The sequence below is a fragment of the Anabrus simplex genome, chromosome 1 (genome assembly GCF_040414725.1).
Source record: "Anabrus simplex isolate iqAnaSimp1 chromosome 1, ASM4041472v1, whole genome shotgun sequence".
NCBI classification, from domain to species: Eukaryota; Metazoa; Arthropoda; class Insecta; order Orthoptera; family Tettigoniidae; genus Anabrus; species Anabrus simplex.
The window spans coordinates 1,013,498,186-1,013,741,978 of NC_090265.1; the positions used below are offsets into that span (position 1 = coordinate 1,013,498,186).

At 40.1% G+C, this 243,793-nt stretch overlaps 1 protein-coding gene across 2 annotated transcripts; it reads left to right on the forward strand.

Moving 5' to 3' along the window:
- Nucleotides 1-32,814: 32,814 nt before the first annotated feature.
- On the forward strand, nt 32,815-241,917 carry LOC136857899 (aminopeptidase A). Of its 2 annotated transcripts, XM_067136949.2 has the most exons (17): nt 83,127-83,189; nt 126,101-126,584; nt 140,967-141,111; nt 155,458-155,719; nt 164,482-164,652; nt 169,863-169,960; nt 173,621-173,755; nt 194,131-194,444; nt 194,618-194,703; nt 202,235-202,362; nt 203,838-204,041; nt 213,522-213,601; nt 216,680-216,825; nt 220,313-220,445; nt 227,188-227,301; nt 227,522-227,630; nt 241,653-241,917. In XM_067136949.2, the coding sequence occupies exons 2-17, from the start codon at nt 126,163-126,165 to the stop codon at nt 241,809-241,811; spliced, it is 2,706 nt and encodes a 901-aa protein (XP_066993050.2). In that variant the 5' UTR covers nt 83,127-83,189; nt 126,101-126,162; the 3' UTR covers nt 241,812-241,917. The 2 variants fall into 2 exon arrangements, with proteins under 2 accessions (XP_066993049.2, XP_066993050.2); XM_067136948.2 differs by lacking the exons at nt 83,127-83,189; nt 126,101-126,584 and adding an exon at nt 32,815-33,272.
- Nucleotides 241,918-243,793: the final 1,876 nt, after the last annotated feature.

Below are 243,793 nucleotides of genomic sequence, written 5' to 3' on the forward strand. Positions count from 1 at the left end.
CATCATCATTTCTGGTAAGAGTGCGAAGTCACATGGGGCAAGATCAGGACTGAATGGAGGGTGATCAAGCATAGTCAACCCTGATCTGGCAAGAAAATTCATTGTTACATTAGCACGATGTGCTGGAGCATTGTCGTGAAGCAAGAGCCAAGTGTTGATCCGTGACCTTGGACGGAGCTGCTTGAGAGCCTGGATGACCTGAGGCAGACAAGTCTCACTGCACCACTTCGCAGTAACTGTCCTTTGTGTTTCTAGCACAACCCGAGTCAGGATGCCCCGTTTAGTGAAGAATACTGCAATCATTTTTTTCTTCACTGACCTTGACTTTCGCACAGTCACAGGAGTACCCTCATCTTCAAACAGCCACACCTTGTTCTGGGATTTTGTTGGGACATCGTAATAATAAAGCCAAGTTTCGTCACCTGTAACAATGCTATTGACGTTACGCGAAGTCCCATTTTCAAACTCTTTTAGCATTTTTCGGCACCTTTTAACTCGATGTGCCCTTTGTTTCCCTGAAAGTGAATGGGGCACCCAAAGGGACCTTTCTAACACAGAGATGGTCGTGTAGAATTGAATGAATAGCTGGTGCAGGGATGTGGAGGGTCTCTTTTACCTGCCGATATGTCAACCGCCTCTCTTGCTGCAACAAATTGCTCACAGCTTCAATGTTTACCTCAGTCACTGGTTCAGACGGTCGCCCAGAACGAGGATCCTCTTCAACCCCAAAATTTCCCCTCTGGAACTCTTTGTACCAGCGGAAAATTGTTGTCCGATGTGGACAGTCTTTCCCCAGCACATGAGTCATTTCCTCCAGGCATTGGTCAACAGTTAATCCACGAGCAAAATTGTAGCGGATAATTGAGCGATATTCACCTTTAGACCACACTTACATCTTAACTTGCTTTCAGTCCCACTGCTCGGTAACAACTGGTGTGAAGGTCGCGCCTTGCTGTCTTCTAGACCGGTTTTCACTCCTCTTTTCATCCCTCACCATAACAGGGGTGTCCAGCCAACCGTTTTTGCGTTTTGCAAAACTTTCCTAGTGCCCTCTGTATTGTTTTCAAGTTATATCAGTCTAATACTCTTGCGTCATGCTTCTTCGCCAACTTCAACTCTCCGAGTTCTACTTTCTGGAAATTTCGCCACTCATTCAAACACTCTTGTTTCTAGCCGAATAACCCTCATTTTCATCAGTGATCTCCCATTATCTACTCTATCAAAAGTCTTGGATAGGGCAATAGCGATACAGTCCATTTGACCTCCTGCATCTAAACTATCTGCTATATCATCATGACCTTTCCGAAAAATCCGAACTGTCAAACCAGTTATTAATTTCGCAAACTTGTCTAATATAATAACATACAGTGCTTTCCCAGAGTTTATATGCAACACCTGCCAAGCTGACTGACCTGTAATCCGCTTTATGTTTATCACCCTTTCAGATCAATAAATCATCGATGTTCTGAATTTAGGGCTGTCGCCAAGGTGGCAGATTCCCTATCAATTGTTTATTCGCCATGAGATCTATCTGTGTCGCGGCGACGTAAAAGCAAATAGCAAAAATAAATCAATTGCTTATCTGGCTTTTTTCAACATTTCCAAAGAACTTGGAAATGTATCGAACATTTCCCTTGATAAATTATCCCAGTCCCTTATTCAACGTCCTACAAATGAATATTTGCCCTAATTTGTCTTCTTGAATTCCAGCTTTATCTTCATATTATCATCTTTCCTACTTTAACATTTCCACTTAAGTTTATTCGTCTACTTATGTCATTCCACGCCATTTTTCCACTGACAGCTCGAAATATACCACATAGTCGAGCATCTCGTCTCCTTACTCCCGAGTCTTCCCAGCTCAAAGTTTGCTACATTTTCGTAACACTACTCCTTTGTTGTAAATCACCAGAACAAATCGCGCTGCTTTCTTTTGGATATTTTCTTCTCGTATCAAGTAGTCCTTGTGTTGGAACCATACTCTAATTGGGGTCTTGCCAAAGACTTATACGACCTTACTACAACCTCTAAATACCCTCATAACCATGTAAAGAGATATGTAACCTTTCTTAACAACCTCGTTGATACTGCACTGTACAGTATGTTTACCCCGACGATGATCATCCCTTATATTAACACATAGGTAGTTACAGTATTCTCTTTGAGGTACTATCACCCTAACTGAGAGGACTTTTCCCCTTGGTGAAACTTACAACTTGACTTTTCATCACATTTACCATCATAACATTATCCGCTGTCCATTTCATAACATTGTCTACGTCCCCCTGCAACTTCACTACTATTCTGTACACCATAACATCATCCGCAAATAGCCATCCCTGTGCTTGCAGTTCTTTACTCATATACTGTAATTTATATATTTAAGGACATATAATAAGGTAAGGGTGTGTTCTGCCCGAAGGCAGGTCCGAATCTCCGTAGAGGTGTACCTGAGCCGGAGTTTACGTACCGTAGGGTGGCCAGTTCCTTTCCGCTCCTCCATTCCCTTACCTCCCACCAACAGCGCATGGCAACCCATCCACTTCTCGACCACGCCCAATGTTGCTTAACTTCGGAGATCTGACGGGATCCGGTGTTTCAACACGCCTATGGCCGTTGGCTAAGAACATATAGGTTTAATAATACTACCCTGCGAGAGGCCCTTGTTAACCATTGCAGGATTCGATAACACTTCACCTACTTTAATTTTCTGAATTTCATTTTCTAGAAATTTAGCCACCGATTCAACCACTCTTTTGTATAGTCCAATAGCCCTCATTTTCATCAGTAATCTCCCATGATCTACTCTATCAAAAGCCTTGGATATGCCAATAGCGCTATAATCCATATGACATTCTGAATCTAAAATTCCTCTATACCTTGCTGGAATCCTGGGTGGGGGACGCAGACGAAGAATACACCCACGGTACCCCCTGCCTGTCGTAAGAGGCGACTAAAGGGGCGACCAAGTGATGATTATATTAGAACCATGAAACTCCTTGTGATTAGTACCACCACGCGGAGAACACCATGGGTCGCTTTTACTTGCGCGCAGTACCACTATGATAGGTGCCAAATAGGTCTGTGATTAGAAGCAAACGAGAGCGCGACGGCTTTTACAGTACCTGTGATTAGTAGCTCTATATGAGCGACACCATGCGATGACGGAACCCATGGTTCTGGCTTGCCTATGATTAGTACCCACTATATGAGGAACACCACGGGATAGTACGAGTCCCTGTGGTTAGTACACTTAGGTGATGAACACCATAGGTTTGCGTTGCCTGTCAATGGCGCCGCAATGTGCGAAACACAGTAGGTCTGTAATACATGTGCGAATTTAATTACCTGTGGGTAGTACCATAATGTGTGGAATACCGCGAGTCTACGCTACTCTTGATTAGTACCGCAACATGACAAATACCATGGTTCTACTTTTCTAGCGATAAGTACCATTATGAGGGGCCGATGACTTGGATTTTGGATTCTTTCGACTTCAAGCATCATCGATTCAGTATCGTGCTATAGAAGCAGTCCCTTGGTCAATAATACTATTGTTTTACGCCAGCTTCAGTGCATGTGAGGCACTGTGGGTCGGTTCCACTGATCGTCTTAAATTCATATCCATCCATCTATTCTTTCTTCGTCCTCACGTTTTGAATTGTGGTCAGTGGAGGATTTTGGGTTTTTAATTTGTTATTTCATTTCGTCTCATTTCGTACCATTAGGGGCCGATGACCTAGATGTTAGGCCCCTTTACACAACAAGCATCATCATCGTCATCATCACAAGTTGAGCTTCCCTGGAATAACCTTTCCTAAACCCGAAATGCCTTCTATCAAACCAGTTAGTAATTTCGCAGTCATGTCTAGTATAATCAGAAAGAATGCTTTCCCAGAGCTTACAAACACCAAATGTCAAGTTGACTGACTTGTAATTATCCGCTTTATGGATGTCACCCTTTCCCTTGTACACTAGGGCTATTATTGCAACTCTTCATTCATTTGGTACCCCTCCTTTATGCAAACAGAAATGAAAAAAGTATTTCAGATATGGCACTATATCCCAATTCATAGCCTGTAATGCAGTATATCCGAAGAAATCATATCAATCCCAGCTGCCTTTCTAGCTTTCAACTTTTGTATATTTTTCGTAAATGTCTTTATTACTATAGGCAAATCTCAGCACATAGAACGTATTAGCCGCCTCCTCTATGTAGATATTATCTTTATATCCAACTACCTTTACATACTGAATACTTCTGCTTTCTGTAAATCCTCACATATACAGTACACTCTACTTGTTCTGGAATGTTCCCTGGAAGGTCGTTCCTAGAACCTGTTTCTGCCTTAAAGTAACTATGCATTCCCTTCCATTCCTTCCTGAAGTTCATATAGCTGCCAATTATGTTTGCCATCATGTTGTCCTTAACTGATTTTTCCGCTAAATTCAATTTTCTAGTAGGCTCCTTCAATCTCTCCTTATTCCCACAAACATTCCTAACTCTCTTTCTAATCTGCACCTCCTTCTTAATCTCTTTATTTTCCTGTTATAATATACTAGGTCCTTGCCATTCCTTACCACTTTTAAAGGTATATACTGCAGTTATTTTCACACTCCTCAACAACTGCTTTAAATCCACCTCATAGGCTATTTACATTTATAATTTACCATTTTCCATTGATCATAATTGTTTTTTTTTTAAATTTTCCATTGCCTCTCTTATCAACCATAAGGTATTGTGTAATAGTCCTACGTATACGACATTCCTTTCTCTCACATTTCTTTTTAACTACCGGTACGACAAAAACAGCTTCATGATTACTTAACTTACACCATATATCACCTAATTTTCCCTATAGAGCTCATCTGGTTTTATCAGCACCACATCTAGAATATTTTTCCCTCTAGTTGGTTCCATCACTCACTGATTCAGCTGTCCTTGTCGTATTAACTTATCCACCATTTGTCGGTCATGCGTTCTGTCATTTCCATTCCCTTCCCAGTTAACATTTGTTAAGTTCAGATAAAGGTAAAGTAAATTCGTGTTCTCATCCCGAGGTGGTGCAGCTCTTTTTAGGCACATCCCCGATGGAGGTGAGCTGCATGTACCATTTTAACCACATACCAGCCCTCCTGCCATTCTTAAATTTCTGGTAGTACCGGGAATCGAACCCGGGGACGGGGGCTAATAGTGCTAACCGTTACGCTACGGAGGTGGACATTAAGTTCAGATCACCCGTTACAATAACGTTCCTTTCTGTGTTGTTCCCCATATAGCTGATTATCTTATCAAATAATTCCGCACCGGGGGAGTTGGCCGTGCGGTTAGGGGCATGTGACTGTGAGGTTGCATCCGGAAGATAGTGGGTCGAACCCCGCTGTCGGCAGCCCTGAAGATGGTTTTTCCGTGGTTTCCCATTTTCACACCAGGCAAGTGCTGGTGCTGTACCTTAATTAAGGCCGCGGCCACTTCCTTTCGACTTCTAGCCCTTTCCTATCTCATCGTCGCCATAACACCTACAGTATCTGTGTCAGTGCGACGTAAAGCAACTTATTTGATTTATATTTAATATGTAGGCTACTTATTGTGGACTTTTACATCTAATTCTGTATATATAATAGCACTGGCGTAGCCAAGGGGGGGGGGGCCCAGTGGGGCCGGGCCCCCCCCAAAATATTTCCTGAAACTAGAGCGAAGATCAGCCGTTGTTTTACGTACGGTACGAACAACTTAAAAACGTACGCCGAAATGTTAAGTTAACGTAGCGAGAAGTATCTACTAGCAGGGCTCAATAGGGCCATACATAATTCTCCATATTTGTACTGCTTGAATGAAAGGAAGACACCTAGGATTGTCATGCTCGGGGATATTTCCCTGTAGAGGCCTCAGTATTGAGAATGTAACCGTGTGTTGACAAATGTCAAGACATGAAGAAAGGGGCAATTAGCAAGGGATTACTCAGTAGGGGGCCGGTACGTGACCACCGACATAACGGGGGGCCACGTCAAGAAACAGTTGCAAGCTTACAACATCGTGTCAGCTTTTGCATATCGGTTCCAGGAAACAACAATGTCCTAGGGATCCTCTGGTTGTACCGTGGTTGAGAGATATGCTGTGTTTAAGTTGCAGCGTTGGGAAGACTGTGACAGGATTGCGAACTGCACGTTAGTTCCTCATTTTGTGCCATATAAGTAACTTTTTTAAGAGGGACTGTTTTGTCACTGAGAAGCCAACACTATATGCATCCTCGGTAAGTTATGAAAAAGTTTTTTTTTTTTTAACTTTTAAAATAGCAAGACAATCGCGGAGTCGCGTCTAAGTTCGATAGGTAGGCCTATATATTTTGTCAAATGCCCGGGGACTGATTGGAACCTCAAATGGCACCATCAAAAGTGCGGGTAACTATTTTGTAATTGGCGGGCGTGATAACTCAGTTCCAATGGTTCTATCTTCTCATCAGGATGGCCCAGGCTTGAATCGCAGTCGATGCATGAAATATTTTTAAAGTGGGAAGTCACGTTCTATTAATACGGATTCTACTTAAAACACTAGATCCCGTCCCTTACGTTTCCTTACACTTTTGAGTCAGAACCGCATCATTTATTGTGGCGTATTTTGAGTATCCAACCATTCTTCGGACTTACCTTGTACCTTAAATGGCGTACCCACAAAATAATTTCAGTGGGTGGGGTGGGGTGTAAGTCCAGGCCAGTAGTGTGGATACAACTTTTCCTTGGAAGGGGTTGTGAAAAGATTTTTTATTTTTATTTAGAATTTGCTTTACGTCGCACCATAGGTCTTAGGCGACGATGGGAAAGGGTAGGGTTGAGAGTGGGAAGAAGCGGCCGTGGCCTTAATTAAGGTACAGCCCCAGCATTTGCCTGGTGTGAAAATGGGAAACCACAGAAAACCATCTTTAGGGCTGCCGATAGTGGTGTTTGATCCCACTACCTTCCGGATGCAAGCACACAGCTGTGCGCCCCTAACCGCACGGCCAACTCGCCCGGTGGATATAAAAAGAAAGCCGGTCCTACCGATTGCGGTGACGGATCTTCAGTAGATATTGTTGGTTTTGATTGTTACCATGTACAATCATAGCTTGTGTACTCTTAACATACACCGGCTGCATTATTGTTCGTAAAATGTATAATATCGTTCTTCGTTTGTGGGTAAGTAGATTCTTTATTTAATTTGTCTTCTTAAAAAAGGACCCACTTTGGTACTACACTCCGTGAAGGTGACTATCTTCCAGGCCGTAGATATTTCGATTACGGTAGACTCAAGGAAAACTCTACTGCACCCAAAAACAAGGTTGTATCGTCCCCATCCCATGCCTTTCTTAACTCTGTCAGTGCCCGGAATCGAATGCAGGATGCCGTAAGTCAAGTTCGAAATTAAGGAGACCGAAAAGTAACCAGTCGGCCCCACGGTGTAGGGGTAACGTGCCTGCCTCTTACCGGAGGCCCCGGGTTCGATTCCCGGCCAGGTCAAGGACTTTTACCTGGATCTGAGGGCTGGTTCGAGGTACACTCAGCCCACGTGTTTATAATTGAGGAGCTATCTGACGGTGAGATGGCGGCTCCGGTCTAGAAAGCCAAGAATAACGGTGGAGAGGGTTCGTCGTGCTGACCACACGACACCTCGTAATCTGCAGGCCTCCGGGCTGAACAGCCGTCGCTTGGTAGGCGATGGCGCTTCGGGACTGTTACGTCATGGAGTTTGGTTTGGAAAAGTGAACAGAGAAGGAAGCGACACCCCTGCAAGGCTCCTTAGCTTCAAGCTAGTTCTTCTGTCCGGCCTCGTGTATTTAGGACAGTAAGAAAACGTACACATTAATAAATGCTCCTCATGAAACCTTTGTAAAAATACTAATTGCACCTATTTATAAAAATAATAATCGCAAACGCCTTCTTTTCATGTGGCTCAGTTGTTTGTATCTCTGTCCTTCTGAGTCCGAGTTCGCAGGTTCAAATCCCGGCTTGGATCGGTAACCCTTAAAACTGTGTTGAAATGGCAACAGCTCAGTGTCGTTGGTTTCTGGCACGTTAATAAAAATTATACATACGAATATTAGCGTCACAAATCTCTAACTTTATACTTATATATTCTGTATTCCAGGCTTGCGAGGAAAGTAATTAACAATTTACTTTACGTCGCACCGACACAGATAGGTCTTATGGCGACGGTGGGATAGGAAAAGCTTAGGAGTGGGAAGGAAGCGGCCGTGGCCTTAATTAAGGTACAGCTCCAGAATTTGCTTGGTGTGAACATTGGAAACCACGGGAAAACATTTTCAGGGCTGCCGACAGTGGGGTTCGAATCCACTATCTCCCGGATGCAAGCTCACAGCTACGTGGTCCTAACCGCTTTGGAAACTAATAGGACAAGGTAAACTCTACACAGCCTATGTTGTAACGCGTATTTTCTTTACCAACTAACAAAATACCTATACCCATACGCTTTACATTATTTATTTATTTATTTATTTATTTATTTATTTATTTATTTATTAGTGCCTTCAGTACAGTGGCGAAGTTAGGGCTCCAGGCCCTCTCGTACACTTAACCACATACTAATCAGAATCTTAAATAAAATACTGAGATACTTAAAATAGTTAAATCTACATAAATTAATAGAATCGAAAATAAATTTAAATAAATTACTTACTAAATTAATATTAGAACTAATTAATATTAAAAACTCTTAAAAATGGCTAATCCTCAGGAACGCACATATTCGTACTTCAACCATTCAGTCAGCTGTCCTCAGCAGGTAGTCTCGGCAGGTGACCTTAAATCGTGATTAAAAAAGCTAGATTCTCTGACCTGAACTGGCAGGGAATTACATAATCTGGCGACAGTCACCACAAATTATCTATTAATTTTATTTGTGCGGTGAAGTGAAATAGAAAAAATGAATCTAGAACTATTAATTTTATTTGTGCGGTGAAGTGAAATAGAAAAAATGAATCTAGAACGTGTATTTAAGTTGCGAAATGATGATAAAAAGATGAATTTAGAAGAAATATACATTGGCTGACTTTCAGCTACCACTCTGATCACCATCGTTAAAGTGTGTAGCTGCCGACGTTTATCAGACATCAGCCATGAGACAGCCTGATAGTATGGGGTGATATGAACATCGTACCCGATATTGTAAATAAATCGCAGGCAGGAATTCAGTGCTCGTTGAAGTTTAAGTGTTTCTTCTCTCGTCATGTCAACTAAAACAACGTCACAATAATCAAGAATAGGGAGATTGAGTGTCTGTATTCGTTTGGCCTGTTGCTCAAATGGAAATACATCCCTCTGCCGTTTAAGAGGGTGAAGAACTCCCAAAATCTTTTTACGTATTTGTTTTGTGTGATCAGACCAATCAACTGCTTCATTCATCATTACGCCGGGCTTTTAAACCGTTTTACTGTCGGGAATAATTCAGTAGGATAGGCGGGATTGCGACATTGTTTGAGCAGCTCAGTAATTTTCGTGATCCAATTATAATTGTTTGAGGTTTTTTTCAGTTTAGTATAAGAGAGCTTCGTTGTGCATATACAGTACACTGAGTCGTCGGAGGTCCCTGTTAATATCTTGTCTTGCAGTGTCGATATATTGGAAGATCGTCAGCACAGAGGTCATGTGTATTATTTCCTGTCACAGATGGAATGTCATTGATAAAAATACAGAAAATTAGGGGCCGTAGAATACTGTCCTGTGGGGCAACACTAAGTTTCATTTTCCATTTAGAGGCCTTGTCGCTTACTGTTACACGCTGTTGTTGCCGGTTACTCAAATAAGAACTAAAAATCTTAAGCACAGCCAGGTCGAAATTTAGCAGTTCCATTTTCTTTATCATAGTCGGAATTACTGTAGTGTCAAAGGTGCTACTGAAGTCAAGAAGGATACGTATAGTGAGCAGTTGTTTGTCCATAGCGTTTCTAATGTCTTCAGTAACCTTCAAAAGTACTGTCGCGGTACTGTTACCCTTCTCAAATGCAGATTGTAAAGGGTACAAAAGAGCATTTTTATTTAGGTATTCCAGAACTTCCTCGTACACTAAACGTTCAAAGTCTTTAGAAGGCGCAGGGAGTACGGACATAGAACGATAGTCAGAGGGTGATTGTGGGTCTAAACTCTTAGGTACCGATATAATATTGGCTGTTTTCCAGACAGTAGGGAAAGTTCCGTTTAGTAAACAGTAGTTCAGCATGTGCGTCAGTATAGGCGAGATAGCAATCATAATGTTATGTATGAAAGTAATAGGAATATCATCTACACCTGTAGTCTTTGATTTAATCGAGTTCAAAGAACTTTAACCTGATTTTCTGTGACACTGTGAAATGTGAGTGGTGGATTGGCTGGAGGAGAGGGCGGTGAGTCGGTGCAGTTAATTTGGCTAGGTTGATTATTTATTCTACTAAAGTAATCGTTTTCTTTGTCAAGTGGAATGTCAGGAGTTATCTGTCTCTGTTGATGTTTTCCTATTCCCAGAGCTCTAAGCTGGTCCCGTGCGAGATTAGAATTTAAATTGTTAGCTAAATTCCGAAAATATATACATTTTTTAAAATTTCTGATTAACTGCTTTGTGCGATTTCTTAAGATGCGGTTAGATTCGAAGTCTGTGTCATCTAGGGTTTGTTTATAATGTCGAAATAACGAGTCACGGTGGGCCATCATTCCCTTGCCTTCATCATTTAGACATGGACAAGAAGGACGAGAAACCTGTATTCGACGCGTGTGTGTGTATATCTTTGCCGCATTATTTGTATAAAATGTCACTTCTTTATTGCTTATCACATGACCATTATTATAATAACATTACCGTATTATTTTATTCTAAACCAGAATATTGCATCCTTACTCCAACTGTTTATTCTTGCATTCGTTTCACTTGTACTCGGAATATATGAAATGCTGCAGTTATGTTGGGATGGGAGTAACAGAGGTAGCCGGGGGACGGGGGTGGTTGTCGTCCAAGAAGTCCAGACACCCCAGGAGTTTTAACGAATGTACTTTTATTGAGCATTTTATATATAATGTACATTAATATTAGTTTACGGAGTCCGACTCATTGGCTGAATGATCAGTGTTAAGGCCTTCGGTTAAGACGGTCCCGGGTTCGATTCCCGGCTGGGTCGGAGATTTTAATCGCGTCTGATTAATTCTTCTGGCTGGGGACTAGGTGTTTGTCCCATCATTTTCATATTCAGATAACATACTACACTACCAATCACCAAAGAAACACACAACACTGATTACATCCCTCTATATAAGGTTGGCGTCGGGAAGGACATCCGGCCGTAAAACAGGGCCAAATCCACATGTGCGACACAGTTCGCACCCGCGACCCCACAGATGTGGGAAAAGCGAGGAAAGAAGAAGAAGAAGAATAAAATTACTATTATCTTCCGGAATCCGCACGAATCCACCACTCTTACTTGGATCCAAAGACACCCATTTCCTTTTTCGGTATTCTACACCACCTAAACTAGGGAAGGTTGGACACCTATCAAAATAAAATTATGGATGAATGGGCCCCCCCCAAACTGAAATCCTGGCTACGCTACTGTATAATAGAGTTGTGACTTTCAGAGAACTGTGGAAAACCATAAAGTAGTGTATAAAATTTGAGTTAAAATTATTCTTATTCTTATTCTTATTCGTATTCTTCTTCTTCTTCTTCTTCTTCTTCTTCTTATTATTATTATTATTATTATTATTATTATTGAACGGAGTTTCCGTGGAGCAGAAAGAGGTGAAAGAAGGTGCTGGATTGAATGAGTCTATCTACTACGATTTATCAAAGATTTAAAACTTTAACATAGGTTATATTTCTTTTTCAATCACAAACTTAACAATCAATCAATGCTGATCTGCATTTAGGGCAGTCGCCCAGGTGGCAGATTCCCTATCTGTTGCTTTCCTAGCCTTATCCGAAATGATTTCAAAGAAATTGGAAATTTATTGAACATCTCCCTTGGTAAGTTATTCCAATCCCTAACTCCCCTTCCTATAAATGAATATTTGCCCCAGTTTGTCCTCTTGAATTCCAACTTTATCTTCATATTGTGATCTTTCCTACTTTTATAGACGCCATTCAAACCTATTCGTCTACTAATGTCATTCCACGCCATCTCTCCGCTGACAGCTCGGAACATACCACTTAGTCTAGCAGCTCTTCTTCTTTCTCTCAATTCTTCCCAACCCAAACATTGCAACATGTTTGTAACGCTACTCTTTTGTCGGAAATCACCCAGAACAAATCGAGCTGCTTTTCTTTGGATTTTTTCCAGTTCTTGAATCAGGTAATCCTGGTGAGGGTCCCATACACTGGAACCATACTCTAGTTGGGGTCTTACCAGAGACTTATATGCACTCTCCTTTACATCCTTACTACAACCCCTAAACACCCTCATAACCATGTGCAGAGATCGGTACCCTTTATTTACAATCCCATTTATGTGATTACCCCAGTGAAGATCTTTCCTTATATTAACACCTAGATACTTACAATGATCCCCAAAAGGAACTTTCACCCCATCAACGCAGTAATTAAAACTGAGAGGACTTTTCCTATTTGTGAAACTCACAACCTGACTTTTAGCCCCGTTTATCAACATACCATTGCCTGCTGTCCATCTCACAATATTTTCGAGGTCACGTTGCAGTTGCTGACAATCTTGTAACTTATTTATCACTCTATAGAGAATAACATCATCCGCAAAAAGCCTTACCTCCGATTCCACTCCTTTTCCACAAATTTTTCACTTAGTGAAATAACAAGGAGTTATGTACAAATAGCAATCTTGTAACAAGAATTGGAAAACCCAATATCAGAGAATTCAACAGATTTGGGCTTCAAGCCCCTAATTTCCAACTTTACAATATCGCCAGTTAGTGTTTACACAGACAAGGAGAAATCTCCTAAAACAAGAACACTTTGCTCCAAAGGTTACAAATCTATAGCCTTCCAGAGGCACCCCTCAATGTTACAGAAATCTCAGAAAAGAGCTCACATGCTCTCCAACATTAATCATGGAGACTGCGCTCCCAATTTCTTACAGCCTACTCAAGGCAACATTACACAAAATCATACAGTTTCCGGCCTCTCTAGGCCCAACCTACAAGTAACAATTTTACACAGGGGTAACTATTACCCAAACTACTGGGCCTCGTGGAAAGAAGAACAGGTTAAATTACTGGCCCTAACACAAAATGAATGGAGGCGTACACTTGCACTCCTAGAAGATTAAAAACTCTAATTGGGCTCTCGGCCCGATGATGCAGAGGCTAATCCCAAGCTAGTAAGGTGACTAGAATGAAGGTTGATTTAACACTTTACAGCAAAGAGAAAAGGTTACAAAATCACAGTCACCTCAAATTAAATGGAAGGGGAACTCGAGAGGGTAACGCACTCTCTATCCCCGATTTACAGATTAAGTCTTTATGAAATTTTACATTAGCCGAAAGAAGGTTTACATTTTAGAAAACAGGATGTTACATAGTTAGAAATAAGAACCTTCCCCCCGTGTAAGTCTGCGGAGGTAGCTACAGAAAAATAAGACTGGAGGCCATTACCTTGGGTGTTGAACTGCCTGGCGAAGAATGAGACGCCCCGCCTCCTGTCTTAACACACTCTCTCTCAGAAATTCGGTGATCCAAAGACAAGGTAGCCTGAAAGGCGCAGCTTATATACGCGAGGGGACGGTTCGAGAGGGTTCGAGACTAAATCCGGACACATCCTCTCATTTTTATTCGCAAATTCAAAAGGTACAAGAAATGTATGATTGGTTAAAAAATAATTACAGAAAATTCATGAATGGATAGATTCAAAAACTGGCGGAATGAGAAAGAAGTGTGGCAAACCTTGAAATAACAAAATAAATGAAAGTTAATTTAGTTGAGAAAACATAATAACACAAAACTTCTTTAAATCATTAATTCTTTTACCTTGCACTAGATTGCATCACCTCAGGGTTTTTTTTGTAGTGACATCTATGGAAAAAGTTTAAACTTTTCGAAAACAGACACAAAACAAATACATCCAGGCAGTTTAGGCAACTTCACAACACAATTACTCCATCATTCAATAGTGACATCTTCTGGTCAATGTCCCAACTTCATGCCGTAGGTGTTTCACGTTTTGTTAGAGAGATAGCATTCCTTAAGGCGTTTCTTTTTTTTTTTTTTTTTTTTTTTTTTTTTTTTTTTTTTTTTTTTTTTTTCTGATGATCTATTAACATATTTAACATATTTATTGATGAACAACACAGGCGTTTAGCCCCAATACATGTTCACAATAGAGTCTTACCTAAGCCACCCTACAACTAAATAAATAGCTGAATAAATAAACAAATAATATAATAATAATAATAATAATAATAATAATAATAATAATAATAATAATAATAATAATATAATAAAACAATAATAATAAAGGAATAATAATATTAATAATCAACTGGCCAACGGTAGATTCCCTCGAACCGTTTGCCTTACTTGCAATATATCTCATATGTGATCCCGGGGCAAGACTACACCTTCCACCAACTGTCCTTTCTTACTCAGCACATTCCCACACCGCCATTGTTTTTCTGTTTGACCTACTCTGCTTTGTGCTCAGGCCAACCATGCCTATGTTTACCTTCAGCATTTTCATCAGCTTTATTGTTCCCTGACCTACTCCAAAATAAACTACCACAGCAACATTACACAAATACATACCAAACCAGCCAAAATAACAACAATATTCCGTCATTACATTCCAATCCACCATACCACAACTTTCACAAAACCTCGGTAATATTGCTTCATTTCATTTCATTCCTTCATAACACTCCATAATAACATTGAAATTTCGGCAATCATATACCAACACCTCTCCAACAACATATTTCTTCGTCCCTTCTGCACAAACAAACCAAAATTTACAAAATGATAATAAATCATCTCTCTCCAACTCTAAAAATTCAATACTCATACCAGACACAATACCACCTCCCAACTCCTACGAATTCAGCCGTAAATAAACCATCTCAATACCAAACCATACATCACCTCATAACCACATTTCCAACACCTCATTTCTATATATACCACTTCTACTTCTCCGACAATTACACTCACACAATCTATTTAACAGACATATCACATATCATAACTTATTCAATTTACCATACACTCATCCTCCTCCTATTACCCATCATAATTACCTACCGAAAACTCCATCTTCCACCAAACCAACATTTACAAATAGCCAAATTACATTACTACAACTTCATACTTTTCCAACACCACCTTTCAACATCTACAAATACCACCCACTCGTATACCATCATCACATTCAATACAACTTACTCATGAGCACTCCACCACTTCTCCATACCTTTCCAACACCACATTTCAACATTTACCACCTCTACTTCCAACACCACATTTCAGCCCTAGCACACACTCGTCCTCACAACATTTAATAACTTACTTACTCGCTATATTACAAACAAACCTAAATTTACAAAATGATAATAAACTCACCTCTCTCCAGCTCCAAAAATTAAATAGTCATGCCAAACACCAATACAATAAAACCACCTCCCAACTCCCACGCAATCATCCGTAATTAAACCATCTCAATACACATAATAGCAAACCATACATCACCTAATCATAAATACTAAGCTTCCAGCCCTAACACACACTCGTCTGCCATCACTCCGCATTTATACCAGTCACCAATACAATACAAAATGATAATCAATTACAACTTCAACTCCACCTAATAAAACACCTCAAGACAATTATTCAAACAAAAACACCACTTCTCCAGTCTTATCCCTTTCCACACTTAAAATCTATTCTTACTTCTAGTAGTTATCGACCTCTCATCCCTTATCTCCATATACCGTTCCATGTCCTCTGTATCTTCCATCCCTTTACGTACTTTTCCCCATATGTCTTTTAAGCTCCTACTTCTGACTTTACTCATAATTTTTTTACCTTCCTGTCGATCTGTCTCCTCGTGCCCTTTCTTGTCCACCTTCCTCTGTCCTTTCTTGCTCACTGCAACACTACACTCTACTCTCCCAGTTTCTTGCTGCTCACTCTCACCGTCCACTTCACTACCCCTTTGTTCTTCAGCCTCTCTCCTGCCTTGTCCGTCCACTGCTCTTTCCTTACCTTTGTTCATACTTCCACTTAGCACCTCGCTCTGTCTCTCTTGACACTTTCCCGTACTACTTCCTATAATTACACTTACACTGTTACTTCTTGTATTTTGTCTATCCTCTCCACTGCTCACTGCACTGCTCCCTTCTTCTTCAGCCCGCTTTGACTTCATCTCTAAGTCCATACTAATACTGATATCACTCCTCACTTCCCTACCTTTCGTTGCACTACTCACTTTTTCTTCGTCTTCTTTTATCCTCCTGTCCAAGTCAATCAGTCCATTTACAGTCCAGATTTTCTTCCAATTTCTGCCTGCTACCACTAGCTCTTGCCCTTTAATAGTCGCTCTCAAACCTTGATTAATTGCACGCATCTTGTGTTTTCTAAGTATTTTCTCGTTCCTAATCGTCTCCCATCCAACGTCTCTCTTGATCCATATTTTCTCTCTCTGCATATTACTCGCACTTCTTACCACAGCATCAGCCATCAACGTAGAAAACAGTTCCAGTTTGATAGGCCTTTTGCCCCTAATTTTTCCCACCCTCTGCACATCATCTATATCTACTTCACTAAAATTATGTTTCAACTTCCCCTGTATTAAGTCCACAACTTTGTAAGTTGTCAGTACTTTGTCTTCTCTCAACTCTTCCGGCACACCATAGATAAATAAGCACTTCTTTCTTCGATATAAAGTATTGGCTTCCACTTCTGTTTTCAGCTTCAAGTTCTCCTTTTCTATTCGTCCTATTTTTTCCCTTAATGCTGCCACTTCTCCGGTGTTATGTCTCACTTGTGCTGTTATGTCTTCCGTTTTTTCTCTTAACCATACCTCCATTTTTTCAAATTTCCTGGTTTGTTCCTTAATCATATTTTTAATTTGCTCAAAAGGGCCAACTTCTTCCACCACCTCTTTTACGGCTCTTTTGAATGCGTCCATATTCTCCCTTTCTTCATTCCTACTAGGGGTCGGGCCTGGGTTCAACTCGACCCCCCCAATACATAGCAAAATTATAATCACCGCCGCTGATAGCAGTAATTCACCTTTTCTCTCCAAATCCATATAACACCTTCCTAATTTCATTTCTTCTTTCTTCATTCTTCCCTGCCATCTTCCTACCGTCGCCCTGTACTGCTCTATACTAATCATTGTACTTCTCCACAGCCTTCCAGCTCTCGGCACTTTCACCCACACCTCCCACTCCCGGGACCCTCCGCTCAACGCGACCTCACTCGTCCGTGGCTTAGGCAAGACCTTAAGGCGTTTCTTTTAAATGATCGGAGTTGAGGTGTACCTCTCGGTATTATTATTATTATTATTATTATTATTATTATTATTATTATTAACTACGGAAGTTTTATGTTGTAATGAGCGTGCATAGTATTGCACAAGTACCTATTTTTTTCCTGCAATTCAATTTTTAACTTATTTATTTTGTATTATGTACTTCTTCTCCTTCTTTATCTGTTTACCCTCCAGGATCGGGGATTTTCCCTCGGACTCTGCGAGGGATCCCACCTCTTCCGCCTCAAGGGCAGTGTTTTGGAGCTTCAGACTCTGGGTCGGGGGATACAACTGGGGAGGATGTCCAGTACCTCGCCCAGGCGGCCTCACATGCTATGCTGAATAGGGGCCTTGCGGAGGGATTTGAAGATTGGAAGGGATAGACAAGGAAGAGGGAAGGAAGCGGCCGTGGCCTTAAGTTAGGGGAAACCACGGGAACCACTTCCAGGATGGCTGAGAATCGAACTCACCTCTATTCAGTTGACCTCTCGAGGCTGAGTGGACCCCGTTCCAGCCCTCGTATCACTTTTCAAATTCCGTGACAGAGCCGGAAATCGAACCCGGGTCTCCGAGGGTGGCAGCTAATCACACTAACCACTACACCACAGAGACGGACATTATGAACTTACCGAAAATATAATGAAATTTCCAAGTTCTTTGAAATCATTTAAGATAAGATCAGGCAAACAATTGATAGGGAATCTCCCACCTGCGCGACAGCTCTAAATGCAGATCATTGATGACTGTGTGTACAAATATTATTCATCTAACTCTATATACTTATTTAATGGAGCACTGTCGGGGGAGTGGTGGGGTGGTGGTGATTATTGTTTTAAGAGGAAGTACAACTGGGCAACCATCCTCTATTTAACACTAATCAGAGAGAAACATGGAAGGGGTCTGAACTTCGAAAAATGAATGTATCGGCCAAAGGAAGACAAGGGCCACGAAGGGCGTGAAAATGAAAGACTCCCTAGGCCTCCATACGTAATACCGTCGGGGTCGGAAAAGAACAAAAGTTGACCAAGAGAGGTCGGAAAGGATAGATGAAAAAGAGGAGTCTGGCACAAGTAAGTGGAAGCAATACAAGGACTCAGCTAAGGGACCCGTGGTCGCCAACCCACGTTGCAAAGTCCAGAGCCCCTGGGGCCCCTTTTAATCGCCTCTTATGACAGGCAGGGGATACCATGGGTGTTATTCTACCGCCCCCCCCCCTTCAGGGGGATCACTGTCGGGGGAAGGCTCTGTAACATAAAAACTTGATGCGAAGGAGTGACTGCAGGGCTGCAGGAGGATCGAGAATCTGAAAGCTAGACTACGCATAGGAAAGCAGTTCATAGAATGAAGACCAAATGGCAGAAGCAAGCATTGAATGTTGCTGCAAGACCGACTCCAATCCCCAGACCGTGATATAAAACAACATGGCGGCTGAAGTAGCCGGACTGCTGGTATTGGCTAACTCGAAAATATGACGTACATATAATACAAACGGCGGTAATTTAACATGATAAATGTAACATCATAGGGAAAATACGTAAGAAAACGCTTCGCCAACAAGTACGCACCACATATAATCAACTAGAATAACATATATTCTACTAGAAAAGAGATCAGCAAGCTGATTTAGAAATTTCAGTTAGACAAATAACGTTTTCTCTTAGATTTCACTTCGCTGGATAGATGAAAAAAGCTTGATAAAACCGTTAAAATGACATTTATAACATCATTTTGAATGTTTCAAAATAAATTAAGGTGCGAAATTCCTCCATTTATTCGCTCTCATGAGAAGTATAAGACATAATTTTTTGCCCTAGTTTTGAAGTGGTGGACATTTTCCTATATTCAGCACGTAGTAAATGGGAAGTACACAAGAAATAATAAAGTTATTGGCTTTAGGTTCCACTAACTACTTTTTACGGTTTTCGGAGACGCCGAAATGCCGAAATTTAGTCCCACAGGAGTTCTTTTACATGCCACTAAATCTACCGATACGAGGCTGACGTATTTGAGCACCTTCAAATACCACCGGTCTGAGCCAGGATCGAACCTGCCAACTTGGGGTCAGAAAGCGAGCGAGCGCCTTAACCGTCTCAGCCACTCAGCCCAAGTACACCCGAAATGATTATGTTAACCCAATGAACGGCCCTGGTAATGCTAACATAATGTTGACATATGGCATAGCAGCACTTCACACACTAATGGTAACCTTAGTAATGAAACGTTCAGACACTGGAGATATAGTAGGTTTTTGCCCATTAAAGAACATAATTGCAAAAACTCTATTGACTCTAAACATTGATATTTAACCACATGGACGAGCTTCAGTTCGGTGTAGTCTGTTTGATAACAGATAACCACAGCATAAATCGGAAGGTGTTGGTGGTGTAAAACCCTACGTTACAAACCCAGCTAACCCATCCAAGCCACTATTTCTCCTGTGTAACAGTATACAGATTGCTCCATCTATCATACTTATAAGTCTTGTTGTACTCCAAGATCCACCCAACATTTCCGCAGGCAAGCGTAGATTATTGTAAAATACACTTGCATCTATGTCACTCGACACTTTGAAGCACATAGACACTGACGGAATATCACAATATCAATTATATTCTGAAAATGAAAACCTACAACCTGTTTTCCAGTCACTGACCGGGTCAGGGATGTAATGAATGAAGCAGATATAGGCTATTAGTACGAGGGGGTCGCCACTCCCAAAGTGATTTATTAATGACTGATAAATGCTATGAAATGAGAATAGAGAGTGTTGCTGGAATGAAAGATGACAGGGAAAACCGGAGTACCCGGAGAAAAACCTGTCCCGCCTCCGCTTTGTCCAGCACAAATCTCACATGGAGTGACCAGCGGTGAGAGGCCGACGCGCTGCCGTCTGAGCCACGGAGGTTCCATCAATTATATTCTGTCTAAATTAATATTTTTCGACGAACACGAATAGGTTCATCGTTTGGAATCAGAGAAAAGTCTTCCCTAACGTCAGGCTTATCTCAAAAATGGTATTCACGACGTATATTCCTAACCCATTTCTTTTTTAATGTTTTATTCCGTAGAAAACTTAAGAAACCTGGTTCACAACACGATCAAAATAAACACATTCTCACATTACTGCGTATAATTACAGATCCTAACTGTCCACTGACTCATATAAATACACTCGCACACTTACATTCTACAAAGAAACTAACATTTATCGTCAACTTTCATGAAATTACGCCGACTACATACGATAAAAACAACAAACCAAAACAAACCCACATTTCCAACATGTCCGGCTACTCGATTTGCCATCTTTGAACGATCGAGAGTAGCATTAAGTCTGAGGATTGGAGTCGGTCTTGGTTGTATAGTTCAGTTGTTATGAGTTTCGACTTGACATTTGAGCGCTGACTTTTGGCGGAGGCTAAGTGAATTAATAAACAGCCAATCATAGGCAGCCGATCGCTCAGATAGAGCGCGTTAGACCCTAGTTTCAGTTACCAGTGTTGTCGATCTGTTGTTTTCTGCAACCATGTGCTATCAACTGTGCATTGTATTGTGCTCAGTTCTTTCCGCGGCCTTTGTCAGTTCACTCGGTCATTCTTGACAAAGCACCAACACTGGCGGCTAGAAATAATAAGTTAATTGAGCGGTTGAAAGAGTAAAATATTTCAGTTCCTGATAACATAAAGAAGGGGGGAACTCGTGGATCTTGTGAAACAAAAAGCCCTAGTACCCAGTTTACGTGGTGGATGAAATATCCAGGAGAGTGAAACCTCAACAGATGATGACAATGCCGATTGTAACTCAGAAATGAGTGGTGTGTTCCCCTTGTAGGATATTTTTTCCTTCCTTAGGAGAAATTGAATCTATCAGGAACGCAAGCTCGTCTAGATGGTGAGTAGAGGTTTCATTTCATTTTCTCGCGTTTTATCTGTTCGAGTATTTTATCTTATAGCCTTCTCCTAAATATGTTATGTGTTATTGTTTCATCTTATGTGAGTTATGCATTTTTCTACAAAGAATATTTGATTCTGGACTTATTTTCGAGTATATACATTTCCGTTCGTGCTGTGTGTTGGGAATCAGCTGTTTGTACTCGTAACAATTTGGCACCAATGTCTGACTTCCGGTTAACTGTCATGTCGAAACTCATAGAAACGGAACTATAGCTGCTGCCTTATCACACTACGCAGATGCACTAGGATTGATGACTCTAATGAGCCGTGAATCGTCTCACTGTATCGATTCAGTAACGTGAACGGAATCAAATGAATAGAATATCCCATCACTATCCCAGACTAGCATTTATCTCAGGGGCGTTCGGGTCATCTTTAAACGTCTATAATCAAATATATATATATTAATAAGGTCTCAAGTAAAACTACAGGGGTGAACGGGGCATGATTATTTAAATAGGGGTAAGGGATCATTCGTAACAACTCAAAGGAAATAGTCCACAGAAGGACTATAGGAAGTGACATAATTGATTACCATGGGCAGAACTATCTACAATAAAAAGGTGATGTAACTGTTTCCTTTATAAAAGTATAAAGGAGTAATTTATTAATTTTACTTAAAGCAAGGTTTGATGATTTGAACAATTATTATACAATTTAAAACCCGAAATAAACACGTCGATCATACAGCCTCCATCATTCCATTCTGATGGCTGGAACAATAACCCTATGGAATCGAACAGCAACTCTTATACTGCGACACGCAGACTTGTGTCGTTCGAACCACTGACCCGTATGGATCGACCCATAACAATTTTGAAGCCGTGGGCGCGAACGCAAAAATGATTCGAGATCGCCTCAACTTCTGCCGAGATGAGGTACGCCCAGAGCTATTCACACATAAACCAGCCTGGAAATCTACCCAAGAAATGCTGTCGTTAACCAGAGGGGACTCGACGGAGTGATCCTATACTAACCACCCAAATGTACGAGCATGCCAGAATCAGCTCGTCTGAATGAGCCTTATTTATTATTTACACAGTTACTTTCCGCACAGAAAATCCTTGGAAGGTGTCTACAACCTCGGACAATCCTGACGTGTGGTAACCATCAATGTTATCATTATCATTAATATTTTAAGTGTTCCTCGGCTGAGTTATCTTCACGATTGTAAATCCACAGTCATGTGATATTACTGTTATGGTGGTTATTAGTTTACGATCGTAGAACCCTCATTGTTATTGTTACCAGTTTACAATAGCCAAATATCATTACTATTATTGTTATTTTACGCTCGTCAAATATTATTATTATTAGTTTATGACCGTTTAGAAATTATCATTATGTGATTATTAATTCACGGTCACTGAAATTTTATTATTAGTATTTCACGGTCACTGACATATTATTATTTCATTTACATCCATTTAATCTGTCACTTTGAATAACCATACATGCAGTCTATCATAATGGGGTACGATCTATGGACCATCCCCAATTCAGTCTTAATTTGCGTGTTTTCCACGGACCGTCAATCTCATGTCAGTCACCCGGACGCTGAATACATTTATTTCATCACAGCTTCATTTATATATTCCATCGTAGGCCTGCTTTATAAATATTCGTGGTTTGGAAATCCTTTTTCCCTCTGACATCAAAACATCATTTCCTCAATTACTATCCATATTTTCTCAGTGACGGAGTACGATCAACATCTATATCGGCTGCGTTATCCAGTTGACCCCTTAACACTTGGCTTGTTTTCCTAAGTTAATTTTCCACGACTGATCTCATGGTGTGATTTTATTTCCATGCACTTAAATGATCGTGAATACTGATTATTATCGCATGGTCCGAAATCACAATTTAATAATAAATTATAGGTCATTATTCAGAACATATTGTAACCGCGTTTTAAACAATAAGTTTAGGTCATTATTTAGAACCCATAAACACAAATTTTAATTCACATAGGCCGGTTCGAGATTTATTATTAACAGACCTTCCACATATATAACGCAGATTTAACTTCACTGGCAATCTCATACCTCTGGACTTAATGTAACAACATGCCATAGGCTACTGTATGTCTACCCATAATAAAAAAATAAACGCTGACCAAAGTGGCCGTGCAAATATGACAATCAAATCAGCTCACAGCTGAGTCTAACACTAATTATTTACGGTACATGGCGGGCGTGACCCTCTCCCAAACACAACAAAACAGCAAATAGTAAAGCCAAACTATATTATATACAAGAACAAACTTTACTTAAAAATTCAACTCATGATTTACATTTAAGTATGTCTCTCCGTCTTATCTAAGCCTAAATTATGGGACCGGGAAGGGGCGCATATGCTTCTATCAAGTAACCATTATTACTAAATCCGCCCCCCCCCCCCCCTCTTTCATTCAAATAGCAAGTCTACAAAATTATAAAATGCGGGTACTCACCTCTCTCTTCAGCGTGCCAGACGGATGAGGAGCCTGGGCCCCACTCCGTCTTAGTTAACCATGGTACTGATATCCATTGCAGGGTGATGAATTAATCCAAGACACACATTTGCCGTACACATTTTAACCTAACACAATGACGTATTTTAAAAGATTTTCAGACATTATGGTGCCTAAAGCACATACGTTACCGGTAAGTTATTCACTGCGTACTCTTTATCCCTTCCCGCACGAGGAACTAGCTATAATACCGTATGTATCGAATTCTCGCATATACGGCGCAACACGCTCTCCACAAGTCGAACACGACACTCCCGAGAATGTTAATGTTTCTGCCGGCTAGTGTCCGTCACGCTGATCAGGGATTCCTCTACCAATAACCGGGCCTCACCTTCTAAGTACGATGGCTCGACTGCCATCACTGGGACCTCAACCAGTCTTTTCCCTAAACAAATGCTAGGAACGTCCCTGCACATATTTATTTACTGTCTACTGATAATCGAATGCAGGCTAAACAATCCTGTCTTTATCACGAGTGCCTCTGGTGTACGCCAGGAATTTATGCTTGATTTTAATCACTTCCTACGTTATGATGACCAACTTCCACACTATATTGTTTCAAGTCACTCCGAATAATACTGTAACAAGTACTTGGGCTGGGTAGCGTAGTTTACGTAGGCCTAAGTGCGGCACGAATAACTATTTGCTGATGGTAGAATTTCATTCCGCGGCTGACCGTCAAGAAGTGTTGACACTCGCAGCAGCGTCTCAGGGCCTGAACCATAAGTATTTAAGCCCATAGGCCTATTGAGGCCTTGATTGCTATTTATGATACTGAATTATTATTATTATTATTATTATTATTATTATTATTATTATTATTATTATTATTATTATTATTATTATTATTATTATTATTATTATTATTATACTATCGGCTGGATTGTTAATAGGTTGGTGGTCTGTAGTTATAATATCTGATTGGTCAGAATGTGACCTGGTGATGTGTGTTGACGTTCGGCGAGGGGCCTTAATTTGTATTACTCCTACCACCCCTTCCCGGTTCATCTCAGGTCATTTGAGAGCGAGAGCATTGGTTTTCTTGAATTGGCATTTGTAGGCCGAACTTGATCTTTAAATTTGCTTCACTGAACGACGGGCTGATAATCTTAACTCCCATGTTGCCATTTTATCAAAAATCAACCGTGGAACCAGGAGCTATAATTAATTTTCTTTCCTCCCGATTTCCCGGGACTATCGGCGTTGGACGCTTCTAGCCAATCACAGGCCAGCTTGACTTGATTATTGGAAAATGACACCTTAGATAATTAAAATTATTGCAATAGTTTATGACGATGACCTTCTAATATTCTCACGGTAGAAGTTCCGTGATTAGAATAATTTATTTAATATCAGTGGGAAAGTTATCAGGATCACTTACTTGCAAAATCAAAGATGGCACTCCTGCATTTCCCTAACATTGTAACAGAAATGTTGTGATTGGTCTTTTTTTTTTCTTTTTTTTTTTTCTTTTCTGCTAGTTGCTTTACGTCGCTCCGACACAGATAGGTCTTATGGCGACGATGGGACAGGGAAGGGCAAGGAAGCGGCCGTGGACTTAATTAAGGTACAGCCCCAGCATTTGCCTGGTGTGAAAATGGGAAACCACGGAAAACCATCTTCAGGGCTGCCGACAGTGGGGTTCGAACCTACTATTTCCCGAATACCGGATACTGGCCGCACTTAAGCGACTGCAGCTATCGAGCTCGGTGTGATTGGTCTAGGACGTTAGGCGGGATTAATATCCCTTCTTCCAAGCAGTATAGCTGAGACGGGCAACACGTACCCAGCGGCATTGAAACAGTTTGGCAAACGTTTGATCTCCGTGACCACTCACTAGCCTAGTGGGGGGTGATTTATGACGGCAGTGGGCTTTAAAACGGAAGTTCGCATTTCCCTTAAGAAATCCTTACAGCTCTGTTGCCAATGCACCTCTTGTTAAATAGACGTCAGTCTCTTTTTTCAGCTCAGATAATTCACACTCGCTTTGTTCGCTGTTTGAAAGTTTTGGATTATTTCTTTTCTTCGTTAATTAATATCCGTGAAGTGTGTTGCTTTTCACTTCACTTCATGCAGTAATGTGGAGGCCGTGGGAATCGCACCTGGAAATTATCGCATCAAAAAATACTGAATTAAATCTGCCAGTGCACGCAAACGATCCTCAACCGAGCACCAGTAGCAGTGATATTCGACCGAGTAGTACTGGTTCCGTGTCCGCGAGTGATACTCAGCCGGGTAGCAGTGGTTCCGTGCCCACGATTGATATTCAGCCGAGCAGCAGTGGTTCCGCGCCCGCGAGTGATATTCAGCCGGGTAGTAGTCGTTCCGCGGAGGAAAGAAAGGCGACTAAAACTTTAAGTAAGCAAAGTCAACGGCTGGTATGTAACGCATACGAATACGTTATCAAGAACAACGTTCGCAAGGGTTATATTTCTGAGACAGCTAAAATGTTGAAACTTAACAGGAAAACTATAAGTAAAATAGTAAAGAGGGGACCTACAACTCTTAAAAAAAGTGTGGTAATAATAGGGTTATCTTTAATAAAATTGATGATTTTTGCTGTGACTTGGTGAGACGCGAGGTATATACATTCTTTACTAAAGGTAAGTCACCAACCGTACAAGAACTGTTAAACATTTGAAAAATGCGTGTGGCTTTCCTTATGAAAAAACTACTCTACGACAGTTGTTGATAAAACTTGGGTTTTGTTTCCGTATTCTGAGGAAAAACAGATTGTAATGGAATCTGCTAAAATAGTAGCTTGGTGATATAAATTCATAGACCGTCACCGGAAGTTGCGTTCCGAGGGGTGCAGAGGGTACGATACTCATGACATTGTGAAGAAAGGGTGGGATGATGGAACTTGTAATTCCATACTGAAAGCACCAACATCGCGAGGCAAGCGTATTATGGTATTGCATGCTGGAGCCAGTGAGGGCTGGGTTGAGAATTGCCTTTATTGGTCGGCTAAAAACATTGGAGACTGCAAAGCTGATAGCCATAACTAAATGACAGCTCAAGTTTTCGAAAACTGGTTTAGGTCTCATCTTCTAGAGAACCTATCGCGTGACCGAAAATGTGTAATCGTGATGGACAACGCAAGCTATCATTCGCGGCAACTGATTAGGTTTCCTCCCATGAACACTAATATTAAGGACATTATTAAGTTTATGGAGTACAACAACATTCCCGTGCCAAAACCTATAACCATCAAGGCATTTATGTTACAGGAAATTAAGTCACCCAATATCAGTAAAAGGTACGCTGTAGAGGAGTTCGCAGCCTCATGTGGACACGAAGTTTTGCGACACCCTCCATATCACTGTATTTTAAACCCCAATGATCTGGTCTCAGCTGAAGGCGTATGTTAGGAAAAATAATGTTACGCCAACTTTGAGTGCTAGTGTGTGTCAACTTCTGCGTGAAGGAGCTGGAACGATCGGTCCTGAAAGGTGGTCTGCTTGTGTTCGAAGCACCATTAAGACAGAAGAGAAGTACATGATCCACGACACGGATAGCAACCAAGATATATTTGTAATTCACCTAGCAGACAATGACGAGGACGACGAATAGAGGTAAGGCAAATACTGCATTTGTTTTAAAAGTAGCCAAGTTTGCTAGCTATTTTTTATCCGAACTACATACTCCGAAATGTATTATTATTATTATTATTATTATTATTATTATTATTATTATTATTATTATTATTATTTCTTAATTTGCTTACCCTCCAGGATTGGTTTTTCCCTCGGACTAAGCGAGGGATCCTACCTCTACCGCCTCAAAGGCAGTGTCCTGGAGCGTGAGACATTGGGTCGGGGGATACAACTGGGGAGAATTACCAGTACCTCGCCCAGGTGGCCTCACCTGCTATGCTGAACAGGTGCCTTGGTGGGGGGTGGGAAGCTTGGAAAGGATAGGCAAGGAAGAGGGAAGGAAGCGGCCGTGGCCTTAAGTTAGGTACCATCCCGACTTTTGCCTGGAGGAGAAGAGGGAAACCACGGAAAACCACTTCCAGGATGGCTGAGGTGGGAATCGAACCCACCTCTACTCAGTTGACCTCCCGAGGCTGAATGGACCCCGTTCCAGCCCTCGTACCACTTCTCAAATTTCGTGGCAGAGCCGGGAATCGAACCCGGACCTCCGGAGGTGGCAGCTAATCACACTAACCACTACACCACAGAGGCGGACAATTATCAGTCTAATATTATTATTATTATCCCAGTCCCTAGTTCGTGATTTTACTTTTCCTTTGCCGGGCGAGTTGGCCGTGCGGTTAGGGGCGTGCAGCTGTGAGCTTGTAACGGGGAGATAATGGGTTCAAGCCCCACGGTCGGCAGCTCTGAAGATGGTTCTCCGTGGTTTCCCATTTTCACACCAGGCAAATGCTGGGGAAGTACCTTAATTAAGGCCACGGACACTTCCTTCCCACTCCTAGGCCTTTCCTAGCCCATCGTCGCCATAACACCTATCTGTGTCGGTGCGACATAAAACAAATTGTAAAAGATTGTTGTACTTTTCCTCTCTTTACTGAAAGCTGGACACTGATATTAGCAACATAAAATTAATATTTTAATATACCTACTTTGGAATCAATTTAAGTTTAGTCTTTGTCGAGTTTATTTGCCAATTCATTCTTCCTGTTTTTTCTTTCCTTCCTTCTTTCAACATCTGCGACCACTGCACGGGTTAAGCACGAAACAAATTATTCTGCGATATTGGTTTGTGCTGTGGTTCATGATCAAGTTTTTATATTTATATTTTGACTTTATAGAATAAATTAAATGTTAACATGTTTAAATAATCGACGCAAAATATGACAACCTTGCTTTTGACAGCGCTCACTTGCCTTTTAAACGACACCCGCCCCTTGTGCCCAGAGAAAAGAAACCGACTGACAACCCTCATTATCACTAGGGCGGGTAGACTGACAACCCTCATTATTACCAGTGTGGGCCAAGTTTTGAGATCAGAAGATACCGCATGGGTATGCGTTGAGCGTCACGACTATAGCAACCCTTGCATTTATTCGCCCGCAGGCTGGGACTTTCCACTGTCCAAGTTCCAAGATCATTTTGCTGTACTCGACTCGGGGTGCAGGGCCGAAATCTCGGTTCGTCCTTCCACTTAGCAATTAGTGGGCCGGCCACTTCTTATGATCTGAGCTTTCTAGGCAGCTTAACTAACCATGCTTTTAGCAATGGAAATGTTCACTGCTCTATTGTCTATCGGTAATCTGTCTGGCGACAGTGTTCTGCTCGTGTCTTACAGGTGTGGTGAATATTTCCCAAGTGAGCAACTCGTATCTTCAGAAAGGTATGATAATATAACATTATGATATCAAATATATTTCAATTCATGACACGCAGTCCGTCCCGCACGGGTACAACGTTTCAACCTATTGTGGTCGTCATCATCAGTCAAATACAATTAACAAAAGCATTGGAATAACAGCTTAAAATTTATGAATGAATAAATCAAATGATGAGTATCATGTGTGCGTGAAAAGCATTATTTTAAAAGCATTCTCTAAAGTGTCAATCATCAAATCTTCTTGCTTCAGTACTTGTTAAAATTCGCAATATAATTGTTGAAACTCCTCTTGTATTGATTTTAAAAGATTAACATGTTGTCTGGGAAAACTTTTCTTATTACTTAAAATGGACCTTGAAATTGTACAGAATACTTTTGATCAGTGAACGTCAACGGAACGTGATCAGACAGGAAAAGGGGGACTCCTCTATGCAACACAGAATGAACTCGCAAATACTTTTTTGAACAACAACGTTTTCTCCTCCTTTTTTCTTCTTCTTCTATTACTTCTTTGTTTAGCTAAAATACCTCTTCTGACGTCCATCGCTTTCTTACAAACTAGGTATCGGTATTCTCCCTCGGTTTGATATCCTTTCCGAAATTCTTATATCTATTCGTTATCTGTGCATATTCATAGATTGTCTGCTGAGAGACTGTATGTCCTGTTCATTTCGTTGGTCTTCATTTGTACTATCATCCCCTCTTGTCTCTTGTGCATCCCTAAACAGACTTTAAAACCTACATTGCAGCAGAATGTGGCTTGCTTACTTCCATTTTCCCAACATATGGTAGAGTTGTCTATAGAGTTTAGGTTTAGTTTATTTGTTTGTACCTCATAATAATTTAATTATCTATATTACTGCTATAGTGGTTATTGGGTGAATGATCAGCGTACTGACCTTCGGTTCAGAGGGCCCCAGGTTCGATTCCCGGTCGGGTCGGGGATTTTAATCGCTTCTGATCAATTCTCCTGACTCGGGGACTAGGTGTATGTGTCCGTTCCAACACTCTCCTCGTCATATTCAGACAACTCACTACACTACCAACCACCACAGAAACACGCAATAGTGATTACATCCCTCCATATAGGGTTGGCGTCAGGGAGGGCATCCGGCCGTAAAACAGGTCCAAATCCGCATGTGCGAACTGCGCCGCAACCCCACAGGTGTGGGAAAAGCGGTAGAAGAAGAAGAAGAAGAAGAAGAAGAAGAAGAAGAAGAAGAAGAAGAAGAAGAAGAAGAAGAAGAAGATTACTGCTATAGTGGTAAGACAGTCTCATAACCTAAATACAGTACTATACTTGTGTGCTTGTAGAGGTGACTGAGCAGATTGAGTAGCAGTTCAATTATGTTGTCATCCAAAGTCTGGATAAAGGAGAAAACTAAGGAGTTTAGAACACATTAAAGTTTGTCACCTGGAATGCCGATAAAGTCAAGGAAAATGACAAGTTGCCGTTCCTGTCTTGCCAGACATACCACTGCGGAAGCGCGTTAGATCGACAGTGCTTCTTCGCTAGCCATGCCACTGCGTAATGCAGTTGTACATCATCCATTTTTTGTCAAATTCAAGACGTCACAAGAATTTTCAGTACTTCATAAATTTACTTGTCAAATTGCTTGCGATACTTGAGAAGTCTTGAGAAGTCTTCAAAAGTCTTGAAAGTGAATTAGAACATGTTCTAATCGATCAAAGAATTGCCAAGTCTTCTACAGAATTGACCAATGAAATTCGAGTATTAATGGCGCGCGCTAGGCATGCTGGAATTGCTGGAAATCAAAACAACAAAAATGGCTCCGTCCGTGTATAAGGCACATCCCTGTCTACATTCAGTGGGCTCCGTAGAACACCACAATAAAATGAAGAAAACGGCAGCGACAGAAATATCTTAAGGAAGTGGGCAGCTTTTATGTTTGTTACCGTACGGAAACTTATTTAAACACCATCAGCATTGTTCGATTTACGGCGATCTTCGCATATTATTACGTCGCAGGATGTGATAGAAAAGGGCTAGGAGAGGGAAGGAAGCGGCCGTAGCCTTAAGTAAGTTAAGGTACAGCCCCAGCATTTGTTTGGTGTGAAAATGGGAAACCATATTCAGGGCTGCCGACAGTGGGGTTTGAACCCACTATCTCCCGAATGCAAGCTCACAGCTGAGCGACCTTAACCGCACGGCCGACTTGTTCGGCATTATTATTATTATTATTATTATTATTATTATTATTATTATGGAATCCCTCTTATGTTTTAATGTAATAAGATATGAATTTCCGTTGCATTGCTCTAATTTTTATTCAGTTCATGTACAGTAGCGGCGATTGAGAATTAGAAGTGCGGGGGCAAAAATAAATGCACAGATAACAGAAAGTACTCGAGTTTGTGGGATATAGTGGGAGGGGGAGAGGGGGTGGGGGTGGGGGTGTATACATATATCAAAACTGAAAACAAAAGCTCCCTGAGCGAATTTCGACAAAGGTAAAGGTGACATTTGACCAACTTTAATGTGGTAATAACAGTTTTTTTTTAAAGATTTTGATTCAATGCTAGGCCTATACAATAAAACTTTCGCCGAAGGAACAATACAGTATTACACGTGTATTGCAATTAAATAGAAGTACGGCATGATTATACAAATAAAGTAATTTAGTATTTGACTACACGCGAAGAAACTAACAGACACTAAAGAGACTGCTAGACTGACGACTGCGCACGGCAAGCGGTTGGCAAAAAATATACCCCTGCTACCCTTCCTCACAGCACATGTAAAGTGTCCACTAAAATGCAATAAAAATGTAATTTTTTCTTCACAGAGGGTTGGGGTGGGGGGCGATTGCACCCCTCGCCCCCTCCCCCCCCCCTAATCGCCGGTGCTGTTCATATAAGTAAATGCAATATAATATCTGAAAATGATGTTACGACAGTAAATACATTGTAAAAATTATGATGAAGGTAACCACATTAATATTTTCCCATGTGAATTATGCTTTATTGTGCGTTTCTCTTCTTTTTAAGAATATAATTCCACTGCTAGTCCAAGAACTACAACTGCTGCTTTCCTTTCCTCCATTTAAAAACAAAATGCTATCAAACCTTGCCAAATCTTGTCAAACATTCAGCAATGTTGAATAAACTTTGACAAGATTTGACAGTTTTTCTTGTGAAGTTTTGAACTGAAAGAAAAATTTGAGGTGTACAACAGGCATAACCATACCTGCACCAGCAACTCATCACGATAACACAATTCACAAGAAATTAAAAAAAACAAAACAAATTCTTCTATACTTTGATTGAATTCGTACTTATTTTTTCTCCTCAATGCATGTGGTTATTTAACAAATTTAAATATCTCCCCACGCTGAATCATAATTTAATCTTTCATCATCAAGAAATTTGAAGTTTTGGCACATCGACTTTCTTGTTTAGTGTATTTTTTGCAAAATATTTTGAGATCTGTTCAAATGCATCGTCAGAATATAACTACAGCATCCAGGCATGTTATTGTAGGAAAGTCAGTTGGTTTATCTATTAGGCCTGCGGCGGTGCTGATAAGGAGGGGATTTAAGCAGCGCGGCATGCAATCGTGAGCATTAGCTGGCAGGATGTGGTGGGTCGTAGTGCTGAGTGCCCTAGCAGGGAGCACAGTGGTGCTAACGGAAGAGCAGTTGTCCTGGGCGGCTGACTATCGTCTACCCGCTGACACTATACCACTGGCCTATGACTTGCTGATGCGCCCAGATCTGGAGAGTGGCACCTTCTCAGGACAGGTCACTATCACACTGCGCACGACCGGTTGGCGGTCCTATCTACTACTGCACCACAAATGGCTCACCATCACCACCGACAGCCTGGTACGAGACGACGGGAACACCAAGGCCGACATACCGCTGTTGGGGAGTGAAGACTACCTTCCCCACGAGTTCTGGGTGGTGCGGTCCAAGAAGGAACTAAGGGCGGGCACCTACCATCTCAGCCTCAGCTTCAAGGGAAACCTCACCAGAGATATAGTTGGCTTCTATCGCAGCGTCTACAGAGAGGACAACGCTGACAAGTAAGATTCTTGTTATAATTATTATCATTATTACACACATATATCTTCATTATCCATTATTATACATTTCACCGTCCAGTCTTCAATCATCGGTCAGTTAACTAAGCGACCGAGTAAGTGGCTGCGCAGTTTGGGTCACGTAGCTATCAGCATGCATGCGGGAAATAGTGGGTTCGAACCCCAATGTCGGCAACCGTGAAGTAGGTTTTCCATGGTTTCCCATTTTCACACCAGGCTTATGCTGGGGACTGGACTTTAATTAAGTCCACGGTCGCTTCCTTCCCACTTCTAACCCTTTCCTATCCCATTGCCGTCATAAGACTTATCTATCAGGGACAAAACGTGATATATTTTGTAGGGTAGGCTGAGATTGCATGAATGTTGAAAGTAACAAACGTGCTCAGTTCCTTAAAAATCACAGCCTTATTCTACCAGAAAGGTGTGTCCCTCCCATCACTGTCTATAATATCATGAAATGCGGCTTTTAGTTCTGAATAGTGATGGATAATATTGTTGCAACAGCGCGTGAATGGAAGTTCCATCTTGTTTTACATGCACTTGGCAATGTGAAACCCCCTTGCTCTAAGAAGATCGCTTCTTTTATTAGAACGGCTAAAGAAAATATAACACCCTGCGATGTTTGCTACCTCTTAACTTGCGTAATTGTTTTACAAGTATAGAGCAGAACCAAATTTAATTGATGCACGTAGCAATGGATGAAGAGGACATGAGGATATTCTTGTTTTTCAATACGGTGAACATCAGCATTTTTACCTGCCATGGCACTGCAGCCATCGTACTTTTGGGAAATTAATTTCTCTTCCGAGATCTTTCATGTTTTGAGGACGTCCAGCAGAAGAGTGACTATACCTTTAGTGCTTCGGTCTTTTGAAACGTCATAAAGTCCGACGAATATCTCTTCAATTTCCCCCGATTCGTTATTGGCATAACGGAAAATAACGCTCATTTGACTTGTAGTTGAGACAATCGTGATTTTATCCGTCTGTATGTTAATAAACAGCCTATTTTCAAGCTCACTAAATCTCTTCTTTAACTACTTCCGTAATGCATTTGAGTAGTTCGTTTTGTGTGTCAGAAGTGCCTTTATATACCTCATCGGCTAATACATGATCTTTCATATACGGTTCTTCGTCTGACAGAACACACTTTCGTAAATTTCATGCTGTATTTAGTCCTGTGTCCGCCTCTGTGGTGTAGTGGTTAGTGTGATTAGCTGCCACCCCCCCCCCCCGAAGGCCCGGGTTCGATTTCCGACTCTGCCACGAAATTTGAAAAGTGGTACGAGGGCTGGAACGGGGTCCACTCAGCCTCGGGAGGTCAACTGAGTAGAGGGGGGTTCGATTCCTATCTCAGCCATTCTGGAAGTGGTTTTCCGTGGTTTCCCACTTCTTCAGGCAAATGCCGGGATGGTACCTAACTTAAGGCCACGGCCGCTTCCTTCCCTCTTCCTTGCCTATCCCTTCCCCCACTAAGGCCCCTGTTCAGCTTAGCAGGTGAGGCCACCTGGGCGAGGTACTGGTCATTCTCACCAGTTGTATCCCCGACCCAAAGTCTGAAGCTCCAGGACATTGCCCTTGAGGCGGTAGAGGTGGGATCCCTCGCTGAGTCCGAGGGAAAGACCAACCCTGGAGGGCAAGCAGATTAAGAAAGAAAGAAAGAAAGAAAGAAAGTCCCGTTATAAACAACACAAATGCTCAAATTTGCCTCCTAAAAGGACTGCCAATATGTTGAAAGAGCACATGTTAAAACAAAATCTACAAATTAAGTTATGTACAGTATTTCAAATCTTAAATGAAATATTACATGACATAAAACAATGCTATCGTTGTACTGTACTGTTTTAGTTCTCCCAAACACCCCTAGATTGCAGTCGTTACTAACAATAAACCGGCACAAGGTCAGTCTAGGAAGGTCTGGTCGCTTTAACATTACTTATCTAGACTCACAGAGCGCGCTGATGCTATGCGGAATATTGAACACTATCGCCATGTTGTAGGCGCTTCAGCTTCGAATGCATGGCTAGCACATGGTAATGTTTACAGTCCCTTGCATGTTTTCGATTTGAATAATGTCTGTGAGTGCATATGTTGTAGTATTATATGTGACGAAGTGATAATATATTGGCAAATATTTTCAAGGGATGTGGGAGCTTGTACAGTACGGTAGTCAAATTGATAGGCAGTATTAAAGGGAAGTAAGTTAGGCCTTTTGATTAGCTCTAGCTGCCACCCCCGGAGGCCCGGGTTCGATTTCCGGCTCTGCCATGAAATTTGAAAAGTGGTACGAGGGCTGGAACGGGCGGGGTCCACTCAGCCTCGGGAGGTCAACTGAGTAGAGGGAGATTCGATTTCGTCCTCAGCCATCCTCGAAGTGGTTTTCCGTTGTTTCCCACTTCTCCTCCAGGCAAATGCCGGGATGGTACCTATCTTAAGGCCACGGCCGCCTCCTTCCTTCTTCCTTGTCTGTCCCTTCCCATCGTCCCATCCCCCGACAAGGCCCCTGTTCAGCATTGCAGGTGAGGCCGCCTGGGCGAGGTACTGGTCATTGTCTCCAGTTGTATCCCCCGACCCAAAGTCTCACGCTCCAGGACACTGCCCTTGAGACGGTACAGATGGGATCCCTCGTTGAGTCCGAGGGAAAAGCCAAACCTGGAGGGTAAACAGATTAAGTAAGTAAGTTAGGCCTTACGTGTGGAATGGAAAGATATTCACGAGGATGAATTCGTGTGCAGCCTTTATTTGTACAGATCGCTATCAGAAGGAATCTGGTATTTCTTTTCACATGTGAGTAGAAATTGAACTGTCATAAAATGACTCAGTTACCATAATCGAGGACTAAACAGGTTATAACTTTGTTGATTCAGAGAACGTACGAACATGAAATTTAGAATGTTTAGACTTCTTCTTCTTCTTCTTTATTTTTCTTCTTGGTCTTTTTCGAATTCATTGGCGATAATTGTTTAGAACTAAACAGATGTTCTGAAAAACCATACATATTCTTCATACAGACTGTGTACCGGTATTACAAATTTGATAAACCTAGGCCTAGAATCCATAAGATGTGATTGATAAAGCTTGACAAAATCCTTTTAATATTAGGGTAACGTATTGCTTCAAATCATTATCAATTATCTGAAATATTATTTATTGGCATCGTATGTCTTAAGTTCTCCATTTTTTTTAACGTTTACTTTATAATAATGTTACTGGCGTTACATTTGCTTTATAATAAAATAATACAATAAATTGTTAATACGCTATTCCAGAAGAATCTGACAATATAAAGTGTAAATAAAGCTCATTACAATCAGTAGCGACGATTGGGAATTAGAAGTTGGGGGGGGGGGGGGCAAAAAGTTATAGACAACAAAATGTACCGGTGGCCTGGGGAATATAGTGCGGGGTATACATCAAAATTGAAAGAAAATAGCTACAAAATGATAAGTTTTGGTGCTCTCCGAGTGGTTTTCGACGGAGAAGTAAAGGCTGACAGTTCAGCATCTTAACTGTGATAATAATAGTTTTATGACATTTTGATTCAATTCCATACAATAAAGCTTTCACCGAAGGAACAATTACAAATGTGCGCATCTAAGGTTCTGTGTCATCAGGCACCGTAGTGATTAGTGATCACACTTCTACACGCTGCTGTGCGAGTCTCCCCTACTTGCTGTGAAGCTGAAAAATCCGTTAGCTGCATCGAATGGCATTTTTTAATTTATTTATTTATTCAGGATCAACAACAGCGTAACGCCGAATTACAAAGATCCGAGCTATGTACAATAGATATTAATATAAAATGAAAGATATATATATATACAAAGTACACGAAAATACACAATAAAATGTGTACAATCCTATATAACACATATACAGTATAAACGACATAAACAAAGGAAATTACATTTAAATACAACAGCAGTAACAGGAAAGAACAAGTAGGACAATTAAGTTATATGAGAAAGATCATGACAGAAGGAAGAAAACGATACGAAGATGTCTAGGTTCTGCGTATTCCTACAATTTTTTTTTTAAATTGGGTTCGATTCCGACTTCAGCCATCCTCGAGGTGGTTTTCCGTGGTTCCCACTTTACCCCCAAGGCAAATGCTGGGAAGATACTTAATTTAAGGCCACGGCCGCTTTCTTCCCCCTTCCCCTTCTATCCGTTCCAATTTTCTCATTCCCTCACAAGGTCCCTGTTCAGCATAGCAGGTGAGGCCACCCCAACCCAAGTCTCACGCTCCAGGACTCTGCCCTTTAGGCGGTAGAGGTGAGATCCCTCGCTGAGTCTTAGGGGAAAAAACCAACCCTGGAGGTTAAACGGATTAAGAAAGAGGAAAGAAAGAAAGATGTTTTTATATTTAAAGAAATTTAAAAATAATTATGTAACAGACAACAGGGTTTACATACCATTGCTTTATTATCATTCCTTGTTTTAGGTGGTGAAAATGGAATAAAAATGTAATTCTCCACAAAGTGGGGGGGGGGGCGACTTCCCCCCTCGCCCCATTTATCGCCGCTACTTGTTACAGTCCTGTCAATCCTAGTCTGCATTAGAAAACTCTAATAAAAATAAATGTTTAATTATGATATTAATCTTTTTGCAAGTGCTTTACATTCAACTTCTTTTATTTTCTTTCTCGTGTAAATCATGGTGATCATATTAGAGACAAATTAAAACGCACTTTCAATTTGTATTTGTACTCAGATAATGTTAATTAAGTTTGAGTTCGTAAAAGCAGTAATATTTAAGCCTAAACCACTCAGAGAAACTCAAACTAACCCTAGACATTCATTTCATTTTACGAAATACACAACAGAGGCAGACTAGCTCCAGTGTAACGAATGTTAGGCAGCATTTACCTAAGTCCAAATCACACAGAAATTATGATTTTAGTCCTACTCATGAAAATACGTTATTTCATATCGAAACCAAACCAATCCAAACCCCATGGCACAACAGGCCCGAAAGGCCATGGTCTACCAAGCGACCACTGCTCAGCCTGAAGGCCTGCAGATTACGAGGTCATGTGGTCAGCACGACGAATCCTCTCTGCCATTATTCTTGACTTTCTAGACCGGGGCCAGAAAGATTTCTGCAGTCATGTACTTTTAATAAATAATAATGTTATTTGCTGTACGTCCCACTAACTACGTTTTCGGTTTTCGGAGACGCCTAGGTGCCGGAATTTTGTCCCGCAGGAGTTCTTTTACGTGCCAGTAAATCTGCCGACACGAGGCTGACGTATTTGAGCACCTTCAAATACCACCGGACTGAGCCAGAATCGAACCTGCCAAGTTGGGGCCAGAAGGCCAGCGCCTTAACCGTCTGAGTCACTCAGCCCGGCCATGTACTTTTAAAACAATCTGTTCAGAGAATTGAGCAAAACTTGCTGTAATGACTTATCAGAGAGGAATGATAAGCTATGTACCTTTCACAGAAAGATTTTATTTCACCGGTTTCCTTTTGTTGATATTGAAGATACTGCTATCGGTACAGGAGGTTGTAAATATTTAATTAATGTGTTCTCCAGTCTGCTGAGAGACAGGCAATTTTTTTCTCACGTAATCATACTTAAACTGTAGACTGCTGTCATGTGAACATGTCTTCGTATTTTCAATGATGCTCAAGTGTAGATCCTAGGTTTCAGTTACATGTATCTGTTCCGAATGTTCAAACATCAGTTACAAACATGACCCTTATATTAAAGTGAGCGACATGATCATTTTTGAGGTACCACCAGGCCTATATACTGTTTTGCCCTGTTTTCGGGGACTGAATTTCAAATATGTGTTTATTTATATATTTATTTTTGTTAGTGGTGTATTTTTCACTCTTCTTATTCAGTCTGCTAAAGGTTTATATACATGCGTCACCTACAGGCTATCCAAAGGATTTGTGTAGATTGCTCAATGCAATGCAAAATGTGTTCCGTTTTTATACATACCGGTAAGTATCTTTTAATATTACCACAGGCTTGATATTATGTGTACAGTATTTATTGCTTGTGTACACGGCAGTCGGTGTAGGCTGTCATTAATTTACTAGAGTGGGTGTTTTCATATGTTCGAAATGTAAGTTACTGCTTGAATTCCACACTAAGGCCGTGACACTGAAACTTGACAACACTGTACTGCTACTCCTTGGAGTCTTACTTGTAACATACGGGATGTTAACCTTCAATTATGTTTTCTCAAACAAAACGTTGATGTAAGAGCAGTTTTCATTGGATACATACAAAACAAGGTGAAAATTAAAATAAATACGTCAATATAAATATGATAATAAACAAGCATATGGCTACAACTAGAAAAATAATACAATCCTATGTTCATCAAAATACAATTTTAACATTAGAAATCAACTTACAACATAATCACTCCAGGGTCATCTGTTTTCTTTTCTTGCCAGGACTTTCAACCATAGCATCAGCATCATTAACATGTTTTGTGTAGTTGTTGATTAAAATATTTGCAAAATAGGGCAAAGATAGGCAGAGAAGTTCATATAGAGGTTTTTCACAATATGAGTAGCAATTACATTTCGCCTTGTAAGCTGAATCAGTACACACTTCTGATTCTTACTCCGAAAGAATGCTACTTCATATTCATCAGAGATTGAAATCTGCATGATCTTATACACACTTGTACACACATTTAAGAGCAATTCGGATGGGATCGATAACCCACCTCTGTTTAGGCTATTAAACATGTCATTTTCCACTGTTTCATTTGATATGTTTGAGATACAGTATCTGTAATTAAGTTTACTGGCTGGCTTAAAAGCTACATAACCTGAAATATAAATGACAGGAAACATGTTATCAAAGTCTACTTCTATTTCATTTACTTTAACTAGCACACAGGAAAATTCACTGGATATATCTGTTTCGTCAGTTATGTTCAATAAATCGGAAACTAATTCAAACATGTCCTTGCTTAGAGAAATTTCTTTTTTGCAGATCTTAATCCTAGCAAACTCTATACTCTTATCTTCTTCTCAGCTTCAAAAACTTGTAAAACAACAATGGCCTGGCATCTGAGATTAAGCCTAGCTTTAGTTGTGGTTGTCACACTTGTGCAACGTAAAATAACACAACCATGTTGCACTTTTAAACTATTGCAATTTGAAAAATACAAACACAGGATGGTTTCAAAAACAATGTGGATTGTCACTAGTATACATACTACAACATGAGAAAGCTCACTTTTGCCGTAAATTAATGTCGTTCCAGGATACCAAATAGCGTGTAGGTTAATTTTTAAAACTATAACACATAAAATATCTTCAGTAGGCCCTATACTCTGAATTTAAAACAATGCCATCAAGTTAATTCACGCACAACACAAAATATTATGATAAACCACGTTAGATTTGTTTACAAATTACGAACACAGACTCCAAGTGACGTTGTCGGGTCTCCACTGTCACGGCCTTATAGAATAGTCCGGCCATGATTCCACACTGCGATCTCTTCGTCAAGCTGAATAGTGCCCACAACATGGCGGTACGCGCATGGACATATCTTCCCCAGTTTCACGCTTCTGCGCAGCTAGCGGTGTGGGGCCTTGGTCTGGTCACGCTACCACAATCCTCTGGGGTGGCGGGCATATTGAGTCTTACCATGGCCAGACTACCTTACGCATCGTTATGATGTGGGCGAGCCTGGTGTGATAACGTAAAATATATTTCCATTTTAAAGGAAAATGGGGTACTGCGCTATACCAAATTGTGAGAATAAGTCATCTGGCGGGATAAGAGTGTTTCGCTTTCCAGTGATAAGCAATGGCGAGCTCAGTGGATACGGCACAAAATTACAAGCGTGATAAATGGCAACTCACTTATAATTCCGTCTTGTTCGAGGTTAGTAATTTAATACAATGAAATTATTTCTGAAAAATAATGTTTATATGAACGATTTTTGTATCTGCGGGCTCCATTATACTACTACTACTACTACTACTACTACTACTAAAACGTTTTCATTCCTCCCCTGAAGGGGGAGGCGGGCCTCTTAGACGGTAACGCCGTCTTTCAGGCTGGGAGATTTGTTACGGTGAAGGAGATGCACAGAAAAGGTGAGGGGGTTGGCGGCAGTGGCCTATACGAGGAACTGTCCCGGCATTCGCCTTGGTGCAAGAGAATGGAAAACCATGGAAAACCATTCTCAGGACAACAGACGGTTGGGGCCAGCCGTGAGGTCCAGCCCTGTCTCGTCTCCCGAATGCAGAGGCGTAGAGCCACGGTAGAGCCGTGGTCACTCCTCCTCTGCTCGGTTGGACGGTTGGAGTGCAGAGCTGTTGGACCGCGGACTGGCCATGGCCACTTGTGGGCCGATACCCACTCCGCATCCACCGACCTCTTCCATTATGTACTTTCTTCTGATATTTTGATGAATCGCAGTTTGAACAGAAGGGGGTAGATGAACATCATCATCATCATCAATCACTACTGATCTGCATTTAGGGCAGTCGCCCAGGTAGCAGATTCCCTATCTGTTGTTTTCCTAGCCTTTTCTTAAATGATCGCAAAGAAATTGGAAAATTATTGAACATTTCCCTTGGTAAGTTATTCCAATCCCTAACTTCCCTTCCTATAAACGAATATTTGCCCCAATTTGTCCCCTTAAATTCCAACTTTATCTTCTTATTGTGATCTTTCCTACTTTTAAAGATACCACTCAAACTTACAGTATTCGTCTACTGATGTCCTCCCACGCCATCTCTCCACTGACAGCTTGGAACATACCACTTAATCGAGCTGCTCGTCTCCTTTCTCCCAAATCTTCCCAGTCCAAACTTTGCAACATTTTTGTAACGCTACTCTTTTGTCGGTAATCACCTAGAACAAATCGAGCTGCTTTTCTTTGGATGTTTTCCAGTTCTTGAATCAAGTAATCCTGGTGAGGGTCCCATACACTGGAACCATACTCTAGTTGGGGTCTTACCAGAGACTTATATGCCCTCTCCTTTACATCCTTACTACAACCCCTAACTACCCTCATAACCATGTGCAGAAATCTTTACCCTTTATTAACAATCGTATTTATGTGATTACCCCAATGAAGGTCTTTTATTATATTAACACCTAGGTACCGGTACTTACAATGATCCCCAAAGGAACTTTCACCCCACCAACGCAGTAATTAAAACTGAGAGGACTTTTCTTATTTGTGAAACTCACAACCTGACTTTTAACCCCGTTTATCATCATACCATTGCCCACCGTCCATCTCATAACACTATCGAGGTCACCCTGCAGCCGCTCACAATCTTGTAATTTATTACTCTGTACAGGATAACATCATCTGCAAACAGCCTTATCTCTGATTCCACTTCTTTACACATATCATTGATATATATAAGAAAACATAAAGGTCCAATAATACTGCCTTGAGGAATTCCCCTCTTAATTATTACAGGGTCTGATAAAGCTTCACCTACTCTAATTCTCCGAGTTCTATTTTCTAGAAATATAGCCACCCATTCAGTCACTCTTTTGTCAAGTCCAGTTGCACTCATTTTTGCCAGTAATCTTCCATGATCTACCGCTACCCTATCAAATGCCTTAGATAGGTCAATCGCAATACAGTCCATTTGTCCTCCTGAATCCAGGATATCTGCTATATCTTGCTGAAATCCTACAAGCTGAGCTTCAGTCGAATAACCTTTCCTAAACCCAGACTGCCTTCTGTCAAACCATTTATTATATAATCAGAAAGAATGCTTTCCCAAAGCTTACATACAATGCATGTCAAACTGACTGGCCTGTAATTTTCAGCTTTATGTCTATCACCCTTTCCTTTATACACAGGGGCTAATATAGCAACTCTCCATTCATTTAGTATAGCTCTTTCAACCAAACAATAATCAAATAAGTATTTCAGATATGGCACTATATACCAACCCATTGCATTTAGTATATCCCCAGAAATCTTATCAATTCCAGCTGCTTTTCTAGTTTTCAATGTTTGTATCTTACTGTAAATGTCATTGTTATCATAGGTAAATTTTAATACTTCATTAGTATTACTCACATCCCCTATCTGTACATTATCTTTGTAACCAACAATCTTTACATACTGGACAGAAACACTCAAGTGGAATTTCATCCCAAAAATGATTCTAATCCACCCAAGTCTTTAAACTGTTCTAGGAAAGCTTCCAAACTAAGATTGCTTAAAAGAAGCAAACAGAAGCAACTACAATATATAATAATATTATTCGTGTTTTCTTTTTTCGGGTTAACTAAGCAAGGGAGACCGTTTAGGAAAAATTACAGTAAGGAGCATTGCACAAGTAGACTAAGGGAAGATGCCAGGACTCAGCTAAGGGGCCCGTAGTCGCCAACCTACACTTCCAAGTTAAGAGACCCTGGGCCCCTTTTAGTCGCCTCTTACGACAGGCAGGGGATAGTGTGGATGTTAGTATACCACCCCCACCCCTATAAAAGTGAGACATGTGATTCGAATAATTATAGCCCAATATTCACATAATGCCTAAGTATTCTTCTTCTTCTTCACAATCTGCTTTAGTCGCACCGACAAAGGTGTTATGGGGATGATGGGACTGGAAAGGACTAGGAATGCCAGGGAAGCGACCGTGGCCTTAATTAAGGAACGGCACTAGCATTTGCCTGGTGTGAACAATGCGGAAACCACGGAAAAACATGTTCATGGCTGCCAACATTGGGGTTCGAACCCACTATCTCCCGAATGCAAGTTGATAGCTACGTGATCCAAACCGCACAGCCACTTCCTCGTTCTTATTCTTCTTCTTATTCTGATGATGATGATATTACGTCTTTTTTTCCTTGGCAAAAGCCAACTGTAGACTGTAGCCCTCCAAACTATGATCACCAGTTTTCAAACGATGTTGAAAACATAATTCAGATGTCGGCTATGCACCATTTTGTGGGGGTGGTATAATACAACCACGGTATCCCCTTCCTGTCGTAAGATTTGACTTAAAGGGGGCCCAGGGACTCTTAACTTGGGAGCGCGGGTTGCGACCACGGGGCCCTTAGCTGAGTCCTGGCATTGCTTCCAATTACTTGCCTGGCTCCTTACTTTTTATCCTATCCGCCCTCCCTTAGTCAACTCTTGTTCTTTTCCGACCCCGACGGTATTAGAGCAGTCGAAGTCTAGGGAGTCTTTCATTTTCAAGAACTTCGTGGCCTTTGTATTTCTTTGATCGATATCTTCATTTTTCGAATTGTCGTATCTCTTCATTTTTTCTCTCTAGTGTTAATAGCGGATGGTTGCCCAGTTGTACTTTCTCTTAAAACAAACCACGACCAACAGTTTGTATCTACTATTTAGCTGCATGGGTTATCCATAAACTAATTAGAGTAGCTAAGAACATCACATCCCTCTTGTGTGTGAAGAGTAGTTTTGCTTCAGAACCCAACGAATTTACCACATGAGTGGATAACAACAGTTAGCAAATATAATTTAATGTACTCAACTCAAGAGGCATTCAATGTTTGTCAACATGCTGAAGTAACGTAGTGCCGGTAACTACTTTCTTAATAGGAAATGCCGAAGGTAATTTACTACAACGTCTTTAATTACTTTAAGTTCAATATTTCATATATTCACGAGGGAAACGGAAGACTGTGAATCCTTCTGCACTTCATAGTTAATGCAGCCAAACGCAGCATATATCTTTCCACTCATATTGACAGGAGATATAAAGGAACGACACATGCTACTATTTACTTATGTCAACTTAATGCAAACGCATAAATAACCCCAAAAACTTCAGAAACAAATACACGTGCTCTTATGACAGAATCGGTAACTCTCAGGTCACTCCGCTAGTGCTTGTGCGCGAAGCGGGCTGAGTTGAACTGAAGAACTATTGGTTGTCGGAAGACATGCGCTAGGCAGAGCGAGTTCAAATATATAATATAAACTGAAATGCACTAGAGTAGAACGCAGCCCGGAAGGCGGTTTCGTTGCGCAGAGAGAGACAGAAGTATGAGGTGTGGTGATGCCAGTTTGGCACCTCATAACAACATGAATGTGTAAACATTTTGTCATCCAGTTATATCTTGAATTCTAAAGCGATGACCTATATTTTTTGTGGGCTTAAAAGTTTCCTGAAAGTCCAAATTAATTTTTAACATCAAACCCCGCGAAAGTTTTGAGGAAAATTTTCGAGATATTAAGGAAGGTAAATGGACGGGCCAGTTTCAATGCCGTAGGATATTCGCCGTCTTTATACATATCAAATGTTGTATGCAGAACATTTTTATTGAAATAATCGAGGTACGTCATTGGCTTCTTCCTCTTAGGGTTCTTCTCTGGCGACCTGAACACTGCATTATTTTTATTTACGTAGCTTGTTTTATCCTCTGTACTTTTCGCGGGCCGATACAACGCTCGAGTGCTGTCTTCTTTTGAGGCGTGGCAACATGCCGTTCCTCACCTTCCCCCGCCTATGAACGCCTGCTGCGGCCTGCTTAAAAAAATATCCGCCTGTCGATGGAATACTTGTCTTTTTGCTCTTCCTGGATCTATCGTACACACGCAAATAGTTCCCTAAATTCGTTGATTATGATATTTACACATAAAACTCGAAACATTCACTCGTGACCCGCACAAACAGGCACCTCTTACTGAAATGATTCTATTGGCTCAGCGGAAAACACGTCATACTACAAAGCGCGCGAATGTTACTGCGCAACCCTCTTCAAACCGCCTTCCCGGCTGCGTTCTACTCTAATAAGAACGGAAGAAAAGTAATTTGGGGATTTAAGAGTAGGCTCAGCCTTAAACCCTGTTAACTGTGGCTGTGCGATGTAAACGAAATTGTAAATTAAAGAAATGGAATAAAGTAAACAAAGCGCTTGATTTGTAACTATGTCTCGGGGCCTCGTTTAATTCCACATCCCTTATCGTTAAATAATTAACAACTGAGTAATATCGACGCCTTGGTGCATAACTGAATCCATTATTCTCTTAGGTAACCTATCCTGCACATTCGCTCCATCACTGAAGCCGATTTCTCTGTGCAGCTTCATTCATCGAGTTAGTTTCTAACTTAGTCCTTATCTCCTCATTTCGAGTACCCTCCTGCATTGCTCTCACCTGTTTGTACCGGAAATCATCCTCGCTACTTCCATGCCCTATACTCACAACTTATAAATAAGATATCCTGAGTACACCAATTTTCACTCCCGTACAGCAACCAGTCTGAGAACAGACCGGTGTAAAGAGAGTTTTATTCGAGAGTCGGCTCCTGTTTTATAAATACCGTTGATGGCAACTTTGAGCTCATGCGTTAGCTTTGATGCACCTATTTTCGATTTCACATACTATAGTCTACTACCACCCTGGGAAAGTACGCACTCTAAATATTTAAAGTGATCTAACTGCTCCAGTTTTGTATTTTCGACATGACATTCACACCTCTAATGTTTCTTCCCTTTAGACTTGGAAATGTTTTTTTCCATTGTACCCTATTTATCTCTTTTCAAACGCCAAAATATTTTAAAATATCACAAACAAACAAACAAAACAAACAAAATATGCGGTCCTGACGTTTTGCTGTGACAGTCCAAGTGAACGTGAAAGCGAAGCGCTGCTTATGAAACCAGAGCTGTCCTTGAAAGCAGCAAATCTGCTTGCCCTCTTGACTGCCGGTTCCGCTACACACGTCACACGTGCCTACGCACATTGTCTGAAAGACAAAGTTTAATTCTATTTTAGATTGCAGACTTTCAGCACAGTCTATCATCGGACCAAATCGTCAGCATAGATCTAACTGCTTACTGCATTTCCACCCAACTGGATCCATCCATGTCATTTTATATCTTTCAATGGATTATCCATGAATACTATAAAGAATAAAGGTGAAATATTACAACCTTATCTAACTCATGTACTGTAACCCCCACTGCCAACTTCAGTTGCCATCCTGTTATCAAACCTTACTCCACAATTATGCCCTGTAATTTGCCAATATAGTTTTCAACCAGGAAATATATGTACCAGTGGCGTATACTGAGGGCTACCAAGGCTATCAGTGAAGCCCAAACCTCAATTGAGAATGATGGAAGTCTAAAGCACATTATCATCTATGCATCTGACACATTGTTCCATAAAAAAATAAAAATAATAAAAAAAAACTTGAAGGCAGTGAGAAAAAACGTCGCACGTATTTCTGCGAGCAAGGCATCGGAGACTGATTTTGCAGCCCAGACTTTCGCCCCTCACCCTTCGACTCACCCCCAGCGGCATGCTGCTGTTTATCGGACAGGAGCGGGTACCGGGTTGATAACTGCGCTAGGCTAGGCTTCGGTCCGTCAGCTGGCCACTGCTAACTATTAACCATGCGTTACTCATCGTATATACTTCCTAACCTCATACTTCTGACGTAGTTATACAGATAACAGAGTGCTGGTATTTCATTCCCGTGTTCTTCCACATCCTTGTAAGAAGACACTGCAGGGCTGATGTTATGGGAGCAATATAGTTTCCATTTTATTGGTAGATCTGTTAAAATGAAATGCAATCTTTCAACCTATTAGGTCGTATTACGTACATTTAGTACGTATTGAAGAGATGTTAAGTCATCATCATCATCATCATCTGTTCACCCTCCAGGGTCGGCTTTTCCCTCGGACACAGCGAGGGATCCCACCTCTACCGCCTCAAGGGCAGTGTCCTGGAGCCTCAGACTCTTGGTCGGGGATACAGCTGGGGAGAATGACCAGTACCTCGCCCAGGTGGCCTCACCTGCTATGCTGAACAGGGGCCTTGTGGAGGGATGGGAAGATTGGAAGGGATAGGCAAGGAAGAGGGAAGGAAGCGGCCGTGGCCTTATGTTAGGTACCATCCCGGCATTCGCCTGGAGGAGAAGTGGAAAACCACGGAAAACCACTTCCAGGATGGCTGAGGTGGGAATCGAACCCACCTCTACTCAGTTGACCTCCCGAGGCTGAGTGGACCCCGTTCCAGCCCTCATACCACTTTTCAAATTTCGTGGCAGAGCCGGGAATCGAACCCGGGCCTCCGGGGTTGGCAGCTAATCACGCTAACCACTACACCACAGAGGCGGACGAAGAGATGTTAAGTACAGAACAGAAATGGCCAACCGGACAACCCACAACCTCCCGATTTCGCGTCGGTTGCTCTACCAATTGAGCTATGGTGGTCCAGGCCATCTTTGTTCTGTTGGAAAGGATCTGAGCTACAGGTCTGCGTCGTATTACGTACATTTAGTACGTGTTGAAGAGATGTTAAGTACAGAACAAAAATGGCCAGCCGGACACCAGTGGGATGCGATCGGTAGAGCAACCGACGCGAAATCGGGAGGTTGTGGGTTCGGATCCCACTGGTGTTGGGTTGGCCATTTTTGTTCTGTACTTAACATCTCTTCAACACGTACTAAATGTACGTAACACGACCCAATAAGTTGAAAGTCGATTACAATGCAATCTTTCAGGTTTAGTGTTCTCTTTTGTTCCTGAAGGGGGAGGCGGGCCTCTTAAACGGTGACGCCGTCTCTCAGGCCGGGAGATTTGTTACGGTGAAGGAGATGTGCGGAGAAGGTGAGGGGGTGGGCGGCCGTGGCCTACTCTACGAACTGTCCCGGCATTCCCCTTAGTGCAGGAGAATGGAAAACCACGGAAAACCATTCTCAGGACAGCCGACGGGTGGGGCCAGGCGTGAAGTCCGGCACTGTGCCCCAGACCCGTCTCCCGAATGCAGAGACGTAGAGCCACGGTAGAGCCGTGGCCACCTTTCCTCTGCTCGGTTGGTCGGTCAGTCAGTTCCAAACCTCTCTGCAGTTCTCATTTAGAGTGAGGGCATATAGCGCTGTTGATGGTGAGTCGTGCACCGGATAGTGACGTTGAACAGACCTCTTGGTGTTATTCGAGAGGTGTAGGCTGTGTGCCAACACCGGGTTTCACCATCTCCCTACAACATCGTCACACACCAAGACGCGCAGGTCGCCTATGGAAGGCAAAGAAAGACGTGCAGCATGCCTCTCCGGAGGCCACACACAATCATCTTTATTATCATGTGCAAATACTGTATGTGAAGAGTGTTGGGGCGGGTGTACGAAGACATTATCGTCATCTCAAATCAAAAGAAAGTAGCTCCGAAACCTCAAAGACTGACGTAATCGGTCAAATCAAGGAATGGGATATTGCAACTGTAAGTTCACTCGAATCCTGCCGGCAAAGACTCAGGTAACAGGTAGTACTGTTCGTAATGTTTACAAAATGTATCCGCGTATAATTATAGAGTTCTGATGGTTTAACTGATCGTTAATTCGTTACTGCTCTTTCGTTATCTCCAGCTTTGAAACTGCCTGCACAATACTGTCAATATGGAACGATACGGATGGTATCGATATTATCGGAGTGTCGATACTTTTGTGTCCTGCGTATCGATACAAAAATGAAAAATGAAAACCCACAACCTGTTTTCCAGTCATTGACCGGGTCAGGGATGTAATGAATGAAACATATATAGGCTGTTATTACAATGGGGTCGCCACTCCCAAGGTGATTTTTATTAATGAGTGATAAATGCAATGAAATGATCATGGAGAGTGTTGCTGGAATGAAATATGACAGGGAAAATCGGACTACCCGGAGAAAAACCTGTCCCACCTCCGCTTTGTCCAGCACAAATCTCACATGGTGTCACCGGGATTTGAACCACGGTATCCAGCGGTGAGAGGCCGACGCGCTGCCGTCTGAGCCATGGAGGCTCTGCCGATACAAAAATATTGTATCAAATATGGCATCGCATCATCCTCTACGTATCCTTGGCTATAGTTCATTAAAGTTTTTACCCTTGCCGTGACGCCTTGCGTGTGCTGGGGTTTCAACGTAGTGAAATTCTCGTTACCATGTATAAGTACATAGATTACTAGAATATAACGATTGAAATCTTATTTCAAGTTGTAAATTCATCATCATCATCATCATCATCATCATCATCATCATCATCATCTGTTTACCCTCCATGTTCGGTTTTTCCCTCGGACTCAGCGAGGGATACCACCTCTACCGCCTCAAGGGCAGTGTCCTGGAGCTTCAGACTCTTGGTCGGGGGATACAACTAGGGAGAATGACCAGTACCTCGCCCAGGCGGCCTCACCTGCTGTGCTGAACAGGGGCCTTGCGGGGGATGGGGAAGATTGGAAGGGATAGACAAGGAAGAGGGAAGGAAGCGGCCGTGGCCTTAAGTTAGGTACCATCCCGGTATTTGCCTTGAGAAGTGGGAAACCACGGAAAACCACTTCCAGGATGGCTGAGGTGGAAATCGAACCCACCTCTACTCAGTTGACCTCCCGAGGCTGAGTGGACCCCGTTTCAGCCCTCATACCACTTTTCAAATTTCGTGGCAGAGCCGGGAATCGAACCCGGACCTTCGGGGGTGGCAGCTAATCACACTAACCACTACACCACAGAGGCGGAAGTTGTAAATTAGAGTAAAAATTACGTTTGGTACACAGTAACGAGTACATGTAAAAATATTAGTAAAAATCACAATGCCGATGTTGTGTTTGGGAACTTTAAAGTGAAATGTGTATACAAGAGACGTAGATGACCGGCTACTTGGCGTCTCCTAGTGCTCCTTGTGAAAGGTATTATAATATCTTTCGATGGAAGACTTTCTTATGCCTCTGTAAATTAAACATGTAGCGCTCGTGCCGTTGTGTTGTATGATCCATTCCGCCCCCATCCACTGAACAGCAACGCCCGCCCCGTGTCGGGTCGATTCCGAGCAGACAGCGCCAACTTGATTAACAGCAAATACAGTAGAGACAATACGCGACACTCAGCGAGATATCGAGGGACAGCTATTAGAGCTCTCTCTAGCGGATTGACCTGAGAACTACTGACTGTCATAAGAGCACGTGTATTTGTGTATGATGTTTTTGGTGTTATTTATGCGTTTTCAGTGAGTTGACATAATTAAATAGTAGCGTGTGTCATTCATTTATATCTCCTCTCAACATGAGGGGAAAGGTATGTGCTGTGTTTGGCTGCATTAACTATGAAGTAGAGAAGAATGCGCGGTCTTTCTTCCGTTCCCCTCGTGACAAGAAAATGTAAGTAATATTGTGTTTGCATATATATTCTTCCAGTGACAAAGAGATTTTTATAGTACTTCATAATCTTCTGACCTGCTCGACCCATGTTTTAACTGGCTTAAAATATAATGCGCATATTTTATTGTGTAGTACAACAGTTAACCTTCAATACCGATGTGTTGTTGTAGGTGTGATCTGTGGGTTTGATTTAACTCAGGAAAATACATATGCATATGAGTGTGGCTGGTTGTGTTCCAATTTGGAATGCCGTAATGCGTTGTCAAGCACTGAAGAAAATATGGGTGATTTAAGAAATGTACATATTTTGTTGAAACAATATGATGATACAAATTTGCTTTACCCTAATGTAATGGCATTATGGCAAGTATTGCTTATAGGGAAAGTTTTATTGTTCTTGAGGCTAAATTTATATATTTCCTTTCTGTTAGTAGGCTTCAAGTTAAAAGGAAAATTGTCCAGCTCTTAAATGTAAATTCATTGAATAATGTGTGTAAGGAATGTGCCCATATTTTTATTGACAAGTGTTTTAATATGATGATACAATGCTTTTAAATGAGAAAAAAGAAAAATCTAGCCGTGAACGTTAAGGTAGGAATTCTAAAGCTAAAAAAGTAATGCATAAATGAAAGATCAGCCCTTTCACAGCAGTCCATTTCACAACTTGATTATATATCTAATTTCAGTCTTTAAATAATAACCTGTTAAATAATTCTACATTCATTTATCCAGAATTGCTTTAGCAACTTTGAAGTTAATATCTTAGTAACACTTTCTTTCTAGACGTAATTTATTTATCCATTTCCGTATATACATTCCCATTGGTATTTGAATTTAGCGCAAATTTTCAGATCAAGCCACTAGGAGCGCCACTTGCGAATTGTCTCCCATTTTAACAAGGCTAAATCCGGAAGTGTCGCGTATTGTCTCTACTATATTTGTTAACAGTCAGCCGTTTGGCCGTACTCCGTACCGTGCGAAGCCCTCGGGATTTCACAGTTGCGCGATGGTTTGCACACGTTTAATTTCGAGCGTTTGTGCAGTGGCGTGCACTGAACTCCATCTACCCCAGCGCTGCCAGGGTAAATAACTTTGTATTCACGTTTTCTTATTATTCCTTAGAATGCTTTTTATAAACTTAAAAATATGCTAACGTCTAAGCCAAGCCAAGTACAGCTGTCTCGACAATCCACTCACACTACCGCAGTTTAGATTCTCCAGCGAACTAGGTTTCCTTGCCGGCGCGAAAGAGAGCTACCCCAGCGAAATTTAAGTCCCTTGGATGACGCATGCACTTGAAGCTTCGTTGTCCTGGGAACGGGGCGGGGCTGTGGGCCTCCCCCCGACAGCAATTTACGGCGACAGGACAGCTAGCTTGGATATGTTAGTTTTAATACTTGACACTCGAAGTGTTCAACGCCACACACTGGAGACTACAAGCAAAAATATCAACATGTTAACGTCATAGTGATCTGCAGTGCTAATACAAATAGACACAGTTTATGGTAAAATAGAATAATATACTTCATTTTTGGATTTCGGCATGTACACCGTAACATTTTTTCGAGGAATTCATTGATGCCACATGTAGAGTACCTATGTTTTCCGATAGCCGCAGTAAAATATTTAGGTTGCCCAGCATGAACACAGAGCTAAGCGTGAAGTAAAAGTTTCGTATTTGGTTGTCAGTGATGGTGATATATAGTGGATTTTTGTAGTGCTCCTCTGGGATGGTAGGTGAAGTCTTCGTGAGTTCTGTGCCATTCTTCATTAATATAACGTGTGTTATACTGAACCCTTGAACTTACCATTCCATCGTTGGTCGGCCACAGCTGCTACAGTAGAACAATATAGAACTCTTAAATCATGGGTCGTTGCGGGAATAAATTCGGTCACGATCTTAACCAAACGATGGGGTTCAGAAGAGAGCCTAACTACTTGAAATGAGGAGCAAATATGTGCTTACTAACTTTTATTAAAATCGAAATGACACGACAACATTATTATTTTAATATAAATCCTAAAAAAAAATTATAAATTATTTATTATTGAATGTTTCAAACGCAGTCACATTGCATAGTGTTAATTTATTTCTCACAATATCGAAGAGCTGCTTCGGAGAAATTAGTACGTTAGTGGACAGCGAAACTGAAAAACTGAAAAAGGAAAGACCTGAAAACCGGGCACCTATTATCCAAACGAGAACTGAGAATTAATCCACACGATCCGTGGAAAATCTGACTTTCAACAAGTAGAATGCCTGATTTCCTCTTAATTAAGGTTATCCACCAGTCGAATACCCTTTACGGATACGGAACTCCCGCCGAATGGACCCTTAAACGAACCAAATTGACTATCAGTTGCTTTGGATAGATTGCGAAATATTATGGAAAAGCATGGTGTTCACTACGACTTAACAGAATCATTCACAATTGAAATAAAATTCCACCATGTATTTGTCATTCATGACACCCTTAAGTGATAAGGTAATCCCGATGCTAAATGTGCATCACCCAAACAGCTGTTCGGAAGGAACCAACAACAACATGATCCGCGAGGATCTTACGTTACGTCGTTCTAAAGGAACAAAACTGCGAAATGCAGGAAACACTTATTCATCACGTATTTAGGAGAAATGCCAAACACTGAAGTTAATTAAAAAGTGGTAAATCACTTGAAAAGTATTATTATCAAACCGATTTTCAGGTTAGAAATGGTTTTGTTACGCTTAATAAAATTACCAGTCCACATTGAAAAATACTACAACTTTAAGGCATTCTTTCCTTTGGAAAACAATGACTACCATTACAGATCCATCTACTTATTGTTTGTCTCAACACACTACCTATAAAGTGATTACTTAATCGAATTCAACTACGAATAAAATGAAAGTACGACAAAGATTGAAAATAAAATAATATTACTGGCTGACGAATCGAAACCGCATTCGCAACTCAAGTCTCACACTAATACACTGAGTGTCAATATGCACACTATCAAAACGAAACGGGCGTCAGAGCGACAAAACAATTAAGTCCGTCAAATAAAATAACATATCGAAGTCATTAAAACTCAACACGCATGGAGAATTACAGTAAAATATTTAATCTCCATCAGGTCGATATCCAATAATTGGGCAACCCTCATTCGCCGATAGCGGCCCCGTTATCTTAAGGAACACCTTCCAGCTATTGGAGCTGCGCACTAGTTGGCCTCATTATTATCGATCTAACCCTCTTCATATTTCATATTTTACTGTACATGCTACAATCGCCCAGGTCACTTCGCAAAACAAAAGAAACATCTAATCTGAGACTTGAGTATGTACAGCTGACATCCCAGACCTATCGTCGGGGTCACTTGAAATCTGTACATCCTAACACTAATCTCTATGTACAGGATACCTTCCAAATTCTATCGTCGGGCGTGAACTAGGACGTCTCATCATCAGTAACTCCAAGGATAACATGTAACGTCCTAAATCTATGGTCGGGCGTAAAAATGGGTCGTACTACGCATCCCTTAGCATATCAGGCGAACTAACAATTTCAAACCAACTCTGACATTTCAATACACATGGAACCACGTCTCTTACTATTAAACGAATGCAAGTCGGAAAATGCAGTAAGTCTCCATCTCGTTACAATACGTGAACTCGAAAATAAATATACGTGACGAACAATTCTCCAACTCAAACACAATCTCAGCCTGTGCAATGAAGTTTTTAGGGAAGCAATGATAATTCCTAACACACGTCTACCATTTAGTGGATGTATTCAAAATAATAATCATCACTACCGCATTAGAAACTCTCAAATCGCCTACCGTCAATTCCAAATATTTATATCAATGACATATCCAGTGAACGAAATTCAATACAACACCAACCATGTATTCTAAATGCTCTTTTATCCTTGAGGTCACATTATCTTAATATTCATACGGGCTTTACGTAACTAGTCATTTGACTTTTACTACCAAGATTTTTAATCTTTACTAGAGTCGTTTTCACTTGGGATCTTACTAGAAATCTACGGTGCCTCACACAGTAGTCGTCTCAAATTTCGGATTGGTAGCGGAATACTCTACAGCCTGCCACAATACAGCCTGTCTCACAAATACTTCCTCGGCAAACATAGCCTATCTCAAACTCATTCTCCTCGCCTTATCCCAGCGGTATCACTTAAAATCCAGGCTCCCTTTTAACTTTAGTATTCCTATCCCTCTCATCTCCACATATATAAATTCTTCGCTCTCAATCCATTTTTCTTATATTTCCAAGACCCTTTTCATATTTCAATCCTCTTGTGAAAACAACAACCATTGTAAAACACACCTCTTTATTTTACTGTTACTACTACTTTCGGACCTCGAGAATACAAGAACACACCGCGATTTTCCGTATCATCGATATACACGATGTCACAAAATTTTACTTCCCATGAACAAATAAAACTCTATCGAATTTCACTGGAATTATCTAAATGCCTGCGATCCTTGTAAAATATCCTGGTTAAATGCACTTTTAACATAGAATAATTTCTTTATCCCGCGGTAGACATTATTATTATTATTATTATTATTATTATTATCGACAAACATTTCTGAATTCAACTGATATTTGAAATTAAGACATTCGCCACGACTATTTTACCATTATAGCTTTCCTAATTTTCCTCACTTTGGACAATATCTCATAGAACATTAACACCAGATTTAAACGTCGCATTTTACAGTTCCTTGACGTGAAATTTACAAACTAAAATTTTCACACGCTGACCAAAATTATAACACTTTTCGCCTGATAATTGCAAATATCAACCCGACAATCATCTTGAAAAATTTGTTGGGACAGACAATGAAATCTAACTACAACATAATACAAATATAGACAGACCTGCAAATGGCGTCATTCCCAGTATTCTGGCTACATCGTCGCCAGATGACCTCGTGCCTTTAGCCGTACATTGGTACAAATAACATCATCTTCTTCAACATATCAATCTTACAAACACTGCCTTTTTCACACGATATTAAATTACAACACAAATCACGCACTTTCCTCGTTATAATTTGTACCACGAACCTCCCTCGTTCTGCAGTCAACTGCGACTGTCTGCTTTCTTCCCAGAGTTGTCTCTCTCTGTCTCCCACAACACAACAGGTGTTCAACAGATAACGAAATCAGAACTACTCTGACTAGCTTCCCAACTCTCTTACCACTTTCAAACGCACATGAGGTGATACAATAAAATTTGCTGTGTACTTTAACAGACGCCTATACTTTCACAGTTTGTCGGCAAAAGTTCAGAAATTTTCTGTCACCTTCTCTTTCTAACCGAATATGTGGACCTCAGCCACGAACATGTACTAAGTTGTTTGTAGATCAATCTGGTACAATTTTCTGCTGAAGACGGGCGTAAGCTACCACCGCTTCAAAAACCAGATCGACACTGAAAAATATGCAGTGGGGGGTTCCTTTTATAGTCTTATGAGGGACGCTACACACACTACTAAGCTTGATTGCGTAATCTGCTAATTTCGCGTCCAATAGACCGATTTTTATGAGACTTGTCCCAGAATTCCGGACAGACTTGTGATTATTTTAGATGTTAATCTCATAATTTTACCACACTCGCAACAGGTGAAATGAATTATTTCTGCCCGGGCGTTCCGCGGGTTTTCTTCATCCATTGACCTTGGCACGTGGAGCTAGTCCACTGATCTAACGCTGACTTGTACTTAGGCTTAACTGCATTTACGTTTTACCCTGGGGGCTCTGTCTTCACGTAGGGTTTAAGAATAATTTAGATTATTTATTTCTTTATTTACTGTATTGCCAAAATCTCTCGTCACGCAGAATTCCGTGAATTTAAAGAATTATCGCGCACTCGAAGTCCGCCGAGGTGTCACGGTATTTCACGAGCATGCCGCGGGTGAGATCGTTCCCACGCGACATCGAGGCTCTAGGAGCGCAACATGGCTGCCCTCAAAAATAAAAGTAGCTTGTTGATTTGAAATAAATATTGAGAAAAATAAAAAAAAATATTTTCTCATCGTAGAATTATGGGTTCAATACTTCGTGACGAATATTTTCCTCGTTTGTCGTTGATGCACGTACACTCAGTAAGCGAGTCAAACTATAACACTTCGGCGACGGTAAAATACCAGTCAAATTCTGCTGATTCAGTTTAGGTTAGGCTTTTTAAGTTAAAAGCAAATAATCCCAGTGTATTTTTGTGAGAACCATGGCTGTACTATCACGAAACGTCACCGGGTGAAACTGTAAGTACATTGTTCAAGTTATGATGGTTTCGTCACTGGCGTGGTTATCAGTTTGGAATTTTGTACGAGTGTGTGGTTGAAAATATTTTTGAAAGACCTTTCCAAGAAAAATGCAGCCTTATAAAATGGTTATGTTGACTTAAGAGAGGGTAGTGGGGCCACAATTGCTTATATATTTTTTAAAAGGTTTGCAGCTGGGGTAACGAATGTGTTCACCGCACGCCACTGCGTTTGCAATGCCCTGCAATATATAAACATTCAAATAGCTCATAGATATTTTTCATTTTATTTGTCTGCTCCTTAAATTAAATGCAACCCTAAAAGCATTTGAGAGGAAATATGTATAGACGTCAGGGCTATGTCTAGTTAAGACCATTCTTTCTCCCTCTTCACTTCAAATTCTCATTCTTGTTCACGGCCCAGTAACCCATCTAGAAACCCCAGGAAAGGTACGCGAAATATTCTCAACCCACATTAGTTGACTTGCACGCACGCGAACTATAACTTACAATGAAATGTAAGTTTACTTTACAGTGCTGACAGTAGTTGCACCTGTCGTGTAAATTTCACTTCGTTCTCTAGGTAGAAGTCCTCATGTGTCCTTGTCCATGATGTTTATTCCATTATAAGATTATATTGCTATTCTTCTAGTTGTTTCAATACTAACTATGCTACCAATATGATGTAAACTGGTGCTTACGCTGCGCGAATCAGTAATAAAACTGGACTGGGGAATAATAATACACCCAAGACAGCTACAGGTCACAATCAGTCAAAGCAACACAAAAGTTCTCAAACTCCGAAACTGACATTAGGAAAGGACGAATTAAATTCTTCGGCCATCTCACTGGATTACCAGAAAATCGATTGACAAAAAGGATAACAGTTTATGTAACCTCGCTTAAGAACTCAACACCCTGGCTTAACGAACTTCGAACGGATCTCAGAAAAGTAGCTCCGAAACCTCAAAGCCTGAGGTAATCGGTCAAAGAAAGGAATGGGAGTACTGTTAGTAATGTTTACAAAATGCATCCGCGTATATTATAGAGTTCTGATGGTTTAACTGATAGTTAATTCGTTACTGCTCTTTCGTCCTAGAAAGAGACATCTTTAGGCACAAAGTAAACAATTGGTAAGCTATCCAGAGAAACCACAACAAAAACAGTTGAGACCAAAGTGGTCGGCAGAACGTAGACAAGCCTTCTCGCAAAGAATGAAAACCTATTGGAAAAATAAGAAGAACCCACAAAAGAAATGATTGAGTTATTTGCTTAACGTCTTCCAATATTGGGAGAATTTGATAATAATAATAATAATAATAATAATAATAATAATAATAATAATAATAATAATAGGTAATAATAATACACCCAAGACGGTTACAGGTTACAATCAATCAAAGGCCCTGTGAAAACAACAGAAGTATGGAAATTAAGATCTAATTATGACATATACAGGAACATAGAAAACAGAAACCATACGAAAAAGGAGATTGCAATTTTTGGACATATTTACAGAATGGATGATTCCAGATTAACAAAAAATAATTTTTCAAGTACCTTTGGAACAAAAAGGCAATAACTAGCTGGATACAAGAAGTAAAGAAAGATTTAGAAAGAAATAATGTAAGAGAAGAAGAACCTATGGACAAAGCGATTTTTAGAAAGAGGGTAGGAAGTATGGAAGGATTTCAAGGAAGAATGAACAAGAAACCTGTGTAACGGATCAGACACCCAATATAGATAATTAACAACAAGTGCACGCTGGACGCCAGGCTTCGAAATTAAATGTAATTTGAAACCGAATTTAGATATAAAATGTACTAAACATAATTTAATGAGACTATCTCGGTCGTGAGGTATAGGGATACTAACCATTAAATACCATGTGGAAAAACATGGGGAACCTATTAAAAAGTCAATTATTTAACGACGTAAAAAGAAAAAAGTTTTATTCTAAAAATATGAAATTACGTAAAAACGAGTTTTTTTATCAAAATTAAAAATTACTGACTGAGATTACAATTCAATACTACACTCGTGGACTTGCGATAACAGGGCTAACTCATGCTCACCGGAGTTGATCTTCTCGTAGTCTGCTTCCGTGGTTGATCGTTGTCGTCCCTCTTCCAACAGCATCATCCTCGTTATCTGCTTCATGGAATGGATTCCACCCTGAATCTATCACTCCCTATTTTGCTGAGTACCAAAAACATAGTACCAGTCTTACAATGTGAAATTCCACATCGGAATTAATTGAATAGAGAGAATGGAAAACATCCAGTCCTTCTATATTGTACGAACTTGTCTTTCTAAATAATCTGAGTAAGTCTCACAGAGCCGATAAGAAATGTTGAGTATAAGCACATCGTAAGCGATGCACTCAGAAAGCAGAGTGACTCTAAAAGCCCGTGGACTACCTGAGAATGGAGACTCAAGAAAGCAGGATGCAGAATGCAGAATACAGAATGAAGAAAAATGAACTTCACCACGCCCTGTAGATCTATATAAATCCTCTTCAGATTCCCACTTCCTCCCTTGGTGTCACATGACATCTCGTTCCTGATAGGAGCACGTGATATGGGGTAATTTAGCGTCGTAACAACGAAATTAGGTATCTTCCTCTTGCTGTTGCGTACGTTTCCAAGAACCATCCAAAATTAACCTTCCTGGACTATTGTGAGACACCAAGTAGCCTGTTAGCGCAAGACCTGTCTTGACATTACCACGGAATATTCTAATATATTACAATTAAAAATTATTTCTCGTTCTTACGTACAATTACATAAATGATGATGATAGTTAATAATGAATAAAATTACATAATGATACATGATACATATATATACAATTAATTCGGGTGGGCAATCAAATTATGTAAATGTCGTGACGACCACGATCATTACACCTGGTGTGAAGTGGTCCGAGGATGGAAAGAAAGAGCATAGTGAAAAGATTAAATAATACTGGAAGAAACGGAAGAGAAAATAAGAAAGTATGAAGAATTGAAATGAAATTGACACGTGGTCCTTAGGAGGCCTCATCGGAAAGAATAATACGAGGGTCGAGTCATAAGTCATGGCAACCATTTTTTTCTCGTGAATAGGACGCAACACGGAAAATCTAAGATATGCATTTGGAAATATAGGGCATGTACTTATGCATAGTACCTGAAGGCAAATTCTGACTTCAGGAGATTCTCGTAGGAAAGTGACAGAACACAGGCCATTGGTAAACATTGTTTTATCGTGTCCCTGCATATTATACCGCCTTTCGTTCTCTTATCTCGAGAGAAGTTGAGCTCCTCCATTTACCCACATTGTCCTTATACTCTATCCCTTATGATACTCAGTCCTTTTGTCCTCAAGTAATTATATCTTCTTCTGAATCATTTTCTTGTCTAACACATTCTACTCCTCTTTCCCCTCTTGCAACTAAACGTATTCGACTTTCCCTCTACTTAAGGGAAGTAAGTATTTATACTGACGCAGTACACGGCGTTGGAGCAGCCTTTTATATCCCTCAATCGTATACTCTCTCTGAGTTTTCCCTCCCTTCTGTCTTTTCTGTTTTTACCGCCGAATTGTTTGCTATTCGACAAGCCCTCATTACCATCAGGTCACATGAGTATGATAAGGTTACGATTTTCATGGATGCACAAAATGCTCTGCACGTCTTATGCTCGCCTCTTTCTTCCCCTAATTGGTACTTATATAGCGTCAAGTATCTCTTCTTACTCGTTCTGGCGTATACGTAACTCTGGTTTGGGTTCCCAGTCACTCTGCTATCCTGGGGAATGAGACTGCTGATCAGGCAGCTAAACGAGCATCACAACAATCTCCCCCTCTTTCTCTAGCGATCCCTCCTTCTGATCTCATGCATGAAGTGCGGACTATATCGTATCAACAATGGCAGTCCGACTGGAATGAATCGTCACGAGAAAAGGGACATTTTTATCATCTATTATAACCTGTCATTCCTCCTAAACCGTGGTTTTATTATGGCACGTACTCTCGGCGCCACATCACATCTATTATTCGTCTACGTTTTAATCATGCTCTTACTCCCCAATATAAAAATCGTTTTCATCTTTCTCCCCCAACTTCCTGTGTTTGTGGCTTGCCCGATACCGACAGTAATCACCTCCTGTTACAATGTCCTGCTGTTGATGTTCCCCGCCAGCGCTTCCTATACTCTTTGCTTAACATGGACATCCCCTTCCCCACAAGTATTTCGTGTTTACTATCCTCTCTAACTCCTACTCTTGTTAACAGCATAAACCAGTTTCTTGATGATGCACATATTGTATTATAATCCTTTAACAGCCTCTTTGTTCTCACTCTTCCATTGCAAAATGTTTGTCATATATTGGGTGGGATATAAATCACCTTAACCTGTGTCTTATATGGGCTCATCATGTTTTGTGTGAATCCTACTGTGTTTTTTTTCTATCCTTTTAACGTTCACTACGAGTGATATGTGTCAGTGTTGAAGTTATTAATCTGGTTTCGTGACTGGACGATAACAAATGAGTCCAACCACACCATTCAAGAAGAATAAGAAGAAGAAAAAGGAGAAGAAGAAGAAGAAGAAATTGGGGGCATGCTTAGACCAAGACCGACTACAATATATCAGGCCGTAATATCAAAATCAAGATGGTGGACGTCGTGGGCGCAGTAGCTGCCGACTGATGAAGGTTAGGGTAGCACGCAATAACTTCATTTCGACGATAAACCAACTCACGATTTTCGGAGATGTCGGAATTTAGTGCCGCAGGATATGTTTTACCTGCCAGTAAATTTACCGACACGAGGCTGACGTATTTGAGCACTTTCAAATACTACCGGACTGAGCCGGAATCAAACCCGCCAAGTTGGGGTCAGAAGGCCAGAGCTTCAACCGTCTGAGTCACTCAGCCCGGCGTCACATTAAATTATTGTGTTGATACCACTGAAAGAGCTACACAATATCTGGTTCAATCAGCTAGAAATTACGAAAAGATCACGTACATATTTTGCAAACGGTGGTAGGTAATTTAACATGATAAATGTAACATCATAGGGAAAATCACTGTTGCACCGATGAAAACGCTTCGCGAACAAGTACTCATCACATATAAATAACTAGAATCATACATATTGTGCTAGAATAGATGGACAACCCCACAGCAAAAGAGAACAACAAGCTGATTATTTCGAAATTTCACTGAGTCAAATAACGTTTTCTCTTAGATTACACTTTGCTGGATAGATGGAAATACATTATAAAACTGTTAAAATGATATTTATAACATAATTTGGAATGTTTAAAAATAATTTAAGGTTCGAAATTCCTAAATTTATTCACTCTCATAAGAACTATGAAACATAACGTGTTGCCTTAGTTTCGAAGTGGTGGACAATTTCTAATGTTCAGCACTCGATGAAAATGAAGTACACCCAAAATGATTACGCCAGCTCAATGAACAGTCCCGGTGATGTTAAGCCTTCCTTACTGGAAACTCTTAAATCGTATGTTGACATATGATATTGTAGCACTTTCAACCATGATGGTAAACTTAGAAATGAAGTGCTCAAACACTAAAGATATAATAGGATTTTCCCCATTGAAGAACATGAGTAAAACAACACTATTGACTCTAAACAATGATGTCTTTAACCTACATGGACGAGCTACAATTTGGTGTAGACTGCTTGATAGCAGATATCCACAGCATGAATCGGAAGGTATTGGTACAATAAAACACCTGAGTTATAAACAATGCTAATCCCTGCAAGTCCCCCCTGTGAGTGGGGGCGGTAGAATAACACCCACGGTATCCACTGCCTGTTGTAAGAGGCGACTAAAAGGGGCCCCAGGGGCTCTGAACTTTGGAGCGTGGGTTGGCGACCACGGGGCCCTCAGCTGAGTCCTGGCATTGCTTCCACTTGTGCCAGGCTCCTCACTTCATCTATCCTATCCGACCTCCCTTGGTCAACACTTGTTCTTTTCAGACCCCAACGGTATGGATTCCTAGGGAGTCTTTCATTTTCATGCCCTTCGTGCCCCTTGTCTTCCTTCGGCCGATACCTTCATTTTTCGAAGTGTCGGACCCCTTCCATTCTTTCTCTGTGATTAGTGTTATATAGAGGATGGTTGCCTAGTTGTACTTCCTCTTAAAAAAATAATCACCACCACCACCATCCCTGCAAGGCAATATTTCTTCTGTGTAACAGTGTAGTACAGATTGCTGGCACACTATAAGTTTTGTTATACACCAAGATCTAGCCAAATGTTCCCGCAGGCAAGCACAGATTCTTTCAAAATACAATTGCATCTAAATCACACGACACTTTGAAGCACATAGACACCATATCAATTATCACTATCTATATGATTTTTTTTTTTTTGTACAAGAATACGAATAGGTTTACCATTTAGAATTAGAAAAATAGTTTTCCCTAATCTCAGACTTACTGTCAGATGACATATGCACACTACTGTTTTGTAGAAATATTCACGATGCATGTTCCTGATCCACTTCTCTCTTAATGTTTCATTCCTTATCGAACTTAAGAATAGATGTATGAGAGGCATTGCCATAATTGATTTAAATCCGGTTCACAACACGATCAAGACAAACATATTCTCACATGACTGCGTATAATTACAGATCTTAGTGACCACTGACCCATATAAATACACTCACACACGTATATTCTACATAGAAACTAATACTTATCGTCAACTTACATGAAATTACTCCGACTGAGTAAGAAAATAAAAACGAATAGGCTCACCATTATCGGTTGGAAAGAGATCTTCCCTAACCATAAATTTTGGTTACACACATAGCCTACGATAGTTTGGTATTTTACTTCCAAATTTTCCCGGTGAATGTTCCTTATCCATTTCTCCTGTAGAAATCTATCTTCAGGGAACTTAAATGCTTCAGCAACGGTATAATTAGATCTACAACCACGAACGCAGCAGGAACGACGCATTTTGTGCTATGTTACAGCACGACAATATAAACACTATTATACATTAAAAATACCATCAAATAAACTTCTAACAAATACCATACTGATAAACCGTTATAGATTACTATTTTACCAAACATATACTTTATACTTCAATAACTCGATCAAAATAAACTCTTTAACAGAATGTAAACACAGATATGAACCAACCATACGTCTCAAAAGCTCGCCCACGAAGTCGCCATTTTCCTTCCAATCGATAGTAACATTAAGGTCTGATATATTCAAGACCGACTCCAATCCTCAGACCTTAATGCTACTCTCGATCGTTCAAAGATGGCGAATCGAGTAGCCGAAATTGTTGGAAATGTGGGTTTGTTTTGGTTTGTTGTTATCGTATGTAGTCGGTGTAATTTTATTAAATTTGACGATAAATGTTAGTTTCTTTGTAGAATATAAGTGTGCGAGTGTATTTATATGAGTCGGTGGGTACATAGGATCTGTAATTATACGCAGTAATGTGAGAATGTGCTTGTTTTGATCGTATTTGTACTCATTAAAAAACATGAGTGCACTAGGAGGACCAGTTTTTAGTATAACTATGGCAATGCCTCTCATACAACTATTCTTAAGTTTCCTACGAAATAGAACATTAGAAGAGAAATCGATTAGGAATATACATCGTGATTATTTTGAAGTCCATGGCAGAACCGTAGCGTGCATACATCATTTTGAGAATAGGTCTGAGGTTAGGAAATCTAGTTCTCTACTTCCAAACTATTCGTGTTCCTCGAAAAATATTAACTTAGATAGAATATAATTGATATTGTGTTATTCCTTCAGTGTCTATGTGCTTCAAAGTGTCTAGTGATTTAGATGCAAGTGTATTTTACAATAATCTGTGCTTTGCCTGCGGAAATGTTTGGCTGGATCTTGGAGTATAACAAAACTTATAAGTGTGACAGATGGAGCAATCTGTATACTGTTACACAAAAGAAATAGTGACTTAGAGGGATTAGTTGGGTTTGTAACGTAGGGTTTTACACTACCAACACCTTCCGATTCATGCTGTGGCTATCAGTTATCAAGCAGACTGTGCCGAACTGAAGCTCGTGCATGTGGTTAAATATCAATGTTTAGTCAATAGAGTTTTTCCACTCATGTTATTTAATGGGTAAAAACCTATTAGGCTATATCTTTAGTGTCTGAACGTTTCCTTACTAAGGTTACTATCATTGCGTGAAGTGCTGTTATGCCATATGTCAACATTATATTAACATCATGTTAACATAATCATTTCGGGTGTACTTGAACAGAGTGACACCGAACTCGAAAGCTGCAGTCGCTTAAGTGCGCCAGTGTCCACTATTCGGGAGATAGTAGGTTCGAACCCCACTGTCGGCAGCCCTGAAAATGGTTTTCCGTGGTTTCCCATTTTCACACCAAGCAAATGCTGGGGCTGTACCTTAATTAAGGCCACGGCCGCTTACTTCCCACTCCTAGACCTTTCCTGTCCCATCGTCGCCATAAGACGTATCAGTGTCGGTGCGACGTAAAGCAATTAGCAAAAAACTAGCAATGATCTGAGTGACTCAGACGGTTAAGGAGCTGGCCTTCTGATCCCACGTTGCTGGATTCGATCCTGACTCAGTCCGGTGGTATTTGATGGTGCTCAAATACGTCAGCCTCGTGTCGGTAGATTTACTTGCACCTAAAGGAACTATTGCAGGACTAAATTTCGGCATTTCGACGTTTCCGAAACCCGTAAAAAATGTAGTTAGTAGGACGTAAAACGAATAACATTATGATTTCGGGTGTAATTCCCATTCATTGGGTGGTGAATTTAAGAAATTATCTACCACTTCAAAACTCAGGCAACAAGTTACGTTTGTGTTTCACAGTTCTCATGAGAGCGAATAAATCGAGGAATTTTGCACCTTGATTTATTTTGAAACATTCAAAATGATGTTAGAAATATCATTTTAACAGTTTTATCACGTATTTTCATCTATGCATCCGGGAGATAGTAGGTTCGAATCCCACTATCGGCAGCCCTGAAAATGGTTTTCCGTGGTTTCCCATTTTCACACCAGGCAAATGCTGGGGCTGTACCTTAATTAAGGCCACGGCCGCTTCCTTCCAACTCCTAAGCCTTTCCTATCCCATCGTCGCCGTAAGATCTATCTGTGTCGGTGCGACGTAAAGCCCCTAGCAAAAAAAATATTTTCATCTATCCAGCGAAGTGAAATCTAAGAGAAAACGTTATTTGACGAATTGAAATGTCTAAATAATCAGCTTGTTGGTCTCTTTTCTAGTAGAATATATGTGATTCTAGTTGATTATATGTGATGCGTACTTGTTGGTGAAGCGATTTCATACGTGTAAAAGTGATTTTCCTTACGATGTTACATTTATCATATTAATTACGGCCGTTTATATAAAATGCACGTGATATTTTCGTGTTAGCCAATACCAGCAATTCGGCTACTTCGGCCGCCATGTTTTTTTTATATTACGGTCTGAGGATTGGAGTCGGTCTTGATATATTGTAGTCGGTCTTGGCTTAGACCCACCCTGTTGTTTACATACACCATCTATAGTGCTATTAAAACAATGTGCGTGTTCTGACAGCTCTCAGCGTGGTAGTAGGAGGTGGCAGTTACTATGGCAACCGGTACACGCCTCCCGTTTCAGCCAATCCCAGCTCGGCATGCACTCTCCCTTTTCCTACCCCCGCTGTCTGAAAGCCTCCTGAGGCGGTCGGTCCGAGTTCCACGTTGCCAATATAGTATACCGTAACACATGTGGCTGGGCTAACAATGTCTACTTTGAGAGATATCATTATCTGTATAGTGTGTTTTTTAAATCAACTAAATATTATAGTGCTATTGTGTTCGTGTTAATAAGTGTATCGTTATCGAGGCTGGCATTCTAGTGTAGTGTAAATTATAGTATTGTGTAGTATAGTGTAATTTTAACACCGTCTCATTTACTGAATTCAAAATGTTGCAACCCGTTCATAGCGCCGCTAAACACCGAGGGCGACCTAGAATTCATTCACCTAGAAAAAAGGCAAGCGTAATGGAGAGGCATGGCTTCGCTATACGTGGTCAAGTTCGCGATATGGTATGTGCCTTACGGGAATATTTTGAGGCTGAAGGGAAAAATGGAGGCCCACTGATAGACGTTAACAAAGTTGTAGAAAGAACAGCAGCAGCCTTAAAATTTCTCAAGCTACAGTAATTAGAATAGGGAAAGAAAAAGAAAAGAAAGAAAAGGAGCCTTGGGAAGAAGGTGAAGGGGAAAGAGAGGGAGTGGATGTAATTGGACCATCACATGACAGGTTATCAACACCGGGCAAAACCCAACTCATTAAAGCCTATGAGGAAGGCGAATGAGGAGTTTGTCTTACGATATTTGAGCTGATAAAATTACTGCTGAGCCATCTTGGAATAATAGCAACGATATTTAACGTTTTTCTAACTCTTTCATGATCGCCGTTAATGGATATTATTTTCCGCAGAGCCTAGCGCAGAACGAGAGCTGTTGACTGTGATGTAGTAACTCATGCCGTATCATGTGGCAACACAGCGCTCCCACTCCTTTGTTCGGCGCCACGTGCTGCGAACTGTCAGAACACGCACATTGTTTTAATAGCACTATAGTGGCATCATATGCAAGTACACACTACACGTTTCCAAAGGCATATCTTAGATTTTCCGTGTTGTCATCTGTTCGCGAGAAAAAAATATAGTTGCCATGGCTTATGACTCGACCTCCGTAATAATCCATCCAAAACAGAACAGATAGAGCAAATTATAAAACAAATGAAACATAACAGAGCAGCAGGAGAGGGTGGTACTATCGCCGAGACCTGGAAGATCCAAGATGAAAACATCACCAAAATAATCCATAAGATTATCACAGAAATTTGGGTCACAGAAAAAGTGCCAGAGGAATGGAAATGTGTATTAATCCATGCATTACATAAAAAGGTGATAAGTCAGATCCAAATAATTACGGAGGTATTTCATTAGTACCAGTTGCGTACAAAATTTTCTCTAAGGTGCTATTAAACAGGTTAGAACCACAAGCAGATCCGCAAATAGGGGAATACCAGGCAGGCTTCATAAAAGGAAGATCATCCATCGAACAGATCTGTAACTTGAGAACACTTTTGAAAGTCAGACAAATAAGAAACACTGTAGTTACCTTTGTGGACTTTAAAAAAGCTTACGACTCCATAGACAGACAGACAGACACTCTTTGCCGTACTGGAAGAATATGGTACTGGCAGAAAAACCAGAGCACTTATACAACAGACGCTTACAGACACCACCTCCAAGCTGAAGTTCATGAGAGAAATTTTGGAACCCTTCCAGATACACACAGGTGTCCGACAAGGAGACAGGCTCTCACCAGTCTTGTTCAACATGGTGTTAGACAAAATTATCAAGCAGTGGGAGGAACAAGTTAAAGGAATACAGCTGAGAAGAACACGTGAAACAAAAACAATCATAAAATGTCTGGCATTTGCCGATGGCATAGCCATACTCAGCAATAATACACAGGAGGCAAAGGAAGCACTGGAACGCTTGCATGAAACAGCTGCCAAAACTGGTCTACAGATATCTAACGAGAAGGCCTAATACGTGGAACGACAGAACAGCAATGTGCACACCATGCATACTGTATATGGATCCGTAAAAAGAGTCGAAAAATTTAAATATTTAAGGGAATACATACAAATAGGAGGATCAAACAAGGTGTCTAATATACAGTAGAACGAACGGAAAAACTCCAGAAAGCATAGGTACAAACTCACATGGTCACATTATAATAAGAAAAGCATATCAAAACAGGTCAAACTTAGACACTACAAAACAGTCATATTACCAGAAGCATTGTATGCGTCAGAAACGACCACAATCAGGCATCACTGAGACAGAAAAAAATAGAACGTAAAATTCTCGGAAAAATATTTGGACCAATACACAGAGATGGCATATAGATGAAACGGCCTACCGAAGAGCTGTACCAGCACACTGACAGACTCACAGACATGATCAGGAAATGCAGACTAACTTTCTATGGGCACATACAGAGAATGGACAACAACAGACTTACAAAGAAAACGATGTAGTAAACAATTCAAGCAAGAAAACAAATTGGTATCATGAAATAGAGGAGGACTTAAGGCAGGTGGGGATCAACAGGCAAATGATAGGAGACAGAAAAGAATTCAGAAACAAAATTAGGAATACAAAATTTATAGTAAATGTGAATAAGACAGGAACATTGTGGACAGACCAAAGAAAACAGGAGCACAGCCAAAGGATGAAGAGATTTTTTTTTGCTAGGGGCTTTACGTCGCACCGACACAGATAGGTCTTATGGCGACGATGGGATAGGAAAGGCCTAGGAGTTGGAAGGAAGCGGCCGGGGCCTTAATTAAGGTACAGCCCCAGCATTTGCCTGGTGTGAAAATGGGAAACCACGGAAAACCATTTTCAGGGCTGCCGATAGTGGGATTCGAACCTACTATCTCCCGGGTGCAATGAAGAGATTTCAGGAAGAGAAGAGGAAGAAGGGAAAGAAGTGAAAATTGTGTCATCATGAGATATTCGAGTTCAAACACTGTCCATACGGGGAAAATGAATAATAATAATTTACCTGGAGTTAGGGTAGCATCTGCTTCATGAATTTACCGAGCTCAGAACATTTTAAGCAAGCCTCGGACCTATCTATGGGAGTAACGGAGTCCCACTCCCATTTGACAGGCGAGGGACTCCTTGGAAACAAACTGGCGAATGAAATGGAATTCGATGAACGAGGTATAGAACTAAATGAGGCCACAGCACTAGTTGCAAATAGAGGATTGTAGCGACGTTTAGTAAATTCACAGAGGCTTGCAGACTGAACGCTGAAAGGCATAACAGTCTATTATGATAATGTATGTATGTATGTACAGGTATGTATGTAGAAGTTAAAAGATGAATGCAATACTTGTTTTACTGATAGTGTTTATTTAGCCACCGCTACAACAAATAATATATTTATCATGATACAGGGTTCCGTTCCACTTTTACGTATCACATTACGTGTATAGAATTGGTATACATTTACAATCTGCTAATAAGTACACAGGACTCACCTCGCTTATCTAGAAAGTGAGAGCTCCAAATTATAGAGCTCATTACAGTCTACGGTATTTTTCCTTTCAGTTTTCGTACCATGAGACATCTCTAACAATATCAACCGTTTTACGCGGGGATGATGGAAAGGGGATCCAGTCCATGAGAACGACTCAACTACATTTCGGGTCAACTCTCGTACTGAACATCTTTTCCAGGGCTCTCTAAATTTTTCCCTGTCACATTAATTAGCGAGTTGTTTCATATTCGAGCATATTGTCTAGCGACTTTCTTATTCCAATGGTAATGCAAGAGAGATATCAGAAAAATCCATCGTCATAATTTCGTGATTACAGAATACATATTACGCAAATGGAACCTCAATATTAAAACAAAGAATGCTAAAACTCTGACAGTACATATAGTCCCAAATATATATATATATATATATATATAGTAAACCAGTCTTGCTATCTGGATTCATTTTTTACAATAGATCTGGTTCAGAATTAAGTGCCGGCCCCGCGGTATAGGGATAGCGTACCTGCCTCTTACCTGGTGGCCCCGGGTTCAATTCCAGGCCAGGTCAGGGAGTTTTACCTGTATCTGAGGGCTGGTCCGAGGTCCACTCAGCCTACGTGATTGCAATACTGTATATTGAGGTGCTATCTGACGGTGAGATGGCTGCCCATGTCTAAAAAGTCAAGCATAACGGCCGAGAGGATTTCGCCGTAATGTGCAGGCCTTCGGGCTGAGCAGCGGTCACTTTGTATGCCAAGGCCCTTCAGAGCTGTTGCACCATGGGGTTTGGTTTGGTTTTGGTTTCAGATTTCAAGAAAAGAATGGAGAGGTCAAGGAAAGCTTTCTAAAATAAAATAATATGCAATTGCTGACCAACAATGTATTACATCAGTAAAAAAATAGAAAGGCATTGTGAATACCTGTTTTTTTTTTTGGAAGGTATTTCTATACGGAACTGAAATCTTAATAATGGGAAAGCAAAGGAAATGCAGGATATACGGAGGGATGAACCGACGAGTTACAACAGTTGAAGAGCAAAAATATATGATGGAAAAGATAAGTGAAATAGTAAGCCTTTGCGATACAATGACTTCCTTTGTAACAACTTTGAGGAAGAATTGCTCGAAAGAGAGGAAAAGAACAAGCGAGATTGCTGTACTACAGCAGTTTGCAGAACGAAATGAAATGCGAGTCTTGTGATGTACTGAAGAAGTTAGCTCAACATAGTACATTACAGAAAGGCGTAGTGCAGCGCAAAGGCATGTCTTTACATGATGAGGAAGAAAAGGACACACACATATTTAACAGTTCACATGGTGGCCACGTTCGTTATGGGGTCTAATCTATATGGTCTCACACCGTAGTTATCTGGTTCGATCCCCGTTTTGGGGGATGAGTCATCATCAGAATGTTGGCCGGCAGGGTGAGAGAGGTGGTGGAATACAATTTCTAATTACTAGATTGCGAAACACCTGGATTCAGTTACAAATCTCTCTGCGGTGTTCATATGGAGTGAGGCCATGTGCCGCTGTTTGATGGTGACTCGTCCGTCGGATGGAGACCTTAAGGCTCGAGCAGACGCCTTGGTCGATAGCAGCAGGCTATGTGCCGAGACCAGGTTTCACCCTCTCCCTACTTCATTATCATATCTCCCACATCCAGACGCATAGGCCTCAAATAGAAAGACCCGCACCATGCGAGCTGAACAGGTCCTCACTCCCGTCACTGAAAGCCGTAAGATAAATAAATAAAACAAATTCAATACTTCTGACATCGCTGCAGTTGCTACAGTTCTTAGTAAACTGTATTTGCTTTCTACTTTCTCTTCTTATTTCAGGCGTAACGAACATGTGGTTTAATTCTAGTGTCCACCTTGCTTCAATCAATCGTCCACTTGCTTCAATCAATCAATCAATCAATCAATCAATCAATCAATCAATCAATCAATCAATCAATCAATCAATCAATCAATCAATCAATCAATCAATCAATCAATCAATCAATCAATCAATCAATCAATCAATCAATCAATCAATCAATCAATCAATCACTACTGATTTGCATGAAGGGCAGTCACCCATATGGCAGATTCCCTATCTGTTTTCCTAGTCTTTTCTTAAATGGTTTCAAGGAAATTGAAAATTTATTGAACATCTCCCTTGGTAAGTTATTCCAATCCCTAACTCCCCTTCCTATAAACGAATATTGGCCCCAATTTGTCCTCTTGAATTTCAACTTTATCTTCATATTTTGATCTTTCCTACTTTTAAAGACATCACTCAGACGTATTAGTCTACTGATGTCCTCCCACGCCATCTCTCCACTGACAGCTCGGAACATACCACTTAGTCGAGCAGCTCGTCTTCTTTCTACCAAGTCTTCCCAGCCCAAACTTCGCAACATTTTTGTAATGCTACTCGTTTGTCGGAAATCACTCAGAACAAATCGAGCTGTTTTTCTTTTTTTCTTTCTTTTTTTCTTTCAGTTCTGGAATAAAGTAAACCTGGTGAGGATCCCATACACTGGAACCATACTCTAGTTGGGGTCGGGTCTTACCAGAGACTTATATGCCCTTTCCTTTACATCCTTACTACAACCCCTAAATACCCTCATAAACCATGCGCAGAGGTCTGTACCCTTTATTTACAATCATGTTTATGTCATTACCCCAATGAAGGTCTTTTCTTATATTAACACCTAGGTCAAACATTGATATCGGAATTAGAAAGATGTTTTTGAAGACGTTCGTGTGGAGCGTGGCATTGTATGGAAGTGAAACATGGACAATAACTGGCTCAGAAAGAAAGAGAATAGAAGCTTTTGAAATGTGGTGTTACAGAAGAATGCTGAAGGTGAGATGGATAGATCGAATCACGAATGAAGAGATACTGAATCGAATTGGTGAGAGGAGATCTATTTGGCTAAATTTGACGAGAAGAAGAGTTAGAATGGTAGGACACATCTTAAGACACCCAGGACTTGTTCAGTTGGTTTTTGAAGGAAGTGTAGGGGGTAAGAACGGTAGGGGCAGGCCAAGGTATGAATATGACAAGCAGATTAGAGCAGACGTAGGATGCAATAGTTACGTCGAAATGAAAAGGTTAGCACAGGATAGGGTGGCATGGAGGGCTGCATCAAACCAGTCTATGGACTGATGACTCAAACAACAACTTACAATGAACCCCAAAGGGACTTTCACCACATCAACGCAGTAATTAAAACTGAGAAGACTTTTCCTATTTGTGAAACTCACAACCTGACTTTTATCTCCGTTTATCATCATACCGTTGCCTGCTGTCTATCTCACAACATTATCGACGTCATTTTGCAGTTGCTCACAATCTTGTAACTTATTCATTATTCTATACAGAATAACATCATCCGCAAAAAGCCTTTCCTATGATTCCAGTTCTTTACTCATGCCATGTTTATGTATATAAGAAAACAAAATTCCGATAATACTGCCTTGAGGAATTCCTCTCTTAATTATTATAGGGCCAGATAAAGCTTCACCTACTCTAATTTTCTGAGATCTGTTTTCTAGAAATATAGCCATACATTCAACCACTCTTTTGTCTAGTTCAATTGCACTCGCCAGTAGTCCCCCATGAACCACCCTATCAAATGCTTTAGACAGGTCAATCGAGGTACAGTCCATTTGACCTCCTGAATCCAAGATATCTGCTATATGTTGCTGGAATCCTGTAAGTTGAGCATCAGTGGAATAACCTTTCCCAAACCCGAACTGCCTTCTATCGAACTAGTTATTACTTTCGCAAACATGTCTAATATAATCAAAAAGAATACTTTCCCAAATCTTACATGCAATTCATGTCAAAGTAACTGGCCTATAATTTTCAGTTTTATGTCTATCACCCTTTCTTTTATTCCGTCTCAGCGTCAGCGCTACCCTTTCCTGGTCTGTACACTCCAAAGATATCAAGTTGCCTATTATCTTTAGAGATGAGCCTTACACCTAGAATTTCATGTTTCTCGTCTTTAGCTTTTTCGCAGCTTACAAATTCGTCTTTCACCAGAATGAATACTCCCCCTCCTACCATTCCTCTTCTATCTCTACGATACACACTCCAGTTCCGTTCTCTGCCGTTTTCTGTTGTATACAACGGCATGAATTGGAAACATAAATGTGATGGACGATAAAACACAGAGAACCGATGAGAGGCGGGGAGTTTGAAGGGACCAGATGATATTACCTCAATTTACTTAATGCGCGCGATGTCTGATTGTTCTTTAATGAGGTACTGAATGTTTGTGAGAAGAACACTTTGCCGTTGTTACGTATATATTGATATTAACTGGTATTTATGTAAAAGGCTTTAATAATTTCAGCGGTATGTTCACTTCCTGATACAAAATCTGAGAAGTATAAGCGTCAATCTTTGCGTACCTTGCTCCCTGATGGCCTTTCGTAAGAAACTATTTCTCGTCTTCCTCTTTAATGTATATGTGTTCAATACTTGCTCTGTTAAACACTTAGTCCCATTACGTTAGGAAATGTGACAAGTAGTGTTTAGGACAATAAATTGCGGCGAATGTTTTTCTTTCATGGGTTTTGTGTGAAACCAACGTTACGCTACTATAAAAATTACATTTTTAGGTATATACACACATCGACTGCAAATTCGTTTTTCTGCTTGGTGACAAGGACCGTAACTCACTTCCGAATAATCTTGTATATAATATAGTTCGTAACTACTAAACATGATGATATATTTCATGTGAAATAAACGTAAGCATTTTGTTGTGAATTAAAATTTTGGCATTTTAATGCAAAACAAACGTATGCACTCTTACCAGCCCAATATCACCAATCGTAGATGTCAATTACAAACAGAATCAAACAAATGAAAAATAAGATACGTGCAGTGATCGGCACTAAGTGCTTAACTGAAGGGGCTTGAGACATCGTGGTCAAGAGTCCCGTGTACTTAATATCTGTAAAATCAGATAATGCAACTATGGTATCCTATCTCGAGAGCATTTGTAATTCGTTGGATTGTGACGAGTTGTATATTTTGTACCATCCCTATCCGCCTGGGATTGTTGTAAGAAATCTGTTGTATCTTTAGAGAATTCTGTACGAAATAAACAGACGATCGTGAGACTGTTACAGGCGAGACTCTACAATGGAAGACCCAGTTTCTGTAAGTCGTGGGAGGATTGCTTATAAATAAACAAGAACTCAAGCATACTCTGCCAAGAAAATGTTATGATGAAAATATTGATGGACATCAGATTCTGTTTGCCTCAATATTACAGTATTCGGACGCTAAGAACTGAAACTAGTTTTATGGTTGACTAAGTTATTGAACGTTAGACTATTTAGTAGTAGCTTGGTTGTACCAATTTATCGTCCTCATTAATAATAAATAAATAAATAAATAAATAAATAAATAAATAAATAAATAAATAAATAAAATACTAAGAAGTCAGAGTGATATTGTAACCTTAGATGCAACTATTTATAGCATTGTGAATAGACAGAATAACACACATATGCAGAGTTGTTTTCTTTGTTTGCTGTTAGTTTCTAAATTTGAAGATGACAAGCAAATACAATCTAACAAAGAGGCCTTGCCAACGTGTCTGTATGGATTTAATCCATTTTCAATATATGTGCAGGTCATGACGAGAAGTTTCACCTGTTCAAATTGCAAGGCGTAACTCCCATCCAATTCCGAGAAAACGGAATTTCGAGAGTGCTTCACAAGACCAGCAGTACGCGAAACATCCACACAATGAGCAAGCTTTCCGCTTCACAAGCTCGAGATCCACTAATCGAATCTCCCCTCCGTAGTGTTTAGGGGGTTTGTTTTAACGTTCAGTTATGACGTTATTTTCATTACAAGCACATTAAAGATATACGCAGTAATACGTGTTCAACAATATTGGTTGGCTAATGTGCGCACTGTCGTCTGCTTTTCCCTGGGAAATAGGATGGTAGGCCTATGTAGGTACTGAAAATATGAGTGCCTTAACTGAAAATATGAGTACCTTACTGTTAAATGTTGATTGTTTCAAGAACTAATGATTACGAGTTTATATTTATAGTTATTCAGTTTGTTTAAACACAAAATTTAACACTGTAGCGTGCCTGCAAAAATGAACAATTGTAAGTAGAATGACATGTTTTGTTCTACAAGAACAGAGAATCTCCTAAATATGCCATTCTACTTATTTGCCTTTTTTTTTTTACATGTGTAGGCCTATATAGTAACGTGTTTATATTAAGTTACATTAACTGAGTTGACACTGAAAAAGAATAGCTTCTTTCTTAACAAAAATAATTTAAAAATACAGATTATGGGTTTAGTATAACAACAGAAAGCCCAGCAATTGAGCCGTTTCTTTTTGTTTTATACTTGGATAAAGGATTATGACCAAAGTATTCACAAACTTCACACGTCTTCGTCGATATATTTGTCGTCTGTCATTTTCATATATTAGAAAGCAGAAACACCGCGGAGCTGTGAAAAGTAGCAAACAATAAATAGATAAATGCTATTGATGTAAGATTCTCTTCGTGGATCACGAGCTTGTGAAGCTGCCAGCTTGCTGAGAGCGATGTGTCGCGTGCTGTATTGGTCTTGTGATGCACTCTCGAAATTCCATTTTCTCGGAATTGGGTGAGAGTTGCGCCTTACAATTTGAACCAGAGAAAGTTCTGTCATGTTCTACACGTATATTGAAAATGGACCAATCGCTGGAGCACGTTGGCAAGATCCGCTTCTAAGGGAGAACATAAATCCGCTACTCCAGCATAAACATATTATTATTATTATTATTATTATTATTATTATTATTATTATTATTATTATTATTATTATTATTATTATTATTATTATCATCATCATCATCATCATCATCATCGTTAGGGCCACTAAGGAACGCGAGATCTCAACTGTTTGTCTTCTTGCGGGCCCACCAGGTTTTCATCCTTTTGGAGTGTGCTTTCTTCCATGTATTAGAATGGACATGCTTGGTCAGTCGAGTTGCGACTTCTTCTTGGTGAACCTGTCTAAGTTTGTGTTTGAGTGGTGCTCGGAGTAGAAAGTCTGTTTCTGAGATTCCGTATTTTAAGAGATCTTTATCGATCTCCACCAACCAAAGACTTCTGAAAGAGGATAACAAACGTTTGCAGATTCTTTCAGCTGGGAATCTGAAGAGGATTATTATTATTATTATTATTATTATTATTATTATTATTATTATTATTATTATTATTATTATTATTATTATTATTAAGATACAACAAAAGCTCATGGTGGATATAGATCGTCGGACGACTGCTGTGGCCAGTATGACATCATCAGCTGTACTGCTTGGATTCCACGACCGGGTCTGCTGCCTGTCGTATCAACAACTGCTCATTTGGTCTCGCGAGGATGAGTGAACAACGTTCCAGCCATCAGTCCGGACATAAGCCTTTGACTGGCCGGGTATCGAACCTGGGGCCTCCGGCTAAGAGGCAGATACGCTACCGCTCATCGCGCGACTGGTTTGAAATATTAGCTGTTCACCGCGTGAATCGAACAGCGCTGGCTGGTTGCTACTTGCTATTAACTACCATGTGGTCAGAGTTGCTTGGTGAAATAACAAACTCTCTATTGCGATGCTCTTTTGGGCGAAAGAACACTACTTGCTCGCCTCTGTGGTGTAGTGGTTAGTGTGATTAGCTGCCACCCCCAGAGGCCCGGGTTCGATTCCCGGCTCTGCCACGAAATTTGAAAAGTGGTACGAGGGCTGGAACGGGGTTTACTTAGCCTCGGGAGATCAACTGAGTAGAGGTGGGTTCGATTCCCTTTTCCGTGGTTTCCCACTTCTCCTTCAGGCAAATGCCGGGATGATACCTAACTTAACGCCACGGCCGCTTCCTTCCCACTTCCTTGTCTATACCTTCCAATCTTCCCATCCCCCACCAAGGCCCCTGTTCAGCATAGCAGGTGAGGCCGCCTGGGCGAGGTAATGGTCTTTCTCCCCAGTTGTATCCCCCGACCCAATGTCTCACGCTCCAGGACACTGCCCTTGAGGCGGTAGAGGTGGTATCCCTCGCTGAGTCCGAGGGAAGAAACCAACCCTGGAGGGTAAACAGATTAATAATAATAATAATAATAATACCGAGCTCGATAGCTGCAGTCGCTTAAGTGCGGCCAGTATCCAGTATTCGGAAGATAGTAGGTTCGAACCTCACTGTCGGCAGCCCTGAAAATGGTTTTCCGTGCTTTCCCATTTTCACACCAAGCAAATGCTGGGGCTGTACCTTAATTAAAGCCACGGCCGCTTCCTACCCACTCCTAGCCCTTTCCTGTCCCATCGTCGCCATAAGACCTATCTGTGTCGGTGCGACGTAAAGCAACTAGCAAAATAATAATAATAATAATAATAATAATAATAATAATAATAATAATAATAATAATAATAATAATAGCCGCCTCTGTGGTGTAGTGGTTAGCGTGATTAGCTGCCACCCCCGGAGGTCCGGGTTCGATTCCCGGCTCTGCCACGAAATTTGAAAAGTGGTACGAGGGCTGGAACGGGGTCCACTCAGCCTCGGGAGGTCAACTGAGTAGAGGCGGGTTCGATTCCCACCTCAGCCATCCTCGAAGTGGTTTTCCGTGGTTTCCCACTTCACCTCCAGGCAAATGCCGGGATGGTACCTTCCTTCCCTCATCCTTGCCTATCCCTTCCAATCTTCCCATCCCCCTACTAGGCCCCTGTTCACTATAGCAGGTGAGGCCGCCTGGGCGAGGTACTGGTCATACTCCCCAGTTGTATCCCCCGACCAAGAGTCTGAAGCTCCAGGACACTGCCCTTCAGGCGGTAGAGGTGGGATCCCTCGCTCAGTCCGAGGGAAAAGCCGAACCTGGAGGGTAAACAGATGATGATGATGATGATAATAATAATAATAATAATAATAATAATAATAATAATAATAATAATCGTGCGCGTAGAGGCGCGCGGCTGTGAGCTTGCATCCGGGAGATAGTAGGTTCGAATCCCACTATCGGCAGCCCTGAAGATGGTTTTCCGTGGTTTCCCATTTTCACACCAGGCAAATGCTGGGGCTGTACCTTAATTAAGGCCATGGCCTCTTCCTTCCAACTCCTAGGCCTTTCCTATCCCATCGTCGCCATAAGACCTATCTGTGTCGGTGCGACGTAAAGCCCCTAGCAAAAAATAATAATAATGGTTTTACGTTCCACTAACTACTTTTACGGTTTTCGGAGATGCTGAGGTGCCGTATTTTGTCCCGCAAGAGTTCTTTTACATAACAGCAAACCTATAAACACAAAGCTGGCGCATTGGAACATCTTCCTATACCATCGTACTAAGCTAGGATCAAATCCGTTAACTTGGGCTCTACCGCCCGAGCTACTCACCTCTGCGGTCACCAGTTACAATCCATATTTTAAACATACTAGTAATAGTTTAGCCTAAGTCCAACTCCTTGGCTGAATGGTCAGATTCGAGACCTTCGGCTCCGAGGTTCGCGAGTTCGATTCGCGGCCGGGTCGAGTATTTTAGCCGCATCTGATTAATTCCTCTGACCCGAAGACTGGCTCTTCATGTTCAATCCAATATACTCCTCTTCATAACACACTGCACTGCCAATCACCCAGAAACACGCAATAGCTGTTTTAAATTCCTCCACAGAGTGTCAGGAAGGACATCCGGCCGTAAAACAGGGACAGTTCCACATGTGCTGCACAGTTTGCTCCCGCGACCCCACGATCGTGTGGGAATAGCTATGGTTTAGCCAATATGAAAAGATAGCGATCAATATGTTTCATGTCATGGTTAGTGCTTGATTATTTTTCCCAGAAATTTGTATCAATTACGACTATAATTTTGACCATTTTCATCGAAATAAATTAGTGTAGCCACTGAACAGAGAGTATTAATGGATTTAAGAAAACGTGGTGCATTTTACGGATAATTTGGTCTTCTGGAATCAGCGATGGTAAAGGCAAACATCCAAGGAAACGTTTCAAGAGGGAGGCATTAACCACTCGTTCACATATTCGGAAGGAGCATACCCTTTTATTTGGGCATTACTCTACTTGAAAAGTATAAGAGACAATTGTACTCAATTGTACGCCTACTTATGCAGAGGGCTGCGTATAACAAATTATTTAAAATATCGCGCTGCGTTTAGAAGTTGGGGAAGCTTAAAGTATTGGTGGATAGATGTCGCTACATAACGTGAAAGGAAACGAGCCAAGTACTAGCGAACCACACCAGTTACTGTGGCAGCGCGACTATCGTCTGCGTTGTCGCCGCAATACAATAGTTTAGTCCACTGCCTGCTCGATCTGCATCCGATGGCTGCTTAAACTGCCTGCTCATTCCATACTCAAACGTGTAACACGCCTTACAAACAATCTGCCGCTAGATGGCAGCACCAAACGTACCCATTTACCGCGTGAATACAACTAGATACGCATACCAGCAAAATTTAAAATCTGAAAGTAAGAGAAATATTAAAGAATTTTACGTATAAAGTGGTGCTCTAGAGAGTTATAGCTTCAGCACTTTTCAAGAAAGAGGTTTCGACGAACAAGAAAACCTGGAAACTTTGTCTGTATGGTACTTCCCTACATTACTAAGTAGAGGTTTCACGACTTTGGCCAGCACAGTTTCTGACACAAGTTCCTGGTGCTTATTGTTACTAAAACACTTTAAAAAATTGCATTGGCACAAAGAAGGTAGAACATAGTTTTTTATAATCTGGAGCAGACTTGCAGATTTCTTCCAGTACGGTAGAGCCGCCTCAACAAATTTCTGAAGCCTCATAATTAGGCCAATAAATCGTTGCTAGGGCTAGCGCAGCTATCAATGGGGATGAATTAAATGAGGTAGAAACGTTATTCAAGCACGTGCTGCATTCTGTTTTTTCTTCGATTACACGCACTAAATAACCACACACTAATCCCTGGTAAGCAGTTTCCGAAGTGACACACACTGACTCAGGGGGCTCACGAAAATCTTCCAGTAAATCAAGTACATACTCAGGGAATAATAATAATAGACGGCCTATTAGGCGACTTGCATATCTGTGAAGATGAAAGCCCTACCTAGGATGATTTCTAATGTTGAAGATGCCATACACACCCCAGCCCCCGAACCACTGGAATTAACCAATTAACTAAATAGGCCCTACTTGCGTAAATAATAATAGTAATAAAAAGAGCAGTATATTGACACGATATTATACTGCTAGCAAAAGACTCGTAACGGAATCTTAATCTGCTTACTCTCCAGGGTTGGCTTTTCCCTCGGACTCAGCGAAGGATCCCACCTCTACCACCTCTCAAGGGCAGTGTCCTGGAGCTTCAGACTCTGGGTCGGGCGGATGAAACTGGGGAGGATGACCAGTATCTCGCCCAGGCGGCCTCACCTGCTATGCTGAACAGGGGCCTTGGAAGGGATAGACAAGGAAGGGTGAAGGAAGCTCCCGGCATTTGCCTGGAGGAGAAATGGGAAACCACGGAAAACCACTTCCAGGATGGCTGAGGTGGGAATCGAACCCACCTCTACTGACCTCCCGAGGCTGAGTGGACCCCGTTCCAGCCCTCGTACCACTTTTCAAATTTCGTAGCAGAGTCGGGAATCGAACCCGGGCCTCCGGCGTTAGCAGCTAATCACACTAACCACTACACCACAGAGGCGGACAATGGAATCTATGACAGCATATTATTCTGTTTTGTACCTTTACATTAACAGTACAGTGTCCCCAGATATTATATTACTTAGTATGTAATACTTCAAACCTTACACTTACCATTTTCTGCAATGGTGTTTGAAGAGCTCTTGTTAGACGTCTCTGTGCTTGAATCCCTTCTCTTAATCATCTCTGAAATTAGCGGTTGTTTATAAGCTGGATAATCAGGGAAAGGGCTGGGTACAGATCCTGTTTTTAATTTTCGCGTTTTGCTGGTCACTTTGAAATCGTCATTTACGAAATGTAGACTGCAAACCACGGAATAATCAGGAATCCATATACTTCCCTTGCTGTTTCCTTCCCTGGATATAATACTTAACCACTTTCGACGCAATTGTGTACTTGAAGGTATATCATGGAATGAAATATCACGGCATTCTGGTTTCCCATTCTTTGATTTGCAGAAAGGCACGCAGCAGTACACCATTTTCACTGAAAACAAGTACAGTCTATCCTATTTCCCGCTATTTCATTCCGACAGGTCTGGAGCCGGTTAGTGCTGCCACCTGCTGTGGGTATTTGTAAACGGAGTGTTTCATTTAGTGCCATGTTAAAATGTTGTAATGAGCAGGCAGTATAAGCAGCCATCGGATGCAGATCGAGCAGGCAGTGGTTTAGTCACCACTTGCTCGACAGGCAAGCCAACTCTGCTGCTTGGATTGTGTTGCAGGTAATTGGTGATGTCGTTAGATATTTTAGAACTCATTTAGTGCCCATTTGTATCCATAGACGCGACGCATGCGCTTTGTGACACGAAGTTGTGAAGTACAATTGATTGGGCTGGATTTGGACACGTGGTTTTGCGTTTGGCAATGCGTAATTTACGGATATTATGGTTTATATTTACTGGCCATTTGAGCAACATAATAAATAATGTATTACTGTCAAACAACATACACTACTGCAAGTTCATTTTCCTTGAATGAAACTGATCGTCGTTCTGAGTGGCCGGTTTTAAAAAGATGTTCGATTAGCTAAATATAAGAAAAAGAGAATAGATAGAGAAGACTATGGTCATCAGCTCGTGTAGTTACATGCGTGAAACAGATATTGTAGACCATCAGGACTTAAATTAAATAAGTACCTATTATCTAATCAAATTCTTAGAGTGAGTAGGGAAATAAATCTGATAAGATAAGTATACTTGGGAAAGTTACCGGTACCGAAATCACAGTGGCTCGGCCTCCCAGCACAATTGTCTCTTCATTACAGCTTGTTCGACATTCTAGAGGACGTCACATATTATTAATATTGTTATTATTATTAATAATAATTCAGAGTAATACGTTGGTATGTACACATATTGCGCTGTTGTATTGAAATGTTCTTACATTTATAGGTACCACCTTCCACTCGTCAAATCAACAGTAAAACTTAAATAAATAAGAAAATATGTAACATTCGCAAGAACGTAAGAAATCATTTTATTGAGAAAGAATGCTACACTTATTTGGAATTCGCATAAGTATTTTACATTTAAGATCATTGTGGAGAAGATAATAAATTGAAAATATAACTGCAGTTAGTGTGGCTACTACTTGATTACGATTGGTGTTGTAAGAAGGCGAAGATCTCTCTTCACCGTTAGAACAGAAGTGCAAGAAGGAAGAAGGCATTCGTACCTGGCATTCCATGGAATTATGTTTCGAAATTTGAGTGCAGATTAATCTGGCTGCATGCGAAATATAAAATTCGAACATTGTAATTAATTGTTCTTCCTGTGAGGAACGCAGTAGCGGCGATTGGGAGTTAGAAGTGGGTGGGGGAGCACAAAAATGTACAGAAATCAAAAAGTACCCGGGATATAGTAGGGGAGGGAGGGCGGCATATTAATTGAAAAAAATAGCTTAAAATGGTAATATTTTTAATGCTGTCGAGCGAATTTCGATAGAGACGTAAAGGTTGAGTCTACCAAATTTAGTGCGGTAATAACAGTACTATACAATAAAACTTTCACCAGAGGGACAATAATTACACATGTATCAAATTAAAGAGAAGTACGGTGTGATTATAAGATAACAAGGTCATTTGATGATTTATTACGCACTAAGAAAGTAGCAGACACTAGATAGAACTACACAGACACATTTATTGAGGTGAGACTGGGAGATTGACGAGGGTGAATATATTATACCCCAGTGTCCATGACCTTGGCAAAAAAATATACCCCTGCTACCCTTCCTCACGGTGCATCCTACACGCTGCTACGCTGTGTGAATCGGTTAGCCGCAACGAACGACATTTTGTACGCATTTCCATTAAGTGAAAACCTACAACCTGTTTTCCAGTCATTGACCGGGTCAGGGATGTAATGAATGAAGCAGATATAGGCTGTTACTACGATGGGGTCGCCACTCCCAAAGTGATTTATTAATGACTGATAGATGCTATGAAATGAGAATGGAGAGTGTTGCTGGAATGAAAGATGACAGGGAAAACCGGAGTACCCGGAGGAAAACCTGTCCCGCCTCCGCTTTGTCCAGCACAAATCTCACATGGAGTGACCGGGATTTGAACCACGGTATCCAGCGGTGAGAGGCCGATGCGCTGCCGTCTGAGCCACGGAGGCTCCATTTCCATTAAGTATCTTTCTTAATAATTGAAGAAATTGGCTGAAAAACAATAGGGATTATACAAATAACTTTTTTTTATAATTTTTAGTTTTTTTCTAGTGGCTTTATGTCGCACCGACGCAGATAGGTCTTATGGCGACGATGGGATACGAAAGGCCTAGGAGTTGGAAGGAAGCGGCCATGGCCTTAATTAAGGTACAGCCCCAGCATTTGTCTGGTGTGAAAATTGGAAACCACGGAAAACCATCTTCAGGGCTGCCGACAGTGGGATTCGAACCCATAGCTCACAGCCGCGTGCTTCTAACCGCACGACCAACTCGTCCAGTATTTCTAGTTTCAGACAATGTTTAACAACTCTTATGTTCTTCAGTCTCCCGAAACTTAAAAAAGTCAGGTGGCTAAAATGGAATACAAAATTATTTTTTCTCCGCAAAGTGCCCCCTCCCCGCCGCTTCCCCTAATCGCCACTACTGTAGAGGAAGAGTCAGGACTATGGTCATGAAAACAGATGTTACTTGGTAGGATCCATAACCTGAACTGTGCAAATGCTTTTGGCGCATTTGAAATGAATGTACTTCTTGGTTGTTAATCATTGTAATATATCATTTGGCCTAGTATGAATTAGGGATGTGGATTCTTGGATCAGTGATGCTATAACGGGTCTCTTAATCCCATGATATGAGCCTTCATAAATAAAATGTTAAATTAAGAGATTCAAATAACAGAGACCTCGGTGGAGTACTGCAGTCGGTCGTAGTCGTTCATCTTCTGCTCCAAGATAGTTGAGGCCAGAGGAATGTTGAGGGTATCTGAATGCCACAATTCTGTGATATTGACTTACCGTTATCTGTCTGTCTGTTATATCATCAGCCCAGAGCCTGGCTCGATCCTCAAATAGCACCACCAAAGGAAACCGCAAAAACCGATGGTGACGCCAAATTGAGGCATACTACAATAGGCAAGATGAGGAGTGAGGTAGTTTGCCATTGCTTTCCACACTGGGCCAAAAAGTGCTTTTGCAGCACGACTTGACCCTATGAACAACATCTTTCAAAACAATTAGACGCACTGGTCAAGCTCCGGGACAGGTTTTCCTCCGGGTACTCCGGTTTTCCCTGTCATCTTTCATTCCAGCAACACTCTCCATTCTCATTTCATAGCATCTATCAGTCATTAATAAATCACTTTGGGAGTGGCGACCCCATCGTAGTAACAGCCTATATCTGCTTCATTCATTACATCCCTGACCCGGTCAATGTCTTTCCTGAGGTCATTTTACCTGAAATCTGAAATATAAGTATGAATGATGGGTCCCTGACCCCGTTTGAAGCAATTTATTGTTTTGGTCATATTTTGCTCAGTTTAGTCGTATAGAGTCATATTTGGTTATATTTTGAACATTTCTTCTTTAAAGAGTGAGGCGTCGTTTTTAACAAATTACATGTTATCTGCGTCGAGTTTCAAACATAGGACTTCCAAATACTGTGGTAGATATATTTCTCTTTCTTTTCTCGAAACAGATACTGTAGGTAGCAGGTTTAGAAGACATAATTCCGAGGAAAAAGATGATGTATGGGCGTACACCGACAGATGCCAGAAAGCACTTTAATACTTCGTTTATCGGTTCTTCTTTAGGAAAACTGAGTGAGTGCTGTAACTCTGTCATTTTGCATGATTAAATGTGTCTGCTGTATTATCGCTAGTTACTTTATGGAATTTGAGATGTTTAGCGTTAGTAATACTCTAATACTTGCTACCTATCCCTGAAATGCTTAAATCATATTTTACCTTTTTTAATGTCATGTTTAGCTAGTTTTTAGGGCATATTTGCTTGCATATTTTATACTGCTTTAGGTCATAAACTTCCGAACTCTAGTCATTTCTCAACACGTCCATATTCCATATCCCATATTGTCACAGCCATGGATGAGACTGGGACTTCGGTGGAAGCTACTGCTTTGGCCTGTGCCGAAAGACAGATACAAAAGTACTGCATCCATCAAGAAATGGCAGTAGGCAGGATATTCATTTACGACACGTTAAGAGCCCTACGGGACAAACATTTCAGCATAATCAGTTAAGAATATAAAAGAACTGTACGTATTTATTCAACAAGAATAATAAGAAAGATTTTACCTTGACTCTTACTGTTTTTAAAAACACGAGCATTTTATATACAATTTGAAATCCTGTGTTACTGCTTCTTTGGAAATATCTTGTCACAGATTGACCATAGGTAGTTCTTTAATCACTCAAAGTTTGGATGCTATAAATCTTTTCTCGCTTAATTTTGCATACGTCTCCACCTGTCACCAATTTCAGGTGATATTACAACTACAGATAACCAGGGTTGCTCGGATGGATGATCCCATCAGGCACGGGCCCTTCCTAGCCAGAAACAAACAAAAATCATGTTAATATAAATAAGGAAAAGAGGAAAATTTTGGAATTCTTTTCATGGTGTGTTAAAACCTATTTATAGATTACAAAATGCAATAGATCACTGAAAAGACTAGAATTTTCTGAGCCTGATGGTGAACTGCCCCGTGGTGTAGGGGTAGCTTACCTGCCTCTTGCTCGGAGGCCCCGGGTTCGATTCCCGGCCAGGTCAGGGATTTTTACCTGGACCTGAGGGCTGGTTCGAGGTCCACTCAGCCTACGTGATTAGAATTGAGGAGCTATCTGACGGTGAGATAGCGGCCCCGATCTAGAAAGCCAAGAATGACGGTCGTCGTGCTGACCACACGACACCTCGTAATCTGCAGGCCTTCGGGCTGAGCAGCGGTCGCTTGGTAGGCCAAGGCTTTTCAAAGGCTGTAGTGCCATGGGGTTTGGTTTGATGGTGAACTATCTAAAACATGTTTTTACAATATATTTCAGTATTGCGAAGCATCCGTGGCTCAGGCGGCAGCGCGCCGGCCTCTCACCGCTGGATACCGTGGTTCAAATCCCGGTCACTCCATGTGAGATTTGTGCTGGACAAAGCGGAGGCAGGACAGGTTTTTCTCCGGGTACTCCGGTTTTCCCTGTCATCTTTCATTCCAGCAACACTCTCCACTATCATTTCATTTCATCTGTCAGTCATTAATCATTGCCCTTGAGGAGTGCGACAGGCCTCGGCAGCCGGCACAATTCCTATCCTCGCCGCAAGTTGGGGGCTTCATTCATACCATCCCTGACCCGGTCATTGACTGGAAAACAGGTTTCATTTCAGTATTGCATTGGTGCATTATATATTGCCATTACATATTCAGATATATATTTTAAAAAATGCTCTTCAGTACAGCTTGTTTTTAGAACTTGATACTGTTCTTTGGACCCTTCTTAAGAAAAAATCTTGGGTGCGGCCCTGTAGGTAACGAATTTAATGAATTTAGCCTGCATGTACCTTACTGTATAATAGCAAGCGCCTCTATCTGAATCATGCGCTCACTTTCTCATTTCGTTAAGAGGAGGAGATATGATTCTTCTTACTCCCCATTTGAGCACCAAGCGCAATGAAACCAGGCGATTGGAGTTTAATAATTAGTAGATATTCAGCCGCGTGTACTTAGTAAGGTCATTGCCCCTTTTATGACATCAGCCAGTCAGAGGTCCATCGTGCGCTGCCTGTGTGAGAGGTAAGACAGCTCTAGGCATTTGTTTCCAGTCGGCGTGTTAAAGAGTTGTACGAGACAAAATTCCACAATAGTGTACATTTTTCAGTTTATCCCAGATACTTTTGGGGTCGCTGGAGTCACCCAGGCTCAGTTTAATTTTGGCCAGTTGGTTAAACTTCCTGACGGCACGTGATTTTTCAGATTAAATTTCCAACCCGAGTTCGAGCCTCAGCAATCCGGGTGGAGCACCAGCATCCAAGTCACTACGCTAATCACCCCTGCCCCCGCTACTAAATTCCAGCATACCGGTAGCCTATTGAGAAAATAACAATGTCAACATTGTACCTCTTTAGTAGGCCTATTTTGAATAAATAAAAAGACGAATGCAATAACTCAGACATTGGCTTTCGAGATGTTTAATTTAAGAATTTGTTTTACGTCGCGCCGACACAGATGTCTCTTGTTTTTTTTTTGCTAGTGGCTTTGCGTCGCACCGACACAGATAGGTCTTATGGCGACGATGGAATAGGAAAGGCCTAGGAGTGGGAAGGAGGCGGCCGTGGCTTTAATTAAGGTACGTCCCCAGCATTCGCCTGGTGTGAAAATGGGAAGAAACCACGGAAAACCATCTTCGGGGCTGCCAGCAGTGGGATTCGAATCCACTATCTCCCGGATGCAAGCTCACAGTCGCGCGCTCCTATTATAACCGTACGGCCAGCTCGCCCGGTATACAGATGTCTTATGGCGACGATGGGATAGGAAAGACCTAGGAGTGGTCAGGAAGCGGCCATGGCCTTAATTAAGGTACAGCCCCAACATTTGCTGGCTGTGAAAATGGGAAACCACTGAAAACCATCTTCAGGACTGCCGACAGTGGGGTTCAAACCCAGTATCTCTCTGATGCAAGATCACAGCCGCACGCCCCTAACCGCGAGATGTTGAAGAAGTCGTACGGGTAAAATTCCGGCATAGTCTATTACGAAATTATAAATATTATCATCAGCTCTAATGCTATGAGTGACTTATTCCCATGGAATAAATCTTCTTGCCCAATTTATTACCTGGTAACGAACCTGATACGGGTCCACTTTCAAAAATAAAAATGCTGGCCCCCTCAGATAAAATGCAGAACCTTTGCATAACGAATATCAATTCAATAGGTTTTTATTTGACTGCCTCCGTAGTGTAACAGCTAAGCTGCTGAAATGCCAGCCGTGAAGTCCCGGGTTCAATTCCCTGTTCCGCCACGAATTTAAAATTGTCCGGAAATTTTGGAACGAAGTCATACCTGCCATATAATGCTAAGCAGTGAATATAAGGAGCAGGAAAAGAAAAAAAGAACACTGGCACTCTATTTCAAGTCAACTCCTGTCTTAATATGTCTGATTGAGACTCCAACCACTCTTTGGGCTCAAAATTCAACAAGCAAACATTTTATGTAAAGAATAAATACACTGACTGACAGAGTAAATGCAACACCAAGAAGGAGTGGTTCGAAAGGGATGAAAGTTGGGGAAAAAACAGAGACGGCACGGACGAATAATTGATGTTTATTTCAAACCGATATGCAGGTTACACAATGCGCACGGCATCGACTCAGTAGGATGTAGGACCACCGCGAGCGGCGATGCACGCAGAAACACGTCGAGGTACAGAGTCAATAAGAGTGCGGATGGTGTCCTGAGGGATGGTTCTCCATTCTCTGTCAACCATTTGCCACAGTTGGTCGTCCGTACGAGGCTGGGGCAGAGTTTGCAAACGGCGTCCAATGAGATCCCACACGTGTTCGATTGGTGAGAGATCCGGAGAGTACGCTGGCCACGGAAGCATCTGTACACCTCGTAGAGCCTGTTGGGAGATGCGAGCAGTGTGTGGGCGGGCATTATCCTGCTGAAACAGAGCATTGGGCAGCCCCTGAAGGTACGGGAGTGCCACCGGCCGCAGCACATGTTGCACGTAGCGGTGGGCATTTAACGTGCCTTGAATACGCACTAGAGGTGACGTGGAATCATACGCAATAGCGCCCCAAACCATGATGCCGCGTTGTCTAGCGGTAGGGCGCTCCACAGTTACTGCCGGATTTGACCTTTCTCCACGCCGACGCCACACTCGTCTGCGGTGACTATCACTGACAGAACAGAAGCGTGACTCATCGGAGAACACGACGTTCCACCATTCCCTCATCCAAGTCGCTCTAGCCCGGCACCATGCCAGGCGTGCACGTCTATGCTGTGGAGTCAATGGTAGTCTTCTGAGCGGTCGCCGGGAGTGCAGGCCTCCTTCAACCAATCGACGGGAAATTTTTCTGGTCGATATTGGAACAGCCAGGGTGTCTTGCACATGCTGAAGAATGGCGGTTGACATGGCGTGCGGGGCTGCCACCGCTTGGCGGCGGATGCGCCGATCCTCACGTGCTGACGTCACTCGGGCTGCGCCTGGACCCCTCGCACGTGCCACATGTCCCTGCGCCAACCATCTTCGCCACAGGCGCTGCACCGTGGACACATCCCTATGGGTATCGGCTGCGATTTGACGAAGCGACCAACCTGCCCTTCTCAGCCCGATCACCATACCCCCCGTAAAGTCGTCTGTCTGCTGGAAATGCCTCCGTTGACGGCGGCCTGGCATTCTTAGCTATACACGTGTCCTGTGGCACACGACAACGCGTTCTACAATGACTGTCGGCTGAGAAATCACGGTACGAAGTGGGCCATTCGCCAACGCCGTGTCCCATTTATCGTTCGCTACGTGCGCAGCACAGCGGCGCATTTCACATCATGAGCATACCTCAGTGACGTCAGTCTACCCTGCAATTGGCATAAAGTTCTGACCACTCCTTCTTGGTGTTGCATTTGCTCTGTTAGTCAGTGTATATTGTAGTGATTGAAATTCAGTATCACTGTTTCTATCTGCTGTTTGTTGTACTCACAATGAACTGTGGTGAAACTGGACCATGCGATGCGAAGGTATTGATGATTCCACAGACATGGATGAATCTAGCCCTTTCAGATTCGATGCTGAGGAAGCTGAAAATGAGATCACAGAGTCTATTTTGGGTCATAGAATGTCGTAGATAAGTTTTAGCTTTGAAAATGATTGTTCCGACAGAAGAAACGGTAACAGGAATGGTCAGAAAAGGCGTGTGTAAGTCTGGAACGCTAGCAGCTACGATTGAGTTCCGGTCCTCTATTACTAATAGCTTTTCTCAAATCGTCTCTGAAATGTATTACCTGGTCTGGGAATTCACTGGATGAATGTTCGTCATATCCATTTTGATGAACCACTGCTGCATTGTGACTCTCTTCATCGGGAGTGGAATTTAGAAATTTTGGGAAAATAATGTTGAATACATGGTTAGCAACAAGTATGCCCGCACATCTGTTAACTGGACTACAGTAATGTCCAAACGGCTGGTAAAACAATCGTTCTGAAGTATGTTTTTTGATCTACTAGCTGCTCATCCTTCACAGTTCATCGAACATTTGTTTCACTTTTCGAATTCTTTAATGTTCAATTTGTGGTAGAATGCCAAAAATGTAACTGATGACATTGCTTCTTAAAAAATATTTCGGTTGCAAGATATATCCCACTGCCGGCAGCCCTGAAGATGTTTTTCCGTGGTTTCCCATTTTCACACCAGGCTGTACCTTAATTATGATTATTATTATTGCTATTTGCTTTACGTCTACCGACACAGATAAGTCTTACGGCGACGATGGGATAGGAAAGGCCTAGGAATTGGAAGGAAGCGGCCGTGGCCTTAATTAAGGTATAGCCCCGGCATTTGCCTGGAGTGAAAATGGGGAAACCATGGAAAACCATCTTCAGGGTTGCCGACAGTGGGGCTCGAACCCACCATCTCCCGATAGCTGGATACTGGCCGCACTTAAGCGACTACAGCTATCGAGCTCGGTGTACCTTAATTAAGGCCACGGTCGCTTCTTTTTTTTTTTATTTTATTTAAATGACCTTTGTTGGTACAACATTTGGCCATCCTCTATGTACAAGGAACACTCACTGCACACATATAAAAAATAAATTGTCAGTGTAAAGGACATACAAGAATGAAAATCAGATTGTCACAGTCTTCAAGTAGAGAACACGACACTTAAGCTCTCTTCCGGAAGAAGAGGGGGAGAACAAACAAAACACAAAACAAAACAAAACACAACACAAATTACTACCCAACTCTAGCAACAATGCGGAAAGCACAAAGTCAAATTCTTATTTCCGCGGTTCTCAAAAAGTTCATCACAGCATTGAGAACTGAATTGTTTTCACCGTGCAACACCAATGCAGCGCTGGTCGGGAACGGCACTTGTAGAGCAGATAGTTCAGATAAAAAGCGGCTGCGAGAAGCTTCATAAAGGCCACACTTAAACAAAATGTGGTTGAGATCGCCATCCTCCGCATACTGACATCGACAGCGTGGTGAAGCCAAAACTCCTATGCGATAGAGATGTGAAGGGAAGGATCCATGATTGAGCCGCATTCGGATGACGGATACCGTTAGACCTCGTGACCGATGAAACTTATAATACCATGGCTTAGGAGGAATGTTGGGTTGTACGAGAGCATAGGCTCTACCTTTATGCAGTTGAGATGTTTCCCATTCCGTAGACCATTTGTGACGAATTTGTTGTCGAATAGTGGGAATAAAATCCATCCATGGAAGTTGCAGCGCTGTAAATAGCCCTTCCGATGCACCACGTTTGGCTAGTACATCAGCTTTTTCATTGCCGAAAATTCCACTATGTCCTTTGACCCAAAGAAATGCTATGGAGCAACCAGACGAGTAGATGTTAACAGCTCGCTCCACGATGTCATACAAGTAACCATGCGTTTGGAGATTCCACTTGAGATTTTGTAATTTCTGCAGAACACTTTGGGAGTCCGTAATGATGAGAGCAGAATCAAATCGCTTGTTTTGACAAAAACGAAGTGCAGCACATATAGCTAAAATTTCCGCTGTATATATAGAGGTTTCGGGCGGCAGTTTGAAGCTACCACATTCTCCCGTTTGTTGGCAGTAATATGCATATCCTACCGAGTCGGCGAATTTGGAACCATCCGTAAAGATATAAGTACTATTGGGCCACATGGAGCGAAGCAGAGCCGGAATGCAGTTCTGTGTACGAGGTTCTGTGGTGAGATATCTAGGTAGATAGTATATCGGCAGTCGATATGAAGAACACTGAAAGCTGGCTTCAAATCCGGGCATGGTTCGTGTTTTGAGAGTTAGTGCGAAAATCATGTTCAGTTCGTTGTAGCAGCATAACAGAAGCTGTGGCTTGTATCGTGAGCGTCGACCATGTCTCTCCGCGATAACGGTCAATCGTTGAAGTGCAATAAGAATGGGATGCTGTGAAATAGCAGAACGTTGTAAAAGAAATTTCTTGCCTAGCATTTCTCGGCGCATTTGCAAAGATAATTCTCCAGCTTCTATTAAGAGAGCATTTGTTGGTGTGGATCTCATAACACCCAAACAGATGCGGATCGCCCGAAATTGTATGGTGTCGAGTTTCTTCGTGACGTATGCAGGAGCATTCCCATACAAAAAACACCCATAATCAATCATGGAGCGTATCATAGAACGATACAAAGTCAAAAGTATTACAGGATCTGCTCCCCACCAGGTACGGGTCACAAAGCGGAGAATATTAATCGCTCGTTCAATTTTTGGAAGAAGGTGAGCAATATGGCAACTCCAATTTAGTCGACTATCAAAGTGCATACCCAAGAGGCGGAATGATGATTTCACTGGAAATGTGAATGGTCCTAAATGGATATCACCAAGCTGAGGTAAAGTCCTCTTCCGGGTAAAAGTCACCACAGTAGATTTCGATGGAGACAATTCAAGTCCATTATTATGCAACCATTTTGCCAGTTCGCAGGCCACGTAATGTAAACGGAGAGATGTAACCTCGAAGCTAGAGGAAGTAGTGTAAATACAGACATCATCCGCATATTGTAAAACGTGAATCGAGGGGCTGAACAGATGCTCAAGATCAGCAGTATAAATTGTATACAAAAGCGGGCTGAGCACAGCACCCTGTGGGAGACCTTTACACACGCGACGAGGGCCATGTAAACGACTGTGTCCATCTCGTACGTAGATATATCGTTCGTGTAGCAATGTCTGAAGACCATATATAAAAGCTGGAGGGATATGGAATGCTTCAAGCTTACTGAAGAGAACCGGAATACTGACGTTATCATAAGCTGAGCTGATATCCAGTGAAAGAGCCGTAAGATATCCATTAATCGCAAAAGCATGTTCTATTGCAGAAGTGAAGATACTGAGAGGGTCCAATGTTCCTCTCCCACGGCGGAATCCATACTGCGACTGAGGAAGCAGCTGCTGGTGTTCTAACCACCACTCAAGTCGTGTTTTCACCATCCTTTCCAGAGTCTTTACCACACACGAGGAAAGAGCTATTGCTCTGTAAGAAGAAGGGTCACTAGGGTCCTTTCCAGGCTTCAGAATAGGGATGACAATTTGAGTAATCCAGTCCAAAGGTAATTCTTCCCGTGTCCAAATGTTGTTAAAAATGTCTAGTAATAGAACATGGGCTGTGCGAGGGAGATGGGATAACATCGAATACTGGATGTAGTCCTTACCAGGGGCAGTGTTATTGTTACATTTTAACGCCTGTTGGAGTTCCGTATAAGTAAATGGCCGTAACAGAAAATGAGTGCGATCCCAGTTCGGTGAAAAGCGCCAACCGGGCAACTGCGGTACAGTCGGTGGAGCAATGTGACTATGAAAAGTCTCGACGCAATCAGACGGAAACGAAGAACGTGGGGAGCTACTCCCCACCCCTTTCAAGGATCTTACTTTATTCCAGATTGTAGTAAGTGGGGTTTCTCTGCTAATTTCTTCACAGTATCTTCGCCAACTGGATCGCTTTTTCTGTTTTAAAAATCTTTTGACCTGTGCGTTGATACGTTGATAATTAGAATAATTCTCCCAGGAAGAAAGGCGTCGATATTGTTTAAAAGCAAGTTTCCTTCTTGCAATCATTCGGGAACATTCTGTGTCCCACCACGGCGTAGGGGGATGTTTTGGAAAACAAGTAGGCTGTTTCACTGCGATACTAACCGAAGCTGCCGCATTTATGATGTGTATTAAACTGGCGTACCTTGGAAGTGGATCTTTAGGGAGAGTTGCAGTACGAAGTTCGGAGTCTATGTTCCCGCTGAAGGCAATCCAATTCGCTCGTTTGGTGTTCCATTTTGTGGTTGGGTAGAAGGTTGTAGGTAAGGCGTAGCTATTTTGTAAATGAATTTCGATAGGAAGATGATCAGATCCCAGGGAGTATCGTCGTGCTTCCCAGGTTAGGTTGGCAGCGATGGCTGGAGAACAAATAGTTACATCTACTGCCGAAGGTCGATGTCCAGGCCGAGATATTAGGGTAGGACTACCGTCGTTGAGTATCACCAGGTTGTAGTCATCCATCATATTTTGCAGGGCTATTCCAGCACGGTCCGTATAAGCACATCCCCAAGCTACACTATGGGCGTTCAGATCTCCACATATAATGTATGGAGGCTCCAGTTGGTTCATTAAACCGTCCCATTCGCCTGGTTGAATTACAATACGTGATGGGCAATAGATAGATATTAATGTAAATGCCACCGTAGGGAGGAAGATACGAGCCGCTACCACTTGGAATGAAAGAGCTCCGGGAAATGTAAGGGGTATTGCTCTGTGACGAATATTGTTGCCTATTAACAGACCACTTCCTCCATATCCATCATCTCTGTCTGAACGCAGAACACTATATCCAGGAAACCGAACTGGTATACCAGCGCGAAACCAAGTCTCGGATAAAGCTGCCAAGTTGATGTGCCGATCATGTAATTCTTTTTGAAGACTGTGTTTATGAGCCAGCGCTGATTGGCTATTCCACTGTAATATTTTAAAAGCTTCCATGAATGTTCTGTGTTATCATTTCGCGAAGTTCCGATGCCGAAGGGATACCACGATTGGATAGGAGAATTCCGTGTAGAAGCTGTGTAACTAGGTTAAGGATACCAGTAATAAGGGATTCTGATGAAGTAAGTGGTGGTTGAGAAGAGCTGCCAGGCAAGGGACTTGCACTGCGGGGTGCTATTAAGTGCGGCTGAGGTGGGTAAGGGTTGGGGCCCACTGGACCCCCACTGACTTCATGGGGATGGTAAAATACTGGTGGGTGGGGGATAGATGGTCTGGGTAACGTCGGAGGAGTTCGCCTAGGTTGGAACACGGTAATTTTGTGATTTTGGTGTCTTGGTAATGGCGGAAAAGCTTGCTCATGTGTGAGAGGTAATGGCTGAACGACTTCAGCATATGACTTTTTCATAACAGCTTCCTTAGCTTCCTTGAATGGCATGTTATATTTGGCCGAAACCTCGTTTATCTCCAATCGTTTCTTATACTCCGGGCACTCTTTACTGAGGGCACTGTGTTGACCTTGACAGTGTACGCATTGAGGCTGAGGCAATGAGCAGGGGTTTGGAGTATGCGACACACCACAGTTACTGCATCTGCCCTGTGAACGACAGTGTTTACTTATGTGGCCGAAGCGCAAGCAATTATAGCAAATACGTACTGGAGCCACATATGGAGAAACCTCACAACGTGCCCCATATATTGATACACTGTCTGGCAGCGTCTGAGAGTCAAAAGTAACCACACAAGTCCGTATTGGAACAGCAGTTGAAACATTGTCCTTCATTGTGCGCCTGAACATACGACGAACTCGTCTGATTTTAACAGAAGAATCTATCACTTGTAATAGTTCGTCTTCCTCTATTTCTGTATGTACGTCACGAATGACACCCTGTCGAGTTATGACATGAGACGGAATGTAACCTTCTAATTGATGTTTGGAAAAGAAAGTAGAACTAACGAACCAGTTTGCTGCCTCTGCTGAATGAAATTCCATTTTAAGACGATTTTTCCCGATGGAATAAATATCTTTGATATTTCGACGTTGAGATGGACACTCCCGATAAATGATTTTACCAAACGCCATCGGATGTAGTTTACCTATGTTTCCTTCTTTCCCTTACACATAGATGTAGTAAGGCCCTGAAGAGTCAATGTGATACCGGTTAGCCTTGTTATATTCATATGCACTGAGCCGAGGCTGTGCCCCGCTATTTTGAGGAGGAAGCACAGCTGGTTCCACATTCATATCAGAAACACTATCACCTTGACTAGAAGCTGAGCTAGACCCTGAATCACTGGGAGAAGATATCTGTTGTGAAACATTACCTGTAGCATTTTCTGGTGTTACTGCTTGCTTCTTATCGATGTTACCTGAAGGTTCTTCTAATGCACGCTTATTTGCCGCTGCCACAGATGGAAAACTTGCCTCCACATTACAGTCGTAGGTAGGTGGTAGATTTAGAACCGCCAAAGCACTCCCGACACTACGAGACACCTGCTGTATACTGCTCGGTATGAGCACATTTGACTGTGATATGGGGGGAGGACCGCCCTCCCCATATGGGCCTCCTTCCATAGCACTAACTGCTAATTAAACTGCTAGTTATTTCATGAGGCTACACACCAGTAGACGAAGTCACTGAAAGGCACGGATAAATGTCCACACAACTAAGTCCGTACGTACGTACGATAAGTGAGCGTGAGTCACACAGAGCGAACACACAAGCAACTGCACGCCACGAAGGCTACAAGCACACTTGCACGGTCGCTTCCTTCCCACTCCTAGGCCTTCTCTATCGTATCGTCGCCATAAGACCTACCTGTGTCGGTGCGACGTAAGGCAAATAGCAAGAAAAAAATAAATATAAGAACATACCAAAAGTTCCCATCTTGAGATAGAACATTTACACTGTATCAAGGACCGAACTTCTTGAATTTCACATACAGCAACAAGTACTGTAAGAGTATTTAAATTATGCGCTGCACAATGTACACATTTTGCAGTTCTTCGCTTTTTTTTTTTTTTTTTTTGGAATTTTCGTTTTGGCACCTTTGTATACGCTTAACATATTGGCACAACCATCATATCCTTGACCACTGCATTGAGTCCTTTTCCGTGTATTGCACTGACACACTGAGTACAGCATTTCCTTCTCTATTCGTAACGCAGTTTGATCTTGAACTTTCCGAAAACCTAAGAAGCTCTCATTGATTTTTACGTTCCAAGGTTTTCCGGTTGTGCCGTCCCCCTTTTGTAGGGATAGCGTACCCCCCTTTTACCCGAGGCCCCGGATTCGATTCCCAGCCAGGTCAGAGACTTTTACCAGGATCTGAGGGCTGGTTCAAGGTCCACCAAGCCTACGTGATTACAATCGAGAGGCTATCTGACGGTGAGATAGTGTAGGAAGCCAAGAATAACGGCAGAGAGGATTCGTCGTGCTGACCACACATCACTTCTTAACCTGCAGGCCTTCAGGCTGAGCAGCTTTCGCTTGGTAGATTATGTCCCTTCGGGGCTGTTGCGCCATGGGGTTTGGTTTGATTTTTGGTTATGGTTTTTCGGTTACATCACATGAAACGGTAACGTATCTAAATATCTGAGTTAATTGTTCTCGTTTTGTTACCGCATGTTCTGTGTTGTATTTATAATCAAAGAAAAGCTTTAATGCCATTAATACTTGCTTTGCTACTACTACTAAACGTTTTCATTCCTCCCCTGAAGGGGGAGGCGGGCCTCTTAGACGGTGACGCCGTCTCTCAGGCCGGGAAATTTGTAACGATGAAGGAGATGTGCGGAGAAGGTGAAGGGGTGGGCGGCCGTGGCCTACACTACGAACTGTCCCGGCATTCGCCTTAGTGCAGGAGAATGGAAAACCATTCTCAGGACAGCCGACGGGTGTTGCCAGGCGTGAAGTCCGGCATTGTGCCCCAGGCCCGTCTCCCGAATGCAGAGGCGTAGAGCCACGGTAGAGCCGTGGCCACCTTTACAGGCACCATAAAATCATGTTCAAATAACTGGAAACTCCATAATTCGTACGCATGATGTATAAGCATACATTTTTAACCCCTAAGAAAAAAACATGCAAATGCATGAACTTCTGGGCCCTACTTATTATATTGCACAAAAATCTGACTCAGGAGAACTTCTAATAATAATATTATTGTGGTAATAATAATAGTAATAATAATTAGTCGCCTGTGACAACGAATTGTACCTGCATGTGGATAGGATGAGACACCATTCGGAAAGAGAAATTAACTTTTATGGCCACATAACACACATGAACTCGCAGAGACTGACCAACTGGATCTTTTCCTACTTTGTAAACAAGGAAACAAAAACCAAGTCGAAGTTGAGAAAACTCTTCGAAAAGTAGGGATCGCACATGAAGACATCCACGAACGTGCTCCTATCCAGAAGAAAACTTCGAGCATCCTAGCGATTCCAAAAAAGCCGAAGTTGAAAACGGGTAAGAAGTGGACTGATAAAAGAAAAGATGGTCACAGAAAATGAATGCGTCAATACTGGGGAAGAATTACAGCTCAAGGGTGCAAACGGTTGAAATAACATGATCCGCAGCAGCCCGAAACAACAACAACAACATTTTTTTCTTTTTTGCTAGTGGCTTTACGTCGCACCGACACAGATAGGTCTTATGGCGACGATGTAATAGGAAAGGCCTAGGAACGGGAAGGAAGCGGCCGTGGCCTTAATTAAGGTACAGTCCCAGCATTTGCCTGGTGTGAAAATGGGAAACCACGGAAAACCATCTTCAGGGCTGCCGACAGTGGGGTTCGAATCCACTATATCCCGGATGCGAGCTCACAGCTGCGCGCTCCTAACCGCACGGCTAACTCGCCCGGTACAATAATTATCCTCGTAGCATAGGGATGTAGTGGTGGTAAAATTGCTAAGTGGTTTATTATTGTTAATGAACATTACGGAAGATGCTGGAATGCTGAGAATGGAAAACATGAAAATATTTTAGGGAAAAATGTCGGGTACGGGTTGTGAGTACGAAAGGCGTACTCAATTCCCTGTTCTCATGAGTAGGGCTCGGATGTTTAAGACCTAAAAATAACCCAAATAAGCAAGCAAATAAGACCTAAAAACTGACGAAATATGACCTCAAAAGTGACGAAATGTGACATAAAAATTACAAAATATGACCCTAAAATGATTGCTCTAAATATGACCATTTTAAAATAAATTATAAACCGAAACGGCAGTGCCTCTGATGCATATTTGTTAACTAAATTCTTTTTTCTTACTTTCATATCAATTTTCTGAATATACATGTTTAGAAGTTATTCACAGTCGATTGGCCTTGATTCACTCATCAAACATCAAACATAAAGAACTCAGTTCGTTAAGATAATCAGATCACACAACATTTTAAAAGTCAAGACGTGTTTGCACCCTGCATTTCGAGAAAAATAGAAATCAATCTACTTCAAATAATATTTTTAGAACGTTTAAGCCCAGATTTCATTAATGTTATGCAAATGCATTAACATTTAAATTGAGCACCACGAAGCGAATTGTTGATGAGCTTGTTGTTGAAAGGGGCCTAACATCTAGGTCATCGGCCCACGAAGCGAATTGTTGATGAGCTTGTTGTTGAAAGGGGCCTAACATCTAGGTCATCGGCCCACGAAGCAAATTAAGCAGATGTATTTCAATACATTATGGTAGAAAAATGTGTTTTTAATCTGCGCCTAAGGCTAAAATGTTTAGAGTCTCGATTATCCGACCTAAACGGGACCTGGAGTACGTCGGATCACCGAAAATGTCGGATAATACAGAATAACTTCGAAAATGAACTGAAACAAACAGCAAGGCTATACTCTAGTACTAAAACAATGACATGTTTTACGGTACTCTGTTTATTGAATTATCAGTTCAATTGTACAGTACATGGAGTATTGAACGAAAACATTCCAGATGTCTTACGAAAAGAAACTTTTCTCCACAGATATTAAGCTGCTTAATGCCGTACAGGTTTTTCTATCGATCAAGCCAACCAGCACTGGCAGAAAAATTAGGGCCCCCTTCGTTAAACTCCTTCTGGAAATACACAGCCTTTTCCTGCAGAATGGGGCCAGATATTGGCTGGTCCTCTTCCCGGTGTTGAGATAACCAAATAAATAGTGCTTCACTTACTTTCTCGTACTCACATTTTTCATTTCTTCTCTGCTCCGGTAGAGCACCACTTTTCAATTTCTTCCCTCTGTTTTTCCAGTCTCCCACTGTAACACATCCAACACCATAATCTGAAGCCACATTTTGAAGAATTTCCCCTTTGTCCAGTCTCTTTAATGCACTCAACTTGTCTTCCATAGAAACAATCACTTTCTTCCATTTACTCGCTATACTCACAGAGGATATGAAAACTATAACATCCGCACCCAACCAATACTACAACGAACAATGACTGAAGACTCACTGCACCTGACCTTGAGAAAAAAAACTGTCCTACCGCCAGCGGTCAGGCCAGTGCTTGTCCCATGGTCGCACCCTCCACAGTGGGTGTGCCTGAATTTAGTCTCCACCAAAAGTTCAAATTAAGTTTACCATTGTCGGATAACACGGAATGTCGGATAAGCGAAGGTCGGATGAGCGAGACTCTACTGTATATAATAATTTGAAACAAAATAAAACAAAAACGCATGATTTCATAAATGCTACAAGTTCAGAAGTAAGTGGAAGGAGGTTGAGGTTCTAGTATCTGAACAAAGACAAGTGAGCGATTGCCAGAAGTAATTAGCTCACTGCTGGGGTGGGTTTTTCACGATTATTTCTGCCTCTACCTGGGAGACCGGGTTGCCGAGTACAGCGGGTGGGGTAAAAGGTGCAGTGAGGTCTATGACCTTCACTCTATACAAAAGATATTCCACTTGTATTAACTGCAGATGTGATAACGAGAAGCAGTTTTGTGAACACTAGTTCGCACTCGGTAAGTCGAAGATGATTTTGTACAGCTACAGCTGTCGTCAAAGCGCCGAAATATAACGTTTCAACGAAAATAACTAAAAATATGAACTTATGACAAAAAAAAGCCAAAATATACATGTATATGACAAATAAAAATCACTTAACTGTGACGATAATCACCTGATTTGCACCGAAATCCAACCAGGCAAGAAAATACATACCACGAAAAAATATGACTTTTCCTAAATATCTGAGCCCTACTCATGAGCCTCCGTAGGTTTCCGAGCGCACAAGAGTGACGACGACACGATGGACTACGAATACTGTGACATAATTCGATGCTTTATTTTTTACAAGTTGTTTTACGTCGCACCGACACAGATAGGTCTTATGGCGACGGCGGGACAGGAACGAGCTAGGTAGGAGTGGGAAGGAAGCGGCCGTGGCCTTAATTAAGGTACAGATGGTGTGAAAATGGGAAACCACGGAAAACCATCTTCAGTGCTACCGACAGTGGGGTTCCAACCCACTATCTCCCGGCCGCACTTAAGCGACTGCAGCTATCGAGCTCGGTCGATGCTTTATTACAGAAGATGATTTTGTAGGAGAAAACCTGTCTTTTAGATGTATACTTTGTTCATTAGAGATAGTTTTCTTAAAAATATATCGAATTCAGAAAATAGAAAGTTATTCAGTTCTTCATTTTCTGAATAAATATTTTACCTAAAGCATAAAACATTTGTCCATTTCTTGTTGAATTTCCCCGAATGAAATAATTTTAAATACATATGCTTTTTTTGTTGGGTTCGCTCTTTTGTTATCAGTTATCACAAAGCCTCATTTTGCATATTCGTAGAATCTATCAGTTGCGAGAACTGTAGCACGTGCTCTGAACATGTTACAAGCAACGATGTAGAAAAAAGTCAGGTGTTATAATATTGAAGATGTATTAATATTTCTGCGGCTGTTGGCTGAATGGTCAGCGTACTGGCCTTCGGTTCAGAGGGTCCCGGGTTCAATTCCCGGCCGAGTCGGGGATTTTAATCGCTTCTGATTAATTCTTCTGGCTCGGGGACTGGGTGTATATGTCCATCCCAACACTCTCCTCATCATATACAGACAACATACCGCACTACCAACCATCACATTACATCCCTCCATATAGTGTTGGCGTCAGGAAGGGCATTCGGCCGTAAAACAGGGCGGCGCAGTTAGCACCCGCGACCCCACAGGTGTGGAAAAAGCGGCAGGAAAAAAAGATGAAGATTAATATTTCTGCGGCTCCGCGTATGTATGCCACCCCCCGCCGAAAAACAAAGGCTAATATCGCATTCGATACGGTAAATTATACTTCAATAGAAAGCCAGTTTGAGACATTGACTATTGCCGATTTTTCCCTAAAATCTACTTGAAATAACAGTAAAATATTGCAAGCAACCACTTACAAAAGGAAGACAATTTTCAGTAAACATTACTTACAGACAAGACTCAGAAAATTGAAGTTGTTTTAACATTGTTATTGGCTTTACGTCCTACTACTATCACGGTTTTCAGAGAGGCTGAAGTGCCGGAATATTTATTTCCCCGCAAGCAGTTCTTTTAGGTACCAGCAAATCTTCAGATACGAGGCTGATATATTTGAGCACTTGCAGACACCACCGGACTGTCTAATGTCTGTTGAAAATCTTTCGATCATATTCATATCCCATAAAGCTATAATTATAATCCAAGCCACGTTTGAGTAGATATATATATTTCTACGAAGGATGTTTGCTTGTGGAAGAACATACTATCAGAGCCTCGTATCTCAGTACACATATATCTGTCATGATCACTATGGAGTTAATCTTGTAGATGAGTTGATATAAGAGCGAACCTTATTATATTATGTTAAGATAAGATAAGGGAGTTTAGAAGTGGACTTAAGGTTGATTTATCAGGTCTTTTGTAGGTATTAATTCCGCGTAATCTGTATAATAAAGTTGTGAAGGGTCCGCTGTGTTTAATTTCGTTCATTTTACAAGTACAGTCGACTCTCGATAATTTGAAACTCAAGGGACCAGAGAAAAAGTTCAATTTACCGAGAGTTCAAAATAATAGAAGTTGAAGTAACCAAGAGGGAGGGAGGGAGGGAAAAATTCAAATAAACAAGAGTTTCACTTATACTTACTCATTTCTTTCACAACATTTATACAATTATGAAATGTTCATACAGAAATGTTCATTTGAATGTTCATAGAGAAATGTTCATTTGAATGTTCATACAGAAATGTTCATTTTGAAAAAAAAAGTCCGTAATTTTCTTTTCAGTGAGCGACTTCCATCTATCATGGTCCAATGAATTTTCGATAGTGGTGAGAGCTGAGAAGAAATCGTCACTTGTGTCCGTTCTGAGGGCGTAGGAGCGTAGGGTAGTAAGAGCTCTCCTTACCTCGCTCAATGTGACTGGAACTGGCGCTTGTTCTTCTTCGTTTTCTTCCTCGTTCTCATCCAGAGAGGCTAAATCCAACAGTTCAGCATCGGTTAGGGACCGTGGACACCGATGTCATCGTCAACTTGAACGTAATCCTCAAACGTTAACTCTCCACAGTTAGGTAGAAGTCCCCATCCTGAGTCAAAATTCGTAAATTTTGGCGGCTCTGATGACTGTTCCACGTTTTCGCTTTGCTTAAACCCGCACTTTTTGAAGCAGTTATAAATGGTGATAGGGTTGACATTTTTCCAGACCTTATCAATCATGATTATAGCGGTCAAAACTGTTATGTTCGCCTTCTCACCTTTTTCGATGCTATCCGGCACAAGAGAAACAATTTCTCTGCGGTAGAGAGTTTTTAAATGTTGACTAATGCCTTGGTCTAATGGTTGCAATCTTGATGTCGTGTTGGGTGGAAAGAAAATCAATTTTACATGGTCTAATGGTGGTGGGTTATTATGCACGGTGCAGTGGTCCAAAAACAGCAAGATTTTGCGTTTTTCCTTTTTCATGTCACTGTTAACCGAGGTCAGCCATTCATTAAACAACTCTGCCGTCATCCATGCTTTTTTGTTTGACCGATAAGCTGTGGGCAACGATTTTATTCCTTTGAAGCAGCGTGGTTTGGCAGATTTCCCTATAATGAGTGGTTTCAACTTTTGAGATACGTCCATGTTACATGCTAGAAGGACAGTTATTCTTTCCTTGCTCAGTTTCCCTCCATGACACTTCTCGTCTTTGAACGTCAGGGTGCGATCAGGAAGACATTTATAAAAAAAGCCCGGTTTCGTCTGTGTTGAATATATTCCTTGGGTCATAGCCATTCAAAAGTTAATTTAGTTCGTCAATCCATTCGGAACAAATGGAACTATCCACGCTGGCGTTCTCTCGCATATCTTTTTAAATGTGATGGCGTGTCGGTTTTTGAAATTTGAAAGCCACCCCTCACTTGCTGCAAATTCTTTAATCCAGAGAGACTGCGCAAAAGACTTGGCTTTTTCCTTCAACATGAAACCGCCCAGGGGAACGTTTTGTTCTCTACACTGACGAATCCACTTAAGCAAGCACTCTTCAAGACGGGGAAATTCACCCTGACGTGACTTTTTTCTACTCGCACTTCAGGCACTTTCGGTGACGCGATCTTTATTTTTCAAAATCATCGACCATGTTGATGGTAAAATACCGAACTGTTTGGCGACATGTTTTTTTAATTGTCCATCCTTCACAACTTGAATCACACGCTTTTTTTCACTTATGGAAAGACACTTGTTCTTTCTTGAACTCATTGTGATGCTTAAAAATTACACAAATCAAACGTTAACATACTGTACCACACTTTAACGTTTGAAAGAAAACTCACGACTGCAAACTCACTCATACATCTCATTATTGATGTAAACAAACGACAGGTCTGTGCACGATAACAATACATACTGTAATCGCCGACTTCAAATTAACCCTTTATAGGGCAGTACTCTGGGGAACAAAACTAAAATTTGAAAAATGGAAAAATCATCTCTTAAGGGAAGTAAAATAATGATTTTAAAGATATTTTGCCTAATTTTGTTATTACGTGACTGATAAGGCATGGTAAGTATACTTACCAGAGACCGCTTATAGTACTGCATTACAGCCAGTGGTCTCTGGTAAGAATACTTACCACTTCTTCGATACAATGAAATGGTAAGAAATCTAGTGTTCTAAATATTTATTTTACTATCATAACTGAAAATTAACGTAAGTTGGGATATCTGAACAATTCGTGAGTAGAATATAAATTACAAAAGGACAAAAAACAAAAAATGGATAAGATGACACAGTGGATAGCAAAAATTTGCCTTACAAAGTATCGGACACTGAACACAGAATGAACTTCACACTTTATATGCTAGGTTTGTGGAATGGCATAAAACATTCCAAACAAAGAGCTACATCACACTGAACACACACTGTTGTCGAACGTTTTTGTTTCTTTGAAGTGCTACAGTGAGCACATCTTCGAAAAGTGGGACCCTTTCTTGGAAGATGATTTCCTACATTTGTAAGTCTTGTAGCATTTGGGATTGTTTGTCGCCCGTCTGGATGATTTCTTTTCTTCCCTCTGCCGACCGTTGCCACTGGACCTTTCTTCACACGTCCGCAGTATGACCCAATGAGTTCCGTTGCCAGCAATTTTCTGTATTTTAGGTGTGTGAGTGGTTTTGTGTTCGGACTGCATTCCTTCAAGGTGATTTTATACAATATAAAACTGTTGACAATGCACGCTTTAATGCAATAATAGAAGATTTTCATCCACCATCTGCGAGATTTCCAGGATATGTTGTAAGTGGAATGTAGTTGATCAAAATGATCAACTCCACCCATGTAAGCATTATAATCCTTCACAGATTCCGGACAAGAAACAAGATCTCTTTTTCCTTCTTTGTTAGTCCTCAGTACCTGTCCTTTGGATTGAGCATTATGCATTGTACTGATAACAGTTACACACTTCTTACCTCTGTCCTTCCATTTCGAAATACCAACATCACCAGCCATAACTGCATCACTTTCGCCCATTTTCAACATTCTGTCAGGAAGAAGGTTGTCTTTGGGGAAAAATTTCCTTGTTTGTCCGATTGTCGCACAAGCGAAGAAACTTTTGGTTAGGAGTCTCTTCATCATAACGATGTTGGAAAAGAAATTATCAAAGAACAAGCAGTACCCTAATCCCTCAAATGCATGGCAAAGTTTGCTTATTACACGTTCACCTAATGACAATTCAGTGCTTTCCCCTTCATGCTTGCCTTCGTATACTGATATACCTAAACAATAGCCTGTCACTGCACAAGCTATTACCCATATCTTGAATCCCCTCTTTATAGGTTTCATTGGCATAAACTGCTTGAGAGAACTTCTCCCTTTGAAGCCAACCATAGATTTGTCTATCGAAAGGAAACGTGAGGGATGGAATACGTCCTTGAAAACAACATTCAAATGGTTCAACAATGGTCGCAGTTTGTACATTCTGTCATAATTTTGTTCTCCTTTCTTTGGCATTTTTGAGTTATCATTCAGGTGCAGGAATCTCAAAATCTTGAGGAACCGCTTCACTGACATTACTGCTGAAATTCGATTATTGTGGAAGTTGCTGTCATTGCTCCAGTAAAGTCTGAAACTAGGTAAGGTATTGAACCCCATTATAATTAGTAGCCCAAGAAAAGCCTTTAGTTCATCAACCGATAAGCCTAGCTCATAATGATGTTGTGAAGCATACAAGTTAGATTGAAGAACAATGAGCTGCAGGAATGTTGTAGGTAGGAGCAACATGAAAATTTTCAACGGACTGTTTATATCTACTTGAGCTTTATGCGATAAACCAAATGGCTGAGAAAAGGCTGTAGAAGAAAATTGCTGCGGTACTTTACAATGCTTTGACCACGGTAATTCATCAGGCCTATCACCTGAAGGATCACTTTCATCCCCCTTATCTTCTGCTTCTTCTTGAACTTCCTCATCTTCTGCATCAACAGTTGGCACGTTATTAGTATCAAATGGGACTGCCTCTGCACTCTGGGAACCGAAGGAATTGCTCAAATTTACAGGTAGACAGTCTTCTGCATCTTCATCGCCGCCTACATCTGAATCTACAGCCATTTCATCCGTAACCCTGTTGAGTTCCGCCTCTAACTCATCTTCTGCCAACCATCTTCTAGAGTGTGCCATGCCTGTAAAAAAGACAAGAAGGGATAAAATCATACTCAGAACTATCAAATTAAGTTATAAATACACACTGGAATGCTTTCCGAGTGTTTTTTAAGTTATACGCGAAACATTACTAGGGTTCATATCAGAAGTTATCGTACATAACCTCAGTTTTCCGGAACACCTTATTCATTACATCAATATAACATCTTAGCGGGACTGTTGTGAATAAATTCGCAATGCTAACAAGGAACTAGAACCTTCATAAAATACAAATCAGAGCATGCATTACCAAAAATACACTGGTAGGAAATATAAATAAAGTAAGAAAAACGGCAGAAAACTTCATGATTTTTTCGATATCCATGGATACTGCGCTTTTTTCAAATATATTTTTGTCTGTATGTTCAATAATGTGTACATTACTTCACTAAATATGCTACAATATATATTGAATGATATTCTTACCTTTATAAGAAAAAGTTGTCGCAGATATCTTCATACAAGCACGTTTTTACACAACATGCGCCAGTACACAGCCGGTAGAGCACGCTGGTATACATACTTACCACTTTTAGTTCTTGTGTGATCAATGTGGCAGTGGAGCGCGAATTTCAAAATATGGTGCGTATTTATATCAGAGACCGTTTGGAGCTGTAGTGATCAGCTACAATGTTTAATGCACGTAGGTTCTTGTGTATAATATTTACGTAGAGAGCAAGTGGTAAGTATACTTACCAGTAACCTATAAAGGGTTAAAGAGAGTAGGGAAGCCCGACTTCAAATTATAGAATGTCGGCGAGCAAGATGCCATTCCTACAACTTCAAATTACCGAGGGGACCAAATAACATTGATTTTTTTCAATTTATCGAGTATTTTTCAAGGGACAAGGAGAAAACTTCAAATTATCGAGAGATTCATTTTAACGAGTGTCAAATTATCGAGAGTCGACTGTATTTCAGATATTTATCCGTTTTAGGTCACTCAAGACCGATCAGTGGTTTTAGCTTTCGTGTTTGTTTGTTCTGACATCTCGGGGAAACGGCTGATGGATCTCGAACAAACTTCCATTTTTGGAGTCTAATCATCTTGGACCAGGAATTGATTTGTATATGATTTAAAATCACTGAATAGACTGGGAGTTTTTAGGAAGACCAAACGAGTTATTTAAAATTTTCTCATACACTATTGAATTTTTGTAAAATCTGTAGATTATGTGTGAAATTTCCCTTCAGTTTAAATCATTTTTATATACGTAAATTCGCTTACTCTTCCTATGACGGAAAAAATTACTATTTTCTACTGGTTTCATGCTCTGCAGTGAATCCGGACACCCTCGCAGACTGACAGCGAATCTACCGGTTTCCATGGCAACGTCCCAGCCTGCTTGCCAGCGGGGAAGTAACGTAATACCATTTTCGTCCTTATTCCTGTACATTCGTGGTTGTTCATTGGGTAGAAGGCGAGAGAGGCGTCTAACTGTCATTCTGCGGGATATTTGTGGAATACAGTTGGAAATTACAATCGTCTTCGAATAGTGCTAAGCGTGGCTGTTAATATTTGAACAGTACTGCGGATGTAGCCCATTTTTCACACTATAAGGTGTTTTCTAGCATTTGCTTACTGCTACTTCCATTTTCTGCTCGAATTTGTTGCCTCTGCCTTGTCTCGTTAGGCTTTCCTTTTGCGAAAATCAAATGATCATGATCATAAATATGTCTCAACGACTGCTAATTTCAGATGACCACCAGCCATAAAACATAGCCTGCACGGTTGCTGGGTAACGTTGACTGGCAGCTCGATAGCTGCAGTCATTAAGTGCGGCCAGTATCCAGTATTCGGGAGATAGTGGGTTCGAACCCCACTGTCGGCAGACCTGAAGTTGGTTTTCCGTGGTTTCCCATTTCACACCAGACAAATGCTTGGGCTGAACCTTAAATAAGGCCACGGCCGCTTCCTTCCCACTTGTAGCCCTTTCCTGTCCCATCGTCCCCATAAGACCTATCTGTGACGGTGCGACGTAAAGCACTTCCAAAAGAAAAGAGAAAAAAGGAAAATGCACGGTAGCTAGGTTTAACTTCTGTCACATTTTTTGACGCTTCCGTAACGCAAATTTTCAGATGATCCCAGCCATATGACTGATGTATATAAAAAACCAAGTCAGTTGTTAAGAGAAACGCGCGCTCTCGTTGGAACACAGGTGAAAGACGACTATATTATATACTTCTTTTTTACGACGACTTCCAATTAACTTATAATCGATACTGGCATTCTGTAGTGATTCTCTGGAAAATGTGGACTTCTTTTTTACGATGACTTCCAATTAACTTAAAATCGATATTGGCATTCTGTAGTGATTCTCTGGAAAATGTGGCTTCATTAACTGATAGGATTTTTGACATTTTAAATCCCTGTCTGAAAACCCTTATCGGCAATTCAATCCCGTCAAGTTACCGTTGTGGTTTCTAAGTCACAGATGGATCGAATTTCTCGCCTAGAGTTCCAACTGGAACAAGTAACACACTCTGAAAACAATGTACTTGCAAAGCAAAACAGAACCCGTTCTCGATCGAGATCTCGATCACCTTATAGTCAGTATTGACCGGCTGGTGCGTCATGCTGGTATAATGTTAGTTTTGGAGAGAAGTCATGCCTTTCACCATGTTCATATGTTGGTAGACCCTCTACTGATTCTGGAAACGCTTATGTGATGCTATTCATTCGATTGACGCTTTAATTCAGGCTCGTAGGCTCGATGATGATGATGCTTGTTGTTTTAAGGGGCCTAACATCGAAGGTCATCGGCCCTCGTAGGCTTGTGTCCATGTCTCATCAGTGGCGACAATACGCTGAAGAAATGCGTCTCCGTTGCGTTATCTGTCCAAATGGATGCCAGTTCTCATACCGGTGCCATTTCTGTACTCGTACATCGGTGAGTTGCTGTGGGATGCAACGGGACCTAATTTTCCTCATGTTAAAACATTTCGTCACTTTTTGCCACACAATTTGATGACTGAAACCAACATCTACGGATAATTCTCGGACAGCCCATCGATGGTCTACGGCAGGACCACTCAAAAGCTTAAAATCTCACACGTGCAAACCGAGGCGCAGAGGTTCTGTGCACCGTGCATTGGCCCAACTCGGCTCGGTTCGGACGAGCTATTTGTCTCGGAGCGACTAGACTAATCTCGGATCAACTCTGCTCGGATGATGGAGCGCTGTAGAACAATAGAGGAAGGGAGAGAGAGACGGAGCGAGCGAGAGAGGCCCTGGTCTGCAGAAACGAACGAGACCACTCATGATGTCAATCTGATGTTGAGGAATGGACGGCCGACCTGTGCGGTGCAAATCCGCAGTCTCACTCCGATCCGGACGTAACACCTTGACGCATCGTGCAACCGTCCTACATGGTAATGCATTCTCGCCACAGGCCTCACGTAATCCTCGATAACATTCTGATGCGTTTTTACCACGGGCATCCTCGATTTTAATCCACGAACGCTGATCAACTTTTGAAAACCTGTTTTAGAGCGGTGAAATAGACAGTATTCACTTCAACGTCACATAGCGACAACACTCCCAACTGGATGCCCGTCATATGCACATCGACAACAGCGCCAACTGACCGCCCCATATCTTATTTGCGCATGCCCGATCTCCTGCGAGTGTCTAGACTACGTTGCCACAACTTAATTTACAGCCCTCGTATGTTTATAAAATAAGTAGGTATAACAGTTGAAAGCTAAAAGAGCATCTGGGGATATACTAAAGCAATGGGTTGGGATATAGTGCGGCATCTGAAGTACTTATTTGATTACTGTTTGTATGAAGGAAATATACCACATGAATGGAGAGTTACTATGGTACCTCCAGTGTACAAGGGACAGGTTGATAAACATTAAGCGGATAATTACAGCCATTCAATTTGACATTTATTGCTTGTAAGCTTTGGAACACATTCTTTCTTTTTATAGAAGGCAGTTGGGATTTAGGAAAGGTTATTCCAGAGAAGCTCAATTTGTAGGTTTCAACCAGGATATAGCAGATATTTTAGATTCAGGAGATCAAATGGCCATATCGCTATTGTTCTATACAAGGCGTTTATAGATAAATAATGGGAGACTGTTGACGAAAATGAGGTCTGTTGGACTAGATAAGTGTTTAATTGCCTGGCTAAATTTCTAAGAGAAAATAACAGAATAGAGTAAGTGAAGTATTATCTGATCCTGTAACGATTAAGAGTGGCGTTACCGCAGGGCAGTATTATTGATCCTTTGTTTTCTTATGTATATAAATAACTAGCTGATGTACCCGTGCTTCGCTACGGGATTCTCAGAAAGACTGCCTTTGTGGTTTTCCTAACTACAGTTATCTTAGGTCATTACAAAAACGTCAGTAGGAATGCAGGGATTGAAAGCAATGTTATCATATAAAATACTCGATCAAATGAAAAACCGCACATTTTCTCACTTTTAACGAACAGGATGCCGATCTAACAATCCAGAGTTCCAGTGCTTGGAATGACCAGGCCGCAGACAGCCATGGACACTCCTCTGCCATTGTTCCTTTAAATATACACACTGCTCATTCGAATCAGTGCCTCAGGGTCGGGACTGAATAGATCGAATGCTATGATGAACCGGTTTGTTACGTACCAATAGTATCAGAAAATTTGTGAACCAGAGGAATGGCATGCTTAAGAAGAAAGTTATCTAACTAACCGGCCACTTCCCGCCAATATTCAGGCAGGCTGTTATACTCGGTACGACCGGGTGAGTTGGCCGTGCGGTTAGGGGCGCGCAGCTGTGAGTTTGCATCCGAGAGGTAGTGGGTTCGAAAACCACTGTCGACAGCCCTGAAGATGATATTCCGTGGTCTCCCAATATCACACCAGGCAAATGCTGGGGCTGTACCGAAACTAACGCCAGGGCCGCTTTCTTTCCACTCCTAGCCCTTTATCCCATCGTCGTCATAATACCCATCTGTGTCGGTGCGACCTAAAGCAAATTTTAAAAAAAGTACTCGGTATACAGCAGAAATCCCATCTATCGGATATGATTGGCAACAGAAGACACAAAGCACATCACAACAAACAGTGGTAAATGTAATGTTATTGTTGTTCAATGTTATGAGCTTTCTGTATTGTAGGTCTTCACATTTAGTTTTCTTTCGCCTCTGTGATATTAGGGCGTCTTATGAAATTGATTATAGCGTAGACTGTAGTTCCTTATTCCCCGACTTTATATAACAATTTTCATTAACTTCTGTTTACCCATTTTCTCATGACTTGGCGCTGATATGGACTTAGCAACAAAAATCCAAATTCATGAATATCTCTGTTGTTAGGTATAGCCGGTACGGTAAAAATGTATAAGACATAAATGATCGGAAATTTAATACAATATAATTTTAGTAATGTACTATTTGTCGATAGGACCACTAATCACACAAATATTTGAGAATTAAATTTTAGGTCTTCTCCTAAACTCCACTCAGAGTGAATGAAATTATTTATGGCTTAGATTGTAGCGACTTATATCCTGACTTTGCATACTGATTTTCATTAAGATAGGACCACTAATAACATAAAAATTTTAGAATTTAAATTTAGGCCTTCCCCTAAACTACCATTTCTTTCAGCGTGAAGATTATTTATAACCTAGATTCTAGCGACTTATTTGCGGACTTTGCATACCGATTTTCATTAAGATAGGACCAATCTATATAAATAAAAATGAATCGCTAAATGTGTTGCTAAGCGCAAAACTCGGGAACGGATGGACCAATTCGGCTAATTCTTTTTTTCAAATATTCCTCGAAGTCCGAGTAAGGTTTATACGAAGAGAAAAATTGGAAAAAATGCCAGGAAAATCGTAAAAGCCCCATTTCTCGTTTTCCATTCAAACTGTTCGTCTCTCTTTCCTTCTCCCACGTTTGCGCTTAGCGCTGTCCTCCTCTAATCCAGCGCGTTTGCCAAATGTCCGTAAATCTCAGTGTTATCGGTTAAAATGGGTGAATATCGGATTGTGTACAAAATTTCAAGCCGCATTTGATGCCGTTAACAAAAAGAAAGTTTACAAAATAATTGAGTGTGAAGATGTTAATATAATGGAATGTTACCTTAAATGCAAAATCTTCATTGCATAGAACGTATCATGTCATAACTCCTATTTTATATTCACTATATTTGTAATTTTTTCACTGCTGGAAAAGGAACATTTCAGCTCGACGTAGATAAGTTTGTTTTTAAATTTAAATGATAAGAACATGCACTATCTGTGTTTCTTTTCAGTCATGTTCCGAGATTTTTATGTGCAGGCACGAAAAAGCCAGTCGCTGGCCAACTTCTTTGCTATTGAATTTGCAAGGGGGCTCAAAGCGGGGCAAATGGTCTTCAGATATGGAAGTTATTTTTGAAACACACCCTAAGTTCTTATCTCGCTTAGTTCTCAGTGACAGGAAGAATGTCTCTTGGGTTTTGGTTTCGGGCGTGAGGCTGGCTAACTATCTGGCTGCCACGACTGCCGGTACGGATCTCCCAAACATACGCTCTCCAGACAGCCGAATGCAGTGTCATATTTTATTATAGTTGGAGACCTTTGTCTACCCTGATTGTTTTAAAATCTTCGCTTCTCAACAAACAAGATTTTCGATTTCTTTGATTGATTGGTTTATTTTGTGTGTGCTTCCATATACAGTATTCTCATTTCAAGACTCATGCCGCCTATGAGAAGCGGGCGGAGCAACTTCGGTCGAAGTACTCGAAATGCTACAAGCCAAGCTAATTTTCAGTCTAATTGGACTGCACAACAACGTGAAGAGCAAAATGAAACTGAAAGGATTCGAATATCACGAACACGTGCAGCGCGTCTTTCTGCTAATAATCTTGCAAGTTTGAGTAGAGCTGCTTTCAGTTACGATGTTTCAATTGACTACAGTGCCTACCAATGCGTTACTATTCGATCTGTGGACTCAGTTTGCCAAAATTGTAAGGCATTGAAACCACGGTCGCTTCGCATGAAACCTCGCGAGGTGGTGGTGGTGGTGATTTTTGTTTTAAGAGGAAGTACAACTAGGCAACCATCCTCTATATAGCACTAATCGGAGGGAGAAAAGGGAAGAGATCCGACACTTCGAAAAATGAAGATATCGGCCAAAAGAAGACAAGGGCCACGAAGGGCGTGAAAATGAAAGACTCCCTAGCCCTCGCAAACCTAATAGCGTCGGGGTCGGAAAAGAACAAGAGTTGACTAAGGGAGGTCGGATAGGATAGATGAAAGTGAGGAGCCTGGCACAAGTAAGTGGAAGCAATGTCAGGACTCAGCTGAGGGCCCCGTGGTCGCCAACCCACGCTCCAAAGTTCAGAGCCCCTGGGGCTGAAGCCTCGCGACTCCAAGCGAACTTGACTCTCATCGCGGGGCCGCTTGCGTGTCGAGGCGCGGAAAATAACATGAAATATCATACATGTTGCTGCTCATTCGCCCATTGGGTTTTTTAAGAGTATTGTAGAGTGAAGTACGATATCGTTAACGAAGACGACGAGCGTAATGGTGTAGTTGAAATAAAATTAAACGTGTCATGTCAGAAAGTATCGGCAAAGCAGACCACGGACATTTAATTTCACGTCTTTATTTGTCGTGATCAGGAAACTGATAAACAGATATCGATGGTAAATCATTATGAATTGCAGATGAACGATGAAAAATCTAATATGGGTAAATCCTCTAACATAATTCGAACATAGATTACATCAGTAAAAGCCTCCGTGGCTCAGGCGGCAGCGCGTTGGTCACTCACCGCTAGATTCCGTGGTTCAAATCCCGGTCAATCCACGTGAGATTTGTTTTTCACCGGGTTCTCCGGTTTTCCCTGTCATCTTCCATTCTAGCAACACTCTCTAGCATCATTTCATTTTATCTGTCAGTCATTCATCATTGCCCCAGAGGAGTGCGACAGGCCTCGGCAACCGGTACAATTCCTATCCTCGCCGCAGGATGGGGGCTTCATTCATTCCATTTCTGACCCGGTCACTGACTGGAAAACAGGTTGTAGGTTATCATTATAATTCAAGGACCACGTTAAGTCTTGTTGCATTATTATTATTATTATTATTATTATTATTATTATTATTATTATTATTATTATTATTATTATTATTATTATTATTATTAGTAGTAGTAGTAGTAGTATACACAAAAGCCCCTTTTCGCGACGGCCCTGGTAGGCCACCAAGTGACCTCTGCCCAGCTCGAAGGCCAGTAGATTACGAGGTGACGTGTGTTCAACACGACGAATCCTCTCGACCGTTATTCTTGGCTTTTTAGACCCGGTCTCTATCTCAACGTGATCACGAAACCTGAGATACAGGTAAAAATCCCTGACCTGGCCGGAATCGAACCCGGGGCCTCCCTAGACTGCGGAGGAGGCTATTAAGACGCACGATGTTTGGTAAAATATTTGTTGTAAAATCATACTCTAAGCACTCGCTTCTTTTTTTTTTCTGTTTTATGCCCCAGGCTAGGGGGATTAATCATTTACAATTGAAAAACCAAACCCAGCCGAGAATCGAACCCGGGACCGCCGGGTAACCGGCGCACGCGTTGCCCCCTACACCGCGGAGCTGAACTCGTTGAAGTCAATATTGGCGATTATGTAAACGTATACTGTCAGATTATTATTACCACTACGATTATCGTCATCATTATCATCATCGTCGCCAAAATAGGCTTACAACATTAGCACTAACGATGATAGAATCCCGAATCAATTTTTAATGTTTGATGGCTTAATCATCTTGTATTCATCGTATCACGAGCTACCAAGGGAGGAACGTTGAACTATAATTCCAAGCAGTTCCGACAATATTTGATAGATGGCGTTACTGCATCAGTGGAGTCGACACTGGAGTCGAGAGTGTCGGTTCCAGAGGTAGCAGTCTCGACTCTTCGCGACGCCGTTCGCAGCCCATCCCTACTTTTCAGGCGTTTGCTCTATTAACCAGCATTTCGTCTTAGGTCTGACACTAGACTCATCAGAGTAGGATGTGTCAGACCCTTCGCACTGACGCTGGGGTGTATGCAGGTGAACTTTCTTTTTTTAGGATGTGTTTCATTCCCCGCCCAAAGAGCGGGGCGGGCCCCTAGACAGTAACGCTGTCTCCCAGGCCAGAGATGTGATGAGAACTGTGAGGAGTGTTGAATGAGGGAGATGGAAAGAACGATGTGTAGAATTTAGGGAGGAGGAATTACGAGGTATCTCGGTTACGTAGATGGGGATTGTAGAGGGTGTGCGCTAGGAGTGGAGTTTAAATTATACATACAGTTTGCAAGGTCGACGTGAAGGTGTAGTAAGGAGTACTAGGGTAGGGTTGCGATGTAAGGAAGTGGAGGGTTGATGTAATATTGGCGATGGAGGTGGCTAGAAGGCGGAGAAGGTCTAGTATCGGAAGGGGTGGTAGGAAGAAGCTGGTTTGGGGAGTGGCGTAGCTGGCCGGGGGCGACGGTGAGAGTTGCTAGAAGAGGAGCGCATAGTATGGGGTGGGGAGCGAGAGTGTTCCACTCGGTGGTGCAGACTGTGGATTCGAACGCCGGTGGTTATCAGGTGTTGTACTTCGTCTTCTGATGGGAGTTGTATCCGTACCATGAACGTTGGGCCGTTGCTGTTGTAGATGCGATATGCTCGGCGGGCTGGGACGCCTGCTGTTTGGAGTTCTTGTAGGATGTCTCTTGTTGTGATGGTTGGGTCAATGCCACGAAGGATACAGCTCGGGACTGGAAGCTGCTGAGGTGCTGGTGTTGCGGCGCTGTATTTCCTTGTAAGGCTGGCTGTGCTGTGGTCCTTGCATCTGTTTGGTTGGCAAGGGATTGCTGGGGATTAGGTGGTGTGGAGTTTAGGGATGTGATGGGTGTTGACATTATAGGAGAGGGGTGGCTTGTTGTAGTAGAGATGGTGGGAATATGGGAAGGAGTGTAGGCCGAAGTAGTGATGGTAGTGGTAGTAGTAGTTGATGTGGACGAAATAGAGGTGGGGGCGGTGGAGGCTGCTGGGTTGTTTGGTGTTGGCATTCTTTTACGGTGGGGAGTTTGGTAGGATTATTAAGCATTTGCTGTAGTATGCATTCAGAAGTTGGCATCACTTGATGAGTCTGCTGTTGATCTTCGCGCCCCAGGCTTCGAGGACTGTTGTTTCGTCTCCATCTCGTAGGTATGCCAGGACCTGGATTGAAGGTAGAGAAGTTGATCGATCCCGGAGCTTGCGAACATCGTGGACTCGGGAGCCGGACTTGCCAAGTTCGGTGAGAATGAAGTCCTCCGTGAGGGCGGTATCCACACCTGTGATGAGGCAGGAATACATGTTTTACTGGGGAGGCGACAGCCAACTAGGCGTCTGCCTATTAATTTTTCTTGGGCTGACTGAGTTGCAGGTAGAGTTGAGGGCCACCCAGCCGAAAAAAATTGAGGTGAGTTGGTTTGATCCCGAAATTGGTGATGTGTGTTGTGCAGGTGAACTTATCAGAAGCCCATTATAAGAGGCACAGTCTAATAACTGCATACGGGAGGTAATTCTCCACAATTGAATTATTGCTCGCCTAGCAATTCCGAATGGAAAATTCTATGTTTACATGGAGGGAATTAGATATTTTTCACTAATAGAGCATGTCAAAAGATCAGATGTAAGGCTTTTCAGGCGTTTGCTCTATTAACCAGCGTTTCGTCTTAGGTCTGACACTAGACTCATCAGAGTGGGATTTGTCAGACCCTACCCACTGACGCTGGGGTGTATGCAGGTGAACTTACTTACTTACTTACTTACTTACTTACTTACTTACTTACTTACTTACTTTACTCGTTTTCATTCCCCACCCTGATGGGGGCGAAGCGGGCCACCTAGAGGGTTGCGCCCTCGCTCTGGCCGAGAGTTGTGGGCGTGTTGGGGTGTGTGGAAAGAGGAAGGTGGGTAAGTGGATGTGAAATATGACGGAGATGTGGGAAGAATTGAGAGAAGAGGGAGATGAGAATAAGGACGTGTAGGGTATCCAGCGCTTTATTGACAGATTTACAAATACAAAGACATGTATAGCAGAGATGAAAATAAGGGAAGATTTAACCAAGGTTGCAAGGGAAAAGGTGAAGTGCAAGGATGTGATAGAAGGAGGAGAAATTAACAAGAGAAGTGAGTAGGAGGCTGAGGAGGTGAGAGGTTGGCGATGGTGGCGAAAAGTAGCGTGGTGAGAGTGGATAAGGTCGAATATGTGGACTAGGTGGTTGAGGAGGAGGGGTAGGTCGGGGACGGCGACGAGGTGTGGCAGGACGGGTTAAAGGTTGAGGAGGAGAACGAAACTCTTCAACCCGGTGGTGGCGGCCGTGGAGCTGTATACCATGGTGGATAAGTCGTTGAGCGTCGTCGAGTGTAGGAAGGTGGAGTCTCATTAAATACGTGGGTCCATCTGCGTTGAAGATCCGGAACGCTCGGCGCACTGGTAATCCTGCTTGACGGAGTTCATGGACGATGTCTTCTGATGATAAGCGAACGACGCAACTGTAGGTGGTAGGGCTGTCGGACGGCGGCGGTGGCGACGGTGAACGGGCCGTATCTGCAGCCGTTTCGGTGGCAGTTCCCTCGGCAGGTGGCTGAAGTAAGGTGCACTCGGGACGAAGTTGGTCAGTGGTGGGAGAGATGGGGAGAGGAGACGTCATAAGGGGGAAAGGATGGGACATAACTGAAGTGGTTATAGGAATGTTGGAGGAGGTGTGAGCAGAAGTGGTGGTGGTTGTGGTGGTGGTGCAGCTAGACGACGCAGGATGGAACAGTGTTGTAGATGGAGGTGGCGCGGTTGCTACAAACGAATCGGCTGTGACAGGCGTATCAGGTGCGTCGAGGAGTAGTTGAGCCATGATGTTCGGAGGACTAGCTTCGAGCTTCGAGGCGGCGGTGAATGCATGCTCCATTATCTAGAAGGTTGAAGTAGTCGTCGGAAGAAGGAACATACAGGAGTACATCAGGCGATGGATCTGGTCCGGCGTAGAGTCTGGAGGCAGTATGGATGCCTGTTGAGCGGAGTTCCGTGTAGATGTCGTTATTGGAGAGAGCAGGATTAACATCACGGACGATAGGGGTGAACATTTTGGGGAGGCCGACTTCCGACTTGGTGCCAGCCTATATGCTTGATTGCCGTCGGAAGGGTGCGTAGGTATAGTTGTGGCGTCACCCGACCGACAAAAAAGAAGAGACGTTGCTGTGGGAAGATTGGAGTCCACTTATAGAGGAGATGTGTGTGCAGGTGAACTTATCAGAAGCCCATTATAAGAGGCACAGTCTGATAACTGCATACGGGAGATAAATCTCCTCAATGGAATTATTGCCCGCCTAGTGTCAGACCTAAGACGAAACGCTAGTTAATAGAGCAAACGCCTGAAAAGCCTTACATCTGATCTGTTTTTGACATGCCCTATTGGTGAAAAATATCTAATTCCGTCCATGGGAACTTAGAATTTCTATCCAATGAAGATTTTGCATTTGAGGTAACATTCCATTATATTAACATCTTCACACTCAATAATTGTGTAAACTTTCTTTTTGTTAACGGCATCAAATGCGGCTTGAAATTTTGTACATAATCCGATATTCACCCATTTTAACCGATAACATTGAGATTTACGGACATTTGGCAAACGCGCTGGATTAGAGGAGGACAGCGCTAAGCGCAAACGTGGGAGAAGGAAAGAGAGACGAACAGTTTGAATGGAAAACCAGAAATGGGGCTTTTACGTTTTTCTTGGAATTTTTTTTTCAATTTTTCTCTTCGTATAAACCTTACTCGGACTTCGACGAATATTTAAAAAAAAGAATTAGCCGAATTGGTCCATCCGTTCCCGAGTTTTCCGCTTAGCAACACATTTAGCGAATCATTTTTATTTCTATATATATAAAAAATCAGTTTTGTTGATTCTAAAAACTGACACAAAAATTGTTATTTTAATGAAAACCTGCAAAAAGTAGCGTTTTAATTATAAAAAGCGGGAAGTCCTAGTAGGCCCTATGTTTTCAAAATATATTGAGTTTGTGACATTTCATTGAACAATGCTTTAAAATAAATGACTTTGCAGTTTTAAAAGAAAACACTGTACATGATAAAACACCGTAACATAGGCGTATCAGATTTGTACTGTTGGAATCCATATTACACTGATTACGAACTCGAATCGCAATAACTAAAAAAAAAAAAAAAAAAAAAAAAAAAATTGCTTACGTCGCACAGACACAGATAGGACGATTGGATAGGAAAGGGCTTGGAGTAGGAAGGAAGCGACCGTGGCCTTAATTAAGGTACATCCTGGTGTGAAAATGGGAAACAACGGAAAACGATTTTCAGGACTGCTGTCATTGGGGTTCGAACCCACTATCTCCCGAATGTAAGCTGACATCTACGTGACTCAAACCGCATAGCCACTTGCTCGGTAACCGCAACAACCACACGCAGATAATTACGTCACTTGATTAGGTACATTGTGTTGTCCAACCCTTGTCCCGTTTCTCTACGGGGTCGAGTATGGCTCTTCGTAGCGAATTTTTACGACTGGATGCCCTTCCTGACGTCAACCTCATCAGAGAATTTAATGAGATGAAATGAATGATGTGATTTAAATGATAGCAGAAGGGAAAAGGTTGGAACCCGATGCCGGCACTTGGCCCACTCCTGTCGAATAGCACCGAGGGGTCCGCTCAAAGCTTTAAGTCCCCATCCGACGGACGAATCACCACCACCAACAGCGTCATATGTACTCACTGCATATAAACACTGTGGAGAGTTCTGGAATTGAATCCAGGGTTTTGTCACGCAGAATAATAATAATAATAATAATAATAATAATAATAATAATAATAATAATAATAATAATAATAATAATAATAATAATGGCGTAAGGCCTCGGGAGAGGCCTAATGCAGGTCTCTTTCTAATCCGTGAGGACGGGGCTCTACCTAAGATGATTTCTAATGATTAAGACGGCACACACATCCATCCCCCGAGCCAGATAAATTAACCAATTAAGGTTAAAATTCCTGACCCGGCCGTGAATCGAACCCGGGTCCCCCTGGACCAAAGGTCCGAACGCTAACCATTTGTCCATGAAGCCAAACACGCAATCTGGTGATTGGAAATGATTAAGTACTGTATATGAACTGAACATTTCTTGTTGGCGAAAATGCATTCTCCCATAGAAGAGTCATGCCTGTATAAATCACACATTCGACAAGTTTAGATACGCGTTACGTGTATGAACGAACTGTTAATGATTTATAGAGATCTGGATTGAGAACATTCGATTTGTGAAGGTTTCGTTCGTTGCCATAGCTTCAAATTACAGAGGTTCTCATTGTCGGAATTCAGATTATAAAGGTTCAATTTTCACTTCACACCCTCCAAAAAATCCTTATCTATGTTTCTTCTTCGAATTATCGAGACTTTTGTCCCGGAGCGGAGGGTAACAAACGAAAATTCCGATTTACAGATGTTTTCGATGTATCGAGATTTTACTGTGGGGTCCTGCTGTACGCCTATTTGCTTCAATCCTTCAATCTATTTATATTGTCACTGCATCCTAGATGAAAGCAAAGAGATGTAACATGGTAGAACTAACACATCTAAGCAATAACTACGGAATATCCTAGTAGGCCTACCATTGCCGTCTAAATGTTCGTAAAATCTCTCTGGTCTGAGACTACTATCGCATCACATATTTAGAAGAGGAGAAAGTGAATTTATTTTAGCATCAGCGTGATTGGTGTTTTGGGTTCAATTTGAGTCTATTTGTCTCTATGATAAAAACTAAAATAGGTTATGTTCAAAAGAAACACAAGTGCGACAATCATCTATTCGTCTCTCGGAGAGGATGTCGTTGGTGTCAAATGACGTCTGTCGAGGAAAGAATACACTTTTATTCCCTGAAATCACCAAAACGAAGACGAGAAATCCGTTGTAAAATATACGGAATGTGGATATAAAATTTCTAGATATGAAGGTGTTGGAATACTGGATGTGTTTTTTGCCTGGTGCGTACGAAGCTATTTAAATAAACTGCAAACAATGTAAAGTTATTTCTGAAGACATTCAACCTTGAGAAACCTTATAAACTAGTGAAAGATCCATAATAAACGTAGAACATTATGTATATGTGTTGAAATGTACTTGGATTATGTGCCAATATTCAACCGAACCTGCTTTTGCAATGAAGTGGGAGGATTCCTATGCACCACACAAACTGTAAAACTTCAGGAGAGTAGGTTGTCCAGAGAGAGAAGAAATGTGAAAAAAATGTTGATTATGCAGGGAATAATGCGAAGACATTTCGATAATTTGTGACGCAACTCTTGTATGGCGGTGAAAATTCCGTGTTCTCTTTGGTTAGTCCAGTGAGGAAAGATTTGTGATAGCATAGTTCTGGGAGTCTTCGTAGGCCTAATTGCTACCATTTCGTTGAGGGCTGTAAAGCTGCAAGTCTATGAAGCTAAATGCAGAGTAATATATCGATTTACTTTTATTACTAAATAGTTCTCTTTGTGGATCAGTGGTGATATCGACCTCCGGACTGTAAGATCACGGGTTCAAACCCAGTAGAGGTACCTTGTCGGATTTTTGAAGGGCGGAGAAAAGTTCATTTGACACTTCATGTACCGGTACGATGTCGACGTGTAAAAGATCTCTGGTGACACATTTGATATTTACCGGACTTTTTGAACAATCTCAGACATAGACGCCCCTAGTAGGCCTAATGTAAAACGAAACGTTTACACTGACGAGCAGTCGGCCAGATGGCGTCAAATTAAAAATCCCTGCACACGGTAGCTGAGGCCGTGCGGTTATAAGTACAGGACCTCGAATTTTACGTGGAATTCGAATTACAAGGACCAAATCCAAACAGCGGCCGCCGTACTGAAAAGTAGGCGAAGATGTCAGTTATGATTGTGCCCCCTTCACCTCCCCCCTTTCTTTCTATCATGCGATCTATTGGTAATTATAAGATGAATTTCAATCATCCATCAGTGTGTTCTCAGAGTCTTAGTTTATGAGACCTATATGACAATAACGGCGCCTCTTTCCTCATACAGTGCTTGTAACAGGCTTCTTAGGATTTTTGCAATCTCTACGGTTTTGTAGGTTTTTGAGGATGAAGGGTGATTTCATGTACTCACCTTCCGTAGCGATTTCCTTTCTGTACCTGATATCCTCATTCTCCACATTGTCTGCACGTTTTACTTTTTTCTTCTGCTATGACGCTGACGAAATTCATGTAAATAGTCTTTAAATTGAACCGTCAATTATAATTGGCATAAGCGGCTCACTCTGAACATCACCCAGTCACAGCCTTGTCTGTACCTTTAGGGGGTCAGCTAAATCTGATATTGTATCAAATACTTGTGCTAGGCTTTATTTTCGCTTTCCGTGACTTCCAACGCTTGCCTCCACCAGAGACTCTATCTTCGGAGTGTGGAGTAGACACCATCATGACACTCAGCTGAATGTTTCATAACTTCTACTTAGCCTATTTGTAACAAGCTTGTCACCTACATCGTCTTGTCCGACTTTCCTGGGTCAACTGATGGTAGACTATTTGGCTGTATTCTTCCAGGGGTCAGGCCTCGCTCGTTTTCACCTATTCATTTTAAGAGTGACTGTTTTGCTCTTTAAGGCAACAGTCACCACCAATATCAAGGCTCATGGTATAAAACGTCCAGATTGTGTTAATTTACATTGCCTACTTACACTACATAGGTCTAATGTTTGTGTTTACGAGGATGAGGTTGGACAGGTTGGACAGCTGTCGTAATACAATAGTTCATCATTTGAACGACAGTATGCATGGTTTGATGTAGAAATGAACAAATACAAAAATATTTTACTTTTCATGGCGATTATTTCCTAAAATATGTTGAAAGTGAATGTCTGCATGCTAAACCACTATTAGCACATGTTCGCATCTTAGCTCGACTGGTGCAGGCGTACATTATCTCTTTGCCTTTAAATACAATTTTTAGCCCTTTTAATGCCAATCAAATTAAGCTGAATCAAAATCTGTGTGTTTTTGTATTCCACGATTGAGGAGCGTCGGACTTCAGAAAGTAGGCCATTGAGCGCACGGCAGCGTGCAGTGCCAACAAGTGAGATCTGGTACTGAACGGGTAGAAAGAGAAGGGAGAGCCTTGTATCCCACTCAGACAAAGCCACAGAACAGTTTTTATCTTAACGAAAGTGACAACTCTCAGCAATGCTTTACAAGTACAGTAGTGAGTAATTACTTAGCTGCCATGAAGCGTAGTCGCGTACTATGGATACTAGCGAGTCTGTGCCTCTTTTTGACGGTGCTGTGTGTGTGTCTTATAGCGGCCGTAGCTCTCCTGCGCTTCCACTTCGAGGATAACAAGAAAGCTGCTTCTGTTACCGTGATGCCCCCCCAGTCAGAGGCGTCGTTGTCGACAACGGCCGAACCTTGGGCTAGAGGGTACCGCTTATCACCGCACGTCAGACCTCGGCACTACGACCTCACCTTGCAGCCATACCTCAAACAAGGTACCTTCTCGGGCACTGTAGCGATCACTGTGGAGGTAAATGTATCCTGCGAGTTCTTGGCTGTACATGCCAAGCAACTGAACGTGACTGCATCGCGTGTAACGCTTCCCGACGGCGTCACCGTTTTCCCTTTGCAAGAGGACGCCTTCTTGTACCCACCTCATGAGCTCCTTGTCTTGAAAGCTAAATTTCCTGTCGGTCTATACATCCTGCACTTTGAGTTTAATGGACGTCTTACTGACAAGATCGTCGGCTTCTACCGCAGCGAGTACATGGACGCATCTACCCACACCAAGAGGTCAGAATGACAGTAGTTCTACTAGCTATGTAGTTTGATGTAATTGTTTTTTGCGTGTGCAGAGTGTATACCTCTATGTCCCATTTTGATCTATTCTTGTAAAGGACCACAATCTGTAAGAAGAAAAAAAAAAAAAAAAAAAAAAAAAAAAAAAAAAAAAAAAAAAGCCATGTGATGCAATAAGGTGCAGTCCATTACTAACCAGTTTTTCTCAATGGATATTTTATAAGAACAGCTTTTATTGTCAATATAAATTTCACTGTAAGGTCTATGTGTCAATGGACCACGGTATTCAAGTCTTATTCGTGCACGCAGCTGTATAGGATTTCAGAACAAGGAGAGTACAAATCAGGAATCTCTATGCAATCTGTCATCCTGTCCCTACCAAAGCCTACCGAGCTCGATAGCTGCAGTCGCTTAAGTTCGGCCAGTATCCAGTATTCGGGAGATCGTGGGTTCGAGCCCCACTGTCGACAGTCCTGAAGATGGTTTTCCGTGGTTTCCCATTTTCACACCAGGCAAATGCTGGGGCTGTACCTTAATTAAGGCCACGGCGGCTTCTTTCCCAATCCTAGCCCCTTCCTGCCTCATCGTCGCTATAAGACCTATCTGTGTCGGCGCGACATAAAGCAAAATATAACCTACTAAAGCCAAGTAACAAAGTGTAAAAGTTAAGGGTTCAAAACAATTTCCAATTTCTTGTTAAAACTGTGCTCTCTCTCTCACTCTCTGTGTGTCTGTCTGTGCGCATGCAGAGAACTAGTAGACATACTTTTCAGATTTTTTTTTTAAGGTTTACGATTAGAACATTCATCTTGTATACCAGAAAATTACAATGGATTAAGGAATAACCAAGGTATATCTTCTAAGAAACAGAGCCATTCCTTGAAAATTAGCAGAGATAGATTCTCATACTGGTACAGTAGCGGCGCTAAGAAGCTTGAGCTCCCCCCCCCCCCCCAAGCAATAATTGAAAATGGGCCCCTTGTTTCTTGATAAGGAAGGTTACAAGTTTATTTCATAGTACAAGGTTGTATATTATTACTATGAGCAGCAACAATAATTTTTTTTTTTTTGCTAGTTGCTTTACGTCACCGACACAGATAGGTCTTATGGCGACGATGGGACAGGAAAGTGCTAGGAGTGGGAAGGAAGCGGCCGTGGCCTTGATTAAGGTACAGCCCCAGCATTTGCCTGGTGTGAAAATGGGAAACCACGGAAAACCATTTTCAGGGCTGCCGACAGTGGGGTTCGGACCTACTATCTCCCGAATACTGGATACTGGCCGCACTTAAGCGACTGCAGCTATCGAGCTTGGTACACAATAATAATAATAATAATAATAATAATAATAATAATAATAATAATAATAATAATAATAATAATAATAATAATGTTACACAATTTAGTTTTCAAATTCAAAGGAATTAAAGTAATACACCTATATGGTATGAACACACACATGCATGCACACACAAAGAAATGCAACCAAAACACGCTGACCATCACAATATTAACAAATAATCTCGTTCTGAGGACCAAATAATTTACTACTGTTTACAACTCAACCATCCATCGTAGGCCTACTTGGCTACACTGACTGCCGAGAGTTATCAACAGGCTTGAGACTTCAGTATTCAAAGATTAGATAAGGAGGATATCTTTGTTATCGCACCTTCGTTGACTTCTGGGTTCTCAGATCTAGATAATTACTTCAAAAGCCTTGTTTATTGTTGTGAGCGGCAGCAAGGGATGTTTATTACTGGAATAGGTTGGGAAACCCACATTCTTTCAGAAATAATTACCGTACTCCTATTGACGAAAGAAGCTCTGCACTACGACGGCCTAAGTTTGGAATAACCCTCTGTAATACAAATTATACTGTGTTGTGTGCTGTACCTTTATCAATATGTAAAATCAATCTTCAGCTACTGAATTAACAGTCATGGGCCCCTCACAAGCCGTAGGCGCCCCCGCCCTGTGGGGTCTGCGGGGTCCTTGTCGCTGCCACTGTACTGGCGATAATTATTGTTTTAAGAGAAAATACATCGAAATAAATCATGATGATCCTCTTTTAACTCTAATCAGAGGTGAAAGTGGAAGAGGTCTGATTTTGGTAAAAGTAAGTGAAGGGCCATGAAATGCAGGGAAGTGAAAGAAGCACTAGAACTTGCAAATCTAATACTGTTGGAATTAGAGGAGAACAAGTTGAACAAAGATGCCCAACTCCTTGGCTGATTGGTCAGCATTGAGGCCTTCATTTTAGAGGCTCCTGGGTTCGATTCCCGGCCAGGTCGGGGATTTTAGCCACGCAATTAATTGTTCTGGCTCAGGGACTGGTTGTTTGTGTTTGTCTCAACACTCTCCTCTTCATATTCAAACAACACAACACACTACCAACCATCACAGAAACATGAAATTGTGATTACGTCCCTCTACATAGGGTTGGCATCAGGAAACACCCACAAGTGTGGAAGGAGAAGAAGAAGAATAAATAGGAAAGATGAACATGAGGAATCTGAGATAGGTATGTGTGTTGACCTCAGCCCAAAGGTGGTTGGTTCCCCAAAAGATACACCGTCAGCTGTCATAAGTAGCTTAGGCATCACTGAAGAGGCATATTAGGGAAACAAGGAGCGAGGAAGTTTCCCGTTGTTTTCCTTGCTGAGCTAGAAGGTGTTGTTACTATCAGTCTGCCAAGTCTACTGAAATGCGTACACCAACTGACCCTGTGAGCAACGCTTTCACACCATTCATAACAGGAACTGGCTGCATAGGGAATGGTGTTGTTAGTAAAACTCATATCTCAGTCATTTCTTGCTGTCAAAGAGAAACATGAGACAGAGACAGATTAATTAAAGTAACAAACTTGAGCTAGCCCACACCAGAAGATATAGTACACTGTAAACACTGTCTCACCAGAATTGAATCTGGGCAGAACACTCAATAGAAGAGAGAAAATTAAATACTTTCAATAAGACTCAAAATCATTAATTATTATAATAAGTCCAGTGTTTGACAACAGTTATAATGTAGCCTGCTGGCCCTTTAGTCACTTAGGAATTATTATTTGTGGTACCTGTTCTGAAAGATAGTACTTATACTTACAAGATTAATGTTTTAAAACTTCAAAAATATATCTGAAAAATCTTTACTGCAAGTGACAGTACTTACATTTTCAAAATTAATGTTTGTGTCCGGGAGATGGTGGGTTTGAACCCCACTGTCAGCAGTCCTGAAGATCGTTTTCCGTGGTTTCCCATTTTCACACCAGGCAGAATGTTTGGAATGTACCTTAATTAAGGCCACGGCTGCTTCCTTCCCACTCCTAGGCCTTCCCTATCCCATCGTCGCCATAAGACCTACTTGTGTCCATGTAACGTAAAGCAAATAATTGTAAAAATTAAAAATTAAATTCAAAAATCTTCTAAAACTTCAAAAACAGATCTGAATCTTAACTGTAATGGTACTTACATTTACTAGATGGAATGTTCTAAAATTTCAAAAACAGATTTGAAAAGTCTTTATTGTAAGTGATTACATTCCTCCATATAGGGTTGGCGTCAGGGATCTGGCCATAAAATGGCCAATCATTTTAATATTTTTGTTGCATCACTTCACTGGCTGCCCATAAATGGCAACTCTCTTGCTAATGGTGGTAAGGCAAATTACACATTATATTTAATTTATGAATTAATTTGTATTAATTTAGGGTGCAGTATTATCAGTAAGTGGATGCATTGCCTGACTTAGCTGGGGGCCCTGTGGTGGTTGTGATTATTTTAAGAGAAAGTACAACTGGGCAACCATCCTCTCGTCAAAGGGAAAGAGGTTCAACCATTCAAAGAATGAAGGTATTGGCAAAAGTAAGTAAAAGCCTCGAAGGACATGAAAATAAAGGATTCCCTAAGCCTTGCACACCTAATACTGATGAGTTTGGAAGAGAAGAAGAGAAGAAGAGTTGATAAAGTGAGGTCAGATAAGAAAGACCAAATGAGAAACCTGGCATAAGTGGAAGGAATGCCAGGCTCAATTTGGAGGAAGAGGTTAGCATCCATCTGTCCCCTAGCTGGGAGTACCTGGGATTAATCTTCCAGTGTCCGACTCGTTGGCTGAATGGTCAGCATACTGGCCTTCGCTTCAGAGGGTCCCGGGTTCGATTCCCGGCCGGGTCGGGGATTTTAACCTTCATTGGTTAATTCCATTGGTCCGGGGGCTGGGTGTTTGTGCTGTCCCCAACATCCCTGCAACTCACACACCACACATAACACTATCCTCCACCACAATAACACGCAGTTACCTTCACATGGCAGATGCCGCCCACCCTCATCGGAGGGTCTGCCTTACAAGGGCTGCACTCGGCTAGAAATAGCCACACGAAATTATTATATCTTCCAGTTACCTCTTACAACAGGCAGGGGATGCTGTGGACGTATTCTTCCACCCACATCCAAAATGAAAACACTTGGGAGCAGGGTGCGAAATCAGAAAGAAGTGGTGGGAGGGAGAAGGATCATACCGCTTAACTGCTAGTGTTTATTTCAGGCAGTACCCAGCGGGAAAGGGGGTAAGTAATTCCCCTGTAAGTAAATTACCCCCTCCCCAGAAATGTATCGGTTTTTGCACTCCTTAAGTGAATACTGTCCTCTTGGTTACCTATCGGAAACACATCCTCACCTAGAAGTACAGGAGTGGTGTAAGCTGGAGTTACTTAGAACAATGATAAGGGAGGAGGGCTTCAAGTAAGTTATATTTTTGCCCCGGTTTCAGATTGACTTGCTAGAGTGAAACATGAACAATAGGCTGCAGGTGCAGAGTTTCTACTGCTGCATTGCTTTATTGCTGAAGGTTTATTATTTCTGTTATGTGCAGGTTATTGCTGATGTTTTTATGAAAATATCCACAGTAAAAAACATTGATCTCAATAATAGGCCTATATGATCTACATTTTCCTCATTATTTTATAATGAAAGAATCTCCCCTGAGCAATTTTAGTGAGGAGGAACCTTTGATATAAAATCGCCTCAACTATTTTGCACCCTGCTTAGGAGGCTACCTCCTTTTGTTGCCTCTTACAACAGGTGCAGGATATTTTGAATGTATTCCTTTTCCTTGCTCATAAAATTTAAAGACAGACTTTGGTAGCTCCCAAAGAGCTAATTTCTACTTCCCAGCTTCATCAGGAGGGCAGGCTTCAACATAAAAATAATGCATAATTAAATGTATGATATAAAAAGCATTTTAAAAGACTTGACTATGAGAAAGAAACAAATGACAAACAAAGTCTTACACAGAAAGCAAGGAACTTGGATATAAACATATACCATACTAGGATAAACATAATGATAGATCAAATCTACCTAATATGACTTTCTTTCTTTCTTTCTTTCTTTCTTTCTTTCTTTTACTCATATTGACCCGTTGGGCTCCTTTTCCCCCTTGTCTTTGTTCCAAGTTTCTACTCTCTTACCTCCTGCATTTATCTTCTTATCTCCTCCCTTTTCTCATGTTTATCCAACTATCATCTTATTGCTCACCCCACATCAAGACTGAAGATCTGTCAAGATGACCCCTCAACAAGTGTTGAAGAATACATGTTTCATCTTGTATAAGAGACATCTTCAGTTCCTTGAAAAAATTAACCTTAAAATCACAAGGATAACAATCACATTTTCTAACAGAGTCAAAAGTGTATACATGTATTTTCCTCTGTCTACAGTCAGTCTTTCTAATATGAATTCTTGGCATCAATTCCTGATGGATGGAAGTAGTCTGCTGTTTAAAGTATGCTACAAGTTGTACATTTCTATGGGAAAAAAAAAAAAAAAAAAAAAAAAAATCACTGCGCCGTGGTGTTTGCTTGTTTCTTCCATGCAATGCATTTTATTAGATTACTAGTTGATGTACCTGTGCTTCGCTATGGAATTTTACATTGAATATGAAATTTGAATTGTAGTAGTGTACACGTTGTAAGTAAGATTTTATTAAATTACATAGCTCTTAGCGTTACCCCAGAAACATGACAGGGAGGTTGTCAAACATCATTTCTCATGCAAAAATCAGGTTAGGAAATTTTCATTGTAATGGCAGGCCCCCTTGCCTACTGCCAGTCACAGTTGAGTTGGGTAGTTTTCATTATGATGGCACAGCCCTTTGCCTAGTGCCAGTCGTAATCATATTGGGCAGTTTTCATTATTAATGACGCACTCATTCTTCACCTGCCTTTTTTACATCCTAAGATTACGATTGCAAAGGCTCCAAATTTTCTGAAGTCTCTCACCTTATAAAATAGCACATATCTTGTCAAAGTATATTGTACAGAGTTCAAAATGATATGTCACAAGGCCATATGGAAATAATTAAAGTAGGAATAACCAAACAGAGAGAAGATCTGAACAGGCTGAGGCAATGGACTGTGACGACTCAGAATAAAACTCCTGTTCACACATTGATGTGTCTCACAAATGAAAGTTAGTTAAATGAGCAGTATGAAGCTGTGATCGAACACAGAAACACATCTGATCGCATTGCTGTAAACGAGAAATCTGCAAGTAGAAGCATGTCTGATCATATTGCATAAATGAGACAACTGATGGCTTCCTCTATAAACTGCAACAACACACAATAAAGCTCCTATAGCTCATTCCACATTAAGAAAACAGTATTGCTCTTATGGACCTACAAGGAGTGAACACACCCCCTCTGAGACACCCATAATTCCTCATGATTAAGGGATATTATACTGTACTTTGTAATGTATTATGAAAGATAAATAAAAAGGATGAGGCATTTTTGTCTGCGAGCTATTAAAATAACTACATAACATTTTCTTTTTCATAAATACATTTGTAGGGAGGAAGCACAATGGCAGGAACAGACATCGCTTCATTGCCTTCCTTCATTTTCCTTCTGTGTTGCTCTGGTACAAGCCTCGTGTAGTCCCTCATTCTGTGAACCGCCGGCAGCTCACTTCTGTAGTGAAGTCGTCTATAGTATTTATTTGTTGCTTGTGTGTTTTTAGGCTTTAAATCTTGTGTTGAGTGAGAGTTATGCGATAAGCCTATGTGTGTGATTTCTTTCTTTAACGTTAATAATGTGATCTTTTGTAGAGTCATCTACAGTATTTATTTATTGCGTCCGTTTTCTAGCCTTTATTGCCCCGAAAAAAATATTAAATGCAATTAAATGCATCCCTCACATCTGGAGCCCATAAAAAAATATTTTCTCCTCCAATTTTTTTTGCCCTACACTTCAATACTGAAGGTTTTTTATGTGCTGTAGTTTACATCTGATTCCGTACAAACTAAAAATAGTCCCTGTAAACACCCCATCCCCTTTAGTTCACAAAATGAATTTATAGCTTAGTTTCTTCTGCTTTTTGTCTGGAACTTAAGTACTGAATTTCACAAATGTATGTGCTGCCATTTTCCATTGATGGTGTTGAGCAGAGACGTTCGATATGGCAACCCTGTTGTCATAAGAGCAATACTGTTTTCTTAACATGGAACGAGCTATATATATATACTAGCAGGATACCCGTGCTTCGCTACGGTATTATACTGAAATTTAGAACTGAATGCTTATTGTTTTATATATAAGCACCGAAATTCGCCATCTGACTCGTTTTCTGAGAGAATCCGTCAAAATTCGCAATCTGACTCGTTTTCTAATAGATTATGGCAAGTTTCCTCCCATTTTTCAATCTTTCCTTCCAGCAATCGATTTAGTACTTCCCGGGCTAGGTCCAGGTATTCCACCCGGTCAGTTGGGTCCCTAAATCTTTGCCATCTTTTCCTATAAGCATTTTTAATATCGATCAAATCCTTCAGGAGATCCAGCGTGGTGTCGTCTTGGGTGCCTTGGCGATACTGAACCCGCGGCCGGACTGCATTCTTAGTCATTACCCGTCCAGGACCCGTTTCCAGCGCGGTCCGCACATTTGACGACGGTTCAGGACATTATTATTATTATTATTATTATTATTATTATTATTATTATTATTATTATTATTATTATTATTATTATTATTATAGCTGTTCTGGACCCCACAGCAAGATGCAAGAGCGCTACTTGGCTGTAAATTACATCTGCTGCCACTGTCATTGTTGAGAATGTGACCAGCACCATTGTCGCGCGTAGGCAAGTGTGCGGGATTTCTGGCCATACGAATGATATACTTCCGTGCATTATTGAACTTATTATAGAGGTGACAAATTGAACGTTCAATCTCATTCCTGTCGTTTATTTCAAATGCGTTTAAATTGTTATTTATCTGCCAGGGGAATCTACCGTAATCTAAGAACGTTCTCCGAAGGAAAAGATGGCTCTTGAAAACGAATCCACGAAAGATTAAAAATGATCGGTTTATGATCAGAATAAGTAAATCGAAAATCTACAGCCTGTTTCCAGTCATTCGACCGGGTCAGGAATGGAATGAATAAAGCCCCATCTAGCGGCGATAATAGGAATTGTGCCGGCAGCCAAAACCTGTCGCACTCCTCTGTGGCAATGATTAATGAATGACAACTGAAATGAAATTATTTTGGACAGTGTTGCTGGAATGAATGATGACAGGGAAAACCGGAGTATCCGGAGAAATACCTGTCCCGCCTCCGTTTTGTCCAGCACGAATGTCACTTGGAGAGACCGGGATTTGAACCACGGAAGCCAGCTGTGAGGGGCCGGCGCGCTGCCGCGTGATCCTTTATGTTTAAAGGAGATTCTAAACACCGGTGTTCACGTCTATTACCTTAAGTTTTGAGATTAAAATAATTCACTTTCACCCCCCCCCCCCCTAAGTGAATTTTCCGGCAAAAAAATACTTGTTTCTTTAATAGTAAAGGATCTTCTATATACCAATTATCACACTGTAACTTCTTCAGTTTTTGATTTATGTGTCCTCATGAAAGGAATTCAATTCCTTTTCACTCCCGCCCCCCAAGATGATTACCCCCCTCCAAAAAAACGGGCTTTTTGTTTTTAAGGCAGATCCAAATACCAATTTTCACGTCTGTAGGCCCTAACAACTTTAGTTTTTATTAGATATAAGTATTCTCATACAATTAAGTCAATTAATTTTTCAATTCTTTCACCTCCTCCCCCCATTCATTGGATTTTCCGAGAATACCTGTTTCTTTACTTTTAAAGCAGATTCCAAATATCAAATTTCACGTCTGTAACATCTTCATTTTTGAGATAACAGTAGCCTAATTAAAAGAATTCAACACCATTTTCAGTGACTTTTACCCCTCCACCCAATGGTATTTCCGAAAACTAAAATTACACGTTTTAAAAGTACCATTTTTCACTTCTGTAACATGTTAAGTTTTTTGAGATATACTGTAGAAATTCTCATTTTAAAATTTCACCCCCTTTTTTGTTCCCCTTAAGAGGAGTTTCCAAAAACAAATCACCTGTGTTTCTTTACATTTACAGGAGATTCCAAATACCAGTTTTTACGTCTGTAACATTCTACGTTTCTCAGATATTCTGTAGATATAGTCTTTCAAAAAATTCACGCCAATATGTGACTCCTGTTTAACCGCCATTTATTGGATTTTCCAAAAACAAAAAAATACGTGTTTCTTTAATTTTAATGAAGATTCTAAATACCAATTTTTACATCTGTAAACCTTCAAAGTTTTGAGATATAGATACACACATTTTAAAAATTCACCGCCTTTTCACCCTCCCACTAATTGGATTTTCTGAAAACAAAAAAATACGTGTTTCTTTATTCTTAAAATAGATCAAAAGTACCAATTCTCAGGTCTGTAATATCTTCAGTTTCTGAGATATAAGTATCCTCATGAAAGGCATTCAACCCTTTTTCGCCCTTTTTCACCCGTCCTTTTGGGATTTTCTGAAAACAAAAAAATACGTGTTTCCTTATTTTTAAAGGAGATTCTAAATACCAATTTTCACATTTGTAAACTTTTAAAGTTTTGAGATATAGATACATTCATTTTAAAATTTCACCCCCCTTTTCACCCCCTTAGCTACAGAATATCCAAAAATCCTCTCTTAGCGAGCACCTACATCTTAATATGAATGTGTCCCCAAAATTTCATTTCCTTATGTCCAGTAGTTTTGCCTTGGCGATGATGAATCAGTCAGTCAGTCAGTCAGTCAGTCAGTCAGTCAGTCAGTCAGTCAGTCAGTCAGTCAGTCAGTCAGTCAGTCAGTCAGTCAGTCAGTCAGTCAGTCAGTCAGTCAGCCAGGACAAGCTACTTTATATATATAGATAATTTAATTTCGTCTATGGAGGAAATGTATAAATTTGACTGAAGTTTCTTTGACTGTGATATTGTTTGATATAGCATGCTATTTGATATTACATTAAGAGGGCCATGGCCTTGGCTACGACCTGGTTTTGTTGAGGATATTTTTTCTATTTCTCAGCCTTGTAAATAGTGAAAGCAATACTTTGGTGCTATTCACAATCATTATCGTGGTAAGAGTGTAGAAATGTGGATTCAATAACCATAAGACTATCTTGGCAGATTAGCTCTGTCTATGAGTTTTTAAAATATTTAAACAGAATCTCTTGTAAGCGAAACAACACTTTGGTGCTATTCAAAATCATTATACTAATAAGAGTATGGAAATGTGGATTCAGAACAATAAGTACCTTGCTAACACTAGCTATGAGTTTAAAATGTTTAAACAGAATCTCTCTTTGGCATTGCCTACACTCATGCATGTGCCTACTTCGAACACCAGGCCTAGAAACCTGGAACTGATATTACCATAGTTACAGCCGGTCATTTCTTCATCTGATTCCTACAGCTGGGGAATGTGGTGCCAGTATCTCAAATGGTTGGTTTTAGGGCCTTAAAATGTGGCCAGGTTTTGTTCTTTGCATCGCGAGGCTTAAAATGAGCTTTGTCCCTCCTTGTATGACAAATTCGATATTTGCCTGTATTGGCCTATGCTACCATGCCAAAGGACCCAAATCATGGATCTCACAGGAACCCTTAGATATTCGCGGATTATACATAGCCTATGTTACCCAAAATTATATTATCCTTCAATTGGTGAAGGAAATTTCAAAACCGGTCCAGTAGTTTCTGAGATTACCCATTGCATATACACAAACTCATTTCTCTCTTTATATCTTAGTATAGACTAGCTGTAGTACCTATCTTTGGCAGGGCAATCACTTATCATGTGGATGATTACATTTTTGTCTACCTCTCATATTGTTCCCCAGATTCTCAGGCACGTAAGTGGACATGCCTCTCTCTCCCAGTCAGCAGCTTGTCATGACATACTTACTTCCTTGTTCTCTGTGGCCCTTTGCAATTTAAATTTTTTTGTATTATTGCTGATCTTGATTTGATCTCTTCCAACTGGTATAAAAGAAAGCCAGGTATCAGATTAATATAAGAAAATACTGACAGATGTACAAAGCTTTTAAAATGTCAGAATGATCTCCATAGCAACTCTCTTTACAGTCTAGAGTTAGTTACTGGCTCTTGAACTTAACCTTTCAAATGATTGCCACTGATATTTCCCTTATTTTTCACAGTATCAGAAAAAACTATAGAACAAAAATTCTAAATAAATATTGCCATAAGCTATTTCCATGTAAAACCAACCGTAAGAGATATATCAAGTTTTATGCATTAGGCCCCTTCTGAAGCACCCATTCCTGCTGAAAGTTTTTGAACAACTTATAGCTAAGATCTTACCTGACTTTATTCCCATGATGCTGAAACAAATACAGACAAATATTAAAGTGAACTCTACATAGGTCAGTACAATTACATCAGTATTCTCGTCAGAATTCAATATTAATCAAATGGAATGTCATGGTTAAAAGCAGTGCTATCAAATTAAATGTTTGATCAAATGATAAACAGCACAGTTTCTTACTTTTCACAAACAGTACTACGGTGGTGTTCTAACAATGCAAAGTTCCAGAGTTGAAATAATCCAGCTACAGACAGCAGTAAACAATGCTGTGCCATTTTTCATTAAGTGTGCACACTCCCCATTTCTATCAGCGCCTCATAGCAACGATCGAATAGCTAGAATACTATGATGAACCAATGTGTCAGGTACCAGTAGTTATAGAGCATGTATGAACCAGAGGAATGGCATGATTAAAAAAAAAAAAAAAGTTTTCTAACTCCCTAGCTTCTTCTCACCAATATTAAGGCAGGCTATTCTACTCAAATAGCTCACGTGGCACAGAATACTAATGCCATCTATCGGAAATGAGTGACAGTAGATGAGACAAAGCACGTCACAACAAACAATGATCAACGTAATGTTACTGATGGTCAGTTTTATGGGGTTTTGATATTGTAGGCCTTCACATTTAGTTTTCTTCTGACTCTGTGATATTAGGGCATCAAGTCCTCCTTCCTCCTTCCATGTTTCCCTCTTGTCTTATTCTTCAAGCAATGTTCTTCACAATTTTTTCTCATTTTGATAGTTATCTTCACAATTCCTTTGTTGATATGGACTGATGACCACTTGGTTTTTCACAACAAAAACCACCACCATCGCCAGCAAACATGATGACCAATATTTCCAAGTTACCGATGCTTGGCAGTGACATGGACTAAGAACAAAAGTCTAAATTCCTGAATATCTCTGTTATAATGGCCGGTATGGTAAAACTGTATTACCCTTAAATGTTCAGAAATTACATTTTCTATTAACTTTTGTTATGCAGTGTTATTGGTATGGCTACTAATAACATAGATATTACAGAATTAAATGTTAGGCCATCCCCTAAACTGCCATTTCACCCAGCGTAAATAAACTGATTTATAACCTAGGCTGTAGTGCCTTATTCCCCGACTTTACATACCAATTTTTATCAAATTCTGTTCTGCTATTTTCTTGTAGCTTGGCATTGATATGGATTAAGCAACAAAAGTCTAAATTTATGAATATTTCTGTATCATAGCTGGTATGATAAAACTGTATAACACACAAATTATAGATAATTGTAGTTTGTATAACTTTTGTTATGCATGAATGGTATTTATCATTAGGATATCGATGACATAAGTATTTCATCATCATCATCATCATCATCATCATCTGTTTACCCTCCAGGTTCGGTTTTTCCCTCGGACTTAGCGAGGGATCCCACCTCTACCGCCGACATAAGTATTTGAAAATTAAATTTTAGGCCTTACCCAAAACTACCATTTCACCCTGTATAAATAAAATTATGGTATTTATAGCCTCGATTGTGATGCCATATTCCCCAACTTTACATATCAATTTTCATTAAATTCTGTTCAGCTGTTTTCTCGTGATATGCAGACAGACAGACAGACAGACAGACAGACAGACAGACAGACAGACAGACAGACAGACAGACAGACAGACAGACAGACAGACAGACAGACAGACAGACAGACAGACAGACAGACAGACAGACAGACAGACAATTAAAAATTTCATTTCCTTCTTACGATAGACTCAACCGGTACAGACAAACCCCTTATTTATGTATATAGATCGAAGATATATTATGGAAAGTACCAGTGACTTTTTACCATCATCCCATGAAGATGAAGAGGAGTTTCAAATTTTGTAAAAAGAAAAGTGAAAAATTAATTAATTAAATTAATTAATTAATTAATTAATATCTATTTATATATAGTATTTCTCTAATTCCATAGAGAAAGAAGATACTGCTCAGTCCCAATTCATTAATGATACATCTATGTAGAGAAAGAAGGTACTTCTCAGTCCCAGGTAATGATAAAAGAAAACATTCCAACCCAGTCCATGTCTGTATGAATCCCATTAGTGGTACTTAATGCAGCATGGGATAGAGTGATACATGAAAGCGTTGATGTGTGGGCAGTGAACTGCTTGTTGGAAAGAACCTCATGTTGGAGAGTATGGCTAGTTGTAGTTATAGAAACTGTATGCTTCAGCCTAAGGTACACTGAAATGTTTTGAGCAATAATCTTTTGGGAGGTTCTGTTTGTGTCTCCCACACATATAATATTATTATGTGCTGTAATATTTCAGCTCCTTTCATAAGAAAATGATTGTACATTACAATGTTTATTATGACTCATTCTTTTGTATGTCATAAAAAAAGGGAGGTTTGTGGTCATTTTCTGTTTACTACACTGCCTACATACAGTCTGTTGAAGGACAGACTTTGCTATAAGATACTTGGAAAATAAAATGCTCAGGTAAGGAGCTAGCAAGAATTAAATTTATGTGTTGGAAACAGATGGATAACTATGGCTTAACAGGTAAGCATGCATAAATAGAGCATGCATTTAAGAAAATATCACATATGCAAAATTTTTGACTCAAGCCTTCAGCAACAAATAAAGTAAAATGTTATCTTACCCAGAACTTTGTTGATAATGGCAATTTCCTTTTCTATAACAGGTACATTGCAACATCTAAATTCCAGCCCACATATGCTCGCCAGGCTTTCCCCTGTTTCGATGAGCCAGGGTTCAAGTCAAAGTTCACCATACGCCTCGTGCGACCAAGTGATGGCTATAGCGCGCTCTCAAATATGGATGTGGAGGTAAGTATTCATTCTTCACATAATATTAATTCTTTTATTGAACGAGAAGATCAGATAATTTGTGACATAAAAAAACTGTTTACATTTTCATAAATATCATTGAGTGGAGTGGCCGCGCTGAGAAGCCGAGCTCTGCATTCGGGAGATGTGCAAGTTCGAACTCCACTGTCGGCTGTCCTCAAAATGGTTTTCTGTGGTTTCCCATTTTCACTTCCAGGTAAATGCTGGGACAGTTCCCTTTCATAGGCTGCAGCCGATTCCTTCCACCTCCTTATCCAATTTAATTCACCATTATTCATTTCATATTCATTAGCTCCTCTACTGATGTTGGCATTAGGAAGGGCATCTGGCCATAAAACATGCCATATAAATATGCATCTTTCATCTTGCCTCATCCTCTACTCCATACCAAGAAACGGGACTACGAGGTAGACATGCATACATTATTATTATTATTATTATTATTATTATTATTATTATTATTATTATTATTATTATTATTATTATTGTTATTATTATTATTATTATTATTATTATTATTATTATTATTATTATTATTATTATTATTATTATTATTATTATTATCATCATCATCAGTAGAAAAATTATGGAAGAGTAAGAATAATATTAGATGGATCACAGAACTTAAAGAAGACATGAGAGAGTTGCATATTACAATATTTAAAATACAAAAAAAAAAAAAAAATACACTCATCATATTGAAAGATAAACACACTAGACTACAGGCAAAAATCAACAAGTAGAGAATAGGAAGAGTGATTCCAGAAGCAGAAAAAAAAAAATTACGTTCAGAAAGGATGAAACAGTGTTGGGCTGACAAAAAGAAGAAAAATCTCCATAAACCTGACTAAGTAGTCCTAGGTTGGCTAAAAATTTAAAATACATATTTATTATTTTAAAATTGATATGCCCTACTTAGGGTCTCGATTGAACCAGCTTAGCTGATGTGTTGTCCTCCTTCTCCTCCCAAAATCTCTTCATCCTCTCGCTGAGCCTCTTCCTTCGTTCTTCTGTCCATATTACGTGGGTTTGTCTTCAAACTGGTGATTATCGATTTTGGTTCTGAATTTACATCTGTTCTGTATAATGTCTTCCGAGATGTTGATTTCCTGGAGATCTGTTTCAGTTTCACGAAGCCACCTGTTCTTCATTTTAGATGAAATGGCCAGGTTGAGAATTCTTTTAGTTAGTCTGTTACTGCTCAATTTGATAATGTGTCCATAAAATTTCAGTCTCTTTTCTGAAAAGTGTGAGATATTTTTTCAGAATGACAATATATTTCCTGGGATGATTTTTTCCTTCATATTCCCTCTATACAATCTGGGCCAAAAATGTTTCTTAAAATTTTCCTTTCCTGTTTCTCTATGTCTTAGGTTCGAGACCCACCACCAGTGATTAAGGTTTCTGAAGCATATAGCGCTTCAGGTTTGATTGCTGTATTATAGTGTCTAAGTTTTGCTTTCCGACATATTGATTTTTTGTTGTACCTGTTCCAAGTGATCTTGTAAGCTTTCTGTAACTTGGAAATTCTTTCTTTATTTGCTTTGCGGTTTAAACCGGAAGGCTGAATAATTTCATCTAAATATCTGAATTGATTCACCTGAAAGATTTTGCCGAATTTAGTTATCATAGGTTGTCCATCTAAATATCGTGAAGCTCCTTCCATGTATCGAGTTTTCTCATACAAGATTTGAAGTTCCCATTTTGATGACAATTTCATGTCATTTTTCAATGGAATATATTGCTTCTTGCCTGTTATTGGAAAGGATTGCTATGTCATCCGCGAAGGCCAGACAGTGCAAGTGAATACTATTTTTAAGTAGTCTGCCGAGGGTTATTCCTTTAATTTCCTTTTCCCAGGTCCTGATTACTTTCTCAAGTATGAGACTGAACAGTAACGGAGATAATCCGTCTCCCTGACGGACCCCGGTGTTAATAGTAAAAGGCTCAGATATTTCGCCTGGGAATTTAACTTTTGAAGTAGTGCCAGTTAATGTTTGCCTGATTAATGCCCTTGTTTTTATCCACTTGAAGTTCTTCTGGAGTATTGAAAAGTGTTTGACGGTCATATGCTTTTTTGAAATCTACATAAGTAATGACAGTTTGTCTGGTTTTGCATATTTGTAGGATAGTTTTAAGATTAAGGATTTGTTCTGTACAAGATCTTCCTTTTCAGAAACCTGCCTCGTATTCACCAGTTAGATGGTCTGTTTGTTTCTCAAGTCTAGTGAGTAGGACTTTGAAAAAAGTTTTGTAAGCAACTGGTATCAAGCTAATTCCTCTATAATTATTGATGTTGGTTTTATCCCCTTTCTTGTGTAGTGGATGGATTAGTGCACATTTTGAGTCTTCAAGGATTTCTTCAGTGATCCAGATGTTTTCAAGAATAAAAAATGGATTTTCTGGGCTATGCTCTCACCTCCTATCTTCAGCATTTCAGCAATTATGCCATCTTCCCCTGGGGCTTTGCTATTTTTGAGACCATGGATTATTTCTTTGACTTCTTCCAATGTTGGGGGTTCTGAATCTTGATTAGATGAAGGTGTTTCAAAGGCGAGTTGTTCTTTAGGGGAATCACAGTTTAAAAGATCATTGAAATACACTGCTAGAAGGTTGCAATTTTCTTGATTATTAGTTTCTAATGTTCCATCCGGGCGTTTGAAGCAAAGACCAGGTCCCTGATAATTTGATAATTCTTTTGGAAAGTTTTGTAGAAGTTACGTATATTGTTTTTTGTAAAATCTTGTTCAATTTCTGCCAGTCTGTAGTGATCATATCTGCGTTTCTCAGACCTGATGATTTTTGATCTTTGTTTCTGTATTTTGGTGAATTCCTGCCAGGTTAGTTCAGTTTTATGAGAATTCCATTTCTGCCAGGCTTTAATTCTATAGTTTATGGCCTTGTCGCAGGTTTCATTCCATCACCTATATTTGCGTTTCCTGGGTGGTGTACCAACATTTTGAGAAGCCTTAGGTACCTAGGTGTTAATATAAGGAAAGATCTTCATTGGGGTAATCACATAAATGGGATTGTAAATGTTGTTCTTGTTTAAGTCATCAGTCAATAGACTGGTTTGATGAAGCTCTCCATGCCACCCTATCCTGTGCTAACTGTTGTAACCAAGGTTGAAGTTTACAGAACACAACTTTTATTTGCTTCACTTTATGATATTTACACAAATAACTGAAATTTATTTTGAAGCAAAAAGGAATCTTGAATCTTGCGAAAAGTCTGTCTTTATACAATATGTACAGGTTTGCAGTCTTTATATACACTTCTATCTTGAAAAGATAGTCTTTGTGAATTGACACTTTGATAGTCGAGAACTATCTGGCACACTAACATAAATGTTTATGAGAGTCCTTGTTTGTTGAAGTGCCTGAATTCCTAAAAAGCAAGTTCAATTGATTGAAGAAATTCCACCTAGCGAAACTAAGGGAGCTTGCATAACTTAGGGAATGAAAATGGCTTGTAAAAGAATTACGGAACATAGGCAACGGAAAACAGGTAAGGGAGCGGTGACCAGAGGTGAGACCTCGTACTGCCAGAAATTCAGTCCACCTGGTCGAAGCACATTTTCAAGAGGAGTAGCCTCCGTGCTCGACGTAGGGTGTATTCTGGAGCTGGACACCGGGGCAAGTGGGCAGACAGGGAGCGCCTATTTATAGTACACACGATGGTCAGGCACGCGCACTGAGGGCTGCGCGTCGAAGCTAGCAGAATGATACACAGGCGCGCGTGCAGCTGGCTGGCGGAGCGAGAAGGGAGCGCCGGACATACAACACCCTCCCCTCCTAAATGCGCCGGTACGGCGTGAAACGGCGGCGGCGCTGGCGGCGACTGCGATGCTGGGGCGGAGCTGTTGATATCTCTGTTGTATTGTCCGGAGCTGGAACTGGGCGGAGTGGCGCTGTCTCGTCCTGAAAGGAACCCATTGTTATTAAATGATCTAAAGCTCGTTCTGCAATAGATTTATCAGGTTTAGCAATAGCATCAATAGCTGGACAGGGGCGGTAGCGCAGACGTATCTGATCTTGATGGCGGCAGATACGTTTCTCCGTAGTCTGTATCTCGTAGAGACGATGACCCAAAGATCTGCAGATGACTCCAGGTATCCAGAGTGGGTTGGATTTGAATGTCCTGGTGTAGACCTTGTCGTTGAGGGAGAACTTCGTTGGTGAGGTCTTATGCTGGGCCGGAAGAGGCTGTAACAGAGAAAGTAAAGTTCTGTGAGGTCGTCCATGGAGCTTCTGTGCAAGAGTGATATTATCAGCGCCGGGTAGAGTTCTGTAGTTGTTTAAGAGTTGGAGCAAGGCTTGGTCTTTAGTTAAGCCTGAAGAGACAGCTTTCTTCATACCTCTTTTAAATGTTTGTACGAAGCGTTCAGCTTCACCATTAGATTGAGGGTGAAAAGGTGGTGCTAGGATATGACGAATGCCATTATGTGTACAAAAGTTCTGAAAAGCAGTAGCTGTAAATTGAGGTCCGTTGTCCGAAATGAGTACTTGCGGTAAACCTTCTGTAGTAAAGATTTTCTGGAGAGCACGAATGGTAGCTTCGGTTGTAGTAGTCGAATGCATATCCACTACATATGGAAAGTTTGACAGTGAATCGATGACTATCAACCACATGGAATTGAGGAAAGGACCTGCGAAATCGATGTGAACTCGTTCCCATGGAGTAGTAGCAGGAGGCCATGAAGCAAGATCAGAAGACGGGGCGTTCTGATTCGTTTGACATTGCTCACAATGACGTATTAGCTTTTCGATGGCGGCATCAATACCGGGCCAGTAGCAGTGTTGACGAGCGAGTTGCTTTGTTCTGGAGATACCCCAATGGCTTTGGTGTAATAATTCGAGAACTTTTTCCTGTAGGCTAAGTGGGATAACCACTCGGAAGATGGTGCCTGCTTCTAGTAGTACAACTCCGGCACGAGTCGTGAGACGATGCTGCATACGATGATAAGGTGCCAGGTGGGCAGGAAGTGTGCTCTGAAGAGGCCAACCGTTGCGGATGTAAGTACGTACAGTAGCAAGTGTACTGTCCTTATCCGTAGCTTTAGCTATGCAGGTAGCATCAATAGGAAAACTGGATACAGTATCTTCAAGTTCTATGTCCAACTGAAGACATTCAGATTCTTGAGAATCGAAGGCAGTATCAGGACCAACGGGTAAGCGGGAGAGGGCATCAGCATTACAATGCTGGGATGTGGCTCGATATACAATCTGATAGGAATAATCAGAAAGGAACATGGACCATCTTTGAAGCTTTCTGAGGGAATTCTCTGGAATCTTATTACCAGGATGGAATAAGTGTACGAGAGGCTTATGATCGGTAATGATCAGGAAATGGTTGCCATAAAGATATTCATTGAAACGGCGAATACCAAAGATGATGGCTAAAGCTTCTTTCTCTATCTGTGAGTATCGACGTTGATGGTCATTAAGTGTTTTCGAAGCGAAGGCGATGGGGCGTTCTTGTCCATGACGATCCTTCTGGGAGAGAACGGCACCGACACCATAGTCTGAAGCGTCAGTAGCTAGCGTGATGATCTTGTCAGGCTGAAAATGAGTGAGTTGTATAGCTTGAATTAAGGCGTTGTTGATTGTTTTCCAGGCCTGTTGGCATTGCGGAGTCCACTGAAACTTAACACCTTTTTTACGTAGAGCGTTTAATGGAGCTGCTACTGTAGCGAAGTGTGGAATGAACTTATTATAATAGTTCGCTTTGCCTATGAAGGACTGAAGCTGCTTGAGGTTCTGAGGTGCTGGCATGTTTACTGTCGCGGAGACATTCTGTATACTAGGACGAATTCCATTCTTATCAAGTATATGTCCGAGGTAGTGAACTTGAGGCTGAAAGAAGGTACATTTAGCGAGATTCGCTCGTAGGCCATTGTCTTTCAATTTCTGGAGAAGAAGGCGGAGATTGGCTAGATGTTCCTGATGATCTTTTCCAGTAACAATAATATCATCCAGGTAGTTAGCACAACCGGGAATGGAGGCGGTGAGTTGAGCCAAATAGCGCTGAAAAATAGCCGCTGAGGATGAAACACCGAATGGGAGCCGCTGGAGCTGGAGCAGTCCGAGAGGAGTGTTGAGTGTGAGAAATTTCTTAGATTCTTCGTCTAAAAGTAGCTGGAGATATGCTTCTTTAAGATCAACTCGAGAGAAGAATTGTCCACCAGAGAGACGACGGAATAAGTCTTCTGGACGTGGAATAGGAAAGATATCGGTTTCGAGTTGTGCGTTGACTGTAGATCGAAAATCGCCACAAAGTCGAACATTACCATCAGGTTTCTTGATTACCACGAGTGGAGTAGCCCATTGACTAGAAGTAACTGGTACGACAATTCCAGTTTGTATCCATCGTTCTAATTCTTTCGTGACCTGGTCTTGAAGTGCTAGGGGTACTGGACGTGCTTTGAGGAAGCGAGGCTTAGCTCCGGATTTCAGCTGTATGTGAGCTGTATAGTCTTTTGCTGTTCCGAGCTGCGAGTCGAAGACTTCAGGAAACTGCGCTAGGAGAGCGGTAACATCAGAAGTAGGATGCAATGTAGATACGACGTTAATGTTGTCATGTATCTGGAAACCAAATAAGTTGAATAGATCCATGCCCATAATGTTTGATGCAGTGTAGTTGTTAACTACGAGAAGAGGAATGGCCTTCTGAATTCCTTTATAACTAGCCTGAAGCTTAATTTGACCTTTGATGTCAATTTTCTTCTTGTTAAATGTCACGAGCTGGATGTCAGCTGGAGAGCATGAAGGTGAACCTAATTCGTGGTAGGTAGTCAGGTTAATAATAGAGACAGGTGATCCAGTGTCTAATTGAAAATCGACAGATCGATCAGAGAATGAGAGAGGAATGATGATTTTGTGAGAATCCTTTGTGGGAAGAATAAGATTGATCTGATCAACTTCCATGTCTTGGCGGGGCGGTATATGTTTCCGGCGCGCTGCAGTAGTCTTAGCAGGGCGGAGCGAACTTTGACAGACAGTCTGAATGTGTCCAAGTTTATTACATCGTTGACAAGTAGCTTTGAAAAAACGACAGTCACGACGTTCATGATGCTTGAAACAACCTCGGCAGGAAGGCAGGATTTTCGAGGTGCTTTTAGAATTGGGCTTCCGTGTAGCATTACGAGAGGGAACCTGGCGAGAATGCTTGGTGGAGAGCGCCTTATTCGTACGGTTCACTGTAGCAGAGGACTTGCGGGCCTGAGGCGAGACTTGTGCAACTTCGTGTGGAGAAGCTATGGCTGCGGCAGTCTTGGTAGTAAGCTCATAAACCGTAGCAATACGCTGGACGTCTTCTAAAGAAGGGTTACTCTGCTTGACAGCGTCAAAACGTATTTTGTCTTCAGGAGTATGTAAAATTATCATGTCCCGAATGAGAGAATCAGTGTAGGATGAACCACAACCGTCCTTGGAGCAGATGAACTGGCAGGGTTTAGCTAGACCACGCAATTCAGTTATCCATTCAGTATGTGTCTGATGGGGTTGCTTTCTGCTCTGAAAAAATTTATAGCGAGCAGCCACTATGTGAGGAGCTTTGGCATAGTGTTCCGTGAGACGGGCTAAGAGCTGCGTGAAGGGTACCTCAGATAAGTGTTCTTCTGGACTTAATTTACGTAGTAATTCACACGTAGCATTGCCAACCGAACTAAGAAATAGTGCGCGGCGGCGTTGATCATCTGTGATAGAATGGCAGATGAAATGCTGTTGCAAGCGGGCGAAATAAACTGACCATTCTTCCTTAGCCGGATCAAAAGCAGAGAACGGAGGAATAGCTGATGGCTGTGTAGAGACAGAAATAGCTTGAATAGCCTGAAGTAATGCTGCCTGTTGTTGTTGCATAAACTGTTGTTGTTGCTGCTGTAAGGCTTGGAAGACCGTAGCGAGTTGTTCCGCAGTAGCCATTGCGAGATGCGTGCAAGAAAGAGTAAGGTAAGCTGTGTGTCAGAACTGATTGGAGTGTCGTTGTTGTTTAGCACGTCGCCGTAGAGTTGACAACTGGGCCCGTTGAATTGTAGTGTTGGTTTCGTGTGTACCTCGTCGCTATAGAGTTGGCAACTGGGACCGAAGAATTGTAGTTTGTAGCTTTTTACCTCGTCGCCATAGAGTTGGCGACTGGGGCCGATGAATTGTAGTGTCGCGTTTTTACCTCGTCGCCATAGAGTTGGCGACTGGGGCCGATGAATTGGAGTGTCACTTTTTTACCTCGTCGCCATAGAGTTGTGTTGTAACCAAGGTTGAAGTTTACAGAACACAACTTTTATTTGCTTCACTTTATGATATTTACACAAATAACTGAAATTTATTTTGAAGCAAAAAGGAATCTTGAATCTTGCGAAAAGTCTGTCTTTATACAATATGTACAGGTTTGCAGTCTTTATATACACTTCTATCTTGAAAAGATAGTCTTTGTGAATTGACACTTTGATAGTCGAGAACTATCTGGCACACTAACATAAATGTTTATGAGAGTCCTTGTTTGTTGAAGTGCCTGAATTCCTAAAAAGCAAGTTCAATTGATTGAAGAAATTCCACCTAGCGAAACTAAGGGAGCTTGCATAACTTAGGGAATGAAAATGGCTTGTAAAAGAATTACGGAACATAGGCAACGGAAAACAGGTAAGGGAGCGGTGACCAGAGGTGAGACCTCGTACTGCCAGAAATTCAGTCCACCTGGTCGAAGCACATTTTCAAGAGGAGTAGCCTCCGTGCTCGACGTAGGGTGTATTCTGGAGCTGGACACCGGGGCAAGTGGGCAGACAGGGAGCGCCTATTTATAGTACACACGATGGTCAGGCACGCGCACTGAGGGCTGCGCGTCGAAGCTAGCAGAATGATACACAGGCGCGCGTGCAGCTGGCTGGCGGAGCGAGAAGGGAGCGCCGGACATACAACACTAACCTTTTCATTTCTACGTAACTATTGCATCCTACATCTGCTCTAATCTGCTTGTCATATTCATACCTTGGTCTACCCCTACCGTTCTTACCACCTACACTTCCTTCAAAAACCAACTGAACAAGTCCTGGGTGTCTTAAGATGTGTCCTATCATTCTATCCCTTCTTCTCGACAAATTTAGCCAAATTGATCTCCTCTCACCAATTTGATTCAGTATCTCTTCATTCGTAATTCGATCTATCCATCTCACCTACAGCATTCTTCTGTAACACCACATTTCAAAAGCTTCTATTCTCTTTCTTTCTGAGCTAGTTATCGTCCATGTTTCATTTCCATACAATGCCACGTTCCACACGAAAGTCTTCAAAAACATCTTTCTAATTCCGATATCAATGTTTGAAGTGAGCAAATTTCTTTTCTTAAGAAAGCTCTTCCTTGCTTATGCTAGTCTGCATTTTATGTCATCCTTACTTCTGCCATCATTAGTTATTTTACTACCCAAGTAACAATATTCATCTACTTCCTTTAAAACTTCGTTTCCTAATCTAATATTTCCTACATCACCTGCCTCCGATCTACTGCACTTCATTACTTTCGTTTTGGACTTATTTATTTTCATCTTGTACTCCTTACCCAAGACTTCATCCATACCATTCAGCAACTTCTCGAGATCTTCTGCAGTCTCAGATAAAATAACAATATCATCGGCAAATCTCAAGGTTTTGATTTCCTCTCCTTGGACTGTGATTCCCTTTCCAAATTTCTCTTTGATTTCCTTTACTGCCTGTTCTGTGTAAACATTGAAAAGGAGAGGGGACAAACTGCAGCCTTGCCTCACTCCTTTCTGGATTGCTGCTTCTTTTTCAAAGCCCTCGATTCTTATCACTGCAGACTGATTTTTATACAGATTGTAGATAATTCTTCGTTCTCGGTATCATCTTCAGAATCATAAATAGCTTGGTACAATCAACATTATCGAATGCCTTTTCTAGATCTACGAATGCCATGTACGTGGGTTTGTCCTTCTTGATTCGATCCTCTAAGATCAGACGTAAAGTTAGGATTGCTTCACGTGTTCCTACATTTCTTCTGAAGCCAAATTGATCTTCTCCCAACTCAGCTTCAACTTGTTTTTCCATTCTTCTGTAAATAATACGTGTTAAAATTTTGCAGGCATGAGATACTAAACTAATGGTGCGGTAGTTTTCACACCTGTCAGCACTGGCTTTCTTGGGAATAGGTATAACAACATTCTGCCGAAAATCGGATGGGACTTCTCCTGTCTCATACATCTTGCACACTAAATGGAATAACCTTGCCATGCTGGTTTCTCCTAAGGCAGTCAGTAATTCAGAGGGAATGTCATCAATTCCAGGTGCCTTGTTCTTATTTAGGTCTTTCACAGCTCTGTCAAACTCTGACCTCAAAATTGGGTCTCCCATTTCATCAGCATCAACAGCCTCTTCTTGTTCCAGAACCAAATTATCTACATCTTTACCTTGATACAACTGTTGGATATGCTCCTGCCATCTTTCTGCTTTGTCTTATTTCCCTAGAAGTGGCTTTCCATCTGAGCTCTTAATATTCATACACCTAGATTTCCTTTCTCTAAAGGTTTCCTTGATTTTCCTGTATGCAGCATCTACCTTTCCCAGGACCATACAGCCTTCGACATCCTTGCACTTCTCCTTCAGCCATTATTCCTTAGCTATCTTGCACTTTCTATCCACTTGATTCTTTAATCGCCTGTATTCTTTTCTGCCCTCTTCATTTCTAGCATTCTTGTATTTTCGTTGTTCATCAATCAGGTCTAGTATCTCCTGAGTTATCCACTGATTCTTAGTTGATCTTTTCTTCCTTCTTAACATTTCTTCAGCAGCCCTACTGCATTTTTCATGACTCTCCACTCTTCCTCTATAGTGTTTCCTTCAGCCTTTTCATTTAGTCCTTGTGCAACATGTTCCTTGAAACAATCCCTCATACTCTTTTCTTTCAACTTGTCTAGATCCCATCTTTTTGCATTCTTTCCTTTCTTCAATTTCTTGAACTTCAGATGGCATTTCATGACCAACAAGTTGTGGTCAGAGTCCACGTCTGCTCCTGGGAAAGTTTTGCAATCCAACACCTGGTTTCTGAACCTCTGCCTAATCATAATGAAGTCTATTTGATACCTTCCTGTGTCTCCAGGTCTCGTCCACGTATACAGCCGTCGTTTGTGGTGTTTGAACCAAGTATTGGCAAGGACTAAATTATGATCCGTGCAGAATTCAAACAGCCGACTTCCTCTTTTGTTCCTTTGTCCCAATCCAAATTCTCCTACTGTACTACCTTCTCTTCCTTGGCCTACCATTGCATTCCAGTCTCCCATCACAATTAGGTTCTCGTCACCTTTTACATATTGTATTAAATCTTCTATCTCTTCATATATTCTTTCAATTTCTTCATCATCCGCTGAACTAGTAGGCATATAGACCTGCACTATTGTGGTGGGCATTGGTTTGGTGTCTATCTTGACGACAATAATTCTTTCACTATGCTGGTCGTAGTAGCTTACCCGCTGCCCTATTTTCTTATTCATTATTAAACCAACTCCTGCATTTCCCCTGTTTGATTTTGTGTTGATAATTCGATAGTCGCCTGACCAAAAATCCTGTTCTTCCTGCCAACGTACTTCACTTATACCAACTACATCTAACTTTAGCCTATCCATCTCCCTTTTCAGATTCTCTAACCTAGCACAACGATTCAAACTTCTAACATTCCACGCTCCGACTCGCAGAATGTCAGTATACATCTTCCTGATGATCGCCCCCTCTCGTGTAGTCCCCACCCGGAGATCCGAATGGGGGACTAGTTTACCTCCAGAAGCCATCATCAGTACATCGTTCATACAGAGAGAGCTGCATGTCCTCGGGAGTTAATTACGGCTGTAGTTTCCCGTTGCTTTCAGCCGTGTAGCAGTATCAACACAGCTAAGCCATGTTGAGTATTATTACAAGGCCGTATCAGTCAATCATCTAGACTGCCGCCCTTGCAACTACCGAAAGGCTGCTACCCTCCTTCCGATGAACCATTCGTTAGTCTGGTCTCTCAAGAGATACCCATCCGATATGGTTGCACCTGCGGCTCAGCTATCTGCATCATTGGGACATGCAAGCCTCCCCACCGTGGCAAGGTCACATGGTTCGCAGAGGAGGGTAAATAAAGGTACAAATCTCTGCACATGGTTATGAGGGTATTTAGAGGTTGTAGTAAGGATGTAAAGGAGATGGCATACAAGTCTCTTGTAAGACCCCAACTAGAGCTTGGTTCCAGTGTATGGGACCCTCATTAAGATTACTTGATTCAAGAACTTGAAAAAGTCCAAAGAAAAGCAGCTCGATTTGTTCTGGGTGATTTCCGACAAAAGAGTAGCGTTACAAAAATGTTGCAAAGTTTGGGCTGGAAAGACTTGTAAGAAAGGAGACGAGCTGCTTAACTAAGTGGTATGTTCTGAGCTGTCAGTGGAGAGATGGCATGGAATGACATTAGTAGATGAATAAGTTTGAGTGGTGTCTTTCAAAGTAGGAAAGATCACAATATGAAGATAAAGTTGAATTCAAGAGGACAAATTGGGGCAATATTCATTTATAGGAAGGGGAGTTAGGGATAGGAATAACTTACCAAGGGAAATGTTCAATAAATTTCCAATTTCTTTGCAGTCATTTAAGAAAAGTCAAGGAAAACAACAGATAGGGAATCTGCCACCTGGGCGACTGCCCTAAATGCAGAGCAGTAGTGATTGATCATTACCCACTGTCATTCAGTTATATAGAACAAGCAGCAAAGTAGTACAAAATGATTTTTTTTCCTAAGTTCGGTACATGGAAATACTGGGGATAAGTGGATACAGAAATTTAAATGAACTCTTCTATTGGTGATGTTTATTATTTTGTAAATAAACAAACAATGGTGTAACAATGAAAATCTGGAGGATTTAAAGAATTTAAACAAAGGAATGCATAGGTGTTTCAGTTTTACTAAAAGAGTTTGAAATGTCAGATATACAATATATTATCATCATCATCTGCAGTTTCCAGCTGTCGGCCGGGTCTGCTTGTATACAATATATATATTTCATTATTAGTTATACATTATGGGCGTGGCTACTACTAATTCATTCTCTCCAAAGCTCAATCGTACATATCTAAGAAAAAGCAGGAGTCACTAATGGAATACATTTTAAAACAAAATAAGTACCATGCTTATTTATAACAGGGACCTGCAGGGAATTGTTTGAAGAAATATGTGCAGAACTCCAGCTTCACCTTTACAAACAACCTTTTGATGTTTAATCTGTGTTGGAGAAGACCAAATGTTTCCTTTCAGGAAAGAGTTTCCTTGTATGGGTTTGTTTACTCTTAAATTTATTAAGCAGTACTATTTTCGGTGTTACTTTGGCACCATCATCAGCTGCATGAAAGTAATGAAAAACTGGTAATTAAAATATAAAATACATCAACATTTTTTATAGCACTAGCTCCTAAAGACTTTATGTTAAAATATATATTTAAATAAAAATAAAAATACAAAGTTGTTATCTCATATTTCTATAAGTTCACAAACTTGGGGTCAATATCACAATTAAATAGGTAGAACCTCTGAAAAACTTTTTAAGTATTTGTACGTTTATGGTTATCGGAGATGCCAAGGTGCTGGAATTTTGTCCCGCAGGAGTTCTTTTATGAGCCAGTAAATCTACTGACATGGGGACAGCGTATTTGAACACCTTCAAATACCACCAGACTGAGCCAGGATCGAATCTGCCAAGTTGGGATCAGAAGACCAGCGCCTCAACTGTCTGAGCCACTCAGCCTGGCAGCCATAATAAAGGTACAGCCCCAGCATTTGCCTCGTGTGAAAAGTGGGAACCACGGAAAACCATCTTAAGGGTTGCCGACAGTGGTGTTCGAATCCATTATATCCCGAATGCAAGTTATAGCTACGTGACCAAAACCTGTTGTTGTTCTCATTCTTCTTATGTAAAAAGACTTCTTATGGTACGCGTAACAAACGGCCTGTTCCCCGTCCACAAATAGCACCTTGCACCACTGGTAAAAAAAGGGTTTTACTATTTTTTTGTAATACCTGTTCGAATTACACAGAACCTTGAGCTTCTGGGTCTCTGCTGGATATAGGGGCAGAAGAGGTAAACAAAGGAATTAATATGAAAAAGAGGAAACAAATCACGTAACAGAACTTACTTTCTATCTGCCCTTGGAGATGTAGCCTAGGAAGCACTTTGTAGAAGTAGAGTACGGTACCTGCGACTTTTCTCTCACAATGAAGAGGAATTGCTATGGATGTATTCTAGCTGATTCACAGTCAAGTTTGAAAATACAATAATTTTATGTGTGTTGATGTTTACAGAAGGAGATACCCGATAGTCCTGAGACCGGGTTGACAACTGTTGTCTTCAAGGAGTCAGTCCCCATGGTCACATACTTAGTCTGCTTCATTGTTAGCAACTTCGTTTCATTGGAGCCCATCATAGTCGATAAAAGTGTTCCCTTCAGCGTCTATGCAACACCTGGCCAGAAGTCGAAGACACAATATGGTCTTGAGATTGGTGCCAACATAACAGAATACTACATTGATTACTTCGGAATAAAATATCCTCTGCCAAAATTAGGTATGTAAAGAAATTTTACCTCTTACTTTGTTTTTATTATTCATTTCCATACATTTCCTTGACAAAAACCATCTACTATGTTTTACAGCATTTGGAAAGATAACATTTACAAAATGAAGAAGGGAGATAACATCATTGTAAATCACGTTCCACAAATACAATTCTAGAGTCTTGCAAATCCAAGTCTCGGAAATCTGAGGCTCTGTTGAATCTGAAAGTTATTTTAATTTTTCTTTTCAAAAATTTAAAATTTTTCTATAACATTTAATTCCCTGCTAATTCTCACAGTGCCATTGTACTGAGCCTCCCCTCTACTGAGATCACACACATGTTTGTTGTTGTGCCTGAAACTAAACCATTTTTGGGAAAAAAGGGTCTGCCTATTAAAGCAGTTTAATTGCTAGACAATGCAGCTTCACATTGAGATGAACAGGAACTAGTACGTGATGGAATTCTTGCTTTATTTTTGGCCCAAACGTAATAAGCTTGATACAATTTATGGATCAGGGAGTTTTGGAATGTCTTTAAAAAAAGGTATCGGCACCACCTGCTAAATTCACTTCTGGAAGCAATAGAATGTGCGGAAAAGTCATGAACTTCCTCAAACAGATAACCATGAGGAACGTAGTGTACTGGTTAGCAGAATCATGGGACAATGTGAAGCCAGAGACACTCACAGAATCATGGAAGAAGATTTTAGGAAATGCTGTGTCTGCTCGCAGTAACTTGGATGACAAACTTGTCAGATGCGAATGAAATGAAAGTTATGGAATGGATGAAGATTGATGAACAGTGTGAACTCACAGATGCATCAATCATTAAAATTTTGAATTGAATCAACAGAAGATAGGGAGGAAGAAGTTTTAGTAGCGACAACGCCAAGTATGTCTCATAGCAAGAGTCTCTTTTTTTTTTTGCTAGTTGCTTTACGTCGCGCCGACACAGATAGGTCTTATGGCGATGAGCGAGGGTCTCACTGCATTGGAGGCGGCACTATGCTACACAGAACAACCAGAAGCAACTCCTACTCCTGCGAGCGATGGTGTGACATTGCTGCACAGAAATTATGCAACATTTAGAAACAGAAGCCAATTAAGGACTTGTTTAAAAAAAATAACCATAATGCATGCCATAACACTGTAAGAAATGACAATACAGAACCTTAGCTTTGATCGTTGCTGAATTTTAAAATTGTTTCACGATTTTCCCTGTGTTGCTTTGAGTCATTCCAAATCCAAGGTACCTTTCCCCCAATTACCTTGGATTATTAAGACTCTACTATATACCTAATGGTTGTTATAAGTAATGGAAACGAACAAACAAGTGTCAAAGCAAGTCATGTTTAGAAGAGTAGGAGCATGAAGAGTAACACACAATAGTATAAGCACAGTGGCAGTTCAGCATCAGAAAAGGGAGCCACAGAAAGAGGAGACGAACAATAAATCACAAAAGAACAAGGGCAGTCTCAACAGTCTTCACAGAATTAGGGTCAAGTAGGTGTCAGCTTACATTCGGAAGATTTTGGGTTTAAACCCTACTCTAGACAGCCTTGAAGATAGTTTTTGATGGTTTCCCATGTTTTCTTTTCTTTTTTTTTTTTTTTTTTTTGCTATTTGCTTTACGTCGCACCGACACAGATATGTCTTATGGCGACGATGGGATAGGAAAGGCCTAGGAATTGGAAGGAAGCGGCCGTGGCCTTAATTAAGGTACAGCCCCGGCATTTGCCTGGTGTGAAAATGGGAAAACACGGAAAACCATCTTCAGGGCTGCCGACAGTGGGGCTCGAACCCACTATCTCCCGATTACTGGATACTGGCCGCACTTCAGCGACTACAGCTATCAAGCTCGGTGTTTCCCATTTTCACACCAGAAAAATGTTAGGGCTGTACCTTAATTATGGCCAAGACTGCTATCTTCCCAATTGTAGCACTCTCCCATCCTTGCTCTGCCAAAAGCCCTTGATGTGCTAGTGTGACTTTAAACCATGAACAGAAAGAAAGTACTACCATCTTCACATAGATGGGCCCTCTCCTCATCAGTTTCAGTGCTTCTACATCTCAAACATGCACAAGCTCTTTTCTGATGTTGATGCCCACTCTCCTGATGAAACTGGAAATCAGAAATGAGCTCATAGGGGGCTAAGAAGGAAAGGATGAAGAAGAACTAAAATTGATGAGGAGAGAGCCTATCTGTTTGAAGAAGGCAGTGTATGTAGATGTGGAGAGAGTTATTTTCCTTTATTGTTTCCCTTTTTATCCTGGTCTTCTTTTTCTGTTGCTCTCACTTCTGATGCTGACCTGTCATTTTTCATATTTATGTTTCTATTTTTCTCAACATTTTCTTAGTATTTATCCTGCAATGGAATATGGTCTGCTATTTTGCAAGCCATTTTCTCCACTTGGTCCTATTAAGCACATCATTTGGAACAAGACGAACATAGCACATGTCTTCTTGAAGGCGATCAAGCCAGCATTTCTTGGGCCGATCACATGGCCTGTTTCCTTATGGCATGATGCAAAGTCCACGAGCAATGTCACTTCTCGGTTCCCTGCTTTGACTTGCGGCAAACCGGAAGGTAAACACAGCCAGTGCCTGTGCCCCATATTCCCTCAGTCGTGTTTGCCCTGTTATAATGTGCGGAGTGTAGCCTCATGGTGAACGTGACAAAATAATGGCACAGCGCCGCAATTTGGACCCTGTTATGCAGGGTAGAATACTCGGCCGCCTGGAAGCAGGCCAGACACAGACCGAAGTCGCCGTATCCTTGAATGTGCCACAAAATGTCATTTCCAGGCTTTGGAGACGATTTCGAGACACAGGAGATGTTAGTCGTAGACCAGTACCAGGTCGACCAATGGTAACCACCCCACAGCATGACCGATATCTGGCCTTAACCGCCTGACGAAATCAGAGTGCATCTGCAAGACAATTGTCGGCAGAGCTTGCAGCCGTCTCAGGGGTTGCCGTTCCTGGCAAACGTGTACCGGAGGCTCAGAACAGCAGGACTGTTTGCCCGATGTCCAGCGGTGTGCGTCCTGCTCACTCCAGCACAGAGATGTTTACTGTGGAGCCGTCAGCATCGAAAGTGGACCATGGATGAATGGAGGCATGTGCTCTTCACAGATGAATCTCGCTTCAGTTTGCAGAACAATTCCCGTTGCACATTAATCTGGAGAGAACCAGGTAGCTGATACAACCACAGGAACATCGTGGAATGGGACCAGTATGGTGGTGGTAGTGGTGGTGGTGGCGTCATGAAGTGGGGCGGCATCATGTTGAATGGCCGTACGAACCTGCACATCTTCATGGGTGGTTCGAGGAACACTGTTAAGGCTCGGAGATACAGGGATGAGGTACTGTGACGGCATGTCCGACTCTTCAGAGGTGCGGTTGGTCCAGACTTCCTCTTAATGGAGGATAATGCTCAACCGCACCATGCTGCTCTGGTGGATGAATTTCTGGCTGGGGAAGACATTCATCGCATGGACTGGCCAGTGAGGTCTGCGGATCTGAATCCTATAAAACATGCCTGGGATGCATTTGGGAGGCGAATTGCATCCCGTCAGCCACCACCAAGGACCCTCCAAGACCTTCGCATTGCCCTTTTGGAGGAATGGGATCGACTGCTACAAGAGCTCTTGGACCATCTGGACCATGTGTGGCTGTTAAGGGTAACCACACACCCTATTAACAGTACTGTATATTTTTTTGTGGAAGACGTTGCCAAGTTTTGTTAGTTGTTGAGGAGGTAATTTGACTGATGATGCCCTCAATGAAGGGCGAAACATGTCTCAAGCGGAATTAATAATAAATTCCTAAATGTAAAATTTATATGTATTGAATAGGTGACAAAATAAACCATTTAGGATATAAGTAGCCCTACGTAGTGGCCTCCATGGTATGCACTAACCATGTGTCTTGGCAAGTGTGCTATTTACCAACTGATAAGCCCAACTTAGCACACTGGGGTGAAACACTGGCAAACAGGAATGAGTTAGCTGGAAAATTTTTAATGTCCAATAACGGACCAACTATATTGGTATTATAGGTTTGATTTTGGTGCTCCAATATGGGTGTAAACAGTGTAAAAATAAAATACACTCTAAAAAGACTATTAGCTGTAAAATTACTTACTCTAGCATGCAATACTCTTATTCCAGCATAGAAAAATTGTTCAAGAATGCAGCACCTGCACCTGGTCCAATAACACATACATTCAATTGTTTTTATGACATTTTTAACAATCAATAACGACAACATAGGTGACAACAACAATAACTACAGGCTTATCTGTCATGAACATACGTACTGTATAGGTTCATGTACTTAAAATATGTGAACCATGAAATAACTAGACAATGGGACACATTTGTCCCTTATACCTCAAAGGGTTGAGAAAGAAATTTTCTCACATCAAACATAGATATACATATTTGAAATATATTTTTGAGGATTAATGTGTGGAGCATGGTATGAATGAATGAATGAATGAATGAATGAATGAATGAATGAATGAATGAATGAATGAATGAATGAATGAATGAATGAATGAATACTTGGTAAATATTTATTTACTTTAAAAAAAAGTAAATATTAATTAATTTATTTAAGTATAACACTTATATGTAAAATACATTTCAAACGATTGTCAAATGAAGCATCATACGCTAAATAATAATAAAATAAATAAATAAAATTTATTTAAGTCCATCTAATGCAGTCTTCATGGCACTGGGAAACATACCCACTTCTAGATTCCTGATATGAGACTTCAGCCCATACAAGAGATATGCAGTTGGGTAGATGGAGCTCTCAATGAGCTCTACCAAGCACTGGTAACTAAAATTGCCTTTGTATGAACTGCAACAATACTTGCAGAACTTGGAGAGGCAAAATAAGAAATTCTGTAGTTACTGATTCGTTTAAGTTCATCTAATTTGCAGAATTCTACAATATACTGCAAGTAATCTGCCAAATGAAAATGAAATGTCGTATGGCTTTTAGTGCCGGGATATCCCAGGACGGGTTCGGCTCGCCAGGTGCAGGTCTTTCTATTTGACGCCCGTAGGCGACCTGCGTGTCGTGATGAGGATGAAATGATGATGAAGACAACACATACACCCAGCCCCCGAGCCATTGGAATTAACCAATTAAGGTTAAAATCCCTGACCCGGCCGGGAATCGAACCCGGGACCCTCTGAACCAAAGGCCAGTACGCTGACCGTTCAGCCAACGAGTCTGCCAAATAAAAAACACTGAGGAGCCAAGAATTCCAGAATATCATGGGAAAAAGGGGACATGAATTCTTGTTTTTCCTGTGACAAAAGAAAAATACAAATGCTTCCTTTTCCTAGTATACAAAACATATTCTTTGTTTTTGCTACAACAGTATTGAGATCTGCCAAATCCTGAGGTAAAATGTTGCATAAATGTTTTTAACTTATGAGCCCAGCATTGCACATGAATTAACCTGTCACCTAGCACCACTTCATCATAATGTCCGGCTCCATGGCTAAATGGTTAGCCTGCTGGCCTTTGGTCACAGGGTCCCAGGTTCGATTCCCAGCAGGGTCGGGAATTTTAACCATCATTGGTTAATTTCGCTGGCACGGGGGCTGGGTGTATGTATCGCCTTCATCATCATGTCATCCTCATCATGACGTGCAGGTCGCCTGTGGGCGCAAATCAAAGGACCTGCACCTCGCGAGCCGAACATGTCCTCGGACACTCCCAGCACTAAAAGCCATACGCCATTTCTACTTTGTCATAGTGGAGAGAGTCTGTAAGTACAGCTTCATATTCTATGCCATATATTAAATGAATCTAGAATAGCTTGTATACAGTTTATAGGATTTGCTGACTCCAGATAGTGAACATCAGTAACCACCAACTCTCCGAAAACATTCTCCATAACACCACAAAAACGCATCTTGTACACTAGGTGTAATTCCACCCTTCCCCTGTGAGCTGCTTCTGCTACATATTTCTCCCACAACTTGAAGTGAATCTCCATCTTCATATAATTAATACCATAATTTCAAGATTATTCTAACTGTTCTACATGTAAATAAACCCCAATCGAGCAACAAAATGTGCTGTTTTTCATACCAAACGTCACAATATTCGTTCCTCTAACTTCTGAAATTTGGATAATCTAGATTCTGAAGAGGTATATTTGCCTTCATGAAAGCTTCTGTTGTTTCTTTTGCAAACAAACTTAAGCCATCTTTTTTCTTTTTTCTGTCGGTAGCAATGTGGTTACAGAAGCTTGGTGTTTTGCATTTGTTTGAAGGAATTTCCATTGTAATGGTAGGCATGCTTGCCTACCATCAGTCACAATCAGGTTGGGGAATTGCATTATAATGGCAGACACTCACTCTCCACCTGCCTTTTTACATCCTCAAAAAGACTGTCTTAGTGGTTTTCCCAACTGAAACGAACATAGGTCCTTACAATGCTGTCAGTAGGAATGGCACAATTAAAAGCAATGATTTCACATGAAATACTTGATCAAATGAAAAACCACACATTTTTTCACTTTTAACAAACAGTACTATACTGCCGATCTAACAGTCCAAAGTTCCAGAGCTGGAATGACCGGGCTGCAGACAGCCATGATCCGTAAACACTCTTAGTATTTTTTCGGGGGGGGGGTAGAATAGTGGAGAGTCCCAGGGCAAAAACTATGCCCTTTTACTAATCTGTTTCCTACGAGTACCCGATGAGTCGGAAATCTCAATTCACTACACTGGCGGTGGGAAAACCAACCTGACTTGGAGGCAATTTTTTCCTCCAAGCTGAAGGAGAAACCCCTCTTCACTGCTAATTTGGAATAAAATGAATGTAGAATTTAATAAAAGTGAAGAGGAAGGAGGTCATTTTAAGAAACCGCTCTTTTCAGGGTTGAATTTTGAGTTATGTAGTGAATTGTGGTGCTATAATTTGGAAGAGGCATAAATTGTATTTCTAGACCAGGTCATACTGCTGCTGCTGCTACTGCTACTACTGCTACTACTACTACTACTACTACTACTACTACTACTACTACTACTACTAGAGCCTCTGCCTTAAGAGTGCACACTGCTCATTCAAAACAGCGCGTCAGAGTAGGGTTCGAATAGCTGGAATAATATGATGAACCAGTGAGTTAGTACCAGCAGTACGGTATCAGAAAATGTATGAACCAGAGGAATGACGTGCTAAAGAAGAAAGTTTTCTTACTCCCCGGCTATTTCCCGCCAATATTCAGTTGGGCTGTTATACTCGGTATGCATCAGTAATCCCAGCTATCGGAGTTGAGCGGCAGCATAAGAGACAAAGAACATCACCACAAACAATAGTCATTGTAATGTTATTGTTGATCAATGTTATGCACTTTCAGTATTGTAGGCCTTCACATACATTCAGTTTTCTTCCAACTCTGAAATACCACTCTTATCATAGTCAGTACGATAAAATTGAATAAAACATTTGTTACTTTTCGATAGGACCAATAACATAGGTATTTAAACATTAAATTTTAGGTGCCTTCCCCTAAACTAAAATTTCATACGGGGTGAATAAAATCGTTTATAATTAGACTATAGTTTCTTATTCCCCTACTCTATATACCGACTTTCATTAAATTCTGTTAACCCATTTTCTTGTGGCTCGGCGTTGATATGGACTTGGCAACAAAAATACAAATTCATGAATATCTGTGTTATCAAAGCCGGTACGGTAACGATGTATGACATAAATGATTGGAAATTGAATTCTATATAACTTTAGTTATGTAGTATTTATTGATAGGACCACTAATAATATAAATATTTGAGAATTAAATTTTTTGGCCTTTCCCTAACATACCATTTAACTTAGCATGAATAAAATGATTTATAGCCTGGATTGTAGTGGCTCATCCACCGACTTCACATACCGATTTTCATTAAATTCTCTTCAGCCTTTTTCTCATGAATGGAAGATGCGTGTACATATGTACATAGAAACAGACAGACAGACAGACATTACAGAAAAGTAAAAAGTGCATTTCCTTGTTACTATGGACATGACCAATACAGAAATACCATTCTTTTCAAATTCTAAGCAATGTACAGAGAAAACTCTTATTTTATATATATATAGATAGTTGTGATGAATCAAAACAATGTGTAACAATTTTCTTTCATCCCTGGCATTTTTTCCACACAATAGCAGAGTCCACTCAACAATTGGTAACAATTAATGATGTCATACTGGATTTGAAAAGTAACCATGTATAAGCATATGCTGAAGGACCTCACCTATGGTCTTTGTATTTATTCCATGCTGAAAATGCATACACTTTAGGTAATTCTTGTGCCATGTTAGTAAACAAGCAACTAAAACCAATATTTATCTATAAAAACAGCTATTATGACAGAGAAATACAAAAAACTTACTTTACTCACTAAAAATACCAAAATTTGTGTTATTTGCAAAAAATATTAGTATTTGTATAAAAAATCATGTTATTGCAAATGCAAATTTTGTAGATCAATAAGTATGACATAGTTCATTTCTACAAAATGATCATATTCTGGGGACTTTTTTGAAACCATTACATAAATATGCATAGGCCTATTGCTGTTTTTAAGGTTCATCTATTAACATTTGCTTTTAGTATTAAATTATTAATATTTTTACTAACAATACAATAATAATAACATTATTTCTCCTCTCCAGTTGGCCAGGTGTCAGATGAGATTTTTAGTAATATTAATGAAAATATTTGTTTGCAGATATGATCGCCATTCCAGACTTCGTATCTGGTGCTATGGAGCACTGGGGGCTTATAACATACAGAGAAGTTAATTTGCTTTATGATCCAACCATAAGTTCTTCTGCCAATAAGCAACGAGTTGCAACTGTGATTGGACACGAGTTGGCACACATGTGGTTTGGAAATTTGAGTAAGTATACCTCTTTAGGTATTATGTGAAACTTAAATATACAGGAGTTCCATCATCTTCTGATTCTTTTACTGTTGGTGATTTTATTCTAGGAAATAATGTGAATAAAATGATACAGTTGTTGGGAAGGGAAAAGTTGAAAACTAGAAAGGAAAGGGTACAGCTCATAGGAATATATAGGGCAGTTACTGAGAAGAAATAGTATGATGTTACTACATCACCATTAATTATAAGTTTGACCTTCACTGCTGTCACAGCCTCTACACTTCTAGGAAGACTTCTCACAGTTCTATAGTAATACAACAGTTTTGATTGAGCTCACAGGCTTGACTTTGCCACATGTCAAAAGCATTACTGGTCCCTATATGTTAATTGTTTTGGCTTCGCTTGTAGAGGTGGAGGTTTTATAACTCCCTGGCATATTCATTTCACCACTACATCACTCGCTGTTGAACATGGTGTCTGAAACTTGGCAGAAATCTCTCAGATGGAGTGACCAAATTGTTGAACACTGATAATCGTGCCCCTTTCAGCCTCTCTGAGCTCTTCTTGTACATCCATTCTGACTGCTGTAGCTTGTACACATGTCTATCGAGTGTTCATGGCCTTCTTTAGGCTCACAATGTGCTTGAGTGACTTGTGGGATCATTTTACTTCCCTTTCAGTGAGTATCCAGTCATTAATAGCAATATAGTGTACACAGGAAAAGGATTTTAAATAACTTATGTTCATGGAGGAAGAGATGTCACCAGGCTGAGTGGCTCATACGGTTGAAGAGCTGGCCTTCTGTTTGGGTTCAATCCCGGCTTAGTCCGGTGGTATTTGAAGGTGCTGTAATATGCCAGCCTCATATCAATAGGTTTACCAGCATGTAGAACAACTTCTGTGGGACAAAATTATAGAATTTCATCATCTCCAAAAACCATTAAGGTAATTAGTGTGATGTAAAATTATTTATTATCATCATCATTATTATTACAGGGTTTCCGTGGCTCACAGAGGGATAAGGAGCACCTGGGGTGACTGGGCTGACAAGGAATTAACTAGATCATAATTTAACACAACAAATTTTGAAATTTTCTTTCTTTCCTTTCTTTTTCCTAATTTAAAAATTGATAAATAGAAAATCTGAAAGAGCAATAACTATCTTATAATGAGCTCGTCAGCTCCAACAACAATGACATAAAGTCCAAAAATCAGGTACAAAACTTAAGAGAATTACAAGTGCTAATTTACACACACTGTGCTTCTTATTATGGACTTCTGATGAGTTCACCTGCAAACACCCCAGCGTCAGTGGGTAGGGTCTGACACATCCCACTCTGATGAGTCTAGTGTCAGACCTAAGACGAAATGCTGGTTAATAGAGCAAACGCCTGAAAAGCCTTACATCTGATCTGTTAGAGAAAAGAGCTGGATCGCTCTTGGCAGTTCCAAGGTTTGTAAGAGCACAATTTGCTCCTATCCTTCACACTACAGGGGAGTTTGTGCTCTGATTATATCATAATCCAGCCTCGCAGAGGCATCAATATAATTATGGCGGCCTTACAATCTATCGGTTGTCCTTAATAAAAGTATTTACACATCGTTGCCCTGATGTGGGCTCATTTATCGCTCAACAGTTCGTAACACACTGTTCCAGAAACAATTACCGAATAAACAGGGGCAATGAGGGCCATACTAAATGGCCTCAATGTAAAAAAGAAAAGGTTGAACATGACTGGCCATGAACAAAAGGTTAGGAGGCAAAACACTTGCACTCCTTCTAGAAATACTTACGGGCCTATGGTCCAATGATGCAGAGGCTAAGCCTATTCTACAGTGGGGTGACTAAAATATTAAATACCAAATAAGTGTTAACCCAGCAATGCCGTGCGGTACTGTATAGTACCAGTGTGCCTTACTTCAGATTTTCTCATACTGATCCTTACCCGCTCCATAAATCTGGCAACTTCGCAATACATTGTCAAGGATATACTCCCTACAATGCCTGACTTCAATAGAAAATTTTGCACTGGTGAAGTGGACTGTTGTGGCCCCTCCTTACATTAGGACATGCCACACTCAATTAACTGGAGCAATGAAGAAGGAAACATGCCCTAAAGTGCCCGGCTTCTATAGTATTTTTGAGGAGAAGCTTCCAGAACTCTTTACTGATAGGCTGGATTCCTTTACACACTCCCAGTTTTAATTGGCTAGAGAAAATATTTACAAATTTCTGATAGGTTGATTACTATTGAAGAAGGAACCAGCAGAAGTGTTGACAACTTTGATCTCCTCTTCTATTCTACTGTGTGAATTTTCGTATGAGTGAAAGGACGGATGAAAGTTTATGTGATTCCGAGTGAGTGAGACTGTACTGTATGTGGGTATGAGTGAGCCGGCCTAGCTAAAGTATATGTGGGGATTCGAGAGAGAGAGAGAGAGAGAGAGAGAGAGAGAGAGAGAGAGAGAAGGAGAGAGAAGGAGAGTGCGTGTGTGTGTATGTGTCAAATTACTTGAATGTTGACCATGTCTTGTGAGTAGTATGTAAATATGCCTGTAAATATGGTAACTGTATATAAGCACACTATGTAGAATGTAATTGTATATTTGAATATTGTAATTTTAAGTGGTGATGGAGACACTTTCGTGTATGTGGGGCTATGCCCTTTCTCCAGTCACCATCCATAAATTGTACCTACAATTAGTGGAAAATAACAACAACAACAACAACAACAACAACAACAACAACAACAACAACAACAACAACAACAACAACAACAACAACAACAACAACAACAACAACAACAACAACAACAACAACAACAACAACAACAACAACAACAACAACAACAACAGCAGCAGCAACATCAGCAGCAACAACAACAACAACAACAACAATAACAATAACAACAATAACAATAACAATAATAATAATAATAATAATAATAATAATAATAATAATAATAATAATAATAATAATAATAATAATAATAATAATAAGAAGAAGAAGAAGAAGAAGAAGAAGAAGAAGAAGAAGAAGATCAGGAAATTAGCTCTTTTACCTGTTGGCATCAGATTGGGGAGACAATAAAGCCCTTGCATATGCAGATGATATTGTTCTTATTTGCTGCAATAGGCAGTTATTTGTGAACTAGAGGAAATGGGAGTAAAAACTGGCTTACGGGTAAATGATGAAAAGACACATTACATGGTTGTACAGAGACCGAATCATGAGGAGGTTGACAGATTGCCTTTGAAGATTGGGAAATATATATTTAAGAGAGTAGAGGAGGTTAAATTCCTTGGTGTACTAATCGATGACCAAAATTGAAGGCAACAGGAGCACTAAGAATTAAGAATGCAAATAAGGCATTTTACTCTATGAGCCCTTATTAGGCTCCAAGTTTTTAACAAGGAATGCAAAAATGATTATCTACAATACAATCATTTGACCAGTACTTCTGTATGGTTCCGAGACACGGAGTATAACCAGGAAAGAGCAGCAGCAGTTGCAAGTCTTTGAGAATAAAGTTTACATTTGGTCCATGGTTTGATCCTATCTCTCATAGCTGGCAGAAAAATTACAAGATTTACACCCTCTGTCAACAACACACCATAATGGGTGTGATAGAATCCAATAGACTGTGTTGGGCTGGACATATACTGAGGATGCAGTATAACAGAGCACCAGTAGATCTATACAAGGGATCTCTTAATGGGAAAAGACGTTCAGGAAGACCTCAAAGCACCTGGAAGAAGGAGATCAACAAGGTATGCTGGACACTCCAAATTGATAGATGGGAAGAGCAGGCTAAAGATCGAAAAGGATGAAAGAGGATTGTGAGATCGGCACGGGAACTTCACGTCCCTCAGAATCCTACTGAGTGAGTGAGTGTGTTCTATCAAATTCTGTTTTGTTTTTATTCATTGTTGGTGTCTTGTAAATCTCAGTGTTGATTTCTGAATTTCTTTTCACTGCAGTTATTCCAGCCCCCATTACTTCTGACATCAACTGAAGTTTCTTACATTACGTACAATTTTTATGCTTTACTTTTGTATCTTGCTCCTTTTCCAATAACAGATATATTGTTTTGTACTGGACAGTGCTCTGTGATGAGAAGATTCTGGTATTTAAGCTGAATTAGAAAGTCCAGGCTGGTGATAGTCTTCTTGTTTGCCATTACTCAATGGCAAAAAAAATATAGACATGCTTATATTTATCTAAGAACTGCTGCTTGACAAGTTTGAGACAGACTGAAAGAATAACACTTCACCCCTATACTTTTGTCAGTGTTGGGGCTAGAGTGTATTCTGTCTACCCTGCCATAAAACAGAAAAGGAGTGAAAGTTTGCAATTCCAGAAGAAAAGATCATAATGTTCCGAGCCAGACTTTAGAAAGACAGGAACATAAAAAGGGATGCATTATATGATAAAAACAGTTTTTCAACAAATTATGTAAATAGGAGCAATTATTTCATATTCTTTGAAGTATGGTAACAAGTTTAACTTTGTAAAATATGTGATAAGGTTAATAAGGCACTCTCAAATCTTAAAAACTAAATTTTTTTATACCTTCAATGTTATAGCTATAATTTGTCAAGCATTGGATCTTCTAGGTCTAACAATATTTCAGTGTAAACTCTTTGTTTACTCAAAGAATTTATTATGTTCAAGTTTTAATAGTTCCTTATTTTAGTTTAAGTATTTGTTGCAGTTTTTATAGTTCCTGGATGTACTTCATTTTAAGAGTATTGATGATGATGATGATGATGATGATGATGATGATAACTATGATGATGATGATGATGATGCATTTTTAAAAATCTAGTTCTTCTTACCTCTCAGGTTTATCAATTAAAGTTGGCATTCATACTGAAAAGGTCCATTTTTGGGACAGTCGTGTATAGGATCTTAGCCTCCTCTCTTTGATGTATATTTAAATAGTTGCAAAAAAACAGAATGAGTGCATGGTATAGTACATTCCTCACATTTAATATTTTATCAGACTTAATTTTAGTTATCAAATTAGAATTCACCTCCCATGTAGACACAAACCCTGTGAACGCCCACAACAAACGTATCTATAGGCTCAGTTGTTTCTGAGAAAAGTGTATCTGCAAGGAACTTATACAATACCATGCACACAGTTCTTTTTATTGGGCAACTGTACATTTGGATGGTCTTTTTCGTTAGATAAAATATTACATTCGTTTCAATTTTTCAGTGACTCTTAAGTGGTGGGATGATCTCTGGTTGAATGAAGGCTTTGCCAGCTATATGGAGTACAAGGGTGTGGACCACGCACATCCTGAGTGGGCTATGGTAAATATGATAACTAGGATCCAGATAGTTATGTACTGTGTATTTACATGTTTTTTCTATTAATGCTTAGGTATGATGATTGTGATACCTTGGCATTTCATGCCTGATACTGCCTAAAAACACAAGTTTTGAAGTACATATATTTAAATATTTTACTTGTAAGTATTTATTCTCACATATTTCACTTAAACAGAGTTGGAAAATAATTGAGTAAAAGTAATTGAATTATTTGTAATGATTACTGTTTTAGTAATTTCATCACTTTTCACAAAATTTAATTTTTACTCATAATTTGTTCCTAAAAATAAAATTGTAATCCTTGCATTTTAGTAATCGGTATTCATCGCATCGAGTTTGGAGCTCCAGTAATCGCAAGGTGTTGCGCCAAGCGTATAATTTCAGGATGCGACATGCACTTGTTCATTTACTCGCAGGTTGTTGTGGTTACCGATCGAGATTTAGATAATCGTGTACTGTGTCGTCGAGATGGTGGTGATTATTGTTTTAAGAGGAAGTGCAAGTGGGCAACCATCCTCTGTTATCACTAACCAGAAGGAAAATGGAAGAAGACTGACACTTTGAAAAATGAAGATATCGGCAAAAGAAAGGGAAGGCCCACGAAGGGAGAAAATGAGACTCACTAGACCTCAAAAACATAAGACTGTCGGGGTTGGGAAGAACAAGAGTTGACCAGGGGAGATTGGATACGAATGATTAAACCAAGGAGCCTGACATGCAAGATAGTGAACTTTCTAGTAGTGGTTCAGAATTGTATTCTGATGAATGTAGTGAAAATGATTCAGAGAACCATGCAAATCGTTAACAAATATTACGTGAAGACCGAGGGACAGGGCTACAGAACTAGTGATAGCTGGAGATACAATATTCATTTTGATGAACTGGAAGTATGGGAGAACAATGCTGGTTCCGCCTGTGGGCGAGGGCAGTAGAAAAACATCCATGGTATCTTCTGCCTGTCGTAAGAGGTGACTAAAGGTGGGCCCAGGGGTTCTTAAGCTGGGAGTGTGGGTTGGTGACCACGGGGCCCTTAGCTTAGTTCTGGCATTGCTTCCACTTACTTGTGCCAGGCTCCTCACTTTCATCTATCCTATCAGACTTCCCTTGGTCAACTCTTGTTCTTTCCTGACCCCAACGGTATTAGGTTTGTGAGGCTTAGGGGGTCTTTAATTTTCATGCCCTTCGTGGCCCGTGTCTTTCTTTGGCCGATACCTTCATTTTCTTTTCTTTCTCTCTGATTAGTGTTATATAGAGGATGGTTGCCTGGTTGTACTTCCTCTTAAAACAATAATCACCACCACATCACTACCACGAACAATGCTGGTCTAAATCAAGATTTACCTTCTGGGAGTTCGAGGAAAAACTGAATTGTTTGTCGGATGGGAATTTTATGAGCTAGTAGCAAAACAAACGAATATTCATGCTGAATATTTACTAAGAAAACCTGGCACTGATAATACTACCTAATACCGTCAGGATTGGAAAATAGTTTGGATGAATAGGATAGTTGAAAGTGAGGAGCGTGGCGCAAGTAAGTGGAAGAAGTGGCAGGACTCGGCTAGGACCCCATGGTCGCCAACCCACGCTCCCAACTTAAGAGCCTCTGGAGCCCCTTTTATTAGTCACTTCTTATGACATGCAGAGGATACTGTGCGTGCTATTCTACGGCCCCCACCCACAGTAGGCTTTTCATGATTCCCTCTTGTTTTTCTTGTCTTATTTTTCAAGCAATTATTCCTTCACCATAATTTTTTTCATTTTTATGGTCATCTTCACTATTTTCCTTGTCGATAAGGGGTGATGGCCACATGGTTTTTCACCGCAAGACGATCATGACAAAAACAACCACCATCGCCAGTTGCGTTTGAACAATATATCAATGCTAACCATGTTTGGACTGGGCTAGTTAGCCGTGAGGTTAGGGGTTCGCAGCTGTGAGCTTGCATCCAGCAGACAGTAGGTTCGGCCCCCACTGTCTGGAGCCCTGAAGATGGTTTCCCATTTTCACACCAGGCAGATGCATGGACTGTAACTTAATTAGGGTCATGGAAGCTTCCTTCCCACTCCTACGCCTTTCCTATCCCATCGTCATCATAAGACATATCTGTTTCATTATGATGTAAAGTAAATTATAATAATAATAATAATAATAATAATAATAATAATAATAATAATAATAATAATAATAATAATAATAATAATAATAAAAAAGCAATGTTTGGTTTTGATATGAACTAAGCAGTGAAATTCTAAATTCACGACTATCTCTGTTTCGGTAAACTGTATACAACATAAATGATAAAAAATTGTATTCTGTATAACTTTTGTTGTCCACCGCTGTGGTGTAGTGGTTAGTGTGATTAGCTGCCACCCCCGAGGCCCAGGTTCGATTCCCGGCTCTGCCACAAAATTTGAAAAGTGGTACGAGGGCTGGAATGGGGTGCACTCAGCCTCGGGAGGTCAACTGAGTAGAGGTGGGTTCAATTCCCACCTCAGGCATCCTGGAAGTAGTTTTCTATGGTTTCCCGTTTCTCCTCCAGGCAAATGCTGGGATGGTACCTAACTTAAGGCCATGGCCGCTTCCTTCCCTCTTCCTTGTCTATCCCTTCCAAGCTTCCCATTCCCCTCTCCCCACAAGGCCCCTGTTCAGCATAGCAGGTGGGGCTGCCTGGACAAGGTACTGGTCCTCCTCCCCAAGTTTTATCCCCGACCCAAGGTGTTATGCTCCAGGACACTGGCCTTGAGGTGGTGGAGGTGGGATCCCTTGCTGAGTCTGAGGGAAAAACCGACCCTGGAGGGTAAACAGATGAAGAAGAAGAAGACAAAGATAACTTTTGTTATGTAGTACTGTATTTATTGAGAGGACCACTAATAACGTAGATATTTGAGAATTAAATTTTAGACTTTCTCCTATACTACCACTTCACCCAGGGTGAAAAATAAACTGTAGTGCCTTATTCCCTGACTTTACATACCAATTTTCATTCAGTTCTGTTCACACATTTTACCGTGGCTTGGTGTTGATATGGACTATGCAACAAAAGCCTAAATTCATGAATAAACTCTGTTATCATAGCCAATACAGTAAACTGTATAAGACATAAATGATCAGAAATTGTATTCTATAATACTTTTATTATGTGGTATATATCGGTAGGACCACTAATAACATATATATTTCTTGAGAATTACATTTTAGGCTTTTCCATAAACTATCATTTTGCTCTGTATGAATAAAATAAAATAACAAATAATAAAAATAATAAATAATATATTATTATTATTATTATTATTATTATTATTATTATTATTATTATTATTATTATTATTATTATTATTATTATTATTATTATTATTATTATTATTATTATTATTATTTTGAAGTTTTATATCTCAATTTTACGTTTGATTCTTTTGGTAGTCATCACCTAATATCCACATAATTTTCTGCCTTGAGTATTTTGCTCTGAATTTAAAGAAAAAAAGGGGAAACTTATGTGGATAAATATGGTCCATATTTGTATGTACATATTTAACTGTTTTCTTAGTACATAATTATCCAGGCCCTAATGATAACATTATATTTTTCACTTTCTTTCTGTGATGGAGTTGGTTACTTATCATGTCTATTTCTTCCTCCAGATGGACCAGTTCCTGATAGATGACTTGCACCCTGTTCTAATTCTGGATGCAGCCCTTAGCTCTCATCCCATTGTGCAGCAAGTTGGACATCCTGATGAAATTACAGAACTGTTTGATACCATCTCATACAACAAGGTTTGAATATGTATATTTTATTGTCATATAGTTAGACACCAAATTCAGCTCATAATTATAAAATTTGAGGTGAACGAAATGGAATTAGTTTCTGGTTCAAGTTGCCGCTTTCCTTGTTGCTTTATGATCATTCACATCATAATTGGAATTGAAAAGAAACAGTAAGGAGTATATTTTGAGAATTACATTTTAGGCTTTTCCATAAACTCTGTGTGAATAAAATAAAATAATAAATAATAAAAATAATATATTATTATTATTATTATTATTATTATTATTATTATTATTATTATTATTATTATTATTATTATTATATTTATTATTTTGAAGTTTTATATCTCAATTTTACGTTTGATTCTTTTGGTAGTAAGGAGAAAATGAAGAAACATACTGGGAAATTGGATCTAATGAAAGGGTCAGCTAAGGATAACATGTTGGCAAGCATAATTTGCAGTCATATGAATTTTAGTGAAAAAATGAAAGGGTATTTATAGGTAATGGTTGCTGAGCAGTCATCTCTGGTCATGTAGTGAAGTACTTCTGGCATAATTTAATCTCTTAGACTTTAGCATTTTCTGCCATATGTCAGGATATGATTGTTGGGTGAGGTATAATATCTTTGGCGCATACTTTTCCATAGGTAGCACTAGTCTGTGTTAGATTCATAAATCCTTCACCCCCAACTGTCTGGTATGACCTTAAATCTCGAACTCACATTGCCACACATTCAGAAACAACCAAGGCATTTTGGTGTTAAAAATGCACACATGGTGAAAAAAAAAACCGAGATGTCTCAGTGGATGCTTCAGCGTGTGATAAAAGTTTGTTGTAGAGGGTACAGCAAACATAATTAAGGGTTTGTCCATCAACATCAACCAGAAGCTGAAACACCGATGAAATTGACTTTTCAGGTTCGTATCTGGGTCTGCTGTCTTGTATAGGCCAGTGATTAGCTTTTTATTTACTTCTCTTTTCCCGGACATGTTTTCTGTCCATTTCGCACCACTACCAGCACTCATTTTCAAAGAAAAGGTAACCTGGAGAACCCAATTAGTAAGTTACAGCACAGCTCACATACCAGTATAAAGATACAGAGATGGAGTGGTAGATTAACACCCACGGTACCACCCCCTGCCTGTTGTAAGAGGCAACTAAATGGGGCCCCAGATGTTCTTAACTTGGGAGCGTGTGTTTGCGACCAGCTGAGTCCTGGCATTGCTTCCACTTACTTGCGCCTGGCTCCTCACTTTTATTTATCATATCTGACCTCCCTTGGTCAACTCTTGTTCTTTTCTGACCCCAACGGTGTTAGGTTTGCGAATCCTAAGGAGTCTTTCATTTCCATGCCCTTTGTGGCCCTTGTCTTTCTTTGGCCAATATCTTCATTTTTCAAAGTATCAAATCCCTGTCATTTTTTCTCTCTGATTAGTGTTATATAGAGGATGGTTGCCTAGTTGTACTTTCTCTTAAAATACTCATCACCACCATACCACACACTAAACCATAGTTCCTGCCAGCCAGCTGCTCATAGATGACACAGTGCATCTCAGCCCAGCCCAGCCCAGCCTATGCGGTGGATGTCACGGGCTGGTTTCATCTGAGACTGCTGTGGCCCAGTATGGTGAAGTGTGGGTGCAACCTATGAGCGGGGCTGCTGTTCACGAAAGATATGGAGATTGTCTTAGTTCTTTTTGTGTTTTCATGTTTGTTCTTGTCTGCTTCTGTACTGCTCCCTCTTCTAATGCTGATCTATCATTGTGTTTTCGTGTGTTTGTATTCATATTCCTTCCTTTCTATATATGATTTTATTTGCCATTTGCCTTGTTTCTTTCCATTCTTATATTGCTCCTTTCGGATCCTCTTCTCGTATGTTTGTCTCATGTTTCTAGTCTTGTACTACTGGTATTCATCTTTTTTTTTTGTCTCTTCTCTTTTTGTGTGTGTTTACCTGGCTTTCTTCTTATCTCACCCTTCCAACATTAAGACTGAAGATCTGTCAAGGCGGCACCTCGTTTAATGTTGAAGCTTCCCTCCTGATGAAGCTGGGAAGCTGAAACAAACTCATCGGGGGCTGAGAAGAAATTGTCGAAGGATTGATTAGTAAAGAGTCTATCTATTTAAAGATGGTAGTATGTGAAGATGTGGAGATTGTCCTTTTGTGTTTTTGTATTTGTCCTTGTCTCTTTATTGTTGGTCCTATTATGTGTTCATATACATGATTCTACCTTTATGTATGACCTGATTGTCACTTGTTCGTTCCTTTCCATTACTTCAACTGCAAGAAAAAAATAATTTTTCACTAAGATTGTTTACTTAGAAGACCGAGCTCGATAGCTGCAGTCATTTAAGTGCAGCCAGTATCCAGTATTCGGAAGATAGTGGGTTCGAGCCCCACTGTCAGCAGCCCTGAAGATGGTTTTCTGTGGTTTCCCATTTTCATACGAGGCAAATGCTGGGGCTGTACCTTAAATAAGGCCACGGTCGTTCCTTCCCACTTCTAACCCTTTCCTGTCCTATCGTCACCATAAGACCTATCTGTGTTGTTGCAACGTAAAAAAACAAACAAAAAACACCAACTTAGAAGTAAACCACTGTTGATCTAATTGTGCTGAAAGGTTTGAATGAAATTTCACTGTTTCTTTGTTAACATGTTCGCAGCGATAACGATACGTGTGTCATGACTCCACTTTCACTCTGTGCTGAAGATGACTCGCATGTGCCACATTCCGCGCCAAATATTAAAACTCATATTTCCGCTGGTGCTAATGTAGACAGGTGGACCTCTTATTTGTACACTGTTAAGCTGTTATTAAACATATTATCCATCTGGGCATCAGATTAATTTTTATTTATTATCTGTTTAGGTGTTAAAATCTGGCATACTTTTCTGCGATGTCAATAGAGAACTGTGAGGTTGCAGAGCCTTCTGAGCAGAAGAAACACCATCTCGTAGGTTCCCGAAAGCTATCACTACACTTACAGGAATGCATTTTGCCAGTAAATGTGTGGCTAAGGAGAATGAGTGTAGGTTGCGGAAGCTGTGCAGACAGTGTTACAAAGAGGGGTGGTGCAGGACAACCAGGCTTGTGTCTTGAGCAATACTTTGTGGAATTCCACAAAATACAGAAGCAATTTTCTCCAAATAATGCCATATCTACCTGTGTTTATTGCAGCGCACAATTATAGGCTACTATATTGGCTACTAGCAATTACCCGCGGCTTCGCTCGCACATATTTCGTAATTTGATCAAAGTAATCGTTCCTCGGCATTGTACTAAGACATTATATGAAAATTCCTAAAATATAAAAACTCACTCAAAAATTGAGTTTCATTTACCCCAGAAATTCTTTGTAAACCATGTTTGTGGTATTACCTTATAGGGCTAAGACGATCATGCGACATAGAAGCGTACATGTAAGAAACAGTCTTCTCTCAAGTCGAAAAAATAAATACATATTTCTTTGTTTTTAAAGGAGATTCCAAATACCTATTCTCACATCTGTAACATCTTCAGTTTTTGAGATATACATAAGTATCCCTATATAAGAATTCAACCCCTTGATCAGTCATTCCCCCACCCCCATCTAACTGTATTTTCTGATAAAAAATACTTGTTTCTGTATTTTTAAAGGAGATTCCAAATACCAATCTTCATGTCAGTAACATCTTCGGTTTTGAAGATGTAAGTATCCTCATAAAAAATAAGTCAACTATTTTTCACTTCTTTTCACCCCCTGTTAAGTGCCTTCTCTGAAAACAAAAAGATACATGTTACTGTATTTTTAACCCCTCAGCGCCGACCTCTATACGTGGTATAGACCCCCTTTTCTTCCGTAGCCGCCGACCTCTATACGTGGTATAGACCCATACATGGTTCGCATTTACGGCTATAGCGCGAAGAGTTTTGGTGTTATGGATATGCAAATTGTTTTGTTTCCAAGAAGACATTTTCGGGTTTATCATTGTTCTAAATAAGTATTGAAAATCGTTAAAGTGTAGCTGCTTTTGCAAGGATAAGTATATGTCAATTATGTCTGAGCACCAATCCCTGCTTTTTTAATAGTCCGTTTGCTTCATTCTTTCCCACAGAATAAAATAAATAAATGATGATCTGAGAAGTTTGTCATTTCGTGTGATGTTCTTTGCTCTAATTTTGTATTAAGAGTGCGGTTTATTTATTATATTTGTCTTTATTTCTCAGCTTGTAGTCTTTTCGTAACTCTCTACGAGTACTCTGTATAGGCATCAGTTAGTGCTGCTTTCTGTCATACGACACGAGAAGCAGTTGTGCATGGTATATATCTTGTTTGAAAGACGATGTATCGAACTTTTAATCTGAAATATGTATCGAGTTGTTTTGATTCGTCATAAATGTTATTCCCCTCATTCAGTTTCGTCCTGCCGCTTTCGGTCCCGCTGCAGCTTCATTAGCTTGTGTGACGCACCGCGCTCAATGGCTAGCTCCTGCTGAGTGTAGCGTGCTTGAAATATTGTATAATTCAAATGAAAGTTTAGTCGGAAGTAGTAGTGGCAGTATTAGCAGTAGTGATAATGAAATAGATGATGTAGCAGTGGTAAATGATGAGAGTGACGATGAGGAGGAACCAGTACTTGGAAATTTCGTGTAGGAGGCTATAGATACGCATACAGGTCAAAGGGAAGCTTTCAACAGTGAATTACGATTCCTAGATTCTCCAATAATATTTAGACAAGTCACAGGGACAAACATTGAGCAGTTATCTTATCAGTTTCAGCTGATGGAAGGTTTGTTTACGTAGTACAAAATACGCTTCTCGGGCGGGAAACGAAATATTCAAGGCCGGTGCGCATCAGATAATACAGTTCCAAGGTTGCAGGAAATACGTTTTATCAGGAAATTAGCACCCAAGAGTGAGAAATCCAAACCTCAGAGACGTTGTATCGCGTGTTCAAAACACGGTGAAAAGAAGACATCGGTGTACTGCTGCCAGGAGTGTGCCTTGGGTCTCTGTCTCGAAGAGTGCTTCGAACTCTATCACACGGAACTAAATTACTAAGGAAATGTGAAACAATTATGTAATTATCTTCATGTACATAGTTCTACCATAAGGAATTCCAAATTTCGTGAATATCGGGCCACTCTTATACTAGTAGTAACGCTTTAAGTGAATCAATGTATTTCAGTCGCGCGTAGTTGAAATCTCATCCGGCCGCGGGATAGGAAGCTCTTTAAACGGCTGCGACGCTGAGGGATTAAAGGACTTTCCAAATACCAAGTTTCTTGTCTCTAACATGTAAAGTTTTTGACATATAATGTAGACATACCGGTACTCATTTTAAAAATTCACCAGCTTTTCCAATTCTTTTCAGTACATTAAATAGATTTTCCGTAAACAAAAAAAAGAAAAAACAAAAAAAAATATGTGTTCCATTATTTTTAAAGGAGATTCCAAATACCAGTCTTAATGTCTGTATGTCTGTAACACCTTTAGTTTTTGAGATAAATGTATACTCATAAAAAATTTCATTTTCTTCTTCACTTCTTTCCACCCCTTTCCTGGTAGACTTTACGAAAACAAAACAAAAAATTTGCATTCCTTTATTTTGAAAGGAGATTCAAAATACCAACTTTCACATCTGTAACAGCTTCAGTTTTCAAGATAAACATATTTCAACTCCCTATTTACTTATTTTCAACCCCACCCCCCTTACGTCGATTTTCCGAAACAAATGTGTGCTACTTTATTTTTAAAGGAGATTCTAAATACTAATTTTCACATCTGCAACATTTTCAGTTTTTGAGATATAAGTATCTTCATAAAAGTAATTCAATTCTTTTTTCATCCCCCCCCCCCCCTTCCTACACGTTAAGTGATTCCCCCTCCCCAAAAGTGTGTGTCTCTTCATTTTTTAAAGGAGATTCCAAATACCAATTTTCACGTATTTAACATCTTTAGTTTTTGAGATAAGTGTCCTCATACAAAGAACTCAACTAATTTTTCAATTCATCCACTCCCTTTAGGTGGATTTTCCAAAGACAAAAGAACATGTGTTTCTTTACTTTGAAAAAAAGATTCCAAATACAAATGTTCATGCTTCTAACATCTTCAGGTTTTGAGATATAAGTATTCTCATAAAAAGTATTCAACTCCTTTTTCACCCCAGTCCACCATTATGTTGATTCTCCCCCCCCCCCCTCCACTCCCTCAAAAAAGGGCATGTTTCTTTATTTTGAAAGGAAATTCCAAATACAAACTTTCACATACCTAACCTTAAGTTTTTGAGATACAAATTTCTCCATAAAAAGAATTAAATTTTTTCACTACCTTTAGGTGAAATTTCCGAAAGCCAAAAATACTTGTTTCTTTATTTATAAAGGAACTTCCAAATGCCAATTATCACGACTGTAACATCTTCAGTTATACGTATCCTCATAAAAAGGAATTAAAATCCTTTTTTCACCGCCCTTGCCCTCAAATTGATTCCCACCCCAAAATGCGTTTCTTTATTTTTAAAGGATATTTCAAATACTAATTTTCACGTCTGTAACATCTTTAGTTTTTGAGATATAAGTATCCTCCAGTGGCGGTGGGCTCTCAGGAGCACATGAGCACGTGAACACCCAGTTTTAATACATCTTTACGCATTCATGGATAATTTGAAACTTTCCTTTCTTTCGACCTGATTTTGACAATCTATCGAAAGCATTTGACTTATATTGTTACACTGACAGTTGTTCGTTTTGACTGACAGTGCAGCGAGCACACTGGATAATGCGCTATTGTGCTTAAGACTATACGCATGCTCAAAGCAGATGACGTCATGGTTTATGCACTGATATTCCCATTAGGAACGAGCACGGGTAAGGTACGTCAAACCAGTGTCAGTATCATGGTTAGGTACAGCCTCCCAGGAGCTACTATTGCATTACATTACCGGCAGATTTCGCTAGTAATTCTGAATAGGCATTTTCTAGCTCGCTGTGAACAGATATTCGTATTCGCGGGAAGTATTTTGCTTTACCTTGTGATTGGAAAATCTTTTCAAGTGAAATTTATTTAAGTATTGTGTTTTGCTTCTTTGTTTGTATGGTTTGTAACCATGGTATTCTTTGTGTAAGAGGAAATGAATTCAGTTCAGGTAATTTTAACCAGTGAAATGTTAATCTGTCTGCCTCTGTGGTGTAGTGATTAGCTGCCACCCCCCAGAGGTCTGGGTTCAATTCCTGGCTCTGCCACGAAATTTGAAAAGTGGTACGAGGGCTGGAACAGGGTCCACTCAGCCTTGGGAGGTCAACTGAGTAGAGGGGGGTTCGATTCCCTCCTCAGCCCTTCTGGAAGTGGTTTTCCGTGGTTTCCCACTTCTCCTCCAGGCAAATGCCTGGCCGCTTCCTTCCCTCTTCCTTCTCTATCCCTTCCAAACTTACCATCCCCCCCCACAAAGTCCCTGTTCAGCATAGCAGGTGATGCCGCCTGGGCGAGGTACTGGTCATCCTCCCCAGTTGTATTCCCAGACCCAGAGTCTGAAGCTCCAGGACACTGCCCTTGAGGCGGTAGAGGTGGCATCCCTCGCTGTGTCCAAGGGAAAAACTGACCCTGGAGGGTAAACCGATTACGAACGAACGAAATATTAATCTCAGGATAAGTTGGAAATTAAAAGGCTAGGACTGGACAGACCAGATTCGATTATCGAAAAAGTTACAAAAACTGACAAACGCGAGTATAGGCATAGGTTTAAGAGAGAAGTACGAAACACGCATGTGGCTCTGTGGATGTAGATCTAGGAATGCGCTTTTTTGTTTGCCCTGTGTATTGTTCAACAAAGAATTGTATGGAATTCAGCTAGGTGCACAGGCCTTGCACATTTGAGTGCAAAAATAAATAAACATGAAAATTCTCATGCACACAGAAACGCGAGTATTGAATTCCCTATGCTAGTGTTGTCTATAATTTCCAAGACGAGAATAATTAATATGTGATACAGTAGAACCCTAATTAACCGAGATAAGTCTGGCTCTGCTGTGTAAGGGGCAACGTGTCTGCCTGTCACCCGGCGGCCCCGGGTTCAATTCCCGGCCAGGGCAGGGTTTTTAAATTGTAATGATAAATATCCCTGGCCTGGGAACTGGATGTTTGTGTCGTTCTTAGTGTTCCTTTCCTCACAGTTAACACATTACATTACCGCCATTCCAATTACATGCAGATTCCTCACATATGGTGCCAGTAGGGGCAAAAGATCTTCATAGGTAGACGTCCCGAACACATAGCATTTTTAAAAACCAAGATAATATGGAGACTATTGGGGCCAATTCGGAAACAATTATTAAAAACAAAAATTGACCGGTAAATGCTGTACACATTATTTCTATGCTTCTTGTCATACCCAGGTGAACTTCGTGCTATGTAAAAACCAAGAATAGTGCTCACAGCCTTCAAAATTCACAGTGTAGTAAAGTTATTATGAATTTCACTTTTGTTCTACATTAACAGATTAGTCTAGTATAAAATTTATCCTCGGTTATGGGGGTTCTACCATATTATTTGTGAAATAGGAACCATACAAGGAACTTTTAGTGAAGAGATTTATGTACCTATGTTATTTTTTTTGCTGATTTGCGACATGAACAAAAATGTTGTTGTGAACCCCCTAAAAATTTTGTCACGAGCTGCCACAAAGAATTCAACTAATTTTTCAATTAATTAACCCCCTTAAGTGGATTTTCCAAAGACAAAAGATTATACGCATTTCTTTACTTTGAAAGAAAATATCAAATACAAATTTTCATGTCTGTAACATCTTCAGTTTTTGAGATATAAGTATCATCATGAAAAGAATTCAACTCTTTTTTCACTCCACCCCGCCCGTTAAGTTGGTTTCCCCCACCCAAAAAATGTGTGTGTTTCTTTATTTTTAAAGGAGATTCCAAATACCAATTTCCATATTTGTAACCTTCAGCTTTGAGATATAAGTTTCTCCAAAAAAGAATTAACTTTTTTTCACTTCCTTTCACACTCCCCACTCAAGTGAATTTTCCAAAGACAAACAGTACCCGTTTCTTTAAAAGAGTTTCCAAATACCAATTATCACAACTGTAACATCTTCAGTTTTTGAGATATATGTATCCTCATAAAATAAATTCATCTCCGTTTTTATCCCCCCCTACCAAGTTGATTCCCCTCCCCCAAAATGCGTGTTTCTTTATTTTTAAAGGAAATTCCAAATATCAGTTTTCACGTTTGTAACATCTTTTTTTTTTTTTTTTTGGGTATGTATATATATTCTCATAGAAATAATTCAACTAATTTTTCAATTCTTTCACTCCCCGCCCCCTGTTAGGGCTTTTTCTGAAAACAAAAGACTACGTGTTTCCTTATTTTTGAAGGGGATTCCAAATGCCAATTTTCACTTCTGCAACATGTTAAGTTTTTGAGATATAGATATGCTAATTTTAAAAATTCACCCCCTTTTTCAGTTCTCCTTAAGTGGTTTTTCCAAAAAAAAAAAATTTATGTTTCTTTACTTTTACAGGAAATTCCACATACCAATTTTCAAATTAGCAACATGTTACATGTCTGAGATGATTTACAGATATAGTCTTTTTTAAAATTCACTCCATTTGTCACTCTTGTTCACCCCCTATTCATCGGATTATCCAAAAACACAAAAATATGTGTTTCTTTATTTTCAAGGGAGATTACAAATACCAATTTTCATGTCTGTAACATCTTCAGTTTTTAGATATAAGTCTCCTCATAAAAGCTGTTCAACCTTTTTCCCCCCTTTTTTCACCCCCCTTAATGGGATTTTCTGAAAACAAAAGAATTCATGTTTCCTTACTTTTAGAGGAGATTCCAAATACCAATTTTTACGTCTGTAAACTTTTAAGTTTTTGAGATATAGATATCCTCATTTTAAATATTCACTCCCCCCTTTTCACCCCCTTAGCGACAGAATATCAGAAAACTCTCATTTAGTGAGCACCTACACCCTAATATAATTGTATCCCCAAAATTTCATTTCTTTATGTCCAGTAGTTTTCGCTCGGCGATGATGAATCACTTTACAAAGGTGAAAAATGAGAGTATCCTCCTAATTCAATACAATAAATATTCCGTCATTAGACGGAGTAAACAAATTCAAACATGTTTCGGCTCGTTTGAGCCATCTTCAGTGAAAAATGAGGGGAGTTTGAAATAATTTACATAATATAAGTTGAAAAAATGCTAAAAAACATAATGAAGGAGCAAATGAAAAAACAAACAAAAGAGAGCCTAGACGGAAACAAAATGAGCCCAAATATACAATATTTACATCAATATGCGGAGCAAAAAACAACTCACTGCGACAAAATTCAGTGAAAAGGTGTTAATTTAAAATAATAATTGAAACTAAAAACTGTGTTAACCTAAGAAAACAAAGGAATGAAAAAACAAATGATGCAGATGGAAATGAACAATAGTAGCACATGGTGAGGTTGTGGACCTCATAGTAACGGTCTTGTTCACTTTGAGAAGAGCAGGCCATTTGAGAAGACAACCACCTGCTAAACACCATTAGAACTTCATTGACGGTTTCCACCAGATCACTTACAGTTTACTATGCATCTGTCTTTTACCTAACACAGCTTCTCAATTTTATATCGCGGCCCTTCCGACCCGTTATAATAAAGCAAGACAGCAGCCAACATTATGAAACAATAATCAAGAAAGGGACCGCTAGAGTGAGAAGATATTGAGAATGCTGCTGTTTCTAAAGCTTTAAATTTCATTGGTGTTTTTTCCTTGTCACAGGCTTTTCGCCTGCACATTATATCAGGCTTGGTTTCTCAAAAATGTTTGTCCTGCTCCCCTCCTGACCAATTTAATGTGTATGGGTTTCTACAAGGATGATTTTCGACAGTGATTTCAACCTGTTTGTTATTGTTACTAAACAATATTTTGTAAACTATGAGGTCCACAACCTCACCGTGTGCTACTATTGTTCATTTCCATCTGCATCATTTGTTTTTTCATCTTGTTACAAATCCAGCTGTACAATGCAATTTAGTAGGTAAGAAGAAACGTAATACGCTATTACAATTTACAGTGAAGTTAAACGTACTTTTCAAACTCTAGCATACATCAAGTGACACGGAACTACCAGAGGCAAAACCCCAAGGTAAATATATTAAACTACAATTTACATATTTAGCGAAACAAGAAACGGGGAATGCCTCGAAAACAAGCAGGCAAGCCCAGCTGAAATGCTAAGGCACCATAAATAATTAAGTGGCGAATCTAGATGAGGTTAGGGCAGACTCCTATATGAAAAAGCAAGCGAACATTACAGGAAATTTAAGCTGGAACGGAAATCAAGAGTGCTTACCCACAAGGTGGCCCATCCTGGTAGCGAGACGACATCAAAACTTCGGGCAACCAGACAGACCGATCACAGACCACAGACAGACCAAGACAGACCACGAAATGCTGCCTCACTATCTTTAAAAAGGTAAACCCTGGCCTTGGAGTAGCCAATCAAAATGCATGAGCCCGCCTATTGTCACCCAGATTCACCAATCACAACTCCTACTTCAGTCACGAACTTTAACATACTTTCTCGAATACATACGATCACGAATCTTCCATTTCCAGAATAGTCAGAAAATACTTTCTAGAATACATAACAAACAAAAGACAACACACCCTGTTCAAAAATTCATGTGATAACTTTCTGGATACTTCCAGTAAATATAGAACTGAAATCTACTATTAACAACCAACCTATGTACAACAATATTTCTTACACTGTACAGGTTAGGTACCTGAATGGAATACAAATAAAATATTCTATCACCACACTTCAGATCATACAGTAAGTTCTACAGAAGGTTTACAATTAAAGTCTTCAATAAACACACTCCACTTCCAATATATTCTACACCTGTGACAATGCAAATCTAGACAAAGCTATAATACGGTGGTTTAATCAAAAACGAGTGGAAGGTATTCCTGTGTCCAGCCTAATGTGTGCTGAGCAAGCAAAACATTTTCATGATGCTCTTGGCTTAGAAGGTGATTTTAAAGCATCTTCTGGCTGGCTTACGTGGTTTAAGAAATGCTACGGAATACGAGAAATTGCTATTCACGGAGAGCGTCTCAGTGCAGACTCGGGTGCTGCTGAAAACTTCGCACAAAACAGGGTTGTGTTGGAAATGTTTACCGTCCTGAACATTAGTGATGCAACAAGAACAGCAAGCCCCAGGCTGCAAAACATCCAAGGAAAGAATAACCATTATGGCGTGTGCTAACGCAAGTGTTGAACATAAATTAAAATGATTAGCTATAGGGAAATCCAGAAAACCCTGTTGTTTTAAACGAGAGAATGTGCCTTTGCAGTACTACCATCAAAAGGCAGCGTGGATGGACACACAAATATTTAAGGAGTGGTTTCACAATCATTTTGTGAAACAAGTGACGGCCTACCTAATTAAGCAGTCACTGCTAATCGAAGCACTGCTCTTTATTGACAATGCGCCTTCTCATCCACACTAAAGTGAACTTAAAGAAGGTGATATTTACGTGAAATACATTCCCCCTAATGTAACTTCTATTCTCCAAGCTATGGACCAAGGTGTTACTGCTGCTTTAAAGAAGAACTACAGGTCATCTCTGTTACAGCAATTGGTTGATGATACTGTTACTGAAAAACCTGGATAAATGCCAAGATGCAGAAGAAAGTTACACTATTGAGTGGTTAGACGTTGATAAGGACGATTATGGTTTCAGACATGAAAGTGAAGAGGATATTGCACGGAATTTGACGGTTGGTGATGAAGACGGCGATTCAGATGATATCGAGTGTGGGAGTGATGCAACAGCCAAGCTAGTGTCTCTGTAGACACACTTATCTCTTACATAGCAAATAGAGATGAATTTTCATTTTCAGATATTGTTTTCTTGAGAAATGTATGATCCAAAATTAGAAAAAATGAACAATTGTCTAAGAAAGAAAAAGTGATGACCGATTTTTTTTTGTTAGATAGGAATGTTGGCATAATCCACATGGAATTTTGTAATTTTTCTTAAGTATGTCTTACAAATACAATGTGAAGTGTTATAATTATTTTCTGCTTGTTCATAAAATACATTTCATTATTTTAACCTATGGTTTTGTTTTTACCAGGCTTAAAAATAATTAGGAGTTTTCGATAATTCGTGGAAGTGCGTGCATTAATTACTGCAAATTATCGGGAGTGCACTGTATTGTAATAGGAGGTGAATCATGGCTGAGAAATGATATAATGTATGCAGAAATTTTCTCATGGAACTGCTGTGTGTATCGTAGAAATAGGATAGGAATGGTAGGAGGTGGGTGGGGGTGGGGGCGGGGTTCATTCTGATGAAAGAAGAATTTGTAAGTTAAAAAAAAAAAAGGTAAAGATGACAAACATGAAATTCTAGGTGTAAGGCTCATATCTAAAGATAATAGGCAAATTGATCAACTTGATGTCTTTGGATTGTACAGACCGGGAAAGGGTAGCGCTGACGCAGATTTGGAATTGTTTTATAAAATAATCAGTTATGTAGGAAGCGATATGGAAAGGGACGTGATTGTAGCGGGTGATTTCAATTTACCAAATGTCAGTTGGGAAGGTAATGCGAACGACAGGAAGCATGACCAACAAATGGCAAATAAGTTAATATGAGAAGGACAGCTAATTCAGAAAGTGATGGAACCAACTAGAGGGAATAATATTCTGGACATGGTGCTGGTAAAACCAGATGATTATATAGAGAAATAGATGGTATTAGTGTCACAAAGCTGGTTTTGTTGTAGTTTAAAATAAGTGTGATAGAAAGGAAGATTTATAAAGTAGGACTATTAGGCAGTACCATATAGCTGATAAAACAGGAATGAGGGAATTTTAACTATGACGGGTGGAAAACAGTAAATAAAAATGTAAACAGACTCTGGGATGGGTTTAAAGCAATTGTTGAGGAATGTAAAAACAGGTTTGTACCTTTAAAGGTGGTAAGGAATGGTAAAGACCTACTATATTATAACAAAGAAGTAAAGAGACTAAGAAGAAGGTGCAGGTTGGAAAGAAATAGTTAGAAATGGCTGTGGAAGTAAGGAGAAATTGAAGGAACTTACTAGGAAATTGAATCTAGCAAATAAAGTCAGCTAAGGATAACATGATGGCAAGCATAATTGGCAGTCATACAAATTTTAGTAAAAAATGGAAGCGTATGTATAGGTACTTCAAGGCAGAAACAGGTTCCAAGAAGGTATCATTAATGAACAAGGGGAGTGTGTATGTGAGGATTTTCAAAAGGCAGAAGTATTCAGTCAGCAGTATGTGAAGATTGTTGGTTACAAGGATACTGTCCAGATAGAGGAAGTGACTAATACTAAAGAAGTATTCAAAATTAACCTATGATAACAATAGCATTTAAAATAAGATTCAGAAGTTGAGAACCAGAAAAGCAGCTGGAATTGATAAGATTTCTGGGGATATACTAAAGACAATGGGTTGGGATAGAGTACCATATCTGAAGTACTTATTTGATTATTTTCATGAAGAAGCTATACCAAATGAATGGAGAGTTGCTATAGTAGCCCCTGTGTATAAAGGAATGGGTGGTAGACATAAAGCTGAAAATTACAGGCCAGTCAGTTATCATGCATTGCATGTAAGCTTTGGGAAAGCATTCTTTATGATTATATTAGACATGTTTGCAAAATTAATAACTGGTTTGATAGAAGGCAGTTCAGGTTTAGGAAAGGTTATTCCACTGAAGCTCAGCTTGTAGGATTCCAGCAACATATAGCAGATATCTTGGATTCAGGAGGTCAAATGGACTGTATCGTGATTGACCTATCTAAGGTGAAATTTCTAGAAAATATAAGGTATTAAAATTAGGACTGTTAGGCAGTACCATATGAGGGAGTTTTTAGAGAGTAACTATGATCGGTGGAAAATGGTAAATAAAAATGTAAACAGACTCTGGGATGGGTCTAAAGCAATTGTTGAGGAATGTGAAAATAGGTTTGTACCTTTAAAGGTGGTAATAAATGGTAAAGATCCACTATATTATGATAGAGAAGTAAAGAGACTAAGAAGGAGTGGAAGTAAGGAAAAATTGAAGGAACTTGCTAGGAAACTGAATCTAGCAAAGAAGTCAGCTAAGGACAACATGATGGCAAGCATAATGGGCAGTCATACAAATTTTAGTGAAATATGGAAGAGTATATATAGGTACTTTAAGGCAGAAACAGGTTCCATGAAGGACATTCCAGGAATCATTAGTGAACAAGAGGAGTGTGTATGCGAGGATATTCAAAAGGCAGAAGTATTCAGTCAGCAGTATGTAAAGATTGCTGGTTACGAGGATAATGTCCAGGTAGAGGAGGTGACTAATACTAAAGAAGTATTAAAATTTACCTACGATAACAATGACATTTACTGTAAGAAGATGTACAATATTATAGGGCAGGATCCACCTTTCAATACTCCGTAATAAGATGGTAAAAAGTAGTTACAACCTGTTTAATGGGACCGGTTTCAACACATTTTAAGTGTCATCATCAGCCAATTAGCGAAGATCTTAAAATAACTAGCACATTGAATACAGGCAAAAAATTAACATTGTATCATAACGTAGCAATTCAGTAAATTTACAACTAAAAAAGCGGTTTGAATTGATAAGATTTCTGGGGATTTCTGGCCAATGGGTTGGGATATAGTACCATATCTGAAGTACTTATTTGATTATTTTTTGCATGGAGGAGCTATACCAAATGAATGGAGAGTTGCTATAGTAGCCTCTGTGTATAAAAGAATGGGTGATAGACATAAACTAATGGGAACAAAAAAGTGGGGTCCACCTATTGAATACAATTAATTTTGTGATTGAAGATGGTGCACACCAGCATTGAAACTGGTCCCATGAATAATAAAATGTTATAATTCACTTTACAACATTGTATCGTATTGAATAGGTGGACCCCACTGTTTTGTTCCCATTAGATTCTCGGTTCAGTACGAATTTAATATGAAGTTTTTAAACTTGAATGATAGTCATAAAGCTGAAAATTACAGGCCAGTCAGTTTGACATGCATTGCATGTAAGTTTTGGGAAAGCATTCTTTCTGATTATATTAGATATGTTTGCAAAATTAATAACTGGTTTGATAGAAGCCAGTTCAGGTTTAGGAAAGGTTATTCCACTGAAGCTCAACTTGTAGGATTCCAGCAAGATATAGCAGATATCCCGGATTCAGGAGTCAAATGGACTGTATAGCGATTGACCTATCTAAGGTATTTGATAGGGTAGATTATAGGAAAATAATGGCAAAAATGAGTGCAATTGGACTAGAAAAACGAGCGACCTGAATGGGTGGCTACATTTCTAGAAAACAGAACTCAGAGTAGGCGAAGCTTTATCTGTCCCTGTAAAAATTAAGAGGGGAATTCAAGGCAGTATTATTAGTCGTTTATGTTTTCTTATATATATATCAATGAAATGTGTAAAGAAGTGGAATCATAGGTAAGGCTTTTTGTAGATGATGTTATTCTATATGGAGTAATAAATAAGTTACACGATTGTGAGCAAATGCAAAATGAATTTGATAATGTTGTGAGATTGGCAGTAGGCAATGGTATGATGATAAACGGGGTTAAAAGTCAGGTTGTGATTTCACAAATAGGTAAAGTCCTTTCAGTTTTAATTACTGTGTTGATGGGGTTAAAGTTCCTTTTGAGGATCACTGTAAGTACATAGACGTTAGTATAAGGAAAGATCTTCATTGGGGTAATTACATAAATATGATTGTAAATAAAGGGTACAGATAAGGCATTTCATAGGGTAGATCATGGGAGATTACTGGCAAAAATGAGTGCAAATGGACTAGACAAAAGAGTGACTGAATGGTTGGCTATATTTCTAGAAAATAGATCTCAGAGAATAGAATAGGTGAAACTTTATCTGATGCTGTAATAATTAAGATGGGAATTCCTGAAGGTAGTATTATTGGACATTTATATTTTCTTATATATACAAATGATACAAGTAAAGAAGTGAAATGAGAGATAAGTCCTTTTGCAGGTGATGTTTTTCTGTATAGAGTAATAAATAAGTTACAAAATGGTGAGCATTTGCAAAATTACCTTGATAATGTGTGAGATGAACAGTAGGCAATGGTATAGTGATAAACAGGGTTAAAAGTCAGGTTGTGAGTTTCACAAATAGGAAAAGTCCTCTCAGTTTTAATTCCTGCATTGATAGGGTGAAAGTTCCTTGTGGGGGTCATTGTAAATACCTAGGTCTTAATGCAAGGAAAGATCTTCATTGGATTAATCACATAAATATGATTGTAAATAAAGGGTACAGATCTCTGCACATGGTTATGAGGGTGTTTAAGGGTTGTAGTAAGGATGTAAAGGAGAGGGCATATAAATCTCTGGTAAGACCCCAACTAGAGTATGGTTCCAGTGTATGGAACCCTCACCAGGAATACTTGATTCAAGAACTGGAAAAAATCCAAAGAAAAGCAGCTCGATTTGTTCTGGGTGATTTTTGACAAAAGAGTAGCATTACAAAAATGTTGCAAAATTTGGGCTGGGAAGACTTGGGAGAAAGGAGACGAGCTGCTCAACTAAGTGGTATGTTCTGAGCCATCAGTGGAGAGATGGTGTGGAATGACATTAGTAGACGAATAAGTTTGAGTGGTGTCTTTAAAAGTAGGAAAGATCACAGTATGAAGATGAAGTTGGAATTCAAGAGGACAAATTGGGCAAATATTCGTTTATAGGAAGCAGAGTTAGGGTTTGGAATAACTTACCAAGGGAGATGTTCAGTAAATTTTCAAATTATTTGGAATCATTTTTAAGAAAAGGCTATGAAATCAACAGATAGGGAATCTGCCACCTGGGCGACTGCCGTAAATGCAGAGCAGTAGTGATTGATTGTGTGTGTGTGATGTTGGAAATTGTACCATTAGGGCACATTTCAGCCACTTCACCTCGTCTGTCTGAGATGCAATTACTGTGCCACCTACAAATACAGGGTTTAAAAAACATTTAAGCTCATTAGGCTTTTTCAATTGTGAAATTACCAGCGTTTCGCATCAGTGTAACAGTGAACGCATCAGTTGGATTGATACATCTTTCCAAGACGCTGGAGCTAATGTGCCGTTGAGACACCACTGCAAGCCTCTTATGTAGGACAATGCAGTGACGGTGCACTGGGGGGAGCATGTACCTCTACGTGTATAAATGCCTTGCTTTGGCCTTTATATCAAAAACAAGGTTCCTAGAAGGAAACCATAATTTAATTTCATCCATTGCAAATGTTAAAATCATTTAAGCTCTTTATGCTTTTCCAATCGTGAAATTACCAGCGTTTTGCCCCAGTGTAGCTGGGGGCTCATCAGTTGGATTGCTACACTTTTCTACTTGTATGTATTGATGTATTACAGGTTGTTTATTTGTGTAAGCTGATTTTTGTTGCTTAACTGTTGTTTACAGAATGACTGTCTTATCCTGCTGAAAATGTTTTGAGCCTGTTGAGATGAGATTTGTATCTCCTGTTTGGCTCCTATTGCATTCATTAGCAGCATCTGAAATACTTTAGACTTTTACAAAGTTTTCTCCTGCAAGCTTCAAGATTAGTTGGTTATTTTTGTTATATTGCACTGTCCCTAGGATTTTATGAGGGACTCCAAAATGTCCCACTCCTGCTGATTTCTTTCATAAAGTACAATCTTAATTTTGAGAGAAAAATATATCTCCTCTCTGCTGTCTTCGCTTCAATTGTTGCTGTTATCTGACTCACTCAAAGTTTTGATGATTGAAGAACAAACTTTCAGGGTTCTTGAAGTAGCTTTAGTTCTGGTTGATTTATGAGAGATGTTCTTCTGTTGAAAAATAAATGAATCTATATGTATTGCCAAGGTGACTGGAATATTGCACTTAATTTATCTCATACTTATGTGACTTATCTTAAGGAATGTTCTTGCCTTTCAACAATCTGAAAGGACTGTCTTGGTTGACACTAAAGCAAATCCCATCATGTTACTGAGCATGACCCCTCTCCTATTCCATAGTCCCATAAGACCTGTAATTGTTGGTATGATGTAGAACAACATCAACAACAACAATCCATCTTAATGTGTAATGTCTTGGATTGAAGTTATTTCCACCCATTTGGAATACAGGTACATTCCTCAGATTAACCCGAAGCTCCTTATTGAATTATTTTGTCTTTCTAGGACAAATGTCCCTGTAGAACAAATATTAACTTTGACAAATACCTTTTGGACAGGAAAGAAGTCTCAAATGAAGACTGAAGGGGTGAAGGCAAAGCTTATACTAAAATGAATGAGGTTACGTATGGGAACTTTTATAGACAAACTGCTTTACAGTAGCCATTGTCGGTTTGTGGTTCACTTCTGAGGAAGCAGAGCAAAGTCTATATATGAGAGTAAAGTTCCCGTGCTCTTTGTCTCTTTTCAAATGGTGTAAATTCAAAAGAGTATCATCTATTATTATGAGTTGTGAAAACATAAGTCTGAACAGATATTTCACTGTTGAATATTTTTATTTATAGTGTAGAATTCTTTCCTTGTCTGGCTCCTTGCCTAAATGGTCAGCATAGTAACCTTCAGTTCATAGGGCCCTGGGTTTGATTTCCAGCTAGGCCAGGAATTTTAACCATGTTTGGTTGTCTGTCTCCACTAGCACTATTAGCTACCATCCTCGGAGGCCTGGGTTCGATTCCCAGTACTGCCAGAAATTTAAGAATGGCAGGAGGGCTGGTATGTGGTTAAAATGGTACATGCAGCTCATCTCCATCAGGGGTGTGCCCTAAAAGAGCTGCATCACCTCGTGATGAGGATACAAGTTTATTTTACCATGTTTGGTTCATTCCTACAGCTCAGGGACTGAGTGGTTGTGATCGTCTTAATACAAATTTTCATCTACACATAACATATCGCTACAAACCACCATAGAAGCATGCTACTTTATTGTGTTTATCCCTCCATGTAAGAATGGTGCAGGAAGGGCATTTGGTTGTAAAGCAGAGTTTATTCCACATATAGTGAGGGCTAATTAAAAGACTAGGAAGAAAAAGAAGATATTGTTACTATTTCACTCATTATATTCTTATTAAATGAGCTTCTCTTATGACTTTCCCATCTTATGTACACAGATAGGTGCTAAGACAGGTACTAATGCTTCATAATGTTACAATAATTCTGCCACCAGATCATTCTTCTATCTCCTTGTACAGTAATATTTCTTTTTGTGTATGTGTTTGTTTTTAGCTTGTAGTCTCTTTAGCAGTTTTAATATTATTATTTACCAATATTAAAAATGTTACCAAGTTATTACTTTCTGCTTGTGTGTTCTCAGGGTGCTGCAGTCATAAGAATGTTAGAGGATTTTATGGGCCAAGAAAACTTCCAGAAAGGTATCACTGCATTTCTAAATGCCTACAAATTTGAGAATGCAGTGACTCAGGATTTGTGGGATGAGCTGCAGAAAGTGGAGGATGAGAAATCTGAACATCCCACAAATATAACGCAGGTCATGGATACCTGGACTCGCCAGATGGGTTTTCCTGTTATTACTGTGACGGTGAATGAGAATGGAGACAGAGTCTTGAGTCAAAGCCGCTTCCTAGCTGATCCTTCTGCCAGTAAAACGAATGATGTCTCTCCCTTTGGGTGAGTATTTATAACTCTGGCAGAAGTAGTAAATGAACTGACTTGCAGTACTTATCAGCTTCAATTATGTGAACTTTCTAGTATAGTGATTCTTTTACCTATGTTATTGTTGCCATTTTGTAAATCAATATGATTTAATTTCTGTATCCATTATTTTTGTTGTCATCAAATAGGTACAAATGGGAGGTACCTATCACATACACAACATCGAGTAGTAAGAACGTTGCACATACCTGGCTGTATTCAAATACTTCAAGTGGTAAGTAGTAGTTTGTGTATTGTTTGTGTAAATAATGTGGTAGATAAAAAATAATTGTTTAAGGACTAGAGTTGTTATTTGATGAATAACTACAGGACTGACAAACTTTTATGTTCTTCTGGGATATTAGGGTGTGTTGACATTGACCGTAAAAGCCTGCACCAATCAACTGCAGGACTCTTGGTCAGGTGACAAGGTAGTATTTAAAATAAAAGGAAATTTAAAATTTTAAAAAATAAGTAAAAAACCTTGAAATGTAAAAAAAATAAGTAAAAAACCTTGAAACCTAAACTATTAAACTTTATAAGTATCTTTTGATTTGTAAACAATTTATCCATGTGCTCATTTATAGTGGTTTCTTTCTAAGCCGTCTGGAAAAAAGGGAAAACCAACATATCTTTTAATGTTCATTCTTAGGTGCCTGTATCCATTTTATTTCTGAGAGAAGATATCTACATATCTCTCTAAACATGTCCTGACTGACTGATTCATCATCACCGATCCAAAACTACTGGACATAAAGAAATGACATTTTTGGGATACATTTATATTAGATTTTAGGTGCTCACTAAGGAGGATTTTTTATTATTCCATCATCGCTAAGGGGGTGAAAAGGTGGGTGTTTAAATGAGTATATCTATATCTCAGAAACTTAAAAGCTTACAGTGTAAAAATTGGTATTTGGAATTTCCTTTAAAAATGCATTTTTGGGGAAAAATCAACTTGGAGGGGAGGGTGAAAGGAGTTTCTTTTTATGAGGATGTATATATCTCAAAAACTGAAGATGTTACAGTCATGGAATTTGGAAACTCCTTTCTAAATAAAGACATATTTTTTTGTTTTTGGAAAATTCACTTAAGTGGGAAGAAAAGGCTAGGAAACAAACAGATAGGGAATCTGTCACCTGGGCGACTGCCCTAAATGCAGATCAGGATTGATTGATTGATTTGATTTATTTATTTATTTATTTATTTATTTATTTATTTATTTATTTATTTGATTGATTGATTGATTGATTGATTGATTGATTGATTGATTGATTGATTGATTGATTGATTGATTGATTGATTGATTGATTCACCGAGCTCGATAGCTGCAGTCGTATAAGTGCGGCCAGTATCCAGTATTCGGGAGATAGTAGGTTCGAACCCCAATGTCGGCAGCCCTGAAAATGGTTTTCTGTGGTTTCCCCACTTTCACACCAGGCAAATGCTGGGGCTGTACCTTAATTAAGGCCATGGCCGCTTCCTTCCCACTCCTAGCCCTTTCCTGTCCCATCGTCGCCGTAAGACCTATCTGTGTCGGCGCGACGTAAAACAACTAGCAAAAAAAAAAATTATTTATTTATTTATTTATTTATTTATTTATTTATTTATTTATTTAAAAATTGTTCAATTTTGTTTATGGGGATACTTATATCTCAAGAACTGAATGTTATAGAGTGAAAATTGGTATTTTGATTGTCCTTTAAAAATAAAGGAAAACACATTTTTGGGAGGGGAGGGGGTTGTAAAAGGAGTTCAATTCTTTTTATGAGGATAACATACATGAAAATTGGTAGGTGGAATATCCTTTAAATAAAGAAGCACATATTCTTTTGTTTTAGGAAAATTAAATGAGAGTGGGGCGTGAAGGAATTGAAAAATTAGTTGAATCATTAATTGTATGAGGATACTTATATTTTAAAAAAACTAAAGATGTTACAAACATGAACATAGGTATTTTGGAATCTCCTTTAAAAATAAAGAAACACATATTTTTTTGTTTTCAGAAACTCGACTTGAGGTGGAGGTTGAAAATAAGTAAAGAAGGAGTTTAACTCTCTTGGTGCCAGGCGGTAGTGCGAGCTCCCTCCTTTAAATTGCCAGAGCCGATCTGGTCGGCCGTTAACAATCCAGTCGGAAGTTGCCAGAGCCGATTACATCGGCCGGCTTAAAATTCTGTGATATACGTAATTTTGAGGCAACCTATAGTGGAGTGCATACTTTTGTTACAACCTGTAGTAAAGGGGCTACACGTTATTGTGTGCCTGGTCTTGCTTTGGCAGTTCTAAGAGGGTGTTATACCTTTCACAAGAGTCGTTTCCTGTGTTTACAAATACCGCTAACCGGTCAGTAAGAGATTGCTCCTTGCAGTGAGTGGATGTGTGACAGGAAAATGGCATGTTATTCACGTGATAATTTTTCAGCAGCTATTGATGACAATAGATTAATGCAGTATTTCGAACAGTGCGAAGTTAACGCTGATGATTTAACGGATAGCGATAGGGAATTTAGTTCAGAGAGTAGCGATGAAATTATACCAGACACGTCCGCGGGATCACCGCAGCTAAAGAAGAGACGTTTAACTGTGTCTAACAGCACTAAAGCTACTCTGAATATGGTGGTAGATGAAACTAGTGATAACGAATATGATGATGATGATGATGATGATGATGATGATGATGATGTCTCTGGAGAACATTTTGTGGAAATTTGTCCCAATGAACCCGACAACATTCCTCAACCTCATGTCTCCTTCAAGGAAGTTCTTGGACCTAAACATGCCCTACCGTCTGATTTTCCGCCCATATCACACTTCAATTTACTTTTCACTTACTCTCTGCTAAACCTTATAGTCACATATAGCCCTCTATCATTACCTAAATGCCGGTCTCCGCGGGCTAAGTGTAGCGTGCCTGCCTTTCACCCGGAGGTCATGGGTTCGATTCCCGCCCAGGTCAAGAATTTTCGCCTGGTCCTGAAGGTTGGTTCGAGGTTCACTCAATCTAAGTGACCCTAAGTGATTGCAATTGAGGAGATATCTGAGGGTGGGAGGACCCCGGTCTGGAAAACCAAGAATAATTACTGAGAGGATCTGTCTCACTGACCATGATTCACCTCGTAAACTGCAGGTACCGAACTGAGCAGCGGTCGCTTAGTAGGTTAAAGCAAATCAGGGATTTAGTGCCATATATTTCTTAATTTCGTAAATTCTGTTGTATTGTAAAATTATTTTTCTAATATATACTACAACCGAAAACGAGAAACTATTTTTTCTGAAAACAAAAACTATAATATCAACTATTATTTTTTTTACTTATTTAATAATTCAGAATTATTTTAATACTGTCTTGTCCGCACATAGAAAATTTGTTGTCGGTATTTGCCAAAGATCGATACATTCACGAGAATTTTATCGGTGAGTAAAATTGTCTTGTTTTTACTAGTGACATGTTTGAATTTTTATTTTTTACGTTCTTATTTTTCTCGTTCAAATTAGTTATTTTATAGAATTGTATTTAGAAATACATTATACATAATTACGTATATTCTTTTGTATCGTAAATTTTTTTTCAAAGTAGAGATTGAGAGAGAAATTGCGAAAATATTTTTCTCTTCCTAAAAATAAACGTTATCGACAACTACAAATCAACAAAAAAAGGTCTTTGACTCTTTATATCTCTCCAAACCAGTTTCTTATTCTACGTAGTCGATATGTAGAAAATTTCATGCCGGTATTTGCTATACACCGGTAGATATACGCGAATTTTAAAATACATGTATTTCCACTGAAAACGGTCTGGCACTTTACAATAGTAGAGTGGAGGCGGAGCTCTGGCCTCTTCCAGCTGATGGGGAGCGGCCGACTAGATCGGCTCTTGGCTCCAAGAGGGTTAATTCTGTTTATGAGGACACTTATATCTCAGAAACTGAAGATGTTATAGATGTGAAAGTTGGTATTTTGAATCTCCTTTAAAAATAATGAAACATATTTATTGTTTTTGGCAAGTCCACTTAATGGGGTGAAAAGGATTGAAGAAGGGGGTGATTTTTAAAATGAGTACCAGTATATCAACAGTTTAAGTCAAATACTTCTTAACATGTTTACAGAGGTGAAACTTGATATTTGGAAAGTCCTTTAAAAATACAGGAACATGTACTTTTTTGTTTTCGGAAAAGGCACTTAACGGAGGGGGGAGGGGGGAGAAGTGAAAAATGAGTTGATTTATTTTTTATGAGGTTACACCTCAAACACTGAAGATGTTACAGACGTGAAAATTGGCAGTTGGAATCTCCTTTAAAAATAAAAGAACACACATTTTTTGGTTTTAAAAATCCACATAGGTGGGGGTGGGGACGGAGGAAGGACTGATAAAAGGGTTGAATTATTTTTATGGGGATGCTTATATCTCAAAAATTGAAGATGTTACAGACATGGAAACAGGTATTTGGAAACTCCTTTAAAAATAAAGAAGCGTTGTTTTTTCGACTTGAGAGAAGACTGTTTCTCACATGTACAGTTCTAAGTTGCATGGTCATCTTAACCCCAAAAGGCAATACCACAAACATGGTTTACAAAGAGTTTCTGGGGTAAATGAAACTCAATTTTTTGGTGAGTTTTTATAATTTAGGGATTTCAGATAAAGCCTTGATATTGAACGATTACTGTTTAATAAATTATGAAACCCACGCAAGCAAAGCCGCGGGTAATTGCTAGTTTGTCTGTACATTGCTCAGAATTGAAAATGAATGGTATTTCTGTATTGGTCTGTCTACAGCAAAGAGAAAAACGTGATTTTTAATTTCTGTCATTTCTGTCTGTCCGCATGCATATCGTGACAAAATGGCTGAACAGAATTTAATGAAAATCAGTGTGGCTATTTCTAGCCAGGTGCAGCCCATGTAAGGCAGACCCTCTGATGAGGGTGGGCAGCATCTGCCATTTGTAGGCAGCTGCGTGTTATTGTGGTGGAGGATAGTGTTATGTGTGGTGTGTGAGTTGAGGGGATGTTGGGGATAGCACAAACACCCACTCCCTGAGCCAAAGGAATTAACAATTTTAAGGTTAAAATCTCCAACCCAGCTGGGAATTGAACCCAGGGCCCTCTGAACTGAAGAGCACTGCGCTGACCATTCAGCCAAGGAGCCGGACATTGATGACTAGAATCATATTTGTTCTTTTTGTGTTCCCATATCATGGAACGTAGAAATGTAAACTGTCTTCTTATAGCAATGTGTTTGAACTGGAAATTTCTAGTTGCGTCTTGTATGTTGAGACTAATGATATTTGTGGTGGAATTTAATGTTACTCTGAGAATTCTTAAGTTTGTGCAATAGGTGTTTGTGCATTGAATGGTTAGTTGGTTTGCGACACGACCTGCAACCAAAAGAGAAAAAATGGGAGCAAGACCTCTCCATTATAAGTAAGGTGAACAAAGGGAAACTAATGAATAAACTAGAACATTTTCACATCCATTTGGATCAGTCGATGAATAAGGATAAGAACCTAAATGACATCATCAAGCAAAAAATTCTATATATGAGCATATCTTCGGATACTCAAAATTATTAGAAAGGAATTTCGACAAATTTACGAACAATACAACCAAACTTCCACTCCACTTAAAAGACAACAGCATGTAATGACGAGATGGACACGTCTCTTCCTCCCCTCTTCTCACCTGCCGCACTAGCAAGAAGGCCCCAACGAACACACACCATTATTATACCAGGTTAAAAGCTGAGGCTGGAGGTGCAGGGCCACTCCCAAGGTAATAAGAACATGGGGCAACGCTCCTATATTTGGGGTAAGTTTGACTGATTTTAACACAAGTCAACTAAAGGAAGAAGGTTAAACATAACACCCACACTCTCATTTTTCTCTCTTGGTTGCAAGTTGCGTCGCAAACCAATTAACCATTCAATGCACAAACAGGTGTTGCACAAACTTAAGAATTCTTGGAGTAACATTAAATTCCACCACAAATATTATTAGCCTCAACGTACAAAGCGCAGCTAGAAATTTCCAGTTAAAATATGGTTCTATACACCTGGGTGAAAGTCCAATGGAGCTTTCAGTTCCAATCTGTAGCTAGTTTCAGGTAGTTCCAGTCCCTATTTTTAGATGGCACTGGAGGTTATTCACAACATGTAGAAAGTTGAGGGCGGGTTCTGTAGATCGCAGGCAAGCAGGTATGAAATGAGCAATATTAATAATTAAAGGCCGTTTGCCTTGAGGTGAAGTATTTCAAGTCTACCTCAATCAGTGGGCCCTTCTGACAAAGACTTTAACCAACCAGTATTCTAAAGGAATCTTACACTGGAGCAGATACGTGGATGATGAAATATTTTTATATGATAATGATGTCACAAATGCACAACAGTTTTTAAACACACTGAATTCCTTACACAAGGCAATCACATTCACAATGGAACCAGAAACTAACAAGAAAATAAATTACTTTCAGACATCACAGTCAGCAAGAATAATGACAACCCGTCATACAAAATATACAGACATTCGCGATAGACAATGAATCCATCCACGCATGCACACACAGATTAGCAGGACTGAATACTATGATATACATGTCAGTGATTAAAACTGATTTCAATAACAAAATACAAACAATAAAACAAATTGCAAAAGAAAACATCCACCCTCCTGACAAAGTAGATTGATTATTAAATACAGAAAATAAAAACACCAGATAAACCACACATGATGAAGTAAACAAAGGAAAAACACCAGAAAAACCACACACGACAAAGAAAAATACATTGTCCTAAACTACGTGAACAAGAACATTTAAAAAATAGCTACTATTTTCAAAAACACGGTCTAAAAGTAGCCTTTAGAATGAACAACATAGTGCAAAAATACATCAGCAAGTGCAACCTACACAAAAAGACAGTTTCTCTAAATCATGAGTTTATAAACTCAAATGTTGAGAGCCAGACTGCTGTGCTGCCCCATGTAATAGGCCAAACAAAATGCAATTTTCACACCAGACACAAAGAACGCAAAAATACGGTTTGATACAATCCGTATTCAGCCTTTGGAGAGCATGTTGTAACATTGGTGGAAGTCCGTACTATGGATTGTGTAGCTTACAGTAGGAAAGCAGTGGCTAAATCAGGAGAGACGGTTGAAGTCAGATGGAAATACCTGAAAATGTTGAATCACATAGTTTGGAAACCCATGTAGCAGTCGGGATACACAAGTTAAAGACCCACCAATACGAAACAAATTCATCCAAAATTATTATCATGCATTTACTCTCTAATACACGTCAAGACAAATATAGTATAACCAAGTACCTCTTCTCGTCCTCTCTCCGCTCTCGACCCCTCACCCCCTCCACCTAGCAAATCACACCCAGGGCAAGGAAACTGGCTTCAGTCCATATGTAGTTGCTGGAGGTAATGGATGGTTAGAAGCTGAAGATAAGTACAGTAAACTTTCTCAAAGTTACCAAGGTGATAGTGGAGGACTTCTGCATTCATAATTTGTCTCTCTTGTTCATAACATCACCAAATCACAATCATTGGCAAGTTTATGCTACATAAACAATACTGCGCATATACACGCGTGGTTAAAAGTGATACGATAGAATCTGAGGATGTTCTTGTAGAATGAAACATGTATGCTTTAGAGTTATATGTATCACAATTAGTGTTTCAACAGACTGTAAAGCTTCCGAGTTACTGTACATAAAATAATTTTTCAAGTCTGTCTGTACTATTAAAGCTTATCCTCTGTATTACAGTAACAGTGCCAAATAAAGACAAGGCTGCTTGGATCAAGTTTAACAGTCACCAAGTTGGATACTACAGAGTGAATTACTCTCCAGATGAATGGACTGTATTCAGTCAACTGCTTGTAGATGATACAACGGTAAGGTGACCCACAATACATTAACTGAATATATGAGCAATCCTCTGGTTATGTCATAAAATGATTTTTTTTCTCTCTAGCATCACAATCAAAAAGTAATTAAGACTTCTGTTTGGGTATTGGAACGGTTTAGTCCATTATCATATCCATTAATAATTATAATACAGGATTGGAATAATCGATCAATTATAATAAAAGATTGGAATAATTGGAAAAACAAGGAATTGTCAGGAAATTTCTGTTGGGAGTAAGAAAGAATGGAATGGTTAGAGAATAACTGAACTGGCTCTGTAAAATAAATGCCAAAAAAGTTGTCAGTTCTGCAGACATGAGCCGTGGTTTTTTTAACTCGAGGAACCTCTCACTCTGGTTTTTTCGCCACTTTATTCTTATTCCTGGAATATCCAACTGAATATTTCCATTATCTTATGTAGATATGAACACATCCATATGCATTAAAACAATCTTTATTCTCTGTTTTTCATTTTGACAATATTTGTGGCAATGTTAATATTCTGGCTGCATAAAACTGTTACTTTTCTTTACAACATTGAAATAGACAAACATTATTTTTAGTTCAAAATTCTGCTGAGATAGAAAGAAGTGAAAGTACCAGTAGGTGTGGTAAAGGGCATCAGTCAATCTTGTGCGACCTTCTGTGAGTGATCAAAACACAATGTGTTGTCTTGAATCAAATTTAGGTTGTCTTTGAAATCCCAACTGATACAGATAATAGCCATCTATGCAAATACACTGGAAACTATCTGCAAATATAATTCATCAACACTTCACATATCCTCATTTTCAGAGAAGAGTTGTATTGTATACTGGAAATGAACTTCTGTTCATTCAAAACTTGAACACAGCTTCTGCTGATCACAACTGTAATCTACTGAAAGACATTGTCAAATGTCACCTTGCAGGTGGCTTCAGCATATCATTTGTTCTCAAACGGTATGACCACATACATTTGTCTATTATGCTCAGAACTTTCTGAACAGATCAATGATTTATTGAGAAAGATCTGTCAAACTAAAGGAGAAAGTCATATGTAGATGTATTAGAACATGAATAGGCACACATAATGACAGGTCAGCTTTGGAAAAGGGAGCAATAGACAAGGAAGGAGAAATTAACTGACCATGATACAAATTTCAGATTGGCTAATTTCTTTGAAACAGAAAAGTTAAACTTTCCAGAAAAAATATTCATTCATTGACTGTGAAGTGTGAAAAAACATGAAATGAAGGAGAAGGGAGTGAAAAGTACTCTTTCCCTACAAGTCAGGTTTTATCTTTCTTGTGTTCTTAGATACATTTTTCTCAGTGATCATATTTTATAATTTGATAGTATTTTAATACCTTTATAATTGTAACCTTTTCTTTTCCTAATATATTTTTTCAGAAAATACATGCTATATTTCTCTTGGTACTGAACGTGTTTACTGAGCTAAAAAATTAAAATGTTGTTAATAGGCACTGGATCCTTCAGATCGAGCCAATCTTCTAGAAGATGCCTTCAGTATTGCTGATGCTGAGCTGGTTAATTATGATGTGGCCCTGGAAATGACTAAATATTTGACAAAGGAAGACCAGTATGTGCCTTGGAGTGTGGCTTCTACCATGTTTAGAAAATTGAGAAGTCTTCTTATAGGAACATCTGCTTATGCTGATCTAAGGGTATGTATTTTAGAGTAGTATTCAGAAATGGTGATGAAAATACCTATCCCCATTATTTACAGAAATATTTGTAATGCATGTTAAGGAAACAGGTGAATTAAATTGTGATCCTAGGCTTTCTATTCAGGGTTTGTCTCTCATGCATTAATAATTTAAGAAAGCAACCCAAACTACTTTCTGCCATAGTCAGTGTTTTGTGCTGTGTAGTGAGATTTATGCATTGGGCTAATTCAGATTTGTGGTTGTACATGGGTTGATTTTTTAATAGTCGCAACTATGCTGTAACAATGCCGTGAAATGTAACCAGGCAATATAATGTATACTTGAGGTAGCTTACATACCCACCCTCCCTCAGCATAAATGAACTCGCCCTCCACACACCATGCACAGTGGCAGCGACAATAACAAGAATGCAGTTTTGAGCGCGCGCTCGTGGAGTACACCTGTAATGATTTCAAAGCAAGATCAGAGGAGCTGGTTGAAAGTTGAATGTGCTAGAGGTCGCAATGCAAGGCATTGTTACGAAGGATTGCAAGAGGCTTGCGGTGAAAATACATTACCTTACCATACTGTAGCACGGACGACAAAATGTGACAGACATGCCGCAGCCTGATCATCCGGCAGTAAGTGATGATGATGTGCAGAATGTGAACGCGTTAGTGCTGGCGGACAGTTCATGAATTGGCTAACGATACAGGGCTGGCGCCTTTGACTGCTGCAAATCCTGAAGAAGCCGCTGGGAATGCAGAAAATTGCCTCCAAATGGACTCCACATGAATTGACCGAACATCGAAAATGGCTGCGATATGATGCAGCTCGTACACACTTGGAGTGCTATGAGCACGAAGGTGAGACCTTCGTATGGTGGATAATAACCTGAGCCAGAGCTTATGAACCACAGCTGAAACACCAGTCAAAAATGCCAGTCAAATGACACCGCGGAAAATAATGGTTCGGCCGACTGGAACCAGTGTGAACGCCATGCTGATCGTTGCTTACGACTGGGATGGTGTTATCTTAAAGCATACCATTCCCAGAGGATGTACTATTAATGTGGAATATTACTGTGCATTTTTGTAAACGAACCTGGTAGCAGCAGTAAGAAGGAAACAAGGACACTTCCTGAATAACCCACCCATCATTCTGCATGACAATACAAGGCCGTCATGCAGCAAGAGCTGTGATTTTTTTTTTTTTTTTTTTTTTTGCTAGTTGCTTTATGTCGCACCGACACAGATAGGTCTCATGGCGACGATGGGATAGGAAAGGCCTAGGAGTTGGAAGGAAGCGGCCGTGGCCTTAATTAAGGTACAGCCCCAGCATTTGCCTGGTGTGAAAATGGGAAACCACGGTAAACCATCTCCAGGGCTGCCGACAGTGGGGCTCGAACCCACGGTCTCCCGGATGCAAGCTCACAGCCGCGCTCTTCTACGCGCACGGCCAACTCGCCCGGTCAAGAGCTGTGAGGGAGTTGTTCAATGGCTGGGGCTGGGAAGTGCTTTAACACCCCCCCTCCATTTGTCCAGATCTCGGCCCCTGCGACTACGATCTCATCCCTAAAATGAAATCACCGCTTCAAGGGGTCTGCATTCACACAGTGGATGACATTCCCCAGGCCACCGACCGCTCCGTCCGCGACCTCCAGAGATCAGGTGCTCTTAGCGGCCTCTAACGGCTTCTACATCACTGGGAATGAGAGCTACACAATGGTGGTGATTGCGTTGAAGGCCTGTAAAATGCCTAACATAAGTATGCTATGTGTCTAAATAAAAAATAGTTGCCACTATTAAAAAATCAACCCATGTATTTTGATCCTTACCAAATAACATTGCATTTCTTCCATCAAGTCTGTCGTAGATTGGGATGCAATGGTCTTTCCTGGCAAGTCATTGCATTTTATGTGTTTTCTTAATTTGTATTTTGCTACTTCTCTGAGTGTATTTGCAATATTTTTGAGAAAAGGCTGGCTGCACTTACAGATGTCAGATAAAATTAAATGGTGAGTAGAATTGTATAATCTTTAGCAGTCATATTTATAGAGAATGTTTGCTCAGCAGGTCTTATTTAAAAGAAGTATAAGTTTGACACAAATGCTTTAATTTAACTGAACTTTCTGCTTTTCTAATTTGTTTCACACCTGCACCTTTAGTCCTTAGTCCTGTAACCAACTCTCATGTGGTACAGTTCGAAATAAACGTCTGGATGCAGATCAGGTTTCATTTCACTAGTTGCACAAAAGTAAACAGTTTTCAGTTGGCCACCCTTTGAATTTCCTATTTGATCACACTGCACAGTCCTTTGTGTTGTTTTTCTCACTGGAATAAATAAAATGTGGTTTCCTGTTCAGCCTTCCACACGTGTTACCTGTTGATTGACTACCTCGCTTCACTGATCCTCGCACAGACTTCCTCTCGGCTGATAGTTCTTCCACCAATTTTTGAAGCACTACTCTTTTGTCGGAAATCACCCAGAACAAATTGAGCTGCTTGTTTTTTTTTTTTTTTTTGTGTGTGGATTTTTTCCATTTCTCTAATCAAGTAATCCTGGTGAGGGGCCCATACACTGGAGTTATTTGTTTATTTCCATCTTCTTCTGCACTTTCCAGAAACCATAGATGTGGCTTACAAATGCAACTGTAAATACAAGTTTACTTTACAAAGGAAATCTTATAATCTTGTAATGGAAATACAAGTACACTTTACCACTGCTTCCGCGGTATGCATTACTGTTTTTGTACAATATAATTTTTTTATAAATGTCTGCATTTTTAGGATGATAGCTAAAAGGAATTCATTTCATTCTGGGATAACATGCATTTAAATATAGGGGAGAGGGGTTAAAGGAGCAATTGAATATATTTTTGTGTTTATGAGTATGAAAGTATTTGACTTCGAATGTCATCAGGTAGGCCCTTTATTCACTGCAGGTTAAATTTTGTTGTTGTATGATTAAATACTTTTTCTCCCATGAAGGGTTGGAACTTGTTGACATCAGTGGCCTATGCTATCCTGAACTATCTACCATTCGTGATGAATGAAAGTTGATGTAATGACTGTAGTTGAATGTAGCATGGTGTGAAAATAATATGAATCCCCACTGAGCTCGGTACACACATCACAAACTTCTCCTCTGTTGCTCTGAAGGTGTTTTGCTCGGAGTTAACGATACCTGATCTATATCATAAGAGACATGGCAGTATTGATTTCTGACTGAATAATGTTCTCAAAATGACCCTTAAAAGTGATTCTTATAACTATGCCTTTTGATTTCTATACCACATCACTGCTATCCAAATAGTGTATCTTGCCTTTCTTTTTTGTCTTTCTTTCTTGTCTTTCATTTTTTACAGCACACTATCCATTTTAGTGAGTTCCTTCAGCTCAGAAATTTAAGAGTTGGCAACTATGCTGGAGACTTATTCTTGTGTGCATACAGATTACTTTTAGCAGTCAGTTGCAGTGGTCAGTTGTTTGTAGGCTTACAGTTTTAATACCATTTCATCCCTATTATGGCATGTCTTAGGGTCATTAATATGACACGTGTTATATGCATTCTTGTGTAAATTTAAGGAAATAAAATCTATAGTCAGTATGGTTAAGTTTTTGATTAAGAGGAGAAAAGTTGAAGACAATTCAGGGACAGAATCTAACAAAAGTGAGAATGAGCTGAATCCGAGAGTAAATGTTTTGAACGCTGTGTAGTAGAAAACAGGAGGGCAAGAAACATGAAATGTGAAAAACATAAGCCAACAAGTCCGCTGTAAAATAAATGTTTGAATTCTTGAATAATTTCCCCTTGTTCCTTTTTCCTTTTGTGCTAGTTCTGCTCTTATGGTGGCAAGTACCTTTGTGATAGTGATGACTTCCTGATTCTTCTCACGCTCTTGAATCAAAGGCAGTCTGAAGCACCAAAGCACTGATTACTTCGACGGGCAAATTGGTCAGAGTTTTCAAAATGCACAATGATAGCCGATGAGGTGCTTGGTTTTGTTGAAAACCGTGCTTCTTCCATTACCTCAGAAATTCTGGCTGTTGCAGAGGAAACGGTACTTTCCTCCTCTGGTATTCCCTGCTGGAAACAGATCCTATGGTGGACTGATGAAACTGCAACAGACATACGTAATCGCCGACAGGCTTTTAAGCATTATCTTCAGAATCCTATGATGACCAACCACATTGCGTTTAAGAGCCTCTGAGCTAAAGCTCATTTTTTTAATTCGAGAGAATAAGAAATCTACTTGAGAAAAGTATGTCTTTCACGATGGCACATACTTGGTCATCACAAGTGTGGACAAAACTCTGCCGCATTGTGAGAGTCCAGAGTATGCCCTCAGTCTCTGGAATCTCCATTAATGGAGATGTACAGTAGTTACGATTCCTTCAGTCATTGCAGATCACATCGTGTCACATTTTGCAGATATGTCCAGCTCTGTGAGATACGAGCCTGCATTTCTGCCTATAAAGAGCGAGGCGGAGGCACACATTTTCTCCATCACCTCTAGTGCTTTGTACTCCTGTAATGTGCCTTTCAAATTGTGCTCTGCAGGGATACAGTTCCTGAACTGGACAAAATCCTCAATTAAATGCTTAAACATTTGAGTGACTGATCTCTCAAGGATATCCTCACCCTGTTCAATAGAATACAGAGTGAGGGAGTGTTTCTATCTCAATGGTGTGAGGAAATTTTAATACAAATTCCCAAGCAATGTAAAGATCCAAAGTCAATATGCCTTACAAATGACCTCTGTAAGCTATTTGAAAGGATGGTGAACCAGTAACTTGTGTGGGCCATGGAAGAAAGAGGTCTCATAACTGACTACAAGTGTGGTTTCCACTCTCATCGGTCTGGCGCTGATCATTTGTTCAGACTTGAGAGCACCATTCAGAAGGCTTTTCTCTGGAAGGAACACTTCGTCACAGTCTTTTTTGACCTGGGGAAAGCTTACAAATCTACATGGTGGTATGGGATAATCTGCACTCTCCACAGTGGAGATTTCAGAGAAATTTACCGGTGTTTATTGGGAACTTCATGTCCCTCCAGCTCTTTCGGGTCTGAGTAGGGAATGCCATTTCTCAATGTTACGTTCAAGAAAATGGAGTACCATAGGGATCTGTACCATATGTCACACTCTTCACAATCACCAAATAGCGTAGTTGCCACTGCTGGGCCTACAGTCGTTCCATCGCTGTATCTAGACAATTTAGCTCTACATTTGAGCTCAGGAAGGATGGCGGTTGCTGAGAGACAGCTAGAACAAGCTATTAACAGCGTCGACGGGTAGTTAAGTTTCTCAGCGACATTTTGTGGGGGTGCTGACCGTGTGGTGCCGCTACGGTTTTACATGGCTATGGTCCTTTCTTGGATTGACTTTGGTGGTGCGGCTTATAGTTCAACATCTAGATCTTCGCTGAAAGCATTCACCATAGTGGAGTTAGGCTGGCAACTGGAGCTTTCCATACTAGCCCTATCCCAGTCTACTTGTCAAATCGGGAGTTCTACCTGTATGAATAAGGCGGCAGCAGATGACCCTCATGTATGCTGCCAAAGTTTTGGAAATGCTGCCACATCCAAGCTGTCAAAGCATTTTTAGTACCCAATACCACAAGAGGTACCAAAAGTGGTCGAATGCCACATGGCCGGTTGGGATTCGAATCTATAGCTTGTGTCGTGCACAAGAGGTACCAAAAGTGGTCGAATGCCACATGGCCGGTTGGGATTCGAATCTATAGCTTGTGTCGTGAGATAGATGTGGCTGTCAATGGTTGTCTTGAGTGGACCTCTAGTGAAGTACCTCCATGGTTAGTTCTGTGGCCAGACATATGGCTAGATCTACTCTATGGATCCAAGGTGAACTCGGATGCCTGTGTTCATTGGATGTATTTCCAGGACTTCATTCACTGATTTCCAGCCGTGTGACATGTCTTGGTGGATGGTTCTAAGATCAGATAAAACTTCGGAGGCTCTATCATCTCCGATAATATTAGCACGAAGATCTCTCCTTCCTAGTGTCTGTAGTGTGTTACTGCAGAGTTTTTCTCATTATCAAGGATTGTACAACAGTGTAAAATGAAAGGTCTGAACACTAGTAAATCCTCTGTAGGCAATGTGATAAAATTACATCAAAATGGTTTCCCGCCAGAAACAACTACTTTGAGAAAACTGCCGCGGAAGAGAGTTTGACCCTCCAGGACTCCGGACATCATTAAGAAGGTAAAGGCTGCTGTCCTGAAGGAAAATCCTCCAACTCAAAGACACCTTGCCAGCCACATAAGCACATCTAAAGGTACAGTCTATCATATAATTAAAGAAGATTGAACCTGGTAAAGCAACATAAGGCAAGTGGGCATGCTTTGAAAGCAAGGCATGTTAAAGAACGGTTCACTAATGCCAGAAAATCATACTAAAAGTACCTATCAGGAGATAAATGACAGTCAGTTCCTGGATGAAACTTTGGTTTCTTTGGATGACACAAACAAGCCCTGGGCGATTTATTATCGCCCAAAAGGCCAAAAGGGGTACTCAAACTTCGTCAAGGAAAATAAAGAAAAGTTTGCTAAGGGGTTCATGGTAGTGGCAGGATATTGTGGCCAGGGTAAACTCAGAATCCTCAGAGTGCCGAAAAATGTGAAGATCAATGCTACCTACTTCCAGAAGAAAGTCATGGATCCCTACTTCGATGAAGATATCCCTTGGCTGTACGGTGATGATGCTTCACATGTCTGGATCCATATGGATAAAGCATCTAGTCATACTGCCAGATCATCAGTCACCTACTACGAGAGAAAAAAGCAGAGACAGGTGTCCGTGTCATACCATTTAGTGACATCCCTGTCAAATCCCCGGATGCCTCGTCAATGGATTTCTGTGCCTTTGGCCTCCTGAAAAGAGGGCTTTCTTCTAGACATCCTGTCGCTATTGAGGGTCTTTTGAAAGTGTGCAAGAAGGTATGGGACAATATTACTTTTTCTGTACTCCGTCACAGTCTTCTACAGTGGAAATTGAGATGTAGGGCAATAGTCTGAGTCCGTGGCTATCACATCGAGCACAACAGGGTCTGGAAAAAAGGAACTGCCTAGGGCAAAAGGTACGTCAAAATCGTCCAAGCTTAACTGGGGCAACCCTTCATATTGATGCTTGTTTTCTGCAACACCCACTGGTACAGCAGATTCATGACCTTCTAGCCTGGTTGTGTGATGCTGGCACCAGAATCACTTTTACGTGGCTCCCAAGCAATGTTGGGATTGTGGAAAATGAACTTGTGTATGAAGCTACAATGGAAGCGATACTTTTACCACAAAGACCTCTGAATGTACCAGCAAGGGATACTTGTTCTGAGCTACATTGAATCACTTGGCATTCTTGGAATTGGAGTGGCTAGCTATCCAAACTCCCAACAAGCTGAAAGAAATTAAGACAAGTATTGTGTGGCAGTCCTCTTTCCGGCGTTTACGGAGAGGGTGTAGTTTTACATAGGCTTAGGATAGGTTATGGAAGGTCTACACTCTCTTACCTCCTAAAGATCTTCCCCCTGTGTGCTCTTGTGGTGCTGATTTCACAGTGACCCTCATCCTCACAGAGTGCACCAATCTCTCTGGCTAAGATGGATCCTCGGGTTGTGGGGGACACTTGAACTCACACTAGCCGATAACTGGAATACTGCTGATCTCATCGTTCGCTATATGTATGAAAGTGGATTAATCAAAAGTACTGAATATAAATTTCAAGTTTTCTGTTACTCAGGGAACTTATGTTCCCTTTTGATTAATTTGTGACCTTTTTGGCTCAATAAAATAATTTTTGTTTTATTTTAAAAATTCATTTTCAAATTTCTCCATTGAATAAATATATTTCATTTTAATTTTGTCTTCATTTAATTTGTTCAGTTGTACCTCCTTCTTAAAACAAAAATTACCACCACCACCACCACCACCTTTTTCAAAATAAATATGGAAAATTTAATTACTTTAAAAAATATATATTGTATGACCTCAGTTATTTCTGTTTGACGCCATCTAGGGTTACTTTGCATAAATTTTGATGTTTCGTTTTACTTGACCAGATGGCAGGGTAGACTGGTTCTCTTTTCAGCGATCTATGGCCAAGTTTTAATCAGTTTTGTTAGGTGAATGCCAGATGTGTTGCCAGAGATGTTTTCCCTCCCGTCATAGTGTGACATGAAGCACCGAAATGGACTCTTATGCTTCCCACACTGACTTATCATTGTGTTTGTCTTTAAATGTCTTTGTGTTCATATTCTTATCTTCTACATATTCTTATTTGTCTGTCCCTTTCCATTATGTTTATTACCTTACATGTTGTTGTACAAGGTTGTTGAAGGATGTAGATACATTTGTAACTGAAGAAATTCATCATCATCTTTATTTCCCGTTTCCAGCTTCCCAGGTCGGGTTTGAATCAAGGACCTCCATCACTGGTCTCTCCACAACTCTTCTCTTTTCAAGTACATCTTCTGGTTTTCCTCCCCTCTTCTCTATGCACTCCCACACTGAATCTGTCCACCTCTTTCGGGGTCCTCCTTGTGGTCTCTTTCCTATAAACTTCTCTGAAAAAGCTTTTTTTGGTGTTCTCTCTTCTTCCATTCACATCATATGCCCATACCACTTTAGCTTTGTTGTTTCTATCCTGTCTTGAAGTTTCATGATTCCTGTCCTTTTCCTTATCTCTTAATTTCTAATTCTTTCCTTTCTGGTCTTGCCCTCGATACCTCTTAGGAATTTCATCTCCGCTGCGTGTGTTCTACTCTCCTCGGGTGTTGTCGTACTCCATGATCCAGCTGCATAGGTTAGTATGGATTCATAATAGGTTGAATATAATACTTTCTTACATTTCTTTGAGACATCTTGGTTCCACAAAATACCCCTTACACTCTGGTAGAAGCTGTTTGCTTGTTGTATTCTTTTCCCAGTTTCCTCAGTTATCTTTCCATCTTCCATGATCACTTGAAACTTTTAACCACTTCCAGAATTTTTTAACTTTCCACTTCCTTCCTTCCTTCCCCTTGTCATCACTATTGTTTTACTTTTCTCTGTGCATACTTTCATCCCAAGTTTTTCTATCTCTTGATTCCATACATCTACTTGTTTTTGCACTTCCGTTTCATCCTCGCCCCATATCACTATATCATCTGCAAACAACATGGCTTTAGTTGCCTGTCTTCCCAATCTCTGTTTAATTTTCTTATGAATCTCATCCATGACCATGATGAATTAACTGAAGAAATTCTTACTTTTAATTTTCTTGTACCAATAGCTCAAGAGAAGTACTTTTCCCTTAATTTGTACCGATGAAGAAAAGTAATGACTATTTCATTAATTATTATTATTGTTATTATTGTTAATATAGAGTGGATGTTGGATTAATTTATTTTGTCTACTGATATAGCCCAATGACTTCATATTATCAAGTTTTAATAGTGATAGAGGGTGTAGTCTTCTAACAATATATATTTCTTTTTCACAGAGGTATTTACGATCTTTGGTAGATTCCATATATAATAGCGTAACATGGGAAGTAGCTGCAGATGATAGTCACCTTAAACGGTAAGATAAATAGTGTACCTTGTGTTTATTACTTACACTTTGAATGTAGATTGATGAAATGTTTGGATTTTGATGAATTGATTCTATGAATCCTTGTATCTAGCTGGCTTTTCTGAAATGTAACAAACTGTATACTATATACCAGGTGGGCCCTTAAGTCACTGTACTCTTATGTGTATAGAATTATTAATTATTATATCACAATATATACTTGGAATATCACGTAACATATCTATCATTTATTGGTAACAATGAAACAAATGAAACAATTGGTTGGTTGAAGTGACCAGAGAGAATAGTGCCCTTAAGAGTTGCATATTTGTGTGATCATAAGATGGCCAATATGATTAGCTTTTCTATCAAAGAGCATTTGGTTGCAAGTGTGCAGCCAATTATGCAACTGGGATGTACTGTTTTGACAGGCATCTTAATGTGTTTCATTGAGAAATGCTTCAGAATTGGGTAATACCCAACGGACTGATAAAGGGGTCGTGCATCAAGTAGGGTTTCAGCAGGTTGGTACATCCGGCCACTTCATGCTGTCTGCTCATGAGTTTCGGAACTACAACTTACCTTGCAAGTGGACTAGCCGTGGATCTCCAGCATCGGAGCCAATGACCTTCGATGTTAGGCCCCTTAAAACAACAAGCATCTTCTTCATCATCATCATCTCCAGCATCATCAGCACTGTTGCAATGGCCTTGAATATTTAGTGAATCATTGATTCGATTGACAACCAACAGAGGTAAAGGGCAAGTGAATGCTTTCAATTTAAAACAGTACAATTGACAGAGTTTCAGATGTGGGTGTCAAAATAATCATCGTCCATTTTACAAATGGAGGAGAAAGATAGCGATCCTGACATCAGTGTTCTGCTGACAGGCATGTTACCCAATGCTAAGGTCAAGGCCAATTATGTTTATGTATGGATAACAGCATATTCATTTAGGTTGGAGTGAAGAGCTACAACTCTAAGGATTTTCAAGGACAGAAGGAAATATTAGCAAAATTTAACTGACGTGATCTCTGAATTGAAAGATTTTAGTAACAACCACAGCAATGTCACATATCAACTATCATTGGAATCAAGATTACTTATACCAAAGTCTTCATAACTGTTGTTCAGAAGTAAAGAAATGCTGTCATCAGAAAGCCATGCTTTACTGCTTTCTTTCATGGTCTGTTATCACAGGGCTAAAATTGACGACAGTGCTAAAATTGATGACCTTCAAGTTGCTCAAGGGAAAAGGAAAGGTTGATAGAGAGAGTCTATTACATTATCTCTGTGTAAAAGGATATTTGACTTTGTTCACAATCCCTACGACAGATGGTAGCATATAGTATGTTGCGTACTAGTACAGCACTCCACATCTGTCAGTGTATGGTGTATGCCATACCTAGCATGGCATTCTGCACTGTCGGATTAAGGAAAGTTTGAATACGATCGATTTTCTAGAAACATAATTTTTATGTTTATGCATGTAGAGTTAAATAGTATTCCATTTTCAAGAATATTGTATTGAAACCTCTGTGTTTCCAAAAAGTCATAGTATTAATATTTCTGGAGATGTTTGAAAGTTAGTGAAAAATATAATAATTGTAAATACATCATATGGTAAAAAAGTATAAAACACAGATCAAAAATTATATTTTACATATCTTTACATAATAAAAGTTTTTTGGTGCCGCTTATGTTAATGGAGAAATTTGATATTTCCTGTTTTGGTTCCTTTAATATCTTTATGCCACTATACTGTTCAAATATTACATAGTGTAGTGCACTCTCTAGATAATCCTGAACTTCAATACCATACTTTAAGAATTCTTTAAAGCTGTTATCCTGTGATGCTCAGACAGACAGACAGACAGACAGACAGACAGACAGACAGACAGACAGACAGACAGACAGACAGACAGACAGACAGACAGACAGACGTTGAATTGAATCTATTTTCGACTTTTCTTTACCTAATCTGAGCTAAAAACCAAGTGTAAACAAATTTCAAGTGTACAGACAAAATTATAATTTTATTTATGTACATTTTGTTGTGCATGACAGTATGTGAAGCTGTGGAGTTTGTTATTGTCCATTTGTATAATAATAATGTTATTAGCTTTACGTTCCACTAACTAATTTGATGGTTTTTGGAGACACTGAGGTGCCAGAATTTAGTCTCGCAGGAGTTCTTTTATGTGCCAGTAAATCTACCAACATGAAGTTGACATATTTGAGGACCTTCAAATACCACCGGACTGAACCAGAATCGAACCTCTCAATTTGGGGTCAGAAGGCCAGTTCCTCAACCGGCTGAGTTACTCAGCCCAGCTGTCCATTTGTGTTTTCATGTTTGTATGAGCTTCCAGGTTTCTGTATTTTATTTTATTCTGTACTTATTTGTTTTCTTTCCACTCATAACACTATCCTCCACCACAATAACACGCAGCTACCTACACATGGCAGATGCCGCCTACCCTCATCGGAGGGTCTGCCTTACAAGGGCTGCACTCGGCTAGAAATAGCCACACGAAATTATTATATTATTCTTTTCACTACTTATAATATGGATACTTCTGAATTATTTTATTTTTATGCCTAATTGTGAAACAATCCTGCACTCCTCTGAATCTCATCAATTTTGAGACTGACAGAAACAACTTATAATCTCTAACTTCCCTTTCTGAGCTTATCCAATCATCTCTAACACTTCTCATTCAACTCCTGCAAACAGTCCAATGTTCTTCCTTGGGTAGTCATTGATGTTAAATGTATTTGCTGCAGTGGTGATTCGATTCTCTTAAACCATAAAAATTGGTAGAAGATATTAACTTGATGACAACAACATTGTTAAGACTTTTAAAACCGATTACTAATCCTTCAGCATAGAGAGTTTCTAATTATCTGTTGATTGAATTTGTAAATTAAAAACAGTGAACTGTTTGTTTTGGAATTATATTATTTGATTACCTAATTTCTTAATTGTGGATTTCTTTAGTGAGTTGAGTGAAAATGTCTATTCTAGAATAACTAAGACCAGTCTAGAAGGTATGTGACTAATCTCTGTTAACCATGTGTTGAAGGCGACTACGTGGAGTGGTATTGAGTCTTGCTTGCTCTGTTGGACACAAAAAATGCTTGGACCAGGCGAAGGCAGAATTTGACAACTGGCTCTCCAATCCTGATAATAGACCTGATCCTGATATACGGGATTTGGTGTATGTCTATGGTGAGTTGCAAGCATTACCAAGGGATATTGAAATTGATTTAATCCCATAAAGTTGGAAATCAGCCTTGAGAAAATAAATACATTTTTAAAATGACAGATAATTTGAATATTATATTATGGTTTCATTAGAATTTTTGCTTCAGTTTTGCTGGAAAATAATGTTTTTATAACAAAAAATGCCTGGATTTATAAACTTTAGTAATGCTTATGAGTTTATCAGTATTGTACATCAATCTTTGTTTGATTCTTGAGTGTGAAGTAACTGGAAGAATAGTCAAAACAGTCATAGGAACAAAAATGTGGCTGGAAGTGGAAGAATCCAATATCAAAATTCTTCGTAACTTTGTATTTACCAAAAATATGAAAAGTCTTTTCCCATTAGTAGTAATTTATTAGAATAATAACTAAACAAATAAATCATTAGCCTATATCCTTCAAGATAAAGTTCATCATTTTCAGTCTCTTCACAGTGGAGAGGTACATGAAATATTTTGGATCAAAGTACTGTTTTTCATGTACGTGTATGCTATAAATCAGTAAATCAGTGGTTTATATTTCCTTCCATAATTGTATATTTCTATTTTTTGTTTGCTCTTCTACCTGAGTTAGTAGGCAATTTATTGAACGCTATACAGTCTATGTCACCACATTTTATACAAGATTTAAATCATAACCAGCATTTGGAATCTTTGTTCCATCCTCAGTGAATTCGTTAAAATCATTTAAAAAGCAAAAAATTCATGCCATTGTGTCATCCAAATATTAAACATCGATGATGTTACTCATAAGTCGGGACTGACCTGCGCCTGCACGTTGAGGCAGGATGTTCTGTCAGTAATATCATAAATTTTTAATATTTGGAAGACACACTCATGTTAATTTTGTGTTTTAAAAATAATTTTAAAGTATCCACTGAGGATGGAACAACAATTCCAAAATCCAATTATGGTGTAAATATAATGTAAAAAGTGCTGATATAGACTGTATAAGGTTCAATAAATTTTACTAAACCATCAGCACTGTGAAAAATAGCTTTTATCTATTACAATAACACACCTGCCAAGTATTCCGGTTTTTCTGTAAAATGTACGGATTTTGAGCGTGTTTTACGGTTGTATGGATGAACAATGTTATTGTGCAGATTTTGAATATCCATGCTCGGTTTCTCTTTCAGCAGTCAAATCGGATTTGTTTGGCTTTCGATAGTAGCTGGTAATACGAGATGCAGTATTTGAAATTCGACCGGCTAATGTATCGATAATCACATTATCGATTATCACTGTGCTTTTGTCACCTGTTCAACCTCAACTGCTACTTCATTCACTGATATGTTCCCAAACAAATAGCAGGCTGTGATTTTGAAGAAAAGAAATCCGTAAAAAGTCGCAGGCTGTGAATTTATATATACCAACTTTAGTAACTGCGTTGTGCTTTGTAGAAGCTGTGAAAGGCTTTGTTTATGTGTAGGTGTGAGTAACATTGGCAGTAGTTCTGAAACTCGTGGAATTGTGTGATGAATTTATAAGCGATTTAGTATTTTTAGTGGTATTCGTAATGAGTTCAACTAAGAAACAATATTATCAATCTTTTAGGGAGACATATTCTGCTTAATGTCCTTGTTTTATACGATCATGGGAAGTGTTCCCAGTGTTAAGTAGAAACAGATGAGCACTCATCAAGATGTAACTTAATCTCCCCCCTTGCCATCCTTTTTCATTATGTCTCAAGACTTTGCGACGTATGTGCGTGTTGTTAAAAATTTTCCGCTTTAGGATCTTCCAGATTTCTCTTTTTGAAAGTTGGCAGGAATGCAATAATTTTCAATAAGTGGTACATTAAAAAATAAATCAAACATTTGTGATAACATTCATTACAAGCTTTTACCAGACACCACCTTCGAAGTGAGTTCTTTGGGCTCTTCTGCCAGCATGTATACCACTTTTCTTGCAGGCTACTTTTTGTTATGACCTGCAGTGCATACGTTGTGAACACCTCTTTTGTAGAGGTGTATCTGTATCACCTGGGGAAACTTTTTAGCTAAGAAAATGGGTATTAATCAGCTGGAGCCAGATCTAAAGAGGATGGAGGCTGTGGAAGGCAAGATAAGTTGAAATTAGTAAGGTATTCATCATGACTGACCTGTGTACTAAGGTGTTATCATGGTGGAGAGCCCAGTTTTTTTTTCTGCTATAAATGAGGCCTTTTTCGTTGCAATGCATCTCAGAGACATCTAATGTCACAACATTTTTGCTCTTGTGGTGAGCTGGGAGATCAGTAACCTACTAGTCGATGTTCATACAGAAACCACTACCTGTAATCACTCCGTTCAAAAAATCTTTACAAATGTCCACTCTGGCACAAGTTCACCACGAACCAGTGCTTGGTTCCTCTTAACAGTGTTTCCTCACAGAGAGCACATCTTAAAATGCTACGGAGAATTTCTTGTACAGAACCAGGAGGAATGCCCAACAAGTTTGTCAGGGCATTTATCGACTGTCCATAGTCTTGTCTGATTTCTGCAGACATTCTAGCAATCATTTTTAAAATTTCTAACATGATATGGATCTACTGGACAGCTGGTCATCCTCTGCGGAAACACCAAATTTCATGTTCACCTGCTTCTCTTTTTGTGCCATTGTATCATTCTGACAGCACAGTTAACAGTTGTTTAAATTTTTTAAAAAGGTGAATAATAATAATAATAATAATAACAATAATAATAATAATAATAATAATAATAATAATAATGATGATGATGATGATGATGGCGTATGGCCTCTGGAAAGGCCTGGTGTAGGTCTTTCAAGTCGATGCCCTGTAGGTGACCTGTGTGTCTGTGAGGATGGTGCACTACCTAAGATGAATTCCAATGTTGAAGATAGTACAAACACTCAGCTCCTGAGCCAGAGGAATTAACCAATCAATTTTAAAATCTCTGAACTGCCTGGGAATTTAATGCAGAACCCTTTGAACTAAAGGCCAGCATGCTAACCATTTAGCCAATTAGCTGGACATAATAATAGTAATTATAATAATTGCAACTGTAAGTCCCCCATCTATCACCTACATTCACCATTGTTTATCACACCTGTTGCAACACACAAGTTGTTGTCACTGTACTAGTAGATAAATGTGTATATTTTTGTTTTTGTTCTTTGACCAATTGCTACCCAGCTCAAGTTCCAGTGGTCCCAGGTGACTTCATAGTACAACCTGAAATAGAATTTAGTAAATGGAACAAACATTTTGTAACCTGCTCAGTACATAAAGTAACCTATTTGGTAATATCATGGATTTCAAAATAGAGAATAAGTAAGCAAATAGAAGTATGACTAAGGAAGTGAAGACAATGATAGCAGAACTTCAGTGTTATACAGCAAGGGCAGTGGATGAAATTAAGCCAGAAATGGTGAAATACAGTGGCAAGGCTGGGATGAAATACCATGATACAATGGCCATTTTGTATTAATAAAGTGTTCCTTTTCAGGTATGAAGATGAACGGAAATGAGGAGACGTGGGATACTATGTGGTCCCTCTATTTGAATGAAGGAGATGCTCAGGAGAAGACAAAACTGCTAAGTGGCCTAGCTTCTGTACAAGAACCATGGCTCTTACAAAGGCAAGTAAATGTGACTACTAAATTTGTCATGCTTGTTATAAAGGTAAGAATAGGGATCTTGCATAGTGTGAGTGATAGTTGAGCATCCTTCCCCACCTTGATTACAAACAAAGAGACTACAACACATTTATGGGAAAATATCTTTCCAACATAACTGATATGTAATTGAAGTTTTCTTTCAGCACTAACCTATAGTTCAGGGTGAAATTTTGCAAAAAAACAAAAAAACCACACACTCTCTCTCTCTGTATACATTCCATTCTTACAAGTCATTCACAGTTTCCACCTGCACATCGATGGTGCTGGCTTGTTGGAACAATAAGATGATGAATTACACTTCACATTACACTTCCCACCTATTTGATTGCATGCTACTTTGGCTGGAGCATGCAATTGATGTCCCGGTTGATTGTCATGTAAACCACCTTCATCCTCCCGAGCATAATCGCCATTGTAATACACAGCTGCATTTGGTGGTTCAGTGTATATATATCCCTTATATCTGTGTCCTCCTCTTCCAGTAAAAGACCACTGAAAGGGAAAGAAAAAATTGTAAATGAATAGAAATTTCAGAACACACTGTATCATTTCAAAATATGTAATTTTGCCTATATACAGAGGGGTCCAGAAAAATGTAGACATTCTTTGATATTAACTATCTTTGGACCAAAATGACATATCATTGTAATTCTTGTGCAGTAGTGTAGTCCATTATTTTCTCAACAGATGATGGTCACGTGAATGGCGCTACAATCTTAGCACACGTTTTCCAGCAGATGACAGTGCAGCAATGAATGAAGTAAGATTGTCGTGTGAGCAACACAAGGCCATTTTGAAGTGGTACTGGAAGTACAAAAGCATGATGGAGGTACAACGCCACTGGCGTAATCTGTACGGAACTCAGCCACCAACACGGAGATCATAGAGTTGTGATAGGAAAACTGAAAGTGGGGAAGATTGAAAAACCCCCATTAAGAAGAGAGAAAAGAATTAAAGTATGGAATTTGAAGGAGAAAAACATACAAGAAGAAATTCAAAGGGAAATAATACCCTTGGTATCCAGGACGGAGATGGGGAATGTTGAAGATGAATGGAAAAAATTTAAGGGAGCACTGGTTGGTTGTGCAGAAAAGGTATGTGGTACAACATCAAGAAATGTGAAAGACAAAGAGACATATTGGTGGAATGATAGGGTAAAGATTAAAGTGATGGAAAAGAAAATGGCATGGAAAGTATGGAAAACATCTAAGACTGAAGAAAGAAGAAAATATGTGGAAGCAAAGAATTTGGCCAAGAAAGTAGTGGAGGAAGAAAAGAGGAAAAGCTGGGCTTTATTCACACAGAAATTGAGAGGAGATATGCAGGGCAGCAAGAAATTATTGTATGGTATCTTAAGAAACAAGAAGAGAGATCAAGTAAACACCAGATTTGTGAAGGATGAAGACGGCATAATATTAGCAAAGCTAGAAGAAATAGTTGGAGAGAGTATTTTCAGAAGTTGCTGAACATAAGAACTAATGACAGTCATTCAACGGACCACCAGGAAAGAGAATTAGTTGATGAAAAAATGGATAAAGAAATTACAATGAATCAAATTGAAATGGCAGTAAGAAAGATGCAGAATGGAAAAAACTGCTGGAATAGATGAAATTTCAGTGGAGATGATTAAGGCAGCTGGAGTTGTAGGCCTGCAATAGAAATATCGAGTTCTCAAGATTGTCTGGGAAAATAAGGAGGTCCCTGAGGATTGGCAAAAAGGAATAATCCCAATTTCCTAGAAAGGCAATAAGAAAGTATTGAAGAACTACAGGGGAATTACTCTGATATCCCATGTTCCTAAGATAATGGAGAGGATATTGGAAATTAGGATAAGATTTACATTTGAAAATTAGATACAGGAAAATCAGTTTGGTTTCAGAAGTGGAAGGTCAACAATAGAGCCCATTTTCATTATGAGACAACTAATGGATAAGCAATGGGAGTATGGGAATGATATGATGATGACATTCATTAACATTGAAAAAGCATATGACAGTGTCCCCAGGACTAAAGTTTGGGGCAGTCTGATTCAAAAAAGGAATTGGACAGGGGTTAATAAAAATGATCATGGCAATGTACAAGGAATGTTGTAGTTGCATGCAAACACAAGTTTGCAGGACATGTTGGTTCAAAATCACTAGTGGGCTGAGACAGGGAAGTGTTCTATCACCAATCCTGTTTACAATAGTAATGGATGACGTTATGAAAACAGCAAAAGCAGCATATGGAGGATGAGAAAGGAACATGTTGTTATTTGCAGATGATATTGTGATTTGGGGAGAAGAGGACATGAATGTTCAAGAACAGTTAGATGTGGTGAATGGGAAGATCGAAGAATGTGGATTGAAAATAAGTGTAGAAAAGTGTAAAACTCTTGTTATGACTAGAAGGGAGAAAGAAGGGAAAGGTCAAATTAGACTTGCAGACAAGCCCCTGGAAGTAGTGGAGACGTTCAAATACCAGGGGTAGTGAATTAATGGAGAATGCTCGACTGGATGCTGAAATTAGTAAGAGGATTCAAGCTGGAAGCTGTTTCTATCATAGTGTAAGAAACATGTTATGGGACAAAGATATGCCATTGGAAGCAAAGGAAACTATGTACAAAATGTATTACGTACCGGTACCCATAACGACATACGGAGCAGAAACTCGGACAATGACAAAGAAGGATGAGTGTCGAATACAGGCAGCCGAATTTAAGTTCTTGATGAGTATGATACAGAAGAGTACAAGAGACATAATATGGAATGAGAAAATCTGGGAGGAAATTGGAGTGGAAAAAATGAAAGATAAAATAGAGAAGAGCTGATTAAGATTGTTTGGGCACATAAAGCAAATGAGTGATGAAAGAATGTCAAAAAAGGTGATGGAAATGCAAATGCAAGGAAGGAGAGGCCGCGGACAACAACGATTGAGATGGAAGGACACAATCCAACACAGTATTAAAGAAACCTGGACTGGGACACATTGTTGTTGGAGGAGGAGTGGTGGAAAGACTGAAGAAAGTGGAGAGGAACCATATTTGCCCCTATCCGGCTACAGCTGGATAATAGGAAATGATGATGATGATGATGATGATGATGATGATGATGATGATGATGATGATGATGATGATGATGACGATGATAATAAAACTCCTTCTTGGCCAAAACCAAACATACTGCTTTTTTCTGGTCTGTTCTTTGTTTCTGCAAAAATAAGGGGCATTTACGATTTGTTTTTCCTGGTAGTACCGACCAATGTAAGTTGGTGATTCAACAGCAGGCGCTGAGCAAGAGGAATGGATGTATTCCAGTTGTATGAAATGAAATTGATTCCACCAGCCTCATGATGACACTTTGAACACTGTTATTCACTGAAAAATGTCCCGCAGGCTACTTGCCAGCATATCCTTCCATGTTGCAAGTGTAATATGTTGTTGCATCTGCAAGGGCATAGATCTTGATGCCGTATTTTGAAGATTTGTTACTTATATACTGTCAGCATTGACACCATCTCCAAAACCCCTCAAGCATCTCATCTATGGTGACGTATTCTCCAGGTGAATAATTACTCTTGCAACGATCAATAAAAACCTTCAAGATTTGAACCCCACTGTCAGTAGCACTGAAGATGGTTTTTCGTAGTTTCCTATTTTCACACTAAGCAAATGCCAGGGCTGTATCTAAATTAAGGCCACATGTTAAAAAACAAAGGAAAAAACGTAATCTTGTCTGATTCATAGCAGTACGGAATTGTTCTACACCAGTTCTGTCCATTGCCCTTAAATCTCTCAAATTAGTGTGGAAAGATTTTAGTACACCAGCTAAGTACAACAGTCCGATGACTGCTTTCATCTCAGCTCCATTAGTATCAATAGCATCCCTGTCTCTTCTATAATTTTCTCTTGCCTATGCAATCCAAATATTAGTGTATGTAACAGTCTGGTGCAATGAATCATCCAGAAAAAGAGTATCTAGGATTCCAAAGGTGAAGTGATATTTCTGGCTCGGTTTGTTGGTTTGGGCAGGTGGGTAACAATATTACGCTGTTTGGTATGCCCGCAGTGCATGTTCTATGCTGTAGTCATATCTCTTCCAGTATACTGAAGAATATTGATTTGATTCACATTAATTTCTTCATCTTCAGAGTCAGCAGATTCCTTGCTGTTAGTGTTGTGGTCACTATTATCGAAAACTTCTTCTACATTGCCTGCCTCTTCCTTCAAATACAAGTCTTTGTCACTTTAATTTTCCTCATCACCAAACAGATTTCTTTTAACTGCACCTAGTTCTCTTTGTTGTTGATATTACGTGATTGCTCTTTTTCAGTACTTTCAAGCAACCTGAGAATGTTTTCTTATTCAATTGAGTTCATCTTTGTAACACAAATTATAGCATAGAAGGACTCACACATGTGTTACATAAGAGCATGTGTGTGATCTAAAGCACCACAGTCTAACAGTCTTCGCTCCAGACAAGACTTCTGGCTACTGTGCGACTGCTGTAACAGCAGAGTGCTTGCTAATACACCCACCATGAATATCATGGAGGTGGGGAAACTGGTCTTCCAAGGGTACGACCAATATCAGAGTAAACGGGCCGGCATGTGGTCTTTACCTCGCCATGCAACTTACCGCAGGTTAACTGAATATCACTAACTCCGAACACATCCAGATGCATCCTCTTTGCTGATTCAGCCAGTGATACTTTCTTTATTATATAAGCCCCAGTAACATAAATATCTCCCTATCAAATTCAGTTTTACTTACCAAGTTGTTTCCAAGGAGTCCCTCGCCTGGCAAACGGAAGTGGGACTCCGTTATTCCCATAAGTCCGAAGCTTGCTTAAAATATTCTGAGCTTATTTAAATTCTGTGAAGCAGGATGCTACCTTACTTACACATAGTCCCAGTGAGGATCTATCCTCTATCGGGTTAGGGACCACCAGTTAATTGTGTAGTCCTAGCTACCTGAGCATAAGGAGAGCCATTACTCAGAGTATGTCTGAGATGCTCACTCCTCTTCCATAGCAATTGGCATCCTGACTCTTGAGACCACTTACTAGGCCACTCAGCTGTTGCCTATGGTTCACAAACTAAGATATGACTAAACTATCCCATACCACGAACCACCAAGATACCATTAAAAAAATTATTGTTCCATTATTTTCACAAGTGTGGTTGCTCATATAAGCCAGTAGTGGACACACCTCTTACTGATTTATTCTCTACATTTTGTGCACATGAATTGAGTATTATTTCTTAGGTTCTGCATAATAGAAAGGGGCAATCTACGTGTTAGGCCCCTTTAAACAACAAACATCATCAAACAACAACAACATAATAGAAATCTCTGAAGACTAGCCGACTATCACAACCATCTCAATGTGTATGGATACTTACAACCAAGAATATAATTTACTTTAGATAATCTTGTAATTCTGTTTTTGTAAAAATAACCACCACTGCCAATTACAGATTGATTCCTTCCCAACAAACCTGTTCAATTTTGGAACAACTTGAAGGTGATCTTTGTCCATTGTTGTGATTCTTAGCATAAAATAGTTGGTGTATTCAAGGAAGCAGCTGAGGTGTTTTCAGAAATTAGTGTATGCTGTAAAAATTGCAAGGCAAATTTTTATCGAATCTTATATGATAAATTTAACTCCAAGTGTCACTGAACCTCTGTGGGTGAGGGTGGTAGAATACTTCCACAGTATCCCCTGCCTGTTGTAAGATGCAACTAAAAGGGGGACCAAGGGCTTTGAACTTGGGAGTGTGGGTTGACGACGAGTCTGGCATTGCTTCTATTATGTCAGGCTCCTCACTTTTCTATTTGACCCCCCTTACTCAACTCACATTTCCTTCCGAACCTGACAGTATTAAGTTTGCGAGGTCTAGGGAGTCTTTCCTTTTCATGCCCTATGTGGCCCTGTTATTTCTTTTGCCGACATCTTGATTATTTGAAGTGTTGGAATTCTCCCATTTTCCTTGCTTGTTTGCTTGTTGTTTTAAAGGGGCCTAACATCGAAGGTCATCGCCCATTTTCCTTGTTATTAGTGTTATTAGAGGATGGTCGCCTAGTGCAATGTTTGGGTTGGGAAGAATTGAGAGAAAGAAGAAGAGCTGCTCGACTAAGTGGTATGTTCCGAGCTGTCAGCGTAGAGATGGCGTGGAATGACATTAGTAGACGAATAGGTTTGAATGGCGTTTATAAAAGTAGGAAAGATCACGATATGAAGATAAAGTTGGAATTCAAGAGGACAAACTGGGGCAAATATTCGTTTATAGGAAGGGGAGTTAGGGATTGGAATAACTTACCAAGGGAGATGTTCAATAAATTTCCAATTTCTTTGAAATCATTTAGGAAAAGGCTAGGAAAGCAACAGATAGGGAATCTGCCACCTGGGCGACTGCCCTAAATGCAGATCAGTATTGATTGATTGATTGATAGTTGTCCTTCCGCTTAAAGCACTAATCACCACCACCACCACCACCACCACCATCAGTATCACTGAAAATTCCAAATTTGTTGACAGTTCTAACTGCACTATAGAATTTGAAAATATTCTGCTGAGAATTTAACTAATACTGATCATGAGTACCTGTTCAAGACAGAGAGGATGAGTTAAAAATAAAAATTGCTAATATTTGATCTTATCAACCAACTAGAGCTTTTCCAAAAGAGCCACTAACTGATCAGTCATTGTTTCTTCCTTTGCAGGTTTATACAGTATTCTAAGAATGAAGCATTCATTCGGTCACAAGATTTTTTCACAGTAATCCAGCTTATTTCCAACAATCCTGTTGGTGATCCAATTGTCTGGGATTTTGTACGGTAAATATGGACTTCCTGTTTTTATTCCATTAATATTTTACATTGTATTTATTTCAACTATCAGTTTGCTTTTTGTAGGATTAAGTGATGTTATAAGATATCTCTCCTGCATTTTCGACATTATATAGGATATAATATCTTATGATGTTCTTCTTTTGTCATAAAATATCTATGACCAATGATTAATTGATATTTCCTTTTGTAATTGCTTGTTTGATAGGTCTGAATGGGAATATCTAGTGGAGCGATTCACCCTAAACAACCGTTATTTGGGACGTCTCATCCCAGCCATTACCAAATCCTTTGCAACAGAGTTTAAGCTAAAAGAAGTAAGTATGTTCTGTCCTGAGATCACTGAAACACACTATCTCTGTGATTAATAATGCAGAAGTGTTTTGCTAAAAAATATAGCTCCTCTCCCCTTAGATGGGTTTTACACATTATTCAAATAGAGGGGAATGGTGACTGCATTGTTCTTAGCATATTAAATGAAGTAACAGCAACAATCTTAGCTTCTGAAACACAGTCTTGACCTATTTCTAGTTTTAAAAAATATGGTTATAATACTATCCCTTATTCTCCTTTTCATCATTTCTTGAACCTTGTGTAAGAAGAAGTTTTGTTCTTTTCATTCTCTGTTCTTTAGTCATGTTACTCTATGTTCTTGTACTGTACTTCCTCTTCACTTTAACTCAGCAGCACAATGTCAGGAAAAAACATACTTTCAATGTTCCTGGGCTGATGACCCCTTTAAACAAGCATCATCATCATCATCATCATCATCATCATCATCATCATCATCATCATCATCATCATCATCATCATCATCATCAAGCACCAGTTCTTCTTTGATTTCTTTTAGTAGTTTATTCGTGACGATAACAAATTGGGGAGATGATGGCACACCCTCTTGTTACAGTCCCATTCTAACTTCTGGACCTTTTTCTTCTTAGGGCCAATCAACTACATCCCTAAGAATATAATCATATGCTTTCTTCAAACTGACTATAATAATAATAATAATAATAATAATAATAATAATAATAATAATAATAATAATAATAATAATAATAATAATAATAATAATAATAATAATAATAATCATCATCATCATCATCATCATCATTATCAATGTATAGACTCAGCTACCGTGTGCAGGCATTTTAATATGACATCATGTGGCTGCCTGCTCATCAATTTCGATGTTCCATTTTACTCAGGGCCTACAAGATGGGCATCTATGATAAGTTTTTTAATTACTTGTGTTGGGTGAACACCAAATGTTTCACCAGAGATCTTTTACATGCCAACATCATATGACATGGAATGTCAAATGGGCTTTTGTCGGTTCTTAAAAAATTCAACTCCCTCTGCTGGGTTTGAACCTGCAATCTTGGTATCTGGAGGCTGAAATTCTACAACTGATCCACAGAAGGAGCTTTCAAATTGATGAAGGTCAAAATTTGTCTTTGTTGTATTTCCAGTATTCGACGATCTGTTGCGTTGCGAATATCAGGTCCTGTTGATCTTCCGCTTCTAAATCCATGTTGTTTCTCTTCCAGTTGGGGTTCCACCAGTGGCCTCAATCTGTTCTAGAATTCTTTCAAATACTTTCCTTACATGCAGAGTCAGGGCAATTCCTCTATAGTTCCTGCAATCCCTCCAGTTTCCTTTCTTAAATATAGGGTCAATAATTCCTTTTTTCCTCAGTCTTCTATCTCTAGGCTCTTTTTAACACTCTATTCAACTAATATAATATATTATTCTCAAATTCCCAGTAGTTCTAATAATTTCTATATTTATTTCATCTACTCCTGGGGTTTTCCCACTTCTCATCTTCAATGCTTCTACTTTTGATAAGAGTTACATCATTCTCATTGTGTGAATCATCTACCAATGTCACAGATTCCTAATTTCCTTCTTGTATATTTCATTCATGCCTTTGCTGGCAGGACCTAGTGTTTACAGTGCACTATGTCTTCTGGTATAGGCTAGAGCAATTTTGTTACTTTCATAGATCTGTCTCTGTCTTATCCTTGGCTTTGACAATATGAAAGTGACAGGTATGAGCGATGCTAGTAATGCCAATCCTTATGCAGCCAGTCCCTGCTATGAATGGTGTGAAAATGTTGCTCATAGGGTCGGTTGGTGCATGCATTTCAGTGGGCTTGGCAGACTGATATGTAATAGCAACTCTGGCTCGTGAGGAAAGCAACGGGAAACTACCTCACTCCTCATTTCCCTAGTACGCCTTTTCAGTGATGCCTAGGCCATCTATGACAGCTGATGGCAGAGCTGTTGAGGATCCCACCAGCGGAATCGCTGATGGACTGAACATACATACATATCATTAAGTTCTGAAAGCACATTTTCCATATTCTTTTGATGGCAGGAGCTTCAGTGATCAGATTGCATTGTTAATCAACTACTATAATAATATAGGCAGGAGGAGCAAGAAAAGGAACACAAAATAGGACAAACATAAAAGGAGGGTTAGTGTGTAGGGAGGGATCTGCAGAAAGAGGAGATAAGAACAGGACAAGGACAATCTCCATCCTGCCCTCCTTATGTGTGTGGGAAGTGAAAATGAGCTTGTCTGTGACTGGGGGAGATGGATGTGAAGAACCTGAGACTGATGAGGAGAGAGCCTATGTTTAATGTTCTATCTTTGCCCTATTTTGTGTTCTTTTTCTTGTTCCTATTATCTTTTTGTCTATATATAGGACTTGAATTGTCAGCTTGTCTTTTCTTTCCCAATAATTATATTATTCCCTTGGGATCCTTTTCTCCTTTTGTGTTTGTCCTGTGTTGCTAATCTTTTGCCACCTGTACTTATCTTTGCTTATGTTTCTTCCCTTTTCCTGTACTTACCCAGCTTTCTTCTTATCCTACACTTCCTGTATCAAGACTGAAGATCCGTCAAGATGACCCTCAGTGAGTGTTGATGAAGCTGGGAAGCAGAAAATAATGAGCTTGTCAGGGGCTTAGAAGAGATGGATGTAGAATAACTGGGATTGATGAGGAGAGCTTATCTATTAGTTGATGGCAGTATATGAAGTTATGGAAATTGTCCTTGTCCTTTTGTGTTTTCATGGTTGTTTTTGTCTCCTTTTTCTGTTGCTCTTTCTTCCCACACTGACCTGCTTTTATGTTTGTCCCATTTTGTGTTCCTGCTATATATAACTTGAATTGACAACTTATTTGTTCCTTTTCAAATTTATAATATTATATCCTCATAATACCAGAAGATCTAATTATTTCCATTCTTATTTCATCTTCTCCTGGGGTTTTGTATTGTTAAGAGTCTAGTAATGTCTCTCTCAAGTTGGACTGGGAGACGAGTGCACACAAATGGACGAAGAGACAGAATGTGCAGCAGAAGTGACGTCTGTTGTTGAGCATTATTTTGGAAGTGATGGAAAGGAAATTTATGTCCTCACGAATGTACAGTAAGAATATTGAAGATTGTTCTGTTATTTAATGAAATGATTAGTATTTGCATGAACATGTGTGCACAGTTTCTTAGCAAGTAGTAACGAGATTTACCAGATATGGTGTTTTAGATGAAAGAAAATTGATGTTTGTTACCGATATTCACGAAGGTAACAACTGGCGTCAGAAGTGGGATCGTCTTTGGATAATTAGTGACTGTTAAAAAAAACATAGTAAGATATAAGGAAGACAATATAAAGAATGATGACTTTGAAGAAAATGAGATTGAACGTTTTAAAATTTGCCAATCTAAAGTTCAAGCAGGAAGTATGCAATGAGGATATTTCTGGAATCAAAGCTATATTATGGTCATGGCTTCAGGAAGCAATAGAAACAGAGGGTAAGGATCTAGGTAAAAACATTTTTGAAATAGCAGGCAGTGCTAACAGCCTTGCACAAATGTTAGAAGAGAAGTTCAAAGAAAGTTCTAAAAGACAAGCTGAAAATTTTAGGTTATTGGAGGAAAAGGTTGTAGAATATTCTCAGAAACAAGCAGAAAATTATATTGTTAGAAACTAAGATCACTGAAAATTGATCATCATCATCATCATTTCCCATTATCCAGCTGTAGCCGGGTAGGGGCAAATATGGTTCCTCTCCACTTCATTTTTTCCACCACTCTTCCTCCAATACTGTGACCCAGTCCAGGTTTCTTTCTTTAATACTGCATTGGATTGTGTCCTTCCAACTCAATCGTGGTCATCTGCGACCTCTCCTTCCTTGCATTTGTATTTCCATCACCTTTTATGGCATTCTTTCACTATTCATTCACTTTATGTCCCCAAACCATATTAGTCGGCTCTTCTCTATTCTATCATTCACTTTTTCCACTCCAATTTCTTCCCGGAATTTGTCATTCCTTATTTTGTCTCTTCTACTCTTCTGTATCATTCTCCTCAAAAATTTCATTTCAGCTGCCAGTATTCGACACTTATCCTTCTTTGTCATTGTCCAAGTTTCTCCTCCGTAAGTTGTTATGGGTACGTAATTCATCTTGTACATAGTTTCCTTTGCTTCCAATGGCATATCTTTGTCCCATAACATGTTTCTTACACTATGATAGAAACAGCTTCCAGCTTGAATCCTCTTACTAATTTCAGCATCCAGTCGAGCATTCTCCATTAATTCACTCCCCACGTATTTGAACATTTCCACTACTTCCAGCGGCTTGTCTGCAAGTCTAATCTGATCTTTCCCTACTTTCTCCCCTCTAATCTTAACAAGAATTTTACTCTTTTCTACACTTATTTTCAATCCACATTCTTCGATCTTCCTATTCAACACATCTAACTGTTCTTGAACATTCATGTCCTCTTCTCCCCAGATCACAATATCATCTGCAAATAACATGATGTTCATTTCTCTTCCTCCATATACTGCTTTTGCTGCTCTCATGATGTCATCCATTACTATTATAAACAGGATTGGCGATAGAATACTTCCCTGTCTCAGCCCACTAGTGACTTCGAACCAACTTGTCCTGCCAACTTGTGTTTGCAGTCAACTACAACATTCCTTGTACATTGCCATGATCATCAGACTGTCCCAAACTTTAGTCCTGGGGACATTGTCATATACTTTTTCAATTTCAATGAATGTCATCACCATATCATTCCCATACTCCCATTGCTTTTCCATTAGGTCTCATAATGAAAATGGGCTGTATTGTTGACCTTCCACTTCTGTAACTAAACTGATTTTCCCGTATTTGATTTTCAACCGTCAACTTTATCCTACTTTCCAGTATCCTCTCCATTATTTTAGCAACATGGGATATGAGAGTAATTTTTCAATTCTTTCTTATAATCTTTCTTGAAAATTGGGATGATTATTCCTTTTTGCCAATCCTCAGGTACCTCCTTATTCTCCCAGACAATCCTGAGAACTTGATCTGTCCACTGCAGGCCTACAGCTCCAGCTGCCTTTATCATCTCCACTGAAATTTTATCTATTCCAGCAGTTTTTCCATTCTGCATCTTTCTTACTGCCATTTCAATTTCATTCATTGTAATTTCATTATCCATTTCTTCATCAACTAGTTGCCTTTCCTGGTGGTCCGTTGAATGACTGTCATTAGTTCTTATGTTCAGCAACTTCTGAAAATATTCTCGCCATCTATTTCTTATTTCTTCTGGCTTTGTTAATATTATGCTGCCTTTATCCTTCACAAATCTGGTGTTTACTTGATCTCTCTTCTTGTTTCTTAAGATACCATACAATAATTTCTTGTTGCCCTGCATATCATCTCTCAATTTCTGTGTGAATAAAGCCCAGCTTTTCCTCTTTTCTTCCTCCACTACTTTCTTGGCCAAATTCTTTGCTTTCACATATTTTCTTCTACTTTCTTCAGTCTTAGATATTTTCCATACTTTCCATGCCATTTTCTTTTCCATCACTTTAATCTTTACCCTATCATTCCACCAATATGTCTCTTTGTCTTTCACATTTCCTGATGTTCTACGACATACCTTTTCTGCACATCCAACCAGTGCTTCTTTAAACCTTTTCCATTCATCTTCAACATTCCCCATATCCGTCCTGGGTACCAAGGGTATTATTTTCCTTTGAATTTCTTCTTGTATGCTTTTCTCCTTCAACTTCCATACTTTAATTCTTTTCTCTCTTCGTAGTGGGGATTTTTCAATCTTTCCCACTTTCAGGTTTCCTATCACAACTCTATGATCTCCACCAGAGGTCTTCTTCAGGCATTGCTGTAACATCTAAAAGGTTCTTCCGGTGTTCTTTCTCTATGATTATATAATCAATCATGGTCTTTGTTCATCTGTCTCCCCAACCATACCTTGTAATCTTCTGACTGTTTTTCTTCCTAAACCAGGTGTTTCCAACAATAATTTGGATCCTCATGCAAAAATCCACCAACAACTCACCTTCTGAAATTGATAAAGGACTTACATGAGTAAATGAGTACAGAGCATAAAATAAGAGCTATTTAGGACTGATTTGAATCACTAGGAAAGGAGTCCATACAAGTGAACAGGCTTACTGCTGTATTCAAAACAGAATCAGAGAATGTTGCAGGGACCTCAACCTTATGATGGCACAAACTTACAAAGGCAGTTTGGATAGAGAAGACGGTGATTAGTGATTGTGCTGTGAGGTGATGCCTCGGATATACTCCAAGCAATTCCAGTAGTGAACAAAGTAATTACAATTCTTTGGTGACCTGATTGGAGACGAGATATGGTGATAAAACAACACCTGCAACAAGTTTACCATAGCCAACCTCATAGCAGACATCAGAAATGTGGTGAGACATTACAAGAATTTGAGGCAGGCATCATTGCTCGTCTGGCTTGTATGGCTTATCCTTTAGCTCCAAAACGATTTCATAGAACAGCTGTCTTCTGAGTTTTTTGTGATGGGTATAACCAACCCAGAATTGCAATGGGCTCTTCATCTAATACGTTAGATAATGCTTTAGCTCGTGCATTGGAATTCAAAGCTGCACACAAAGCTTGAATGTGCAGGGTACAGCTTCGACGGAGGGATGAAGAGAAGCTTCTAGATGAGAGGGTAGAGAGGATTGTTTTGAAAACCCTGTCCAGTAAGAATGGATGACCTCAAAGATACGCTGCTGTAACTGTGGTGAGCTTGGACATGTCAGAAGCCGCTGCCACAAAGACTCGAAGATTCATGGGAACTAAAGCTAAAAAGGGCCGGTGCTAAGGGGCGGGCACCGAGGGTTGACCCTGCTGCCCCGAGAAAGGTGGTACATGTCATTTACTCATGCATTGGGTAAACAGTATCTTTGTCGATGGATTGGTGAATAGTTTGTCTCGTGATATGCTTCCATACACCGGGGCCACCACCACCACCACCACCACCATTGTGAAGGACACTGTAGAAGGAGATCTGAAATCTACAATATTTTTATTGATAAATGCAACTGGTGAGTCAGTGAATACCTACGGTGAGACAAAGGTCAACATCAACCTGGGAAGCATGCTTGGGATGCACGTAATGACTAAATTTGAACTTACTCTAGACCTGTACCTTGCAAACAAAGTTTTTTTTGTATGCAATGCATTTTGTGCTGGTTTCTATTGAAAAGCATTTACAAGTAGAAAAGGTAATTGTTCAAATGGTTCCACCTACTCAATACGTTTATTATGCAAGATTTACATTAATTCAGTTTGGGAGTAGTTTCGGTCTCTGGAGACCATTCTCAGCCGAAAGTATAAATAGACAAGTCATAAAACCATTACTATAATGGGTGTGTACACACAGAATTTAACAATATTAAAATGCATCATCAAAGATTAACATATAAAGAATATTGTTTGTTTAGAAATGTTTTTTTATAAAACTCTCCTGTACTTCTAGTGTAAATTTACATGACATATATACTGAGTGCCCAAAAGTCATGGGAAGACACTGAATGTGATGTTAATAACAAATTGCTCCTCTGCAAGCCCTCAAAACGGCAACGAATATGGTGAGGCATCGACTCTACAGGGTGTTGGAATCGTTATGGAGTGATCTCGACCCACACATCTTGCACTGCTACCCACATTGGTCTTGTGTAGTTGGTGAAGGGTCCATGGAGCGTACACCAGCATCAACAGCATCCCATAAATGAACACTTCCTGCACACGGAAATAATTGTATGTGTGAAAAACCCAAAGTAGAGCATAATCTTAAACAGTGCACTAGTTTTCCACAAAAATAATAATTTTCTAGCCATTCAAATGATTGGAGGAAACAATCAGGGAGAAAAGGAAACTGAATGGTTCTTCATTACTTCCTTAATAGGAAAGGATTTTCATTTCTGGCTTCTAAAAGAGCTGTCTTGCCCTGTAGTTGCCTTCTCAAGTTTACTGCGAGTTTTAAGGCCCTCCATGTCCTCTTCCTGGTATCTTCTCATCTAAAACCAAACTGTGTGTTCTAGTAAGACTGTAGAGTAAAAGCACTGAAAACTTAAAACACTAGCTGACTACTGAAGCATTTGAATGTCTGTGTGCAACTCCATTGTTTTAGCAATTTGGAAACACTGAATTACATGATAAGGTAAGGGTTATTCTGCCCGAAGGCAGGTCCGAACCTCCACAGAGGTGTTCCTGAGCCGGAGTTTACGTGCGGTAGGGTGGCCAGTTCCTTTCCGCTCCTCCATTCCCTTACCCCCCACCAACAGTGCGTGGCAACCCATCCACCTCCTGACCATGCCCAATGTTGCTTAACTTCGGAGATCTCACGGGATCCAGTGTTTCAACATGGCTAAGGCCGTTGGCTGAATTACATGAGATATCCGTATTCATGCGAGCCTGGTCGTGATCAGTGTTCAAAAGGGTCGAGGTGCTGTGTGTTATTCTATATTGCCAAAAATACATTACAGGTCCATAAGTTATTCACAGGGGAATACGTGCTAAGTAGATCAGTCTTTTTCTTTCTTTTCTTTTTTCTTTTCACGAACTGCCGAGTGGTATAAAAATATGCTTTCTTATTATGACCATTTTCTTCTACTTTATAAAGGCGTTGAATTTTGAATAACTGCTGAGTTTATTTTCCATAGGGTATTTCTATATTCTATCTTCAACAACCAAAGTAAAAATAACCTGGCATTAAATTATTATGATCATCAGAGATGCAAGGGTGTTATGAAAACCGTTTGTATGGAGTTATTGTGAGCGCTGATCAAACATTTAAATGCCATACGTATTGGGGCAGGACTACATCATGCACATTTCTTCACAATTAAATTACAGTTGTTTTCCTTGATCAGGAGATGCCAGTATAGCCAGAATGTTTAACCATAGAAACATCTTAAACAGTTCCAGAGAAAATGGTGTTGGGAGTGACCTCTGAGTGCGTAACATGACCTCCTGGAAGACAAACATGTGTGACGTTGTCTCGCTTACTTCCCCTTTATCCTCAGGATTGGCCAAAATCTTCGCCCAAACGTTAGCTGTTTTCCTTTCTACCTGGAATTCTTGTGATCACGAGTGTACTACAAGTCTGTTTATACTGGACACAGATGCCTGTAGTATAGGAATAGGCAGAGTGTTATCTCAGATGCAGAACAGTCAAAGAAGGGTGATAGCATGCTTCAGCAAGATGCTGCCCAAACCTGAGAGAAACTACTGTGCGACCCGGTGGGAATTGTTAACTCTGGTGAAGTCAGTGGAGCACTTCTATAAGTACTTATATGGTCAAAAATTTCTGCTACAAACTGATTGTCGGGTGGACAGAATGTATGCGAGAATACAATTTCGAGACTGAACATCGAGCAGGAACAAACCATAAGAATGCTGATGTTCTGTCCAAAAGGCCGTCCCATGGATTGTAATGATTGTTCTTGACAAGAAATGAAAGCTGGCCACGTGATCCAGATCTAGGCAAGGTAATCCACTGGAAGGAAACAGGACGTCAATCCCCTTGAGGCCATAAGACCTATATGTGTCGGTGCGACGTAAAGCCACTAGCAAAAAGAAAATCCCCTTGGAAAAAAGTCATTCCACTCAATCCAACGATCAAGTCCATTTGGGCCCAGTGAGATTCTTTCAGCTGTAAAATGGTGTATTGAAATGCCTCATTAAGGATTCAGATGGAATATCTACAAGAATACAGATCATTATCCCTTGAATAAAGATTTGTGAAGTCACAATACCTGCATAATGGGAGTTCTGTTCTGAGTAGAACACTGGCTAAGATTAGAAAGAGGTTCAACTGGCTAAAGTACCAATTAAGAAAACATCAAAACATGGTGCAGGAAGGGAATGGGCCAAGAGGTAACATAGCAATGAACTATTTCTCTAAATGGGTGGAAGCCAACTCTGTTCCAAACCAGGAAGCCGTTACAATTGCCATTGCCCTAGTGAAGGAGCTATTCTTGCAGTTTGGTGCTCCTTTGGAATTGTACTCCGATCAAAGAAGGAATTTTGAATCTTCCAGCAAGTTTGTCAACTCATGGGGATACGAAAAACCACAGCGACACCATTACATCCCCAGTCAAATGAAAGGGAGTAACAGGACGATTGGAAAACACCTTTCTAAGTTGTGGCAGACAAAAAATGTGACTGGGATGAACATCTGCCAGTATTTTTAATGGCATATTGGTCTTTGGTCTATGAAATGATAGGACAGACTCCAGCTTGTTCTCTTCAAGAGGGAGCTGCGTTTAACTTGTGATCTGAAGTTTGGCAGTAGACCCAGCGAGTGCTGGGTGGCTGGGGATGACTATGTGAGCTGTTGAGAGAAAGAATGGATCAGATTCATGCTCTTGTTTGAAGAAACACAGAAACTACTCGTGGCCGAATGAAACACACTTACAACACACGGACTGAAGAAGGTGGATTTGAAGCCAAGGTTTTGGTGTGGCTCTTCAATCCACAGAGGCGGTATTCCAATGTTCATGGGATGGACTGTACGAGGCATTAGAGAGGATCAATGATATTATATTGTTGTTGCACATGCAAAACTCTCTATGTGAAATATTTTAGCTTAGATCTTTGGCCGGTAAAGTTCTGTCTTCTAAGATTCAGTACAGTGCAAATATTGTCAAAGAATTCTCGCTCTTCATAATATACGGTCTGCGAGTCAGTATTTCTCCAAAAATATTACCAGAAAGTGTTTTTCGCAAGCGCAGTGACTATATACTGCATTTAAAGACTTCCTCAAGGAAAGCCAAAGGCGTGCACTTCAGTTGGTTAGAACCTTACAAAGGAGTAAATTCATTGATTAATGGGAAATCGAAGACTGTTTGCGAACTGGTTTCGGATGGAATAGTCTTAAGGAGGTGACAGTGTTACGAGTTTAATAATGCCTCCCTTAACTGGACGGGGAGACAAGTGATGGTCGCCATGTGCAAATGGACGAAGAGACAGAATTTGTAGCAGAAGTGAGGGTCTTTCGTCTGTTGTTGATGTTGAGCGTGATTTTTTAAGTGATGGAAAGGAGATTTATGTACTCACAATTGTAAGAATATTGAAGATTGCTCTGTATTATTTAATGAAATGATTAGTTAATATTGACTTTTCACGACCGCATTGTAATCAAAACCAACTTTCAACCTATTAGGTCGTGTTACGTACATTTAGTATGCGTAGAAGAGATGTTAAATACAGAAACAAAATGGCCAACCAGACACCAGTGGGATCCAAACCCACAATCTCCCGATTTTGTGTCTCTTCTACACGTACTAAATGTAAGTAACACGACATAATAGGTTGAAAGTCGGTTTCGGAAATGATTAGTATTTGCACAAATGTGTGTGTACAGTTTCTTGGCAAGTTGTAATGAGATTTACAAGATATGGTGGTTTAGAGATTCCTATGGAAAGGAAATCACTGTACATTATTGGTACTCACGAAGGTAACAGTATTATGATGATCACTTGTTCTTTAGGAATTTGTACAGTTTCTTCTTGCCCAGACTTGACTCCTCTTCCAGATTACCTGTAAACTGTGTCCACTATTTCTGTTTCTCTTCCTTCACTACCTTCTAACACATCCTTTTGGCTTCTGAGTACTTTTCTTCATCACTCATATCTTTATGCCACTATCCCCTACCTTTGAAATTTTTTTTTTCTCTCTCACTGCATCTCTTGTTTTTTAATTTCACCACAGATCTCTTCAGCTGTTTCCAAAAATGCTTCCTTAACATTTTTCCATTACCTTAATTCTTCTTTCTCTGACCTCCTTAATTTCTGGTATTTTCCCAATCCTTCACTTTGCAGCCAACTACCCTGTGGTCACTATCAAATGCTCTTCTAGCACTGTGATGGCATCTAGCAGCTCTTTCCTTTTTCTTTTCTCTGTCAGAAAGTAATCTATGAGTGACTTCACTCTTCTTTCTCTTCAGCCATATCTAGTTATTTTTCTTGAGTTACTTTTCCTGAACCACATATTTCCAACTACCATCTCATTTCTTTTGCTAAAGTACAATAATTTCTCATATTCTCTGTTCTCATTTCCATATCCATAGGGTGCAACTAGTTCTTACACTCCACCATAATCTGTGCCCACGAGGACATTCAAACCCCCATATCAGTGCTTTACTTCTGATCTTTCATCAGGAATTCCTCCATGTCTTCTGCCTGGTTACCACCCTATGTATGCTGACCGCTGCTGCCTGTGCGCAACTGCTTATTTTGGCAGGTGCCATTATTTATGGTTGACCGTCTGCAACCTGGAGATGTGCTCAAAGGAGCTATAACAATGTAAAGGAGCAAAGCAAAGTAAAGTCATCTCCGTACAGGCCATGAAGGCCCTTGGAGGGGTAGAGTGGTTAGCTCTACGCCTGGCCGCCTTTGCCCCCAGGAATTAACCAGGTACTCATTTTTGATGTAGGCTGAGTGAACCTCAGGGCCATGTGCACCTCCGGAAGTGGAAATCTTGTTTCTTAAATTTTACGACTTCCTGATGGGGATTCAAACCGACGTCCTTCCGGGTGGACCGAGCACGCCTTTACCCCTCGGCCAGGCAGCCCCTGCTATAACAATATAGGGAAGATAATTAATTTTGAATTTTTCTCCAGCTCACTGTTTCACACGTTTGCAATGTAATTTTACAAAAGCAAATCAGAAAGTAACGTACAGTAACTTTTTCTCCCCTGGTATTGCAGCTGGAATGTTGAAATTTCACGACAATATAGTTTGGAGTTTGCGCTACAGACGGTATTTTGTTTTCATGTGTAACTTTAGCGAGAGAAGCCTGAACTACGAAACAAGCATGGTGCACATGTTACTGTCGTCCACGTGTGAAGAGCAGCGAAGTGTAGTTTGATATTTGTGAACCACGTGAAATTCACAGGGACATGCGTGGCCTGTATGGGGACGACTGTTTGGACCATAGCAATGTCTCCAGGTGGTGTGCATTCTTCCAAGAGGGCCAGTAACAGCTTCACCTCCACAGAATGTCCGTGCCATCGAGGCAGCAATTTTGAACGACCAGTGTGTCCACCTGCAAACCTTATCACAGATGTCCAACATTTCCAATGGTGCAGTGTTCGACATTGTTCATGACATGTTGAAATTCCGTAAAGTTACTGCTCGCTGGGTGCCTAAGAACCTGACAGACAACTGACAACCACAAGGGCCAGCGAATGATGACAAGCATGGATCACTTAACATGTTACGCCACAGAAGGGCATAACTTTCTGTAAGGAATATTGTCAGTGGTGATGAATCGTAGGCATACCACTACATGCCCGAAACTAAGCAGGCCACTATAGAGTTGAAACAGGCTGGTTCCCCAGTACGAAAAAAATTCAGAGTGACTCAGTCTGCTAGGAAAGTGCTTGTGCCAGTGTTCTGGGACATGTTTGGTGTGTTATTAGTGGACTTTGCTGAATACGGGACCATTGTGAATGCTGCAGCCTTCATTAAGTTGGATCGTGCCCTTTATGACAAAATGCCACAACTTTAATGCTGACGGTGTCAAACTTCTTCATGACAATACCCATCCCCATGTTGCTGCTCCTGTACGTGAGAAACTTGCCGAGTTTGGGTGGGAGGTGCTCCAGCATCCACCATACAGTCCGGACCTGGCACTGTCAGACTTTCATGTGTTTGGTTCCATGAAGAAATTCCTGGCCGGCCAACACTTTGCGACAGATGCGGAAATGAAATCAGCAGTCCGCAGATGGCTTTACTCCAACCACATAGACTTCTATGAACAGAGTATATTGAAACTGGTATCACAATGGGAGAAATGTGTTGAGAAACTTGGTGAATATGTAAAAATGTAGGTCAGAGATTTAAGTTCATTTGTGCTTTGTTTTTTTTGGGTACATATTAAACTTTTTGGGAAAAAAAATTATTGTGCGTTACTTTCCGATCTGCACTCATATATTCTGCATCTTATAAGAATATCTACTGAAGTAATTCTTTCTCTGCCAAACAGATGGAATCATTCTTTGAGCAATATCCAAATGCTGGTGCAGGAACTGCAGCCCGTAGTCAAGCTTTGGAGGCAGTGGTCAGCAACATCAACTGGAGAAGACGACATGAGGCCTCAATGACAGCTTGGTTCTCTGCTCATGCTGATAGGAGTGCTGTATGAAGCCTATGATTGGTATTAGTCTACATTCAAGTGCTGTTTTTAATATAGTATGTACTGCATAGGAATAAACTCTGTGAATCTTAATAAAAGTAAAAAAGATTCTTGATTCTGTTCCATTATTTAATCTTCTACTAAATCCTAGTGTGTTCTCATATCTTGCTTTCACACATAAAATTACATAAAGGTGTGCTAATTATGTAAACATTTGCAGCACATGAAATATATTTTACCACGAACAACTGCTTCAAAATCCTGTAAGATTTTATATCTACCTTCAAAGGTAAGCTAACTCAAATGTTTGATAAAATGACATCTGAAGTCTAAAGTAGAAACTTACCCAGATGGGCATTATCTATGGTATCTATAACCCTATAGAATTTATATGATGATGTTCTTGAGCAAAAATCTGGCAAATTTTATTAATTCAACACCTTTTACAAACAGAAAATTGTAGTTGTGATGGTAGTAAGCATATTTTCACCCCATTCTCATGCCTTCCAAATTGATACTGTGGCATGTTGTTCTTTCTCTTTATGCCTCCCAATTCTTCTATATAATAATATCTTCTCTTTGAATATTATGAAGAGAAGAAGGTTGACCACAATATTTCCTTCCCATCATGATACAGATCATTTCCCACACTAGTTGGCTGGGATCTGAAACTGACCTTGGTCAGTAGCCCATGATAATGTTACTTTGCAATCGTTGTTGTTTGAGTCATCAGTCCATAGACTGGTTTGATGCAGCCTAATTATTGATAGAGGTCAGGTAGATAAAGTATTAGCCAAAATATTCAGACTTATCGTTATGGCCATGTAATGTACAGGGACAAAGGAGTTAAATTCCCAGTCATAACTTTTAGTGCAGAGTGGAGAGACTATTATTAGACTAAACTTTTATACTTCAGTTAAACATTTACGACATCAGATCTCAAAGATGTAAGAGGAGTTCAAATAAAACATACACTGTTGTCTGTATGCAGATCTGGGACCAAAAAAGTAGTTCAGAGGTTGACATAGTTATTCATTTTTTTTAAAACAATTTGAAAATGATTTTTTGATAGCAAAATTATAATAGTGACAATATGATACTACCTTTTGTTTTAAAATGGCCTACTTTTATGCAAACGTTAGACATTTTTTACAGTATGAGGTGCATAGGAAAAGGTGGTGAATCAGCTCAGACTCTTTGTGCGATGATGGATTTGCCACCTCCACCAAGATTCTGTCTTTTTACTGACATACTTTACAATGCACTAAAGGAGGTAGCAGAGGACTCCATACTTAGTCTGAATGATGACTGTAAAGACATGGCTGTTGCTTTGGATGGTTCTTGGCAATAGCGTGGTCATACATCACTGAATGGTGTGGTCACTGCAACTGCTTTAGATGCTGGGAAAGTGATAGATGTTGAATGCTTGACCAAATATTGTCATAACTGTACAAGGGATAAGGAACATAATCATAACTGTGTCAAGAACTATGATGGGTACAGTGGTGACTTGGAGAGTGAGGGTGCAATGAGAATATTTCAAAGATCGGAGAGCACACGTGGTGTTAGATACATACACTATCTGGAGGATGGTGACTCCAAGGGCTTTGTAAGGGTAAGTGAGGCAAATATATATGGCCCAGAGGTTAAAATGACCAAACTTGAATGCTGTGGCCATGTTCAGAAACGAATGGGAGCAAGACTGCAAAAGCTGCGCAAAGACATGCAAAGGAAAAAATTATCTGATGGGATATCACTGTCTGGACGGGGTCGACTAACTGATGTGCAGACTGATCTGCTGCAACAGTATTATGGAATGGGAAGAAGGAGGTACACAGGGTATGTTGATGAACTACTGCAACAGTATTATGGAATGGCAATAAGGAGGCACACAGGGTATGCAGATGAACGTGAAATGAGGGAGGCAGTATGTGCTACTTATTTTCATAAGTTATCAACTGTTAGTAACACACAGCATTACCTTTGCCCAG

Excerpts from the sequence above, each read along its gene's own strand:
- LOC136857899 (XM_067136948.2), top strand. The coding sequence starts at position 32,824 with ATGTGGTGGGTCGTAGTGCTGAGTGCCCTAGCAGGGAGCACAGTGGTG. Across the intron at positions 213,602-216,679 it reads GATGATAGTCACCTTAAACG|GCGACTACGTGGAGTGGTAT; the intron begins GTAAGATAAATA and ends CATGTGTTGAAG. Across the intron at positions 227,631-241,652 it reads CAGAGTTTAAGCTAAAAGAA|ATGGAATCATTCTTTGAGCA; the intron begins GTAAGTATGTTC and ends TCTGCCAAACAG.